Source organism: Oreochromis niloticus, linkage group LG13 (genome assembly GCF_001858045.2).
Source record: "Oreochromis niloticus isolate F11D_XX linkage group LG13, O_niloticus_UMD_NMBU, whole genome shotgun sequence".
In the NCBI taxonomy this organism is placed as follows: domain Eukaryota; kingdom Metazoa; phylum Chordata; class Actinopteri; order Cichliformes; family Cichlidae; genus Oreochromis; species Oreochromis niloticus.
The window spans coordinates 11,828,488-12,072,700 of record NC_031978.2 but is presented as its reverse complement, the minus strand read 5'-3'; the positions used below and the strand labels follow the sequence as shown (position 1 = coordinate 12,072,700).

The 244,213-nt window shown below is 39.4% G+C and overlaps 6 protein-coding genes and 1 long non-coding RNA gene across 13 annotated transcripts; 3 read left to right on the top strand and 4 right to left on the bottom strand.

Annotated features, from left to right (window-relative positions):
- Nucleotides 1-7,004: 7,004 nt before the first annotated feature.
- Nucleotides 7,005-48,628, bottom strand: oprm1 (opioid receptor, mu 1). 2 transcript variants are annotated; one of them, XM_005474307.4, is made up of 6 exons: nucleotides 47,910-48,628; nucleotides 16,875-17,227; nucleotides 13,395-13,564; nucleotides 12,310-12,488; nucleotides 11,923-12,093; nucleotides 7,005-9,842 (listed from the first exon to the last, which is right to left on the bottom strand). In XM_005474307.4, the coding sequence occupies exons 1-6, from the start codon at nucleotides 48,149-48,151 to the stop codon at nucleotides 9,833-9,835; spliced, it is 1,125 nt and encodes a 374-aa protein (XP_005474364.1). In that variant the 5' UTR covers nucleotides 48,152-48,628; the 3' UTR covers nucleotides 7,005-9,832. The 2 variants fall into 2 exon arrangements, with proteins under 2 accessions (XP_005474364.1, XP_013126658.1); XM_013271204.3 differs by having other exon boundaries at nucleotides 11,910-12,093; nucleotides 47,910-48,626.
- Nucleotides 48,629-111,969: 63,341 nt separating this feature from the next.
- On the top strand, nucleotides 111,970-140,070 carry rgs17 (regulator of G protein signaling 17). Its single transcript, XM_003438300.5, has 6 exons — nucleotides 111,970-112,208; nucleotides 116,534-116,916; nucleotides 120,982-121,112; nucleotides 127,913-127,987; nucleotides 128,069-128,300; nucleotides 130,129-140,070. Exons 2-6 carry the CDS (start codon nucleotides 116,914-116,916, stop codon nucleotides 130,315-130,317), a joined length of 630 nt encoding a protein of 209 aa, XP_003438348.2. The 5' UTR covers nucleotides 111,970-112,208; nucleotides 116,534-116,913; the 3' UTR covers nucleotides 130,318-140,070.
- Nucleotides 140,071-142,992: 2,922 nt separating this feature from the next.
- On the bottom strand, nucleotides 142,993-184,438 carry pcnx2 (pecanex 2). The gene is made up of 40 exons (XM_003438418.5): nucleotides 183,945-184,438; nucleotides 182,369-182,571; nucleotides 180,184-180,301; nucleotides 180,052-180,088; nucleotides 177,591-178,114; nucleotides 177,314-177,502; nucleotides 175,635-176,117; nucleotides 175,368-175,545; nucleotides 175,141-175,291; nucleotides 174,869-175,011; nucleotides 174,404-174,482; nucleotides 173,999-174,134; nucleotides 172,168-172,310; nucleotides 169,040-169,193; nucleotides 167,092-167,124; nucleotides 166,563-166,734; nucleotides 166,336-166,446; nucleotides 166,022-166,113; nucleotides 164,972-165,081; nucleotides 164,554-164,662; nucleotides 164,009-164,101; nucleotides 163,750-163,900; nucleotides 162,509-162,650; nucleotides 160,415-160,592; nucleotides 159,681-159,789; nucleotides 159,453-159,582; nucleotides 158,077-158,135; nucleotides 157,731-157,946; nucleotides 157,399-157,652; nucleotides 156,389-156,622; nucleotides 155,905-156,008; nucleotides 154,289-154,433; nucleotides 153,949-154,179; nucleotides 152,042-152,199; nucleotides 151,820-151,936; nucleotides 149,939-150,111; nucleotides 146,739-146,905; nucleotides 146,567-146,641; nucleotides 146,233-146,409; nucleotides 142,993-143,392 (listed from the first exon to the last, which is right to left on the bottom strand). The coding sequence occupies exons 1-40, from the start codon at nucleotides 184,095-184,097 to the stop codon at nucleotides 143,219-143,221; spliced, it is 6,405 nt and encodes a 2,134-aa protein (XP_003438466.1). The 5' UTR covers nucleotides 184,098-184,438; the 3' UTR covers nucleotides 142,993-143,218.
- A 409-nt stretch (nucleotides 184,439-184,847) lies between these two features.
- Nucleotides 184,848-214,438, top strand: map3k21 (mitogen-activated protein kinase kinase kinase 21). Of its 3 annotated transcripts, XM_025897507.1 has the most exons (11): nucleotides 186,457-186,592; nucleotides 194,370-194,430; nucleotides 201,265-201,445; nucleotides 201,590-201,738; nucleotides 202,155-202,330; nucleotides 205,904-206,144; nucleotides 206,723-206,845; nucleotides 209,191-209,341; nucleotides 210,104-210,198; nucleotides 210,298-211,131; nucleotides 211,222-214,438. In XM_025897507.1, exons 3-11 carry the CDS (start codon nucleotides 201,363-201,365, stop codon nucleotides 211,599-211,601), a joined length of 2,232 nt encoding a protein of 743 aa, XP_025753292.1. In that variant the 5' UTR covers nucleotides 186,457-186,592; nucleotides 194,370-194,430; nucleotides 201,265-201,362; the 3' UTR covers nucleotides 211,602-214,438. The 3 variants fall into 3 exon arrangements, with proteins under 3 accessions (XP_025753291.1, XP_005474365.1, XP_025753292.1); XM_025897506.1 differs by lacking the exon at nucleotides 194,370-194,430 and having other exon boundaries at nucleotides 184,848-186,592; nucleotides 210,301-211,131; XM_005474308.4 differs by lacking the exon at nucleotides 194,370-194,430 and having other exon boundaries at nucleotides 184,848-186,592.
- Nucleotides 214,439-215,381: 943 nt separating this feature from the next.
- On the bottom strand, nucleotides 215,382-221,804 carry il22ra2 (interleukin 22 receptor, alpha 2). The gene is made up of 6 exons (XM_003438420.5): nucleotides 221,033-221,804; nucleotides 220,080-220,194; nucleotides 217,999-218,183; nucleotides 217,361-217,506; nucleotides 216,443-216,600; nucleotides 215,382-215,986 (listed from the first exon to the last, which is right to left on the bottom strand). The coding sequence occupies exons 1-5, from the start codon at nucleotides 221,094-221,096 to the stop codon at nucleotides 216,451-216,453; spliced, it is 660 nt and encodes a 219-aa protein (XP_003438468.1). The 5' UTR covers nucleotides 221,097-221,804; the 3' UTR covers nucleotides 215,382-215,986; nucleotides 216,443-216,450.
- LOC112841957 (uncharacterized) lies at nucleotides 216,611-217,943 on the top strand. Its single transcript, XR_003213464.1, has 2 exons — nucleotides 216,611-216,971; nucleotides 217,899-217,943. It is a non-coding gene; the product is annotated as an uncharacterized LOC112841957 (long non-coding RNA).
- Nucleotides 221,805-225,302: 3,498 nt separating the features above from the next.
- On the bottom strand, nucleotides 225,303-242,752 carry ifngr1l (interferon gamma receptor 1-like). 4 transcript variants are annotated; one of them, XM_019366847.2, is made up of 8 exons: nucleotides 242,519-242,752; nucleotides 232,143-232,260; nucleotides 230,656-230,840; nucleotides 230,093-230,265; nucleotides 229,081-229,246; nucleotides 227,799-227,914; nucleotides 227,592-227,665; nucleotides 225,303-227,489 (listed from the first exon to the last, which is right to left on the bottom strand). In XM_019366847.2, exons 1-8 carry the CDS (start codon nucleotides 242,577-242,579, stop codon nucleotides 227,273-227,275), a joined length of 1,110 nt encoding a protein of 369 aa, XP_019222392.1. In that variant the 5' UTR covers nucleotides 242,580-242,752; the 3' UTR covers nucleotides 225,303-227,272. The 4 variants fall into 4 exon arrangements, with proteins under 4 accessions (XP_019222392.1, XP_019222391.1, NP_001347778.1 ...); XM_019366846.2 differs by having other exon boundaries at nucleotides 227,592-227,668; nucleotides 242,519-242,751; NM_001360849.1 differs by having other exon boundaries at nucleotides 225,303-227,668; nucleotides 242,519-242,751.
- Nucleotides 242,753-244,213: the final 1,461 nt, after the last annotated feature.

Here is a 244,213-nt window from a genome sequence, read left to right as displayed (position 1 = left end):
TGGCTAGGTGCAAAGCAGTAATAACTTAACCACAGACATTAGCGTTATGGCACTCATGGGTAGGATGATGGGCAATATTCTTGGCTCAACATTTAATTTTGAGCCAAAATCACCACATTTCTGAAATGTTTACTTATATTTTGTGAATAGTTAGGCTCTATTGTCTTTAGATGTTATCTAAAGAGAATAGACTAGTGTGCCAATACATGTGGCACAATAGTGCATGGTTTGCCTCACGGCAAGAAGGATTTTTGAATCCAGTCTGGGGCTGTTTTTGTGTAGAGTTTGTATGTTCTCACTGTGTGGGTTCCTCCCACAGTCCCAAAATAAACATGGAGTTAAGTATACTGGTGTATAGCTGCAGTGCTAATTTTTTTAACACAGTTTTGGAAATAAATTTGGGAGCTGCTGTTTTATGCTGATATTTGGACAACTAAAAACTCAGGGTAAGGTTTAGGGTCATCTCTACAAGTTGCTGACTCTAACTGACATTCCTTGGACTTTGGTGCCTGTGTTACTGCTGTTTTATTCCTGGAATGTTAGTATTTAGTCACAATGGTATTGGACACTTTAAATTTTTGACCTGACAATAAATGCATACATTTTATGAATACATAACAGGCTGGAATTCATCCCAAGGGCAGTGTGAATGCCATTAGGGTCCCAACTAAAGAAACACAAAGGAAATAAATGTTGAGACTTCTGGTATCAGTAGCATTCAGATCATTTTCTGGGAGCCATGAAGGTCTAGTAAAAACTATTACTACATCTACTATAACATTTTACTGTCTGGCTGAACATTGTAAAATGTTTCTTTGGGGAAAACAATTTAAATCCAACATTTCTACAGAAACTATGAGTACATGACTCCTCTGCTTCATTAATTTTAATAGTTTTTGTGCATCTCGTAGACTGTGTTCATCTCTAAGGCGCGATAACAGGAAGATGTGCATTGAGGTTACCCGAAGGTAATTTTAATTTTTGCAAAAGCATTCTCCTGAGAGTTATATTTATTTTTATTACCAAACTTATTTTCAGTCCCAACCCTTTTAAGATAACATATTGCACTTTGGATGATTACCTGAATTTTGCATGTTCTTTATATTAACTGTTTGGTTGGTTGTTTATAGAGCCGAGTCATCTCTTTATTACTGTTCAGAGACCGCTGTGGTTATCTGGGTAGCTGCAAAAGATTGTGTTTGCTGGCTTTACCCAAGAATGTTTCTGCTTTTGATCCCAGGAGCCGTATATGCAGCAACGAGTTGGAATTCTGCAACATTTAGAAATAACTAGAAATCTGGAAGAAATCACTGGAAAAACAGAATAGTGCCATCAAAGTTACATTCCTATGATGTGTCAGATCAGATCAGTATATAGATACACAAAAGCATTTTCCATGTTTTAGGACCATTTCATTAAGGTTTATTTTTACATTTGATTAAACTACAGAAGACAACATATCACATTGAATTATGTCCCATGAGGACTGCTCTTCACTATCAACAGTCTAGCTCACTCGTTCTGTAGAAAAATATCTGATGAAAATAACGTGGCATGATGGATTATAGCAATAAAACAGGAAGGTGCATTTATCAAACTGCACCCCAGGGATGATATTCTCAGCAGCACATCCCGGCAGAAACCACTGGTACGGAAAACAAAGCTGGGTGACACCTTAGCTGTGGGGGAGATGGGATGTTGTTTACATTGCTTGTGGCTTTGCATATAACAGAGAAGCATGCAGAGTTTAGTGCAGCTGAAGGATAAAAACTCTCCAGCCTCTTGAGACTCTAATCCCTCAGTATGAGCTGAATGCAAAATAAGTGCAGCGGACTGTTAAAAGGGTTTGGCAACAATGTGAATAAAGGCACGATTATTATGCTCAGTCTTCTGGTCTCCACTTGAAGGTGCAACAGTGAGATAGAAGGTGTAGAAAAATAGGTGCCGCTAATAAAGCCTGTTAAATTATGCTTCTGCTCTACATTTCCCAGTTAAATTCCAGTCTGTAGCACTCTGATGTTCAGTATTCAACAGTTTTCATAACCTGCACTGCATTTTAAGTGGACAACATACTACTGAATATATATATATAAAAAAACTTTGTCTGCAAAAAAGAACAGAATTTAATAGAAATGGTAAAGAGGTAAGGGTTAGGGTTTTATTTTTTTAAATTATTATTATCTTTTTTGATTGGCTGGCAGAGTGGTGCAGTGGTTAGCACTGTCCCCTCACAACAAGAAGGTCCTGGGTTTGAATCCATTCTGTGGTCTTTCAGTGTGGAGTTTGCATGTTGGACAGGTAGAAGAAGACAGGTGGATAACAGACTTGTGTTACCAGAGGATAAACTATAAACTTAGACTGCAATAAATATGAGACATATGTGCCATAATTATAATAAACTTTGATCTTAAAAAATGAATTGACAAGCAAAGCAATCATTCATTTGACTTGTCTGATCTTGATATGTGTAAGAAAATGCAGTGAAGGTTTTTCTAGCCTCAGTCCAAGTCACTGAAGGTTTTCATATCAAACTTCCTCTTCATGTGTGAATTTCAGAAGTGCTGGAATGATTTTTTGTATTAGGGTCTGGTTATAGAGCAAACCTGCACAATTGAAGTAGTGTTGAAAGTTTCTTTGTAGCTGGTATTACAACATCTGCTGAAGAGCCCTTAATAAAAGTCCTGAAGTGTGTAACTGTCTTGCAATGTGTGGAAGAAAAGGTCATGTATTTATGCCAAGTTTTGAATAATGGATGCTGTAAACATATGAGAAGAAAATATATGAGTACAGACAGATTATATATGTGTTTCCAGTAGTTTTATGTTTTTTTGGGTTTTTTTGGCTTTCCTACTCTATTAGAAACAAAAAATATGTAAATTTTATCTCACTTTGCAGAGTTACACCTATGGTAAAATAATAGCTGCAGGGACATGATAATCAAACTTTGATAGCCAATCTTTTAGTGAGCTGGGACCTGGGAAGTGCAAAGCAAAGCACTAGCGGAGAACAGGGTAATGAAATCAGGTGGATTGATGGGAATATTACCTGACTGGATGGTTCCCATGCCCCACAGTCTCTTTGAGTAACAGCATAGTAAGAAATGGAGTCAGCGATATTTCCATTGATTTAAACCTGGGCTCATTCCCAACCACCGTGCACTGGAGATAGACGGGGAAGCACAAGAAAACTACACCCTGTTGGGTAGTTAGAACCATGGTTGGTTGGTGGACTGACAAACGGAGGCAACTTATTGGTCAGATGACAAACTGCCCACTTTTTGCTGGATGGCTGGTTTATTGGCAACTAGAGCCATAAGGTGGTGGCAGTTTTGTGGGACTCAGTGGTCTGTCACGCTGATTTGCTTAGATAAGCTCGACCAGCTGGCTGTTTTTTTGCTGGCTTACTCTGTGTCTTTCCTCTTAGGACAATCCATGACTTTCATTTCCTCTCCACACCTGAGATTCTGACTGTGGCATCTGGCTCTCACCCTCCCTATGTGCTGTGAGCCATAGCAGTAAAATGCTATGTTCCTCTCCATCAAATGAGGAGAGCCAGCTAGCCATTTATCTAAGTGTGAAATAGCCTGAGGAAAGCACTGCTCTATGAAAGCGCAGAGGAGCGCTGGGGTATCAAGGCCTGAAGGACTTAAATTGGATTCGACACAGCCCTGAACACACAAACTCACTCCTTTTTGACCCTCCTTGTTTGAGATTTCATAACGGATTTATGTTTTTTGCTGCTATAAAACAAATGAAAAATAAAGTCATTCTCTTTCTATTTCTTACATGCTTCAATCATACAGGAGTTTGTTATTAGAAAGCAGCACATAGTTTTCCCACCAGGTAAGCAGGTAAGACTGCATGACTCTCAAACAAATAGAAGCCGTGTTTAAGTAAGTAAAAAATAGTTAATTTCACGAATGAAGCCAAAACCATTGGAGATGATTTGATGCAAGTCTTTAGTCTAAACAAAGTGAAGTTTATTAATGAGACCATAAATCTCAGTGAAGGCTTACTGAAAAAAGAACAAAAAAATTCAGAGTAAATGTTTGTTTTGCATTTATTTTGTCTTTCATAGATCTTCTATTTCTCATAATAACAACTCATAAAAATGTCCCCTTGTTTATGTTTCTTGCTCACTATTAATACAAAAGCGATCATTTTCATGGGTGGATCACGCATGAGACATATTTCTTTTGGATGATCTACAAACATAAACGTTTAGTATTCACGAGAAAGAGAAAGCTTTCTGTTTGTTTTACTAAATTGAAATGTTTGCTTGCATCACAAATATCTTATCAAATTTGTCCAGTTTTGAAAAAAGATTATCAGAAAGAGCGCATTTGCATACATAACTTATCAGCTCTCCCCTGCATGCACAAGCGCATATTAAGTTTTCAGACTGGAGCATGAAATAGGTCACAGTATTGTGTTTCTGTATTATTTTATACAACAAATCTCCTCACACAGACCCTTGATTTTGTCCCCAAGACAAAGCTTTAACCTTTTAAATATCAAGTTATTAAACTTGGATTTTGGGGGATTAGGTTTGTTTTGGTTGATTGGCTTTCCATATGGAAAAGGGCAGATTCACAACATCGGGTCTGGGTGAGGTCGCGGTCTCTGCAGGAAGACGGGACAATCACTGTCACTCCGTAATAATTGCTATGACAGGATAAATCATGCTGCCAACTCCAATAAGGCAATGTCTGGCTGCTGAGCAGCAGCTTACATGACAAGATGGCGTTTGAAGCATCTATGCAGCAAATACATGCTGTGAATACTTCCACGCACTTCTGAAACCATGATGATGTGTACAACCCTCGTGCACATTACACAGACATGCTCAGACTGAATGGAGTCTATATTGGTAAACATTATAAGTTTTGAGGGTAGTTGTATTTCAGACAAAAAAGTGAAGTGGCATTCTGGGACATCTTTCCAGTATGTTTGGAAATAGCCTCTCTAAATCATTTCTTTTTTTTCTGCAGCTATCCAGACAATCAGTCCTACGGTGAACAAAATGAAATGCTGCTGAAACAGTTTTCGGTCTTTTTAAAATGCCCTCTTTTTCTTTCCCTTGACACTTGGTAACACATATTACACCATACTGCACCATATGTCAAGCGAGTGCCCTCTTGCTGAGTGAGAGCACTGCAAACGAAATGCACCTGGCCATAATCAGGCCCAACAACTGAGAAAACTACTACTACTACTCATTTCAAATATACAAGGGAGACACAACAGATTTTAGATGGTTTTCATTTGCATGTAAATCCTTGAACATTGAATAACATTTAAGAGAATTACAAGCAGAATTGCTAAAAAGAAAAAAAAGATTAAAAAAATTGAACAGCACTTTTTATTGTATTGGAAAAAAAGAACAAATACAGGACCACAACACGTGCTCGCTGAGTGTTATTAATATGTCAAGCTTACATGGCACTTGTGGTGTTATTACAGCAGACTGAAAGAACATACCAAAGAAAAAAAATGCACCACATTGTTTTTAGCCACTGCTGCAGTGCACAGGTGCTCATAGGGGACTCATTACCCATTCCTCACATACAGGTACAAATTTGGCAGTGGTTCCAGACTTTTGAAAATGATGACGCATGATGACACCCACGTTTGCTTCCTGACTACATGCGCTTTCCTGACTCATCCCCATTTTCTACAACCAGCCAATCCTCTGCCTTCTGCTTCCACTGGCACGTGCATGCCCAGCATCCGCGAGTGGTCCTGGCATAAGGGTTTTCAGGCATTTTAGTGAATGTAAATTTCTTCTGAATGTGTGGATGTATGGCCATATGTTGAAATCTTGTCATTTTAAAAAGTTAACATCACTCTGAGGTGATGCAGCACCCGAAGGCTGACATGTGAAATTTCCAAATGTCGCAGCAATATGTTTATAGATTATCTGGTGATAAATTATAGTAGTAGGAGGTAATGCGTGATTAATGGGAGAAAACACTCCAGCTGCTGAATGTGAGTAAAGTCTGCCTGAAGGCAACAAAATGTATTTTGTATAGTTCATTTTTCCTCATGATCTGTTTCTGTTGTCAGTATTTATCTCTAGGTTCACAGACAAGCTGCATTGTGTTTAATTTGAACGTGGAAAACATTCTTGTTTTTGAATACAAGGAAGACTGAAATGTAGATAATGTTTTATTCAAATGCAAGAAAAAAGGTAGTTCGGTTAGATTTATAATGACACTTTATTCCATAGACAATAACCAGATAACTGCAATATTACATGTACAGTGTTACAGAGAGCCATCCATAAATCATAAATTCTTGTTTTTAACGTTAAATCACAAGAAATGTCACCAGAATACATTTTTTATCATTCTCATAAATAACAAAATAAAGAAGAGAGAGTTTCATGGCAGCACATGTACAGCTCAAGGACGGTAATGACTCAGTTCTAGGTGCACTCGGAGCCAGATGTTGCATCTTGCACATGTTAAATGTACCTTGCTGTGCTTCAGGATGGATCGTGTATTGTTTTTCTTCATTTGAATGGAATTAGAGTATCATCATCTTATTGTACTTTATTGCACGTCGCTGTTTTGTTTTTTTTGAGTTGTCCAGGCAAGAGTCAATTTAAAATTGCAGGATAGGTTATTGGTCTTGGCGAATGGTGTGCTCTCCAGAGAGGCTCTCTAGTTATTGCTGAATCAATGGATCCTTGATTTTCAGCACAAGTAGATCAAAGCAGGCTTCTTGTTTGTAGCAGCAACCTTTAGCTTTGTGGACTGAAATGACCATTTCACCTACAGTTAGCTGATTAAAGTAAGCTAAAGAATATTGAAAACAGGGTCTTACACATGAACTTTACTGCTACATATATAATCAAATATCTACTAAGCTTCTAGTGCTTGAATTCTGAGACCAGCCTGAGTCTTTTTAGCTCTATAGCTAAGTGGGTTGAGGCTTTTAAGTTGGTAGCAGATTACAAATGCCATGCTATTTTAGGTAATATTAGTTTGGTTTGCTTTCCTCTTATGTTTCTTTTTTCCAAGCGTGTTTGTCTTCCTCTGATTGCTCCTGTACAATGATTGCAACAATTACTTCATACAAACACAAACAAACTCATGAAAGACAACTTTCAAATACAACAATGCCATGCACATAGCTTCAGCATTGGAGAAATTTAAACAGATTGCCTGGCTCGCTGATATTTAGTTATTTGCAACACTAGAGCACACCTAAACTTTTCTAGCATGTATGCTTTTTCCGCATAACAAATTTTCTTGTTATACAATACGCCGAAGGTCATCATTTACCCTGAAGAGATCATTAATCTACGACACGGTTAACAAATGTGGCAAACTCTCAGCTCTCACACTCAGCTATAGCCACTCTAAAGTTTCCAGTTATCTAAACAGGAATTTCTCTAGACTTCAGGTGGAAACATAGTCCGATTAAAACCCTTCCTCCCTTTGTTTACTGCCGCAACTGTTTATTCCTTCTCTTCATTCCTGGCCTGAAACACTGCACAAAAGGTGACATTTGACTCCTTTGTTTACATGATGTGTTTTGTGAAATGAAACATAATGTTCTCGTTGCCAAATGAAGAACACATTGCACTTGAGATACAACATTTGACAGTTCATGCACCACGGAGCAAATTTTGCTGCTATTTTGAAGCTTGATGGGCTGCAAAGAATCATCTACAGTTTAGTCTTTCAGTTTGAAGCAGTATGCACAGTGTGCCATCCTCGTATAGCAGTTTTCATCAAAAACAGTTTCCAAAGTTAAACTCTCTGTGTACAACAATTTACATACACAGTATTCTGATTTACACACGTCCCGATTAAAAGCAGATTTAAAAGACAAAATGTATATATGTATATATATATATATATATATATATGTATAGTACCACACTGATTTTAATGATTTCACATTCGTTAAAAAAAGCGACAGAATACTTACAATATTTTACATGGCAGATTAATACAATCATTTACTTTTACAGATCCTTAGAAAAAAATACCAGTACACTGAATATCGCGTAGAGCTACTATGAAAAAAGGCGCTCAAGTTTGGCATATGGCACAACACGTAAGCACAAGGAATTCTAGTGATTACAACAGGTGTTACAGTCCTGCTTGGCTAAACTTTTTCAGAGAAGTGACTCCACTTCAACCCTTACCTGTTGTAATGGCTGCTTAATTATACACTGGTAAAAGCATACGTCTGCACTATTTGCTGCAACAGCACACACTGAAGGTTGTGCAGGACGGGCTGATGAAAGTTTTTTGCTGGTTTAGAGCATCCACAAGGATGCACTGTGGTAAACAAATATACATTCGTACATATGTCAGATTTTGCAGAGAAAGTACAATACTGTACTACATCTGTGCTTCATGGTGAAATCGTTACCGAGTGCAGTGCAACTCACAACTCATCTTCTTGAAGTGGCCAAAGTTTGAACGGCACTACGTAGATCACTCAACGGAAATTTCTGCTAACCAGGTGTAAAAGTGAAAAGCTGCTGATCTGATATAGAAGCAGTGTCAGGCGCTGTAATTAGCTATGAAAGACATTTTCTCTATGGTCATGTCTTCATGCAGTTACACAGGAAAAGAACCAACAATAAGCAGATCCTGTGCCGCGCAGCAACACGATGATCTGTTCTTTTTAGACATCTGGAAAAAAAGTGGCAGACTGGTGTGAAGCCATATGAGCTTGACAAATACAATTAACTGATTTATTTTTTACACTATAATGAATTAGTTAATACGAGAGACTTTGATAAATGGGGCAGCTCTGTACAAAGCAGAAAGAAGAAAACAAGACACATATACCAATCGGTGGCTTGTGAAAGTGGCTTTTATAGTTCTGTCAGTATATTTTTATGTTTAATGCACATATTGAATCTGTGTAGTCCATACAATACTAATGTAACACAAATACCGCTCAACTTAGTGCAAAAACTTCAATTCAGACACCCTGATATGGTAATGACTGGTTTTCTTTGAGTATAACTTGTATGAGTTGAGTATGACTACATGGTGAAGGTCCCCCCTGCAAATGTTAAAAACAGGACAGTTCTTCTTTATACATTTGTATGAGAGGTATGTGCATTCCTTTTAATCAGATGTGGTGGGTTTTTTGTTTTGTTTTGTTTTAAAATAACACAGTGAAGGCTCCTGTACTGTCAACAGCCCACATTAAAACAAAACCTGCTTCCATTTTAGATTTCCAGCTACCTCGAGGCCACCTGGGCTGTAAAAAAGGGATTCAGCATTATAGCATCGTTATCTCCTTTGACCAATTTTGTTGCGTCTTAGTTGAATATTTTACAAATCTCCTTTTGGCACAGTGATAGGCTAAAGACGCCTTATTCTCCCATTTAAATTCTCCCATGTGTCTCCTCATCATAGATCCTGAGGTCTATCATTTTTGGCCATGTAGGTGTGGAGCTGTTAACAGATAGAATTTAGGGATTGTTTTGGCTTAGACTCACACAGACCTACATTTGAAGCATGTGCATCCAGTAAAAGAAACATGCCACAAATCCACTTCACAAACAGTCCGCATATGCTACCCAATCGATGTAACCAATGTGTAAAAAAGCTTGCACAGCCATGTAGTTAGGTACACTAGCTGGCAGAGTAGTGGCCTGATGTGATGCAGTTAAGCATTCTGGCTAAAATGTTCTGTGCTGTTGTGTCTTAGCCGTGTCCTGAATGGTTGTGTGAATGTGGCTTATGTGTACGTGGATAATCAGAGCCCCGTGGTGACCTGGGTGACTTCTGAGTTGAGATCGTCATTGGGAACACTGCCACAACAGCGAGAGTCCACTGACGACCCCTCCAAGGCTAGTCATACCTGCAGAGAAAGAAAGGATGTTTATCTTATGTGCACTTAGTTACACACTTTGTGAACCCATGGCCATGAATTCACTAGAAATTCTTGGATAAGTTTGATGTTTGGTGATATATTCATTATTGCTTTGTTGCTGAGAGTTTGATACTGCCTTCATCTTTGTAAAGCAAACATGACTGTTTCATTTAATGGTAGGTCCGGACGTAGACACAATTTAAATATAAACAAGAAGCACTGCAGTGAAGTGCAAGAAGTGCAGTCAGAGCTCAGCTAGCTAAATATTATGGAAACAAATTTACTCTTGTGGAAATGTTGTACATGCTTTCAAAAAGTGCATCGTACTTTGTTGTTATGAATGTGTTTAATAAAGAACGAAAAAAGGATTTATAAGAATTATTACAAATACATTTGAACTGAAACAGGCATATTTTTGAGTAAGGACTTGATCCTAATGGGCCCATCTGATAGGAGGATAAACTGAGATAGATGAAGAATCTTAACAAAGTGTACCCTACCATTGTAATTTCAAGACCCTTCAGTAGTCATATTAGTAGCAGTTATACACATCAGAGTGGGAGCATAGAGGGCTGGGCTGGAACTGGGTTTAAAAGCCCACCAGTGAGAGGAGCATAATAAGAAACAGGTGAACTCAATCAGACGTTAATGAAGATAGTGGGTATTTTCAAATGTCATTTCCCATAACTACATAATGCTGTGTTCAATTTGAGACAACACTGTGCTGTTAAAATTCGCCTTGTTATGCAGTATACATAGTTCACGGTATGAAATGATGTTACAGCCTTAGCCTAAGTTAGCCTAATGCTAGAAGCAGGAAGAGACATTTTTAACTTGGTTCTGTTCAAAATTAAGACTTGAGCCTCCCCTAATTTTTTATGAAAAAGAGAACTGGGTGAAGCAAATTTATTGAAAAAAAGGTTTAACATACGCGGAAACACGGTATTTAAGGCAAAACAGTCTGTTTAGGATCATTGTTCTGCTAAAAGAAAATGAAGCTATCGCCAGTTAGATGCTTTGTGGTATTATAAAATCTGACAGTACTTTTGTACATTCATAATTCCATCAGTTTGACAAAATCCCCCAAACTACTGGGTGAAATAAGGCTCAAACCATGGCAGAGCCTTCACCGTGTTTATGCTTTGATTTTCACAGCGCAGCCAGTGAGAAATGACTGTTTCCCTCTCTTAAGAAATGCTTCTCTACTGCCACCCTTCTATTGAGACCTTTTCTGATGAGGCTACAGTGAAGGGGCGGATGCATCTCTCAGGTCCTGTGTCATGTCTTTGCTAGATTTTTTTCTGTTTCTGAAGAACACGACTTTCACATGTTGTTCATCTCCTATTGTCCAGTTTCCTCAACTTTTTAAGGACACACCATACATGCAATAGCATTTTGAGAATCACCTTGTTGGTGAAAAACCAGAGCTATTTTCTGACTGTCACACTGTGTCGTCTTTTCCTTTTGCAACTTGCTGTTAATGACAAAGTGCCTAAAGATACAATTTAAAAGGTTGTCTGTGACTTGTAGACATGGCACTAGTTTGTGCTTTGAGTTAGGTGTCTTTCTTATGCTCAAATGGTTCATAGGTCAGTGTTAACAAGCTTACCAAAAAAACCCCACTAACCCCAACAAATAAACCCCTTGGAAATTGTCAGGCATAAGAGCTGGACTGAAAAGCAGCATATCCAGAGAAAATCTAAGAAAGACCTTAAAAAAACAGGAGAACTGTTGTTAATAAAAATGTCAAGAAAGTCTGGCTCCTTGGAAGCAAGATATGAAAAAATGAAGGCAGGCTCAAGACTTCTGCACAGTACTGCATGTCAGTTTAGATTGCACACTTTTTGAGGGTGCACAGTGACTTTCATTTTCTCTGCTTCTGGCAAAAAAAATTATGCAAGCCAAGCTTACCAGCTGTGCCACCAACTGTACAGATATTTGGAAGCTGTTGATGTTCTCCTTTAACATTGAAACTCAGCGTGAAAGACTCTTCCACTAAATGCTCCTACCTAACTACTCCTTTAAAAACATTCAAGTAATACAGACACTGGTGACCTGTTGATTGGACCTTTCTCCTGTGTTTGCGCTGATGTGTTCGCGCTGTGGGATCTTGCGGCTACTGGCTCCAGTCCTGGATGAATTCTGTATCTCCAACACCGAAGGACTTGGGGTGCAGAACTCACGGAAACAACGCTTGAAGTTCTCATCCAGGTAGCCATAAAGGATGGGGTTTAGACTACTGCAGGAGACAAAAAACAGGATCAAAGCTTATAACAAGCACAAAAATCAGCCTCAAGCTAAATTCAACTTTACTGTATAATGTGGTTTCCTGATAAAATCCTCCTATTATCCCATCCTACACCCTTTTCCTTTTAAATTAATAATTCTAAAAATAATTAGAATCCAGAATTTTGAAGAAAAACAAAAACAGTGCATATTTTTCTCTGCTAGGTACCTGTTGGTGTAGCCGAGAGCGATGCAGAAATGCCAGGTGATAGTCTGGAAAGTGGAGTTGGGGATGGTGATCAGAGCTGAGATGATGACAAAGATATGGATAGGAGTCCAGCAGACAATGAAGACGGCAACCACTACAAGGACCATCCGGGTGATTCGACGCAGATTCCTGTCCTTCTCCTGTGTGTGAAAAAGTTAGGGAGATTAGTGATGGGTACAAGTCTGGTGAAAAGATGAAAAAGAAAAAACTGGAGAAGGCAGCATGGCAGGGAAAGATAAATAATAACGAAAGAATGACAGAGCAGAGAGGCTAGTGTGTGAAAAGGATGGAGATTAGAGAATGTAATCCTGTAAGGAAGGATGAGAGAGTAAGAGGAGAGAATTAAGAGCTATAAGCAGTAACAAATCCTATGTAGAAGAATGTTTACTCTTCCTTTTATTTCTGCTTTAGGATGTTTTCATTATGCAACAACTCAAATACTGAGTGAAAGGTTACTGTCGTGCATTCCAGTGTGGTGTTACCTTACCATTTATCTCCCCCCTTTGACTGAAAAAAGACAACTAGCTTTGAGGTATTTTGGTCATTAGACTCTTATGCTGAAAAATAGTGATTTGCCTTTATAGAAAAAGAACATGCAGTCCTTTTTAAAAGCTGGGACCTATTGGTGTTGTTGGTGGGGTTTTTTTTGGTATATTTAAATGTTTTTCATTGAATCGTTATTCATTCAGAGTAAGCTGATGCTTTTTAAAACACGGCAGCAGAATTTTCATTCTACCCATATTCATGCTAGTGAGCACTAAGAGGTTAATTAAAACTAAGCCGCAACCTCAGGCTTAAGTTGATTTTCCCTAATTACTTGGACTTGAGAGCAATGAGTGCACCATATTTGCAAGCATGCTCTGGGCAGGTTGCTATTGTGCCTCATTATTCTGAAAAATAAAATCAATTAGGTTTATACCCTAGGTTTAATAATTTTAGAAAATGCACAATTTGCATCTAATTAAATCCCCTTGACAAAATGCAACAAAAAAAAGTAATTATATATGCAATTTTGGGGCTTTTGAAAGAAAACGCATTTTCCCAACCTGGGAGCCCGACAGCATTCGCACGCTCTTCAGCCGCAGGATCATGAGGCCATAGCAGACAGTGATGATGAGGACGGGCATGATGAAGGCAAAGATGAACACACAGATCTTGAGCAGGGTGTCCCAGTACCAGGCAGGGTGGGGGAAATTCAGCTTGCAGTCCACTGTGTCTGTGCAGGTTAAGGAGACACAGGATAGGGTCATCATAAACATTCATCATATGCATGTGTAAGTATTTAACATAAACTCTATTTTTGCTTGCTGCCTATTTTTTTTTTTTTTTATAATCATCATTGAAAACTATTTAAAAAATTACTGATTAGAAAATGAACTGTGGAAATTACTTTCATAAGAGTCCAAATTTTCCATTCTTTAATTTATGAAAAGGGGTTGATTATAATCACTTTCAGTTGTAATATTTTATTATTGGACTCTAATGGTTAGATTGCAGTTCAAAATAATACCTAATAAAACTTATTATACTAAATAAACCCAGGCTGGGTCTTGGTGCAGCTCCACAGCTGCCTAAAATATGCTGTTTTACGACCCTCCCCCCTCACGTTAAGCTAGCTTTCTTCTGATTGGCTTTCTCTTGCAAACAGAAGCGTTGAACAGAAGGTGTGCTCGCAGACAGAGCGGCATGCTCGAAACGACCATATCAAGAATCTCAACTTTCACTGACATCATACAGAGCCAAGAGCAGCCTGAGCTTTTGGGCTTGTAGGGCTTACGTATATAACCTGACCTCAGTATTTGAAACTTTGGGTATGTATACTATGAGCTCTATAGTCACAGCATACACATACATAAGATAGGATATAAACGGGTCCCTTTTAACTGCCTCTTTAAAATGTGAAAATGCAGAAAAATAATTTTTCAGAGGGCAGTGTCACATCTTCAAAATAGTCTTTTTCTAAAACTAATTATGGAAAGCAAATACAACCAAAGAAGAAGCAAAATCCCACATTTGAGAAATAAGCAAATTACTTAAAATGCTGTGGATGATTTGGTGCTTTACATATTCGTCATATATATTATTATTATATTATATATGTATTCAGCCAACACAGGGGAACAGATCTCTTGTTCTTTATGCTTATTAAGTTTATTTACAGATAGGATTTAAATACACATGCACTATCACTTGTTTTATGGATGCTACACATTTAAGTATGTCTATTTCCTTTCACCAGCATGATCTCAGACTTATTGTCAAACTAGATAAGTAGGGAAAAAATTATTAGTCCATTGTTCAGTGCTATTTTATGAAGCAACACAAAGACAGCAATGTCTCCCTGAAGCTGCCTGAGAAAAACCTTTTCACTGAAAACTGTTATGTCAAGGTAAAGCAATCACGTCTTTAAGAACCTTGCCTCCACAGCCCACAGCTTCGCAGTAAATCTCCTTTTACTCTCTCTTCTTAAACAGATTGAAAGAATGCTTGAGTTTCATTTTTATTCAGTTACCGTCTTTACCACTGCATTTGCGCCTGCATTTGCTCCTGGATATGCTTCTTTTTTTCCTTGCAAGCAGCTTTTTGGTTGTGAAGACAGCTGTATTTGACAGCAGCCAGAACTAGTTATTTGAGCAGTTACACAATAAATATTGTAGTTTCTCTTCATTTACAGTGTGCTGGAGTGTGTAACTGCTTTTTCAAGCAAAAATGAAGAGACTGAACTGAATGTGTTCATTATTGTTTTGTAGTTTCTGTGCCATTGTTGAAATGCTGTTTGTAAAAAGAAGAATTGCATAGGGTGTGTGTACATTTTACCACAAAAAATTATTTAATGTTTAATTCCAAATTTGGGTAACTCCTAACAACTTGACTAGTTTACTAAATGTATGATGAATTTTGGGGTGTTAAATACAGTGAAAGAAAAAAAAAAATGGCTACATATACTTGCAAGGGTTCATTTTGACTTCCCATTGAAAAACTATAGCTTTGGCTGGTAGCTTACTTACAAGGGATCACCACAGCGTTTTTGCTCTGGTAGATTTTTATGCTGGATGCCTTTCCTGACACAACACTCAAGGGGTTTGTGTCTCCTCTCAGGATCAAGCCAGGGATCTTTTGCTTATTAGGGAAATGTGTAAACCACTACAATACACTTAACTCCCCATGGAAATCAATGAGATAGTGTACTTGACAATAACAGTACACTTGATTGCCTCGCAACACATGTTGTTTACACACTTTTTGATGTGAGGACTTCTGTATCATGAGCCAGAGTGAGCTAACAGGCAAACAAATGGGGGGCTGGAGTTAGATAAGTGGTAAATAATTATTCGACAGAATAATGGGTTAGGGGTAGAGTATTGAGCCAAGGTAGAGTGGGGCAAAGTAGATGTGTGCAGAAGTGGACAAGTTGATAGCTGTGCAGATCAGTGAAGGAACCTTAGTTGAACCGAGCAAAGAATCCAGATTGTGGGAAACTGATCTGAGCAAGTAAGTAGAGAGCGCAAGGGAGCAGAGAATGTAAATTGGACAGGTTTCAGGAGTGCACAGCGGAGCTGAGGAAGTGAAGGGCTGCAGATAGGATGGAGTTTGAAGGGATGAAGGCTGGCTGCAGGTGCGGTAGAAGTGGGTGGTGTGACAAACTTCCACTCTTCTACTTTTAGAATATGTAATTTGCTACAAAGTGTTCCTTATTTTGTTGTCACTGTGGCCAACTGTGTGGTGAATTTTGGAATTTAGACAAAGGCTGGATCAGTACGCGCTGGCCAGCGTTCTGTTCTTTATTTTGGCGAACCCAACATGACTTTATTATCGAAAATTCATTTTTAAATTTGTAATTTAATGTTCTTCTTCTAAAATAAGTTAGTTGTTTAAGTGTGTTGTTTTTTTTATTGGTGGATTCTAGATTTTTTTTCTTTCCTTTTGCCAGTTCCAAACATGGATAAATGGGAGGTTTGTACCATCAACTTTGCTAAATCGAATATGCCGATTCATCTGCTGTTGCAACCGCTTGGGAAATAAGGGAGCAGCTGAAAATAAAGTTAATGCAATAATCTAAGTAATTTGTAAAACTGAATCTCTACTCTTTATTTTGCCACAGCTTATTTATAAACATGGGTGAAAACAGACAACTTCTTCAAGAAATTAAATGATCTTTGCTTTGCAGTTTTAGGGTCAAGGATGCTTTTAGCGGAGCTATTTCATTTAGCTTTAAAGTTGTCCAAAAAGCAGCACATCATCATACGTAAGGGACAGAACAGGCTGATGGCAAATGACTCAAAAAAATGACATAATTGTCTGCAGAGAGAACTAGCTGTTTTCAAATTTACTCACTAGATGCTAGCAGTTATTGGGCTAATGTTTCACTCACTGTCTATGTAGCAAAACTTAAATCATCAAGATTATTGTGATGAGGTCAGGCTGCTAACACAATATGTAGTATGTTTACTTTACAATTTCCCCATTCATGCTAAAATTGAAGTGCTACAAATCAGGATCAGCATTAGTGATACATGTGTTCATACTTAAAGTGACAGTAGTGGAGGCCATGAACATGACAGGCAACCCAATTGCAGAGGAAAGAATCCAGTTGCAGACATTGACAATCTTGGCATTGCGTGGCGTCCTGAAGTCCAGTGCTTTGACGGGGTGGCACACAGCGACGTAGCGGTCGATGCTCATGGTGGTGAGTGTGAAGATAGAGGTGAACATGTTGTAGTAGTCGATGGACATCACCATCTTGCACAAGGCGTCCCCAAAAGGCCAGGTCCCCATTAGGTAGTTAACACTCTGGAACGGTAGCGTGCTCGTCACCAAGGCGTCAGCCAGAGCAAGGTTGAAAATGTAGATGTTGGTGGCTGTCTTCATTTTGGTGTATCTGCACAGAAGACACATATTGGATATGTAAAAGGTCACACATGTTGTATATGTTTTTTTTTTGGGTTTTTTTGTATTTATTTGATCCCTTTTTAGCTGTTCTGAGTGTCTTTATAGGTATCTTGTCTTTTTTATTTGCAGTAGAGAACATGACCAAGAACTAGAGATGGACCGATCCGATATTTCGTATCGGTATCGGTCCGATACTGACCTAAATTACTGGATCAGATATCGGCGAGAAATAAAAAATGTAATCCGATCCATTAAATATCAAAAAAACACCTCACAAAACTTGCGACATGGCGTAACTCTGCTCATAACCATAGCACGTCGGAGCAGTGTGCGTCACGTGATAGAGCGGCTGCGTGTATTTGTAGCCTCGCTACCAAACCAGCATTTCATCTCCGAGAAAGTTATCCCAGAGAGAAGTAAAGCAAGTGTGTAAGTTCATCTCTGAATGTTTGTAAAGCATTCCCATTTTAAGCTTAACAACCAATATATGGAGCGACTACCTCTCTCTCTCCCTCTCCTGTTGCTACTTCTATCGTGAAACTGCTTAATGATCAGCTGATCGGCTTTTCTGTCGCGAGTCCGTCTCTCTTCTTTGTTTTTGGTCCACTTTGCACCAGAAAGAGGAAACCAGCGGCTGAACAACAGCAGCACGTTTAAGCTTGATAAGCTGTTGTTAGAATTTATTTAATATTACTTTCTACACCAGGATCCTTTTCTAAGTAGCTGACGGCTGGTAACTGTGCAGGGGCGGATCTAGCAAAGTTTAGCCAGGGGGGCCGATAGGGCATTAACAGGGAAAAGGGGGCACAAAGACATACTTTTCTTTCTTATTCTCATTTAAAATATCTAGCTTTTAATAAATAATTATCTGAATCTTACACCCAAAGTTTTAATCTGATGTAAAATGTATAGAAGTCCATTACTGTATATAGTAACTTTTAAGTCTAATATACCCTAGTAAGCTATAGTCTAAGGAGCTTGGAAAGAAAAGCGTCTGGACTTCTTTGAGTTGCTTGAAGCTATACTACTTTTTCCTTTGGGAAAGTACCATCTGTGAATTCTGCAATTCTGTTGAAGAAAGATGTTGAATCTATTTAATTATTCTTGAAAAATAATTTATTTCTGTGCATTTTTTTTTTCACCCTGCATCAAATTAAAGTTGATTACATCGATTAAGCATCATGAGGTGGAGGGTGGGGGGTGGTTCCCTATTTTTTTTTTTTTTTTTTTTTTTTTTGCTGGGAGTTTGCAACCCTATTAGTTAGGTTGCTTAATATTTCTGCTAAGTACTCTTTAAAATACCAGAATAGGGAGGATGGAGTAGGTTTAAGTTTATTAGATTGATCAGTGTTGCTGAACTATAGAATATTTTGGGTGCAGTGTATTTTTTACATACAGGTATAACAGAATAGCTTTAGTGTTGTTGTTTATTTAAACTTGAGTATGAACTTATACAAAATGCAGCAAGATATTATAAAAACAGTTTTATTGATTAAAAAACACACTATATCGGATTCATATCGGTATCGGCAGATATCCAAATTTATGATATCGGTATCGGTATCAGACATAAAAAAAGTGGTATCGTGCCATCTCTACCAAGAACCTCTGATCCACTACTGAGGTCTGACTCTGCAGCACAAACTGGTAACAGTCACTTCAAACAGTGGCTCTAAACCATTAGCTCGGTGACCCTTTGGGCTCGGCAGGCCTGTTCAATAATTATAACTTGATGTTTTAAACACAAACAGAGAATTTTTCTCATTTGATGAAATGAAAACAAAAACATATGTGAAATTCCAAAAACTGACAAAAGCCCTTAGGACAAGATTTTTTTTTCAGTCTTTACTTAGAAAGAACACTACTTCAGCTAGTGTAAGAATAAAGAAAGAAAGCATCAGAAGGATACATATAAATAAAATGCAAAATTTAAAGATGGAACCACACAGACGTGACCATTTGCTGAATATAAATACCCAGGCTTGCATTGTTTCCTTGTGACGCAAGAATACTGTATGATCGGGGCAAAGTATCTTGAAATGATTTCTGAATAATTCAGACCTCTTTTGTGAGCTACTAGCCCATTTTGTCATAGAAAACATTCAGCTCCATTTATTGAAAAGATTACCAGATATTACAGAATACAAATTAACCATAAAATTTAATCCAAAAATATTTAAAGAAATGTATAATTAAAAAATTCCAGTTTCTAACAGGCAGATAGGAAAAATTGTTTCTTGTATGTTCCATATTATATTCATAGAGTATAGAAATAATGATAACAGAGGGCCGTTAATAAAGGACTCAGTAGAAAGGTCAAGTGAATAATATTGACTAAAAAGACATTGCTGAAATAAACCTTTCCCTTAGGCAGCAGTAGCTTTTCTGTGATCTGAATGAAGAGTGATCAAAGCATTTCAAGGATGGTCCTTTTAATAGTATTTCACAAAAATGTCCCTTCAGCCAGTATGGTGGAAAATTGAGCAGAGGGGGTAGTTCAAAGAGAATGGAAAATGGTGGTGTTTATAGAAAACAGAAGAAAGCATGGATCCATTTCCACAGAATGAAGAGGCCTGAAAATAAGTGACTGAAATGGCTCCACTGTTTACAGCTCTTGTCAGCAAAGACATATTCTGTGTTTATCGCTTCCTATCGTTGCGATGAGCCGAGGTTAAGGCTGGATCCCATCAAAAAGATCTAAAATCACGTATCTTTTATCTCATAACCTCAGCATGCAAGACCCAACTGAATTATTAAAAACCCTGTTTTATTTGTCATCCTTTCTAGGTGACATCTGGTTTTCATGGTAAAATTATAATGAAATTATATAAAATTCATGGGTGAAAATGCTGTGAAAAATTCAGCTCCAACCTGCAACATCGGACCATGTTTAAGGCTTTAAAGAGTGAAGCCTGGCATATTTAATCACGCTGCTTTAGTCTCTCATAATGTTAAACGTTAGAGGGTTCCCTGGTGATGTCGATATGCCTGCGAGGTATTACAGAGTTCCACAGAGTGGTATTAGACAGTAAAGAGGTAATCGACTCAAATAATGATGCTATAATGAAGCTGTCTAGGAGTTAGATTTTCCCTGTGAAATACACTTTAGTTCTTGTCACTCATCAGTTTTAGTATTCCAGCTTATTATTATTATCTTCATTTAGATAACAGATGATTCAGATGACTCCTAATGGTGGTGTAATCTATTTTTAATTGTTCATTATTATTCTTATTAGATAAACCAGCAGCATTACCGTAAAGGCTAGACACAGGGGGAAACAGCTTACCCGTCCATGTAATCTGTTTAACAAGAGAATAAAACTAGAGCTCAACTGATATTGGTTTTTTATGATCAAAGTGCTGTTTAAAAGAATAGTCTTGTTTTATTGTCACAACAAGATTACGAATCTGCCCGACTCTTCTTGGATCAGCTGGTTGTTTTTGCGCCCAGGGAAGCTGCATACTTTCCTCTGGCGGACAAACTATGGAGCGTAATGTTGGCTGAAGCTGTTCGTTGCTTCTCCCGCTAATATCGACCTATATACCAGTCCCCTTGATGCATTGGTCAGGCTTTAAAGGTTACCTTTTTTTAACCTAAATGATACCAAAATAAGTAAAAAAATGATAACAATAGTTGTGAGGCAGATATGAGGCTTGTGTTTCTTAGGCTCAACAGATGCATTAGATGCACTGCCAGCTGTATCAGCCAGACATGAAGGAGATGTCAATCTTTCATGCCTAATTCTCTTGCCATAAAGGGAGCAAGCACATCTCTAAAAAAATGTCTTAATATCCAAAGCACAAGAGGAATTGTGCTGTTCTAACAGTATTCCATGTAAAGACTACTTAGACACATCCCTGCTGGGAGGTTATTAAATTAATGAATGAATACACAAAGTGACAATGATACATTACACCCACTGGTCTTAGCTGTATTAAACCTCAACTGTCGCATTACTGCCAAGGTAATTTGCATCGTTTTTGTTCTAGCACTGTCCTCAGTAATCCCAAATCCTCTTAATAACCAGAGATGACAGTTAGTTCATTAAATTCTGATTAACTGTAACTCAGACAGCTTAGTGTGTTTGTTATTTCAGACTTTATTTGCACTGGGACCGACGAGACACCTTGTGATGAAGTAAAAGCTGTCACCCCCAAACATAGTAGCTTGATAGAGCTCAAAGGGAATTTCAGCATCCTTTTATTGAATTGGAGACTCCTCCAGCTAATAGCGTTCTCTTCCTGAGCGACCTGACCGTTTGCCACAGTCACTTTGAAATTGACCGAAAATAGCCTCCACAAATCCTCACACATTTGAATTTTTATGTCCGCTACTGCCAGAGCTACAGAGCACTTGGTTAGCCTGTAAGACTCCAGAGCAGCCAAGTCTGATAGGACTCCTTACCTTGATGGCTCCCATCACTGCTGGCTTCCACCATCTGGTTCAGTGATTACAGCCACAACAGGCACCAACCACCGTGCAGACACAGCTCTTTACAGCTGGTCTGCAGATCTGATGATCGATCTGTGCGCTAGGGCAGTGGTCCCCAACCCCCGGGCCACGGACAGCAAGCAGGAGCTGTTCCCTGACCCAAAGGTGCACTGAAACAAACACCTTTTGTCCACTGGAGAAAACCCCAATATACAGCATTGAACTGTTGGGGATTCCATGATACTCCCTCCAGACTGTCATCTATCATCAAGGACAATTGCAGATTATAACAGAGTCCAGGGCCTCTCCAATAGACTGTGGGTGTTGAGAAGACATGAGTCCAGGCCTATGTTACCTCTTCAGGCTGCATCCAACAGGGTCACATGGGTGAAAGCCTTGCCACTAAATGCTTTCTAGATTAAGCTCCCTCCCAAGGCCTGGCTCCAGGATGAGGGCTGGGTAACAGTATCCCCAAGAGGGTAGAGTGGTCCTCTGTTCATTTATTCTTCTTATGGGTTACCTGAATCATTCTTCATCTGGCCCCTCAACTAGGACCAGTTTGTCTATTAATTTGAGAGACCCTAATAGGGATAAAAGCCCCTGAAAACATAGCTCTGGGATCCATGGGACACACAAACCCCTCCACCATGATAAGGTAGTGATTTATGGAGGGCACAAATTAGATTGCAGAATATGTTTTAGTGAGTGAAACTGTGTTTAGAGTTCGTAGAAAGGTTAAATGAAATCTGTAAATTATGTCTGTCAATAAAACTGCTTAAGGTTTTGCCATGAGTGATTGATTCAATAAACTGGCACTGACATATATCACAGACTCAACTGAAAACTGAAAAAAAAGCAGAAAATTGATCTTATTTAAGTAAAACCTACATTTTAAATCCACCTGACCACAGTTCTTGTATAAAAAGGGACAAAAATGATGGAGTAGTCTACATCTTTTGAAGGGTGGAAACTTGCCCATAACTTTGAAATTATTGGTAGGACAAGAATGTAAAAGTAAAGTGCAATCTGTGTCCAGGCCGGCAACAGCTACCCAGTGGTCCAATAACAACACTAAATCTTTCCAAGCACCTGTAAAGGCAGTATATTATTAACACAAAGCTAGCAGCAAAAGACCTGTGCAGCCAGAGTGCATGCTGATACACCCAAGGAGCCAGAGCTTGATGTTCAACAGGTAACAAACACAGAGATGAATGGGCTTGTGTATTACATATCAATAAAAATGTTCTAGGTTTCTAGAGCAGACTTCAGCCTGTAAACTGCTCCTTTTTCTCTGGTTTTTGTCAACTTGTCAGATTTATTGTAATATTAAAATACTAAAAGAAAGCATGTATATTCTTATGACAAGGTTAGGGATTTATATTGACATGGGCAGATATAACTTAATGTTTGCATCTTAGACCATGCTCTTTTAAGTGGTTGGAAGCAATATGTTATACATCGCTTTTGTTTGAAATTCCAAGACTTTTTTATTGTACTATCACTTAAGTTTGCGCACAATCTCTAGTCGACTTTAGCTTTGTGCTTTAATTTTTCCTGCCCTAGGCACAGCAAAATGTGGTCGCTGTAAGATCCTTCCATGGCAGTAGTGCCCTGAAGTTATTTAGTATAAATCATACTGTCCATGATAAAACAAGAGGGAGCCAGAGAGAGACATCTGGGAGTTTATTATATCCCATTTCAGCCATGAAGAAAAGGTAATGTGTAGCTGGAGAGCACCAAATCATATTTAGGCTTGTTCACATACAGCAATGACTGATTTACCCTACTTTAAGCTACCGCACACACAAGCAAAAGCAATGGTTGAAAACCACAAACAAAATTATTGTGATTATGTGCATTGAGCTTGTTACCCTTTGAAATGGTGGCTTCAAAGAAAAGAACCGGGGTTGCAACTACATGCAATCAGTCAATCTTCAAGTGACTTCGGTGCATCGAGACGGTGACAAAAGGGGAATGAGCCAGAGTCATTCTATCATTCTCATCAGTTCTGCATCAACTTGCAATTAAATGAGGTGATTACATATATTTGTTTGTGGTGATACGGTGATTAACTTGGTAAATTAGTGAAAATCACAAATCTGTTGCTATCTGCAAATTTGCATGAGCATAGATAGAAATTCACATTAACGACTTACATTCAGAGTCTGACTACAATTTTATAGCTCTGAAGCAGTAATTCTGAAATTCCTCAACAAATAGTGATGTAGTTGCTGCACAATCACAACAATGTAACTGCAAATGATACAGATGCTCATACAGGAATATGACAGCATACAGAAAAAAATTGGCAAACAGTTTTGAAATAAGTCCCTTATTGCAAAGAGATGCCTTGTAGACAAGTTGTGGTCAGAATGACTGACCTATTGATTGCAATATCTTGGCAGTCTGTCTGCATTTATAAATTAGATGGCAATTATCTACAAACCATCACTCCACCAGGCAACCTGTGCAATTGTCTTGTGGTCAAGACGTTGAGGGTGCTGCATGCTCAGCTTTTGGTAGGACAACTCTCATCAATAAATAAACAAATCAATAAATGCAATCACTGGGCAGTCACTGTTTTTTTCCTAGTCGAAAAAAGATTACTATTTTTGCTCTAGTGTGACCTAGCCCTTAATAACTTAATAATCAAGTTATAATCAAGTAACAGCATAAATGCATTTCTTGATCAAATAAAATAATATTGAGTCTTAGTGTTTCCCTGTTTCCGTTTTGTAACTTTTTTTAAAAAGCTTTTTTGAATGTTTTTTTAAAAATATTTGCTAAAATGAGTAATGGGAACCGTAGGATAATAAGATAAACTAGCTAACTTGACTGCTTTTGTCTTAAAATAAATCCCTTGTGCCCAGCCAGAGGTCACTTTAGGAAGGACACTGGGCTTACAAACAAGCATCCTAACTCAACTGATGCCAAGCTGCTGCTGTTTTCTCCTGGCATGACTCTTGTTGACCAGGATTTCTAAATATTCTGGTTAGATGGCATATACTGGAGTAGTACTTAAACCAATAACAAAAAGACTCAAGTCTGATTTGCCCATTACTCAATCCCAATGGACAATAACAATTGTGTGGATTTTACTTCAATCCTCCCAAGTTTTCAGCACGTTTTCACTCCTGAGGTGTAATATAATGATGATTTGTCAAGTCCCACGGCGTTGCTGAGGAACGTGAAAGATGACCTTCCGCGTTCTTATGCTATGCGCCGGGTTATGGATGAAATCCAGTAGAATGATGCTCCCGCGGTAATACACGTTCCAGCCATGTATTCCAGCCCTAACCCTAACCAGCACTTTAATGATGTTAGATAGTGTTTTCCAAAGGGATTTAAGGAAAACAAACGTACATGTGTAGATTATAGACGGTTCTCATGTTTCCTAATTTTTCCGATCTCGTGATCTAGGGATATGTTGGGTGCCTGGAAGCGTAATATATCGACGATTTGTCACCTAGCTTAAAATGTTACACTTTGGGAATGAGAACGTTTTGCAGAACGTGTTGCAAGTTTTCTAAACTTTACCACTCTTCTATCAAACTGTCAAGCTTCTCACCTAAAATGAGTGTAGGCTAAATTTGTTTTACCAAATACCTTCAAGTTAAGCATTCAGCTAAATGCTGCTTACATTACCTTGTGTAAAAATGAAAACACGCTTCACTTAGTCAAACATAATCAAATGAAGCACAACAGTAGTTGTATATCAGAAGAAAATGAATTAATCTGTTGTTTCTGTCATTTTCAACCCTTTTTATTAAATTGTCTCATTGCCCTGCACTAGACTTGCAACCTGTCACAGGTGTACCCAGCCGTTTGTCCTATGACAGCTAGGATAATGGCTCACGTCTCATTAGCAAGGTTATATTATCAAGTGGCACTACACTTCATTAAATACATATTTATTTGCAGTTGCAAGTTTATCAGTATTTACAGGCAGGAGGAGGTCTGATACTGAAAATACCAGCAGGTATTAGTCAAAATTAAAACCCTTTAGGCTTTGTGCAATGCTTGAATGACTTTTGTGTTATAATAATTGGCAACATAGAGCTACAAAATGGATATCTAAAGAGAAAATTACACACTGTTACTTTCTAAAGTTTAGAATTCATTTTCATGCCAGCAGCAATTATTTGATAAATATCTTTCATAAAGAGGATACAGATCTCCCACGAAGTTCTCATTTTGGAAGTAAACTTTGACAACTCGCATAAACAGAAGATAAGAACATCATCTTGTTGTATGCCAGTAAACAGACTGCAGATAATGGAGTAAATAATCAGTCCGTTATTGACAGAAAGTGACATTAGAGTCACAGAGAGACAAGGCAGAAATAATCATCGGAAAAGTAAAAACCTTTATTATGCTTCTTGTGTGAATAAACAGCACTCAAAAATAATTTTAAAAAAACCCCCAACAGAAACTGCTTCGTCTAACTGTAAAAAAACATTCAAATGGAATTCTCCTGGACCACTAAACCACACGGACAGCAAATAGAAAGATAGATGTACAGTAATGGGTCTTAAAACCATTCACAGCAGTTCTGAAATATGTACAATTCACAGCCTTCCATCAACTCAATAGCTGCGGTTCCCTCCTACAGGGAAGAAACTCTGTCATTCTTGTTTCTCATCCATCTTCACCTCTCCTTAAATGAGAAAACTAGATTGTGTAATGATAGCAGATTATCCCTGAGACAATTTTGACATAAATTACATTCTACAAACTCATCACACCTGATATAGTCAAAGCGAAAGGAACAAGCTGTCCTTGAGGATTCATTATTTAAACATTCAGATCGTTTGACAAATATGTCGATGTCTTACTGTGCCATTCGTTTGAATAATTTTCCATAAAGGGTTCTTAAACGGGTGGCAGCTGAGGATTGGTTGTTTTAATATACACAAATTCAGCAAGTCATTTTAACATGCCAACATGTGAAAAATTTTTATTATGATAAAGCCCTCTTTTTTTACTCATACGCTCTGTGACAGCCTAATATAACATAAATTATGTTGGTTGACAGATTAATAAAAAGAAAATTAGACTAACTTCAAGCTTGGCTTCCTAATTAGTCCCATTTGTTGTTGCAATGTAGAGCAATTGGTGATTGTTTGTTTTGGGCTTTTGTGTTACGGTAAAGTTAATCTGGTTATACATTTAGACATTCAAGTTTCATTGCACACCATTGAATGGATTAGAGGAAATTGGTGGGAGAGTATACACCGATCATGCATAATAACACTGCCTATCACTTAACAATGGCACCTGTTAGTGGGTGGGATATATTGTATATAAATTTTGTCCTCAAAGTTGATGTGTTGTAACCAGGAAAAATAAGTGTAAGGATTTAAGTGAATTTTTCATGGGCTAAATTATGATATCTATATGACTGGGTTGTAGCATCTTCTAACTTTTTTGGGGGTTAGCAACAGTGATGAACAGGATCATGAGTAGACAAGCCAAAGCTTGTGATTGATTAACTGATTGATTTTTTTTTTTTGTTATTATTATTGTTATGTCTGTTTTTTATTACTATGTGCATATTAGTATTGTACAGCACTTTGGTCTACCAGGTGTGTTTTTAAAGTGCTATATAAATAAATGATGATGATGATGATGAAGGCTGGCCCATGTGGTCCAACATGGACGAGATACGGTAGCTCTAATTGCTGAAAACTTAATGCTAGTTCTGATAGAAAGAAATCAGATCATACAGTCCATTGTAGTTTGTGGCATATGGAGCCCTGTATGAAGGTCAGCTGAAAGGACCAGCACATGAGCATCAGACCTGGATCACAGTGGTCTGATGAATCATGTTTTCTTTTACATCATGTGGATGGAGTGTGTGTGTCGCTTACCTGGGGGACACCCGGCACCAGGATGCACTATGTGACACGTACCAACTGCCTAAGCATTGCTGCAGACCTTTCAATCAAACGGTATTCCCTGGACTATTTCTGCAGGATAATGCGCCTTGCCACAAAGCAGAAAGGGTTCGGGAATGGTTTAAGGAGATCATCAATGAATTTAGTGACCTTTCCCGGATCTCATTCCAATTGAGCACTGGTGGGATATGCTCGAGAAGTCTAATCCATGGAGCCCCATATATATATAGCATATATATGCTATATCCATACAATATGCATATATAGTATATGTACTGAACAGGCAACCAACTTTGACTGTGGGATCATTTTTCCTTACCAAAAAGAAAAAAAAATCATCATAAACAAACCTGCTTTAAATCACATCATGAATCAGTATGCATAATTACAACCATGCACTGAGAGCACGCTCATTGCAAACAGTACCCACAGTAATAAAAGTGAAAACGTACGTGTCTTTGATGGCATATAGTGTACAAAGCAGGAGAGACATTTTTTTCTATGCACAGAAGTAGATTGACGAACTCTCCACACTCACTCCAAGACACCTGGGGTAACCAAGTGTGAATCCAGAACATCTTCAACACATTTCAATGTGTTTTTGTAATTTTCTACTGTGATTATGTTTTAAAACTGGCTCCATGAGCTGATGATTGACCTCTTTTTAGTTCCAAAGTGTCTGGGTAGACCCATACATTACAAATTCTTCATCGGTCATGGCCATGATGCTGCAGATTCACTGAGTTATTATTAACCAAATATTAAACGTGAGCCTGTCTGCTGGTCAACCTTTTCATTACCAAACTGCCTCATTAGCAGACCAACCAATGATGTCCCAGGTTAGGTGCTGAGAAAGGCCATGAACTAAACAACTGATGCTGCTGTCTCTGATACTAGATGCTAAAGTGACAAAAAGAATGAAATTGAAAATCTACAAAGTCTACAAAGTTTAATGTGAATGTTAAAAACTGCCCCAGCATCAGTGAAGGAAAAGTTCTCTCTCTCTCATATTAAATTATTTAATTTATCTATCAATTTTTGTTTTTAAATCTTTATCTAGGACAGAGAGACTGAACACTATTTATACCCACACCTACTGTATATTCAGAAGTACCAATGAACCTAACATGCATGCTTCTGGACTGTGGGAGGAACCCCCCCCCCAAAAAGGCACAGGGAGAACAGCAGACTCCACACCCTCCACGCCCCAGCTGGCCAGGAAGCTCAAACCCTGAACTATCTTGCTGGGAGGAAAGAATACTGACCCCTGCACCACTGTGGATAAAATGGGCCTGAAAACTAACGGCATATACACAAATACAAAAACTCTCCATTGTTGCGAGTAATTTTTTGCATGTGCTTCCTGCGTGATTGCGCTGAAGCAGGCTAACCCCAGGTGTTCAATAACAAAGGATGAAAATTGGACCATTATTTCAGGCTACCAATAATCTACAAGCCTTCTTTTCCCTCTGGTTCAACAGAAAACTAAACACCGAGACAGTAACAGACGTGAACACATATGAGCTGAACAGGCAGGAGAGAAAAAACATTCTGCCTTCACAGCATGTCCCTATGAAAGTAAACGGCATGGAGCCATTAAAATGTCCCTGAATGTTAATTAGTCAATAACTGTGCATTTTCACATGTGAGGGTCGCTCTTCACCATGGCAACAACTGTGACCAGGGATAAGAGACTATTATATCAGGCACGATTAAATTTAACGTAACATGCTGTAACATTTATTTGCTTTAATGTTTCTGTGTGGGTTGAAAAATAGCTCAGATTTAATGATGGAGTGAAAAGAGAAACAATTTACTTGCCAAAAATGGCATCATCTATAAACTAGAAAACTAACGCGGTATGTATATTTTTCTTCTCATTGCCATTAGCTGAAGCTATGTAATGGGGTCGGCACCAGAACATTATCACTCTTGTATAATTCACAGGAAGTAGGAATGATTGAAAATAATTCACTTTAGCTTCATTCATTTAATACCGTAGTAACAACAGAAAAACAGGCACTGAAAAAAGCTGTGGAGATTACCTTGTCAAGATACAAAAATACCCCATAAAACAATAACAATTATTCAATATTAGCATAAAATTTATGTTTTGAAAATATAAGAATGGTTCATTCCAAGGACAAAGTAGCCAAACAAAAGCAAAAGAACATCATGTGTGCTATGCGGTGCAGTGCCGTAATGTGTCCTCAGATATTTATATACGAGAAACAAAACATCCACTCCACAAATGCACGGTACGAGGAGAGCTACCTCAACAGAACAAGACTCAGCTGTACACTTTCTTTTAAAGGAGAAAAGACAGTCTTTTGAGGATGCTAGGGTTCACATTTTGGAGGAGAGAGACGGTTTGAGAGAACAGTAAAGGTGGGCATTTACGTCCGCTGTGAATGACCCTTGTTTAACAGAGGTTATGACTTACAGCTATCAGATTCCCTTCCCAAGCATCTCAACCTCAACTCACACCTTTCTTCAAGAGATCTTAATAGCTCACATGACAGCGGGGAGAGAGATTTCACACCTTGGACCAGGTGTGAAATCTCCAAGGAGACAACCAGAACTAGGGGTTAAATACTCCGGACTTTCCGACAGTTGTTTTGAAACTGAACAAACCTTTTGGAAGCGAGACACAACATGTACATGAACCTAAAGGAGTCCAGTTGCCTTCTTTTCAAGGCAAGCACTCAAGACTACCATGACCTGGATGACTAACAGGCTATATTGACACAAAGTAAACATTTCCTTAGTGTTTTGGTTGCCTGTTATGTTTGATGTGTAAAATGGATAATCTTGGAAAGATAACAGATATTAGGAGACTAATAGCTTAGCAGATATTAAATAATTTGGGCACAACTATAAGCTTTGATTTGGCTGTAGTGAATCAACCGTCTTGTCATCATATTTCAGTAAACGTCAAAGTAACAAGCCACACACTCAACAGTTTGGAACAGATTCCGATTACTTTTTATGGCTTTTGTTACACAGCAACCTAAACATAATCCGTCATTAGCTGACGAAGCTCGCCAGCATGTTTGCAGCCCTGTGTATGATTCATTAGCTGCTCATGGCTACAGACAAACCATTAAGTCCTGGTTGCTGAAACAGAGGCTGCTCATGTGAACAGACATCTGGATGCCTCTGGCTCTGACCAGTAACACAGTGCATGCACAGTGTGAGGAACATGATGGATATGGGTGCACAGGGTGTGACTGTGTGCATGTCTGACTCACGGGCATGTGTTAATGTGGTGAGCAGTGATAGGATGTTGAGACTGGAAGTTAGAAGAAATTGATGTTTTTTTTTTCTATTTAGTATATACCAGGACTGTTACAATATCCGGTTTTCACTGTAAGTTACACAACTACTACAGCCACAAGGACTCGCACTAATGACACTGTGATGTCTACCGAATGTATGAGATTTACCTTTGTTTACTGTGTTTTGTTTATTTGTTGTTGCGTTCTTTAAAAAAGAAAAAAGAAAGAAGAAACGGTTTTGCTTTTTTTTATAGTGGACGCGACTGCTCTGATTGACAGGTGCCTCACCTTCACTAACGGGGTGGCTGTGACTCAGGCAGTAGAGCAGATCAGCTACCTACTGGAAGGTTGGTGGTTCGATCCTTGGCTTCCCCAGTCTGCATGCCAGCTTGCTCTCCGATGTATTCATTGGAGTGTGAATGTTGGTGAGATTGCACTTAAGTATAGAAAGAAGTGGGTGTGAATGAGGTATGTTGTATACAACGCTTTGAGTACTCCGGAAGAGCAGAAAAGCGCTATATAAGAATCAGTCCATTTACCATGTACTAACTGGAATTACTGAGCTGGAGCTCCTGATCACGTCTGTGTTTTTGATGCATTCGGGGCAATTTAATGGATGTATCTAACACGCAATGGCATACTCTGTGGTAAAGCCCATACGAGAAGTTTCTGCTTTAGCTTTCGTGAGTTAAATTCTTGTGTTTCATGAGTCCCTTAGCGTGTAGATTACATTAGTACAGTTTGTGGATGCAACATGCTAACAAAGCTTGCTAGCATTAAGGGGTAACTCGGCATTCCAATGTCTCATTCATATGAGGTAACTCCTGACTTAAACCAACATTGAGGATTCAAAATGTCCAAAATTAATGGGGGACATTACAGTATGTGCATGAATCTTTTATACTAAAAAGCCACTTTGAGCTGCTCCCTTTGCACATTTCACTCCGCCTATTTGATTTGGCAGCTTTTTATGTTTGATGCCCTTCTTGACAAAACCCCAAAGGGATTTGTGTTTCCTTCCAGCACGGAACCAGGGAGCTCTTACTTGTTAAGCAGTTGTGTAAAGCACTATCAAATCCATCTTTCACACTAAGGGAACCAAATACCAATAACATAACCCCCCTCCCCAACATCATTACACCACCAAGACCACTGATGTTGTAGCACAAACTGAGACTCATCCAACAATGCAGCATTTTTCCAGCCTTATATTGTCCAACTTTGGTGACTGTGTTTAAATTGTAGCCTCAGTTTCCTGATCTTAACTTGTAGGACTGGCATATCCAGTATGGTCTTCTGCTACTGTAGCACATCTGCTTCAAGATTCAGAAATGCCCGTATGCATACCTTGGTTGTAACAAGTGGTTGTTTGAGTTACTGTTGCCTTTCTATCAGCTTCAAGCAGTCTGGCCATTCTCCTATGACCTCTAGCTCTTGAGTTACTGCTGTATGATTTACTGATCAGACATTTATGTGAACAAGGAGTTGAAAAAGTACCTAATGTAGCGGCGAGTGAGTGCATACGCAGAGTGAAACTGCATCCAGTAGGTATGCTTAATATAGTTGCCAGCTGCCTGCACTACAGGGAATTTTCCCTGAAGCTTTTTACTGAAAGCTGCAGGGAACTTGCATTAGTTGCTCTGATATATGCCATGTTGACTCTTTGTTTCTACAGCAGGGGCAGAGAATGCAGTGACCGCTGGATATAATGGCCTAATAACCACATTAATGGGAAATAAATTGGAATTATCCTTTAAATTACTCACAGGTCTTCATCACAGCACTCATCAATTCCACGTCAGCTCAAATAAGCTTCTGAAATAGCTCAAGTAATTACATTAGCACACTGGTTAGTACTGTTCTTCCCCTCTTTAATACAATACAAAAATTTAAAATGTGCCTGTTTGACGTAATGGGCAGAGTATTTGCCATATAAATTCTCTAGAGCTAACATTTCTCGGGGGATCAAGTGTTTAAGTGTTCTTTTTAATTTGGCTTGCAGGAGAATCATGCAAGTTTTATTTAATGTGACTATAAAAAGAAACCAGTGTCATGTAAGGTGTATCATTAAAGATGAAGTTAGTTATGATCTATGAAACACCTGATGTAGTAACCTTGATGAAAAATGTATTAGAACTGCTGAATCCACAGCTTGCACAGAGTTTTACTATACAATAATTCATCTTCAGAGTCACAAAGCCCAAGGAAGTGTTAAAGATCACCTCAGTGTTAGCCTTATACATTTTTTATGCGTGAGCTGCCTGGAAGATCCCAACAGTAACAGCTATAAGATGCTGTATATAAAAGCAGCAACATGGCATTGAAAAAGGAGAAAATTACAGAAATGTATTTTTCCTGGGTCCCTTTAATGAACACTGGCTTTATCAGCTGGTCCCTTTTCACATTTCACTTTTAAATTGTTAAATGCCTTTTTTGTGCATTGAGATGACTGCTGTTGTGATTTGCTATTATATGAAATGAACTGAACTGCCTTGAATTGAATACACCAATCTGCTACTGTTGAGCATAGGCCTCAACCAGCTCATCACTAAAAGCAAATATGGATATAAATTCAGGAGTTGAGTAACCATCAGCAACCTCCTGGACGTGAATGATATCAAACTGTCATCCTAGGAGTATGTGTGACATCGACTCCACCTCACCTGGATCTACAACAGAGAAAATGAGACTTATTCAGACCTGATAAGTGTGGATGAATGCCTGCAAATAAAGGCAAGGTGATCCAGACTAAAGTTGTGGAGCTACCAGAAGGTAGAGTAGTAGATGTATAGGACAGCTGGTAATCCCACAAGTCAGTGGGAACCATGATAAAGATGTGCAAGATGGGTTGTGAAAAGCCAGCCGGATGGAATAATAATACGATCCAAGCCATCAATACATAAATTGTACTGATTATCAGAAAACCAGCTGGAATAATAAGATGGCCACAGGACGAGACAGATGCCACTGATGTAAAAACACAGAATCTCAAAATGCACAGAGGTCTCCACCTAAAGTCCTGCGCTCTGAGGTTCTGTGAGAAACACAAAAAGACAGGCCAGCATTAGTGGGTGTCAGAGCCACAATCCAGGATGAAACACATCCTTAAATATATCAGGAAGCTGAAGACAAGAAGTGATGCACCACAGGAAAAGGAACTATCATGGAAAACCAAGTGCTTGTATGGGATGTACTACCAACAGACAGAGGAAGTTGCTGATGTCAAGAAAGTGTCTAGAAAATGCCTTGATCCTTGAAGAACAAGAAGAGGCCCAAAGCACCAGATCCAGGCAGGAGTCTACCGAATCAGACAGGACGCAAGTTGAAAACTGTGCAAAGATGTCCTAAAGACCATCCAACACTGTCACGGTTCTGGGTCCGTTGGACCCAGTATTTTGAGTTTATTATGTTTTGGTTTAATTTTGCATTATGGATTGTTTTCTTATTCTCTTGTAGTGCTTGTGTTGGTGGCGGCGATGATGATGATTATTATTATTAGAGTTTCTGTTTATTCGTGTTTTGGAATTGTGGTCATGTATTGTTTGAGTTCCATTTGTTATATTCTGCCTCTCAGTCTGCGTCCTTGTTTAGTGGTTTATGGTTTCCTGTTTTGTTTTGAAGGCGTGTGCTTTATGTTTATGTGAGCAGCTTTGTTCCCCCTGTCTCGTTAGCCCTGATCTCTCCCTGCTGTGTCTCCCTCCTGTTGCCGATTCCCTCATTACTGCCCTGTGTATTTAAGCCCTGTGTTTTCCCGTGCTCGTTGTCGCGATCTCCCTCATGCTGTGTGTTTCTACCTGTGGCTCCCTATGTGTGTTTTGTTAGATTTTTCTCAGTTTAGGTTTTTGTAGATGTTCTTGGTTCAGCAATAAAGGCTGCCATTTTGAGTTCAGTCCTGTCTCCAGTGAGTTTGCGTTTGGGTCCTATCCCTGCTTGCACACAGCCGAATCATGACAAACACATAGTGGAAGAATGTAAGATGGAAGCTGGGGCAGTGTACACTGAGAAGCACAAGCAAGTGGCTGGGATAGTCTATGTGCTGCATATGGACCAGAAGTCTCCGGGTCCTGATGGTTAAGAACAACAGACCTAAGTCTGTGTAGGACTTCTAGTTCCAGACAGACAAGCAGCTGCTGGCCAACTAACCAGACAAAGAGGTAGCTGAAAAAAAAACAGAAGACCGCATTATGATAGCAACATCAAGAGGAAGGAGCATGAGAAAACAGAGTACCAGGGGCCAAAGGAACAACTGGAGCAGAGGTAGAAAGTATAATCCAAAGTATTCCCATTGGTAACAGGAACATTGGAAGCTATAACCCTGAAACTAGAATAGCTGCTCCAGCAGATTGCAGACGCAGCATCTGAGGTCTCTGTGCAGATACTGCACAGAGCCCCAGCAGAAGTTTATTGGCAAGCGGTCTCTATAAATTCTATGGCTGCCATTCAAAGATGCACAAATCTACTCATTAGTGCTTAATAATACACAAATAAAATAGTATAATTTCACTCACCAAAACTGAAGCAGAAACTTCTTAGAGACCATAAGCAAAAAAATACTGATGATATTCATCACATAATTTCATAAAAAATGCTCCAAAAGGCACCAACAACACAAACACAGCTGTTCTGTGACTTTTAATAATTACCTCCAGAGGAACTGGAGTTTTTGGAACTTCTGCATTGGTTGGCAATTGCAGGTCACAAACACTCAGTCATTTCTGTTTTAGAAATGATGCAAAGAACAGATAACAGCCTCAAAATGAGCAAATGGTGAAATATGTTATTAAATGTTCAGGGTGCATGACCTTGTAAAACTAGCAGGAGAACAATGATCTTTGACAAGTGTAATATGGTTGGTTGTATATATTGAGGATTAGTAATAAGGAAGGGAGCAGCAGTTGTAGAGTAGGTGTTAGAAACACAGAGGTAATTGAAAATGAAGGTGTTAGTGGCTGAGAGTGAAACGACAGGGGCCTTTACCGACAGATTAAAAGTATTTAAGGAAAATACGAATTTAAAAAATCTAAGTACCCAAAGCACCTTCTCATGGATCCTTTCCATCTATACAGATTTAATTCATAGCCTAAATATGACACTTGATGACACTAAATATGAGTCTTGATAAATAGAATAAATATTCATCAACAAATCCTGACAACAGTGTAACCTTGAATAAAAAGGAGAATAAGAAAAGCATGGAATGAAAGCACATAAAGAAATAAGAAGTACTCCCAAGGAACCACTTTGAATAGCTGATAACACGTTCTCGTCGCAGCCTGAAACAGTGGGATTCAACACAAACATGCAGCGAGAGATTCATGAATTTTCTGCCATCACACAGCGCTTCTGTGTCTGAGCCGGCCACTTAATTAAACACTTTCACCTTTCACCATTAGTCGTCATAGAAACTCCCAATGGGTGATAAATCGATGATAATACTGAAGCGACTATCTGAAATGATTTTGCTGGGGTTTTTGTGCGTGTGTGTTTATAAGAAAGAAAGATGGCATTTAATCATTAATAGGTTTATTACACAGGGCTCTATTTTACCAGAGTCACCACAAAGACAAGCACAAAGTAGGGGGTCGTGTTTGAAAGCTCGGTGACGGTGCCAAGTAGCAGTGATATGCACAAAAGGACAGGGTGACGAGAATAAAATAGGAGGGTGCTGCTCTCACAGCCAAAAATACCAAGACAACAGGTAAAGTATGTTTTAGTATCAGTAAAGTACACAAATGGAGCTTAAATGAATTAATGCCCCGTAATCCTGTTCTTCAGCTAAAACTTTCCTGTCCCCACTGCGTTAAACTTACCAGTGACATGTAAACTTTGAAACTACTGTTAACGCTCATAAACTGTGTGTATGTGTGTGGATTGTTATACAAATAGAAGCACAGTTCTCCCTGAAACGGACTGAAGAAGCCATGATTTAGCATGAAAATTTATATTTCCTGAGCTGTCAAACAACATATGCAGATATTCATGTGTACACAGAGAAACAGATGTGTAAACACAAACACACACACACATACACAAAAGTGGCAGACAAATAGAAAAGATGAATAATTACACATTTACTGGTCAGAGGGAGTAAACAGCTCAGCAAGTGTGCCGTGGTGGTCACACTGTGACAGATGGACAGTGTTGTGACAGATGCGCCTCTGTTCAAGCTGAGGGTCAATGCTCGCAGGCTGCCAGTGACACATACACATGACAGCTCACACAAAACATCTTTCCTATATTCTAAAATGATAGCTGTTGCTCCACTTAAGCACTTGTGATTTTACAAGCTGCAGGAGTTAAGTGCGATTTATTTTTTAATGACTGAAATAAAAGAAGTATTCCATTTTTGTGTATTTTCTGCTTTTCCAATTCCACCCCACACAAGCCATTTGAGAAGATTTTTGCTTTACATAGTTATTTTGTAAATATTGCTAAACTGTCTCGCAGCTAAAACCTTCCTCTCAAGAGTGTCGAGAGGAAGGTCTTTATTTTGTTATAATACTGCGCAGCCTGTAGAGTTAAGACTACAAAAGACTACAAAATCAGCATTTTAAATAGATATTCAGCTAAATTAATAAACTCAGTACCAAGATGGAGTTTCAGGCTTTTCTACATCAAACACACCACTGTAAGCAGTTAAAAGTCCATGAGGGATGAAGCAATTATAGAGATTTTTTTTCCTTCAATAATTCTGTATTTTCATATTTTAATGTTCTGGCAGATATTTTTATCTTACCACACTGATGGCATCAGTTTCTCTTCTGTACACGTGCTCAGTTATGGAAACATTTAATAAAAGCACCTGTCAACAGAATGCTTCTGACCTGACTGCAGTGTGATACGAGGAGATCAATATCCATGAACAATCAGAGAAAAATGGTGACGGGGATAGAACTGCTGTGCTTTTTATCTTCTTTTAGACATGCACTCTTTTCCATTAATGTGACAGCATGTGAACATGTGTAGGCAACATGTGTGAATAAGCACCCTGGTCATTTTTTTGTGTTACCTTAAGCACAGTTTCAACTGGGCATGTCCCTCCTGTCAGTTGTTCAGTTCAATAAAAATGTGATTGTTTGGGCGAATGCTTTGAACAGTAATAAGAGATACATTATAGCATTTTATCGCCTCAACCCCACAACTAATTTGCATAAAGATTAAGACATCCATCTATACTCCATTTTTACTGTTCCCATTATACAGCAGTCTGTCTTGAAGCCAGTGTGCAAAGGGAAATGGCATCTACTAGTAGCACACCCACACACACATACACACACACACACACACACACACAGGGATTTTGCTCTTAGTAATAACAGTGATTAAGATCAATAAGTTTAATTATATGGTTATTCACAGGAAGTGTTTTGCACAAAAAGAAAGCTAACAGCAAAGATTAGCAAACAATGACTATCTCCCTCACTAGAAACATCACTAGACGTCATACTGAAGGACACCTTTCTAATACCGTTTGATACTGAAATCCTGAAACACAAAGGTACTTTTGTTATTTAGTATCCTAGATGAGATACTGTGTGTGTACTGAGTCTACAATTTGTCCAGAACTGAGGGGGCTGTATACACCTACAAGTGTTCTGGTCTATGCTTACATGTTGAGCAACAAGAAGAAGAAGAGCTACTAGCACAAAAAATGCATGTGGAAGACAGTGAGTAGTGCGACTGCTGCAATATCTCCACTTTGACTTGTTGATGAAAACGGCAGTAAGTGCTAAGTGATAACTGATTCACAAAACACAGTACAGACATGATGCCATCTTGGTTTTCAAACCAAAGGAGAAAGTACACTACATTGCCAAAGGTATTTACTCACTCACAACCCAAATGATGGGTTTGGTGGTTGCCAGGGGGGATTATGGTGTGGGTTTGCTTTTCAGGATTCAGGCTTTGCCCCTCATTTCCAGTGACAGGAGCTCTTAAGCATATCAATACATTTTGGACAATTTTATGCTTGCAGCTTTCTGGGAACAGTTTGGGGATTGCTCTTTCCTGTTCCAACATGACTGCACACCAAAGCAAAAAGCAAGGTCGATAAGGATATAGAAGAGGGAGTTTGGTGTGGAAGAACTTGAGCAGCCTGCAGAGTCCTGACCTCAACCTGAAAGAACACCTTTGGGATGAATAAGTGCAGAAACTGCGTGCCAGGCCTTCTCATACAACATTACTGTCTGACCTCATAAATGAGCTTCTGGAAGAATGGTCAAAAATTCCCAAATACACAATCCTAAACCTTGTGGAAAGCCATTCCATCCCAGAAGAGCTAAAGCTCCTATAGCTGCAAAGGGTGGGCAAACATCATGTTAAAACCTATGGATTAAGAATGGGATGCCACTCAAGTTCACATGCGTGCAAAGGAAGATGAGTGAATACTTTTGGCAATATATATTAGGGCTGAAGCTATTTTAGTAACCAAGTAATCTATCGATTGTTCCATCAATTAATCGAGTAATTGAATAAGAGATACTTTTGTCTTCTTAATGAGTAATAACAAAGATTCAAAAGAGGAAAACCACTCAGTGGTTTCCATTTTAGAACTTGCAGTGTTTTTAAGTTTAGCTGCATGCAACAGCTGTCAAAAAACAAACAACCAAGCCCTATTGTATGTCCGTGCCATATTGAAATGTAATTTAAAAAAAAAAAAAAAATTTCTTAAATGCAAAAATATATAATGAATCTCAAGGTAAAATAAAATAGGATATATGTGCAATCTAAACTATGTCATAAAAAATGTACCTTTATCTTCTTGGAAGGTTTTCTGACGTAATAGGATACAAGTTTTTGTGCTACTGAAATAAGATGTAATGCTGGTCTAGACATTAATTCATATTAATGATAATTCACTGTCTAACCTAACAACTCTTAGGTCAATGGCTCACTGAAAAGATGGTAAATGGCCTGGATTTGTATAGCGCTTTACTTAGTCCCTAAGGACCCCAAAGCGCTTTACATTCATTCACCCACATTCACACACTGGTGATGACAAGCTACATTGTAGCCACAGCTGCCCTGGGGCATACTGACAGAGGCGAGGCTGCCAGACACTGGTGCCACCGGGCCCTCTGACCACCACCAGTAGGCAACGGGTGAAGTGTCTCGCCCAAGGACACAACGACCGAGACTGTCCGAGCCGGGGCTCAAACCGGCAACCTTCAAATTACAAGACGAACTGCCAACTCTTGAGCCACGATCACCCAGATAAGTAAACAAAAACTATTGTAAAATCATGAACATGTGCAACACTTAATAATGTAATTAATGTTATATTTTGCATCATTAGCTTGAAATCTGTAAGCACTTCAGTCTTTGTCCTGTCAGCAAAATATAATGTTAACATTTTAAATAATCTGCCACTAGCATGTCATTAAAACTACTTTTATTAAATTAGTTTGTTTAAAAAAAAAGCAGTGAAGCCAAGAATTTAATTAAACTAATTTAATGCAAGCACTTAATTAGCCTGTAAAATATGGCATCAGGAATGGAAACTATCCAATATGGGTGCAACAGAAAACGAAAGTAGTTTATTAAAACAGTTAAAGCTTTTATCAAATTATAGCTGAGCTGAAATTTGGCAGCTCTGACAGGTATTTGCAGACATTAAATTAATGTGTTAGGAAAATATTCTCCATCTTGTGATGAAAACCACAATGAGAACTTGGCCTAGTTGGGTAGTTGCATTTAGTTTGCAAAACACTTCAGACAATCTCCAAATATGGTTATCTGGACCACAATGACATAAATCACACAAACTGCGTGTATTCAGAAACGTCTGTATTGTGCCCTGCTCATGGTTTTTACAATTTCTGTGCACTTCAATGTGATTCACTCTGGTAATGGGTTTCCATCCTGAGAAATAAAAAATATGGAAATAGATCAAATAAAATCCCAAGTCTGTCCTTTAGAAACATCCTTTTAAATATAAAGCAGACCTTGTTAAGTTCTGCTGCTTGTGGTCTGCTTTACCTTTTTAAGGTCTGCTATATGTGAAGTACTTGACCCCTATCAGGAAGTGCGACAGAGCTGTGAAAATATTTGTCAACTGCCAACATGTGATGAATTTCACTTCAGATGAGGTCATCACATGTCCTCTTTGCTTTGTTTACTTGCTTATCTTTTTGTGAGTTGTGGCAATAAATTAATTTTAAGGCAAGTCATACTTTTTTTAAATAAAAAGATAAAGAGCTACAGAAGAACAGATCCTTCCGATCTCATTGAAAAGTCAGCCTTGATGAAAAGAGACGTGTTTTACAGCACCTGTCATAGAGTATAAAGAGCAGAGTTAGGGTAAGAGAGTGAGTCACTTTAGAAATGACAGATGGACAAAAGAGCCAAGAGCTCCCATCAATCATCGAGTACAGAAAGACGCAAAATCAGTCTTTTGTTTCCTCTTAATTAATCATCATTCCTTCATCCTCTCAGTGCTTACAGTAAGAGCCTGTCATTACATTACTCAACAAAACCCCATTTTGCTTTCTCCACAGTCTGGTGAAGCGCTCGCTGTTTGCGTCTAACTTCTTCTTTCCGTTTAGTCTTTAAATTCAACAGAACACCTGCTCCTGGAAGCAGGCTGACAGAGCTCTAATTCTCCAGCAGTGTCCAGTGGTGTTTGGGAACTCATCACTCACAGACACACACACACAGGAAGGACAGGCTAATTAGTTCTCTGCATGCTCTACCCACAATTGTCTCCTTAGCAAGATATTAGACTCTGTACCACCCTGTTGTGCGCACATACACAAATTTAGCATGACGCAGCAAGCTGAATTCCTGTCTCTCTGAGGTTCACGCTGTGCTGTCAGTCTCCTTCTCACTGATTATAGCAATGATCACTAAGGTTCAGACGGCGTCTCGTAAATGCACGAGTCAAACAATCACTCTTCATTAGCAGCTGATAGTTTTATTGTTGCCAAAGATGAATGTCACTCCATAAATAAATTTGTCTTCACTCATTTTGTTCTAGGTGAGTTTGTACTCAAAGGCAAACAAGGTAATTGCATGCAAGAGGCAATTATCAAGATGTTCCGTTGTCATTGGTTATCAGCAATCAAAGTCATATAACATGATGGCTGCATGTCCAGCTGTTACAAAACAGAGGTTGAAACACCATTTCTCAGATGCTGGCTGAAGAAGAGAAGTATGTGCCAAGTACAACCACGGAGGAATACAGATCTGCTGGTAGCTGTGGGAGTTACGAGTGTCTGCTGTTGATTTAGTCAGTTTACGATCTCATGACTATACCTGGAAAAATCCATGCACTGCAGAGCAACTCTAGAAGGGGATGTTTATAGATTTAGAACGGCTCCCATTTGATTCCAGAAAGATTAGCGAAACAAAAACCAAGTCTATAAATATTGTAAGTTGTGCAGCTCTAATCTGTAAATCTTAAATCAGCCTCAACTGACAGCATCTGAATTATGATTTGTTCTTATATAACATCAGCCCAAATATAGCCATAAACTAAAATGAGAAGAAGAAAAAGCCAGGCAACACATACCATTTAGTGGGAGAAAAAATAGTTGGTTAGATAAACAAAGCTAAATATCAAGCTCATTAGAGTGTCCCTGAGTAAAGTTCACCACAGGCTGGGACGCATATGCAATACCCCTACGGAGATTTTCAAATCAAAGTGTTTAAAGTGTTATATGTGGTTTTTCTGCTTAAGTTACAGAAAGATCAAACGTTCTCACAAATCTGTTTTATAAAGAGGCCTTAGAAGTCACATCTATCATGCATGAGGATGCTCAAAAATTCACATGAAAGGTGTCTGCTTCCCAAGCAACCACAACCTACCGACACTCATCAGAGAGAACATTTAAGATCTATAGAAAAACAAGTCAATCTTGAAGGCTCCTGCAGTTTTTTCGCCTTTTTCAATATGCATACCCAGCAACCAACTTTGTATTAATGAGGTAAAGGTCATTCTCTTTCCTCCCACATAATCCACTTCCTGCTAATTGTTGATTACTATCTGTAACACAATGTCAAGAGTTCAGATTTTTATTCTGCACAAAATGCAGCTGTTTTAAATGAGCTGCTGTGTCCACAAACATAGTGCATAACACAATTATTCGGCCACCATCAGGTGCAATGGTACATCTACCAGTATGAACAAGCTCGTTAAAGGAAAGGATTTTTTAAAATCTAAAATATCATTATTATTATAATAATCTCTGAATTTGCAAACTCATAGTTTCACAAAAAAGAACACATAATAAAGCACATGTTTTTTGATGATTTCGAATTTCAGTTATTTATTTGCATTCCTGAACACAAAAATTAGTTGTAGTGGTTGAACGCATTGCTTGACAAATTTCTGACTTCTAAGAAGCTCAAATTTGATGATAAAAATGTAAACTCAGTTTGTTATTTACATAATAAATAAGAATTAAATGATTTGTTTTAAACATGCTTTTCCTAGATTTCTAAAATATTTTTGTTTTCCAGTTTTAGGACAGATGATCTAACAAATTTGTTAAGCACTATACATTTAAAGCTTAATGTATCTAACTACTCCATCTCTCCATACTACAGTAGAGTTGAAGTAAGGGCCTCCGGGATCTGTTTAGTTCAGATAAAGTCAATATGAAGCTAGTGCACTCTGTCTTGGTTATACACATCAAGTAGTTCTCTTTTGAAGCTGTAGTTATTTTCGGACCATTACCCTCTTGGCCCTTCCCTACAGTGCTTCTTGCTGAGAGAAGATTAACACAAAGGGGATTTTTATTACAAAAAAGACTTACTTGTCTAACCCATTCTGAAACAGACATTTAATCTCTCTGGAATAAACAAAGTGAAATCTTATATAAGGCCTGCGAGGCCAAAATGCATTTTACAGACTGAATTTGAAAGGTAATACCATTTAGAAAAAATAAAATAAAATATGCTTGTTAAGCATATCTTTTTGACTGTTGCTTGCTCAGCAATAAAGCACATACCAAGGTGTGTGTTTCTTATCTTGTTTTAGCTTTTCAGGTAAGAGGGACCCAAGCAATTAGTTTTTTATAGATTCTTCATGTTTCATGTCACTGGAGAGAAGCTCTTGTATGAACGGGGACATGCAGAAGTTAGAGTGTTAGAGTACCATCAGAATTCTGCCATCTGTTGTGGAGCTATATGCAGTACAGAGGAAGCAGCAGTGTTTGGATGCATGCAGGTCAGCCTGTCAGCCTGCAGATGTTCAGTCGATTGCAGTTTAGGAAACACTGAAAGCTGATAAATGTGCCCAACTAGGTCTAGCTCCTCATGAGGATAGATGGGGTTCGGTTTGGTGGTGATGGAGTCACTTTGCACTCATCATGCTCAAAACACCTCCTTGCGTTTCCATGGTAACAGGAAGCACTCAGCGCCGGCAGCACGCTCCTTGTGGAGCCCAGCAGTTTCTGTTCATCCGCAATCGATTTTCCCGACTGAGCGTGCGGATCTCTGCTAATGTTTGTTTGCTTGCGAGAAGTTTGCGGATGTTTGCAGAGTTTTGTGAAGGGTCATAAGAGTCAGCAAAAGGACAGAGAGATAAAGAGTGAAAGAGAGATAAATGTTTTATAGCATTAAGGTCATCATTTTTCAGACTGCAAGGGGGACAAATCTCTCAGCAGCTGCTGTCTCTTTTTTAATTTCGACAAACTACTTTCAACTACGGCTCGATGGGGACAGAGAATTTAAGACTACATTTCTGTTTGCAAGTAAATATCTACAGTGTATCATTAGCTAAATGGCAGTTCACTCTCAATCTGCTGACAGAAAGAAAAGAGCATAAGACATGCAGTGAAGGGGAGAAAGACAAAGAGAATATTGAATGCTAATGACTCTGGTGGACTGTGGTTTTTGTGAAAATTAAACATATTTTCTAGCGTCCTTGCAATTCCCACAAAGTCTCATTTGCTCAAAAAGTTGCACAAATCCTTAAAACTTTTTTGGTCACAGAAGTGCCTGCGCAGACTCGAGGCTGCCTGTCAGGATTAGGACTTACAGCCTTCTGATTACTATGGAGAGAAGCCAGGGATCATTGGGTGGGTTCCTTTTTATTATGCTTTGGTAAAACAGCCAAGGAAGAGAAAGTGATGCCCTTCACCATATACAGTCTGTGTTGATGGCTTTAACACACCAACTGATACATGCCAGACATCAGAATTCATTTTACAGTTTTGCATTGTTCTTCCTTTGTTTTTCACTCAGGTTTGTTGCTATGGAGGCAGAAGGGAGAGGATTCGCTGCAAGTGATTTGGTGTAGGAAACATCCGGCACAGATGTGGAAAAAAAGGGAGAGAGGAAAAAACATCCGGCGTAGATGTGCGCATTCTTTAGGAAAACAGATGTATTTCAGGAAGCACTCAGACTGCAATTAGTGTGGGATGATGTGTGCATGAGCATTCACCTGCCTTTGAATTAGTGGACAAGTGAGGAGAATTATAAGTGTTATATATTCTATTAGCAGTGAAGGAAGTCAACATAGCCAGAAAAGTCTCCTCTGCAATCACTTGCATGAAGGCAAATTCTCTGCACTGTCACACTTCAATGACTCTACTGGACCAATTAAGCAGGCAATCACTAAGTGGAAAAAATTGAAGGCTCACCATCCTCACCTTTATCTCTGTTCTCCTAACTCCTAACTTTCACCACTGGCTGCCAAACAGTTTTTGTTCCCTCAGCCCTTAAAGTATTCTTGCTTGTTACATCCTCATCCTGCTCCACCAGTCCAGCTTCTTTTTATTACCTAAACGAGCCTTGTTTGGAATAACATAGCATTCCAGTGGCTAGTGTTGAGTTGCAAATTTTAAAAGATGGTTCGAGCACCGCTCAGGTTAGAAGGAGTGTATTTCTACGTCCAGATGCCAATTAAAATCAAAAACACAAAGATCACAGGAGAAGAGCAGAGTTCTATGTTTTATTGAACAGCAAGTTCAGCAAAACATAGGAAAAAGCAAAAAGCTCCCCTAGGGTGTTCGCTGTGAGCACATCCAGATCAAAAACCAACACAAACAGACAAACAGTGGCCAAAAAGCTACCCGGGGCGCATCTGACCCATCTTTTTATAGGGTCAGTGACCCCTCCTCCTGCCGTTGGGTATTTTCCATTCCTTGTTTTTTACTTGATTCATATTAAATTTAAACTAATAAGTATTTTCTCAACTCTACACAACTCTCCCTCAATTATCGATGCAATATGTTTGTCAATACTTTTTCCCAATCACTTGTCAATTTGCACTTTGTCCCTTCTTTAATCTCCGACACTTGTGTTACATAACTTTCTGGCACTACTCCATAACCTTCCTAGCACTGTTCCCAGCATCCATCACTTTTAATTGGGTCCCTTTGACAGTTTTATGGCCAGATCGAGTCCAAAAGTCAGCAAAACTACAGATATCAAACCGATTGCAGAGACAAAACAATGAATCCTCCTGACAACTTTGTCAGGTTTGCTGCCAGGGGTATGCCACTATATCCGTTAAGGAAAGGTTTTTCACAACTTTGGGCAACGGAGACAGGCAAAAAGTGTCCCAGGTGCACTGTCAGCCGGGCCAACTTTGTTTACCATATTGGTTAAAGATGGGTGGTTCACCACCTTCTGGCAGCGAAGATGGGCAGAGAGGCTCCCAGGTGCATCTTAGCAGGACCAAGTTTATTTAACCCTGTTTGGACTTGTCACCATTGGCCATAACACAATGAAAGGTTACTTATTGATCCTAATTACTTCATTTCAGACAGTATTGATCACATATGGTCATACAAAAAGTGGCACAAACTTCATTAATATAATTGTGGATAATATTTGACCCAGATGTGTGGGTCTTGTGATTTTAAACATGTAGGTTAAAAGCTTAATCACAGTGATTCCATTATATAAACACTCCAGTGCAGATATATGTATAAAGTGCATACGAGTATATATTTTGATATATATGTGAGTATATGTCTGGTCTATACAGGTATATATATCATAAACAAATCCACAACACCAGGGGGCATTTAACTGACATAAATGTCAGGGGTTCATGTGTAATTAATGACCAGTGAAATCCTGCTTCTGACAGTGAGGTCCACTGAAGTAGGCAGAAGGTTTTTTTTTGTAATCAGTGGTGAACAATGAAAACTAAGACTATTTCTATTATTCCAGTTGGTCTGCACTGACAACAAAAAGGCAAGTGGCCTCACAGTTCAAGTCTGTAGGACTAAACATGTATGATCACCCTGCACTTCTTGTGCCAAGTGATTGAAATGATAAAAGCTGACCCCGTGAAGGGAAGGCATTTTAGATAGATGTATCAGTGAGATGTGAACATGATATATGAAATTTGGTAAGAAGGTTGGTTATCTATACGTAAGAAGCATCAGAGAACATGCTTGAACATAAAGCTTCTTTCTGTTTTTAGAAAGCAAATATCCACAAATCTGCTCATCTAATGTGTGGATTCAGAGCCGGGCAACCTGTGTAACTTTTAGCACTTGCAGGCTTTATGTTAGCAGGTGTTTGTTTTAACACCATTCCCAACTATTTCTGGACGTTCGTTGAATTTGCGCGAACACAAGACACCGACGCCTTTGCGCACAAGAAGGTAGCAGCATCTAACCGGGAGTGTGCGTTCACACGAGACTTACATGGCGCGTGCTGTCATCACGTCACAGCATCACATCATTTTTGCTCGTGGTTAAAAGCGACAGATGAAGAGATGTCAGCTGCCACTGTTTTAAAGTGAAAAGTAGTGTGTTTTGTGCACCCCCTCCTCCCCCACTCTCCACTCTTTCTCTTTCCCTCATTTTCCTTTCGCTCAGCTCGGGTTTTGGCGCTGTAGCAATTTGCTGCGTTGTTGGAGGCATTTTTACGCACGAACGGCAGCTGTGCTCGCAGCGCTGTCAACACCACAAGCACATGGTTTCACTCGGCCTCATAAAAACACACGACGAAAACACACACCCGCGAATTAATGTCCGAAGAGGGTTAGGAGTCATTTCTGACTGTGTGCAACAAGTCTGAGAACAAACATCCACTCATATCAGTGTTTTTAAGAGTTTTTTCATTTCATTCTTTTTTCTTTTTTAAAAAAAATTGCCTTACCTGACAATGATATACATGACCAGCACGTTTCCAACCAGCCCCACGACGCACACTATGGAGTAAAGAGCGGTGATGGCAATCGCTATGATAACCGGATTGGCGTCGATTTCCATGTTGTTCCCTCTACTCCCCTCCGCGAAGCTTGTGTTGTCGGTGAAGTTCCCACACAAGCTGCTGCTGTTGTAAAACGAGCACAGCTGGCTCCGTTGATCCGCTTCCGAGCAGTTGCCGGCGCTGTCCATGGTCCTCGACCGGTATGTACCGCAGGCGCGTTTTTCACCTCCCCTCAGGTGCCTGTCGAGCGCGCTCGGTGCCTGTGATGCCCCGCTGGGTGCTTCTCTGTCGTGTGCTCGGGGCAGCTCTGCCTGTAAGGCGCGGGACGGGCCGCCGGTGGCGTTAAACCTCAGCGTGTTGAAGAATGTGGCGTGCGTATTGACGGTTTGAGGGTTAACGGCAGGCTGAGCGAGTTTTCTGACGACCTTCGCGCAGAACGGCGAGCCTGCACGGGACAGAAGCGACGACGTGAAAATGAATTAGTTCGCTCCCTTTCTTCTTTCACCCTAGGGTCTTTCCTCTCTTTTTTCCTTACTGCCTGTTTCCTATCCTTTCATTCCCCCTTTTTGTTCGCACATGTCTACTCATTCGTTCCTTCCCACCCCTTTTCGCGTGCCTTGTTGTGCTTCCTTTAGTCCCCCCTTGCTCCGTCCTTCTTTCCTTTTCGTCTCCTTACTTTCGTTCCTTCCTTCTTTCTTTCTTTCTTTCTTTTTTCTCATTTTCCACCTTTCACCCCCCAGTCGTGTTTTCCCTTCTTCCCTTGCTCCATCCGTTCTTCCTTCTTTTCTTTATCCCTACTCACTCTTTTGACCATTTTGGGTTTAAAAAATATTTTTTATAATTTTTTAAATATTTTATATATTTTCTTTCATTTCTTATATACTTTTTTGACCACTTCCCCCTCCTTTTAACTTTCCTGCTTCTTTATTTTTTCATTCTACATGTTAACATCTCCTTTCTCTTACTTCACTTTTCCCCCTATTCTTTTACTTTTCTGTCATTGGGAAATTTATGTTGCTCATCTTTGTTCCTTCAGTACTTCAGTATTTTTTCTTAACGTTCCTTTCTTCTGTTTTCTCTGCGTTTTACGCATTACATTTTTCTTTCCCTAATTTTTATTTACTTTCCTTCTTCATTCCCATTCTTCTTCCCTTATTCCTCTTCTTCCTTCCTTTCTTCACCTCTAATTGGTTCTTTCTTTCTTCATTCTGACTGGACATTTTTAAAAACCAGCCAAGAAACAGGCTATTGTTACCACCAGAAAATGCTTCTCAGGTCAGCTGTGATATCAGTTTCTATGAGCAGCAGTTTGCAGGACATATACTGTGTCTTTTAAAGTGAAGCATTACAGTGATAGTCTCTGCTTGTGTAGTACCTGAAGGATAGTAAAATGCTCACAGCAACAGTCTGAGCTAGCTCTGAGGACACTAAGAGAACGCTCGTGATTATCTGTCAAGTCACCCATGCCTGCACATGTAGCGCTTTGATGAGGCTTCTCACTTCTGATTTCAGTTTCTGTGCTTTATTCTAATTATGGGAGCCAAGCAGGGGAATGTAGCATGGCATAATCCAATAGGAATTGATTTTAATCGAGATAATGTCCCCACTTGTCTCATTACAGTTTCACATAGCTTCAAAAATGACAAAAGATCATTTAACAAATGTGCCAAAGGCTCCAGAGTAAAGCTTTTCAACATGATCATTACTGGTACTCAAAGTCACTGCTGTAAAATTGTTACTTGCAAACACTTTAATCAACACAAATTGCACAGTAAGAAGAACTTGAAAGCTTAATTCATCTGTGTGTTAAGTGATTAAAAAAGGGAGCATTACTGATGTTTTGGTGAAAGAACCGTTTTATCACTTCAGCTAAGGCTGACAAGCTCAACCCAGTATCCTTCAGATATACTGCTAGTGTTTTGCTGATTGTGATTAAAATGCCATTGATGACTGAACAGTGGGGATTTCTTGGAAAACTTGGAGAAGAACATGGTTTTTTATAATACACGTGTTTCCGCAGTTTTGAATGAATGAAGTGCCGCAGTGATGTTCAGGGTGAATGGTGGACGTAAACACCATAGTCCAGGGTTCAGACAGTTTAGACAGCAAAAGCACTTCGACTAAGATCAGTTAAAGACTGCTTTGGTTTGTAAGTGTCTAAACATAATCATTAATACTCTGAATAATTCTGCAGTTGATTTAAATTGATATGCATGGGCAGATATGTTTGGTGCATCAGCACATTTGCAAGTTTAAATGAGTTAACTAACATCAAGTCCTATTTACATGTTTGAACATCATTTATGATGCTACAAATGTTATAGTTATATATGAAGACTCTTAGGAGATGATGTTACATTTCTTTGTTGCTACACTGTTTGGTTGTGACATTATAAAAACTGTTTCCTTTTAGCTCTGACTTTAATAGTAGAAACAGGTTTACTTCTGTGGCCACAAGGCTTTTGTGAGCTTATGGCTGAGTGCCCTTTTCAAAAAGGTCAGCTTCCTTTCTAAATGTGTTTTGCAGTGATATGTTCATGATTCAGCGGCGCAAGACTGAGAAGTGTTGCACCAAGAGGTGCTACACTCGTTGTTAAGACAGAGCACAGATGGCAGCTACATTTCATGGACAAACTTGTTATGTCAATCTTAATGATAGTAATTTATTTAAAGAAAAAGATCAAGAAAGCGACTGTTAGCCTCTTCATATGTCTAATTCAGGACTCCTTTTTTTTTGGTCTTTAGATTTTGTTCCCTGATATTCATGGGGGAGTAACTTTAGGAATGGCTCACTTAATTCCAGAGCTGTACTTCTGAGAGAACATGACTTCATGTATTAAGTAATGTTTCTGGGGATTTGGGGGTTTCAGCAACCTGACTAGAGTTCAGGTTATAAATACAAAGTCATCTTTTAAGGAAACCTTCAGCTTTTTAAACCCAGTATTTTTCCACCAGCATCCAGCAGAAAGCTTAGAATAAAGAAATAATGAGGGTTTTATGTAAAACAAAAAATAAAATAATATTAAGATTAAAATAGAATGTATTTAGTTCTATTTATTAGATCACCAGACATAAGAGCAATGAGCCTATCAACATTACTAATAGGTAACTACATGTGGTTGCCATGCAGTAGGCTATTTATGATTGTTTACTTTCTTACAAAACAGTTCTGAAGTGGAGGAAAAAATATATTAGCACGTTTAAACCTATTTAAAAACAAAGTTGATGTCAAGCTATGCCAACCACTGCTAATTCAGTTTAATATTATTTATATAGCACCAAATCACAACAACACTCGCTTCAAGAAGCTTAATCTTTCTTAATCCCACCTGTGTTTGCGATGAATCCAATTAAAGGAGCCTACTCTGATAATAAATAAAACTCATGGCTGCCTAATATCATTTTAAAAAACAAATTAATTTGTCCTGTGTATGACTTTATGAGCCTCTTTGACTTCTCATTGGATTTTAATTCTTATTAGTTTGGGCAGTGCAGCCAACCAGTGATGAAAAACCGTATCACTTTCTTTCTGTCCTTCACAGATTACAACAATCTGTGAACGGTGATAGATCATAAGTCGGATCAGCCGATGTTCTGGTTTTAGAGGGATTTCTGCAGGCACTGAGAAAAGGGTCACAGGAGCCTATCCCAGCTGTCAGCTCTGTGATAGACTGATACTCTGGACAGGCTGCCACTCAGAAAACTGTAAAAGGTGCAGGTACTACACAAACTATTAGCTCTTGTGATATGGATCCCAGTATTGTTTCCACAAAGTGTTATAAAAACTTCTTAGCTCATTAGCTCATTTTGAATTTGCTGGCAGCAGCATGTGTCAAAAAGTTGGGATGGGGCCATGTTTACCACTCTGTACTACTCCTTCTTTAAACAACAGTCCATAAACAGAATTTGCTGGACGTTTGTAAGAGGAATGTTGTCCCACAGCTACTCAGTAGTCCTGGGTGCTCTTTATTGCATTTTTCATTTCGTGATGCTCTAAGTGTTTTCAGTTGCTGAAAGGTCTGGACTGCAGGCAGGCCAGCTGAGCACCCGGACTCTTCTACTTGGAAGCTGTGGGGGTTTTTTCTTTTTGGCTAAAAGCAGACCCAAAGAACAAACTCAGACAGCAGCTGGCAGGTTTAGAGTGTTTATTGTTAAGGAGTGATTGGTTTACGGATAGAGGGCATTTGGCTAGGAGATTCAACAGCACTACAGGCTTGCACATGAGAGTTCCGTCAGAGACGAGACAAAGAACTTAACTGGAGTCTTAAACAGGAATATGATTCATGTGAGAAATCCAGATGGTTATTAACAGTTTCACTTGAGTTAGGAGTGAATGGAGGTAGTTTGTGGGCAGCTGGTGGGAATCTAAGAGTTGGTGGAGAGATGGAGGATGGGCAGGCAGGTGAGCAGGCTGGTCTTTCCTTTGACAGGATATGGAGAGCTGGAGGTTTCCACAGATGACAGTTGAGCTAGTTTCCAGGTGAATGTGTTTTCTGTGGGTGCACAGAGCAGACGACAAGGAGAAGCGAAAAGAGACTGAGTAAGAACTGAGCAGGTGATTACAAGCAACAAGAAAACAAGCTGGATGGTCCCCCACCTTTTTAGTACAGAGGACGGAGCATCCGTGTTTTCCAAAAAGAATTTTGACTTTTGATTTGTCTGACCAGAGTTTTCCACTTTGCTTCGATCCATTTTTAATGAGCATTTTTAAGAGATGGTGACATTTCTGGATCATGTTCACGTATGGCTGCTTCTTTGGATGATCAAGCTTTAACCTGCATTTGTGAGTAGTGCATTTCGGGAAGGGCAGTGCAGTGATTTCTATGACAGAATCATGCCTGTTTTAATGCAGTGGTGCCTAAAGCCTGAAGATCATGGGCATACAATAATGAAATTTGTCCTTTTCCCTTGCACACAGAGATTTCTCCAGATTCACTGAATATCTTGATGAGATTATTTACAGTAGATGATGACATAGTCTTCATAGTGAACCTCTTTGACTTAATACCTGTGTAAAATCTCCCTTTAGACCCAGTATTACTGAAATGTTGCCAGTTAACCTATTTAATTGCAAAATGTTCCCGCAGCTGTTTCTTTGTAGTTTCACTTTTCCATCCTTTCTTTGTGTCCTTCAAAACTTTTGATATATTGCTACCATCAAATTCAATATGACCTAATATCTTTCTTAAAGTAGCATATGTTCTCAGTTTAAACATCTGATATATTTTCTACGATCTAAAATATGGGTTTCTGAGATTTGCAAATTATTGGATTCTGTTTTTGTTGTTGTTGTTTTTTTGTGAAATGCAGTTGTACAAGTTGTGGCTTCTGTGGCAGAGCCACTTGAATAAATGGTTTGAAGAATTAAGTTTCTGATGTTGAATGCTTTTAGAAATTCTAACACTGTGTAATATTGTAATTCCTCTGAAGCAGTGCTGCCTCATTTATGCATCTTGGGTGAAGTGGTTGGTGGTAGGGGCTCTGTCCTGTTGCCATGGTGAGAATTACATTGCATCTCACAGAGAAAATACCCTCATATGCTCCACGGGTGGTTGTTGATCCTGTAGCGCAAGTACATCAAATTCACAGCACCTCACCTGCTTGTTTAAATAGGATGCAACCATATGGTGCAGAGTCAAGCAATCTAAAGGATTTTATTTTATTTTTATTTTTACAACTCCTCCCAGCCTCATTAAATCCCTCAAATCCCAGGTTCTTTTCGCAAGTTTATTTTTCTTAAAAGACACTTAGCAGAAATATATACTGAGAATCTCTGATGTTAAAACACATAATATGTTTCTGCTAACTAATAAAAGTCATGCTTAGACACCAGTATAGCTCAACTGGTGCTGTCTTTCTGTCCTATCCAATAAAGGCAAAAACACTAAAAATGTGGAATCCTCAGCACCTCAAGAGGGTACACGAAGTTTGACCGCTGTCCCTGTGACACTTTTTATTCGGTACTTGTCATCTCCATCTCTATTGAAATAATATGAATGAAGATTGAAGACAGGAGGGCAAAGATGAGGTTTGTGGGAAACAAAAGAAAGAAAGCTATATGGTGTGTTTAAAAATCATTGAATCCTGAATAAAAAAACTTATGACAAATCAAAATACAGGTTTGTAATTATGTTAAACAGAGAAGAAAACAGACAAAAAAGTAAACCTGAGACTGACCAAATGTTTCAGTCTACCATTTTTATACAAATTGTTTTAAAAAATTAATGCAACATGCCACGTAACAGAGTGCAAAATATCAGATTTTTGTGGAGTGATGAGACTTCAGCTGTATGAAATTGACATTTGAAATGAACATAGAGATCATAATTCCTTAAGATCAGTTCTTCTTTTAGTTGCATCATTTCACTGTTTTCGCCTTTTCTGGAGTGGTTTAAAGGCTGGAGAATTAGCACCACCATCTGTTTATCCCAATCGAACAAGATGCTAATTCCCGGAGTGGGTGATGGATGCATTCATCATCTTTGTGCAGATTTTCTGTTTAAATTTGGACAAATTTTGAATGGAAATTTGACCACAGGCATCAAACACAGTCAAACAGACCAGCTGCATTTCTTTCTTGCACCCTACAGATCAAATCTCAGCTCAAAAACAAATTTTTATGGTGCATGTTTTTTTTCTTTTTCTTTTTTACTCCACTTGAATGCATCGTTCAGCCCAGTGTATAGAGCAGAACTCTAACTGACTTCATTGTAGGTGTTTGGTGAAAGCATCTTGAAACCTTTAGTGCCATTTTTTGTAAGGAAAACATGTAGTGTAACTTCTGAAGCAGCTACAATATAGCAAAAAATCAGCATATGTATATATTTGACACTTCTGTCATTCAGTTTGAAATGCTTTAGTGCTTTTTGATCTGGAGAAATCGAAGTTATACACAACTCCAAAAACTTTTACTGCAAAGTATAAATGCAATGTTTTTTCAGCAAGCTAAAAATACCTTAAACTGCCTCCTGTAAAATCTTTAGAAGGACGCAGTCATCCTGTGATTGGTATCTGTTACCAAGCGCAGAAGAGGACACATGCATCACCGGGCAGACGCATTCCTCTTACGACCTCCAGTGTTTTCTCAGATATCTTCTTACCATACTCAGACTCAGATCTGTTTATACCAGACAAATGTTTATTCATTCTAGCTGGCTACACCTATTTGTCATCTTGAATTTGAAGAAATAGGCTTTATGTAACCACCTAAAGGCATGAGGCATTTGAGTCTGCACAGTACATGGCTATTGTGATGTAATCTCAAGTGAATGCTGTTATGTATTCAGAACAAATACTTGAATTAAAGCATGTTTCTTCCAACTAAAATGGATGTTTTGATTGTGGAATTTTTTCTTTTTTCAGAAATCATATTGCGAAGCAAGGAGAAGCTTTTTAGAAGCAAACGAATAAAAAGCACATATTAAATAAAAAATGAACTCTAGATGCTGATTAGCAATCTTTGTCAGGGACAATGGTAATTTAAACAACATCTACTACCTGTAACTGAGCTGTTCCCAGTCTGTATGTCACTTCAGTCAAAGCTTTAAAGGCAGATCAAAATACTGATTTGTTCAGTGGGTCAAGAGCAACAGAATCATGACTGCATCTTACAAACTCAGAGAGTGCAAAGATTGTAAGTTGTCTAATGAGCGGGGGAGAATCATGTGAACGCTTGCCTGCACCACACATTAATATTGTTTTGCAACCTGGCTCACAGGCTGCAACAAAAGAGACGGAGACTGAATGAGGTAGTAACTAGTAAAGGATGATGTATTTGCAGAACATAATTAAAGTGAATGTGTGTGTCAGCAAATCAGCTGTGTAAAGCGTGTATGGGTGTGTGGCAGAGTCTGTGGGAAACACAAACAACTCAAAAACACCTGCTGTAGCTGAGCTGATCTAGCCTATGAAGCTGGTGTCCAAATCAGGCCGGTAAGCAAAAAGAATCAGAGAGCAAGTGAGAGACCCGCTGCAGAAAGAAGAAAGCTTTAACAGCCAGGCTCACTGGGCCCAGGTGTAGGTCGTGCAGCCAGTTACCTCAATCAGCTCCTGCAGAACAAAGCACAGCACAAAGCACAGCACAAAATCCAAAAGAGACACCTAGTGCCTTGTCGTCACAATATATATTTGCAAAAATAACATATGAGGGTGAAAATGCTTTTATACGGATGGAAGTCCATAAATTCATATTCAGCTTGATACACAGAGATGTCATACCTTGCAGGTGTAAGCATGGTCTTTACTGCCTTTGTGATCATGAGTTAAAAATGACAAATAGAATAATAAAAATGAGAGACAGTTCACTTTAAATTAGGAAGAATTACTATTAAGATCAGAATGTCAGATTGACACAATCCAACACAATGCAATGTTCTTTCTTCTTTTGTATTCTCCCTTTCAAAAATATCTATATATGACAATTACCCCTGTGTTAGAGGTCATGTTTACTGCATATATAATAATTGGGCTGGAAGAGGAGATAAAATGCTTTTCCTGTACTGAGCAGTCTGCAGGTTTTTCCTCTCAGGCTGCATCCAGCTAGTCCAATTAGTCAGACAGTAAAACCTGAGGCAAGAAGAGCCATAAAACGCTGGCAGCTGCTAATAAAGATTATTGCTCCAAGTGTACGGTAAGAACTGAAAGCAATCCATGATGAGTTTTAGTAATTTAATTCCCCTCCTCTCTTTTCTAATCTGGATAATGAACACCGATAATGAAAGGCAACTGTATGAGATTTTCGTGGTGGTATCTAAAGTGTAATCTTAAAGTTTGAAAAGTTGGGGAGCCTTGCAAAAACTCCCTTGTTATGAAGTGTTTTTATTTATTATGTTCACACAGAACATAAAGAGAAGGTATCAAAGAAAAGCATCATAACAAAGGGAAGGAAAGGACAACGAATATCATTTCACACTTATCTGTACTTTACATAATAGCCTGTGGACAATCTTTTCCATCTCACAGTTTTTTCTAAATAAAGTTACAAAAGACTGGACTAAATGTGCACCCATTACCTCATCATTAACATTAGCATTTATAGACAGTTATGCTATTTAAATTAAATGCTCTGAAAGAGATGCCCACTAGTTTAACTATGTAGGCAATTCCATCGTGACTTAATCTCTTAGCCCCATTCACGATGGATGAATAAATTGAGTTAAATACGCTCTCTAAAACCGACTTGAATTATTTGTTTTAGGTCACATCGAGTATACATTTTTGTTAATCAGTGATGCCACAGTATCCTAGGAGTGACTATGCAGAAATGTATTAAAATGAGTAATTATCCGGAAGGTAAAGTCCTTTTGGGAAGGTCTTTCTGTCTCTGTCAGAGGCAGCTCTGGCTAACACTCCCTATATGTCAATTCATTTAACACCTTTAGGGATTGTCACTATGATGAATATATTATTGTCTTCAAAGAGAAGATGATAAAACCTTTTGACAGGGATAGCCACTGATGATGCAGCAAGCATTATGAGCAAACCTTTGATAAAAGAAAGTCAATGAAAGAGGAAGCAATGCGGTAAATAACAAATATTACATTGTTTGGAATTTTTAATAAGAGACCAAAAGCAACTGACATAATTCATCCACGGGGGGACAGCTTTACATCTTGGTTTTACTGTTTGCTTTGTTGTTTTGGTTTGCATTTAGTGTTTTTTTAGTTGGGCCCGGTACTATGGGAGCAAGTTAAACATACCCAGGATATCTTTCCATTATTTAGCTTCACTTACCCTGACATTAGCAGTCAGGCTAAGTGGACATATAAAGGTGGTTATCAGCTCAGTGCGTCAGCTATGGATTTATCAGTCTGGTTCCAAGTATTCACAGGAAAGGGGTCACACTGCAAACATCACAAACACAGAGTGGCAGAGGAGTGTCTGATGTTAGAAAAGATAGATCAAACGATGATATGAGAAAATCATGAAAAGGTTAAACATTTACATGCAGGCCGAAAGCGCCACAGCAGCTGTGGACAAAGCAGCAGCGGTGCTTGTGTGAAAGCTGGAGTTTACTCTTAGAATATAGAGGATATCTTAAAGTGTTGTAAGAATGCATATGAATGCTTTGGCCAGTAAGAGGAACAAACCAAAGTGTCCTTTACCGGGAATTGTGCAATCATCCACTTTAACTGTTTTCTTGGTCTTCCAGGCCTTCCTGGATGGTACATCCCTTCTTTTGTAGAATTTACCAGATTGTTGATTTGGGTGATTTTTCAACGTAATCATGGCCTCCACCACCCGCATTACTATCTCTTTGGACCTAAATATCTGAAGCTGCAAGTTTAATACTTGGAATCACCTCCTGATCTTTTGCCTAATTGTGATGAAATCATGAAGGAAGCTGCCTTACCTGTTTCTCAGTCAGTTGTCCAATTATTTGGTTGCTTCTGGAAATGGAGGACTACAAATTGCAAGACTATAAAACCAAATAAAAATTGCTGTTATTCTAAAACAGTAAATAAACTTCTTGAATTAAAGCTGAAAGTTTGCACTTTCACTTAAAATCCACTATGGTGATATACAGAGGCAAAATTACAAAAAGAAATTTCAGTGCATTGTTCAAAAATATAAGGGCCTAGCTGTATGTACACTGTTTTAGAATCATATATTCATATAGTTAAAAAAAATCTAACAGAAATAAAAGAAGAAATAAAATTGCTTCTAATAGGAAGAGAAAGCGTTTAGACTCTGTTTAAGAAAATCCTTGGATCCTCTCACTGGGCCAAGGGATCTTTCAGGAAGGGTGATGTTATTGTTAAAAAAAAGTAAATGGTTAGCAATTAATGATGATAATAACTTCATACAGGTTACGTCAACAGTAACCCAGTACCAAGTTAACCAACCCCAGTCAGCCACCTTTCTAATGTAGGGTTAACCTTGAACTTACCTAGCAACAACAAATGCTGCTTTCTCGATTGCTCCTTTTGGCATTTGAGTTTCCTAAAAACAAAGCCACTGCTAGGTTTCATCCCTGCTAATAAAAGCCACTGACTGGACTTCGCCACCATGTTTGTGATATCAGTGCTGTTCGGCGTATTTGAAATGATCTGACGAATAAAATGGCTTGCTATGTAACACAACATGTAATTCTCATATTTTTGAAATTCTCATGTTCGTCCGTTACTTGGTTCTAACAAGCAGGTATGTTTATGCATTACACCCACATTGTTAACGTATGCAGATTGCTGTCCAAGCTTCTTATATTAGCTAATAACTTGTTGAACACTTTGGTGGTGGTACTAGATGACCTCAAAGGACCGAGATACATTTTCTACAACCATTAAATATCAGAGGTGTCTGATAGTTCATGAGCAATTTCAAACAGTGCCAAAGTGGACTGACTGACTGTGATGCTGTGTTTGCCATCCTCAAAGCATCTAGCATAGATAAAAGGTAAACCTAAAACATATGTTTCCACAAGAGGTACAAGCACTATTCAGACTGTGCACTGACACTTCTCATAATCTTCCTTTCATTATTACCTGAATCTCTCATTATGTTAATGTCACTCATAGGGACACACCATCTGCCATGCCTCTAACAAGTGTAAGCACTTGTTCCTTACAGGAAACTGCTGCATCAATCTGCACACAGCCTTTGTCTTTCTGTGGTGTAAATACTGTCAAACACAGCTCGGACTGCCAGAAGAACAACCAGAGCATTACACGTTACTTCAGCTTCCTTCATTAAACTTTTTGCATTAAATTCAAGCAATGCAACTGTCTTCTTTTGCCTTTTCTTCTACTGAGCTTGGTTCACTAACTCAATTCATTTAACCTCATTCACTTTAATAAACTTTCACTTATTTGCATTTTACTTCAGTGAATTTCAATGGACCTCATTTGAATGCAGTTTAGTTCACTTTAATTTTCTTGTGTTAATTTTCTGTCTTTCCTATTTCAGTGTTTTCTTGAGTATTTTTCCCCTTATTTGATTGAATCTGGGGCCTAAGGACAGGGGCAGTCATGTGGTGCAGTTGCTAGCAGTATTGTCCACAGCAAGAAAGTGTTACTTATCAGGTGGTGAGTTTCTCTGTAGAGCTCACAGTCCCAAAGCATGCATGTTCAGTAAACTGATGCTTTTAAATTTCGTGTAGGGTGAGGCTAATCTGTAGGGTTTTCTACCTCTCTGTGTTACACTGTGATTGAATGGCGAGTAGTTCAAGTGTTTAGCCCTACGATAGCAGCTGAATAAGAAGCAAGACAGAACAAATTACAATTCCTTTAAACGAGTGACATGACATATGGCATGTGAAAAAAGTGTGAAATTCAAACCAAAATTAAAAACACAGTCACTTTGAAGTTACACATTACTTTCACACATTAACTTCAGACAATTTAGAGACAATCACGTCAGGATGTTTTCTACAGTTGTTCTTTCTCGCATGTACCAGACAGCAGGATATAATCGGCTTCAGAGGCGTTTACGCTACTGGAAATATTCGGTTTAACTCTGTGTGAGGAAGCAGAAGAGACCCAATTCCTGGCTGTAAATGCACCAGACTATTAACTGCGCTATTGGCACGTCAGTGCATCACGCAGAGTTTTCACTAGAGAGCTGGCAGATTAAAAACCGGATAATGTCTGAACTAACTGCAATGAGCATTTGTATTCTCACACGCACCTCTGTTTGGTAAAAAAGGTTTAGGGTTTCGTTCAAAAGTGGCATAAGAGTCGTTATATAGTAACTCAATTTTTTAGGTAAAGGAGGGTATATTGCATTAAATTATCTGAATCCACTGTTGTTTTTGATTCTATATTGGTAGCACTTAAATGAGAAGGTCTTAAATGAGTGGCAGCGATATCTGTCTGGCTATTTGCTGCTGCTATTGTAGCTTGGATGACTCTCCAGAGAAGTGAGAGCATTTTGTGATATCTGTTATTGTTCTCTCTAAAAACATGAGTAGAGGGGCTGGAGGGATTGCTACTCGTGAAAGCACTGTTGACATTTATTATAATAGGCCTCTAAAGGTGATGAAACACAAATGATAAAAAACCCAATGTGACCAAATTTGAAGTATCTATAAACAATCACTGAACTCTCTCCAGACTGTTAGTTGTTTGTTCAGTGTTTTTATGCCATTAGGTGCGAGATGAAGGGGAAGGCAGCTTTGACAAACTGGAAGTAGTGATAATCAAAAATAGGAGAACAATCAAGCATTTAAAGGGGAAGTGAAGATTTATAACCTTTTTACCAGCCTTTTCACTCTACGACTTCTAAAGAAGGTAAATTAGGTAAACCAATGGATAAAAACACTGACGTTTATTTCTTGCCATGGTTTTGAGTGAGGTTCAGGGACATGGTGAAGCGTGGAATATTAAAAACATAAATGAGCAGGCTTGCACACACTGTTTTATTACAAAGATGAGTTTGAAATTATGTCTGTACAGCTGCCTTAAGGTATAACATAATCACAGGATCAGAAGAACTCAGCTTGTGAATCGCCTTTGGCACAGGTACCCTATGACCTTGCGCTCACTGATACTGCAACATTTGATGGAAGTGACAATTTTGACAGTAGCTCTAGGGGACTGTTCAGTTTTAATTATTTCAGATATCATTGCAGCCTTGAGCTACTTCATTGGCTGAGTTTTGAGTAAAGGATGAGCATCACCAGCCTTGCTGTTGGCCGGTAGTTCATGTACTTTCAAATGAATCATCCTCTGCAATCACAATCTGGCAACCAATTCTTTGTTCACTTCTAACTACACCTGCTCCCATGTGTCCAGAAGAAAAAAATATTACTTCCACTATACAATACAGGAGTGGGCATCTTAGATCATTATTATTAATTTTGAATAATTATAAACATATTACTGAAGTCCAGACATACAAAAATAATCACATGTCTACTTTTTGGGTTATGTGTAACCAATCTGCATATGCAAATAAACTTTAAAAATCAAATGAACACACTGCCAAGCTTGTCTTCACACTGTTCACTGTTTGTATTTTACCTCTTTAGCTCAAGGCAGCTAAAGCATGTTTTATTCATTAAATGTCTGCCACTATTCAAATGCCCCTGCAGAGTTTGTTACACACATATATCTATATAACAAACAGTGGAGTTTTTTAAATATTTTTTTTAATAGTTAGCTAAATGGATATTTTAGGGTCAGACACACAGTGACTTTGACAATCATTTGTGTTACTTGCAAAATACTGAAAGAAAAGTTGTATGTAAATAAAAGTGAAATGCAGATATTCAGTGTGTTTTATCAATGGAAAATAACTGAAGATGGTTGAAATATTTGAATTGGCTGTGGCTCAAATGGTAAAGTGGATTGTCTACCAACTACAAGGTCTCAATCTCTGGTTCCTCCTGTCCATGTGTCAAGGTACCCTTGGGGAAGATATAAATCCCCTCAATCCATCAGTGATTGTGTGAATGTAGAAAAAAGTGGGGGCAGCATGGCAGTTATCACTGTTGCCTCACAGCAAGAGAGGCCCTGGGTTAAAATCTCACCTGATGCCTTTCTGTGGAAGTTTGTGTGTTCGCCCCGTATCTGTGTGGGTTCTCTCTGCTTATTCTGGTTTCCTCCCACCCCCCAAAAACATGCATGGGGTTAGGTTAAATGATGATGCTCAAATTAAGTGCAAATGTGAGTGTTAATGGTTGTTTGTCTCTATGTGTTAGCTGTGCAACAGATTGTCAATCTGTCCAGGGTTGAACCCTGTCTCTATGCTTATGACTGCTGGTGTAGGTTCCAGCACTCCCAACCCTGAACTGGATAATGAGAAGAAAATTGATGGTTGCATGGTTGAAATATTTTAGTGTTTGCGTTGATTTAAAAACAGACTGCAGCACAATCTGACAGATAACTCAAAGCACTTGTAGTTGTATAAAGATATTTTGTAGGAGTTAGACATATGTCTGTATTGGCTTCATATAATTAAATTTGAGTTATTTTTGGAAAATAGCTCATTTATATTCATCCCCCAAATCTAAGTCCTTGAGCTCCACTCTTTTTCACAAAAACAACCACAATCACCCCTGGGACTATAGATCACATCTGTTCAGAAAAACAACAGAGGCAAACATAGATAGATGAAGAGAGACAGAAAGCGATAATGTGCAGCAATCTGCTAATAATTATGAGCAAGCAAGGCTCGTTTCACAGTGTTACACCTATCCTTTGTCCTCCCATCCATTTATCCATATGTCAGCTGGCTTTTCCCTTCTACCTCATCCATACTTCTCTGTATTCATGTCATCACTGTCTTACTCCCTGAAGTTACTTTTGTGTTTTTCAGTTTTGTCCATCCATTCCATCACTTCAACCCTCTGCCTCATCGTTCTGTATGGTCATAGTTTTGCTTGAAGCGGAGCAGGTAAAGGATGGAGGTGAGTAAATTCTCTATTTAATGGTAATATTGTGTGAAGATCACTTAGAGGACACCCAATCTGACTCAGCAGTTGTGAATACAGTGACAAGCCTTGTACTATTCTGTTTAAAATAAAGCAGTCTGTAAGCTATCATTTAAGTACAACTACGCATCAAAATATACTCCACATCTAAGGGCATAATTCCCCTGTAATTAAAAGGAACTTCAGTGTATTTTATTTGAAAGTATAATATAATTATATTTAAATAAAAATAAAGCTAGTACAATAACATAAGGAGGTAATTAAATTAAGTAAATTAAGTAAAAAGTTAAGTAGATTAAGTACTGTCTAAGTAATTTAAGTACTGTGTATATTCCTGGTAATTTAGTGGGAAAACAAATTGTTAGATTTGTATTGTTTATTGTCATTTATGCTTAGAAATATTTACTCATATGGTTAGAAGTATATAATCATTTGTAGATTGAAAGAATGTCTCATCCTAGGAGGTCTGTAACAACTCTGTGTAGCATGAAGAGGGGAGTGCATTCACTCCTCTTCAGAGTGTTCTGGCATAGATCACACACCTCCTAGGAGAGGTCGTATCTTCTCTTGCTGACATATGGTATAGCAAACACACGTATATCTGTTTGAGTGTAAGAGCCTTTTGTTTAGATGGACCGTTAAACTCCTGGCACCACCTTTGGGGAGTCTTCACAGGGTCACATCTTGATCCCCCCCCACCCCCCACCCCCACACACACACACACACACATACACATACACATACTTACAAAACCACAGGCAAGGTACTCTTTGTGTACCTTGCCTGTAATGAACCTATACATATTCATGTAACCTCAATAAAAGAGCAGTGTTACGGGAGAGCGGACGAGAGCAACTGGGGTCAAGTGAAGGAACGGCGTTTGTCCAGTTCTCTCCCGTGCACGAGAAACATAAAGAACTTTGCCTACTCGTGTCTTGCTTTGCTGTGTAATTACATTGTCTTCAACGTTCCAGCGAATAGGGTTAAGCTACAAACCTATCACAAATCAAACATGTATAGTGCTATGAAAGAAAAGCATAGTGCTGTGTGATCTGAAATTGTGCAATTGAAGAGACTTACATTATAAATTTATGATCAAAAACCTCTTCTTTTTTTTTTTCAAATTATTGGTTTCAGGGTGACAAACGTGCAACCTTTGGCACTCGCATCTACCACTGAATTATTGTCTCAGTTATCTGCTGCACTATTAGGACAACTGTATAAGAGAGTGAGGTGGGTTTGTTTGGGTTTTAATTCTGCCCAAGTGCAGTTCCTAATAAATTCATGTGTCATGCTGAACAACTGTTGTGTCACTCTTATTAAGTATTGTATTGCTTGCTATCGTCAATATATACAGATTATGGTTTTGTTATTCTTCAGAGACGAATGTCTATTATTTAAACACTATCATAAAACTATCACATTTTATTAATGTGAAATTTGGAAGCAACGTCTGTTTACTACACTGAAGAAGCTGCTGACCATCTGTTCTTTTGTAAGTAAGTGAGTGATTCAGAGACTCATTCAAGTGTTCAGTGATACACTCCCTTACTTCCCTTTTTTCCGTAAGGTTGTCTTTGCACTGACCGCAGTCACGTTTTCTGCAGTAGCTATTACTTCTGTACCTTGTGTTTTTTTATTCAGAGTACTCGTCACGATTCTCCACTTTCCCCTTTTGCTTTTTTGTTTCTTTTACTTTAAAATATTCCCGCAGTTTGATTTTTAATTCTTTTCATGGATTTTTGCCTCTCTAATAGCCTACTAATTAATGATTTGGATATTGGACTTGATCTGTCTGCAGTGCCGTGCATTTGAGCGCTCTCCTCCTCTGAACTATAACGCATGATAATTATAGTCGTGTCAACAAAGAGAACACCAGATCAGTTTGCTTTTAAATGTTTATTCAGTGTAATAAAGTTCAAAGAGGCATTCATTATTTTCTAATTTACTATATTGTGCAAATGTTTAACAATGGAAATTGCTTCGGCTTAAGTCAATGCAATGATTAATTGTTCAAAAGACAAGGTTTAAAATATGGCATTTTGTCAGCTCTCATCTCTCAAGCATTTACTGTCTGCATTTTGACCTTGAGCTATTCTCCCCTCATTCTCTGGGTCTCTCATCATTCACCATGGCTGTGTCATGTCTTTGATGTTGCTCTGTAATTTTCTTGCAACAATGACACCGGTGACTGAGCTTCAAATGGCCAATCCAGCTTCACTGCGGTTGCACACAAGCTTACCTGCATATATATTTGTATTACGTACTATATTTTTGAGGACATTAGAGATATAATTGATTTACCCTACCCTTACAGATCCCAAGTAAGCCCTTTCTCAAAGTCCTAGAGCTGAAACAGAAATTTAAGCAACTTATAAACGGGTATGAGAAATGACGAAAAAACCAAAATGTCCTCACTTTTAAACAATGTCCTCACTTTAATGGTGAAAAAGTGAAAGAGGTCCTCGCTGAACACATGCACACATATACACAAATATCCAAAGCTCCATCCAGTGTGTGTGTTTTATTACTGTTTGTACAGACATGCTATTATTGTTATTATTATTATGAATACTGCCATTTAATTGTTGTTTCAGAATTACTGACCTACTTATTTTGTGGCACTTAAAACTTGACCTTCCTTATTACCTTTTCCTCAATTCCAGGCACGCCCACATCCTTCTAGAAACTCAGTTCCGTGTGCTTCCTCTAACTTATCAGTTTTTACAGCTTAATGAGTTTAATTAATAACCTTTAAGAGAGTTTGTCTTTTCCTCCCAGACGTGACGCTCATCGTTAGCACAAAAGGAAGGACACCGCTAATTAAAATCAGCTTAGTATCAACTCTAATCTTTTCATTAATTCACTTTAATGTTTGTGTTGTCATCAGTCACTGATAGATAGCAACTGCACATTACACAGACCCCAGGGGGATTTTATGATTTAACACTATAGTCAGACAAGGCCAAATAGGCTTATAGATGAAGAATACTTATACAAATTCATAATAACTCTTTTAGCCAACACCTGGTCTGAGCATCCATCCATCTTCTTCCGGTTATCCGGGGCCGGGTCGTGGGTACAGCAGCCTTAGCGGAGAAGTCCAAACTCCTCACCCTTTGGGGAGAGATAAGATGAGCTCGTATCTGTGATCTTGTTCTTTTGGTTACTACTCAAAGCTCATGATACCATAGGTATCCCGGGCAGTGTGAACTGTTATAGGGGTTTTTGAATTGCTCTTTGTCACCCAGGACCAATTTGCTATGGGAGACCCTATTAGAAGGGAAAAAAGCCCCCCCGACAACATAGCCCTGTGATCCCTGGGACACACAATCCTCTCCACCACGATAAGGTAGAGAGTCACAGAGGAGCTGGCCTGACCAGGCTGTTTATATTCTTATATATAAACCATCTTTTTCAAAGTGATTGTATGTTTCTATAATCGGTTGTATTCCAGATGTGAAAAAAAATGCATACTTTAACAGTTCACTTATTAAGCACAAATAACAGTTTCTAAATACCAAAACATAATTCCTAAGTTTGAGGTAAGGAAAGAAAACTGTTTCTGTCCATTTATTGTACTACCACTACTACTACCTATTGATATATTTTTATCTATTCCAGTAACATAACGGAGACAAGCAGCTTAGCAGCCAATTCCACAGAGATGCTAATCGGATTATCTTTAACAAAAATCTAGTGTCTGGTGGTGATTTTTAAATAATAAGCTTTCCTCATGAATCCTAAGCAGGCAGCTTTTGCAATCAACAGAAGTGTAGGTCACCAAACAACGTCGTGATTTTACAACTATTTATTAAGTTCAGTTACAATATTTAAAGTTTTTAACAATCTTGCTTTTTATCATTTGTGCCTGCCAGCAAGACTATTTTAATTGTTAGGGAAAGATTGTGATTTGGAAAAATAAAGACATGGCTGGGGAGCCAGTCAGTTTTTGTTTTGTTTTTTATAACTGCAGCTATGTGTTTATAGCTAATAAAACCTAACTAATTTCCCTCTTTCAAAAGTAGGGCAGTGACATAAAGAAATGTTTACAATTTAGTTTTTGCAATTTAGCTTCTGCACATGTGTCACGGCTGCAAAGCCTGTGTGTTTATGATGTGGACTCAAGTACAGACACAGAAGAGACGGAGCTGCACTTTAACAAAAGGCAAGCCGTTATTTGACCGGAAAACATAAATACAAAATAAGGCAAAAGTAAACAGAGGTGAAAACTAAAACTGAAACCTAAACTGGGAAACCTAGACTGTGACTATGACAATAGAACATGCACGTCATTCAGGGCAGAAACATGCAAGAAACTATGAGAAAAACAGTAACATGAAACATGAGCATGAACAGAATCATGAAGTACCTGAAACTTGGAAAACAGACGCACAGACACTGAACAGAGGACTTAAATACACAGAAGGGTAATGAGGGAGGTAGAAACACCTGGGGAAACACAGCTGACACAAATGAACCTGAACGCCACAGGGGAAGCAAAAGTAAACACACTGAACATGGAACACGAGACTCTCGAAAATAAAACAGGAAACATAATGGCACGTGGACATGACAATACAAGCTTGACAACTTGGAACACACACAGACATGAAACACATGACATACTGGGGAGACATGGAACACAAGGAGAACCTACATACATAAGGAGGCATAGAAGAAACTAAACCAAGACAAACTAATAATGATACTAGAACTTAACATTATCTCATAAGTAATACAAAACACAAAATAACTCAGCTACACCCTTAACTTAAGAATAACACGTGAATTTCATATTATTTTAACATAGGAAATCAACAATACAATATAAGCTCAAAATGCTGGGTGACAGATCCAGCCCCCTGACAACATGAAAATTTTGGATTTGCAGCAAACAATGATGGAAGTATTGCATCATTGCAACAAGTTTAACAAAAGTATTTTATTAACTGTTTAAAATTTAAAGCCATTTTTGCACATTTCAGAGGCTAAAAAGTTATTTAATAGCTGATGGTAAACAGTTTTATGGCAAGGAAAGGGCTGTTCCATTATTATAAGGGACATTTTAAAAATCCTTATTTAAGTATTTATTTATTTAAAGAATGGTGTGATGATGATAAATAGCTGTTATAAATTCCTCAAAATGCGTATGTAACCCTTTGCAGCAGACAGTGGCAAATATGACTCGTCAGCTTTGAGGAAACAGTTTAGGGAAACTATATCAGTGTGCACAAGTCCATAAAGAAATGTTTTCAGTTTGAAACACTAGTGTTGCTCTCACCTTAACCTCATCCAATGTCAGCCTATCCCACCTGTCATGGAGTGAAAGGCAGGGCACAAGAAAGAATTTACATTTACACCTCCAGTGTATATATAGAATTATAAATGTAAGTCTCTGGACTATGAGGGTGAGACTGGTGGCAGCTGGTGGAGCTTCCTGGTAATCATTGCACCAGTGTGCTGCCCAGTAGATAGCTGTAAACTGTGTTATGTATCATTTACCTATTTGGAGCCTGCTTGGTTTAAGTGTAATATTATTGTTGTGATTTTCTTGTCTGTACTTGTTTGTGTGTGTGTGTGTGTGTGGGGGGGGGGGGCGATATTATACTTTGTTACCTTTTTTTAAAAGCATATAAATATCAAATATCTCAGTGTCATATTCAAGACTTTCTGACTGGAAACATTATTTATTTCTGTAACAGAAATAAATGTTACAGCTAAAAATCTTAAAAGCTGATGTTTTTGCACCACACTTTATTTGAAGTTTTCTTCTTTCTTTAGCCACTGCATCATTTAACAAACAGAGTAATGTAATATTCTACAAAAAATCAATACAGATCCATTTGTACTATAATCACCACTTTAAATGTACCCATTTTATAGAGCTGCATTATACTACGGCTTCAGTAAACTGCTTGAGTGCAAACTGAATATTTTGTTGATTCATTTCTAATATCATAGAAAGAAAAAAACCTGCAAATGAGACACATTCATCACTGCTGTTTTCTCCATCATCCTTGCAACTTCTATAGTTTCTTAATGTCCTCTTGTAAGCACTTTCTTTCCTACTCTGGAAATTCAATTTCCTGTTGTTTTTTTCCGTTATACCAAGGTTAATGAATGGCAATCACTTATCTTTCCCTCTAAAATGGTGTTTCTAAATGTCTCCTGATCTTGATTAATTTGTGTTAAATTACAATAATATCCTCTTTGCCTTGCACACAGTAATCTTTACCAGCAGAGGAAAAAAAAAAAAGTCTATTGTAAGAAGACATCGCCCGAGTGATGTAGAGTCAGCATGACTTCGCTTCACACCTACAAAGGGAGAGAACTATGTTCGCCATTCTGTAGCTTTCACTGAAATAAAATTCTCACATAACGATTCAGAAATGTCACTGAGTTACAAGCATGACCTGCTTATCTGTTAAATTCTGCTTAGCTTTTTGAAATTTAAAGTTTATACTATACAGAGAAGAATCCTTCAATCAGGATACTCCTCACTTAAATGCATGCTCCCCTGTTTTATATCTCTTCTCATTAATTAAATTAACAATGTCATGTTCACTCCAATGTCAAAATTATTCTTTTTTTCTTTGCTCTCGTTTCTGGTGCTTTTTCTTTCCGGTTACCACTGAGCTCCCTGTCTGTGTCTGTTTTTCTCTGTGCTGTCTTGTGACACATTATATTCCTGTAATCACAATCTTGGTTTTGGTTTGTTTACCCTAATGTGTTTTTCCACCCTCTGATTGTCTGCTCTGCCCTAATTTTTTCCATCTGTGGTAGTTTATCCCGTCAGCTCTAAATGCACGTATAGTCCTGCATGTGTCTCCTGTGTCAGTTCATCTTCCACCTGTTCTGTCTCCCAACTGTTCACTTTTTTTAACTTCACCCTTTTTTTGAATGATTCTTTGTTGGGCTTTTTTTTGCTTGATTGTCCAGCTGTTATTATCTTTGCCACCAGCAAATTATTATTTGATTTAGTTGTGTTTTTGCTGTATCTCTACCACCCACCGTGAACTGAACGTTAAACCTGAACAGGTGTTCAGTAGACTGTAACAGGAAAGCAGGATAAGGCCAAATGGAAAATGGCTGGAATGAGTGGAGAGTCAGATTTACTTTGTTTCTGGCCGTGTTAATTATCTTAACTATAGACAAAAAAAAACGTGTTACCATAAAATAGCATGGCATCTATACTTACTTACAGTTGTGGTGTGAGGTCTTCCTGATGGGGTATTGTCATCACCCACTGGGCAGATGCCCGCCCGGGCAGGCAGGCGGATGCATGGCTGTGATTACTCGAGAAGGTGGCGATGCAGGATTTTCAAATTGATATCATAGGTACATATAGTTAAAATCTCTGACAAATTCAAATCTCAGTGAGACATCGACCTAAAGATCAGAAATCACAAGACATGTACTCTGAACATCTTGTGAATGCGATTACCCAAGAAGGAAGTTATCTAGGATTTTCTTCTTTTTTTTTCTTTTTTTTTTTGGCCTGTCCCGTTTGGCTCTTTTGCCATCAGAATTATTGTCTAAAGGCGAAGAAAGATGCTCAACGGATTTGCTTTACCAAATCGACCATCCCAGCCTTGCCGTAATGGTCTATTTGATTCACCTTTTATTGTTTATTTTATTTTATTTTCACTTGCTAAATATGGGACAGACTTGACTGGGGAAAAGAAAGCGGAGAAAGAAAGCGGGAAAGAAAAACAGCGGGGAAGAGGGACGGGGATAAAGGGCAAAAAACAAAAACCAACAAAATAAGCAGACAAAAAATACATATATCAATCACCTGGATCACCTGTTGAGAAAGAAAAAAGAGAAAACAAGCAGAAGAAAAAAAAAGAGCAACATAATAAACAACATCATGATGATCTATGGGAATATGACAGTAAATACTAAATATTAAACATTATTGTGCAGCATGTAAGATCGACAGCGCACAGTGTGCTTTGAGGTAGGAGCCAAAAAGGGTGTAGTTTGTGTGTGTGAGCACCCGTGTGTACACTTGTGAGCATGAGCGCGCTTGTATTTAAAAGGTTCCTTCATGTAATGATCTGCTAGAGGGTGTGGGGAGCCATAGCCCCGTCCTCCAGGGCATGAAGCAGGTATGGAGGAGATCAAGACTCCAGACATCCAGAGGCCCTCAGAACACAAGAGACCAAGGAAGACCAACAGAGGGGCAGCCGTGCCACTATCCCAGAAAGAACTGAGTTATCTAGGATTTTCAATTTGATACGATAGCTGTGTCTGCTAGGAGGCTGAGGGGTAGCACTGGCAGGTGCTAGTCTTTTTTTCTCCCTGCAGGTGGTGATAGGTTTCATCTCCACCCAGTGGGGGGCCTTCCAAGGTCCCACATCTCACCTGTCGCAGCTGCTCAAGCAAATAGTGGCCAGGTTCTTAAGGAACAGATGAAGCCGCAACTTTTTTAGGCAAACCCCAAGCTCCTGGGGTTTTTATTGTTTGACTTGTGTTAATATCACACCTTCTCTGTCTTAGAAGCCAAGTTTACCTTTTGAGCGGCTTACTTTTTGTGAGTTCCCTTGCTGAGAACTGAGCTAATCCACATTCCCGGAGGAGAGAACTGAATACTACTGAGTAATTCACACTTCACCTCTGCTATGACTCCAACTTACCACTCTCTCCTCTTCCAACAGAAACAGTCAGTTGTCCTGCAAACCCCAAAGATTTCCTGGCCATGAGTGTTTGTTACTTTGAGTGAGCTTGTAAATGAACTTGCTGAACAGCACTCGGTGGATGGGTTATGCTTTTGAGTCCAAAAACAGTGAAGCTGTGGGTACATATTCAAAAAGGTGTCAGAAACATTGGAGATTTCAGTCCCTGTGGGCTTGATACTATCACGCATTTGCTTTAGACTTTTCAGCTGCACATCCAGGATGACATTGTCTGTTTTACCATATCCCAAAGTTATTGGAGTTAAAATGGAGGCCACTTAAGTATGGTGAACCCTTTGCCATTTTCAAGAAGCAAGTCAGAGATGATTTAATTTTTGTGAAATCCTGCTGCAAGCAGCCACCAGAAGAGTTTAAAGGGATGGACCTGGTCTGCGATGATACTCGGGCACCCGCTGACATTTCAGTGATGCTCAGATGGTAATTAGGGGCCTAAAGTGTGACAAAAAATATTCCTCACTCCTTGGATTTGTACAGCCCATCTGAAAAAACAAAAGAAAAGAAAAGATAGGCTGAGGCTTGTAGTTCTCATGGATTCACTCATCAGTTTTACATAACAGCATAACTAAGCATAATGTTTAGTTGGTTTTTGTTATAATTATGCTACAAACTGGCCTCTTTCATTGATAATTATTTTATGAAACAAACAAGCCTTACGCACATCTTCTTGTTCAATTCAGGTTCACGTCAGTCTGTCCCAGTAAATGTAAAAAAAAAAGTACATATTTACAATTCACAATTTACAGATGTTTATGTTTACATTTACATATATGCTTTAACGATGTCCTGAACATAATGTAGGACAAATGCCTGCTGTCTTTTGAGTTTGAATGAATATGTTGATTGGTTGTGTATATGATCTGATGATCTTGTGTAGCTTTGTGAATATAACTTAAAACATTGGATGTTGCATTTACAGTTTCTAGAATGTGTCTTAGTAATTATGAAAATTACAGTTTATTGTTTTTGATGGACTAACGGTAGTCAAATGAGGGAAGCTCTTTTTTTTCCACGCAGTCTTAGCAGTTGCACAGAGCACTCATAAATTAAATCTCCTACCCTTGCAATATAGAAGCTTATTTCCCCTAGCCTGACAGGTCTCTTTTGGAGACTCGTAGGTCTCCTGTGTGCTTCAAATTTAATTTGTTGTTGTCCAGAGAGTTCATAATAAGGCTTATGTCTCTGCCTTCACTTCATAGCCATGAATTGTCACCAATTAAGCCAGAGTCACCCAGAGAGAAATGACTCCCATATGAATTTTATTTTCTGTTCCCGGTGCAGCCTAGCTGTGCCAATAAATGGACAGTGCTGTTTTGCTGTCCTTGCACTCATTCTGAATATACAGAAAGAGTCAGAAGGAGTTTATGGCATATATAAGCTGTTCCAGGTGTCACAAAGGCAAAGTGCAGGGTATACCTGGAAGAGATGACAATCAATCACAGAGCTTTCACGGGGAGACAAACAACCATCCATGCTACATTCACAGCTATTGGCAATTTAGAATCACTTTCAGAGCCCAGACACAGGCAGTCGGCAACCCGCTGGCAATTAGTGGTGGCTAGGATGAAATGTATATTCCCTGACTGCATGGCAAGAGTTTGCCAGTAGGTGAAGTTTGTCAGAAAGAGGTACAGTACATGGAGCTACATGAACAATCTCCTTGTGATTGCTGTGGTTACCAGCAGGTTGTCAGAGTCACACATAGTTTACAAAGTGACTTTTGTCACGAAGCAGAAGTTGACACGCTCTAGTAGGGAAATTGCAGCAGTAATTAAAACTTGTTAAAGTCCCTTCAGCTGTTTTAGTTCCTAGTATGCTGGCTTAGTGGAACACAGTAATTAAATTAAGGCTATGACTATAACAACAGAACCAAATTTCCTTGCATGACATGATAGTCAAAAAAAAAGAAGTTTGCTTTATACTTCCTACTAAATTGAAGCAAGATTGTAGTTGTATGTATGTTTTAAAATCCATGGTGAGAGTCAGAAAATAGTTTGTTTTATCAGGTAACAGCAGCGATGATGGAAGCAACTGATCATGAATTTCAGTAAAATAAATACACAGCACCACAACATTGCAAAGTGAGCTAAGCAGGAAGGAAAAAGACAAGCTGGGAAGGACATACATGGAGATACCCAGTATTTGCAAACAGATTATATATCTCATCTGGCGTGGTGGCACTTTGGGATGCCTAGACAAAACGGAGAGGGAGGAAATGGGGAAAGGAATGTCTGCAATACCCTGCTCAGCTTGCTGCTACTATAATCCATGGATAGATGAATGTAACCATGTATGTAGCATGTATGCATGTATGTAGCCATGTATATACATGTGCAACAATGTATTTACTAATGTAACCATGTATATAACCATGCATTTATGTAACCATGTATATATATATGTATATATATAGCCATGTATGTATTTATGTAACCATGTAAGTATGTGACCTTGTATATAAGCATTCTCCCTACATAAATAATACTCCTCAAGCTTAGCATAAAAATACATGTTTTACATTTGCAGCTGCAGCTGCTCTGTGTCCTGCAGTTGGAGAACTACTTCTGTTTTTCCTGAAGAAAATAAATTAAGAAAGATTGTAGACAAAAATACAAATCATGCCACATAATCTGCAATTACATATAACATGCTTTTTTGTCATTAAATCTAGTTACAATGTGCCCAGCATTAGATACTTCTTACAGTAAATATTCAGCACAGTTAAATTATCATCTTATATTTATTTTTTCTTTGTGCTCGGGGGTTTGTTAGCCGAGGTGATGCGTCATGAAATGAGCAAAAGATGAGTCTCAGTATCCACCAGGAGATGCAAAGTAGAATGTGTTGCCCCATTGTGGGGGCTCGGTGGGATAGTTTATGTTAAATATGTTTTTGGTTTTATTGGACCTTTAAGTTTGGCATTTGTTATTTTGGATTGATGTAATCTTAAGTTAAACTAGCTGCTTTAAAACCACTGGCACTGTAATTAACCTGCCCTGTACGGTCGGAAGCTGATTTCAGCCCCCTCTGATGGACACTGTAAGAAAATTAAATATGTAAAAGCAAATGACAGGATGTTTTAACTGTTCAACTAAGGCACACTGTGCACTGTGGGTCCAGTGACTTCTATAGAAACAGCAAAGATCCAGCATTATAATGAAAAAAAAGGATGTGCTGAGATTCCCCTGCTTCCCTTGTTCACAAAAACCACACTAGTTTAATTTACATGTAAAATTACTGTTCTTGAGCTTGCTCTTTCTTGTCTTCCTCCTCTTCATCTCTGTTTCCATCCATTTTCTGTCATATATCAACTCACAATGCTGTGCACTGTGAACTAGCTTGTGCAGTTTTCCTCATATCAAGTGTGAGTAATTTTGACTTGTATATAGAAAATGTAATCTAGGCATTATGTAGTGGTGTTTATCTTCTGCTTACTTGGGCAAGTATTGTGCATCACAAATGAATCACTGTCCAAAGTGTATTTCAGTGAGTGTGTTCAGAATTCTTTCAAAGAATAAAAGATAATAGTAATAATAATAATAAAAATGTGTTTAAAATTGGTTAATTTTACCCAAAGTGGGTGAATGAATCAGTAAATTACCTCAGGAAATGCCTACAGAATCTAAGTTCTGTTCATTCAGAACAAAACTAAATTGCAATATATCTGTAATTTACAATTTGGAGAGTGTAATAATGTCCCATATTCATACTTTGGTGAGTGCAAGAGAAAACAATCGCAGTCTTTCGTAACTGAGCGAGAAAAAATAAAAATTCAGTTAGGCAAGGTTTGCACTGTGTGACAAGATGTATTGTCACCACTGCAGTGTGAAGATAGAGTGTGAAGTTGGTGGTTGACACGACTTTGCTCTACTGCCTAATGACAAAAACATCATTCTTCTGCTACAGCAAACAATAGTTAAAGGCTGATTAACCATGCATTTATCTCAGCTGTCTTATATTAGAAATACAGTTCACTGACAAACACCGTATTTTCCTGTTTTTGATCAAGTTAAAGTTCAAACCTGCAGTTTTTCTGCATTAATGCCAGAAAAACAAGAGAAGATTTTTTTTATTTTTTTTTACTTTTTTAGTGCAATGTCATACCGGCAATGAGCTATTCATCTGTGCCAGAATGTGCATCTCTTTAAATTAATCTCATCAGTTGCACTACAAGAAGCATTCCTGGATAAAGGGCATGCACGGAGCTTAGACAGATCGATACTAGAGCAGCATGTGGGAATACAAACCAGAGATGGAAGAAACCAGTTCAAAAACTCTTATGTTTTGCACAAATTATGCTTCTATGCAGTGTTAATGAGAGGAAATGCACTTTATATTTAAACTGTACCTGCTGTGCTTAATATTTTTATATGGTAGTAAAACTAATTCTTATTTGACTTATAATTCACCTCAGTGCAGCTCTTCACCCTTCATCTGCTGCAGAGATTACGAAAAGAAACTTTAAAACTACTAAATGAAAAACAATTTTTCATTCTTGACTGGAAACTGAGATTCCCAAAATCCATCAATGCTTCATGCACGTTCATAAATCTAGATCACAGCATTACCTGTCTAATAATAATGACTTGACTTCAAGCTGGTCAGGGTCTTCTTACTATATTTTCCAGTGTGAACATGTTGCTAAATAATATTTTAAAGTTTGTTTGTCCTTTTTTTGGTCAACTTCTATCACATGTGCACAATATTCCATGACATGACCCTTTTGCTGATGAGAAGATCGATGTTCCGGACGCACCCCATCCGAGCATGGAACAATAGCTCATTCGTGTTATTTACACTTACCTACCTACATCTTTATGATGATAATTAGAATCCCTGTCACGATAAGCGGAAACCTTAGCTGTAGCTAACGTCATCAATGTGTTTGCGTCGTGCAACAAAATAATTGACTTATTTGTGTCCAGATTTGACTCTGGGTCAGTTCTTTGAGGAAATCAACAGGATAGCCACACATTAACAAATCTGACTACATAAATGACGTGTTTGCCTGCAGACTTGTACACTGCATGAGTCTTTCATTATCATTTACTCAGAAATAATCACTGTCATTTTAGTGGAGTCGTTACACCCAATGAGGCAAATTTCATTGGCTGGCTAGGCTCCATTTAGCTTGAATTGGGTCCCATAAACATATAACTCCTCTCTCCTGTTTACAGGGCTTTATTTAATTCTGCATTCCCAGCCCTTCCTGACTGTGGCTCAGTGTCCCTTTGTGATGTCAAATGATAATACTGTTTACTGCTCCGTGAACTGAAAACCCTCCAGATAATGAGACATACCAACATGGGTCATCTGCTGCGACAACATCCCTTTGAATTTTATGCTTGTGTATCCATGGAAACAACACTCCACAGTCTCGCAAGCTCTTTTTGTTTTTTACTTACATGGTACATCGATTTTTGGCCAGCCTTGTGTTAGCCTGGATGTCAAAGTGTGTATGGTGTGATAATCATGTGTTACTTTTTTTTAACACATTCCACATACGCACACACACATTCCCAGATAGTGTTTTCCACAAAGCTTAACGGAAGAACTGCCAACACCTCATCTTTTTCTGACAGATGTGTCAACATGTCAGTCTGTCCTGTCGTTGATAAGAGCTGTCACTGAGGGGAGATAGGAAACATGGTAGAAAGCCTGGTGAGATTTCCAATAGGTAGAGAAGTTAGTTTCTGCTCCTCGTTGTCCTTTTCTCAATCCCTGGGCATTAAACACTGAAGTATTGGCAAAGCTGATGGCGTCTCACAAACACAAGGTGCCCTCAGGGATCGGTGCTAAGATGCCCTAGGTTTATAGCAACAGTGAGATGAGCCTATCACTCTCAACTTATCCATATGGACACTTATAGATGATCCCTTGGTGTCAAGTTCACAGAATAAGCATAATTTTTTACTGTCCAGGATTAATGTTATAAGAATTAGAACCTCTTTCCTTAAAATATCCAAGTGTTTTTTTTCCAAGTGCCTAGATCTAACCAAGCACATTTTAGTTAGTAAAAAGCATGGAAAAGCAAAGGTAAAAAAAACAAAGGTTTCAGACTGGACACTACTTGTGGCCTGCTGCCTGACAAATTTATGAATTTCTACAGTGTGTTGGGCTTTCAAACAGTAATATTATAGCTCAGACTGTGATATTGCCACTGTGCACCAATTCCAGAGGACCTTTTGTGTCTGACAGAACAGCAGTATTTCTATTAATCACCACTGTAAGATAACACATTATCTATAACTTTGCCACTCTCTGAGTTTTTTGTTCCACACAGATTGACTATTGTTCAGAGGTAATGTTTATTGAGCAATTGAGGCACTACATTTATCTGGTGGACATGTGAAGTGGAGCCCTCCTAACATTTACACTTGGGGAAAAAGTGGTTGGAGGCAGAAATTATTGCAACCATGTGCTATGAATTTACGATGTTGTTGCCTTTGAAATGATTGCTTCAAAGACAGGCACCGGGAACAGAAATTCACATTAACTTCTTCAGTCCAACCGAAACCTCATAGATTAGAAACAGAAAATCAGAAATTGCTCTGCAAATAGTGACGTAGCTGCTTCAGGGTGGTAATTTAAGTGAAAAATGAGATAGGTGCTCAGCAATCATAGTTTTATCTCTGAATATAACCAGAATAGAGCCACTTGGCAGCCAGTTCACTCAAGTCTCCTCTTCCAAAGAGAGGCATCGCAGACGAGCTCAGCTTATCAGTGCAGACTGGCTCAGATTAATTGCAACATGTTGAAAATTTGTCTGCATTTATAAATCAGATATCAGTTATTGGCAGACCTTCATCAGTCTGTCTGAGAGGGATTTTAGTCAGTCTGAGTCAGACTGCAAATGAGACAGGTTTGAGACGGGTTGCCTCCCAGCAGACACCCAAAGGCTGAGCGAGCAACACCCTAACCACTGCACAACCACATCGAGGGTCAGCACTATTTTAACAGTTTACTAACTATTTACAATCACAGAAAAATCTTTAGTTCAGTCACTGGACAACCACCAATTTTTCTTAGTTGCAAGATGTAACTATTTTTACTCCAGTGTGACTGATACAGAGCCCAGTGGCTAATATTATATTAATAAATAAAATATCCAATCATTAGTAATTTCTGTAATTTCTTTTGCAATTTCTGCGTAGGATATTTTTATTTATTTTATGACCTGTGAATATGAAGAAGAACCATTACTGATATTCCTGTATTTTAAGTATTTGCAGTTAAAACAGAAACATCATTTAATTCCAACATATTCCACTTACTGTACAATTTGAAGAGTGATTAAATTGAGCAAAAACACTGTGTTTTTATTTCTTTTCCTCACAAGTCTACCTCAAACTGTACTTAACTGTTTTAGTTGTCTTGATATGTTTGAGCTAAATTTTCAGAAATTATATTCCACCTTTACAAAATGATGCTAGTCTTTTTTTCATTTTCAAGTTTCAAGTTTTTACATTAGTGACCCAGAAGGGATCATCAAATTACAGTGATTCATTGGGAGAGGGCATACAAGATACTTTAGATGGAGTTGTGTCTGTGAGCACAAGAGCATATTAAAATATATTTATAAAGATAAATAGCTGTGACTTTTTATTATTTCAGTCCACTGTAATTGTCATCCATTTGTTCATTTTACTTTGTTCACAATGTGCGTTAAAAGATAAAGATATCAAAGATAAACACAAATATACTGTACGCATTCAATCACTTAAAGTTTATTTCTACCGGACCTTTGTCGCAGACTAGTGCCATTCACGGAAGACTGGTAAACTGATAATAAGACAGAGTGACTTTAATAAAATCAAACAAACAAACAAACAAAGATACTTTACTTTTAAGAAATTATCTTTATCTAGAGCTAAATGCACACATGGGTATGTAATCCTTAACTATCCTTGCCTGTTCTGGCTCTGGTACAAAATGTGCTGCTGTTTACTATGTGTGATGCTGGCCAAAAAGCTTTTTTTTTTTGCTATTTTGTCTTGGATTACAGACCAAAGCCATCAGCTACAATTGTTAGGTGAGCAGTCATTTCGTACAAAACAACCATTACATGGTTTTTTCTCAGGGACAGAAGCAAAAAAAAAGAAGCAGTCAGTGAGCACTCAGAAAACAAAAAAATACAGACCAAAAAAAGACATATTTCTGCAAGGCCTAATAGAGTGTTCCTGTCTTGTACCTCACAGTCATCCCTATATGAACAAACAGCAACCCTTTTCAGTAGATAAACACAGACATACACAGAGACACGCAGACTTACTGTGTTCCAGGAAAACTGCTTCGGGGAATCTCTCCTAATCACTTACACAGCCAAGCCGAAGTGATGAGGGTAATAAACCCCAAAGGATGGTGACTCATTTTATCGATGAGTGTATACACACATACAGACACACATACAGACGATAAACATCACTCTTTCTTCCTGCTGATATTTAATCAGAATATTCCAGCTCACTTATCCAAACCAGTTCAGTCATATGGGTGCCGGGGATTTCCTTTAATGTCCCTGAATGCACGCTTATACTTTCACCAATAAAAAACATCATTATTCCTGAAACAAATGGCTGGATTAAAGTCCTGGCAATAAGATGTTTCATAACATCTTATTGGATTTAATAATGTTAAGGTTAGAAATTCTCCCTCAAATCTCTGAAGGGGGAATCAAAATCAAAATCCTGTTGATAGTGAAAGGTTTTTTTGAGTCTCAGCAAAACTCTTAGTCGTATTTTCAAAAAAACAAAACATGTGAGTCAGACGAAGATAATTTATCAGAAACGTTGCGACTCAAAGATAAGGAGGAGATAAGTCTGTCGTGGAAAAGTGATTGCAGTAGAGGAAACCACCTCTGATAAGAGAGACTTTTTAAGATAAGACAGATCAAAGTAATATGAAGCTAATGCACAAAACTGTGAAAAAGCTTTACAGGCACTGAAATTATACTAAGTGTATTCTGATGGTAAATGTTAATCTATTAAGCTGAAAAGTACAGTAAAGAGAATATTATGCCAAAGTTCAGTGTAATCAAAATTTACCTTTAGAGCATCACTTATTCTCCTTGGCACATTTGTGAACATTTTTTTGTTTGTTTTTTAATATTTTGCAAATTGCCTCAGTCCCTCTGCTGATTTTGATCATCTCTTGATTTTCTCACTTTCCACGAGCCCAGACTGACTTCTTGAGTTGATATCAGGGCAGGAAGGTTCCTGCTCCACCTTTTGTTCTTCTTTCCACTTAAGACAGGTGAACTGGTGTGTTTGTATTCATTATTTTACTACAACATAAATTTTATGATCAATAAAAGCAGTCTCAAAAACTGAGACCGCTCTTTGTCAGTGACTGCCTGTTAATAACTTTCCTAGTGGCCTCGCTCATTGTTGAGTTTACTAATATTTACAATTTATTCAAGTTGCCGGGACTCTTGCTTTTAGTAAAGTCAACAAAAATAGTCACAAGCTGGGAAAATTCAAAAAGATATTCAGTCACCTGCTTGTAGTTTAGTATCTGAAAGTCAGAAATAAGTATAAACCCTGCAACTAAAAAAAGATGAATAGATATTGAATGGCTGATGTTTTCCAGCAGTCGACAACCCAGAAAATCACCCAAAAATAAATTTTCTTGCATGGGTCATGCTGTCATCTTGGACAAAGCATGGAATTAAAGTTTATAAAACAAAGCTATAGGTTATGTAAGTCTATATTTTTTACTAGTGACACTGGAACAAAGTGACCCATGTGGTCTATTTTTTAAAGTTAAACAAGATCAATAACAATTTGTACGTCTGCACCAATCATAGTGAAGCTATAGTGAGTAAACACTGTAGCTTGAAAAAGCAATGTTCCTGGCTGCTCCATATTTAGTATACAAACTAAGTGAAAGGCCTAAGTATATTTCCAAAGTTATCACACTTTTTCCATGAACATATTACTGAGTATCAGTCACAAAAAAACATAATCATTTTAAATCTTTTCAATTCATTTTAAAGAGATTTCTCTTTGATATTGTAATGACATGTTTTCAGCATTTTAGTTTAAATGAATGCTATGATACAGCTCTTTTAGCCACACTGAGCCTTTTGATCAGTTAAAGTGGATGATTTGTAAATAAGCCTTTCAACTTGCTGAAGGCACTCAGCAGGAAATTAAAGCTCACTGCCTGTAATTTATTCCTCTTTCGCTCCGAGACTTGTCTCATGACATGTTGAGGTTTTGTATTCATGAGCCCGACTTAAAGTTCTAATCCTCATTTCTGATCTCATTTCATGGAGATGAATTCTTACCATGTGAGGTCTGTGCTCTTTTACTTAATAACCAAACACTTGTGTTACTAAACGCAGGTGGTTGACATGGTCTGGGGTTTCTGATAGAGTTATTTTCCTTTCACCTACCTTTCTGTTTCTGTGTTTTTTGTCTACTGTGCTCTTCTGTATCTTCCCCTGGCGGTTGTTAATATGCTACATTTGTCCCTTTGTTTGTCTCCCTCTATCTTTGTTCCCCTTTTCTTTTACCTTCTGGATTTGTTTGTGTTTGTTTGCAGCACTTTACTTTTGTTGGGATTATATCTAATTGGATGGTGTCTGTTTTATTCATCTGCCTCTTTGTGTTCTGGGGTTTACCCCAGCCTTTGTCTGTTATCTGTAAGACTGAATAAAACTAAGCCTTTATTTATTCAAACTTCCTGTTTAACATAATACTGCCCTTTACTTGAACAGAGACAAGTAACAGTTGTTTTAAACTCATCCACAACTCTATACACAACTCAGCTGTTGAAGACTTATTACACTTTGTGTGATTTATAATTCAAATTATTTACCTGCTTATCCACTATCTAAAACAAGCATGCTCCTCTCCCTTCACACCAACTTTTTAATATTGGTTACCCTTGGATCACAGGAGTTATTTGCACATATACTGACCTCATTATTTTAAAGTTTGGGTATATTTAATTTGAGCTAAGAAAGATTGTTGTTTTTTTAAGGAGGTAATTAAAATTAAGTCGCATGTTTTACTGGATAGCCTCAATAACTGGGGATCACAACGCCAGTGCCCCCGCCTTTGACCGCCACGTGGCTCACAGTGCACCCCACCCTTATGGCATTTCGGGAGAATGTGGTGTATGGCCCATTGCTATGGGTTGCTAATAAGTGGGACTCATTCCCAGCGCATGTCAGTGGCACAAAGGCACACCCATGACACACTGGAGAGATTACATCGGCTGGCTGGTGTTCCCCTGGATAAGCTGGAGAAGGTGGCTGGGGAGGAGGAGGTCTCGGGTCCAGCTGAATAAAATTGATGAATGGATATAATTTATTGTCATTTGCTGCCTCAGTCATTTTAATGAATACAAATGAGATTGTGAGATAGAGGTATGGATAAGCAGCATGTCAACATTTGGAATTCTTTATGAATTCTTTATTACATTTTAAAGCTAAAATTATACATTTCCAGCCTTCTATTCGAGGCTGCTTATATGTATGTGACAATAAGCTAAATCAGAGAATCTGCTCCTCCAGATAGGAAAGGTCTCTTTATTTATTTATATTTCCATATGGAAACTGACAATGTGACTTTTCTTCCTTATCTCCTCCAGACTGCATTCAAAGCCTGCCATTATGTGCTGCTCCAATCATTTTATCTTTTTTGGACCACATCACATGTCTGCCTGTTTGATGTGCTGCGTGCTTCACATCATATTTGTTGAGTTTCTTCATCTGATTTTTGAATGTTAAAAATACCATTTCTGACATTTCCAAACATCTATTATTCCTGCTTTACTGACGCTGCAACAGTTCCAGATGGGTTTGTTGGTTGACAAACTAGTTTGAGCCAAGATGAAATATGTGCATTGTTATGAAAGTTTCCTTTATCAAGTACAAAGTCAGAGAAAAAGCTGTGCATCTACTTAGTGGGTTGGCGTATACTGTGGACTTGAAAACAGTTAAAAGCTCAATATTAATAACATAAATCCATCAGCGCTTGTCGCACAGAATAACTCATCACTTTCTGCTGCTGAAGTGGTTTTTTGTCAATTCTGCAATTCTGTTACATTATTCATCAGGATGAATACAGGATGGACATTATGTTGTTATACAATTTGAAGAGGATGTTGTTATACTTGTTTGCACAGACAAGAACTTAATTTGATTGATCTTCATCTAATTCTTTGGGAAACCAGAATGAAACCAGCAAAAGCAAAAATCATTTCTATTGCTTATTCAAGGGAGATTTCTGTGCAGTGTACAGACGATAAAAAGATGTTCATTGTTAGGATCTTACATCACCAGCCCACCAGCACTTATAGAGGGAATTTTTTTACTGCATTATGTACACACTCTTTTGTATGCACACAGTATTCACATGTTTTGATTATTTCTTCATCACAGTTTTTTGCAAATGCTGTGTGTGAATAAATCGGACCCCACACAGCATTCTGATGGCTGTTTATGATTTTTTTTATTAATGAAACACACAGAAGCGCTCAGCCTCGGCACCAGTGTCCCGGCACAGTCAGCTTTTCAGCTGTCCTAGCATGCATCTCTTTCTTCTGGTCTCCAACGTCAGTATAAAGAGCAGAAAACCTCGTTAGATGGCTCACCTTCACCTGTTCCTTCAACCTCCCTGGTACTGCTATGTGAGCTCACGGCACCACGCCTCCTCTGCAGCTGAGCCAGGGACCACACCTCCTCCACACTGTGCTAATTGCTACTACTCAAGAATAAATAAATAAAAATTACACCAACATTCTGGTGGAACTATTTATTTATACCTTATTTTAACCTTGACAAAAAAAGCAGCCTCACGTCAAAACAGTGTCGGGGCTTTTGCTTGAGGAAACACTGATCAACAGTGACCAGTTATCCTGCACAAAAACTTCAGCACCACAGACAGTGCCCTGGATATCAAACACAAAAAAGCAAGGAACTGGCTGTAGTGTGTGAGATGACAGATGTCACTTAATAGCTCAGACATAGAAGGACTTGTTTCTGTAAGCTATTGATAACTAAGCAGAATGGTCCCTTCTCAGTTCAGGTTAACCAAAAACCTCTGACCTGAGGGACATGTGGTGTGGATTGCCCACTCACCACTAAAATACTGTTTTTAACCTCTGACAGCAGCTTGTTCAGTTGCGGCTCGTGGTCTATCTTACTAAAGTTGGAAACAGGTACGATTTGTGTTTTCACTGACACGTGATACACTAAATATGAAGTGTTCTGCTCTTCTTACTTAGTGAACAAACTAAGTGCTTATTATGTGCTTAAGAGGAAAGGCTAGTCTGTTGCTGGCTTTCAATATACCTATATAACCTTATGCACATCAATGCACATTTTATTCTCTTTTTATTCAAGCAAAAAATGTTTGTAAAACTCATGAATAAACTGGATGTAACAGTATTCAATGTGGGAACATGCAGGAACATCCATCCATTCATCCACCTTCTCCTGTTTATCTGGGGCCCTGTCGCGGGGGCAGCAGCCTAAGCAGAGAACCCCAGACCTCCCTCTCCCCGGCCACCTCCTCCAGCTTGTCCAGGGAAACACCAAGGCGATCCCAGGCCAGCCGAGAGATATAATCTCTCCAGCGTGTCCTGGGGCCTCCTCCCGGTGGGACATGCCCAGAACACCTCACCCAGGAGGCTGGGGTCCCGCCATGGAGCCAGGGCTGAGGAGGGTGCTCAAGAGCGTGCGTCTGGTGGCCTGGACTTAGTCCATGGGGCACAGCCTGAAAAAGGGACATGTGCCCATCTTCCTGCAGGCCCACCACCCACAGGAGGCTCCGTAGGGGTCAGGTGCAATGTGTGTCGGGCGGCTGCCAGGAGCAGAGGCCCTGGTGGACAAATCCGCGGCTACCAAGACTAGCATGTAGGAATATGTGGCTCTGAAATAATTTTCCCCCTAGGTTTTAGACACACTGTGAGATTTATAGTGACACAGCATGGCCTGACATAACAGCTCTATCAAGAGAACATTAAAACAATATTTTGGTTAGCACAAATCACAATAGCCATAACTGAAATGTCAGTAAAAAAAAACATTATTTTTAAGATAAGATAAGATGACCTTTATTAGTCCCACACGTGGGAAATTTGTTTTGTCACAGCAGGAAGTGGACAGTGCAAAAGTTCTGAAGCAAAAATTAGAATACAATAAGAATAAATACAGTAAACAACTGTACAGAATAGAATAAAATAAAATACTATTGTTAGACTCCAAAACAAAGACTTTAACTGATCAAACACACACACCCATACATGTGCAATAACACTAAGTGCAATACTCCTTTCTGGCATCGTTGTATTTTTACTTAGTTGTATACACAGCCTGCCACTGAAGGGGCTGCTCACTGCTGTCACAGTCTCCTGCAAACTCCTAAAAGTGAAAAAATAACAAGTAATTAAAAAAAAATTAAGACAGCTTTTGTTTGTGTCTATGCATGAACCAACAGTTAAATTGCTTTGTGGAATTTCTTGAGAAATATATCAAGCAGCACAGTTCAGACAGCTTCTGAATTAATAATTTACACATCATCAACATCTTCAGTAAAACTGACAAGACGGACTCCTGAGGATAGTTTAAAGTGAACTTTGATGCCACTGTCTAACCAGTAAGCTATAAATCAAATTCCCTAAAAATAAAGGAGATTTCCTTTGATGCACTTACCGTACAGTCGTGTAAAACATCTCAAATCAAACAAATGATGAGCATTTCCACGTAACATTCAAACTTTATCGTTCTTATTTCAATTTTCTGCTGCCCTTTTCCAAAAGCTGAATTGCTTATCCAATTCAGAATCAGGGAGCTGGAGCCTATTACAGCTGCTATAGGGCAGGACACGTCGTGATTCACGAGTCTGGTGACTATTACTCATAATTCATAAAACCAGTGACATTTTAACTTTTATGGCTTCTTGATACTCTAAAATCAAGATCGGCTGATATGTATTTGTCCTTGTTTTGCTGGTTTCATCCCATCCATCCATTCGCTTCCGCTTATCCTTTTCAGGGTCGCGGGGGACGCTGGAGCCTATCCCAGCTGTCATAGGGCGAGAGGCGGGGTACACCCTGGACAGGTCGCCAGTCTGTCGCAGGGCCAACACACAGGGACAGACAACCATGCGCACTCACATTCACTCGCACATTCACACCTAGTGACAATTTCGATTATCCAATTAACCTATCCCCACAAGCTGCATGTCTTTGGACGGTGGGAGGAAGCCGGAGTACCCGGAGGGAACCCATGCAAACACGGGGAGAACATGCAAACTCCACACAGAAAGACCCCGGCCTGATGGTGGAATTGAACTCAGGACCTTCTTGTTGTGCAGCAACAGTGCTAACCACTGTGCCACCGTGCTTTATCCCAATTTATCCCAATAAATCAATTCTTGTCACTCCTGGATGAAATTTTATTTGCACAAAACAAGACCACACCATGAGCATTTAAGCCATTTTAATTGTTACTAATAAGAGACTACCATGATTTCTTTATTTCATCCAAACTGTGAGGTGAGAAGGAGACAACCAAAGAACTCAGTTTAACGAGTGTAAGATCTGCAAGCATGGTTTGGACTGACTGAGCCTTTGGGGGCTGCTGTGCTGCAGGGCAGCAGCTGGCTACTGGGCACAATTTACTCATTTCAAACTTCCTTCACAGGAGAATTTTTCCACATAGAGTAGCTGATTAGTTTGTTAGAATATGAAGAGGCTGTTACAGTAGCAGTCCCGACGACAACTCTCATCTCAGTGCCGCCTAGCTTAGGCTCCCAGTGGAACGTCAGTCTGTCACACTCCTGACAACCTCACCACGAGAGGTTTCTCATGGCTGCGATTCACTGCCTCTCAACCCTCCCTCTCTCTGTTTTGAGTGGGCAGACGGGACTAAGAGGAAGATCATCCCTCTGGTTTTAATTAGGCTTTTTAATTAGAGAGCTGAGATGCTTTTCACACAGACTTGAACTGACGTAACACATGAGCAGAGGTGATAGCAAAGGGAGGGTGAGTGTGCCACGGCCAGAGCCTCCAAGATCTGCCAAACCGAATTCCCACTAACTATTTGCTTTGAGCGAAAGTCTGCAAGTGAAAATAGATTTTCAATTTTCCTTAAGGGGCATTTAAAAAAACAAAAGAAACATGATCCAAAGTTGGGGAAGTAATTATTTGATCCCTGCTGAATTTGTAAATTTGCTCACTTACAAAGAAATTAATTGTTTGATATGCTGGTAGAAATGCTGAGCATGATCCAAAGAACACTGTTGCCACACTCAAGCACAGAGGTGGAAACATTATGCTTTGGGGCTGTACATGTATGATAAAATCTTGGACGAGAACCTCCTTCTTTCAGCTACAAGACTGAAAATGGGTCATGGATGGGTCTTCCAGCATGACAGTGACCCAAAGTACAGACTCAAGGAAACAAAGGAGTGACTAAAGAAGGAACGCATTAAAACAATGGAGTGGCCTAGGCAGTCTCCAAACCTCAATCCTATAGAAAATCTGCATATAGAAGCTAACACAATGAGTTGCCAGGTAAGATCCAAAAAGCATAAAGGATTTAGCGAGTTTCTGTAATAAGGAGTGGGCAAAATACCCCCTGAGATGTGTGCAAACCTGGTGACCATCTAACTGCTAAGTCATGTTTTCCTAACTTATTTCACTTAATGACTTGCAAATAAATTCACAACTTTAATGTAATGTGTGTCACAGGCAGCAGGAACCGACTGTGTGTAGAGTGAATGCTGGACTCAAATGCAGACCAAAAAAAAAACCAGAGCGTGAAAAGTGACTTGAACAAAAAGCAAGCCGTTTATTGCGGCTGATAACAAGAGTACAGAAACAAAGCACTAGACCCTAAACTGGAAAAAACTAGACTATGATAACTGTGACATAAGACATGAGCATGATTCAGAGCAGGTGCATGCAAGAAACGATGAGGAAAAAACATGAACATGAGCACCAGCAATACCTGAGCTGAATCATGAGATACCTGAGTGTGACTTGACATGGTGGAAGGAACACAGACAGCCTGACAGCCACTGAATGAAAACACACAGGAGGTGATCAGAGGAAGTGGAAAAACAGCTGACACAAATGAACATAACGATGTCACAGGGGAAGAGTAAAACTAAACACGCTGAACAAAGAAACACAAGACTTGAAACATAAACTAGACTAAACTCAAGGCAAACAATTAATAATCCTATTACTCAGCATTATCTCAGAATATAACATAAGAACTCAACACATAACCTGAAAACGCTGGGTCACAGACCCAGCCCCTGACAATGGGTTTTTTTCTTTTTTTCATGGTTGTTTGTTCTGTCCAGAAAAATTAGAGATTCACTGAAGTAAAAGCCCAAAAATAATGTACCATCCGAGGCAATGATGCCTTTGTATTTGTCACAGATGCAAACAATTTCCTGAAGAATGTGCTAATTGAAAGATACGTTTTTGAGATATCTCTGTAAATAGACTCATACTCATAATATCCTAATATTTATTCTGCTAAACATCTTTTCTCTGATCTCTTTGCATTATACCATTATCTTTGACCATTTCTTTGTAAATGAGCAAACTTACAAATTCAGAAGAGGATCACATAATTATTTTCCCCACTGTAGTGGACATTATTAAATTAGTTAAAGGTAAAATTGGCTTTAATAACTGTGTTCTGTTGTATTTCTAGGCCGCCTGTTGTATAAATGTTCTTTTAAAAGAAAACTTGGATGCCGTTTAAAATGTAAATGCAATCATTTGCAAAACTTTTAAACCCCATGTTTAATTAGAGCAAAGCGGCACAGCAAATGCTGAAAATTAGTTTTGCTTTTTAATATATGCTCATGAGGGAGAGAAGAGGCACGCTCTTGCGAGCGCTCAACAACCCTTACACTTTTGCATTTGTGGAGACAAAAACAAATGTTTCTGATTATATTTTTCAGAAGCTTTCTTGAGCCGATGCAGTAATTTCCACTACAGTGCCACCTGAGGGCCTGGAGATTGTTTTCGTCTTTATCTATTGTGTACAGAAATTTCCCTGGTAACGCTTGCAATGTTATTGTGCAATGCAGGTGATAAAATCCCCAAATTCTTGCATTAACACTGAGAAGTGTTTTTCTCAACCCTAATTATTTGTGAACCTGGCCTCAGAGTGGTGAACCCCTAGCTATCGCTTCCACTAAACACTCGGCTCTCTCTCTTTATGGGCTTTCAGGCACAGTGTGACGTGCTGTGATGGGGTCACTGAGTACAAACCAAATGCACAGTGTTTTCTAAGAATTTCGTGGACTAACATGATTGTGCTAATAAAATATCCTGTTCGAAAAGCTATTCCTTTTTACCTCATTAGCTCAAGAAACTTTAATGTCTCTAGAGCTGTTGAGGGTTAATATAAAGTTTAATAAGGTGTGAGTCATTCTTTGACATACACATGTAAGGGGAGGGGGGCAGTAACTGCATCTCAGCAACTGCAGTAATTACAAACATTTCACATCATGGATTTCATGGATTACTGACATTTTCACAAATTGCTCCATGACTACTTTCACCTAGAAAGAGACTCAATCTTTAACATGTGATGATTCACTTTTGTGAACTGTAATTGGTGGAAATTGGGAATTCCACCTGTTTTTCAACATAAAATATAACCACTAAAGGTTAATGCACATGCTGGTGTGATGCAAAAGTCTGACTGCTGAGGTCTGAATGTGCTGAATACTCCTCGCCTGTGGCACAGATAATAAAAAAAAAAGTCTGAAGTAAAAAGAGAAAATAGGCGAAAATAGAAAAAAGAAAGGATTTTTTAAAAGTGTGCATAGGTTCACACCTCAGAACACAAGAAAAAACATCAAATGTAATCATGAAAGTAAATCTTTATGGGCAGCAGCCCCACCAGTTTTCTTGTGCATCATGGTGCTGCAGTGGTTATCACTGTTGCTGCATATCTGTCACGGTTTGCAGGGGCAGATCGTGTGTGGGCGTGTGAGGACCCGGGAGCAGACACAGGCGAGGAGACCACAACTAACTTGAACAAAAAGCGAGCCTTTTATTACGGCTGATAATCAGGTCAACAAAACAAGGCAGTAAGCACAGAGGCAAAACTAAACTGGAACCTAAACTGGGGAAAACTGAAAACTAAGAAAACTGAGACTTGACTATGACAACTAGGAAGACAATGACAAGGGGACTGTGACGACCATGAACAGGACTTTATCCGCCAACATGAAGGACTATGAACTTGTACATGAACAAGCAACATGAAGATGACCTGCACAGAGTCCTGAAACCTGACATGAGGGGTGGAACACATGGGGTGATCAGGGGAAGTGGAGACACATGAGACACATGAGGACACAGCTGACTAGAATGAAACATAATAACAACAAGAGGGAGTGTAGGACTAAATACGTAGTACAAAGAAACACAAGACCTTTCAATATAAAACAGGAAACACGGGGACACGAACCAACAGGAATACTTAACACAGGGGTGACTACATAAAGCAGGGTGGGCAACTCCAGGCCTCAAGGGCCGGTGTCCTGCAGGTTTTAGATATCACCCTGGGTGCCCACCCCTGACATAAAGGGCTCTAATAAACAAAGAACTAAAGAAACCTAGAAGCTAATACCAAAAGAATGAAATATAATGAATATCAAAAAACAAGGAAAACTCAGAACGCTGGGTCACACGACCCAGGACCGTGACAACATCAAGAAGTTTGCTGGTCATTGTCACCAGGTTTTTCTCGGTGGAGTTTGCAAGCTCTCCCTGTATCAGTTTCTTCCACATTCTCTGGCTTCCTCCCACAGTTCAGTGGCATCTTAGGTTAACTGAATGCTTGAATGGACATTTAAACATGGCTTGTAGCGGTCAGTAAGACTAGAAAAGTGGTATATACACTCACCAGACACATTATTAGGTACATCTTATGGACACAAATATATAATAAGCCAAACATATGGCAGCAATCCAGTACACTAAAGCATGTAGATATGATCGAGGTGACCTGTTGAGTAAGAAAGGTGATTTAATGGATTCTGAACATGGCAATGTTGTTGGTGCCTGACGGCTTCAAGCTGACAGGAAAGCAGTAACTCAAATAACCATTCATTACAACCAAGGTATGTGAAAGAGCATCTCTGAATGTACAACACATCAAACCTTGAAGTAGATGGGCAACACCTGCAGAAGACCTCACTGGGTGCTGTTCAAGTCAGCTAAGAGCAGGAAACTGAGGCTACAGTTTGCACAGGCTCATCAAAATTGAACAAAAGAGGATGTGAAAAGTGTTACTTTGTCTGATGAATCTCAATTTCTATTGGAACATTTGGATGGCAGGGTCAGAATTGGATGTAAACAGCATGATGGTCCCATCCTGCCTTGTATCAATAGGTCAAACTGGTTGGGGATGGTGTAATGGAGCGGGGGATATTTTTTGCGCACTTTGGAACCTTTAGTGTCAACTTAGCGTCATTTTAAAACCACAGCCTACCTGAGTATTACGCCTGATCATGTCCATCCCTTTATTACCACACTACACTCATCTTCTAATGGCTGCTTCTGCATAACAAGCCATGTTACAAAGCTCTGAATGATCTGAAATTGGTTTGAGTCGCATCATGGATGTGATGACAAATCTGTTGCAAATGCATGATGCTGTCATGTCACTTTGACCCTAAATCTCTAAAAAATGTTTCCAGGATCTCGCTGAATCAGTGCCGCAAAGAATTAAGGCAATTCACAAGGCAAAAGTGGGTCCAACACAGTAAAAGCACTAGTACTAGGCGCACCTAATAAAGTGTCCAGTGAGTATAAATGACAGTTCATTTAATAGTAAATTAGGGTATCTGACAATGTTTGACATTTGAAGAAGCACTTCTTTTTAGGTACAAGGTCATCTTACTGTCCAGCTATTAGTAAGTTATTGTTGCATTTCTGTTTTATCTCTGTAAATGTCGAAGTAGTTATTTTTGATTCTGTTTAGCAAACTATTTATTCGTTTTAACACAATCAAAGGAACTGTTAAAGTGTAATTTTCACTTTCTAAAATCCATAAATAATAGTTTTTTGTTTGTTTATTTGTTTTAGAACAATAAATTGTCACATTTTCCCCTTTTAGTAACACTGAGCCTGATCCATGTGCTTTAACATGAATTACTTCCTCCAGAAGAATAAAGAGCGTTGTGGGACTGAGTCCAGAGAAGTCCCAGGTTGAGAGGAAACATGTCTAAAAATATTAGTTAGGTGATGGTTGTCATGGGAAAAACTGCAAGATGCAAAAAAAAAAAAAAAAAGAAAGAAAAGTAAAAAATAGTCATATATAATAAGTCAATGAAGATGCATTTATTATGGACGTCCTTGACATTTCTTACAGCAGGCCTGATCATCCAGTTCTAAGTTCAGCCTTTTTTGTTTTTTCCATCCCCTTGCATTTGTACTCTGCCTTGAATTTAGTTTCACATCCTATTATCTCCAAAATGAGATGATAAAATAAGAACTCAAGAGCCAATCTGAAAACCTGGAAGGTCCTTGAAAAGCTTTAAAATAAGACATGCACAAAGACCTCCCCAAAATAATAAGACCTCATCAAACAGAGGAACCTAGACTAAAAAAAAAAACATTCCCAGTGTTGTGTTAGATGAAATAGAGTACAAAAGATGGAAAGATGGGGGGACATGGTTTTAAAATAAAAATGGAACTCATCCTAAGGAGTGAAAAGGAGACAAGAGCCTAATAATATACTGTCGATGATGAAAATGATTGTTGGTTCCAGGGAAACGAGGCTGTAAAATGCTCCGATGGATGCGGAAAGCAATTCTGAAGCTGAGGGATGAAATTTTGAAGAAAAAAAAAAGGAGAGGGGACTTGGATATAATAAAAAAAGATCAGCACAGACACAAGTGGAGAAAATGGAAAACTGTTTAGTGAAAGGCAAGAAATGTAAGCAACAGTGCAGTGGGCAGAAGTCATAGCATCAGCAAATGCAGACTGGCCTAAAAGAATTGTGTATATAAATACACACCCCTGAGGTTTAGCATTTATTAAGGACCTGCTTAAAAGTACTGCAGTCATTGTTGTTGATAAATGTCAAATTTATACTCAGATCAGAGCGTTTCATGCCTTGAAATATGACTGGAGGATATTAATCTTGGTTGGTTTGGTAACACCTGTTGGTTGTTTTGGTTGTTTGGACGGTGTGAGGGGTCTGAAGTGCCAGGAAGGAGATCTAAAGACTGCATTGTAGGTGGTTGATAGCTGGTGGTGTAAGCCAACACCACTGACATCTATGTCACTGACACCACCGACATAGATGGCTTCTAGTATTCCACGTTTCACTTTGAAATCAAACCATTTCTGTGTTCTCAATCCAAAATGTGAACACTGGTATCCTTAAAAGAGTGTCCTTTCTCCTTTCCTAAGTGCTTCAACCCAACTCACACTTTGTCTCAGTTAACCTGAAAGGGTCACATGATAAATTGGGTAATCTCACACTGCTTTCACCTTTAACCTCCAAACCTTGACTTATATGATCTGCAGGAAATCTATGTCCCAACTTACGTTGTAATTAGAAACCCCTCTCAACTCGACACACGACCATTCAGGACGGTGCAGGCTGCATCAACCCAAATTATAGTTAAAAGGAGTTTCCGGTTACACTGTATAAGGGTTATATACCATTTGTTTTTAGAACTGATGAAGCCTAATAGATGAGAGGTGAAACATCTTCACAACATCAAGTTCTCAAGACTACCCTGACCTGGATGACTGAGTGCCTACACAGACATCACTAAGATGAACAGAGCAACAATAGGACTCTGTAACATGGGATGTCTTGCTGAGGAGTTGGAGATGTGCATCCTGCCACTTGTGACTGCTCCTCTTTGATTTGTTACACTTTTTTTAATTATCAACTTGAAAAACTGTTATTTTGTGTTTTCGCTTCTTTTTTTGTTTGTTCTTTTGGAGAGTTGTTTTCTTGTGATACCCTCAGGTGGTGAGTATCAAATTAAAGAGAGGGTGATGGTGGGGATGGTACACTCTGCCACAAACAATGAAAACTGATATGAAGAAGAAAAAACTCCTGATTCAATTTGACCTTATTCATATCACTGAAATTCATTTCTATTCCAGTGCACAAGCATCAGAGTTTTCATGTGAGGTTGAGAGAGGAAGATTTTGCAGTGTGTGGGGCTCAAGAACATCAGGACCCTGTGGACGAGTTGGGAGTGAAGAGTTGTTTGGAAGACATGAAAGAAGGAACTGAAGACCAGAGTATCAGAGGAGCTGAAGCGGTAATGGGCAGGAAGAGAGGATGCAGAGGAGGATGCAATTATTATTTATTGATGTGATGTACCCTTGGTGAGATAGACATGAGAGTAACCATGGAAACTAAAAAGGGTATGAGTCACAGGTAGCAACATTCGGGTGGGGAGAGGGGGTTGAATGAGGTTTAATCTGCTATCAAAGGCTACATATAAAAAAAAGCCAACGAAAATTTGTTGTTATCTGAATTACTAGTAAAGAATTTATTCCCCAAATACTCAGGTGTTTTCATTCTAGTATCAAATATATTAGATTTATTTGACACATAAATGTGTTTTCGTCAAAAGATGATGTAAGTAAATTCAATCCTACTGATACAACACAGCTGCTACTCTTTCCTGCTTTCAGCCCAGCTGAGTTGATGATTTCTAGTTCAACTACAAAAAAGTAATTTGATTATATTAACGGTGGACTCCAACTTGAATTTGAAACAAAACAAATTTAAGTAAATATTGAGCCCTAATTTAACTTTCGGGATCCTGGAAAACTCTTGACTTTTGCTACAGAAATATTTCATTAAAATTAATTTTTGTGTGTTGTGTGGTATTTAGAGGTGGATTTACCTCATAAGAAGCCATTTTAATGACTCATTAGAGATATAACTTTATCTCACAAATTTCCAGATAGAGCTTATAATCTATAAAATGTGCAACAGGGATGACTCTGAAGAATTTGAAAGTGCGTGCTGATAATCTGCGTATAGGAAAATCTTTTATTCACGTTTTTCTGAAGTCCATTCAAACAACAGTTCAAGAGTTCAAGGAGGCAGAAGTCGTGTTTATAATTCTGAAATATTAACCCTTCATGCATAGTGGTCACTACAGTGGACAGCTATTCAAAGGCTGGTTTCTTATATTTGTGCCAGTGTTGATGGTATACTTGCACATAAACTACTACATTGGACACTGATGTGTATTTGTTTGTCAAATTCGTAAAGTAAAAATGTATGTTGTCCACCTAAGTGGACATGTAAAAAAAACTCTTTGAAAAGTACATGTTTAAAAAAATGTTCAAAAATCTTTTTTTCATGCCTAAAGATGAATAAAAATACTTAAGAAAAAAAATCCTGATTGAGTTTGTCATAATTCATGCATGAAAGGGTTTAATGAAAATATTATATTCCCCAAAGAAGATTTCATATGCTTCAAAATTAAGGGGAAAAAAGTATTACAATTAGTGTTAGTGTTAGAAAAAGCCACTCATGTTCATGATGCACTGAAATTCATCTGTAAGCACGCACCTGCAACTGCTTGACATGTGTCAGTGCTGATGTCACTCTGACATCACTTTTATAATGTGCATGGTGCAGGGTCACACAATACATGCAGATATACACTATATGAAAAAAAGCACTGGGCCACCTACAGTTACACCTACATGAGCTGCTCAGAACTAAAGAATCACCAAAGCAATTACTTTTATGCTCTATGCACTCCTGGTGGCTCCAGTCTGTAACTTTACACTTTGCAATAATACCACTTTCACTCAATATAGAAAAATATCTAGGAAGCGTCTAGGAAGTATCACACCACTGTAATAGGCAAGTGCAAGTAATGAGTATGAGCCAAAAGCTCAGTCTACAAACTGCTCGAAGTCTGCTGTTTCACACAGTTTATTACACATAGACAGTGTAAAAGATGGACGGTAATTCCAGATCGGAAAACTGAAGCTAATTTGAAGTGTTTGGAAGCTGCATTCTATCTGAAAGCCACCAGATGGTGATAGCTGTGGTTGGAAAAAGACTGGTCCTAAAGTCCCTGGAAAAAGCGCCTTTGTTTCACCTCTGTAAACACTTTCCTGCTGAGTTTATTAGTTTAGCCACTCGTTTGGGGTAACACTGGATAACACATTAAGAGTGTTTGATAAATCTTGGTCTTGCCGTGTTTATTAATGGATTATGTTTGAGATGATCATTTACTCACAACATGCCAACCAGCAGTCATTAGCCAATGAGCGTGTGGCTTTACAGTAAGCTCTGAGTCTCACCGTCGTCTTGCTTTTTTACGACCAACATGCCAGAAATGCTGATTTTAAGGCTTCAAACTGTAACTTCAGAAACCAGTGGATCGTGTCCATCTTTTATAGTCTTATGTCAACTCTTGTCTCTGTTTGATGTCACTGAGAGTGGATCTTCTTTTTATGGTCATACCAGGCACACAGGCGTCGACTGTGAGCACAGACGTCCCATCCATCTGCTGTTCACAGCTTTTGTTTATAAAGGGCAGCAAATCAGAGGAAGGTTTCCCTCAAAAGCTAAAATAATCTTTTTTAGGCCGTATATAAAAAGTGCAGGATAACATAAACAGGGATTTTTTTTTTGTTTAATTGCTGAATCATCTAATAAAGTCCAAGCATAGAATTAAGTATTTTTAATGAGTATAGGCCACCTTTAAAGAATAATAATATACAGACTCAACAACAATCTTGTGTTACCTTTCATTTCTTTATATTTTGCAAGGAAAATTGGACATGAGTGTAGTGATTTATTGAAACATCTGCAAACATAAATGGAAATACAGTTTATAAGACAAAAACAGAGTATGATGAGGTTGTATTGTATTGTAATATTTGGTTTGACCGCATTAATTCTTCAACACAGTCTGATCTCTTTTACACAAGCTTTCTTTTAATTCCCTTAAGCTGTCCTCAGTAATAGGACATTCAGAGTCATGCTTTGACTGCCTTTTGTTCTTGTTAGTGATTCCACACACAGTAATGTTGAGGTCGGGGCTCTGAGGAAGCCAGTCTATGACTGATAGTGTTTTTCTATCAATGCTTTTTTGTTGTTGCATGATGGATTTAATCTGACTGTGCTTTTCTGTGTTCATAATTCAGTCAACCTTGACAAGATCTCCAACACAACTGGGGATGCAGACCCAAACCATGACAGAGCCTCCATCATGTTTCACAGTTGGCTGTATATAGTAATAAAATTAATAATAAATTTTATTTATAAAGCGCCTTTCAAGACACCCAAGGACACTGTACAATAGATAAAACACATAATAGAACAATGACACAATGAAGAACAATAAAACAAAAGCACAAGATAAAATTAACAAACAGTGGGTTCACAGTGAATATGCAGATTTGAACAGATGGGTTTTGAGTTGAGATTTAAACTGGGGGAGAGTTCCACAGCCTGGAAGCAGAGCAGCTAAAAGCGCTGCTTCCTATGGTGGTGAGACGGAAGGAAGGCACAGAAAGCTGGATAGAAAAAGAAGATCGAAGTGAGCGGGCAGAAAAGGTAGTGCTTAACAGGTCAGAAAGGTAAGGAGGTGCGAGGGGGTTCTGGTGATAATGCGAGCAGCAGTGTTCTGAACCAGTTGAAGCTTATGGAGGGATTTTTGGGGGAGACCATGCAAAAGAGAATTGCAGTAGTCAGTACGGGAGGTAACAAGACTGTGGACAAGAATGGACGTAGACTGTGTGGAAAGAGAAGGACGTAATCTGTTAATGTTGCGTAGATGGAAATAGGCAGAACGGGTGAGATTATTGATGTGAGATTTATAGGAAAGTGAACTAGAGTAATTGTTCTACCTCTCTCCTGACCTGCACCACACATACTGCCACCCTTCCACTTAGACCATCTGCTGTAGACAGTTTTTGTTAAGCCTCCCACTTCTTCTTCTTCTTCTTCTTCTTCTTCTTCTTCTTCTTCTTCTCTTCTTCTTCACTTGTCCAGTTTCCTCAAACTTTTGAAGGACACATAAGCTGAGATTTGCAAACCTTTCAGATAATAACTCTTTGGGAATCACCTTGCAAAAATGCTGTCTGTCAAAACTGTGTTATCTTTTTCATAGATTCACCAAAGAATCCTGAACAATTTATTTTAAAGTGGTTTTGCAACAGGTTTCTAGTAACAAGTGCCTAAAGATACAATATAAAAATGTGCTATTTTATAAGTAGTCTGTTATGTGCGGACACAACACTGGTTAATCCCTCTGATTAGGTGCCCCTTTACATGAATGATGTGACTTGACAAACAAAAAAAAACTGACATGAACATCTAACTCCACATGAAGCAAAATACAAAGAAATGAGTGACAGCTCGAGCCTTTTGGACAGTACTGTAGAAAATATGTAAAATCTCAAATTATAAAACAGTGTAGATCGTGTTCTGTTCTGTGTTCTGTCTCTTCGCATGCCTATGTTCCATCTAGTTCACAGCCGTGGATGTAAAGTATTGCTATTAAATCTATAAACACACAAGATAGTTTATATAGCGTGTAGCATTTGAGCAATAAAGCAGCTCTTTTTTTCATTATGTCTGGTTCTTACTACAAAATGTAACACACACCACATCTAAGCAATGTCACACAAGCAACAGACCATCTGCAGTTTAATATTTGTTTAAATGTAGTATAAATATATATATATTTACTATATACATAGAGTGTCACATAAAGTTTACGTCTCCATGTGATTCATGCTTTTCATTTTGTTAGCACACTTACAGCGGCATTTCTACCCCCATCTGAATTTGCTTACATAACACCTATAGGACATTTTTTTCCCAGTAATTTCTGGTGACAAGAAATTTGTGTTTTTCCTCACATTTCCTTACATTTGTAATAAAAATGACAAGAAATAAACATTAAACTAAACGTTTGCCCTGTTCGTTGTGCCAAAAATCACTCACGCTTCCACTTCGTAATGCAGAGTCATTCTCGGCTGGTCTTTCAAAGATATGTCACTTACCTTCTCAGCTGAATTTATGGGGAAAAAAAATCGAAGCGCTGGCCCACAGCTGACCTTCACTGCTTTGTAGATGAATGGGTAGTCGCAGTGCAGAGAGAGGTGTGCTCTGTATATAGAAGAGGTGAGTAAAGAGGACAAGAACAAAGAGAGGAAGAAGAAAGAGCACAAACACCAACAAACTGAAAGAATCCAGATCATTTATAAATAGAGATCTCTGTTAAGTCTCTGAGAAGACCTGTGGTTGGGGGGACTTTTTCCAAGGAAATATATATTTGACAGTCAGACATTTGGAAAATATCCTCAACAAGCAGAGATGACATTCCTCGTCCTGAACAAGAACTGATTTAACAGACAACCCAGGGGGGAAAAAAGCAATTTATTGCTTGTATGTGTTGTTTTTTTGTGTGGGATTCAGCATTAGTGTGGAGACAGTTAGTCTTTGAGCAAATAACAAGAAAGATCGCACACCAGACTTAAAGAGGCCGTAACATTTATGAAAGGTGAAAACAGGCCAGCGAGGGGATTTTATTGAGCTACAATTTAGGGAAGAAGTCACAGGAGACTGCTGGGTTTTGTTTTGCTGTTTTTTAACCCCAGTTCAGACTCATACTCTGTTTCAAATTCAGCGATCCATTAAGTTTACAAAATGTCTATCATCATGGTCTAAGGAGCTTGGAAAGAAAAGAGTCTGGACTTCTTTAAGTTGCATGAAGACGTTTCACCTCTCATCCGAGAAGCTTCTTCAGTTCAGAACTGAAGAAGCTTCTTTGATGAGCAACTTAAAGCAGTCCTTAAAGAAGTTCAAGCAACTTAAAGAAGTCCAGACGCTTTTCTTTCCAAGCTCCTTAGACCATGATGATAGACATTTTGTAAACTTAATGGATCGCTGAATTTGACGCAAACCTTGATTTTTCTGTACATCTAAACTTTGTGTGGTATATCCTTTGTCCTCTAGTAGTGTTAGTCTTGTATTAGGAGTGTGTTTTAGTTCAGCAGGAGGCATAACCTGTTGAGCTTTCTGCCAGATTGTCTTCTCACCTATTAGGCATTAGTTTGCACTGGCTCAGTGTAGAGTGTAGTGTACCCAGTATATTCTCTGATGCTCCGGCCTTGGCTTCCCATTATGGATGCCTACCGCTGTCCCTAGCCTAGCTGCTTGCCCATTCCCAGTATGTCTGAACAGTTACTAACCTTTCCCATGACCCTGTTCCCAGTACTCAGGTCTGAGCATTCACTTAGGATCAAAGGATTCCCAGCACACCTGCTCACATTTCAAATTCCACTCACCTGGTTCCTGTTTTTGTTTTTCTGTGCAGCATTTATTTGAACATTTTTTTCTCCTGCTACCAGTGCACTTATGTTGTGTCTCAGTCACTTACACAGATGATCTGTGTGACATCTCTGTGACCGATCGGTACCAGTCAGCTCATCGAGTACACACACTGCACAGTCTGTGCTGGTTGGATATTAAATACTTCTTAAATAAGACACCAGCACTCACAGGCATTAGTATTTCTTGTTCTGCAATGCTTTCTTTGATGAATCTGGTTCCCAGATTCCAGGTGAATTTCCACTTCAGTGTGGAATATATAGTGCGATTAATTCAGGGAGAAGTGCTGCAAGAGAGGCCAAGCTGAATGACCCAATCCAAATTTGGAGTGTGACAAAATTAGTCCCCGTCTTGCATCAGGAAAGTGTAATCAAGGAAACTCAGACCTTTATCTCGATTATTATCTTCCAAATTTGGTAATCAGCCATGAGCAGATGGGAAGCCTCATTGACATGGAAAACTGCTGGCAAATACTTTCGAGTGTCTCTTGGCAGTCTTGGTGTAAGATGAATTTCAAGTGCAGCTTTGCAGTAAAGAAGATAAATTATTTAATGTGGTTTTAAACAATTTTGACAGACAGCCTCACAGAGTGAAAGGAGTAAATATAGATCATAGGTACAGAATGCAATGATATGTAAATCTGATAGACCCATATTTTATTCACAATAGTACATAGAAAACATATGATGTGTTTAAACTGGGGAGAGAAAGAAAAAAAAGTCACATAAAACAATGACTGCCTGTGCCATGTGAGGTGTAGAAAGCTTCTGACTCTTATTTACTGTTGGGTATTGGCCAAGCCTGCTTTTGTGTCTAGAAGAAACATAGTTCTGAATATTTCATGAAGCTACAATGATTTATACACTACTGTCGTCCCTACATGTGTATAGCTATGTCACTTCTGAGGTGTGAGTTCTGCTGCACTATTCAATCTTGAAGAGCCATGGTCAGACTAATTCAGAGTACTGTTGCTGTGTGCCATAAGGTCTGTAATAATTAAAGTACTCTGCATAAACATAAACTCCATAAAATGAATAAATTCCAAAGTCCAGCTGATTCAAGAAAAAAAATCACTTTCTAGTCAGGATGTTTTACCTTCTGCAGCCCTTTATGTGGATCTGAATATGTTATCAATGGTTCACATACCTGGTTGTTAAAAGGTTATGTGAGCTGAAAGCAGCTCTTAATTTCAGGCTGGCTGAGCACAACCAACAGTCTTTCTTAATGGCTGTGCAGACTGAGAGCGCGAACCTTTTAAGAAATGTGTCCAATTAAATGAAGAAGAATCGCCGTGCACGGGCGAGGGTTTATTTCCAAAAAAATCAGTACAATCGAGCTGCAACTTGAAAACAACTAAGGTTTCCACCGAAACATTTGAAATTCAAACGACACCATCCTTCTGTTCCTTTTTCTTTAGAAACAAGTTGAGTTAAAAACATTCATTCGTTTTCTTTCAAAGTAAAACCAATTTTCTTATCTGGGCTAGACTGTGACTGTGTCTGCTAGTTGTTTGCATCTTCGTGTATTTGAAGTCAACTTTGCATGGTGAAGAAACTGCGAGATTTAAACGTGATGATAATCTTCTATACCACATAAGTTTCCTGGTGATGTTTGTCAGCATGAGAAGCTCTTTCTCTTTTGTAACTTCACACACCCCGAGGTTCTCTGCTAATTATGTCAGTTAATCATCCCGTTCCTCTCTCATTTTTGGATGTCAGACTGAACATTTTTTCCCACATAACAAAGTGCTGCTCGTGTTTCCTCTGATGAAGGATTTTTGTTCTTACTGAGTTTATGCATATCTCAAACCAGACATTTCTCAGAGCGGATGATTTATATTTTACACCTTGAGCTCTTATGATTACAATAAGCTGAAAGGGTATTTTTGGAGAGAAAAAAATCACTGGTGACAGACTAGTTAAATGATATTCTGTTATGATTTGAAAAAAGAACCCAGAGCTGAAAATTATAATTTTTTTAAGAGCAAAACTCTATTTTTTACCTCCACCTGATTATCTGTATTTTAAAAAAACATACTGTAACTTTATTGTATCATACAAAATAAGACAGATTATTCTGTATGATAAAGCGGCAGAATAAAGATTTGCCTGTGCTTCTTTATGCTCATATGATCCTTTCATACCCTCTCTTTGCTTTTAAGGGTTTCCACAGCAGTGGTGCTGCTGTGCTTCCCCTTGAATCTTACTTAGTGTAATAATAGCTGCCTTAGGCCCTTCTTTTTAAAACACATGAAATGGATGTGTTCAAAGCTGAACTGTGTCGAGAGCACTTTGATTTCTCATTAAGATCTAAAGCAATACTATGCTGCATCCATTTAATTTCACAAATGTAAAATTTCAGTAAAATTGCACCAGTAGGCTGATTTAGCTACAGGTGCCTGACAGTCAAGCAGTGTAGAAAGTCTCTATAGGAGGCAAAGAAATCATGTTAAAAGGGCATTTTCAGAGGTGTCACGTTGACTCCCAAAGATAAGATCCCTACCAGGTAACAGAAATAGGCCTGAGTTTGAATTCAGCCCTCCTGAAACCATTGCTGCTTTTGCTCAAAAACTGTTTTTTGGTGTTGAAGAGAGAAGATATAGTTTAAAAACAATCTTTGAAAAAAGATTAATTTTGAAGCGAGCTTATTAAACTGAAAGTGTATGTGATATGACTGGAACAAATCGTACCTGAGATTTTTAACACATTGCTTATTGATTTGTGGCGGTTTTGGGATAGTAAATAATGTGGGAACAACCTACATTAACTGATCTGAGGCATAGGGTTGCTGCTACTGTGACTGTTTTTGCAAATGCATTTTATTCTCTGTTTATCAAGCAGGCACCGTAGACTAGAGTTGCAATTTGCATGTAATTTGCCAAATGTTAGTTGCATATGAATGTAAAAGCAGACCGTGTAGATAATTGGAAGAGGTTAGCATGGAGGTTTTATTTTCAAGTGCGGTAACAATTTGCAACAGTTAACTTTGTATGCATTGCATACCATATAATCTAATTAGCACCGAGTCTTCCGTTATGCAGTGAAAGACTTTCAGAGTGCTAAATAATCTTATCTAAGGAGGAGAAAACAGTCACAAATCCTGTGGGTTAACCCTAACCTTAACCCTAACAGCGATAGGGGTATTACTCAAAAAAATGTTACATTTTATAAAATATACCACAACATGTATATAATATAGATTCAGCATTTTACACATTTTCTCCTTCTGTTACAGTAATCATTATATTTTCACCTCACCTCAATTGTCTCATAACTGCCATAAGAACATCAAACTTACACTCAACATCAAACATACACTCAACGGCCACTTTGTTAGGCACACCAACTGTTCATTTATGCAAATGTCCAATAAACCATTCATATGACAGCAACTCAGTGCATTAAGGAATGCACACATGGTCAAGATGACCTGCTGCAGTTCAAAGCATCAGAATTGGAGAGAAAGGAGTTTAAATGGCCTTGATGTCAGATGTACTGGTTTGAGTATTTCAGAAACTAATGATCTACTGGGATTTTCATGCACGGCTATGTCTAAGCTTTGAAGAAAATGAGCTTAAAAAAAAAGTAAATATCCAGTGAGCTGCAGTTCTTTTGGTGAAAATACCTTTTTGTTGCCAGAGGTCAGAGGAGAATGGCCAGACTGCTTTGAGCTGAAAGGAATACAGCAGTAACTCACCATCTCATGTATGTCCTTTAGCTAAATTCAAAGTAATCTCCATATCGACAGCCCTCAAGGGCTGCAGAGCGATCTGCTGCTTTTTTATGGTCTCCCACAAAAACTGCGATCGGGCAGTTGTTGCACAGTTGTTGGACATGATTGAAGGTGGGCAAAAGCATTGACATAACATGGGTTGTTGAGATTGAACAGACTGGATCCAAGGATTATTAACCATATACACACATTTCAACTGATGCAGTGAACAGTAATACATTTATCCATCCATTCTCTTCCACTTATCCCTATCAGGGTTGCAGGGTGGCTGGACCCTACAATGAACAGTAATGTTCTTGCTCAGTTTTTTAAAGTAAAAATCCAGATTTTCAATGTGGAAGAGACTAGAAATAGAAAAATAAAAGAGGGAATTGATGACAAGTTTAAAAATGTAAGGGAACCCTCACATGTTATGAAGCATGAGCATAAAAAAGCATTTAATTAAGGAGCAACATCTGTTCATTGTCATAGGCAGTGCAGTCTCTGTAAGGGTGAAACATGTAAGAAAAGTTGAGGTTTTACAGTTAAGTCATGAGCAGACAGAGTATTAAGCCTTATTATCTGCCACCCTCGTGGAAAAAAGTATAAACTCTGCTCACTTGCCTGGGCAGGCTTCAGATCCATCAGTGAGGAAAAGAGCTTTAAGTGGGCGCTCAATGCATAAGTGAACAGGAGCCTTCGGATGTGACGGACTTGATGAGAGGCTGCTCTCATCTTTAATGGCCATCTAATTTAGTTTTCAAGATGGGTTTTTTTTAAATGTCATGTTAAAAGTCAGAATTTAGAACATACTAATATCCTCATGCTAAACTGTTGAAGGGGAGTAAGGCAGATGAACAGTAAATAAAGTGTTTCATCTACTTTTGAGTAGCTCATAGGAATTAAAAAAATGTATTAAGTTCTTATATTTAGTGTATGATTTGATTTCTTTGCTTTAGACTGGAATCAATTTTTCTTTAATTTTGTGTATGGTTGAGTGAAACCATTATTTTTCCCAGTGGACTCAGACAAAGAAGAAACCTGACACATGCTGACACATGCTGTTGTTATTCAGGTCTTATCATTTCTTTGGGTAGAGTAAGTGTGACTGCAGGCTCTATATGTCCATCTGTTGTCTATCTTTCTTCCTCTCTCTTTCTGTACCTCTCTGTATCTCTCATACATGTGGTATACAAACAACAGTCAAACAAATTAACTCCAGAAAACCCCAGAAGGCTGTCTGGGCTCAGCTTGACAAAGCCCACAAACACAATGACCGCAGGGTGAAAGATAACTGTAGGCATGTTGAGATAGTATGGAAGGGTCTAACTGAAGCAATCCATATACTTTTTCTCAGCCTTGCTGGTGGCTTTGGTGGCTAGATAATGAAGATGTCGGCTGCTCAAGTATTTATTTATTTATTTAAGACTAAAATTAGCAAAAATTTACACTGAAACTAAAAACAAGTCAGGAAATGCCCTGGGAGGAATGCATCAGGATGAGCATCTGGCGTAAAAAATCTATGCCAAATCAAACATGCAAATTCATCTGCTGTGGTGACCCCTTGTGAATATGGGAGGTAAGTAACATTATTAGGGATCAAAGGAACTTGAAGGAGCAAATTATGAAGCCAATGGACTCACAGCTTCTCCAAAATGACATGGGTGCTTCTCTTGTGGAGGAGTTACTACCTACCAAAGGTCTTCTAAAGCCAAATAGTGGACCAGCAATAGGGTCATGGGTGCCCAAAGCTCAAGGTGGGAAGCAAAGGTTCGCCTGTCTGGACTCTATCAGCAGAGACTACACGAAACCTCAATCCAGGCCATGACAGAAAAATGATATGAGATATGATGCACTGCAGCATGTTGTGTTTGTGGCTGCATAACCTGAAACAGCGAGAGGTTCATGCTATGTGTCTCTAATTTGCTGACTCCTTTCCACCACTTAAAGGATCTACAATCGGCATGTGAGCATCAGAACTAGATCAATGAGAAATTGTTTTCTCGTTTAAATCTTGTGGATGGTCAAGCATATGTGCATCTTTTAACTGTGTGTGAGATGGCTGTAGGATGGATTAAAACTAGACAAGGTGTTGAAGACAATGTTCTGTGAAATCTTAACATTCATGGGGATGTTACTTTGACACCGACGACCTACCCTAACATTTGCAAACCAAATGGACCCCTTCATCACAAAAGGCGATGGTAATGGCCCCTTACACCATGGTAACTGTTTGGTTTTTTTTAACACTATTATCTTTCTGATTCCTGAACAATTTTTGCAAAGAGTTCAAGGTAATGACCTGGCCTGTAAATTCTTAGATTTTCATTCTGATTATCTGTAAGAAGTGCTGAAAGAACAAGTCTAATGCATGAAAGCCCCAGGTGTCTTGGTGGATTAAAAGCACCTTCATATGTCTTGTTTAACAGATTAGGCAGGTGTCGTTTGAATGGACATTTGTGGTGGTTATGCAGCACTGCCAGAAAGTCAGCATTTTTGCTTATTTTGTTTCATCTCTAGAGCAGCAGGGGAGCTACGCTAGGCTGCTCTTTGTAAACTTTAGCTCAGCATTTAATCACCATACCCCTTACAAAATGGTGACCAAACTGACAGATCTGGGACTGTCTCACTCCATATGCCTCTGGATTAAAGGATCCTTGTTTGATTGCTCCCAGAGGGAGAGAGGAGGACCCTATACCTCCTCAACCCTCAGCCTCAACACTGGCTCTCCACTCCACTCCAACAAAAGCATCATCTAATTTGCTGTTGACACCGCCATAGTGGGGCTCATCTCAGGGGATGATGAGTTTGTTTATCAGGATGAGGTGGAGCAACTTTCCGCATGATGTAGAGATAACAACCTGATCCTTAACACCATCAAGGTCACTGAGTGGAATATTGACAACAGGAATAAGAAAATACATGTAAAGCCAATTTTCATCCGCAAGAAATGTGTGGAGAGAGTCTCAGATATCCAGTTCCTAAGGATACACATAGAGAAGGACCTGAACTGGAGTGCAAACACCACTGTACTAGTAAAAAAAGAAGAAAAAAAGAAAAAAAAACTAATTTTACCTTGTGGGCCAAATATATCCAACTTGAATTTTAAGTGGGCCAGTCCAGTGAAACTCCCCTTTCTGTAAGTATACAGAAGTTGAACTACATATTTAACCCCAGAGATATAAGAAAAAGAAGTGTAACTACAATAGCATGCCATTTTTCTACATGATAAAGAAATGCCACTATAGTAAATGAAAGAAGTCTGTCAGCACAAATCTTTGGGCTTAAATTGTGTAAAATTACAGAACAGAAAATTACAAAACTTCTGATAACTCATTGATCAGCCCAGTCTAGTCCACTCATTGTCCTGTGAATATAAGACTTAATATAAATATGAAAAAAGTTTTCTTTAATTAACAGAAAATATCCTGAAAATCTGAAATTTATGCCCTTCTTTACATCTTCAAAGTAGTGCAATGGGTCAGATTAGAACCTGTGTAGGGGCAATTGTGGCCCCTATGTTTGACAACCCAACCCAAAAGCTTGTGTTCTTCCATGACTGCTCAGTAGAGAGCATATTGACATGCATTTATGTGTGGCTTGCCATCTGCACAGTGGCAGAGAGTAACGTAGTCAAGAAAATCATCGGATGCCTTCTCCCATCCTTGGAAGCTCTTTGCTGGTCCAGCTGCCTCGAAAAAGCCTTCTGAGCCATCCCACCATGGACATGTTTTGCTTGAACTGCTGACCTTGAGCAGATGTTTCAAAAATAACAGATTAAAAAATACTTTTCATTCAAAAGGTATAATTGCATCAAATGCTGCTGGAACTGTGCAATTTTGTTAAGAGATTAAATTGTGCAATGAATATATATATATATATATAGATAGATATATATATATATATATGTATATACATATATATATATATATATATATATATATATATATATCTCTATATATATATTTAAGGGGACAGCAAATTTACACTGTTATACAAGCTCTTATACAAGCTGTACACTGACTACTTTACATATCAAAGTGTCATATCTTCAATGTTCTACCATGAAAAGATATAATTAAATATTTACAAAAATGTGAGCGGTGTACTCACTTTTGTGAGATACTGTAACAACTGGATAGTAACAAGGTAGTAGGAACTGAGAGGAATGTACTACCAGAAGGAAACACTGGAGATATTGAGGACAGTTACAAATACCTGGGAATCCCACAGGTAAATAGCAACCATGAAGAGGCGGCATATCAAGCCGCAACCACCAAATACCTGCGGAGGATCAGGCAAGTCCTAAAAATTCAGGAGAATTAGAAAAACAAGATCCAGGCAAATGACCTTACTTTCTTTTAGTCAGGTTGGCATTTGTCAAATGATTAACTAAAAACGGAAGTTGTGGTGAAAAGGTGGACTCCTACAGAATAATGGGGGTAAAGTACAACTCACACTCACAAAGTTTTGGAGTCACAAAACTAGTTTTGCAAAGAATGAATGATCTTTTTTCAAAGTGACAGAAAATGTTGCACAAAGCATAATTATGATGTTAAAAAGAAGCAGGAAGAGCTCTGCAATAATCCCACACTTTTGTTGAAGTGCATAGCCTCCTTAACGAGCAACCACAGTATTTTAGTGCCAAAACTTAATCCATTATATTTTAATGTCTCTATTTGTGTTTATAGTGCCTACACGGTTTCCTTTATCTCTGATAAACATTTGAAAATGTTCTAATGCAATCTAATGTTCAACTTGTGCTTTTAAATCATTTTTGCATCACAGATCCACCAGATATGTGGTGTCATACTCAGCTGATTCAAAGAAGTTATCATCTGATACTGTATCTCCCTCTAATAGACAACTTCTTTATCCTACCAATATATCATTTGGGTAAATGGGCCGCACACATTGTTCAGATATCCCTTAAAGCAGCAAGGTTGTCCATGATGCCTGTATGCTCTGTTTGCTTGGCTTTCAAACCCCATGTACTCCTGGATCTCACTGAAGCTTGTTCTAGGTCTAGTAGCCATGGCAAGCCACAAAACATTGCAATGTAGTGATTAGAAAGCTAAAATAAAATTACAGCCTATGATGTTAAAAAAAAATTAAATAAAACATACAGATACCTCAGATACAGAGATCCCAAATAGCTTTCCCTTGTCTTTGCAACACTGGTGGGCCAAAAAAAACAAAACAAAAACGCTTCACTGTTTCTTTGAAGTAGTAGTTGTTATGATTTTAAATATCACAGTGTCACATATAAATATACAGCTGGGGTCATAAATGACCCATCTGGGTTACTCGAAGGTTAATCTTCTTTCCCTCTTGTTTACATGTGCACATACTTATCTCTGAAAAACCAAACAGATGTTTGCAGAGTCACGTTTTGCCTAATTATTCATTGCTCACGAGGTATATAAATAAAAATGCACAAACACGTCTGTACTTGGATGTTCGTCAGCTGAGGACATGCATGCTTGTCTTCCGACTGTCTATTCCAGAAAATTCACTGCTGCATGTTCGAGATTTGCCACGATGAAGCAGAGTGGTGCTTTTGTGGCTCTTGACCTTTTCACATGCAAATCAGTGCAATCACTCTCAGCATGTGAAGAAAACAGGAGTTGATCCAGGCCTCTTCAAATCCCTATTAATGAGCCAATGGTGTCAAGGAACATTCCCATGTTCCATCTTAGCCTCCCAGCCATGACCTTTTCTTAATTGTCCCTCTGGAGAACCAGAGTTCCTCACAACTAAACACTGAGTGCATCAGATGTATAAAGATGGAGGCCTGCCAGACAGTAAATGCACAATCCATCAGTTCTGGTACAATTTCCATGCAGAGCTCACTTAAGTGTTTCTTCTTTATGCACAGCGGGTTGTTATTTCGCGCACATATAATGAGTTATTTGTCTGCTCAAAGCCTATAATTGTCACTGTAGCAGCAATAATGTTTCCTGCCATTTCCGTTCACACATATAGGGAGGCACATCGCATCAGAACAGGTGTTGTGTGCATATGTGTGTGTTTGAGAGAAAGAGAGAGAGAAAGATCGAGTGTGTGAGAGAGAAAGCAGAGCAGAGCTGTGGTGCCCCCGTGTGGTGGAAGTGGAAAATATATTTACTGCCAAAACTGAGATTTACTAGATTGCGCCTGCATTCTACAGGCTGCACGGTGATGAAGGAAACATCAATTAAAATAAACGGTGACACTAAATCAGAAATACAGGAAATGCTTGCGATTAACACAATAAAGCCATAAATCGATTCTCTGATCCCCCGATAATATTTTTTTTCATGGATGTATGTTTAGAAAACCTCACTATGTGTTTATGTATTACATTTTAAAGATGTCTTTCTTTAAACTCTTTCTTTAAACTATTTAAGAAGTATTTAAGCTTAATCTTAAAAGTGCGTATTTTAAGCATCTTGTTGTCTGCATGTGTATGTAAAGCATAATATGATCATCATACTGTGTTAACACTGTAAAAGTGCTAAACACATATGCTTCATGAAGTCGGTGCAGTGCATGGGGTTTCATGTTGAGACGAGAGAAATAATGCAAAACTTTGTTCCCATTTCTGTTTTAGTGCAGCAACTGTTTCTTGCGGAAACTGTTTTAACATCAGGACAGTCTGTATGTGAGATAGTTTATGGTTCATTTTTACGAGTTTATAACCCGGGGACACATTTCCTCTTGTATGAATGGTGGCCTTCTAACTTTATTACCGGCTGACTGGCTTTCCGAAAGTGTGCTCGCTTGTGTTTAGGATACTGACTAAAGCCAGTACAGCATTGTTTTTAAAGCAAACTGAGCGTCTTCAGTTGTGCAGCAGCACAGCTGTGATAATGATCCTCTGTGACCGGACTGTGTGCAGCCTCGGCAGTGCATCTTCTCGCCAACTGCGGGCACAGAGCGGCTGTGGCAGCGCGCCTGCGCAGTGCATCCAGGGGCTCGGCGGCGTTCGGTGCTGAAGTGGGGCGGATGGCAGAAAAACAGCGGCGATGGACTTTACACCGCGGGATTCCCATTTACGATGTCGTTAAATAAGCATCGGGACGTCGCTTTTTCACACCTATCATCCTAGGACACTGACAGCCCACCGCAAAGGGGTAAGGTGGTGATTATTCTGCGCTAAGGGTCCACACGGGCTGGCTAGCTGACGTTAGCACGGCGCTAGCTGCTGCTCAGCTGCCACCGCCTCCTCTCCCTGCGAGAGATAGCCGATCTCAGGCTGACTGCTAAAGCTAGCGAGAAGAAAGTGGGTGGTGTTTGATTTCTGAAAAATGTCTGTGCGGCTGACAGCGCTGTGCAGCCCCCTCGCTGACTGCGTTAGCCGTCGGTGGTGTCAGCTGGGAGGGGATCCCCTCTGCCGGCCGGCTGGTCGGACCTGCAGCGACTGGGCTCAGATGGTTCTTGCAGCTGCAGGAGACAACCATGCAAAACAACCCAGCCGAGCAGCTAGCCAGCAGAGCTAGTGTACAGAGGGTGAGAGCAAGGTCTGATGAGCTTGCCTTCTTCATATCTGAAGATATGCACAGGCCTTCAGGGAGATGCAAAAGATTCCGTTCTGCGACTGTCCTGTTAACTTTCTCACTCGGGAGTGCATTTTGCGTGTGTTGTTTATCTAATGTAATGCACTGTTAAGAGATCATGCGATGCACAGCTGTAGCAGCACCATCACTGCAGTTTCCCATGGGTGTGTTGAGTCAGAGGAGCCCAGGTTATGTTGCAACTGCATCCTGAGAGACTTCCTGATTAATCTCATTAGGCCTGTACTCTTCATTCAAAGAGGTTTAACAGAATGCAAGCTGACCCATCAGCATCTGATGTTATTTGCTTCTAGGATGGCAACTTTTATTCTTGAAAGCAGTGAAACTCGGTGGCACCAGTATCGACATTTAAATTGATCCCTAAAAGCATTCAGTGATATGTCCTCTCTCAGATATATATATATATATATATATATGTATATATATATATATATATATATATATATATATATAGTTAATAATTTAGTCAGGGCTCATTTCTTGTCTCCATTAATTGATCACGGACTGTTATTCAGTTTACACTGGTTTAAAGCACGACAGAGCAACAAAATATTCACAGTTAACAAGCCATACATGTTTTTAAAGCATTTGAAGATTACTTCTTTTTTTTTTTACCAGCTTTGGCTTCCTACAAGTTTATGTGCATGGATGCATATGTTGTCTTATTCAGAACATGATTAAGAAACACAAAATGCTTGAGGTAATATGGAAATAAGTTTAGCATATAGTGTCCAAAAGAGCAGCTCTAATGTCATTTTTAGACTCTGCTGTCTGCAGCACATGTAGCAGAGCAGCTATTTTTGTTTGTGATGTTGTCTGACAGGGTTGAAAGCAGATTTTTTGAGGGGTTTTTTTTTTTGCTTTGTTATTTTCCTGTGGGGGGTGGGGCGTTGAGTTTTGTGGATGTTTAATCGGAAGGTTGTTTAGGGCTTTTGATAGCCAAGTCAATCCTCTTGTTAAGTGTAGCATACTTATTAATTTCTGCAACCAAAAGCTTCTTTAGTTCCCAATAGCAAATTAGCATTTAGGCACCAGTTGTTGTTGTTTTTTTTTCTTTAAACGCTAATAAAGCAATCAATTTATTTCTTCTTCTAGATGTCCCAATCAGTTGTAGCATCTGGGAAACAATGAAAAATGTTTGTTTAAAATTCAGAAGTAGTCTACTTGAATCCTGGCTGAAAAGATGAAAAACAAAGTGCTGGTGAAGTTTCAAAGGGTTGGTGAAATTAGGCTAGTTGTTAGCCTCCCGTCCCAAGGCTGGCTTCAGACCAACTAAGCTGATATAAAAAAGAGCAGCACGGGCAAAGTATTGGGAGGTTTTATGACTTTGTAGGGCTCTCGTTGACGTATCAAACCTGTAGGTGCCCAGTCAGCAGACACAAATTAATTTAAGGTATAAGGTAACATCATCCACAAAACAAGGTTAGTAATGAGTATTTTGTGGATTGTTTTAAATTATTCCCTACCAAAATCTCAGCAATTTCTGAATATATTGGTACTGTACAAAACGTAGCTTAAAGGTGTCTTGTATATGAATAGTGCTATTTAAAAAGACAAAAAGCTGTACAGAAGAATAAGGATAATAACCAAACAACTTTTTACAGCTCATGCCAATTCAAAAATATCAAGGGAGGTTTTACTGCAGCATTTCAACACTGACAGCGCTCCCTATGCAGCAGAGGCTTGGACCCGGAAAAAGGCTCGATACGTCATCAGTAACAAAGCGCACAGATTGGGCTCTTTGTTGTGTTTCGAAAGCCATTCCTGTGCAGTTTGCAGGATGATTTAGCCATATTGGAATTTTTTCACTCACTTGGATTATCAGCGGCATCAGTCTCCAAATTCCAAACCGGGCCGAGCTTTGTCGTAAACATTTCCGATAGTAATTCTCTTCATTTCATTCAGGAAGCACATCACTAAAGTTGGTGATCATCTTCGCAAAACGAATAAGCAAACTCACAAGTACAGTGAAAAAGCCTTATCTTAACATGCTGCTGTGCAAAATAATTTTTCATAGATTCTTAATATACAAGGGAAACTATTGTTTTCAAACCAGTTTAAACTGGCACGAACGGATGTTGATGCTCCCCTCACGTTGCTTTTACAGTAGAGCAGTATTGAGACAGCATGTTGTGTCATATGGGAGGGATGGTAGTGACATGTGAACCTCGATTTTTTTGCTTTGTGCTGCTCTTTATCTTGCTAGACATCACTGAGGAGGAAATGAGCCATGTATAGGCAAGGGTGGGTAGGGGACTGTAGATCAGAGCTGATAAGGCTGCTAACCCACCATAACTGAAGATGTTTAGTTTAGTTTGTTTGGTAAGTCTTTTCAATATTAGATATTATCTTTATCTTCTTTTTTTGTATATGCTAATTTTACACTGTAAGTTGCAGACTTCTGATAATTTGCAATAATGTTGAGGTCACCATGCGAACACCTCTAAGCTGCTGTTATGAGTAAGCACGGTGTTGGAGCACTAATTCCTGCATGAAAAACATGGAGCATGAGGGCTACCTAGGAGACACAGCAGCTTCACTCAGGGCCAAAATCCAGCATATGGCTTTTGACATTGATTGAGTGTTGGGTTGCAGTGCCAGTGAGCTTAATGCGTTGCACCATAAATGTTTAAGATAAGCATTCGCAGCATCATTTGCCATTTACTGCATTTCCTGGTTTGACTGGTCTTATTCTAACCACATCCTTTAGCTTATCACAAGTAAAGTATTATGGTATCAGCGTCTGTGTTGGTGGCTGAGAAGAGGAAGCTGTTGCACAAAGGCGTCAGAGGAAAAGTACAGCTCTTCAGCTGATGACTGTTCAATACAGATGAATATGCTAGCTATTTTTTTTAATGAGTTATTAGAGATTTAATAAAAAAAACAAAATAGTGGACATTTTACAGAGGAAACGTCCTCAGATATCTTAAGCTGAAAACCAAAGGATTTACATTTTGGGAAGAACCATGCCATCTTCACATTTCTACAAGCAGGAAAGGGTGAAACAACTTTGATATTTAGTTGATTTTCTTTTTCACATAGTCAACTTCCTTATTAACCAGTAGATCTTTGTCATCTTTAACCCCTCCCGTGTATTGATTGTATATTAAAATACAGTCCATTCCCAAATTAAATGTAAATGTGTACATTTTCCTCTGGCCATAGTGCTGCTTATCTATCTAGACTAGTTTGGTGTGAGCTGCTCAGTTTGGGAGGTTTTGGCTGAAGAATTGCCTACCTTTGTCTTGAATTTAGTGTAAGTAATTGGCACCTTCCTCGTAGTTCTTCAACGGGCACTACATTAAAAAAAATAAAAACACGATATCTTTTTTTAGAAATCAAAGCCCGGTGACTGAAAAAGTCCCGGTGTTCACAGGTTTATGCAGCAACTGTTTTTCTTTTGAACTACACCTGGCAACGACACAGGATGTGACAAGATATAAACTCAGCTGAGCTGAGCTCAAACGTTAGGCAGTTTCATACCTATTTTGGCCGGTGGGTGTAGATAGTAGAAAGAAAAGAGTTCTACAACAAGAAACATGAATAACCAGATCGCAGTTTCTAGAAAAGGGCATTGCTGCTTAGTTTCTCTGCTGCAATCTTTGGCAATTGAGCACACGTACACAAGTAAGAGTAGATATCTTTACCACTTATAACTCCAAAACTGAGCAGCTCAAATTTAAAAAAAAGAAAAGATCTACACCTAATCTAGATCTAAATCTAGATGGATGAAAATGAGGTTCTGCTCTGTGTCGCATTTGCTCGTATCTGCTTCTGTCTTCTTGTCATTGCAGGATATATTTCTCCTGACTGATCGTTTTCACTTCAAGTCAACTTCTGTGTTTCATGGTGTTTTCTTTTTGTTCACATTCTGTGTTTTACAGATGCTGTACTCTCAATGCTCCCTACACCCTCAAGTCCATAAATGACCCTTTCACAGAGTTCTGAGGAAGCTTAGGGGTGCCGGTGAGAGAAGCAGAAGTAGCGAGTGAAGTAAGGAAACGAGGGGAGGAAGTGGTCGCATTTCACCTCAGCTCTCGTGTCCCTTTCTGTGCCAGTTGGTCAGGGATGGTGATACCAGTAACCTCCCTGCCCTGTGGTGAAAACAACCTCTTCGCCTTGCCCCAAATCTCCTGCAAGCCAGAAAGACGCTCAGACAGCCCCCCAGTCAGTCACTTCGTCAACCAGCCTGCTAGCATCCAGCAACCTATTACCTCATGCCATGACTGCTCTGTCTGACCTGTGTTTAGGAACTCACTAATTCATGGTAAGTTTCATGCTTGCCCAGTAATTTAATTAATATATTTAGATATTTTTTAATTTATTTATTTTACAGAAACTGAACTCGTATCTTCAAGTTTACTGTCACGGTGACGATCCAAATTCGTGTGAAATATAAAGTCAAATGCTTTGGTTAAAGGGTCAAAATGAAAAGTCATATGTTAATGTTCATAACCAAAGTTTGCAGTTGTGGTCCTGGAGGTTGACTGACCAAGCAACATCTGCCAGATCGTGTAAGATAATGGGTCGGCAGCAAAGGGTGACTGACTTTTACTTCTCGATTTTAAAGTTGAAGTTTTGATTTTGATTTGTAATTCTCAGAATGGACATGAATTTAAATGTTGCTTAGTAAAAGTCTTTTCTGCATGGAAGTGAAACAAAGCAACCCACTGGTTATTTGTATATAGTGCTTGATATCAGTCTGTTATTAGCCATAAATGGAAAATGATCTGTCACCTTGAAAGGATGTTCTGTATCTTTGAAAACGAGAAGGTGTTAACTCAGAGTTAGAAATAATTTGTGTTCAGATAACTAATGGTGAGACGCTTTTTCTCACACAGTTTCTCAACAAACGGTTTATTTGTTTTTGTCTTTTTTAAAAAAAAACGCTATTAACCATTTTTCCTACCACAACAAGGTGAGAATGGAGGCAGGCTGTGACTTACCTGCCACACTGACGTCATTATTTTACTTTTTGCACTTAGTACCTCATCAAAGCAAACGCTGCTTGCGCAAATGCGAGGTCAAAGTCTGCACAAGGTGCAAACTTTTCTGGCGTTTTGCATGTGGCACTAATTTGTGAAATAGGACGCTAGTTTCATTTGCATCGCTCTCGTGAAAAACTGCCTGATGGTGAAGCAGAGTGGAAGCTTCAAAGTAAAGTAGGACGTTTGGGCGATGATTGTTTTGGCTAATATGGCGCCCTCTATTTTGGTATTATTTTAGTATTTGCAAAAATGTACTGCATGTATGACAGATCTTGTGGCTGTCTTTTTCATCTGGTTTTTTTTGTTTTTGCCCTCTGATGTTATTGTGTTAGAATTTCCACTCCTTATTTGCATGATATGTCAATGCATCCTCCTTCTCTGGCTTTGGAACAAAGCCATACCCTCTCTGTGGTTTACATCTAACAGCCTGTTTTTCCACGGTAGCCGCCCAGTTGCTAAATAACCGATGGCAGCTCCGCTGGACGGGCAACAACATTTGCATATCGGGCTTGTCTTTTTAGCCGTACTTTCCATGTTTCTTCATTGAAGCAAATTATGCGTCTGTAGAGTAGAGGGAACAAAAAAGAAGAAAATTAGTTATTTTTTTCTTCTTTTTTTAAATTTGGATTTCACATTTTTTATGAAAAGATTTTAATTTGAACCATGACATTGCAGGTAGGAGTGCTTTTTCAGTCAGTATACTTTTAATTCTCGTACTGCATTTAATTAGACCTTCCCAGCTAAGTAAAAGCATAAAACTGTAAAGCAGTTAGTTTTGACATCCTCGTGGCTGATCTTTCTAGCATTTCTAGTTGTATATGTTTGCAGCTGAGCTTTACGTTACAGTTAAAGCTTATGGCACTGTGAGGTAAGGGTTTTCCCAGTATAATAAGCTCACCAAGTAAACATGATAAATCGCATACGGGTCATAAGAGTAGGTGAAGTTTTAGATATAATAAGGGAAACTTCTTGTTTCTAAACAAGTTGATTTGGATTTCGTACATGGCGTCAGTCATACCTGGAGTATCACACTAGGGTAGGATGAATTTTTTTCCCCACCATATCCAGGTTTTATCTGTGGAACCATTCTCCTCATTTTAGACTGTTTTAAAGAAAGTTATGTGCAATGAATATGAAAAGATGCGAACAAAATGTCAGTCCTCTATCTGCAAAACTGTGGTTTCTACACGCCTCCAGATTCATCATTCTGTGTTAACATGAGCTACACCCCTGAAAGTCTATGCGTATAGAGCCGTAGTACAAGATATTTACCCAAAGAATTTTGAAGGAATAAGTTTAGGTACTTTTCTAGATAATGGAATTTTAGAATGGCCTTCTCAAAAAAGAGTCCTTAAAAAACTGTCTAAAAATAAACACCTCTAACCCCCAAATTTGCATAATTCCTATTAAAGAACTGCAATTTTCCTCTGGAATATCTTACAGGCAAATCAGATATGTTCAGAAGAGACATGGAGGAGCCCACTGACTAGTTTATAGTGTAATTTTGTAGACTCATGGCAATCCCCATTTATTTGTACTTTTTTTATTTATTTATTTATTTTCTCCACTTTGTGGCACAGTAGTAAAGAAATCATGACTGTAAGAGTAACTGCTAACGTTTTTCCAGTATTCGCATGCTTTCGTTTGCCTATGCAAAATTGATGAGACTAACCGGATAAATATTCTGGTACTGGTAAAAGTGATTTTGTTTCTCCAATTCTGCATCCACAGAAATTTAAATTCAGAGCCTCATAGATTTGAAACAGAAATTCCTGCCAATCTTTCTAAGAATGATTGCAGTCAGTCCAAGTGGGACAGGAATTCTTTGGAGACCTGTGCATGAGGTGAAGTTGACAGTATTGCACTGGTCACTGCAACTACTTGCAGTCAGTCTTCCACAGCAGAAGTATTCAGTGCAATCTCTGGGCAACCACCGATTTATTTATTTTATTTCATTATTAATATTTCTTTTTCATTCAGTCACAGAGAGCTAGCCACCATATTTTTATTCCGCTGTGACTGAGAGGAAAGGACTCTCCAAGATGGCTTTAATTAAAGAGAACAGAGTGTCACTACAGAATTGCTAGCTGCACATTTTTGTTTCTCGTGGCTATTTTTAGGCATCGAAAACCATGCTTAAAGTAGCTGTAGCTGCAGCGGCAAAGCAATAGCCCATAAAACCCTTGCTAAAGTTTCCAAATGCAATCAGTGAACACTGCGCTGTGCTTACTGAATATCCAATTATAGTGGCTGACTGATGTTTTACAAAATTATGACAACTGATTTCTCCCTGTGCACCTTTAGAGCAATATTGGACTTCTTTTCTCAGTTTCCTTCTGGTGTTAGACAGTTTGATAAAACAAACACAGAATACCGCTAAGATTTTTTTTTTTCTTCATTGACTCCTGATTCATCAGAGCGATTGAGGCAGTGATTGGCCGATTGATCAACAATTTCATTATTGCGAGGTCTTTTCCCCAGTGAAATACAATAACACCAAATGGTATTCACTATAGACTATGCTAATAATACAATGGGGGTAGTTTTGCTTTACACTTTGAATGACCTTTGTCTGAATATCCAAGACCTGACAGAGGGGGTTTTGGTTTTTAGTCTTCAGAATCTTTAAAAGTGAGTGAAAGTCAGTTTGAAGCAATAAGGAGACTAGAGGCAAACACTACATGTGTTGTTGTTCTAGGATATCGTTGGTTTGTTGCACGCCAAATGGCATCATTGAATCATCTGGACATTTATGTTCCTGATATGATGCTTTAAATGGCTTTGGTGCTCCCAGGATACTTGAGCACCAGTGTGAGTGTTTTAGCCTATCATACTGTAGCTGTCATGGATCAAGAAGTTTTTGGTCCAGCATGTGCGAGGAGTCAAACATGAAAGAATTTTCAGGATATAAAACCTTTAATGGTATCGTACATTATTGTCATTTCAAAGCAAAAGATCGCAGTAAATTTTTAGGTTTACGTCATGCATCATTGCGCATAACGGATGTACAAGACCTGAGTCAGTTAATATGAATTCTCATGAATTTGTGCATGCCTGTCTGTGTTTGTGATACGCAGATCCTGTTTTTCTGTGTCGGTTAAAATTAATTTGTCATTTCTGTCAAAGGTGAGTGAAAGACTTTGCTCAATGCCAGAAAGTCTCGCAACGTATAAAGAAGGGAAGTTCCTATACTGTCCTGCCTGAGTGCTCTTCCTCTCTCCCCTGCACATAAATTCACCTGTCGCACAGTTTCTGTTTTGTTTCCTCATCTACTGTAACATCTGAAGGTTATGACACAGGCATAAGATGTTTAACTGCACGTTCTTGTCCTCTTTACGGTGCAGCCCCGGAGTGTGAGTGGAGTGGAGATGAGAAAAAGGCAGGCGGCTCATATTGAGGCCCCACCCCAGGCCCCTGGACAGCCCCGACCCAACACCTGCTGCCTCTGCTGGTGTGGCTGCTGCAAGTGTCTCTGGTAAGAAAATGCAAAGCTGTACTAACGAAACTATTCCATGCAAACATTGTGCTATACTTTATTAGTTTTTAAGCAGCACCCGTGATGTATTCTGTTTGTTTGTCCATTCTTCACGTGAGTGCAGCATCTCAGGGATGCATTGAGAGAATATTTTTCAAATTTTTGCACGAAAGTTTTCTGCACACCTTATCAGTTATTTGCAAACCACAGTGCGTGACATGGGCCTGGTGAACTTGAGTCGGCCGTCAAGTTTGATGCATGTAAACGGTGCAAAGACGATGCCCGCAGAAACAACCCACAAGGCTGTTTGTTTCTACTGATCGGGCGTGATGACCGCCAGAGGGTAGAGTTTGCAAACATGTTTGTTTTGCACATTTTACTTCCATTGTTTGGTTTCGTTTTTTCCCCCACAAGTACTGCTGTTGCAACGATTAGCATGGCAACTCACGCTGGACTCCCATTGGCTCATCGGCAGACGCAGTTCATTGTGGCTGTAATGTTGCAGGATATCTTTAGCCACAACAGCCAACTTTGAACCTATGTCACTGTGTATTATAAAACCAGGGCTGTGCAGCCAAAACCAAAGCTAGGTCAAAGACCCGAGGATGAACTGGTTACATTTTTGTGATCAAAGGTCACTGATGTTGTGGTTTCACTTCAGAAACACGCAGTAAAGGTCGCTCACACAACATGTTTTTGGAAAATAAGTCATCATTTCATGCTAACCATAACTACTCACACAGCTGTTTGTTGGTTGTTGTTTTGTTTTTGTTTTTTTAGCAGTTTATTAAATTAAACTGTGAAAACAAAGCAAAATGTGTCACTTGCAGTGATTCAGCCTGACTATCACCAAAAAGCAAGTTAGGTACTAGCTGGTAGCATTTATCAGCTAAAATGTCAGATATTTTCCTCTGGAGCAGGTGGAGACCAACATAGAACAAAGAATGTTAGTCATCAAGTAGCTCTAAATAAATGATTATAATAAACACCTTTGTGCTGACAATGTCATGCTGTCTGATGGTTATGTCATTGTTGTTCCTCTGCAGCCCATGAAGAGGCCAAAAAATCCGTTATTGCCAGTTAAAGTTGCATAGAGTGTAATAAGTTGGCAGCGCAGACGAGCAGAATAAATAACTGCAGTCTGTTTTGCTTTAGATTAGCAGTATCTGACTTTATCTTTTGAAAAAGAGGCCCGAAGGAACCACTGAACAAAACCAGTGTCTGAATTGATCATACAATAATGCAAACAGCATTTTAGCATTGTGTGATTAGGCAGCAAGTTGACAAATTATTTATTTTTCTTAATGGTTTCTTCATTTTTGTGTTGTGCTGTTATTTTGAATAGTGTAGACATTTTTAATAGCGTGAGCCTTAAGAGATTAAAATACAGCCCTGGTACCTGAAATAATAAACAGTTGTCCTGCCCTTAATCCCTTTGCCCAATCTGTGATGTTTCACTGATACTGAGTTTTCCCTCAGCTGAATAAATTGTGATTTTTAATGGCAACACAAAGCTGGTGACTGACCAGCAAAAACAGAAAATAACATTTATTTCTCGAATTTAATTGAAAACATTTATGTTTTTCTTTAGTTTATTTTTAATGTCTCGTTATTGTGTCTCACCAGTGCCGACATAGTGTAAACTGTCCATCATTGATTACCTAAGCCCTTGGGAATCAAGGCTAGCAGGTTTAGACAGGCATGCAAACCAAGATCTGGCGGTTAAAACTAAAGAAGTTATGCAAAAATGCTTTATTAATATTATTATTATTATTATTATTATTATTATTATTATTGCTGCATTTGAGCATCTTTAGTCACAGATGGGCTGTCCACTTAATTCATCACCAGGCAGCCACCCCTACACGATCTTTGGCTTTGCTGAGTTATTTTGTGCTCCAGTTGTAATCAGCTGCAACTTTATCAGGCTGTGTCTGATTGACTACACGACATTGTCATGCAAAATCACCATATGCACAACTTAAAGATAACAGTGGTGCTGCATATAGATATACGAGGATTACTTGAAGCAGATTGCTTTTTAGTTTTTTTTCTCTTACACCGTGTACAGCTGCAGACTGACTGCTGTAGCTTGCTACTCTGTCACTCAGTGAACAGAGCCCTCCCTGTGCTGGGAAACCGCAGAGCAATGCTGTCCATGAATCTTTTTCCCTAAAAAAATGATGATTTTAATCAGCCAATTACCTTTCAAAAGCACAGTGCATTTAGACATGTAGACATGGCCAGGATGACCTGCTGAAGTCCAATAAAATCCAATAACCACCTTTTACAACCAAAATATGCAGAAGAGCATCTCTGAATGCACAACATGTTAAACACTGAAGCAAAGCTGCAGCAGCTGAAGACCAGGCTACCAAATCGAGACTACAAAATTGGAAGAAAAATGTTTTGTCTTTATTTCTGCTGTAAAGTTCAGATGGCAAGGTCAGAATTTGGCATAAATGAAGGCATGCAACCATCCGATCTTGTATCAGGGATTCAGGCTGTTGGTGGTGGTTCTATGGTGGGGAGATCTTCATGCATTTTGTTCCTCTTGTTACCAACTGAACAGAGTGAACCCATCATGGCTGTATCCAGCAGGATAACGCACTGTGTTACAAAACTCAAATCCTTATTGTCAGTTTTTTGAACACGACAATAAGTTCACTGTTCTCAAATGGCCTCCACAGTCACTAGATCTTAATCGAAAAGAGGATCTTAGTGATTTGATGGAATGGGAGATTTGCATCCTGGATGTGCACCCGTCTATTGGCCCCTCAATGCGGTGAGGTCGTTCTGTACCCTTAGCACACAAACAGCCCCTAATCCAAATGTTTCCGCCTCCGTGCTTGACTGTAGAGATGATGTTCTTTACTCAGAATTTTTGTTCCTCCAAACAAGTTGATGCTAAAAAGCTCAATTTTTGTTTTATATGACCACAACACTTTCCCCCAAGCCTGTTCGGAATCATTTCCTGAATCATTTCATTCACTGGCCACCTTAAGATGGGCCTGTATATGTGCCTTCTCGAGCAGGGCGACCTTATAGGCACTGCGAGATTTCGGCATAGTGTGTTATCAATGGTGTTGCTTACTGCCTTCAGATCATTAACAAGCTACTCCCGTGTAGTTTTGGGCCGATCTGCTTTCTCATCCTCACCCATAAGGCAAGATCTTACATGAAGGATAATTGATGGTCATTTCATATTTCTTCCATTATTATAATAATAATAATGATGACACAAGCAGTTGCCCCCTTCTCGCCCACGGTTATCGTCTGTAATCTTGTCCCTGAGGTCCGTTGACAGCTCCTTGGTCTTGCCATGATGGTGGGTTGTAGCGGATCAAATATTCAATGATATGCAAATCATTTCATAACTTTTATGAAATGTGTTTGGTTTTCTGGGTTTTTGGTTGACATTCTGTTTCGCTGTTACAAGGAGATGAGTCATAAACTAAAATCATTTGTATTATTTTTAACAAAGCAGTGCAGATGTTACACACAAGGATAGCCAGACAAGAGACACTTACAAAAAAGAAGCTATATTAGAGTATTGCATAACTAAAGCTGGTGAATAGCAGGACACTGACACAGTTTTCACTGTTTTAGCTTCAGGGGATTGAAGGAAAGCTGTGACTGCTACGTCAAAGTGCACGATGAACTCTGAAGAAACACCTCAAGATTTGGGGATATGTGTGCGTTTGTTTTCTCGTTGAGAGTAGAGGAGTCGAGTAGAACTATTATTTTGACTTTACATAAATGCTAGAGAGCATTTTTTTTTAAAGCTCGGACCTGTCATCTGTCACCATTTCTAAATTGTCTGTTTGACACCAAAATCTGAGCACAAACAGACAGGTTAAAAATAAGTTTTGATATTTGGGGGAAGCAGCAGAGTTTCCAGGGCGTCGCTGAGTTCAGCCGAGTTTCAGTTTCAAAAGTTCAGGGCAATTGTGGCTCAGCTATAATTAATATTAGAGCTGGAAGTATTAGTCAGTGGTTTGACAAGAAAAATGCATGGGGCTAAAAATCTCTCTCTCAAAATGTGAATTTTTAGTGTCGTGTGATTGTAAAATAAAAAAATGTCAACTTTGGTAAAGGTTGGTGATTTTATTTTTTTATTTTTTATTTTTTTAAACATTTAGTTTAAAAAAAAAAACAACAAAAAAAAACAGTGATGATGTGCATTTGTCCCAGATTAAAGGACCAGAATCCAACACAACCAAAAAGAAAATAGTCAGTATCCTGTCACATACAGCTTTCACTTTAGGGAATAAAACCTCCAGTACCATGTTGCCCATGAGCAAGGCACAAAGCCAGGTGCTAGTACGCAGCTCCTATAGCTGCTTTGCTGTGGCTCCAGTCTTGCTGCGAGAGGGGAGTGAATGAAACATTGTTTTCAGGCAGTGAATGGTGAATGTGCTGCTTTTTTCACACCACTTCATCTGAAGTGGTGGCAGCCTGTGGACTGTGACTCTGCTGTGTGGTTTTCAGTCAAACGCTCATGTCAGATCTCCAGAATGAGCCTGGAAATTTGTCCTCAGAACCCTATATGTTTATTTATTTTAGTGTCGAGGCCAGCAGGGATCATTAGTCCAGCCTGTGTGACACTGCTTAGAGTTGTATGCGAGCTGCTTGTAAAGCACATATTGCTCTCTGTCTCACTTTTTTTGCAGTCGCGCCAAGTCGAGAAGTAGAGGCGTGTGTGAGTTCGTGAAATTTCTTGTGCTGTTTTAGAGGATCAGGGTGTATGAAAGTATTAATCTTCTTTTTATTTTCTCCCAACCTCTTACCCTTTAACCCCTCCTCATCCACCCTTACACAAGGCCCTATTCTGGTAGGGGTGCCTTCTATTTCCATCCACACATCACATGCAAAACAGCTGTGAGGAACAGCCTGTATATTTAGCAGTATTGTGAGGGCGCCAGGGGGCTGAGGCTAGCTTAGCCCATTACTTCTGCACAATGGGGACTTTGACAAGAGACTGCAAGAGGAAGGAAAGATCCTCCATGGTGGGGACAAAAATAGACAGCTCAGTGTGTGTTGCATTGTGGACTCAGCAAGTGTGACTGAGCTACGATAGACACAGAGGCTACCGTGAGTGTTTGCATAAAGACCTTAACTGATGCTTTATTGTTTTAACAGAGTACAAATTAACAGCTGAGAGAGCAGAGCTGCTTTATCAGGTTTTATCAAGGTGGTTTCTTAGTGAGAAGCAGGAAGTAGAAAATGTCTGCCAAGCCACTGTTATGCATTTGAGACTTCATGGTATAAAACTGTAGCTTGCAGTATTCCTAGTAGAAAGCAGAAATTTCAGTTGACACATAAGAGATTTAAAATGTGTTACTGCCTTTTTGTCCACGAGTCCTGACTTGGTGGGGTAATCTTTTTTTTATTTAATTTTTTTATCTGCTATTACTAAGTCCTGCTCCTAAATTTATACCACATATCTCTCTTATCTACACTCCTCTGCACAGTGCTACTGCACAGTGCAAATTTACTTAAATGTAGGCCTGCAGGAAAGTCTAACCAACCGCTGAACAGTAAGGCATACAGTAAACACAACCCACATAACCGTTTCCTTTTTAATAGTTTCAGACGCATGCAGATACACTTTTCATACAGCACTGTTTGTAGCTCTTTGCTATTTTAAACGATATGTGTAGAGAGTGAAGGTTGGGGCTGTACTGAGAGGATGGTTTAGACAGCGTGAGATGCTGGGACACGAAAATATATCAAGTGTTTATTAACCCAAAGCGGCTGTGCTTGCTGACAGTTACTGGAGCATGCTGTCAGTTTAGATATAATTGATATAAGCCTCTGGCTGCCATTTATTTGCCTCCTGATGCTGTGCATTATGAGGCAATTCCCAGGTTTAACACTGCGCTTTGGTTTATTTGACAGCTGGTGTACCCATGGAACAATAGACAGAGGATTACAAATAAATCTGGCTCTATGTAGCTGATCGAGTAAATTTGACTCCAGCGTCTCCTACACTTGTGTTGTTGGCTAGCTCTTAAGATCCTTCATGAGAGGAGAAATCGAGTTGGTTGGATGTAAAGAAGAGAATGCAGAAGACGTAAAGCAGTGCTTTACTTAGGTGGATAGACTGGACAAAGGATGTTGAAGATGGAGTTTCTTGGTCGGAGGAAAATAGGAGTACTACAGAAAAGATTCATGGATGTAGTGAAGGAGGGCTGGTGGGACAGAGGAAGATGGAGGCAGATGATCTGCTATGGTGGTGGGAGGGCTCACGACCTGAGCCTTTCCTCCCTGCAGTTTTAGTTTAGTTTTGTTGTTGTTCTGTAGCATGCTGATGAAAGTGAAATCATTTTTTAAGCATAATGATCCCTATGAACACTTTTAATTATCATATTAGGGAAGTCTGACCTGAATAAACAGTGTTGTCATTTTTTTTTTTTTTTTTTTTTTTTTTTACTGTTGTAGGACTAGCTTCCCGGCTATCAGCAGCAGATGATTATTTCCTATTGGGAAGCTTTTTATTACAGTAACAGTAATCTAATAACTTGCAGTCAGCTTAGGTAATGTTGTATTGGCTTCACGTGTCTCCTCTGCTCCATGAAAGGGCACATAAATTATGTAAATGACAAATTATTTATGAATTATTGATTTTCCCTTCTCCAATCTATCCAGAGGTAGAGAAAACACTGACACGTTCATCAAAGTCAATTTAATGTTACGACCCTAAGTGTATATAAATGTTAAAGAAACATGTCCATTTTAATAGACATATATTGAGGCTTTTATTTTGGCATGTATAATACTTTCTTCCTCTGATCCAGGAACGAAGACAGAATGGAGAGGAGTGAACGACAGACCTGCACCAAGATGGACAGTATTGAAGCTACTGAAGAACAGTGAGTTCAGCTATCTATTCTCCTGTTTGTGTGCCTCTATCAGTCTAACACAAGTGTGTCTTTTTTTTTTTTTAACTGTAGACGCCCCAGCCTAGAGGAGGTGTTGTCGTGGGCACGGAGCTTTGAGATGATGCTGCGCTCGCTGGAGGGCCGGGAGGTTTTCAGGCAGTTCCTGCGTTCTGAGTACAGCGAGGACAACCTGCTTTTCTGGTTGGCCTGTGAAGAGCTGAAAAAGGAGACGGATCCCACAGCGGTTGATGAGAAGGCCAGGATCATATATGAAGATTATGTGTCCATATTATCACCCAAAGAGGTGAGCCACCACAGGAACGCAACCGAAACACTTTAAATCAAGACCTTGCACTAAATGGCAAACAGGTTTCCTCGGGTTCATCTTTAGTCCTGATTTATCAAACTCATGGCTGGATTGCTTTGGTAGTCTCCAGTAATTAATCCTAATGAAACTGCCGATGCTTTATTTTTCTTCTCGTTCCACTAGTTGTGTTAGGGCAATTTCCAAGGAATGCATGTGGCTATCAGGAATAAGTGTGATCACTTTACTATTCCCAAGATAAATTTTCCATTTAGCTACTACTTTATTTCCCATCAGCCATAGCTAGACTTCGTGTAGGGTTCATCGCTAATTTGAAAATGTGCCCATGAGAAGTCACTGAACTAAAACTGTAAGCACAGTTCATGGCAATGGGCTCTTATTTCTGATTTGCTATGCAGACATGTGCTAATGTGATTTACAACTATAAAACGATCAGTTTAATATTGGATAAATTCCTCCTTTGCAAAGGAAAAATAAAACAAAAAAACTGGTCTTCACTCTGCGCATAGATATGGGAACTCTGCAGGTATACTGTGGTATCTGGAACAGTAACTCTGGCAGGATCCGTTGGTTGCCTCTGTTGTACAGGCTAGTGCTGGCACACCCTGCAGATCTGTGTCCCTCGAGCCATTCCTCAGTGTTATTTAATTATTCTATTAGTAGGGTTGTCACAATACTAAAATTTTAAACTGGGCACCAGTACCCTGAAAGATACCATTTCTGATGCCAATTAGGAAGAAATGACTAAATTAAGCATTTTTTTTTATTTAAAAAAAAAAAGAAAGAAAGAGAATTAGATCATTACTGGTTTGTGCAAATGTATTCATCTGTTTATTTCCTGTGGCTTCTGGTGACTTGGCACCATATTTCCTTGCTGATCAGAGTTGGTAAGGTAGGGTGCCACAGCTTCTAGATGCAGACTTTTGTCTGCTTCATTTCCTGTCTGTTTCATAGCTTAACAGACAACTAATGTTACCAGTTACGCTGATGACAACACAAAATTCCTCATAAAGACCGGGGTGTTAGTCTTTAAGACGCCTCGTCACATTTGTTGTGTTGCTATTCATCTGTTCAGCTGCCAGTGAGGGGAGGGCCTGTGTACCATCACGTCTGCAGCAGTGCTGTGTGGAAAAAAACAAAAAGAATGAGACTATTGCAAATGAGTAGCTAATCCATGTCATGGCTACGGTACCGATGGTACCAAAAAACAAATCAAGTACCATCACATTTTTCAGAGTTGTGGTATTAAAATGTACTGAATGCATTCTGGTGATGTCCGTATCTATCATTGGATTTGATGCTCTGGTTAATCGGGTTATTTGTGCTTATTTGCTTACTGGCTTTACTTTTACGCAAATTGCTAGGTTTGTAATGCCTCAGAAAGGCCCTTTGTGGTATGACTACACTCAGAAGCATGATTGGGGTTTATACAGTAAAGTCAGTGAGCCTAGTCACTTTATTCAGCAGGGGTCTATGCATTTTCTTAATCTTTTACACTCTGAAAAAACTGAACTTTAATCATGCTTATTTAAAAACTGGCTAGCAGTGTGCTGGTTGTTGTGTTTGCATCTCTACTTCATTTTTGTTTCATGTAAATACTATTTTCACACGACTCAGTATGTTGTTTATGTTATTTCTGCCAACCAGACTGATTGTAGTGGTTGCAGTCTGTCACAACATTATGCTTACCTTTCTGGGGAGGTGCATGATTCAATGCAGAAGTTGAAGTCCTTAGCACATTTCCTGTGTAATGTCCCAACAAACCACAGATCATCACTTCTACTTAATTTTGTTCTCCTTACCCGAGGTGAGTCTGGACTCACGGGTCAGAGAAGGAATAAACCAGAGCCTGGCGGAGCCGAGCAACCTGATGTACGAGGAGGCCCAACTCCAGATCTACACCCTGATGCACCGGGACTCCTTCCCCCGTTTCCTCAACTCCTCTGTTTACAGAGACCTCCTGGCCAGCAGGAGGCGCACCTGCCTCGACACCTAGTCCCCCCCAGCCTCCATCATCGCCATCAAACGCCAACAAGACTACTACTTAAACTTCAAATACTACTATGGTGCCAGAAGTCGGGTTTGGAAAAATCTCTCCCTCGTTTTTGGTTGAAAAGGCTGAGTGACATCCGAGATAGCTGGTTATTAGTTTTTTTTTATTTATATTTTTTAAGCAATTTATATCCAGTTCTCTGCTGGAGCTAGGTCAGCCTTTGCTGGTTGGTTATTGGTCAGTTTTAGACCATTAATGCTGGCCAGTGATTGTTTTGCTAGCAATTTGTGCTTTTTGTTATGGTTGACTGGCCAACCCACGTATCAGCTATCAGTTGAGATGGCCAACCTAGTGGCCCGCTGTTGGTTAACTGTGGACAAAGACTCCTGAGGAGGTGGGAACAGAGTGCGAGAGAGAGAGAGACAAAAAGGACAAGCCCACTGTTCCTGTACTGTAAAATTTTAGACCTCATGCTTTTTACCCTCACTTAGTGATATTCTCTGTCTTTACTCATTCTTTTTAACAATTTTTTAGTTTTTCCAAGTCTGTCCCATTCCTCAGATGTCTTTCATTTAATTTTGCTTTTCATTCCTTCACTGTCCAAACATGACACCTATCTGTCGGTGGGATTTAGGGCATTTTTTTGCCCTTTTAACCAGTAGACACACTGGCTCTGCATGCAGCTCTCTCTCACTATGATCGCTTGATGATATAAGCCGCGGACTGCAACTGTTTTTGAATATTAAGAGGTATTTAAGGGGGGCGGGGAGGACTGTATCTCTGTTTGGCTGTCTGTGTTCAGTGATGGGAAAAAGTAAACTTCTGACATCTTTAGGCTTACTGCAGTATTTTTATCGAGGAGATTTGAAGGCGTCTGCAGCACGTGCAGCACCTACCCATTTATCCACCTGTCCATCCAATCCATCCGTCCATCCAAGCACTTTCCTTCTTTAGGATTCGTTAACTGGGAGAAGTAAGGGCTAGAATTGTGGTTGGGCAGCTACATCTATTATTATTACTCATGAACTTTAGACAAAAAAATCTCTCCACTGAGAAAATCACAATGCCTTTACATGCAGGAAAAGGCAGCACAAGTGCTGCTGGAGGTTTTCTGGAAAGCAACCACAGTTTGTCCACCAATCCCTACCTCCCTTTTTTTTTTTTTTTTTACCCTCGTTTCCCTCCCTCCTCCTCCTCCTCCCTCCAGTTCAGACCATCAAGGCCTGACAAGCACAGGTGCCCAGTCTAGGGGAAAAAACGCAGCTGGAGAAAAACAAACAAACAAAAAAATACATTGAATCCAAATAAATAGTCATCTACATTTTTAAATTCTTGAGCAGAAAAAGAGGGCTTACCTTGTAGTGTTTTACAGTAAATTTTTGAGCATTATGGAAAGCCGCTTCTGCTTTAAGAACAGTAGCAGAAATTGCAGGTGCGGGTGTAATGTAAAAGGTTATCAAACCCTGGCTTTTGTCTGTAAGGCTTTAGTTGTGTGTGAGATTGGATGCCTGTTATAAGCAGTTACGCCGAACCAGGTGCCAAACACGATGTCAGAGATGCCGTGATGACGACAGTAGTGGTCGCTAGGCTGTGGAGCCTTGGTCCTTCTGCCGTGTGGTGGTCCTTCAGTTAGCTACTGCCCGTTCAAGACGCTTGTTTCTTCATACCAGAGCTAGTGAAGAGGGTTGGTAATAACAACGCTAGCACACGGGGCTAGTAAAAGCAGCTTGCATAGTCATGCTACACACTCGCCTTTTCAACCAGCCGTCTAGGTTTCAGCATGCTGTAGTCAAGCAGTTAGCATGCTTGTGCTAGCCATGCTAATTTTCTACTCCACTGCCAGCCCTCGTGCACACTCTGGTTTGTTTTTCTAATCAGACTTTGACAGCATGCTACGGTAAAGGTGTGTGTTTATGGTACAGTGACACATTTACCAGAGAAAAAAAACGAGAAAAGTTTAAGGGGTTTTGCCAAACGTCCCATTAACATTTTTAATATATGAAATGATTTTTTTTAATGATGTAAACATTTGAACATGAACTTTGTTCCTGGCCTGTGGATGTACAGTAGACAGTGCATGAGTGCAGTATATGCTTTTTTTTTTTTCTTTTTTTTTAAATTAACTGAGCCTCTGAGTGTATTCAGCACTCGATAGGTAGCTGACCTCCTGGCTTGGTTGGGTGAGTAGTGCCACATCTTAGTGTCAATGAAACGGTGCCACTCCTCACTGATTAATGTAGGCATCCATGTTTCTGGCTGCTTTAACTACCTAACATTCATGTGCCAAGCTTGGTCTAGACTAAATATAAGAGCGGATGGTGCACGGCGCCTAGCAGGCCGTTGAACTGCAATTGGATGTCAATTTGAGGCTCTGTCTCACTTGTCGTAAAGTTGATTAATAAACACCTTTCAGGATATAAAGTTTTTGTTTGTTGCCACTGTTTCTAAACTGCAACTTCAGGTTTTGTTGGAGAAACTAAGTAAGGAAACGAATGAATTTAAAAAACAAAAAAAACAAATCCTTTGCAAGAGCCTGGGATTTTGATGTTTCCTCCAGACTTATTTCAACAAAAGAAACAGACAGGATGTCACAGTAGTACGAAAGCTGTCTGCTGTGAATAATGGTCAGGAGGACAGGTTGAAACTAATAACCACGCCACAGTTTTTCAGTGTTCCTTATTAAAAATATACTCTTGTTTAACCTTTGGCACTATAGTACTCAAATTCAAGCTATGTGAATATCCATAAGGGCTTGAACTGATATTGCTTGGCTGCTTTAATGAAGAGCTGTGCATGCATGCGCCCAGTTGATCAGAAGCAGAGGAATACAGAGTAATTTACCAATTCTGATACCGCAGGATCAGTTTTCACTCTCACTCCTTGGAACAGTTTTACCTTTTCACTAATCGAAAGCATTTTAGACATTTGTATTTGGACAACTCTGGAACTTTTTAACTCACTCATAAAGCTCTCATGCAGACAAATCCCTCTTCTGCACACTATAGCTACATTTCCTTTTTTTTTTGCAGGTTTTTTTCAGAGTCTATATAAGTAACATGAGAATGTTTCACCAACAACCAGATATTGAAATCATGGTGCAATCAAAACAAGTTTACATTTATAAATTGTGAGATGTGTGTACCTTATTAAATACTCATAACAGTGGGAAGCTAACAGCCAGCAGGTTTGAAGCTGGCGCGAGTCTCTGCCCAGGGCTAACGGGCAGGCTGGAGTTTAAAACTGGGAGCGTTTTACAAGGAGGACAGACACGGTAGAAACCCAGGTTTTCTGCTCGCGTCCATTCCTCGTAATTTATTGTGACTTTTACACAGCGGGGAGAAGTACACGGTTGTTTATTTTTAATACCTGCGTTTTTAAATGTGGATTTTGCAAGCAATGACGATGATGTGAAGTGATATAGTTGTCATCGCTGAGTTTAGATTTGTGTCTTTAAATTTCCATGGATTCCAAGTGAGAGGGTCTTTAAAATGTGGCTGTGGTTTTATTGACTAAAAAAAAAATATATATATATATATATATATATATATATAAAAAATATTAAATAAAGGTTGCGAGCTAGAGCTGAAGTGTCCTAACGGGATGGAGGAGGTTTGCGAAGCTTTGGCCTTACTGACATGTTTTATTTTTTTTCTTTGTATTAAAAAGAAAACAAACGTCTCTGTAGGCTTTTCACTACCTCTCATGTTGGTTAATTTATTTCACATCTAGTTGTCAATGTAAAAGTTGTTTTTAGATCTACTTGAAGCCTAACACTGTAAACAAAAATGTGCACAGAAAATGACTATGTATATGACCAGAGGGTTTAAAGAGAGTTTGGCCTAGTCAACATATTTTTGTTTGTTTGTTTGTTTGTTCGTTTGTTTGTATGTATGTGTGTTTGTTTTGAATTGTGTTGAGCTGAACTAGATTTTGCATCTCTATAAAGAATTCAGGAATCCACTGTCTAAGGGCTAATCCCATTTTTGCCTATGCAAATCTGTTACTGTGGGTGAGTTGGGAAAGGGTGAGCTAATGCACCTTTCACCTGTTTTAGATGGACCATGGTTTACATTGCCCTTTGCTGATATTCTTCAATCTTATTCAGCAAAAATGTACGCTTATTTTTGTTTCTATATATAAATATTATATATATGTGTGTATATATATGTATACATATATATACACATATACAAAACAAGTAATATACAGAGTAAATAGTATATGCCTTCGTGATGATAAAAAAAAAAAAGAAACCTTGATGAAAACAAATAAATGTGTTGTCTGACATTATGTGGCTGTGTGCTGGAGTCTTGGTAACCTAGATGACTGGAATTCAACTTGACTTTCATAAAACTGTCATTACTCAGGCTACAAGACTTGTAGCTGACCCTGTGCAGTATTACCTGACTGAAGGAATAAATTTTATTTATTTTAAGAACAACCAAATCATGACTTTCTGTGACAAACATGTTACCCTGACAGTAGCATGTTATTAGACAGTGGGGTAAACAGGGGACCACCAAGGACTTGTCCTTATCATTTTTAAAGCCTAAGACTATGTAACTTTTGGTAGGAAAAGCCTTTTGTTGCCAAAGTAGGGGTAGGCAGGTGTTTAAAGAAAAATACATCCATAGTTTTTATGAACTGAGAAGGAACTTCACTCCTGCATCTCCTCTGGGCTTGTGATGCCTGTGATAAAGAATTTTGATCAACTGCAGGTCCTTACAGACCAAATCACACATGGGAGAAGCTTGCCTTTAATGCTTTAACTAAAATCGAATGAATTAAAATCTACTCAACTAAAATGCAACCGGAAACAATATCAAAGTGCTACTACAAAAAGACTTGAAGGCAAACTTCTCCCACTTCTGACCAGATCGGGTGAGTAGTACAAGACGAGGATGAAGAACATAGGATAAGGTGGTACATTGGGCTAAGCCAGAGACTTTAAAGTTGGAGAATGTGAAACCAGAAGGGGTGTGACGTACAACCATATTCCTGTGCTCGACCTGTTAGTGGGGCTTGAAACAAAGAGGGGAGAGTGGCAGGAGGAGGGATGATTTTTCTTTTTTCTTTAAATTCTGTAATTGTTTTGTTTCTCCCCCCCACTTTTTTTTTTTTTTAAATCCACATTTCTGCCTACTACAATTTCAGGGTTAAAACAAAATATTGTTTAGAAGTAGCACAAGTCATAGAGTTAGCAAACACGCTCAGTAATGTCAGTCGCACAGCAATTTTGTTAGCAATAGCTAACATTAGCCACTTCGTCACAGAAGCCTAAAGACTGCTCGGTGAACCCTTGGCAAACTGATCGCTATGAAAAAAAAATTTCTCTGATCGATTGGTGAGCAGTTGCTGTGGTACTACTGTAGTACTAAAACTTGAAAAAAGTGTGAGGCAAACTGAACACTGTTCGCCTTAAAAAACTAAAAAAAACTCACTGCTGAAATGGACCTTATTAAAAAAATTGGACGTAGTTACCATGACATCACCCATAGTTTTCTGAAGTCCTCTTTGAAACTTTGAGATTTCTACCATTGCCATCATGGTTTAAAAAAATGTGACTATGACTAACGACTAGCGACTTGTGATTGAACAAGTCCCCAGCCAGTGAGTATACCATGGATAATCATCCTTTTTTAAGCATAGTATAAGATTCACAAAAGATACTTATATTTTTTATTCAAACTAAATTAAAATGAGTGACTGAAATCATAAACTCATCACAAAAGTGTTCAACTGGGTCAGGACAGAAATGCTCGCTCCTGTAGACTTCTATAGACCTGTATGTCTTTCAAGACTCTTTTGCATTGGGTTAATTTTTGGCTTTGGGAGCTACATCTGTGTTGTATACGGTCTATGGCTGAAGCAACATGTTTCAAAAGGCGCAGCTTTTACTTTGAAGGCGTTGCACTCAGTTTTAAAACCTCTTGGCGAGTAGTCAGCATCACGCAAACTTAGGGCAACTGTAGCAATCTACTAAACCATCGTATACTACTTTGCTATCAGTTTCAGAGATGGCAAGCAACATCCAGAATCCTCTCACACCTGGTTTGAAAATGCTCCTTTTTCCACTGTGACTGATGGTTGCCAAGTGGTCTCCAACTGGTCTCTACGCCTGTGTGACAGGAGCCTTAGTCACATCCAAACTTTGAGTATACTGAGTGGAAAGAGTTTGTTTTACTGCTTATGAATATAATTGTTTTATTTCTAAGAGTGAGACCGTGTTATTGACTCATTCAAAAGTTACATAGTCTCACTTTTTAAGGGCTTTGGAGTTGGCGCAAACATGGAAACAAGCTAGCCGAGTCAATGACAGTATCTGCCTTTGAAGTGTGCACTGTCCACACACAAGTCGCAGTAATTCACTATAACCATTCAAATAAACCCCGCTCACCATGAAATATTCCACATTTTATTGTGATTATCTTTGTTGTTTGTCAGTGGACTCTCCACGAATGTTGTGAATTATATGATGAAATGAGTGCAGCACTGTGGCAACAGCAACTTATTTTTCTATTCTTCAACTTACTGTTCTTTTTGTAGCCACATCCAGTCAGACTATCACTGTGTTTATACAGTAGCATCGATGTGGAGCAGAAGTGGGCTTTGTGTTTGTTAAACACTCCACTAATGCAAAACGTTAGACTAGTCAGTAATAAGTTACTTACAGGACCATTTATTCAGCTCTAATGAGCCACTTTTAACGTTCAGTTGAGGTTTGATTCAGATCTAAATTATTTTTGAACTTTTTTTTTTTTGTAAGGAAAATTTAGCTCCTGAACTGAAATGGAAGTGACAGTAGGATGTTTGATGCTGTGTGTGTGTGTGTGTGTGTGTGTGTGTGTGTTCCTTCTTCCCACAGTGCATCATGGCTAAAGAAAGTTTTATCAATTGATGTCGGTTTTGTGTGTTCCCTCAGTTGGATTTGGTGCCTCTTTATGCTTCACAACAGACCTCAAGATCTTGTTTTCTTGTCTGTCTCACTCTCCCCCTGTCGGGCTTACGCTTTCTCTCTTTGTGACATCACATATACAACTCTGTTATTAGCCGTTAGTGGAGAGACGGGCCTATTTTACAGCAAAAAATTGCACTGATGTTTAATTTCTCCCTCATGAATTCCCTCATATTGTCTGTTTTGTACCTCTTCCGGAGGTGTTTGTGCTACTCTCGGAAAGAGATTTTGTCCATGCGGGTACTGCTCGAAGTTGGTTCTCAACAGTTTTAGGCAATCACTTCTCTCTTTATTGATTTAGATGCCTAAGCCTCTTGCTTTATGTCATGCCTTTGTAGATAGATCACGGACATCGAGAAATTATCTGCAGGTGAAAATGAAAAAAAGAATTTTACCGTCACTTTAGGCGATTAGAAAAGTGACATTGTTTTCTATTCAGCATGCTTTGTGCTAAATAAATGAAATAATTCAGTTATTTGCTATAAACGATACTGTATGAGTATGTATTCAAGTACTGCAGTATGCAGACAATTAAAAATATGAGAAACTCTTTTGAGAGGGTCATATTTTTCTTCTAGTATGTTTGACTATAATATTGATGGTTATGGGTACTTAATTCTTGTTTTGAGTGTCTCATGAATTACCCGAATGATTAAATGAACATCTTTGTATTAACAGATATGGTCAGTTATTTCCACATGCATGATTTGAAGAGAGATTTTACCAGGACAGTGCTTTTTAATCCAGAGTCAGGCTCAACTTTTCGCTGTTTTTCACTGGTTGCTTGACACGTCTCTTGAGCGAGATCCTGATTGCTTTATTTTGACAGGTGAAATTTAATCTTTGTGGTCACTAATGGTCCAGAAGGTGGTCTGGGGTGAGATGTATATTTAATTTGGAGCCTCATCCTGACGCACTAAACAGATGTGACCTCCCTTTTCAGAATTGAAATGCAGAGATGAGAATAGTAGCCAGTTTAAGGGTGACGTCTTAAGACATTAGAAAGCATCTCACTGTCTCCAATCTTCAAGATGACTGCTTGTATGTATGACTTTGAAATTTATCAGAGGAAACTGATTGTCAGTTCTTAACTGTAGCATGTAAAGACTTTTATATCTCCTAGTTTAAACCCAACCTCATGTTGTAAAATAGCACTGGAGGGACTCAAGTCGTGTGTCACACAGTGATTTAAATCTGTACTCCAAGAAAGAGAGAAAATTATTATTAGGGAGTTTGGACTTTGCAAGAGATATTCAGTCATGCTTGTACTGGCATTTTTTTGCATGATAGAACAAGACAGACAAAATATTTAAAAACAAACAAACAAACTAGGTTTAAAGAAAATTGCAGGGAGGAGTGTGAAAAGGAAAACAGATGATATATACTTATGTACTTTTTTTGGTGAGATTTATTTGGGAAGATGGGAAGAAACTGCAAGCCTGGCCCGAGGTTATTATTGCTGCAGTCACACTAGGGAAAAACGGGGTTGGAGACTGAGGCATGACCAATTATTGCAACCGTGTGCCGTTTTGGAACCATCTGCGTGTATTTATAAATTAGATGCCAATTATTTGCAAACGAGAGTGACTCTAGTCAGCCTGAGTTGACTGCTGGTATTTCTTTATTTTCAATGCCCGAGCCTCTTGCTTTATGCCATGCTTTTGCAGGTAGATCACAGTTGTTGAGCAGTTTTCTGCAGGTGAAACGGGTTGCCTGGTGGGAGAGAGGCCGCTCCCCAATAGGCAACCTGTGAAATTGCCTTATACTTGAAAGTGGTTGTTGCAACCACTTGCAATCAGTCTCCAACCAATTGCAAAATATTCAGTGTATTCACCAGGAGACCATTGGTTTATTTTTATTTTTGCCATGTTAATCTTTCCTCTAGTGTGACTGAACCATAAGCTACAAATAAACCTCACATAAAACCATTCTTTTCTTTTTTGTAACAGCAGCAGGCTCCAGTTTCATACTTGCAGTCCCTGTTTTACTCTCATCAAGAAAAGAAAATAAGCCTATTAGCTGAACGTCACACTGTTTCTTTAAGAATAAACAGCCTAAAAAATAATAGAGCTTTGTGAAATTAAATTAAATAAACAAAAAGAGGGAAACTCAAACTGCAAATGTCCAACTAAGTACAGAATGATTATGTCTCTGTGGTGGCTGAAATGTGCCAAACTAATAATCTACCTTCCACTTCAGTGGAACGAGGTGAAAAGAATTGTTGGAATATAAAAAGATCCTGATGAAACGCATTTCATGAGCTTTCTTTTCATGTTGCTGTTGTGGGTTTGTGTCACTTCTGAATCATTCACATGTAATCCAGTTACCCAACAATTAACCAACAAAACCATATAATGGGCACTGAACCTTTTGAGACGTGACTGATGTGGATTGCAAGCAACCAGATCAGCTCCGAGTAAAATTGTACAACTCACTCACAAAAGAAGCTTGCTATTGTTTTTAATTTTATCTTTACTGTTGCTGTTAATTTATTCCAGTCAGAAGTTTTTCTGTCATTGTTGTTTTTTTGTTTTGTTTTTTTTTTAATCTGAAAAGACACAAAAAAATGTTGTTCATCAGCCTTTAACTTCGTGAGCATCATGTTTACACGGTGCTCAGTCTTGGTACACTTTGATCTACGGTTCTGTCTCTGTCTTTGTTTACACAATGACATCTTGCATTAAAAGAAAACTCCAACTTATGGTAACTGCCCTTGAATATCTGTAATTTAAATCGTGCTGCTAGAGAAAGAAATCTAAATGTAACAACTTACAATAAATACTTAATAGATTTTTGCCAAATGTGACTGTGTTTTTCTTTGAAGGTGTGGGAAATAACCGGTGACTCTGATTTAAGGGACTCCAAATTGATTGTGTGAGAAAATCAAAGTTTTACAGACCAGGTCTGAAACAAAAGAAATATCCAGTGAGCAGCATTTGTGTCGATCAAAAGTCCCTGATGCCAGAGGTCAGGGAAGAATGGCCAGACTGCTTCAAGATGATAGGAAGGCGGCTGTAACTCAAATAGCCTTTCCTTCCAACCAAGATATGCAGAAAAGCATCTCGTTGGACCTTGAAGCAGGTGGGCTGCAACAGAAGACCACAGTGGGCACCGCTCCTGTCAGCTATGACGAGTGATCTGAGGCGACGATTGAGTTCACCAAAACTGGACAATAGAAGATTGGATAAACATTGCCTGGTCTGTGCCTTGATTTCTGCTGTGACATTTGGATGGTGGGATCAGGATACATGATGAAGTGAGCGGCGAGTTGATGCATTTTTATTGTAATTTCCCTTTTATTAATTATGGCAGCAGTAGGAGGGAGAGAGGTGGGGCATTTACGGGATGGCAAGGACTAAGTTCAGTCTCTTATTTCATCAATTTATCATTTTAGCCCAGAGTTAAATATCTTAAGTAACTATCAAGCAGGTGTACAGCCAATTTTGTGTAGGGATTCATGGATGAACTCTCTTTTGTAGCTTTTTAAGCCTGTTCCTTCATTTGTATACCTGAAGCTGGCCAGTTTTCACTTTTCTGGTACAACAATACAAATAGTTTTCCAAAATTAAACAGTAAAAAAGGAACCATTTTAAAATCCAGACTGCAATCTGTCCACATAGGAAACTGTGCAAACGTTTTAGGCCACCACTTATTTCTTTATATTTTTCTGGAAAAATGGGTAAAGCGGTTTGTTGAAACATGCAACATATATGGAAATGCACTATATAAGGCAAAAACAGAATTTGTACAATTCTAATAGCCTGAACTCTCTTGGGTCATCTGTCTTGTAATTTCTTCAAGTGGTCTTCAGGAATAGTTCTTAAGGCCTCTTGAAGAACATTCAAAGCTTTTCTTTGGATGTTGGCTACCTTTTGTTACATCCTCTGTAAAACTGATTGCAAATTGCTCCAATAATGTTTAGGTCTGGGTTCTGGGGAGGCCAATCTATGACTGATATTGTTCCACTGTGTGTTTTTTCTGTCTAGGTATGCTTTTAAGCTTTATTGTCTTGCTAAACCACTCTAGACAGTCTAATCACTGTAGACAGTCACTGTTGCACCTCTCCTGACCTGCATGCAATTTGAACCAAAAATTCATCACTGGCTGGAGGTTTCTTCCTGTTAAAAGGGAGCTTTTCCTTTCCACCGTCGCCAAAATGCTTGCTCATAAGGGGTCATATGATTGTTGGGATTTTCTGTTTTCTTTGCATTATTGTAGGGGCTTTACCTTGCCATATAAAGTACCTTGAGGCAATCTGTTGTGATTTCGTGCTATATAAATAAAAGTGAATTGAAAAAATTGGATCATTCCATAGGACCTGTTGTCAGTGATTTTCAATCCAGTTCTTCTATAAATTGGCATACCTTAGCCTTCTCTTCCTGTTTCACTTTATTATGAAGGCTTCTTGACAGCCATCCCTCAACTGAGATGAGGTTTCAGTGAAGAGTAGATGGATCAGCTAAAAGGCCAGATTCACCTCTCAGGTCCTCTGTCAAGTCTTTGCTAGATTTCTTGTAATTTTCTTAAGGACACGACTTTCAGATACTGGTCATTTGCTTGCATTTTTTTTTTCTTTTTAGGTCTGATACTTCTTCTTTTATCCCCCACTTGGACAGCTTCCTCAATTTTTTTAAGGACACACTGCACACCCTGCAGAGACATGTCAAGTTTTCAGCTAATAGCTCTTTGTTAATTGCCTTGTTGGTTCAAAAGTACCAAATTATGGCCATAAAACTGGCCATAATTTTAACAAAAAACAGATTCAACAAAAGAAATTGGAACAAATTATATGCTTTGCAATGGTTGCTGGTAACAAAGTGGCTAAACAGAAATTAAAATTTGTTCTTTGCTAAGTTGTCACTGATTCATCTCTTGAATTAGATTACTTTTTTGTGCTTGAATGACTCATAGGTCAGTATTAAGTGGTGCAGCAAAAAAAAGAAAAACATTTATCTGTAAAAGGACAGAACTGAAAAAGCAGCCAATGACCAAAGAAAGACCTCCAGAAAGCCTGGAGAACCTGGTGGTCAGCACTTTTACATGGTACTGTACATTTTAAACTTTCTTTAGAGAATAACAATGGCCAAATAAGTCTTTTTTTCAGATTTAGGGGCTGTTTAATCCTGTGTTGTGTTATGTTTCTTTGCAGGCTACTCTTAACTTAAAAACCAACCATTCAGCTGAGAACTGAGAAGTCCTTTTCAGGTTACAAATCCACTGACACAGATCTGTGTCAATAAGATTGCCAATAAGTGAGTCATCACTAAGATCATATCTCTTTCCTGTTGACTTGAGAGCCTGCCTTACAAGTCCACCAGGAAATGTTATTTGAATCAGGTAGTAGTTGGCTTTTTTTTTTAAAGAGAAAAGACATTATACCCTGCTCAAAACAAGGCATACATTATTTTTTAAATGGATTATGCATCAAGTCAAATAATGATTAACAGAGTTTTCTTTGCTGCGGGGAGATCATCTGACTAAAGGCCAAAAGGTTAGTGATCACATGTTGGACTCCGACATAATGTAGTTGCCTTTTTGAAACAATTCATGATGATTTAAAGTAAAATGTTTAAACAACCTAGTACACGGGGGAGTTTTGGCATTTCTGAGTAAGACTATATAATTAACCTGTGGCATTTTGATAAACTATACTTCCAAAAATAAATATTTCCTTCCTACACCCAGATCTAAATAAAACCTGTTAACCACAGAAAGAAACCACATCATTTAAAAATGTCTTTATTTTTATCCTCTGCATCAAAGACTGTGTTTTCAGACTTTACATTCAGACAACAGGGTGAGACCACATGCTGAGGACAGAGGAGGCAGGTTTGTGTGCATGGGTGCTCTCTCATACAATCTTCTTTATTTATGTGTGTATAACTCTTCATACAGTCCTGTCTGTATGTGGGCATGAGTATGGGCACTGTCACAGATGTGTTTTCTCTCTCAGACAGTCTTTTGATCAGTTGCGTCTGGAACTGTTGAGGCAGATGCTGAATCCTCCTGGGTCTTGTCTAATCCCTGGCTGCAGCCCTGCTCGCTTAACTGTGTGTCGTCTTTCACCGTGACTGCAGCGTTGGAATTGGTGGCGTCTATACTCTCATATGGCTCTGATGTCCACTGAGGAAGAAAGGATGAGAGAGGAGGCCGGTTTCAGGCACAGGAGAGCATTCGTTGTTTGTATAACGCAACTAGCATGTTCGAACACAACAAGAATATCAGGCGGCAACTCTGATCGCACCACTCAAATGTGTCAAATGATGCATGAGAGTAAAAATCTGATTTTTACTTAGTTTTTTTCCTCTATTTTAATTCTGGACTTCACAATTTGGGCTCCAGGAGTACAAAACAACCGAAATGAGAAGAGTTCTCTTTCTATGAAGGAAGAAAGTCATTATAATACACACAGTAGTTACATATCATGAAATCTGGGAAATTGTGCTTATTAGTTTTCTGCCCAGGAGCAAGATCAAGAGACGATCGATACCACTCTCAGACCTGTTGCCTAATTATGAAACTACACTCAGTAGATGGTACGTGTTTGCTTAAAGTGCAGTTGTGCTCATTAATAAATCAAGATTTTAACTTTTGGACTCCACTAGAATAGCTTGGAATGAGTCACAATTTTTAAACACATGCACAAAAAAAATCCTATTTATTGTTTTATGATGCCCCCCTAGAGTCTAGGTGTCTCTGTTTTGGGTTTTTGTGCTGTGATTTGTTCTGAAGTAACTAACTGAAGGGTAACTGGCTACACTGAGCTGCACATGGGACCAAAGAGCTTCCTCCTTCCTTCAGTTATGGGCTCTGTCCTGACTCTGACACCAGCCCTGAGATGCTGACCAGCTTAGCTACATCATGATTTATAAGGTGTCCTTTGCTTTAGATACTCTGCCACTCATCTAGGCTTGTCTTACACTACTTACCTGCTGACAAACACGTCCGCTTTAGTTAATTATGTTATCATTTTCTAAGCTGCCATCTTTTATGGTCTTCCTGTTCTGTCACAATCTATTGGATGAGCTGTTATATATAACGCAGAGTCTCCCCTTTTCAGCTTTCTTCAACTTTTTTCAAAACTTCAAACAGTAAAAATATGGGACTTTCTCCACTGGGAAAAAACCCCACACAAACATTTTTTGCCATCCACAAATTTTGGGGTTATCTTAAAATTTAGACTTAATAACTCAAAATTTAAAATTCCTTTCTCTGAAGTTTCAGTTGGTAAGTCTAAATTTGGAGATAATAACCTGAAATGTTGACTTCTGAATCTTAAAGCAATTGTTTTTCCAGCTGCTGAAACAGACTTCCACAGATTGATCTGTAGTTTTAGAGCAGCCTGAAGCCTGAACATTTGGCTCACAGAGACTCCTTGTAAATCCACTGACATCCTTATTTGAAACCCTGGTTATGTTTAATATGAGCATCCACCTTAATAACAGTGAATACATGACAGAAAATAAGGAAAAGCAGAATACGGGACTGTGAATAAGTATACGCCGCCCTCCTTCCTGATGCATTAGTTTTGTGCATATTTTCACACTGTTGTTTCAGACCATCAAACAAATTTTACTTTTAGACAAAGTCATACGAAATGCAATTTTTAAATAATGATTTCATTATCAATCAACCTGGCCCCATTTTTGAAAATTACCCCCCCCGCCCCCCTTTCACAAATTAACTGTGATTCACCACATTTTTTGGAAAGCTGAGTTCCATTTCACTAGCAACACCCAGGCCTGATTACTGTCAGACCAACTGAATTTTTAAAAAATCGCTTGAATAGAACGTGTCTGACAAAGTGATGTAGATTAAAAAGTCTCAAAAAGTAACAAATCATACCACAATCTAAAGAAACTCAACTATAGATGAGAAACAAAGTCATTGACATCTATCAGTCTGAAAAGCTTAGAGTAGCATTTCTAAGGCTTTGGGACTTCACAGTTAGAACCATTTTCCACAAATGGTGGAAACATGGAACAGTGGTGAACATTCCCAGGAGTGGCCAGCCTACCAAAATTATTCTATATTCTATTCTATAAGCCCGCACAGGTGACTCATTTAGAAGCTCACAAAAAAAAAAACCCCAGACCAACATCTAAAGAACTCCAGGCCTCATTTACTACAGGTAAGGTCAGTGTTTGTGATTCAACAAAAAAGCAAGAGACTGGCCTTGGAAAACGTCCAAGGAGAAAACCACTGCTGACCAAAAAGGCTCATCTCACATTTGCCCCAAAACTCCCTAAAAACTTGTTGGAAAATATTCTGTGGACAGACGTGACAAAAAATGTAATTTTTTGGAAGGTTTGAGTCCCATTACGTCTGGAATAAAACTAACAACATTTTATAAAATTAACACGATACCAGCAGTCAAACATGGTGGTAGTTGTGGGAGGGTATGGGACTATTTACTGTGACTGATACAACCATGAATTTTGCTCAGGTTGTCTTTGAATCTCAAACGCATTTGGATTATGCGGCAGCAAGTTCACCTCTGAATGGCTCAAAAAAAGCAATTACTTTTTCACGCAGGGCCAGGTAGAGTTTTCTTTCCCTTTACTATATGAAATCATCATTTTAAAACTGCATGTTGTATTTACTCTGATTTTTCTTTGTCTAATATTAAAATTGTAAATCCAATTTAATCTTCTCAAACAATAAAAATGAGCTGTGCTTTTAGACAGACGCTGGATATGAGAGAAAAATCAGTCTCTTATCTATTGGCAAAAACTGCAAACAAGCTTCTCGAGATGTTGAATTGTTCCCTTAGTATTTAAAACCTCTACAAAAGAACCCCAGTGGCACAGGGTGTTCAAATGTTTTGACAAGCAAGTCGAACTAGGAAAGAATGTTTTTCTGTATATGTGTACATCTAACTGCTGCCTACCTAGTCTAAACTGTGTTGTGGAAACAGTCTTAAATGGGTGCAAAATTCAGACAGTGCTCTCTTCCCCACCCACCTGTGTGGCTCTGCTGCTGGACCTATGTGAGGGCCCGATGGCGATGTTGACACTGGAGGACGACTGTGTATCGGTGGTGTTGCCCCCTTCAGCAGCGGACAACCCGGAGATAACCAGGCCGCTGGAGAAACTACGCTTCCCAAACAGCAAGCTGAGTGTGGATGAAGATGAGGAGACCTGGCACCACAAGGAACGGAGATATTGCAGTTCTGTTATAGTGTCATACTGTAAACACTAAGGTGATTTATCGGAACATCAAGAATCTCAGTTTTCAGATCTTCCATCTGTCGGCCATGTGTTTAGGCATGCTGCATTAGCAGTGTACAGTTCCTACCTGACTGGAGCGCTGCTGATGCTGCGCTGCCTGAAGCTGTGCGCTGATGCCACCTGCTCCTGAGAGACGAGGGACCTGGAGACAGACAAAAATCCTCTTTACACTCTTAGTAAGGGAGCACAAAAGCAGCTGCAACTGAGAAAAGTAGGCTTTTTACAATGTGTGTGTATACCTGGGAGAATATAGAAGCTATGGAAGTGTTAAAGGACAGCTGACTGTTGGACAGACGCTGGACAATCCCGTTGTTGGAGCCCGAGTCCAGGATGGGGCCAGACTGGCTGCTGACAGGGGGACGCTGACTTTGAGGTTGCACTGATCGACTGCGGTACTCTCTCCTGGCTGTAGAATTAAAAACGTGAACATTTGTAATGAAACGCAAGCTTTAATAACCTAATGTACAAATTAAAAGCATGTTGTCTTTGACTTCAGGATTTTAGTTAAGCTCTCTGTGGTCTCTTCAAAAATAAAAACACAGCTACATCTGTAAGTATTTGGACAGTGATGCAATTTTTATAAGTTTTTCTCTGTACTGTACACCACCATCAAAAAAAAAACAAGATGTGAAATGAAGACTTTCATTTTTAATTCAAAGAGTTTAGCAAAAGCACTGCAGTAACTGTTTGGATTTTTATACACAGTCTTCCAAAAGTTATTGGACTAACATTTCCTTCCTAAAATGGTGATCAAAATTGTTATAATGTTAACATAAGTAAACTGAGTAAATAATTTTCAGAGTTGAACTAAAACCATCTAAAACTATAGCCAGTGAAAGTTTCAACTCAAACACATGTTTTGGGTTGTTGGAAGACAAAGTGATGACACAGAGCAGTTTTGCTGCTCACTGGTTTTGTTCCAAAAAAATTATTCTTTTTTCGGGATTCCTTCCAGGTTGATGAGAGTCCCAGCTCCAGATGCACTGAAGCATCTCCATAGCATAATACTCCCACCACGTTTCACTGTGGGGATGTTATTTGTTGGGTTGTACGCCTCTTCCTTCCAAACATGTTTTCCAAACATGAGCAGCATCTCTGTGGCCAAAGACCTCTAGTTTTGTCTCATCTGACCAAAGGGCGCACTTCCAAAATGCATGATCTTTGTCCCAGTTGTTCTTAGTGTACTTCAGTATGACTTGAAGGCATCTCTTCTGAAGAAATCAAGATTTTCTTGCACTGAGTACATTCCTGTGCAGGTCTCTTTCAATACTACAATTCCTGACCGGTCTAAGTCATTTACTAATGTCTTGGCAGTTGTTCTGGCGTCTTCACACATCTCTCAGTAGTTTTATTTCCAGAGTATTTAAAATCTTTTGCCTCCTACCTCTGCCAGGCTTATTCTGTACTGTGTGGCTCTCTTTGTATTTCTTGATGATACTTTTCAATCCTCTTCTTTACACTTTGAAAAAAAGTGACAACTTTTTATATCCATCTCCTACTTTGTGAGTATCGAAAATGATTTTTCTCAAGTTGAAACTGATTTCCTTTGTTTATGGCATGACACTTTCTCAAGTGACAGCTCAAACCCTTACTGAATTTTTTTTTATACTGTGTGTAAATTGCAAGATATCCATCAGTTTTAACTTGATTTTACAAATTTTGAACATTACACAGTTGCTCAGCAGTGGTTTGTACTATGGCTCAGTGGGAGGTTAATAATTTTGGCCCTCGTATTTTTTGTGTTTTCTGAAATATTCCTCTTATTGTTTGCAAATTTAAAAAATAGCATGTTTAGAAATGCTATGGTGAAAATCTGTAGCTTTACACAGACAATTTCATAGGGGCACTAATTATTTTGTCCTCATATGTAAATATTAATATCACAGCGTAGTGTCTATAGAATAATGGAACAAACTGTGTTTGCGATGGTTACGCCTTGTATTAATCATAAAATGATACAATTTATACCACTGGGTTTAAAGTATCCCGGGAAAATAAAGGCTTGAATGTGCATTCCGAACAGGAAGAGGATAACGCCTTTGTTATATCTGGAAGTTACTGCTAACTTTCCTGGGGTAGTTGTGGAAAAACAGACCTGCTGTCAAAGGAGGAATAGTGACAGGAATCTAAAGTGCTTTAGAGTTCAAAAGCTGACCTTAATTTTACTACATAAGTAAGCAGCCTAATCATTAGTTACATGCGAAAAACTGAGTTAATCCCATGCTTGTAGAAACACCACCTGCTGCGCGAGTGACTTTATCGGTTTCTCACATAATTGTGGAAGAATTTTGTCCCACTCTTCTTTACAACGTTGCCTCAGGTTATTGAGGTTTCCAGAGATTCATTTTTGTCCCACCACAGCATTTCAGTTGGGTTGTAGTCTGGACTTTGTCCCATTTTTCTTGATTCTTTTCTTTTTCGGGCATTCTGTTGTAGTTTTGCTGCTGTGCTTAGGATCATTCTTTTGTGGAAAAACCTAATTTCTTTCAAGTCATAGTTATTGTACAAAAAGCCTCATATTTGAATCTAGAGTACTTTGACACACAAAGGAGTTCATAATTGACTCAACAGCCGCAAGGTTCCCAGGCCCTGTGGCTACAAAACACACCCAAATCATTACCTCTTCACCACCGTGGTTAACAGTTGTTATGAGGTGTACGTTCTAATATGCTGTTAAGTTTTTGCTAAACATGGTGCTTTTGATTATGATCAAACATCTCCACTTTGTCTTTGTCTCTCTACAGGACATTGTTCTGGAAGTTGTGTGGTTTGTTCAGATGCAACTTTGCAAACTTGAGCTGTGCTGCCAGTCTTTTTCTAATCATACTGTCATTAACCTTAACATTTAACATGGTAACTGGGGCCTGTAGAGTCTGAGATGTTCACTCGTCATTCACTCATCGAAGATCGTAGCGTTGTGTTAACACACACCTGAAGGCTCCAGACCAGCAAACTGCCAAAACATCTGCTTTCATAGAGGTAGCCACACTTGTTGATGATCAATTAATTAAATGCATTTGATTGACAGCACCTGGATGCTACTCAGTACAACCTTAATGCTACTGGAAGCGGTGCAGGTGTACTTAGTTTTTCACATGATGCACAGATTCTTTCCTGCAGCGGGAAAAACTTCCAGTGAAAAATTTGTCTGATTGTACAGAACTATAGGAAAATGACCCTATTGCTCAATTCATGTTTGACGTTAGTAAACACTTTTCTGATAGGTGTATGTTGCCTTTGCTTGTTTCAAATTTAAAATAAAACTACATATTTTTTTTATAAAGCAGGGTCAGAGAGTAGGCTATATAACAGACTATAATTTAGGGCGGGGCTTAGGTTTGAAAAGTTGCATAGCTTGACTTTGGTTCATGTGATTAAAAACAAACAAAACCCAAACATTATTAGGTTTAGATCGAGGTTGTAGTAGAAGAATTTGTACCAGCATTGTGGTGTCTGTGGCTGTGTGCCGTCCTGGCTCTGTGCTGGCTCAGGCTGTTGGATGTGACAGAGGATGGGCGGTTGTGGCTCAGCGATGACGACCCACCAGCACCGCAGTCCACATCCTCCATGTTCATGCCGCTGTTACAGCTGGTCAGGTTGTCTTTACGCACCCTGCAGAACACAAGCACACAGCTCTGATTTATTTATTCATGTCCACATCAGTGCAAGGGATGCGCACAGACATGGGGACGCTCAAAAATTTAGCGAGCCTTAACTATCAGCACTGCTTAAACCACACACACACACACACTCAGAGATGTTACGTAACTATGCTAACATATGTGGTGGTGGTGGTGTTCCTCTTAAATTAGTTAAATGTGTTCTGGCTGGGGAGGCTTGATCCATCTCCTTATCTCCTTTTCTACTTAGTCGAATTAAGACAACACCTTTCAGTCAAGGCGGATGAAACAGGATTAACAATCTAATCTAATCTGAAAGGAAAACTCTGCCCCAAGAAGCTTAAGGGCGAACTGCGCACACACCATTAGCTGACCTGCAGAGGTTAATGCAGCGCCTGTACGATAAGCTCTACCGAAGGTATTGTGTAAATGATGGAGAGAGAAACAAAAGGCAGGATGAAACTGGGGCTAAAGGAAGAGAGAGCCAAGGAAGGAGGTTTCTGCATAGCAAAGCAGAGAGTTAAAGCTTTCAGCTGCCCTCTTACTCTGTAATCCAGCTGTCTATTTCTCTCAAACATGCACTTGCACTGTCCCTGTACATGTATTTAAAACTACATCAAGTTGGCAGAGAAGCCTCTTCGCAGCACTGACTACCACCAAGTCAATATCTGTAAATCCACAGAGCAGGCAAGGCTCCAACTAAGCAGGCAGCCAGAGCATTACACTGCAGTTTGCATCTTATCCAGAGTGATTTATACTAAATGCAACCAGCTGAATAAGAGCATTAGGAAGCTGGCATAAACTGCTTTATCCCAACTTTTTCCCCTTTTGTCCTGGAGACATAAGGCCTTCTGTAACAGCTCAGAAATATATATAGATATATATCAGATTTAGTCTTTGTGACTTACAAAATGCTATTAAGTAGATGATGCATTTTAGAAATCGCCTGGAGAAAAACAGAGAATATATACTTATTTGGTGTAACCACAATACTTTTGTACTCATCTCCGTTCTTATTCACCTCTTTGAAATCAGCAGGCAAACTGTGGCAAACTAAAGGGTTAAAGCAAAAGACAAAATGATGGTAAAAAGAGCTGCTGACACTTAGAGGCATTTGTCAGTGAATTTCAATGCATACTATATCAAGAGGAAAATCCATAACATCTGCAACTGATGCACATGAAGCGATTGCACCGTCACACACTGCAACTGTCCACTGGGGATGTGATGGGCCACACTGAACATGCACCGTGTGCCGGAAAACTACTACAACTTACTTTCTGCAGTCTTTGCAGCAGATAATTAGCTAGTCCAGAAATTCAAATCTTCTCTCCTGAAATGATTTTGTCCCAGTTTCAGAGATTAAATCAACTAGATGAATAGAAGAAATATGAAAGTTTTTGCTGTATGCGTGCCCTCTAAATATTCCAGATAAAGAGTGTGTTATTCAAGACTCCTCAGAGGCTCATGGTTCAACCAGACTGAACCCATGACCTTCAAGTTACAGCATCATCTTCTTACCCATCAGAGAGAACTAAATAAAGTCTGTTTTCTGTTTATCTTTAGCATGTGAAAAAAACCCACCTAATTTTGAAGCACAGTCACAGGAAGAGATTTGGAAAAGGCTGAGCCTGGAAGGCAAGAATGAAAAAAGAATAACAAACTGCACTTTCTACTTAAGTGGGACAAAATGTACTGACCGCAGCCATTTAGAGCAGAGCCAGGAACGAATGGCATCCAGGCTTAAAGCCCCTCCTCCGATGCCGCGTAGCGTACGGTGTGTTCCTGCGTATGAAGTTGTCAGAGGTGACACATACCTAAAAAAAACAAAAAGAAAGAACAGGGAAAACGTCTATGTGAGTGGGCTAAATACTTCTATTGAAGCAAATTAAGATTTTCCTGCGTAATAATTTGGCACGCACATGGGGTAGCCGAGTGGCTGGTCACAAGAAGAGTTGACCATGTTCCTCAGTGCTTGCTTTGAGTTTTGGATGCTGCCTCGCTCCGGGTTTCGGTTCCTTAAAAATATCAACTCCTGCTGCTGTCCTGCCCAGAGGCCTCGCACACACTCCTTATTGATCTGAAGAGGTACGGAAAAAATGGAAACAATCATACAGGAGTACAAAGTCCAAGCACGAGAGAAGATCCAGAGAACATCTGGTCTGTTTTATACAATGTGTGAATATGACAATGCTGTGGCCTGATAATTAGCATGTTTCAAGGTGCTTGTGTGAGGATTTTGTAACATCTGGGCAGCCTTAGGGTCATGGGAATGACACTGAGCTGTTCCTTTGTAATCATCATGTAATTTTAGGTGGTGTAAACTTTAAAATTGACCTATTATACTGATTTCTAACTCCATGTGAACCAGGTGCTTTTGGCAGACACCAATAAGCCTCTGGAATAATTCTGGCTGGATATGTGACCACTCTTCTTGGTAGAATTTGTAGACCTCATTTACATTGGTTAGTTTCTTGGCACAGGACCTTCTTTGAAGTGTAGTCCACAAATTTCTGATACGGTTGAGGGCAGGGCTGTGAGAAAGCCATTCCAGACGATAAATGTTAGCCTGTTTTATCAGTTCCAAAAGGAGTTTTGATTTCCGTTTGGGATATTTGTCCTGTTGGGACACCAAATTGTGTCCAAGTTTCACTCATCTAGCTGTTGACATGAGATGATATAAAAAACCGCAACAAAACAGCCCTAGACCATGATGCTACCACCACCATGCTTGACAGTTGGTACAGTGTTCTTGGGTTTGAAAGCTTCACCTTTACTCCTCCAAACATGTCACTTGTCATTGTGGCCAAATAGCAGAATTTCTCTCTGACCATAAAACATTTTGTCCATTGGCTTGTCCATGTGGACAGCTGTAAATTTCAGTTAACCATGAAGGTGCTGATTTTGGAGCAGGAGTCTTTGCCTTGGTTGGTGCCCTCAATGCACCAGCAGTTTAGTGACAATTTTGAACCTTGGTGGTTCTTGGGATTTTCCTGAACATCCAGTTTTCTCTCATCTGAGGGTGACAGTTTGGGTCTTCTTCAAGACCTTGGCAAAATAGTGATACCTGTACTTGTACCGTCTTGGAATCTGGAGACCTTCCCAACTTGTGTAAATCTACAATTCTCCTTCTTCACTGAGTTCCTTCGACTTCCCATTTTTTTCTGAGTATTGGTCAATCCAATTAGTGTTGTTGAACAAATCCTTTTTATGCTGGCAAAGAGAAACTAAGATATGTAGTCAACCATGATCACCAACATGAAGTTAATAGGCTTTGGCCTTGTCGAGTTAAACGACACTGAAGAACTTTTAACGCCACTAATTAAAATATTTAACTGAGTGTTTTTTATATATTTGAGCCTTTATATACACTTTTGACCCTGTGTGGATTAGAGAAAATCCAAAATAAATTCAAACTTCCAAATCTTGTTTTTTTAAAGTCATTAAAGAAGTATGCTGTACAATCATTCCACCCTGGAAAAAAAACAGCTCAAAGAAATCATTAAAAGCCCAGAAATACCATAAAATGATGAGTGTATGTAAAATAGACGTGCACATTTTCAAAAGTCCATCTTACATCCTGAAGGGAAAGCAGCAGCTCCAGAATCAAAAGTAGTTTGAACAGAAGAAATTCAAATTTGCGTGATTTATTTACAGTAAGATTAAAAAGCAAAAAAAAAGCCACAGTTATGTTCTATCATACAGATGGAAAGGTGATAGTGTTGGTTTGAGACCAACCTTCTCCTCATAGGTAGGCAGGAGGCTGTCACACCGTGCACACAGCATTTAGCTGTTTAGCCATTCAGCCAGAAAATTAAACTTATTTTACCTTGATGACCTTGAAGCTGAGGTGGCGTTTGTACAGCATGATGATCTTGTACTCGTCCGTGCCATCATCAATCATGTGTCTCAGAGTGAGCAGCGTGTCACGGCTTGACAGCACAGCCTTACGCCAAGCGGGATCGCTCTCGTGGCAGATTACGAGGTTGCTGCGGTAGTTTGTGATGGCTTCGTACAGGATAGATGCCTCCTCGGTCTCTTCCAGACAGGTAAAGTGATCCTACAAAAGCAGGAAATTCATCATGAAGTGTTGAAGGAAATGTTTTCTCTTTAATGTGTATTTCAAGTACAGTTTGACACTAAAGGTTGAAAAGCTACATGCTCTTTACCTGATGCAATTTGAGACTCATTCTGACTGCAGGAGCCACCACCTTCTGGAGAAGGTCCAGATCAGTGAAAACCCACTCATCCTTAGTGGCGATGCGGAAGTCGCCTTTAAACAGGGTGTTGAAACCGTACAGAAATGATTCAAGACTTTAAAGAGGAAGGGAGGGATTTGGGGGGGGGATAAAGGAAAAACAAAGGTAGAGAAATAAAGGATGGATTATAATAACATATTTTAGATTAGATTACAAGCCATATTAACACTGCAGAGTCAGAGGTATGTTTGAATGACGGGGATGTTTAAAGATTAATCCACTGGCTCCCCCTTCTGGTGTTTCTGTTTAGCACCGGGTAATATGTACAACATGAGACAGACAATAATTTGTGCATGTAATCTCAAACACAACAGAAACATTTTTACTGTATTTTAAGATCAATTTAGCGCGAGCATTTAATTTAATTGGTTTTCATTTATTTTATTTTAATGGAATAAGTTTATCTACTGCCAAAGTGCACAAAGGAGAGGAAGCAGACTGAAGAGGTCGACACTCTAACAACACACAGGGTTTTAAAATTAGATTCAGATTCAGATAACTTTATCAGTCCCAAAAGGGCAATTTGTTTACAACTTACTCACACAACCTACATATATGGTCAAACTCACAAAACCTATAGTATACATATATATTGATCACAAACGCTATTGCATGTCAAGGCAGAGATCAGCAAGCAATGAGGTCAAAGCAAAATATAGTCTTAAAAAATAAATAAATGTATTAAAAATAATGCACTGCATAAATAGAATAAGAAGGACAAATGTCTAAAAATGAACAATCTCATCTAAAAGACGCCTGAAAGTAATCTAGCAGCTGAGGGAATGAATGATTTAAAGTATTTGTTACCAATTACCACAACATCACAGTTAACACTGCTTTTCCTGCGTCCTAAAACACTTTTGAGCTAAAGAAATGACACTTAGTAACAAATAAAACACCTAAAAATTCATTATATTCCCAGAGAAAAGTCACACTTGAATATATTTTGCGCACAGTCGGACATTTCTACATGCTTACAACTGAAGCACATTGAGTAGCTGTAACTGTCTTACTGTTATATGACGGCACCTCTGCCTTTCTTGTGTGACTTCAGCTAATGGAGGCATAAATAAATACTTTGCTCAAACCGAGTTCTATGAAAGACTAATGGGCTACCAAATATTTGCTCAAAGTAATGAGCATAAGGGTATGCTGTATAAAGACCTTAATAATATTTCCACACAGCTCACTTCACAGAGGGATTGCAGGCCAGCCAAAACCAGTCACACACTCTAATATTTCACTGGACTGCCTTCAGCTTTGATAGCCTATAAATGTCACAGCATTTATTTCTGACCACAGTTGGATTTATTTATTTATTTAGTCAAAATCTTTTATTGATGATGGGAGAGTCAGACTGCTGCATGTCTTGCATGCAAGTCTTCTCTGCCAGCTAAAACATATTGATTACTGCAGTAATTATGCAACAGAGGGCTTTTATGTGTTTGCTTAGTTAAATCCCGGTGGTGACCATTTTTGTGGCCAGGCAGTGTATGTGTGCTGTTTTTGGAGTCAGAGAGGCTTACCTGTTGGACATGTTGTGTGACGCAGTGCCAAGGGATCTCCTCCCCAGGACGGAGAGAGCATAAGACAGAGTGACCAGAGGAGAGTCTTCATCGCTGTCCACAGGCTGGATATAAGCACAAACACACGGATGAAGGCAATGGCATATGGGCCAGAGATAAAAGTAAGTACAGATTCAAGCCTTATGAGTGCTGTATGGCAATTTGCAGCAGTTTATTTTCACTATAGTGCAACTCTTGCTTTCCTTCTTACTCATGTCAGATTTCTAAACAAGTAAAAGCAGAATGACAATAAACAAAATTCCTTAAAGGCGACATAAAACATTACTGTTTCCAGCTTCTCAAATCTGAAATATATTCTAGTTTTTCCTCTTCTTTCAGCATTTTAAGCTTTTGGGGTGATGACTATAACCACATTAAGTTGCAGCAGAGTGTAAACTGAAACTCACAAGACGATGTTTAATAGAACAGTCTTAAAGGGACGTACCGTCTCCATTTTCCCAGCACAGTGCTGGATCCACTCCAGGTAAACATTGCAGAAGCTGGCGCGTGTCACCCCCTGCAGGCAATGCACATAGTCCTCATCGATCTTCACGCTAAAGACCTGAGGGTCGCGCTCAATGTGGTGCCACTTGGTGTAGGACTGCAGCGCCTCCTGAATGGTGGCATCCTTGAGCCATGTAGACAGTTTGGGAGAGTGGACCAAGTAGTAGATGATACTCTGAAAAGGAGATTGAGAAAGAACGGGTCAGTAGGTAAAAACATAACACTCACTCATAAGGAAGACATGCTCTTTACTGCACTGCTCACGATATCTAGAGTCCCTTATTGCCATGCTGCTATTTGTAATGGTGATTAATGCATAAGATGTTAATTAATTTGTCATTTAAACTGCTTAACCTTTGTGCAGGCAACTCTTTAAGAGCCTTTTGAGATGAGCTGAATGTTCAGTTTTCAGCCTGCCTCTGAAGTGAAGCTGACTGAATGCATCAGGGGTGAATGCATTATTAAAACCGTGCAGGGTTCCCTTTAATAGCAGAGATTCATTTGAATTTATTTTGACATGACAAAATCTGATCTTAAGTGGAAAGCAAATTCCCATGTAAGAACAGTGACTGCAGGTTTCTCTGGAGTCAGTCATCGCTCTCTGTTGTCTTACATGAAAACATGTTGCTGTCAGCGAGCCAAGCCTTTTTGTCCATCATCAGTGTCTGACCTCACAAATACACTTCTGGAAGAATGTTCAAAAATTCCCATAAACACACTCCTAAACCTTGTGGAAAGCCTTCCCAGAAGAGTCGAAGCTGTTACAGCTGCAAAGAGCGGGCCAACACCATATTAAACCCTTTGGATTAAGAACAGGATGTCATTCAAGCGTGTGCGTGTGAACGCAGGCAAGCAAACACTTTTTTAGCAATATAGTTTGAACCGTTCTGATGCCCTGTAAACGCACATACTCTGTGCATCTGGAAGCTTCAGGTTGGAGTGTAAATGTACCTTCAGATAGTAGGTGATGAGCAGCTTTCGAAGATCGTACACTTGCAGCATGGTGGCAGCATTGTTCTCACTGATGCTGTAACCCTCCAGCAGGTACTTGGTGGCCATCACTTCCCAAGCCAGCCAGCGCAGGTTGAACGCAGCGTTGCATGACAGCATGTGAGGCAAGTGGCCCGGCTCACAGCAGCAGCATGCGTCATCTTCCTCCACGCCCTCTGTGATGGCCTCCACCTCGCGCTGCTGACAGTACGTCCCTGGGATAGAGACATGGAGTCACAAGTAAAGCAATAAGATATATTTGCCAGGGACGCGATGGGATGGCTGTACTTTACCTCTGAACTCTAAACCCCTCAGCTGGAAGGTGACCAAACCATTGCCAATCTCTATGAGGTGGACCAGGGCGTTGAGGTAGTCAGAAGCCAGGATGAAACAGTCCCCAGCGCTATAGTTGCCCCATCGGCCCAGCATGAGGTCACCACAAAGCGAATGCTGCAGTGATCGAGTCAGGTACTCATAAAAGATGGAATTTAGGTTGTTATCGTCACAACCTGCAAAAGAAGAGCCAGAAAAACAGATAAAATGTGCTTGCTGCCTTATCTGATACTAAAATACACAATGCTCTTTGTGTTGGGGGAATGAAATGAATTAAACTAATGTGATAGTAAAGTTAAAGCTCACCTGTCTCCTTGTCCACCTGGGACACCAGCCTGCTGTTGGAGTTATCGATGCGTTTTGTGCTGCAAGGAACACAAAAAGAAGCATATCTGTGTAATGTCACCAAATGTTTTTCCTGTATGTGCTTATACATCAGGTTAAAAGCTGATAAAATATATCATGTAATCCTGTATGAAGTGTCTCACTATAAAACTACTGTATGCATTTTTTATTTTTTTATTCCAGGACCAAGCTGCTCTGCTGTGACTGTTCTGCTGAACTTTCTGTGTCATGTTGCATTGGTGCTCATCTGAGCTTCACAGTGACAACTTGAGCAAACACTTCCTATTTCAACTGACTCCAGCTGAGGTGATGCTGTCAGTGATTTCAAGGTTTCAGGTCTAACACTGACAGTATCACCTAAATATAGTCGAGGGGTGAGCTTGCACATGAAAGCTGTGGGAGTATTTCTGGCGTGCTCTCAGGGTGCTGAATGCATGCAGTCTCTCACATCAATAAGTAAGAGGGAACAAAGACACTTTATTGTGTAAGCAGCTAAGTGTGAGACAGAAGGGGAGCTCAGTTCAAAAGACGAAGATTGATTGCTTCTTCAGTAAATAAAAAAAACAGATGTGCAAATTACAAACTGGAGAAGGAAGTCACGATTCAGTAGTTATCCTACCACGTAAGCCCATTTAACCATATAAAAGCCTAATCACAGAAAACTTCTACAAAATGAGGTGGGCTTGTTTTGTAGCTATAGGACCTGGACACCTTGTAGCCACTGAGTTGATCATGTGCTCCTCTATATATCAAAGTATTGTGGAGTCAAATGTGAGGCCATGTGCTGTAGCGTTCCAAAGTGAAATGCTGTGGGGGCACTTTAACAGAGTGGGCCAAAATTCCTCCACAGCAATGTGAAAGACTGACAAAGTCATACAGAATATACTTCAAGTTATTGCTGCTAAAGGTGGTACTATAAGCTACTGAACCCTGAGGTACAATTAGCTTTTCAAAAAATCGCATAGACATGTGAAAAATAGTTTTTTCACAACTGCAAATCATTTTTAACACAGCTGGGTATTGTAGTTTTTAACTAAAATTACTTTAACTGATGAGGACTATTTTTTAGCCACATCTGCAGCTGGACTGTGCAATTCAAACTTGTAAAAAAGGACCATGCAACCCAGAATAAAAGTCTACCTCATTAGTTTGTTTTAAATTAGAAACCATAGCTCTGCAGCATAGAGAAAAAAAGGCTATTTTAGTAAAAGCTAAACACATTTATTTTCATGAGCTTTACTGACAATGACCTGTTCTTTAATTTTCAAGAATTCCTTAATCTGGACCATTTGAGAGACTGACGGCACATTCACTTAATTTCCTCATCAGGCCCTTACTTGTAGTTTCTCTCCCAGAACTTAATGGGCCTCGGATAAGAGGAAATGAAGATGGCACTGCCCAGGAAGGGAGCGAGTGGAGTGTAGAAAACTGTGGTGAGCAGAGTCTGGAGCAGCAGCATGGCTGAGTCTAGACGCACACACACGCCAGTCAAGGAAAGAAAAAAAACAAAAAAAAACAGGCACTGATACACTTTCACACACATGCAGGTCTTAGAGAAAGGATACGAGGCACAGCAAAGGGCTGAGCAAAGGCATGAAAAGCGCTGCCCCAGGCGATCTGCCAGGGAGCGATGTAAACCAGGATGAAATGGAGTTTCAGCAGCAGCTCACGCATCTGGACAGAAAGGGAAGCACACAGTCAATCCGCTGAGAGCCGCACAGCAGCGACAGCCTTATTTAACTGCCGAGCTTCATATACGCTCTAATTATTCTGCAAGGCTCATGACAGGCACATATTAACAGAACACAAAAGGTAAGTCTGTTGATGGTTTCATATTTCAGTCACACGGTTTCTGTCAACGGCTGCACATAAAACACACAAAAACACACTTTTCAGTCGCAAATGAAAACATGTTTTTGTTGCTCTCAATCAGCTTGAAGTTACTATTTTTTTAAGAATCACTTTCAAAAGGTTTGTCAGCAGATTTACTTTTGATTATTGTATTTTCTCAGACTTTACCAGAGCATGACTAGCACCCTCTGTGATGAGTAACTACCCTTTGCAAACTTGATGAGTAAATTAGCAGTTAGCATTCAAGTCTCAGCTGTTGTGTATAACACCAGAAAAGTTAGATCAGCTGGGATATTTTTTATGCTTTCTTTGTGTCCTTGTTTCTGCTTATCACAAATATCTGCTTATTTCTATACCCACTAAGTATTGTATACGTTGAAAATAACTGTGTTTCAACCTCCTGCATTCTCTCATGTGGTCCTCCAGAAATCATCAGTGGTTCTTTTACCTTGTGGAACACAATGGACATGATGAAGAAGTCCAGCAGGAAGCTCTCGGAGGCACGTGGACAGTCGAAGTGAAAGAAAATGAGCGTAAAGAGCAGAGTGAGGAACTGGAAGCTGGGGTTGCAGAAGGATGAGCGCAGGAGTTTCAGTCCAGCGACTGTCGTCAGGAGAACATCACAGCTAAAGGAGGAAAAACAAGGGCACAAAAAAATGATTAAATCCCCCTCCTTAATGGGCTTTGTACTATCTTTTCATTATCTAAGCGGATAAGCAGTCGCACCAAGCTGATTGTAAATTTTACCAGTTAACCCAGGGCGTCACATAAAAGGATTGATGTTGGCAGAATCTGATCAGTCAAAGATCTACTGTATAAATAAAGTAAATGCTGAACCTTGGCAATGTTTGCTCCAAGGATAGGTTTAACCCTTTGTATACTCCTTCATCAAGTGTCAAGATGCAAGTGCATCTTCTTAAAAATGTTTGCTTTTACCTTCAGTGAGATGTTGTGTGGCAATGGCTATCATTTACGAACACTATTCTGTGACAAGTTTTTCATTATCCTTGGAAAAGAAGGTGGTTTAAGGATACGTGGGCCTTGTGGGATCACTTCGTTTCTGATATATTCTGATAGAGTTACTGCGTGCACTTGTTGTGAAGAAAAATAACTTCTGTAGGTCTCATAGTGGACATCATGTTCAAAGAGTGCCGTGGTCCTTAGTACCTCTTAAAACCACAGAAAGCAGAAGCTCCGTCATCAGTGTTTGTAGTCAGGGACTGGATGGTGTTGGTGTGATGCTGTTGTTCCATGATGAGTGTGTCTCAGAAAAATGTGATGCTTGAAAACAGAATGGAGGAAACCTGATCAATGCATTTCGGTCTGTTGACCAGGATGAAGGGCACAGGCCAAAACGCACTGGTCAAGTAATAAAGCTGTTCTTTATACAAGTGACGCTGGAGACTTCTTTAGGCATTTGTTTTTCTCTTTGCACCTTGGAATTAGGTGAAGTTAAGCTAGAAGCCTCCATTCTGTTCACAAGCCAACATGGTGAATGTGTAAGTTAACAGACTTTTCACTATTACAGCTATATCATTAAGAAGTTGTTTTGACCTTGTCCTTTTAATTAGGACTGTAAATTAATTCTTATCCAGCAATAAAATTCCTTTAAACTATTTGCAACCAACAGGAAAAAAGAAAATCCAAATAAGGTTCATCTAAGAATCTAGATTTATAATTGCTGCTCATCACGGAAACATAAAGGCATCAGACACTAAAACTTTAGACCCGCCTACTATCCACACACAGAGCTCTGAGGGGTCTTCCACAATAGGTGATGTGATTTTTCAGAGAATTAATTGGTCAGTAGGTGATGATTTCATACCTGTAAATCTCTAATCATGAACTTAACCTTCTCCGGAACAGGTTAGGTTCAGAGCACAAGTTACCATGGCAATATACCATGGCCAGTAAGAAGTGAACCACCTTTGTAGTTCAGCAAACCCAGGGTTAACCCTGAAGTTACCTGGTTAAGATGAAATCTTAACCTTCCCAGTGCATCATTCTGGATCCGGTCTATATTTGTTATAAAAACACATTTGGCACATCCACTGAATAAACCAACTACTACTACAACGAGTATCATCACATTTTGTAGAGTCACAATTGAGAATTATTAGATTAGCTTCAATAACATCAGTGTTAGTCATTCATTGTTTTATGGCTGCTACTTGGTCTCCTATCTGCAATTTTAATTAGGTGGAATTGTCGAATAAATATTATTTGTTGCCATTTTTCAAATTTGACTGGACTGTTAACAAGCGAAAGGCGAATTATTATTTTTATTATATTTGAGGAAACTGCAGCCGACTGTCTGCCTGTTCTGCAAAGCCATGTTTTGAACCAGTCACAATCATACACATGCATTCAGTGACTCCTAAAAGCTGTGCTCTTTTCTAAACAGCAACTTAGTGAATGCCTGCGTGTGACCTCTGTAAACTGTAGCTACAAAAACATAGGTTACACTAGAAAATAATGATAATTAAAATCCAGAATCTGGAATCTTAAATGTGATGCTGTATGTTTTCTGTGGTCCACTTACTGGATTCCCAGCTTCTTGCGGTGACTGAGAGCAAAGCCATCATTAGTGAGCGCGCTCAGCACAATGGCGGGGTACACCACGTATTTCTCAAAGCACAGCAGTCCCACGTACAGGCGCTCAAACCACATAAGCACCGCGTCCTCTGTAACACATGACAAAATTTTAAAACCCATGAACGGAGCAGAATCACAAGATTCCAGAGCACAGTTAGCGGGACACGTTTAGAGTCTGACCCGCTGGTGGCACTACAGCAAAATCCATCCACCCCAACTCATTTCACAAAAACATAACAGCAAATACATACAGTTATGTAGATGTTTCAGTGTGGGCTAACCAACAGACACAGCCATACTTTAGGTTTCACCACCAACATGAAAAATCATCATCAAATCGTGACTGTGTATAAGCAGGCAGGGTGTAGCAGTGCAGACCATTTCATTTATTCCCTCCATAAATTCAGATCAATTAATTTATATAGTGCCAAATCATAACAACAGTTGCCTCAAGGAGCCATCATTTAAAACCCATGTATAGCAGAGGATATGACATAGTACTGGTTCTGTTATTTCTCTTGTAAACACAAACTGCTGACTGAAAATAAAGAATAAAAAACATGAAACAACACCAAAAAGCTACCTTGGTCTGCTTTCTGATTCAGCAGAGGTCATTACAGCGAGTAGCTCCATGTTTGGTATGGCAGTTTTTTTACACCCGTCTCAAAAATATTCGAAAAAGTGTCATCTGCTTTTGATTTTTAAATGAATTTTCCTTTTTTTCCCTTTCCTTTTTTGTCTGCTCAAGCCATGCCTGGACTTGCACCACCTTACTTATCTGAGCTAATTGTGCCATATAGACCAGCAGGCCCTCTTCACTCTCCCAATGCTGATATACTTCCCTAAAGTGCTCTTATCTCCTCAGTGGCTTCCCATTACATGATTAAGAAGCAAGTTCAGTAGAAATCTTTAAAGAGACTGAAAACCTGCCTTTATTTAATTCATTACAAGCCATTACTCTTGCATCCATCAGATTTCCACTTAGCTGATGTTTTTTAATGTGGTTGTGATATTATTTTAGCGGTATATTTATCCCATGTACTTGCATTAATTATGTAGTGGGACCATGCTGCACACTGATTGTGCACTTTTATAACTGAGTGACTGATTGCTGTTACGCTAACTGTATGGTTTTGCTGTTTGCATGCACATACTTCATTATGAACTACATGCAGTAGGGACACTGACCTCTGGGTTCAAACTGGTAGTACTCCTTGGTCTTGAGGACTGGGTGGGAGATCCACAACCAAGGGTGATGCTTCCTGAGCTGCGGGATCAGGTAGTGGGTTACAAACCCCACAGTCCCCGCCAGAGCATACAGCACTATGGTCACAAAGGGCTGCACACATGGGTATATAATAAAAGAGACATAAGATGAAATTATTGTGCTAGTAGTAGAGATCAAATGTAGAAGGCAGTGTAAAAAGCAGAAAACAAGTTGGGCCACCTTGAGAGACAGAAACACGGTACTCGCGGTGATGGCGAAGGTTAGGATGTAGGCAACGGAGCACGCCATGATGTCCGACAGCAGAATTTCTTTCTGCAGAGCACAAAAGGGAGGGACAGCTGCAGTCATTCATAATCCACATGAAAACACATATCCAGCTCATTTAGGTGTGCGATTATTCCTGACTATCTGCGCTGAGCGGCCAGTTTTTGGAGATCAAAGGCACAGGAGCGCGGGAAGAGTTAAGAGCTTTACAATCTCCATTAATGCTGTAAAAGGCGACAGGTTTGCCTTCTCTGATGCATAATTCCCTTTAATCACACACAGTGATCGCCAGCAAACACTGATTCATCATCTCACCTTTATGCAGTTTATGCCTTCTCACGCTGTATAAATTCAGAGATGCACAGAGATAATGAGGATTGATTTTCTGATAATTATTATCGCAGACTAACCTGAGCTAACAGGGACAGTCGTGTAATCCCGGGGCTGATAATAACCTGAATCTCACCATCTTCCACTAATATGAAGATAAATATTGTTACCATGGAATTCTGCAGTTTCTCAGGTAGAGGATCTTTGATGTTTGTATCATCCTCCTCCTCTTCGTCACTCTCCACAAGCGCAGGCATTATCTTTGACTTGATTAGAGATCTGAAAATAAGTATTTTACACGTTTAGATTAGTAATGGCCGATGATAATAGGCAGCTAATAATAACAGAATTTATTTATGAAGCTTTTTAACAGCTTCAAATAAAACTTCTGAAGAATACAATTAAAGTGAGTCAGTGACAGTTATTTTTAAATAGTATAAGTAGTATCAGCATGTTTCATCTGAGTTATCAACCGTCTGCCTCCAGTTCCTTGTGTCAATGATTTCAGCTTTTTCAGCTTTTTTTAAATAAAGAACAAGAGGCTGCTCACAAGCAAACACACACACACATACACCGCGTGATACTTACAGAAGTACAGAAGGGTCACTGCTTTGTCGGCTGAGGTGATAGGAAAGCACCACTAAAAGGCCACAGAAACCAGAGAACAGGGCTGGGGTGTGCTGCTCATCCCATGGTTCCTATGAACAACAACAAACACACACACAGCAATGTGAATTGTGAGTGTGTGTGACATGTGCTTGACTAGCAACAGTTTCTGTGTGTCACGGTCTTGGGTCATGCAACCCAGTGTTTTGAGTTTCACTGTATTTTGTTATTCATTTATGTTCTAGCTTAGCTTATCCACTTATTTCTATTATGCCTAGATTGCTGTTAATTTTCATTGTTTAGTAGATTCCTCTTGTGTTTTCACCCTGTGTTCATGTTTCCTGTTTTATTTTGAAAGAGTCTGGTGTTCTTTGTTCACTGCATTTAGTTTCACCTCCCCTGTCCCGTCATCAGGTTCATGTGTGTCAGCTGTGTCCTCATGTGTCTCCACTTCTCCTGATCACCTCATGTGTGTATTTAAGTCCTTTGTCTCCCTTGTTCATTGTTACGTCAGGTTTCAGGACTCTGTGCTAGTTATGTATATGTTTCATAGTTCTTTCATGTTCCAGCACAGAGTCCTGTTCATAGTTGTTTCAGTCATAGTATTCATAGTCACCTATTCATAGCCTTCCTAGTTGTCTTAGTTAAGTCTCAGTTTCTAGTTTTCTGTTTTCCTAGTTCAGCTTCTAATTTAGTTTTGCCTCGGTGCTTTCTGCTTTGTTTGCCACCTTTAATCCAGCCAAAATAAAGGCTTGCTTTTCGTTTCAAGTTCAGTGCTGTCTCCTCGACTGTGTTTGCACCTGAGTCCTCACACTTCCACACACGGTCTTCCCCCCCCTCGCAGACCGTGACACTGTATTTTACTGAAGATTATTTAAATAATTCCTGTACCTGTACTACATGCTTCCCTCTACTCCTTTAACCAAGGAGGTGACCGTGAACACAGCATTAGTTCAACAGGAAAGGAAAAAAGCACGAAAGAAGAAGATAAGTAATGTTACATCCTCTAAGTGCTCTTCCTCTGTTTCCTACCTTGAGAGCGCCGAAGCAGAAACCGTAAAGCAGAGACAGAGCAGCCAGACTACGTAAGATGCTGTATACTGCAGAGATGAGACTGGTGGCAGCTGAGACACACAAGTTAGAAAGGTTAAAAATACAAACAGTGGTTTAAAATGGCAACAAACTAAGCTCAGAAGATACTTTTTACTCAATGGTCCTGAAAGGCTGTTCTGTCTTTGTATGTATGTTTATGAATAAACAGCCAAAAGTTACAGTTTATAGTGAAAATAGGAACTAGGATCTGAATTAGCTAACACGAGCAATGCTAAAATCAAGAGATTAGAAACCTGTTCCTCCAAAGAAGTGCATGTCAATCTGCTCCAGCAGGTAGATGGTAAAGGTGTTGATCTGAGGGAAAAGGCCCACCAGGAAGGTGATTGGGAAGCAGTAGGTAAAACCTGTTTAATGCGTAAAACAAAAGACATTTTTATGTATTTATCAAAGAAAAAAAATACTGTTAGCATACTGCAAGCAACTGCATCTGCATGTTTTCTCCTGTTATATTTATCCTTACCCACTAGGAGGTCTCGTAAGAAGCGCAGTACATCATAGCAGACGATGGTGACTCCATACAGGCTGGAGACCGGCAGGTCCTTCCTCCTCAGCAGCTGCTCCAGTACCCAGATCAGTGCACAGAAAATGCAGAAGTAGGCCGCTCGGCTGTAGGCCACCAGTTGGTTGTGACCCTGGAGACATAGAGGGATGCCACCTGTAGGGGTTTACCCTGATTTCCATCACAGTAAGATAACACCTACAACTAAACACCTTCCTCTGTTTTCACAATAATATGACACAACTACCATAGCAACAAATAAGGCAGATCCTCTGTAGCCACTTTGCATGTTCACCAGTCAAAGCTCAGCAAAATTATTCACATGGAAAAAAGGAAATGTTTTGAAATTCATAACATCATCAAAAACTGCAACACTGAAGAGGAAGAGCAGTCACACGCACGCACAACAAGGATGCACGTGTTTCCAAATTGTTAGTGATTATCATACAACCTTTTCAGTATTTTTTCAGTAACAAAGAAACAAACTTACATGGGTCGGTGAAGCCGCATCTGGTTGAACACTCTGCAAAACAAACCCATAAAAGCCAGTTTGAAAACAGCAGCGATAATACCAACTTTAGTCTGATAACATCCATCCACCAATCCTTTCATCTACCCATTCATCCATTTTCTGCTGCTTATCTGGGTCCAGGTCATGTGGATATCTGTGTAAGTATCCACTGTAAAAGCTGAGATTTAGAACCTTGACTTCACTTTAGATCAATCCTTGACTTTTGTTGCTCACATCGAGTCTCTGACCCCATCTTGCCTTTTCCATTTAACTCCAAACCGCTGACTCAAGAGTGAACTGGAGATGGCTGTTCATCCCTTCATCTCCTCCTACTTAAATTATTGTAATTCACTATTTTCTTATCTGTCTTAGGCATTTATCAATTTCCTTCAATCTGTCCAAAATGCTGCTGCAAAGCTTTTAACTCACACACATAAATTTTGATCATATCAGCCCATTGTTAAAGCACCTGCAGTGGCTTCCCGTCAGGTTTAGGTTTCAGTTAAAAACCTTGGTTCTTACTTTTATGGCCTTGGGTGAAGCCCCCACCTATATCATCAAATTACTCCACCACCTATTCACAATGCTGGCTCCTTAGGTCCTCAGATAGAGGTTTTCTTGTGATCCCACATACTAGTCTGGAAACTAAGGGGGACTGTGTATTTCATATCTTAGCACCAAGACTGTGGAATAGCTTAACACTCTCTCTTCAGGTTAGGGTCATGTTTTTGTGTTCTCTGTTGTTTTATTTGGTTCATGTGTGCTCATTTTGACCTCACATTAGCTGTCTTTTTTACCGATAGTCTGAAAAGCACTTAATACTGCTTTCTTGCCTTAAAAAGGGCTAAATAAATACATTTTACTTTTACTTTACTTTTACCCCCAGACCTTCCTCTCATTAGCCAACTCCTCTAGCTTTTCTGGGGGGACAGCAAGGAATTCCAAAGCCAGCTGGGAGATGTAATCTCTCCAGCGTGTCCTGTGTTTGCCCCGAAATCTCCTGCAGGGGGGGACATGCCTGGAACATCTCACTTAGGCTGCATCCATGTCAGATGCCTGAGCCACCTCAACTGGCTCCTGTTGATGTGGAGAAGTAGTGGCTCTACTCCTAGCCCCTTCCAAATAACCAAACTCCTTACCCTGTCTCTAAGGCTGAGCCCAGCCACTCTTTGGCAGAAGCACATTAATTCAGTCACCAAGCAGCATAACACCAAGGCCTCTGCTTTTGACTACCACCTGACCAACAGGAGGGCTGGCCCATAGGCCAGAATGAGCCACATGGGTAAGGCCTGGCCACCAGACACTCACTGATGAGCTCCTCCAGCAGACCTGGCTCCCAGTATCCCCAATCCAGTAAAGTTAACACAGTCCACTGTTGTTTTTTTCTATAGAGATCCTATGAATCACAGTTAATCTGGCCCTTCACTCAGGGGCTGTTTGCCTTGGGAGATCCTATATAGCACATAACTCCAGGGATCACCAGGACATACAAATCTCTCCACCATAACGAGAGGGTGATTCATGGACGAGAAAATATGCTGGGAAACAATTATGACAGCAGCATAACATAGTGGGAGTTTACGGTAGTCTCTGAGGTAGGTCATCATTTCCTTGTTTCTGCATATATCATATTTCGTTATATTTGGCTAAACATTCTCCCTGGAGGCAGTTGACTGACTAAATTAGCGTGTAGGCTTTGCTGCATTTCAACAGAGAGGAAGTGAGTGGGAGCAAACAGGAACTGGCAAGTCTGAGGTCAGCTTTACTTTTTGTCTATATTTAGTGCCCATGGCTAACATTTTGACCTCACACTTTATTCCTTAAACGCAGCACAAGCTGTAGCTATTAATGTGGCAATTATATCGTGTTGGATTTTGCCCTCAGTTTGATATACAGTATCTTTATTCTGGACTGAAGACTTTTTTACCTTCAGTAATGAATAGTGGCAGCTGGCAATGACCAGACAGAACTGGAAGATCCAGAAGTCTTTGAAGCACCCATGGTTGAGAAGCACAAAACCCAGAAAGGAAACCAGGAAGGCCATGAAGACTGCAACTAGATTCTCCAGAACATCCTGGTTTCTATTATAAAAAAAAGCAGAGACAGGTCACAGCAGAGCCTCTAATACCTTATTAGGAAGCTTGTGTGCAAGCTTCACAAGCAACAGAGTTGTGCAAAATACAATAACGTGCAACAAGCAAAATATAAAAATGGTTAATCTAAAAAGTAATAAATATATGTACCATATATAAAGGTATATACATTACTGAATGTGTGTACTAAATATGTTTTTCTACGTGTGTGTGTGTGTGTGTGTGTGTGTGAGTGTGTATATACATGTTTTACAAATGAAATAGAGTAAACAATAAAATAAGATATATAAAATATAAAATATACAGAGGTAGGTATGTGCAAAACAGTGGCATTAATGTACAGTATGGAGTGCATAATGTTGAAGTTCCAGTAGTGAGGGTGAGGTGTCTATGACGTGTTCAGCAGTCTGATGGCCTGGTGGAAAAAGCTGTCTCTCAGTCTGCTGGTACGGGACCGGATGCTGCAGAACCTCCTTCCTGATGGAAGTAGTCTGAAGAGTTTATGGCTGGGGTGACTGGAGTCCTTGATGATCCTCCCCGCTTTCCTCAGGCACCGCTTCCTGTAGATGTCTTGGAGGGAGGGAAGCTCACCTCCAATTATCCGTTCAGCACACCGCACTACTCTCTGGAGAGCTTTGCGGTTGTAAGCGGTGGTGTTGCCATACCAGGTGGTGATGCATCCAGTGAGGATGCTCTCAATGGCACAGCGATAGAAGGTCCTGAGGATGCGGGGGCTCATGCCGAATCTTTTCAGTCTCCTGAGAAAGAAGAGGCGCTGCTGCGCCTTTTTCACTGTCTTGTTTATGTGTACTGACCACGTAAGATCCTCAGCCAGATGTACACCAAGGAAGCGGAAGCTGCTCACTCTCTCCACAGCGGCGCCGTTGATGGTGATGGGGGTGTGTACTCCTCTGCACCTCCGGAAGTCCACTATCAGCTCCTTTGTCTTTGCGACGTTGAGGGTGAGATGGTTGTCTTGACACCAGTGGGTCAGGGCGCTGACCTCCTCCCTGTAGGCTGTCTCATCACCGTTGGTGATAAGACCCACCACTGTAGTGTCGTCCGCAAACTTCACAATGATGTTGGAGTTGTTAGTGGCCGTGCAGTCGTAGGTGTAGAGTGAGTACAGGAGAGGGCTCAGTACACACCCCTGTGGAGCACCAGTGTTCAGTGTGATGGGGGATGAGGTGGTGCTGCCCAGTCTGACCACTTGGCGTCTGTCAGACAGGAAGTTAAGGATCCAGCTGCAGAGGGAGCTGCTCAGTCCTAGATCCTGCAGTTTCCTGTCCAGCTTCGAGGGAACGATGGTGTTGAATGCTGAGCTGTAATCTACAAACAGCATTCTCACATACGTGTCTCTCTTCTCCAGGTGTGACAGGGCAGCATGGAGTGTCAGGGCTATGGCATCATCAGTGGACCTGTTGTGGCGGTATGCGAACTGTAGAGGGTCCAGTGAGTCGGGTAGTGCAGAGCAGATGAAGTCCCTGACCAGCTTCTCGAAGCATTTGCTCACGATGGGGGTCAGGGCTACAGGTCGCCAGTCGTTCAATGATGAGATGGTGGAGGATTTGGGTACAGGGACGATGGTGGCCATTTTGAAGCAGGCTGGGACTACAGACAGAGAGAGGGAAAGGTTGAAGATATGTGTAAACACTCCAGCCAGCTGAGCCGCGCATGACTTGAGGACGCGGCCGGGAATCCCGTCCGGACCAGTAGCTTTGCGTGGGTTCACTCTCCTGAAGTACCTCCGCACATCCTCCTCAGACACAGTGTGCGCACTGACGTCATCCGCGGTGCGCACACTGTCCGGTCTCCTGGTGTTCGCTGTGTCGAATCTAGCGTAGAATACGTTTAGATCCTCACACAGAGAGGCCGTGGTCTGCGGTGTGCTGGTTTTCCCTCTAAAGTCTGTGATCGTGTTTAGTCCCTGCCACATACTCCGAGGGTTGTCAAACTGTTGCTCTACCCTGTCCCTGTACTCACGTTTGGCTGCTTTGATCGTCTTCCGGAGTTGGTAATGTGCGTGTTTGTAGTCCGATGTGTTCGCGGAGGCAAAAGCGGTGCTCCGTGCCGCTAGCGCCGTGCGAACATCTCCGTTAATCCAGGGTTTTTGATTTGGGAAGGATTTAACTGTTCCGGATGGGACGACATCTTCCACGCATTTTCTGATAAATCCACAGACTGAGTCTGTGTATTCATCGATGTCTTTAGCAGCCACGTGAAACATTTCCCAGTCCGCGTGATCAAAACAGTCCCGCAGCGTAGACTCCGATTGGTCCGACCAACGATGCACCGCCCTCAGGGTTGGAGCTTCCTGTTTCAGCTTCTGCCTGTAGGCGGGTAGAAGCAGGATGGAGCGGTGATCTGATTGGCCGAATGGGGCGCGGGGGAGGGCTTTGTACGCATCCCGGAAAGAGGTGTAGCAGTGGTCAAGAAGCCGGTCTCCACGAGTGTTGAAATGGATGTGTTGGTGGAGTTTTGGTGAGACTTTCTTCAGGTTACCCTTATTAAAGTCCCCGGTCGTGATAAACGCCGCCTCTGGGTGTGCGGTTTCCTCACTGCTGATCGCGCTGTACAGTTCCCTGAGTGCTCGGTCAGTGTCGGCTTGTGGGGGAATGTAAACAGCCGTAATAATCACTGCTGTAAATTCCCTCGGTAGCCAGAATGGCCGGCACTTAACCATCAGGTACTCCAGGTCCGGTGAGCAGAAGGATTTGACCGGGTGCACGTGACAATAAAGGTGATTTGATTTGATTTGATTTGATTTGAGTGCAAAGAAAATAAGTGACTCAAAGAGAGACCTGCTGCTGAACAATGTTCTTCACCACATAGTGAAGGATACAGGAGATATAAATACTAATGTCACATACAAAAACTCATCTGTAAAATTCTGTATGTAAACTAGATTTTATTTTCAAAGTGTGAACAGCTGGAAGATCTTGCAGCAGGTTTTGTGTGTTACCTGTCCAAAAGGGCGAGCAGCGTGAGTCGGTCATATAAAATGTTGATCCACTTCCCAGGAAACAGTTTGAGTTTGTAATAAATTTTCCTGGCCGGCTTCTCCTGAGTGGACGTCTCTGATGAGTCATCCAAAGAATCCTCTTCCTGACATATACACACACACATGCACACAGACATAAGCAGCTTACACCAACTGGAATTTCAGTGCAATAATACAGAACACAAAAACAGTCTGCTGTTTGAAACCTACATGATCCCGCATAATTCAAAATGCAGTCTTTTTATAATCAGATCTCTGAAAATGAGGTGCAGTACCGATTCATTCACAAATCTGTGAATTTGGTTTTTCAGCTTCAATAACTGATCCAGACAGCTTATGTCACTCTTGTTCGTCTGGGTCCAGATGCAATAAAGACTGATTCAGGATTGATCTTCTTGCTACCACTACAGCCTGACAGAGACAAGACATTAATTGGGTTTAGCTAAGTTAAGTGGGCCATTCTAATGTGCATTTAGAATATATATTTTTTAAAATATATGCTGTTTATATGTGATTTTAGCCCTGTGACAGACTGGCAACCTGTCCAGGGTGTAACCGCTGCTCACTCTATTACAGCTGACAGGCTCCTCCTCCTAAGTGAGCATGGCACGAGTAATCCTACCTGAATAAACAGTTAAGAAAATGGATGGATGACTTACTATTACTAGTAACCACACTGAGAAAAGTGTAACAACAGTGGTGGCAAATAGCATATAAATATGGGACTGTTTATGTTTATGTACAACAAACTTAATTTAGATGTATGTATGATTAAGGGATCACGTCAACCATCCATTTTCTAAAAATGAGTCATGAAGTGTAATGAAAAACTGGTATGGACGATTTTGTTCAATTGCATATACACCCATGGAGTAACAGGGGACTTCATAACTTTCATAATGGTCGCACATTTACATCTATTATAGGTTATCTATGCATGTAAATAACACGTACGTGACAAGAACGCATACAATTACATGCTGGAAAAAAGCTACTCATCCAACATTAAACTTTTGATGTAGTTCGTAAATACACGACACTTGACTTCATAAGTTAAAATGTCTAATGTGGTAATAAAAATCAGAATTTGAAGACATCAAAACTGGTTGCATATTCAATTCAATATCTGCTAAATTAGATCCTATTCTCGTGCAATTAAAATTGTGCTTTTATATGTGCATAAATGTTACAAATGGGTCACTTTAGCCTGCTGGTAGGTGGTTGCTAAGCAACGTGACGACATCCCAATAGTTAACATAGATATGAACTTTCAAGTATTTAAGTTGTGGCTGTGCGCTAACTGTGGCTGCTCGAGTCCTGATGGTACAGGAGGAGTTTATAGAGAAACAGGCAGACAGTTTTGGTGTGTTATATTAAGAGTTACTGTAAATTAAGTACTTGGATTAAAAAAAAACTGACAAATTTATCAATGGATTCATTTCTTCACCTGGTTAAAGTACCTCAAGAGTTTTTTTTAAGAAGGAAGCAGATGTGTTGTCAATCTCACATCATTTGGTTTCCTCATAAAACATTTACAAACCCCTTTTATAACCTTGTTTATTCTCATTTTTGCTTGCTAGAGGCTTCTTGTTGACTCCCTTTACAACATTTCTTGAGATTATTTTCATATCAGATTTATTATAAATTTGATGCTACTGGGTTGCAAAGCAAAAATATATATATATCTATATATATATATATATCTATATATATCTATATCTATATATATCTATATATATATATATATATATATATATATATATATATAGATATACAAAAAGGAGACAGACACCTGGAAGATCTCGGGGTGCGTCCTTCGTGGCCGAAGCCTGTGTGCAGGGATGATGCGTCGCTGGAAAGGGCAGTCACTGTGACCGCCCACAAGGCCGTCCTGACACTCTGAGTTGGAGGAAGTTGACAGCAGGTCACTGAAGACACACATAGCGGAGGGTGATGTGAGTATGTGGAATATACTTGATTATACAGGCAGAGATTACGGTTTAGCAGAGGATGGAAACAGGCATTGAGGTAAGATGATGTTTAGAAAAGCTCATGGGAGCAGTTACAGACAGCATGCAGGTAGAGAAAGCAGGGAAAAAACAACCGAAAAATAAAAATTATTTATAATAGATAACTCGTTGTAGGCAGATGAAGAGGGGGACGAGTGGAGCGTGGAATGAAGCTATAACAGCAGTACCACATGTTGCCAGTAATGAGCTCTGCTCCTAGCGGCAGATTGAGAGCTCTCTCTGCATACAGCTTACGAGGCCTGTCTCCTGGTGACACAAACAGACACATTGAACTAGTCAGACACGTTCTATTTTGATAATAATAGCTTGGATTTGTTTAGCATTGCAGCCATCTGAGACTGAAGGGCTGAAAATCTTGGAGCCATTCCAGGAAATTGTCATATAATCTACAAGCTGCTATCATTGTGTGTGGGGGAAGCTGCTGGCAATGCTTCCCACACACACAATGTATTTGCACAGAAGATCATAATATTATTAGGCCCCCCCAGATACTGACTGAGGGTATTAACAGCACATGGTTGTTGATTGCGACTACAGGCAAATCACTTGTCTCCTGCATAAAACACATGAAATTCCTAAGAACTAACAAAAAGATAAGGCAGTCTAAATGCTGGACAAGACTAGCTACTTACGGTGTACAGTATGAAAGGTGTAGGCCTCTTCTTTGTTGGTAGCCTCTGGTCTGCAGATGACCTGCAGCATGGAGCTCTCAGATTGAGACGTTTGCGAAGGAAGGGAATCGTAATCCGGATCCTTTTCTCTGTCTGTCTGTGGACTGCAGACAAGAAACAGAATCAGCCAGAGATCCTGGATGCTATTAGATTATATAAGTGCTGTAAACATGTGCTTATATCTGTGTGTGTGAAATCAGCTGAAACATGTGAGAAGTTAATGGAACGCTTACCTGTCAGGAGAGACTATTGGGATCTGTGTAGGTGGTATAGCCTGTAGTGTGTTGGTAGGCAGACTGGTGGGTGGTTTGGGTCTCTCTGGTTTGTTGTCAGTGTTGCTATTGGTTACTGTTTCATCTTGTTTCGAAGTTGCACTTTGATTTTCTGTACATGGATTAAAGGAAATAATTTTAATCAAATGAACCTTTCCAACCTTTTTCTTCTATCTATCTTTCTTTACCTTCCTCTGTAGCTTCAACTTCCTCCTTGCGCTCTGGCTTCTCCTCTTCTTGTGTAGTGCCACCTCCCCCTCTGGTACTCAGGGATCCCAACAAGGAAACAAACTCCAAGAAGTTCGATTCATTGGGAATCTGGCCCTCCTTTGCCTCCAGGTCTGATTTGGAACTGGTCATGGTAGCCTGACAGACAATGAGAAATATTTGTGTTTTTTTAATGGGTGGTCATTTCCAAAATGGACACAGAAATACAAAGGGGCAAATCTATCAACCGTGTTGTGTGAGCGGTCTGAAAGCAGAACTGCATCTTTCCCGCTGTCCATGCTCAGCCCTCGGATGTGAGTCCTCCCACCAGGTCCGTAGCGACCCAGAGTTTGGGGCAGGCGCAGGAACCCTTGTGAGTCCACGTTTGGTTCCAGAGGGTCCGTGTCATCTGGGTGGGAGTGGACGTCGATACCTGACGAGCTGTTATCATTTGTCAGCTGTGGACTAGGTGTGCTGTCAGTGGTGATTTGCAAACTAAGACGTTTCTGCTCTGGATCTGGGCACTCGAGCATGGTGGACTCAGAGCTGGTGGTTTCTCTGCATAAGTGGAACTCTTCACTTTGGCTTGTAGTCATGTGTTGTTTCGGGGTGGGGTCGTCCTCTGAGCAGATCACTTCCTCTCCCTCTTCCGGCTCCTGCTTCTCCTCCTCGGGGGAGTCGAATGTAATGACGGGGATTTTGATGTGACTTTCTCCTGCATCCTTCTGAGCCTTGCAGGGCACACAGAGACATGTCACTTGTACTTTCCCTCGAACGTAACAACATCTCTGACATAAATCAGACAGCATTTAACAGCCAACAAACTGAACACTATAACACACACAGAATACAAAATGTGATCTTCCACATATATTTGGAGACTTACAAATATGTCTACCTAACCAACACTGTCAAATTCTTTTGCACTTTGAGTCTCATACAGCAGCTAAGAACCAAAAAAATATATGAGAAAATAGTAAAGATACACAATTTCAAAGTAGATAAAAGAATAAATAAATCCAATAAAAACACAATCAAATTAAATTTGAATAAAGGTCTGACTTCACTGGGAAAAAATGAGCTTTTATACTGTTTACTACTATCTTTAGTCATCTACAGCATGAACCTGAGAGCGCTGAAGGAGCTTGGTTTAAAACAAACCACTAAGGAAAATACTTAAACTACTAACACTGAGTTAATAACTGTCCAGCACATTATTAAAACCTGCAAGCAAAGCAGTGAACCACGATCTTCTGGAAAGAAATGTGTTGGAAAAACATCTTCAGTGATGAACAGAGATCACTTAAAAGTTTATTGAAATCACATTGTGAAAAAAATCAACAGCAGCTCTCAGGGTTAGTTTAATCGTGAAAGTAAGAGCATTTCCACACAAAGATAACTTTGGGATTGGGACTAAATAGCTGTGGAGCATTAAAGAAACCACTTATCAGAGAGGCTAGTCAGAAAAAAAGGTTTTGGTTTGCTAGGGAGCATAAAAATGTGACCCTGACTGGGTGCACCAGGGTAAGAAGAGGTGGATGAAGTGATGCACCCATCATCATGTCCAGTGCCAAACATGCAAGCCGCTGGGGGCAGTGTTATGATCTAGGGTTGGTCAAATCCAGGTTCAGCAATGATATTTCCCCTGAAAATGATGTCAACTGACTACCTGAAAAAACTGAATGACCAGGATTTTTTTTCTTCCTTAATGGCACGAGAATATTTCAAGATGACAATGCCAGCATTCATCAGGCACCAAGGTTTCTACAGGTCAAAAATATTGCTGGTGTTCATGATGAAGTCACCGTGATGCAGTACAGTTGGGCAGTGGAATGAGATAATTTTAACATATTGAAAGCTATGTAAAACAGGGACAACACCAAGAAAAAAAAACATTATGTCATAAAACTGAGTACTTGATTCTGACCTGTGCATTCTCCAAAAGGCTCTGCTTGACGCTCTCTTCCAACTGAGCAGCAGTCTGAGGATCACAGCTCATAGTGATGATGATCTTGACTGTGTCGCTGTCGTCCAAGTGAGCTGGCACAGGTCCGGGGCCAGAGTTGTCTACCAGAACCACTTCGATCTCATCAGAACAGTATGTCTCCTCCACAGCCTACTCATAAAGAAAAATACTCGTAATAACCCGGCCCTTCAAATTCAAATTGATCAAACATGTCTTCCTACTCTTTTATAAGGTCTACCTGTGTAGGAGGTTCTGGGATATCAATGACATGCTCCTGGTCCTCATGGGGAGTCTCCAGTGAGTTGTTGTTGGCATCTGAGGGCTCTTTATGCCCCTCACTCTCCTCCTCACTCTCATCTTCACTTCCCTTGGAAGAAGGCAAACCTTCATCAGCTGTTTCTCTGTCTGCAGTCTCTTTGTCCTCAGAGTCTTTTTCCTCTATTCTGTCTTGCTCTGACTCTTTCTCCGCTGTCCTTTCCTGCTCCGACTGCTCTTTGTCAGTCCCTGTCAAAGATCCCTTAATGTCTATCCCTTCTTTCACAGGTTCAGTTTCAATTGTTTCTGTATCAGTTTTCTCTATCCCACCCGCAGATTCAGGCTGGATCTCATCTTTTTCAGATTGGGATGGGGGCCTCTGCTGGGCCTGCAGCAGGGGGGCAGCCTGGTCGGGATTGGGGCTAGAGAGATCATCAGGGGATGGCTCTGGGCTTGGCTGCAAGCCTCCCTCCACAGGCCTCTCCTCTGCAGCAGTTCTGTCTTTCTCTGGAATGAAATGCAAATTCAATTTGTTGATTTAAAGCGTAATATTAATAAAAGCCACAATAAAGCTTTAAATCCTACAGTGGAAATAGTATAATACCCATATTATTTGGCTGCAGCAATAACACACGCAATTCAAACTATTAGAGTAGGTATATATCTTCCCATTGGGGGGAAAATCACCTGCAGAAGCTATAGATTCATCCTTCTACTATTAAAAACAAATAGCACAATTTTTGCACAATCATCTGGTGCATTGCATCCGAGGATTTGGATTTCTTTTTTTTTTCTTCTTTTTTCAATCAGCTGACTGGGCTCTGACTAATCACCAGTCCATTAGGTCATAAATTTACTGAAAGCAGTCAGCTGCTCTTGTTGGCTGGCTGCTAACTCTGTGATGTGTTTCCTTGGGAGGAAGTTGTCGGCCTGGATTGTGTAAGAAGCCATCCAATACAGTAGGGGAGAGGAACAGCTTTCTTCCAGCGCAGACAAATTTTGACAACACGCTAAACAGGAAACAGGTCTGTTACAATGAACCTGTCATGAGGGTTAAATGTGGAACTGCAGTTTTGGACTGCTGCATCCTGTCTTCACACAGTTTTTGCATGCTTATCTCTTAGTCATATTGTTTGTGCCATTTTTAACATCCGAAATAACCACAAGGTAGTCTGTTGGCATTGCTTCATACTTTGTACTTAGTGTCAGTCTGACTGAAGTTTTTCAGTCAACACCCCCCCCCACCCCCACCCAAAACCCCAGTGATAACACTTAATAAAACATTTAAGTGAGTTTATGTATATATCGGAACCTTGAAGTATATATTTGACTCTGTGTGAGTGAAAGAAAATCCCAAATAAGTTCAAACTTATGCACCCAAATCTTGCTTTCAAAGTCATTAAAGATGTATGCTCTACAATCACTCCACCCTAGAAGAAGAACAGTTCAAAGAAATCATCAAAAGCCCCAAAATACCATGAAATCCACGCCCATGATGAGTGTATGAAAACTTTTGACGACGGTCATTTTGAAGCTGATTTTTTTTACCTTTCTAAAAATGTAACCCCTTTTTTATCTGTTAATATTTTTGGTATCAAAGCCTCTAATCTAGAACCTGATACTAATGAACCTCAGCATACTTGGATCAGTACAAGAAAGGAAAACCAATCAGCCATAAAAATGTTTCTGGTCAATTCAAAAACATCACTTAGCACATCCTTTGGGAATAACCTAATTCAGTCTTTGTTGGGGTGACACAGAAGAGCCCACATCTAACACCTCTTTCCAACATATTAAGGAGTGCTTCCTTTGCAGTGTTATACCAATCCTAATTTTGCTCCTACATTAGTTTAATGCAATTTACAAAAATAACACTGGCTTCATTTAAAATCAGCCACTCTAACCTCAGGCTAGCAGGTTAGCCCGAGTTAGCCTGAGTTAGCCTGAGGTTAGGTCAGGTTGTTCAGGTTGCTCAGACAGACCCTTTACCAGTTTTGAAAATTATTAAGTCCTGTTTTACATATTTAAGGACTTTTTAAATCGGGTGAATATTCATGTCTGTATAAAGTCTGATTAATAGTTAGAGTAGATCAATAAAATCGCTGGAGCATATCACCCGTCTCTCCTCTTGCCCAAAAAGGGGGATGCATTTGCATTTGAGGTGCCCGTCTACTCCAGTCTGCACTTCAAATATCCTTGAGCAAGGTACTAACTCCAAGTTCTGATGCATCCATTGGAGTATGAATGTGTGTGAATGTTAGATAGAAAGCACTTATGTAGGAAAAGCATAGAAAAAAGTGTTTGTATGATTGGGTGAATGAGGCAAGTTGCATAAAGCGCTTTAAGTGCTCAGTTAGAGTAGAAAAGTGCTACATAAGAACCAGTCCATTTGTCATGTTTTTTTCCTTTATTAGTTAACTATCTGTATCTTAGATTAGCATTACCTTCCACGGTCTTCACCTCATCTGACTTTGAGCAGTCCTGTATGGAGGACAATTCAGAAGGTTGGGATTACAATTTAGACATAACACAGTATCCTCACACTGCCAGGTGTTAATATTTAAACCTTCTCTCACCACCCCAATCAGTCCCGGGTCAGTTTCAGTCTGTTTCACCGTCACCTGGATCACTGAACTGGGACGCTTCCGAGCCAACGTAGTCATGGCAACACTGTCAGGGACTGTGCTGCTCTTCCTAACGGACAAAGACATTGGATGAAAACAGACACAGTTAAGTAAGAATGTGAATAATGTAGCATATTTTTTAAATACAGTGCTGTACAGGTTAGAGATACAGATGAATAAAGAACACACAAATATACTGCTTTATACATGTAAATGAATTAAAACTTAATTTTAGTCCCACTGCAGTTAAAGGAAAACTCTAAAAACTGATGTAAAGACATTTTTTTGTTTATTTTTTATAGCTGTTTACAGACTGACCCTAATGGCAAACACATAATCACCTGTTGATTTACTGAGGTTGTATGAGCTGGGTCACCAAGAGGTGGAGTGGGATCCAAAAGTGCAGAGACATAAGAAACAGCAATACTTTGAAGTGCTTTGTTTGTGATAAGCAATACTTTAAAATTAGAGAAAGGGAACCTTTGAAGAGCGTCTCAGGATTTCCGCCACAGAGAGGTCTAAATTAAGTTCTGAAAGAAATATATTACCCTCAAAAAGTCCCTTCTCAGGGGTCAGGACTTTCTGAAAGCCAAACATTTCTAAAGGTCATATGTACAATTGCTAGAAAAAAATCTGCTTGATTAACATTTTGTGCCCAAAGTCTACCAAAGGGCAAATCAAACTTTCAGCATGCATCATATCTGCCTTAAACAGTATCTCTGTCATCTAAATTCTAAATTCTAAGTCTCTTTTGGACTGTACTGTAAAACTAAGGAAATCCTGGAAGCCCATTCAAAGCATCTAGACTTAGCATAAAACCCCTTTGCAAGAGTGTTGCCTTTAAGTTTCTTTTGCTTTCCAATAAGCTCGACAAGCGTATGTATTTCACACAGTCAAGTATACTTTGCTGCCCCCAGTTCAGGTCCAGAGTTCTTTTGATTTTTCTCTAAGAAGGGATGTTTTTCTGCCTCACAGCAGACCATTTGGGAACAGCTTTAAAGTGTACTGCAGAAATGGCTGATTACATTTTTAAACACAACATCACACTTTGCCCTCTCATTCCCAGTTCAACAAACCCGACAGAGAGAGAGACAGAGAGAGAGACAGAGTGGTAGTCGAGTGAAATAAAAGGTGAATGAACAGAGGGAGCAGCATTAATGGAAAATCAGAGAAGTAAAATATGATTTTTTTTTTTTATACTGGGTATGTTCTGAAATACAAATAAATATGCTCACACCTCCGCACTACCCTGCAGGAAGGTGCCACATTGACAGATTTTTTTCTGAATGTAACTGAAGAGAGAGAGAGGGTGTGTGTGTGTGTATGCATGCTGCTTGTCAAACAAACATGCAGACCTGTAGCTCTGACACTAAAAGAGAAGAGAGGCAGAGATAGCCAAGATGTAACCTGGTAGCTACGATTTTATATGAAGTTTCACATGTAAAAGCCATAAAACAGAACTGATTTGGAATCTATAGTTGACATAAGTTAGCAGAGACAGAGATAGTCTATGGACCTCACTACGTCAGTGTAATTACATGTATTTTAAATTCTAAAACGCACTGACTCTTACAGATGAGGAAGTAGAAAGAAATATTTTCGTTTGTATTTCCTTTTTCATCTCAACTCAATTAAATGTAACACATTCACACAGAGAACAAGATTTTTTTTGTCTCCGTGCAGATCAAGTGTCTCAGCGAAGGGGCTGACTGAAGATCACTGACCTCTCCTCATTAGCTCGCTCACTTGCCGAAACTGTACTTTGAGTCTTTGAAATGAAGTAGCGAGAGTGCATCCCACTTTGAGACACTTGATCATGAAAGTAATCCAATCTCAGACAGAGGGAGAAAAATACAGAGACACATAAAGAGAAAGACAGGCGGGACTAAAATGGAGAGTGATGCTTGGCTATGTTTAGTATTGGTGGTATTATTTTAAAATTGGGTCTCAAACCTAAATGTATAATTTCATGTTAATAATTAAGCTGTGTCATTAGGGATTTATACCTCTGGCCTAGATTTTGTATTGGTTATCCGAGTAGGGGAGCAGCTCAAGGCACAAGAAAAATTATTTCTTGGTAGTTATATGTTTGCAGCTATTTCATATTTATCCCACTGACTGTGTTTTTGGTTTTTACCTGATGCTGGGGGGCAGGCAAGAATCTGAGGCATTACTTTTCTTCTCCTGAGCTTTGCTGAGGTCAGAAAGGCTGCTGCGGACCACTGCCTCGCCCTCGTCGAACATCAAGTGCAGCCGATAGTTGGCGAGCTTGATAAGGACGAAGAAAACAGTGATGGAGGAGCAGTAGATGCTCAGAGCCATTGTAGTGGGAGGCAAAGCCTGTGGAGAAGAAAAGAAGAGCTTAGTCATATTGAAATCAGCATTTCCTGAATCTCCTGACTCCACCAGGACAGAGTTTGATTTAATGCTTCAAGCTTTAGCACCACCAGTTTCTTCTGATTTGTATTGCAACACGCTGCAAGATCTGATTTTGATATATTGGTAGATTAATAAAGTTTACTAGTCCACAGGGGAGAAATTGCCCATAGCAAAGAACAGGAATATCAAAGACAAAGTATCATGCCAATCATGAGTCATAATGTCCCAGAGAGAGTTCTTGCTGTTTTGAATGTCTGCAGGTGCCGATTTACAGCTTACATTTACAGACCAGGAGCATTTGTGCTATTGTCCCTCAACTTCCTTCCATCATTTATCCTGCACTGAATACGACCTTCACAAAAAATGCTAAAAAACTTGAAATTTGAAACACCTTCCCTCAGAAAGCTTGTGTTGTTTCTGCAGGGGAAGCAGTGGATGTTTTCACACAGTCTAGAAACTGTCAGCAACAACAATTTAATATAGAATCAGTGCCAAAGTGCTTACCGTCTGAGGTGTCAGTCACACATCACCATCTGCCTTAATAGCTAAAATATGTGACTGGCTAATTTTGGAAGTAGCAAAACAGATATAATCGGCAATATCTTATCTTTAATAAACTGCTTACAAAAATATACTCTGTGTACAATAAGCTGCCATTGCACTGTTTCCACAATCAAGTCACATTACCCTTTCGGTATTTGCACTGTTTTGCCATAATGTCTCCTATTCGTTGCCTATTCACAAAGCAGGTGGAGTCAGCATCATCACAGCTAAGGTTAATGTGTTTGACCTATAGGTAAGCTGTATGGCAGGAACACAGAGGTCACTGAAGATGTCCCTTCAAAGAAGAAGGGGTCAAATTTGATTGTATTGTATTGTATTGTAGTGGAGGTTGGGCAGTAAAAGTCGAGACTATATATAACTAGGCTTTCTGCCTCTATCAATCACCATATAGCATGAAGCATCATCAGTCCGTGTTTTGTCACTGGGAGTAATGCAGCCTGTGTCGCACCTTTATCAAAGCCCATGGCATGAAAATATTAGTGAACCACATTTCACGCTTTCTGGCTCCACCACTGTCACATCCAGGAGCAGCCATGCTTTCACTTACTGCATGCGGGAGAAAAATACTGCGACAGTGCCCTTTTCCTGGCCTAGTGTTTCCATCAGCTGCAACAACACATTGCATGATATTCCATTCTCCTACATCTTGTGGTTGTTGTTTTTTTCTCCCAAGGATAAACAGGGGTATTATTACAATTTTACCTAGGTAGTGTGGGCACCTTACACCCCACGCACGGCCTTGAACGTCACGTTCCTCAATAAAAACTCACCAGATGGAGAGACAAGGGCAACATCAGGAGAAATATCCACAGATAGAGGTGACATGAGTTGTTGAATTTATTCTGGTCCGGGTCGTGGTACCAGCCCCCGGTCAGGGATGCCCAGACCCCCTGACGCAGGGTTTGCACAACCTGTGAGCCCATCTCCCCTCCTCTCCCCTCCTCTCCGCTCAGGTTGGACTGGCTGATGGTGATGATGATGATGCTGGTGCTGCTAGGCTACAATGAAATGATCTCCTCTATCTAATCATGCATGCTACTGTCGCTACGCCTCCATGTTGGCGCGACGCAGCTCGACTCTTGAGTCTTTCCTTTCATGGCTCGGTCTTCCTCAGCGTTGTCCTCTCGTCTGCCGTTTCCCATCCCAGTGTCGATGCGTGCATTGCTGCTGCTGTTGCTGCTGCCGCGGTCCTCATCATCCTGTCCTGTTCGTCTCTATCCTTCCTCTCTCTCCTCTCAAGCTTGCCTGTACAGATGCGCAGCTCTGACCACCCCCTCCCTTCTGTGTTTTTCACTCCTCCTCTCTCCATATCCATCCTTGTCCATTATGCGAGTTCCACCTTCAGTCAAACACTTTGCGACATGCAATCAAGCCACGTTACATACAATGTATTTGTATCCTATGTACAGACCATGAATTGCGCACAGTACTTAAAGATTATGGAGCTTACGTTTAAAAATAATGTACAGCGGTGTAAACATGCAAAACCTTATATTATATTATATTATATTATATCATATTATGCATGTGCACGTGTCTTTTTGTGGTCCACTGTCGTTATAATTTCCCTGAAGGCGCGCTCTCTTCATGCATTCCTACAGTGACTCCTCCCCCTCCCCCCTGCTGCTGCTGCTTTGGTCACGTGTCAGGTTGTCCACCAATGAGAGTGCAGCGCAGCCAGCAACGAGAGCAGCAGCCGTGTCCCCTGACCGTCTGTCCGGCAGCCACTGCTGGGTCCGACTCAGTCTGGCGACAACGTTAGCGGGGGGCTTGTTTTGATTAAAGTTGACGGATTTTTTTCCGTTTCATATTTTATTCCCTGTATTGTTGTGTGGAAGTACAGGATATATACTGTGGTTCCCGAGTCCTTATCCGTTGGCTGTTTTTTTCCGCACATCACCGAAGGAGAAATAAACTTTGGAATTAACCGATCTCAAAGTGGAGAGGAGCAACTTTTCCAACAGGCTGACCTATGCTAAGCTAACCCGCTAAGCCAGAAGTCTGGAATGCAGTTGAAATTCCAGTTAAAAGTCCACAAAGGAGCACACGAACTGTCTGTTTCGCTATTCGGTGACTATATGAGATTTACTAGAGACTCTCACAGTGAAAGCTACTCCGCGGAGCCTCTCCGTATTTGGTCGGAATGGACGCTGCAGGTGCACCTCTTGAGGCACCTGCGAAAACTTGGTAACTTGAGAGCTAACTTTAGCCTTTTCACGTTAGCATTCAGCAGAACCAGACAGTGTTTTGTGATAGCTTTAAATTAAATTGGCTTGGCAGTTAATTGTTATTTTTCGCTTTACTGGCATTAACCAGGAGCTTAAAAAAGCGTCGTTAGCTAACCCGTATTTTGGCTAACTTAGCCAGCAACCTCGCTAGCTAGTTATTGACCCTCACACTTCTACCGGAGTGGCGACGTGGATACAGACGCGCTCTCCCACGGGACTTTGGACACAGTTTGACCACGGCGTGGACTGCGCAAGGATACCCCCTCCTCTGTTTTCATCGGATAGTGTCTTAGATGTGACAGCATGAGGATTTCAAAAAGTTACAAGTTACCTTTTTAAAGTTTTCATTTTGTCCAAAAAGCGCTGCACCCTATGGTGCCGCTACGGCCACCGAGAAATGGATGTCTCGCAGGCCGCTTTCCCAAACGGTGAAGGGCGGCCGGGCGGCGGTGGGACCGGGGAACATGCCTGGGCAGAGTCCCCCTCAGTTCGGGCTTGGGCTCACTCTGCCCCGCTGTGCCCGACTCGATCCCTGTGGACAGCTGCTTATGACTACGAGGCGAGCGGCGAGGACGAACTCAGCCTCAGGCGAGGTGATGTAGTAGAGGTCCTGTCCAAGGACGCTGCGATCTCCGGGGACGAGGGATGGTGGACGGGGAAAATCAACCACAGGGTAGGGATTTTCCCTTCCAATTATGTCACCTATCAGCCCGCTATATACCGTCTCCCAGCTACAAGTGTGTCGACTGGGGTACCAGAGCGAGTCCCGAGCTCGCCCGTCCAGATCCCCTTTAGTGAACTGGTATTAGAGGAGATCATAGGCGTGGGTGGATTTGGTAAAGTTTACCGGGGCACATGGAAAGATCAGGAGGTCGCTGTGAAGGCGGCTCGGCAGGACCCAGATGAAGACATAACGGCAACCGCCGCCAGTGTTAAACAAGAAGCTAAACTTTTTTCGATGTTGCAGCACCCCAATATTATTAAACTGGAAGGGGTGTGTTTGGAGGAGCCCAACCTGTGCCTGGTCATGGAGTATGCCCGAGGCGGGACACTGAACCGGGCGCTGACCGGAAGGCGGATCCCTCCACACATCCTGGTCAACTGGGCTGTGCAGATTGCACGCGGGATGCACTATCTACACGAGGAGGCCGTGGTACCCATTATCCATCGTGACCTGAAGTCTAGCAACAGTAAGCAAAGATCGATGTGTGTGTTTGTTTGTGATTAAGACAGATAAATTGAGGTAACATAACTTGCAGGAGGATATTTTGCACTTCATCTTTTAGTCATTTATGTTAGTTATGCTTTGGTTTCATGCTGCTCTGTCACTCTTTAGGTGTTAACTAACTCTTTTAAATCCGTTGTTTCTTGTTTCTATCATCCCAGAATATGTGTCAACGCTGTTTTGCAACTCCACATGTACCAACCTGTCACACAAATAATGATAGTTTACCATTTCCTTAGTCACATGACACATTTAGAAAGGTTCAATGTATGTTTATTAGTTATTTGGAAGCACTGCATTGTGACTGCAATATGAGGTTACCTAGTCCCCAGTTTCACCACAGCTGCCATAGTACTGCTCTGCACTCATGACGTCTTACAGCTTAAGAAGTTTGTGGTGTATGAAGTGGTGGGGGATGCTATTAAGAGGATGTGAAATGAAGTCAGTTTGCTCAGCTGAGCTGCTCCCTCTTCACTCATTCCTTATCCTTTGACTAACACACACACACACACACTTGCTTTCTCAGCCCCCTCTCCACCAGCAGGTGAAATGCTGTTCAAATAAATTCAGTGATTTAACAAACATATTAGGTAGACACAATCTGTCAACACTATCCGGCCATGTCCTTCATCACCACCTGGCAGTAGCAAAGTTCATAGGTGGAAAAAGAAATCATATGAAAGTCTGGTTTAGGCTTTTTAATAAATATAACCTTTACGTAATGGATTTTCAACAGAACTACAACTGCTATAAACATTTGGTTTAGGGACAAAAAATCTTGAGTAGGTCTCACTTTTGAGCCTTTATAAAATAACAGTTCATTTAGCTGCGCTTGGTACAGTGTATTGGGCCAACTGTGCCAGTTCCACCATGGACTGGTAATTGACAACAGGCCAGAGAACTTTCCCAGGACTGAATAATGAATGGACAGGTCTTGATGAGAAAAAGGTTCTGACTCGCATACCCACTGACACAGGCTGCTCACTTCAACTCAGGTGTGTTTATGTGTGTAATTTGACTCCAAACACTTTTTCTCCCTTTTGTGACCGGAGACGCTTATCAACCCTGGGCCATGTGGGGAACAGCTCCAGTGCACTGATCTCTTATCTCCAGCTCTGGGAGCCAGTGTGTGAACACGGGGACAAAACGTGTGAAATCTATGCATACGAGACCCTCCATAATCATAGGTCAGGACGTGTGATTGGATTTTAAAAAGGATTGTGATGCACAAAGCCCCATGTATGCAGATCCCATGTATATGTTGTTATTGCTTCTGCTGGTGCAAGTATATCAATTCCAAATTTTTTCAGTTATTGGTATTAATAATTTTTAACAGCTTTATGATAAACTACTTAATATAAAATGTGCTGATTTGGGTCTCTCTATGGTTTGAAGTTAGCAGATACCACTAAAGTTGTGATAAACGTCACACTTCTCTCTGCTGATGTGACAACCACACAATCTTGTGATCTACTTCATTGGTCACAGGCATGCAGAGGCTCCCAGTCACAGAAACGCTTGAGGAATGTGGTATGTTGCGGTGGCATGCTGTAAAGGCTAAGAGTATGGCAAATGTAAAGGGAAGTGGCAAAAGTAAGAAAATTTGTATTAAAGTGCTCTAATTGAGGCATTTGTCTGCTATGGCAATAAAAAAAAAACCTTTTAAAAAGTCAGCTGTGGGTTCCTCCAACAGTCCAGTCCAGAGACATGCAGTTAGTAGAGTTAAGTTAACCTGTGATTCTGTATTGCCCATACCCCGCCTTCTGGCCTATGGTAGCTGCGATGCCCCCCGACTCTGATAAGGGTGAGCAGAAGACAATGGGTGGATGGATAAAAGCCCATGAGCACTGTGAAATGCTACAATAATAACATACCAGTGTGTAAGAGCACTTTCCTACAAATACATATTTTTCAATATACCGGTATGCAATTTCAATAATTGACGTTGTTTTGGGTGTGTTTTATTAATAATCAATGTTGCCCATGGATCCCTCATAATACTGTTAACTTATTAATAATAATTTGGAATATAGCTGTAAAAAGAATTAAGTTACTAGCTTTCGTAGCCATCAGTAAAACATAATCATCACATTATTTTGAAATGCGTTTGATGATGTTGATGTATTTTTGTGCATGTGACACACCTGATTAAATGTTATGAACAGTGTAGAAGAGCCCCACCCTTCAAGCAGTCTTATTTAGGATGAAGCTTTGTGTTAATTATAGGGCAGATGGAGAGAAAGGATTTAACTGCTGTTTAGACTGTTTGAGCTAATCGGATGTTTGGTGAACATACACAAACAGACTCCTCCAAACAGGCACAGTGCTGCTAACGCAACTCTTTATGTTTGTCCTGCCACTTCACTGTGACCTAGATATAGCATAGGCTTTTATTAAAGGAGGACCGTTTAAACTAAAATTAGGAGACTTTTTGATTAGTGTGTTTCTGCAAAGTTGAGGTATAATGAAATTCTGAATTCACAATAGCTCAGACCTCTACCACATAGCTGAATGAAGAGCACAATAATAAGCAATGCCTACAGAAAGAGGACAGAAAATTATGCCAATAGTCGATTTTTCAGAAGTCTGAAAATCTGAAGTCAATATAAAGTGCAATCTAAATAAACTGAGAGTGAATGGCGCTGTATGTGTTTGTTTAGAACCAGGGTAGCAAGTTCACAAAAGACTCTCTCCTAAACACAAATAGAAAAATGGCACCCTGGGGCGTGTTGGGTTGTTTTCCCAGTTACAAAAAAAGAGGGGGAGATCCAGATTAGGAAAGTTGTTGCATCCGCTAATGTTCCCAGTTGTCTCTTTGCTTTGGCATTATGTGTGCTTAGGTCAATCAGAAAAGCATCTAAAAAGATGTACTGAGCCACATTAATGGCATTTGATATCTGTTGTGCAGTTTTTGTCATTTTTTAATTCTGTTGTGTTTTGAGTTGTTGATTTTGAGAAATTTTGTTCTGTCAGACTGTTTCATTGTCTTCTCTCAGTTTAAGCCAGGACTTGCACAAGTACAAGTATACACTAAACTTTTCCAGCTTTACTCAACTCTCTGCCTGTCATTTATCAACTTGCAGTGTACACATGCTCCACACAGGCAAACATACAGCTATTTGATCAATGATTAGCCTGTAAAGTAATATGTTGGAAGTCAGCAAGATTTGCCCAATCTCCTTTGTGTTTTTCAACCTAATCTGTAAAATCCCAGCCTGCAGGGAGGAATGTTGCTAATGAGGATAAAAGCTTAACATACGTTTACACAATGGACTGGTCAAGCAGCGGTTGCTAGGCTACTGTGGCCAGAAGAATGGCTAGGACTCGGAGGGTCTCAAAGCCCTCGTTTTGTTTTGTTCCGTTCATATTTAATCTCCCAGAGAGCAGCGGTACTCTTTTATTGCCACAAACTGAGGGGGTTTCCCTTGTTACTTCGTTATTTTCCTCCTTGCTTCCCTTGCTCCATTCTGCTCCCACTTGCCACTTCTTATTTTTTGTGGCTGCATTTGAGCCAACATTTGCTTTTGTTTTCTTAATCTTTAAAACATTAGCGTTATTATTTAAGTATAGAGTTCTTCTTTAGCTTTATCCATGCTCACATCTGTGTGCACCATAGCTGCCTTTTCATCCACAAAAAAAAAAAGGGTTTGTTTTGGTGACATTTATGGAGTTTACTATGAAACAACCCTGCGGCTTTTTATGTGCACTGGAAATTTTCCAGAGTAGCTCTATGTTGGGCATGGAACTTGCATGTTTAGGGTTTCTAAATGTAATTTGTACTGTATGTCCCCTAAATAGACAGGGACTTTGCCTGGCTAAAACAGGGCCTCTGATGGTTTAGCATATATCTATGCAATTCTGGTCAAGAATGCCAAAGTTTTATGAGGATAAGTTCATGGCTAATTTTGGTTGGAATATTTTGCTGTTTTCACCCTTCTTGTGCTTACTTTGTTTAGTGTTATTCATTAGATTCATCCAGGTCCTCCCTTTTTGTGTTCTAGTCCACCATGACTTGCATAATTTTCCTAAAGTTTGAGCAGGTGGATTCCATAAAGCAGCAAATATGAGCAGGAAGTCACACTGAAACCTGGCCCTGAGCCAGCACGCATAATCATTGGAGTTTCACACATATTTTGGTGCAAGCAGTAGTATGCCAGGAATGCATGCTTGAACGCCATTGAAACCGATAGAGTTCATTTGGAGCGTGTGCAACAGCATCCTCCCATCAGTCTCAGCCTTTTGTTAAACTTCAACACACTGTCTCTGTGTTCCCCTCCCTCTCCTTGTTTCTCCACACACTCATCTTCCGTAGATTAGTGAAGACCTGACAGATGCCACAGAAGCGCTGGAGGGATTTCCTTTCAGACCTGTACACTGAAAGTGGCACAGATATAGCAGGCAGTGAAAAATTTAGAATAGCCAACACCACTGAAGGATAATATTGTGACAGCCACCAGATCTCAGTGCTTAGCCTTGTGCATAACAAGCGACCCTGTTATGTCCAGTGCTGTATGTTGCACACATAAATTATGGGCTTCTCAGCCAGGTTATAACTGGCTGGAAAAATGCCTCAACATACGTGGATTCAAGTAGAAAATGCAAGTTTTCCAGGCTTAAGAAAGGCAGTAAATAGGCCCTGTAATCATATCGTGAATAATAAACGTATCTGCCATGAATGTGTTTTTGCTGGAGCTAAAAATAGATTTGGAAAAAAACTACAGAAGTAGAAAGCAGTGATTCACCTATCACATGTTTTGTACCTAGAATAAGAGGAATGGCTTACCAGCTTGGTGCACTGTTAGTTATGGTAACTTTGAATAGCCTTTGGTATCTTCCCTTGAAACCATCTTACTTCTGTAACTCTGTTTTTCTTTACTAGGTCACAACGCAAAGCAAAAACAGGCTTGAAGTAGCTCAGAAACAGTGTCCCTGGAGATAATCTTTTTTTTTCTTCACTATATTTTGTGTTATCTTAGTCTACTCTTGGAATAAGAAGAATATAAGGGAAAAGTTACCAAAGCTTGACTAGGTGTTGCAGGGCAACTTTTCTCTGGCTTCCCACAATTACCCCTGGTGACACACAGACAGTTACTGCCTGTATTTTCTCTGACAAGAGAATGGGCAGAGGGGAGAGAGGAGGAGTTGAGATGCTTTCACTGTGTTTTTTATGACCTCTCCCTGACTGCACCTATTGTTGCAGGGCCGGGTGAAAAGGAAAAGGGCCCACAGCTGAGAAGAGCTGCCTTCCAAATCAACCAATCCCCTCCATTTGCCTCTGTAGCTCACTAGCACATTGATAGATGCTAGTGTAGAAAAGGAAAAAAAAAAAAAAACTAGCTGCATACTTCAAACATTTGATATGTCTAAATTGGCCTATTTAAAGGTTAATTCAAGCTTTTACAGACCCAAAGGAGGAGAGGAAGAGGATAGACAAAGAGCAAGTGGCCCAGGGAGATGTGACCATGATAGATGGATTTAACCAGCCATTAGCCCTGATCCTTTTCCCATCAACCAGAATGCCTGGGGGCACTCTCCCTTCCACCAGTATAGACAGACCAGTTGCTGAATATTTAGCAGCCTTGTTTCTGCTTACTACAGGAAACCCCCTTGCGCTCATGCTTAGTCAGTTGGCACGGTTACGAAAATACTGCCACATCAAGTTAGGAGACCACGCTTTAAACTCTCTCAGCTACCATGGATCACTTTTGATGTAAATATTTTTACTGGCACATCAGTATATGGTTTCTGTTTAATAGCACCTCTAAATAGTAGTATGTTACTGAATAACACGAGTTAACTTTAGAATGATCACGCCTCTACAGCTTTTCATGTTTTTTTTTTAATCTAGGTTTTGATTTTATTTTATTTTTGTCTTCTTCTGGAATTTAGAGTACTTTTCTACTTTACTATGCAAGTCTTGAGGCAGCTACTTAATGCCCAAAGTTGTAATGGAAAAAGGTAAATTGACAGAGATTAGTTTGCTTAAGAATAATGAAAAACATGATTAAATTAAAATATTTTGAATTATCTGTACAGCTAAAACATAAACATTAGGAGGCTAAATATTTGTCCTAAACATTAGGAAACATTAGGATAAAGACAAATAGATGCATTAAAGTGTTTCTGTGCTGCTGTTTTTGTTTTTTTGCAACTTTTTTGCTCAGCATTCCTGGTTCTGTGCTTGACTGAATGGGATTGTTAGGCATTGTTATTGTGTTCATATATAGGAATTGTTATAGGTATGGATGACATTAAGTTCTAATTTAACAGATAAATGCCATGGAAATATTCCCTTAAATGCATTAAAAACACTAAGCACTAAGCTGCACCATCTCCCAAAACTGTTTATTTTCATTTATAACATATTTGTTGCCATTGCAAGTGTTTTAGGGGTTTTTCAGTTCATTAGAGGTCCGAAAAGTGTACCGTTTTGTTTTTTACCTTGAGGGGGAGAAAGGAATGAGAAGAAGCGTGGGACTTGCTTTGAACACAGGAGCTCTGCTTCTGATCTTCCCACTGTTCCAGTATGAAAGATGGGTCTGCCTCAAGATCCACTGTTGGGAAGGGGAATTAAATGGGGGTTGGACTGAGGGTGGGGTCTGCCTTAGAGGGATTTTCGTCTCCAGTTGCGCTGAGGTGTCGTCTGCTTCAAAACATTTACTTTTCAAAAGAGTGAGAAAAAAGCCACAGACAGAGCAAACATACATTCTGAAATATAACCTTTAAAAAAGATGTCTTTAGCACAGACTACAAACTATTACAGGACCTTTGCAATGCTGATAAGAGGTTCATATTATAAAATTGTATACACTGCCAATTGTTGTTCAAGGAAATAAAAAGGACAGTATCTAATCTTTTTTTTTTTTTTTATTACACTGTGGCCAGATGCTTGTGACACCCAACTGTAATGATGATATGATTACAGATTACACATAGCAGCATTTCCAGATTTCAGCAATACTTCGTTACCTTTGTGGAAAGAGGCAATAATATTTGAAAAGTGCACACCCCCTATTAAATAGGTCCACCTTTCTGCATTTTCATTAAGCCATGTTTGCAGGCTTGATTTAAATCAGAAAATTCAAATGATGCGTTTTTAGTGCTGTTTATATTTCTCAAGAAAACAGACAAGTGAACAGACCAAGTTAGGCTATTTTGTTTAAAGAAATCACCCTAGTATGCTAGCAAAGGTTCTATTTCTCCTGGCATCTAAGTTTTTGAGCATGTGCAGTTCAGCGTTTCCACTGAACTGACATGTGAACAGTGAACAATGCAGTTTAATAAGTTGGTTACCATTAGTCCTGCTTAAAAAATATCTTTTCAGAATAGGCCTTAGTTGGTCTGTAGATACTAAATTGACTGATTTTTTTTTTTTTTTTTTTTTTTTTTTTTTTTTTTTTTTTTTGCATTAGAGCAGATGTAAGGGCTTTACATGTATACACTTGCATCCAAAAATATGTTTCCAGTAAAAGGCTGGTTTGGCCTGGGGTTTGACTTTAAGTGGGATCCTTACAAGAAATCTACTCGAGTAGCTTTTTATTCCTTTGAACTGCATTTTCAAGCTGCTTTCCATATAAGTCCTCAACACTGTTTAAAAATAAATTTAGCATCAAAGTCTCAAACCAATGCAGTGTTTTTAGTTGGGCTGTGCTATACCACATCATCTGCAATAATAATTTCAATGTTTTCAAAAAAAAATAGAGCAAATTTTCTTGAAATATTGTTATATATTTTTACTTTAGAATATGGTGAAGAGATCATAAGAGGTGGACTTCAATCAAAGATTGGTGATATGTGTTGCAGGTGAGCCATTAGTCATACAAAGTCATGTGGGCTTGTCCTTACCCATTTATCTCACCATTACTAATTTTACTAACAAATAAAGTGTCATCTCATGACTTCACAGGATAAGTTAGTACTAGCCATATACCATAAGGCACACTGTGTGGCCCAAACACAGTAGTTTTACTGCTGTTCAGGGTAGTGTATTTCTCGCTTCTGGCACGAAGTGAAAGAATGTAGACCAATACAGGGATGGGCATTTCAAGCGGAAATTCTATACGACTTTTTCTTGGAAGAGAATCCCAGACGAGAACCTCTCTCAAGTGACAATGCGTAGTTGTTTCAGACTTGAGTCATGCTAGCTGGTGCAGTTTTTTTATGTTTGTTTTTGAAGGAATTCCACATGAAACTTTGACAGCTGTCACACATGCTTTACCCATCTAACACCTGAAAGTTAGCAACATGTTCAGCACAATCCTGTTACAGAACCGAAGAAGATAAGTATAGCTGTAGTCTAAGAGGGTGTCACAAAGTGCACAAAATATACAGCTTGCTTCAATAATTAGTTTATAGACACATTTCACTTTTCACATACATGTGTGCAGACTAATGCATGTTATTTTCCTTCAGTAATGAAGAGATGCTCCAAAACATGTGTATATGAAAATATACCTTTGCTTCATAAGGACATAATGGCATCGGTTTTTAATCACTCCTTAGGTAAAGCAGCTAAGGTTTACATAACATTTGTTGAACATTAGTAGAGCTTTAAAATTTTCCTAATAAGATGTTTGAGTTAACAGAGTGCCTGCAAATGTGTGCTACTTTAACATGGTAATGATTAATAAATTGACATAAAATATTGTGTATACTGCCAGTTCTTCAAGAACTTTACTCAAGTTCTTGAAAAAGTTGAAATGAAACAAAATAATGGGAAAATTGTAATAGGTGGTTTCCTGAAGTTGAATTCGCAGTATCGCATTTGTGTAGATCAGGGGTGTCTAACTCCAGGCCTTAAGGGCCGGTGTCCTGCAGGTTTCGAAATCACCCTGGGTTAACACACCTTAATCAAATGATTAGTTCATTACTGGGCCTCTGGAGAACTTCAAGACATGTTGAGGAGGTAATTTAGCCATTTAAATCAGCTGTGTTGGATCAAGGACACATCTAAAACCTGCAGGACAGTGGCCCCTGAGGCCTGGAGTTGGACCCTCCTGGTGTAGATCATAATTTCACTTCACTACAAAGCAGCTTCTTATTTATTATTAGTTCTGTGGTTTCCAGGAATAGGGCTAAGCTAAAGAGCCTAGAACAGCACCAACACAATTAAGGATAGCCCACAGAGCAGTTGTCGTTTAACAGCTACAACATGTAGCTCTCCAAAGCTTCTGTGTAGCTCCAACGCACAGTTATTCTGGTCCCATGCTTTCCAGGGCTGTTATATTCAAACCTTTTGTTCAAATGTGTAGCCAAAGTTATATAAATTGGTCTTCATTTTTATTGATTCCACTTTATGCTTGGCTAAATGTATACATTAGAATAATGGTTGACTTATAGTAGTGCTTTACATCTGTGCACTGTAACATGTGCCTCCTCAGACCTGATGCAGACCTGATGTAAACCTGGTACTAAAATGTCACATAAGCACAAGGATAATAAAACAAAATATAACTAGCATGTTCATTTTGCTAATGAAATGGCTTGCATTCTTTCAGTGTAATGAGCAGTTTAAGTAATTTTTATAGTCTGTACATCTACATACAGGCTATGATTTTCAGATCTTTCTCCCTTTTTAGTAAAAGCAGCTGGTAAACATTTAATAGTTCCAAGTCTTAACATCAATAGTTCAGTTGGACTCAAGATTGCTGAACAATTCATACACACAAGGCCCAACTAAAAATGAATACATAATCACCCACTATGATTGGTGTATAAATTACACCTAACAGGTTAGCTACAATTTGTGTTTCTGATAGTTGCTGGGCTGCTAATAGGCTAAAATGGCTGACTGGCTGGGGTTTTTTAGCATAACGTCAGCATGGAGTCATGTAGACAGGAGTTAGGTCTTTTATCAGATATTTCTAGAGGGCTGACACTGAAGGATCATGGAGCTACAAAGAAAGTATTTGGCATGATATTCTATAGTTCAATCAGAGCAGAAAGTTTTATCCCAAAGCCACTGCTTTCCCAGGCTGTGTAACTAACCCACCATAAGTCATTATAAACCTACAGAGTCTGCTGGGAGGAATCTATGGAATCACTCAGAGAGGAGTTGACAACAGGAAGTAGTAGTAGTATCATTGGTGTTGTGAAACCCGTTTGTAATGGAATTCCCATTGTTGTAGCCTGGGTAGAGGATCCCCTCTGTGCCTGAGGCTAGTAATGGTACCAATACACTATTAGTGGAAACCCATGAGAGTCTCATTACAGTTAAATTGCTGCAAAATCATTTATTCTGGCTGAAAATACTTGTGCATAAACAAGAGAAAAGTACAGAAAATAATAAGGCAGTTCACCCCTTTTACCTCAGTGCCTATTTACAAGTGAAAAGTATCTACACACTATATACAAGGCTTAGCAATTCTCGGAGATCACACACACAAACTCATCATAGATGGTCTGGAGGCCAAGGACCGGTCTGCTGCCAGTTGCTGCCGGGGGACAACTGCTGGTGAGGGTTTTTAAAACAGCCACTTGATCATGGAACCAATCAGCAGCTGCCAGCTCTCCAATTAGGAACGATCTGCAGAGACTCTTAAAGGCAGAGGACACACACAGAACAAAATCCAGCCACCGTGATCCAAATTGTGGCCAGCATCTGCATCTGCATCATCATAAGAGCTTGTTTTCAGGCAGCACAAAAATTTTGCATCAAAGCACCAGCCAAACTTCAGAATGCTGATATGCTCGCTTTTCTTCATTGCAGCCACCACATTCTTCTTTAAAGACTTACAGACACAAATTCACTCACTCACTCGCACATTTTAACACACAGAAACACATGTACAAAAACGTATAAAGCCTTCCAAGAAGACAGAGTAAAGAATACTTTTTTTTTTTTTTAATTACAGCTTAAAGCAAAAAGCAAAAAAATTGGTTTCCATTTTAGAAAATGCAATGAGCAATTCATTTTAAAAGACTTGTATTTGTTCTCCTTTAAATATTTGTTATTATTATATAACAAAGAAAATCTGTTACATATTATCTAAATGTGTTCTGTAATTTACTCCTCTGCATAAAAATGCTTAAACAGAATTGTTTTTGGTTCGTTTATTCATTTATTTTACATATGAATATTTTAAAATATCACTCAGAGAAAAAGGAAACAGTCTAGGTGTTTACAAAAAAAAGAGCTGTCGAGTTATAAAAAAAAAAAGGACATTGTATCTTTTACCAACTAAAATTGTATGGTCACTTGAGTTTTCCCAAGGTCTCTAAACTTATTTCTATTATCTGTTCTCCATCTAGTCCTTTCCACTGCTCCTACATCTTTCAGCAAATCTGGTCCAAGTTTGACACACTTACTGTCTAACTGTATCAATGTCTTCTTAACTGCAGCTGAATATCTGTGTGCTTTATCAGTTAACTGAGCTACTTGAGCCTGAGATGGTAATAAAATTTGATTATTAGTGTAATATAGGTGCATTTTTTTCCTGTATGACTGTGTGGGGTGGGGGGCCATGCAGAAAGGGTTTATGTATAGGTGTGTGTGGATGTGTGTTTGTGTTGATTTGTTTAAACATCTTTATGAGGACCAAAAATTAGAATGCCACTATGCTTGCAGGGACCAGCAGTCAGTTGTGGGGACTAAATGCTGGTCCTCACGAATTTGAAGGCATTTTTGAGGCTAAGAATTTGGTTTTAGAGTTAAGGTTACAATTAGGTTGTGGTTAGGTTTAGGGTAAGAGTTAGGAGTATGCATTGATTCCTAATGGTTAGGATAAGGTTAAGCATTATGTCAATTTGATGTCCTCACTAAGGTGTGAAAGCGAGTGTGTGTGTGTGTGTTTATTGGCAAGTCTTGGTTGTGTAGTTGTGTGGGAGTAAGTCCAAGGTCATCGAGTGATAACAGCACAATAGTGAGTCTTTAAACTAAATAACATTTTCAAGTTTACATTTAGTTACAGTCGGTCAAGGCACACAAATGCCTTATTACCTTGAACACTTCCACTATCTTTATCATGACATTGTTTCTCCCTTGAAAATATTCCCACAGAGTGTAAGTGGCAGCAACATTCCATCCATCCACAGAGATATCAGGCTGTTTTTCTTAACAATAAACTCTCAACACTGATTGCCTCTGTCAAACCAACCAAAGGGGCATTTAGACTCTCGAGTTATTGCTAGCCTTTTGTTTGTTCTGTAGAATCAACACAGCTGATAGGACATGTTCAAATTGACCTGTAGTGTAAATAATGAAATCGGGCAGCTTGTAATGTGAGGAGATCTTGGCAAAAACAAAATTTGTAAACGATACAAAGAGAATCAAAGGATCAAAGAGTTCATTTTGGCTACACCAGTTCATGGATAAAGAGGCTTCTTGTTATTAGAGGTGTAATATTAGATTTATTCTTGTTGAAATGAAACATTTAACATTAGAAGAAATGTGGCACAGGTTGAGAAAGCCCAAATGCTGGTTTGGTATAGGCCCTGTCTGCACATACACATGTATTTTGAAAAACAAAGCTTTTTATGTGCATCGTTGCATTTTGTCCACATGTAAACAGCTTTGTGCTAAAAATGAAGCTTTGAAAAAGTACTCCCAATGTGATCATTTTCAAAAACTGCGTGTGCATTCATGTTTGGACAGGGATTACAGAGATTATGTCTTGCGACATCAGAGTTGTGTGTCTTTATCTCCATTTTTGACGTCAGACTGGGCTACGTGTTATAGGCTTCTGACATTTTTGTATGGTTAGGGTTATATTGCTTTGACATGCTCAAAGCAACAATGGTTTTTGTATTTTCACATGGATGATGGTGTTCATCAAAACAGTGCCTGTGAGGGAAAGGATTAAAAAACAAAAGCAGAATATTCCTGTTTTGAAAAATACCATGTACAAGGGGGTTTTCCTATCTATATTTCATTTACTTCAGTCCATATCAGTTGATGAGCCTGGAAACTTATAGCTGTCCCTTTTTACACACAGAAAAAAACTCCAAGCAAAATCAAACCAATCAAACCAAAATGTGTCACTAGAAATCATGTGAGAACTTTTTGTCCACCGATTAGTCAAATGTGTCTGGGATGGGAGCAACAAAAGTAACTAAAGGAAGAAGGTACTGTGTTCTGGCATAGTTGAAAAAAAACAAAGGATTTACATTACATTTATGGGCTATTTGGCCATTCCAAACTGCAAAACAAACATGGCTACGGAAAAGCATTTAGCTCAGACTTGCAGCATACACCAAGTAGTTGGTTCGTATTATGTTTACACCATAAACAAACAGCTCTGGGGTTTGGAAAGACCACCACCTCCAAAGGGTCTCAGGGCAGTTGTTTTTGTTGGCACCCAAGCAAAATTACAGTGTTCACCCCTGCATCCCTCATTGTGTAGTTTTAAATTGATTTAAATGGACTAAACACCAGAGACCCTAAGTTGTTTTCATAAGCTCTGTGCTCCCTTTTTCATTTGGTTGTTATTTACAGTTTGTTTTTTATTCTAGTTTGTTTATTTATACATATACAAAAGTACATTCAAGATTGCTCCTTTTTATCATGTTATTTCACCCTGAGTGTCTATTAAGTTTTAGTAAACAAGACATTTGAAGATGAGGCTGCAATTTTAAGTATTTTCACTATTGAAATACTTCTGTAGATATTTGTAAAGATATGATGAAGAATATCCAGTTGTGCCCCAGATTGCAAAAAAATTCCTAAATCTAGATCTGGATGTGTAAGATGGGCAAAGCCCTATCTTTGGTAACAATTTAATGCAAATGCAAATCAAACCAATCTCCCTTTGGTGGTAACTATTAGCAAATTATAGTCTATGAATACTGCAGCCCTTCATTTTATACCCACTTTCTTAGTGAACCACAGGTAACTGATATCATGAAGTGCATGCAATTTGACAGCTAAGCAACCATAGGAGGCAGACAGGCTGTGGAAAAACCTGATGCTTTCAAGGATATTTAGGCAGCGTTTTTATTATATTTACCCAGTACTGTATTCCTGGTGCAAGTTTTTTGCAAAAACACAACACATTCAGTGTGTGTATACTTTACACGACAAGTTCAGATTATTTGGAATTATGTTTTGCTTTTTCACAACACGTTTGGATGTGTTTGCCGTTATCCAGAGTAATTCACAGAAAACTGTGTGTGTGTTTGTGTACGTCTTCAACTTGTGTATTTATTTATTTATTTTATCCAGATCATGATGAACACTAAGGGTCTTGACTTCACACATTTTAGTTTGACTTCACTGGGGCAGCGCTCTCAGACCTGGTGTAGTGTTACCAGCAGGTTTGAGGGGTTCTTGCTCTCTTTAATGTGTTGAGCAGTTTTAGGACCTGAGGACAGGTGCTTTGTGGCACTGTCAGCCTTCTGTTTCTGCAGTAATGAATGACCAGCATACTGCTTTTGGCCCTTTTTAAATATCTGCTATCATGTCCTCACCTGGACGGTCGTCCTTTTCTCTGTCGCTCACTCTTTGTATATCCCCCTTTCTTTCATTTCGCCTTTATTCTCCATCCCCTTCACATCTGTCACTTTCATCCCAGTCCCATCTTTACCTTTTTCCTTTTATCTCAATTACACTGCTTTTTTATGCATTTTTTTTCTCCTGTGTTTTTTTTTCTCCTACTTTTTTGTGCATTGATCTGCCTAAAGTAAATTATTTTTCCTTTTCAGTTTTATTACTTGAAAAAATTGAGAATGATGACATTGGGAGAAAGACCTTGAAGATCACAGACTTTGGCTTGGCCAGGGAATGGCACAAAACCACAAAAATGTCAGCAGCAGGCACCTACTCCTGGATGGCACCAGAGGTCATTAAGTCATCTCTCTTCTCCAAAGGCAGTGACATCTGGAGGTATAATGGATGATAACGACACATGAGGCCTTGACACTAGATTTAAATACTAACTTTTTTTCATTTGTCTGTCAGTGTTCTTTAAATTTGTTTATCATTAGTTTACTTTGTTTTCTTTCTCTTTGTACGTGTGCCACGAAACAGCTATGGTGTCTTGCTGTGGGAGCTGTTAACAGGGGAGGTACCTTACCGTGGAATAGATGGCCTCGCTGTTGCTTACGGCGTGGCAGTTAATAAGTTAACCCTACCAATCCCTTCCACTTGTCCCGAACCCTTCGCTAAGCTCATGGAAGGTAAGTATGAGCAAATATCAGTGCTGAAGCTTTGTTTTTCCACAGAAAATGTATGTGAGACTGGCATCTTATTCCAAGAGACGCACGAGAAGCAATGGCACATGTTCCAAAAATAGGCCATATGGCAATAAATATTAGACTTTAATTTTATGTGTAGATTTGTACATGTGTACATATTTCTAGTGGAAAATGTATGTATGGTAATAGTAAATGTACTCTTAAAATGGCTAATGGCAAGTTTGCTGGTTTTCCCCAACTTTGTGAATTTCTGCTGATCCAGCTGACTCCTTTTTTTTTTTTTTTTTTTTTTTTTTTTTTTGTCAGAGCAGTTCACTAGGCCCACAAATACAGTATGATGTAGATGCCCTGGTCACAGTGGTTATGAGTCCATCTTTTCACGCATTGTGTTTGTCCAGATTGCTGGGACCAGGACCCTCATGTGCGTCCCTCATTCTCTTGCATCCTGGAGCAGCTTTCAGCCATCGAAGAGGCGGTGATGGCCACCATGCCTCAGGACTCCTTCCACAGCATGCAGGACGACTGGCGTGTGGAGATCCAGGAGATGTTTGATGAGCTCAGGACCAAAGAGAAGGTAGAGCAGGAGGAGATTCTTTCATACACTAACATCAATATGTTGAAGCCACTGAACACAGAACTATCCTGGCAGCTGGTTAAACACTTGAAAGTAAACTTAATTTCCAGCATCCTCTCGTCTGTGTCGCACAGTGTGGGAAGTTGGACCCTGACGCCAAGTATGAAAAAGACCAGCTTTTCATCTTGCTTCACTCTTTGAGTTTTAGTAATGATACACGCAGGCTAATCTATCATTAAGTCTAACCCCGATGTATCGCCCTGGACTGCTTTCATGGGATAAAAATGTTTAATTGGTTACTTTCAGTGGATAAGGCTAAATCGCACGTTTAACAATCAAGTCATTAATGCCGAAGTGCTTTAGTGGACTTCCCCTTGTTAAAACCTTAATCTGCTTCCTGTATAAGTCTGCTGTTTCTGGCTTAAAGTGGGGAGAGGGGGGTTAATTAGTGTTTAGAGAAACAGCAGGATCAGCACACAGAGCTGAGTTAATGAATGGTGAACTGAGTTTTACACAAAATACAAAAGTGCACAGGTGGTGTTGTTATTGAGAGTTTTAATTTGTGCCTATTTTTGTATTGTGGATTTATGCTGTCTGCTTTGTTCTAGTTTTTCCAGTTCTGCTAATCCACCGTTTGAGCATGAGGTTTTCTTTTTTAAATCTTACAATCCCCAAATTAAACGCTTATCTGCACAGCTGGTAATTTCTGTTGCCTCACCATGCTATATTAAATTCAACCACTATGCAAAGCTCAAAGAATAAGGCTAATTTAGCTTTGAGCTTTCCCATCATAAATTTTACAAGATTAGGGAATTAGTCCCTTCATTTAAACAGATTTCCTGTAAAAAATCTCACCGTAATCTGTGTCTAGGTGGGTGGCTGAAGTGGTTTGACTGTAAAGCTGCTTTATGGAAGTCATCCAGTAAGGATTATTATTACTCAACTGAGAGCAATTCAAGAGAAAATAGAGGGAGGGAAGAATGAGTAAGCAGTGGTAGGAGAGCATAACACTGCCTCAAAAAGAAGGCTCCTGAAGCAGTTTATTATTGGTGAATTATGTAAGATACCTACTCCTGCCTATTTTGAAGATTTCAGTGCTCAAAAAACATGTCTAACACCAGACACGGCTCAAATGTGACACAGAGGCACAACTTAGCCTTCCTCTTGTGTTAGCTTTCTGTTATCATCTCTTATGTTAACGGGTCGGTTTTGACCCGTGAATTAAATCAGCTATAAAATACACTAAAAACAATAAGTTATCATCCAATTTGTTTCTCACCTCTTGGTTACCTTGTTAGGCTTCCTCATCCATGAAAATGTTGGTTTTAATACCTTTGGTGTGGGCCTCTGGGTCTTTTTTTGTCACAATACCCCTCGATTTCAATTTAAAAAAATAGTAAAATTAACCTCAAGTGAATCATATTAATAAATAAAAGGTTTTTGTGTTACCTTACTATTACTGAGGGGTATAGGACATATCTCTTAAATAAATCTGTTTTATAGATTTTTTCATTTTAAGATTAATAACTAAAATGACATCTATGGTGTTACGGGTCAATTTCGACCCATAGATATTTACATCAAGAAAAGACAAAAAAATGTTTGTTTTTTTCAGCAGTAGACCTTTAATATAAACTGAAGAAAAAGAAAAAGTCCACTCCTCCTTTGTTTTGGTTATAGTCATGGGTAATTGTGGGCTTTTTATCACTTCCCAGTGATACAGCTACACCTTTGTGAAGTTTCCTTTGTGAAGTTCTTGTCCGAGGTCATATCTGGTAAAAAAATAAAAAATAAAATAAAATATCACAGCTGATATTGTGACCCTGCAGTCCAGTGGTCATATCAAGGACCACACATTTTCATTGGTTCTTCACAGGGATGCCACTCGCAGCTTTGACTGTGAAAATCTGTACATTCCAGGCATAGTTGGTTTTTGCATCACAGGGTTCCCAGATTTTTCTGCCGTATTTCCCTGGCTTACTGGGTATGTATTGCCGGAAGGGGCATTTTCCTCGAAAAGTGGACAAGACGTTCATCCACTGTCACCTCTAGCCCTGGGATGAACATCAGCAGAAGAAGCTGCACCCATCTCACCCAGACATCCCTGATGGGAGCAAGCTTGTCAGACCTCGGTCTGGTCTCTCTGTTGTGAAACCTGAGGTCTCTTGAATCAAAATGATATCAAATGTGTGAAGTGACATCATTGCCCAGAAAATATTTCTGCCTGTCGATGCGTCCCATAAACTATCAGTGGCCTCATTGCAGCATCTGTACACTCCAGCAAGAAGAAGAACACATCCAGGTATTCCTCATCAATATCTTTCCACATGTCGCCATGGACTTTTTTTCCTTCTAAGGTTTATCATAGTAATGATGATTCTTTTTAGTGACAATGGCATAAATGGCTCAAAACATCTCTTGATGTCACTGACTTTGGTCAGAGCAAACCTTGTGATTCCAGGGGTCATTTTGATGACATTTGCAGCAACTGCCCTGTCATGTACATCATGAGGTACTGAGCTCCAAAAGATCTTACCATTTTTGGACTTGAATCTTTCAGCAGGAGTAGCTTCAGCACCAGCGACCTCCACCTCTGATCAGATGTGTCTGTGTCTTCTGGATGATACTCCACATTGTCTTCCTCCTTAGAAACCTGCCGATCTGAATCGCTGTGCTGCTCTGTGTCCTCTCCTTCATTTTCACCGAAAATATGATCCAGAACTTGGCTCACTGTGAATCTTCTTCTCATTTTTGTATGCTGGAAATTGTAAATGTGCCCTCTGGAAGTCAAATGGCCACTCAAATGAGTGAATTCACGTCACATGTCTTGACATGCCGTCTTTATTTTGTTTTGTTTTTGTGCAGGTGTACTGGAAAAACACGCAAAATAAGAATCCCCTAAAGCTCATATGATTAGGAGAGGAGCTTGGTGTCAGTGTTTTAGCTGACAGTGCACTTATGATTTCAGTTTTGGCTTTAATTATTGCATTATACTCATAATATTATACCTGGGTCGAAACCGACCCTAACAACACAAAGGTCATAATTTCAAATAGGGCATTTTATAATTTAGTGAAAATATTTTTTTTTGTTTTATTTTGTAGAAATAGAGGTTCCTGACAAAGTCAAAAAGCCTTGATACAATAAACAAATGTATGTGATTTTTTTATGCATTTGAAATTTAAAATGGGTCGGTGCCGACCCTAACACAAGAGGAGGGTTAAGAGTAGTTCTGAATATTGATCTAGCGAGGATGAGATGCATCCTTTCTGGATCTCTAAGGCACTTTTACTCATCCCAGTGTTATCCTTTAAATGTTGACTGTTCACTAAAAGAGTAGTTTATATAATTTAGTTACTGTAAACTACTTACTGTAGACTTGACTAGCTCTGCACTTTAAATTGTGCTTGCTCATGTTTTAGCTCATACAGTGTTGGCAAACAATGCAAACTTGGCTCACTATTGTTAGAGCAGCTATTGAGGTCTATAGAAGGTGCCTTAAGGGTGTCACCATCTGAAATCTTTCAGCCAGTTCTATAAATGCGCTTACCTCTTAATACCCGCTTCTTCCAGGAGCTACGTTCCAGAGAAGAGGAGCTGACACGAGCCGCCCTGCAGCAGAAGTCTCAGGAGGAGTTGCTGAAGCGTCGGGAGCAGCAGCTCGCAGAGCGCGAGATCAACGTGCTGGAGAGAGAGCTCAACATCCTCATTTTCCAGCTCAACAAAGACAAGCCCAACGTGAAGAAGAGAAAAGGCAAATTTAAACGTTCCCGCCTTAAACTGAAGGATGGGAACCGCATCAGCCTACCCTCAGGTGAGCATGCATACTGAACTAAGCTAAAATATTCCTGCATCCAAACCTCAAGATAGAAAGCCTTCCTTTTTTTCCCATAATAGCATCCAAAAAATTGGATTGCAGTGCTTTAAAACTGGAGTTCTCACTCTGGATGGATCCTCTCTGTCCCTTTGTGCCATCACTCAGTGGTACAAACAGAGTGAGATTTGCCATGCCCACTGCCTGTCAAAGCTTTGAAGTTAATTTGGTATTTGAATTTCTTGGAATCTCCTGTCAAAAACAACTCCAAAGTTTAACAAATCATGTTTTCCCAGTATATAGTTCTTGTATGAGAATGGTGTATTTGCCACATTATTCCCATACATCTGTAGCAAAATAAAAAAGTTAAACCATATTGTATTTTCCAAGCTTTTAGCCTACACTTTTCAGAAAAAATAAGCAAACTAACACGTCCAGATTAAATGATCATTCTGATGTTGTTGTGTTTGCAACATTTTAACTGTGTTGAAAAATTTAAGTATACATATCAAACTGTAATCACTCAAACAACTCCTCTGGGATTATAATAACTGTTTTACTTGTCCGGCATATTGCAGACTTCCAACATAAGATCACCGTGCAGGCTTCGCCCTCCATGGACAAAAGGCGGAGCCTTCACAGTACCAGCTCCTCTCCTCCCAGCAGTCCCACACTTATCCCTCGTCTACGAGCCATTCAGCGTAAGTTCAGTTTGTGCTTTTGCATATTCAAGAGTCCCTCAGGTTTTCTTAGTTGTGCTTACTGTCCTACCTTGAGTCCAGCCTGCTCAAGTGTAAAAGAACCAAAGAAATCACATCAGCTCTGAGAATTTCACAGGAACTGGGAACATGGGAACGGTATCATGCACAGTGACTAGAGCCATGTGAACAAAAGCTCCAGAGGTAGAGCCAGTTGTTTGAACAGTTTTATAAAGATGTTAGTCACACACCAACGCCCCTGCAATAACTGGGACAAATTCCTCTTGTGCATTTATGGTAGGTGATAATACAGATAGGGGTCTTCTCTGTAACATAGGAGGCACAGAAAAATCAGAGTACTAGAAAAAAGACGTACATTTTTATACAGATCCATGTGTTTAAACTTAGTCTTAATTGATGCTTTGAGCTACAAGATTAGACAGAAGGTCTGTGCTATCCAAGGAGGAGGTGTGTTTTAGAAGCCTGTATTTAGTTCACACAGGAATGTACACTTGATGAGGAATCATGCATTTGCAGTTGTGTACACTGATTTACCTCAGCATTTTATTAAATCTTTATGCATAGCCATATGATACATAACAATTGAATAACAGCCCTGTTGACATGGACACCTATTTCTTGCACATTTTAAAGTCAGTTTTATTTGCACCGCCCATAAATTTCATTCATACATATAAGTGTAAATGTTTATTCCAGCAGATAAACATTTAGACTTATTTATGGCAGCACTGGCTGAAGTACTCCACCTTCTGTTTTGCAGCATTAAATGCTCTGTTTCATAGTGCTCAGGCTGTAACATGTGCATTTCCCTCCTCAGTGACATCCCACAGGCCGAGGGAGAGTTTGTATGTTTACCAACAGGATGTTGATTTGACCAGTGAGGTGTCAGCCTACTCTGGGTTCAGGAGGAAAGGCAAGGAGACTGGCTTCGCTCATGAGGCGTTGCCAGTAGCACTGAGTGCTGTGTGTTACGTGTGGCTAACTTTTAAATGTTGAAAGTGGTTAAAGTTTCCCATCAGTGCTGATTTTTCTCTTGCAGATTGACAGCATTTATCTGATGTGTGGATCATAACAAGACTTTGGTGTTTTCTGTTGTCATCAACCTTGAAATCAAATAAATTAGCTACACAGTTTATGCTGCAGACATGGGTCACGGAGCTGTTTATCGGTTTTGTTTTTTTTTTTTAAATTGTCTTTGAATTCTACAAATGAATTTGCTGGCAGCTTTCTTTGGCCCTTGTCTGATGCTGTGACATAATTGGTGGATGCTGCTTTTGCTGATGTTTATAACAACTTCACAACTAACCAATACCTGTAAGAGGATCTTATAACAACACTGGTATTGGTTGCTGTTGTTTTTCTTTTTGAATTGTTCTATGCAAAATTAATATACACCTGATTATCACTGTCAAGATTATGACATTCACTCTGAATCTTCCTGAATCAGACATTAAATTAAAAGACTCGAAAGCCATCTAGTGTATAACTTTTGAACTACAGTACTTCAGGGATTCGGTGTTTACCTAATGTTTTTTAAGTACAAGGGTCCCTCGCTATAACACGGTTCACCTTTCGCAGCCTCGCTGTTTCCCGGATTTTTTTTGGGGTGCAATTTTGCATGGTTTTGCTTTTTTCTTACAGCGCATTGTGTTCTGCGTCCTGATTGGCTGTAGACCATTGTCAATCAATCTCGTGCCATGTCTCCTGTACAGTACAGAATGCGTTCAGCTTGTCAAATTTACATAAATCTTCAATCGCTAGCAGTGTGACTCTGAAGTCATGTCCTGTATGTTTGTAAGTTTTCCCCCCAACAAACAAAACAATGTCGGCGAAACGTTTTGCACCGTCAAAGGCAACCGCGGGAGCCTTTGGTTTCGTTCTATAATACTGGACTTATTTTACTACGAAGGTTTGAACTTTGAGAGTGTTTAAACAAGACATAAAAGTGTGAAAATGTTCATGCCTGTCTGAGAAAAGTGTATACAGTGTATAGTGAGGGGTTTTACAGCCTTAAAACATCTATAGTAATTGTAAAAATAAAGTTGGCTACTTCGCAGATTTCACCTATCGCGGGTTATTTTTGGAACGTAACTCCCGTGATAAACGAGAGACCACTGTACTTCATAATGCTTCTATGGATTGATTAATACCAGGATTGTACAGATGGCAGAAAACATTTAATAATCCTACTAACATGTCTACTCCATATTTCGTGTGAGGACTGTCTTTTGGTCAACAGCAGCTTGATTGATTGATTGATTGATTGATTGATTGATTGATTGATTGGTTTGTTTATTTGTAAAACTTAACAATCCCTGCATTTACAGTTACTCAAGATGAGAGCAACCGTACGTGGGGCCGCAGCTCCCCCTTCAGGCCAGAGGAGTTTGATGACGTGAAAAAGGGAATCAAGAAGAAAGGAAGAACCTGGGGACCCAGTTCAGTACAGAGCAAAGAGAGGCCTGCTGCCGCTCAGAGGTGAAGTGTGTTTACACACAGGAAAAAAAGCAGGACAGTCACGTTTTAGTCACGCTGTGTAGTTGAAGTTGAAGTAAAGAAGTCATCATTTGTATGCTTCTCTAAAGGACTGTAGTGCAGATGGTGAAACAACTCAAAGTCTCATACATATAAAAAACAAACAAACAAACAAAAAAACTTTCTGTTCACTGGCACATGAAAGAAACTCAAATAGAAAATGCAACATTGCATTCACACAGGGATGGTGAAGTGAACATAATATATACAAAACTCTGAACAATTGTAATTTATAATCAATCCTTTTATAAAAAATATATAGATGTTAATAATCGCTGTACGTGTGATAATGTTTGTGCAAAGTTTCGCTCAGATTGGCCAACCCGTTAAAGAGGCGATGAGGTATATACAGACAAATGATCATATGCTACAATCATTGTAGTAAGAGGATGGAAAGTGGCATGCACTGTGCTGCACTCTGAAACTCATCCGTCCAGTAATGGTTGGATCGCATGAGCCAATGCATATAGCACACACGAAGACCGTGTCACCTCAAAAGATGACATAGTAATGATATTGTGCAGCAGCCAATGCAGCACTAATTTTGCTCAACCTTGTGGTCCGCGTGGTGCATGAAAGAGCATATTCAATCTTTGTGGCCAGATGTCTGCACAGTTACAGTGCATTTTTATTTTTTTTCTTTATATGTAACTAATTCTGCAGTTTACCTCATGTCTGTACTTTTTTTAATAATTCTTTTTATAGAGTGCGTCCTCTGTCAGATGGCAGTAACCCGTGGTCCACCAGCCTGGTGAAGTCCCAGAAGTCTGTCCCTCTTGCTGCCCTGTTTGCCGAACAAGGTGAGCTAAAACTGTCAAGTGGTGACATTAAATTTGTTTAAATGGTGCTTGGATTTATAAGGAGCAGGTATTTATTGATATTTCCACTTCTGTTTTTAGCAGGGAACAGTAAAGATGAGACTTTCTCCCAGGAATGTTCTGACAGCAGCTCCAAACCAAAGCAGCTCAAGTTCCCCAACCAGGTGTACATCGATCTACCTCTGTGGAGGGACGAGCAGCAGACTCAGATTTGTCCTGGTGGAAACTGCGGGACAGGAGATGCTGGAGTGGGGTTAGCAGGTCAGAGCGGCCAACCAGAGACTCTGGACGACCCATATACCACCACATCCACTTCATCCACCTCAACTACCCCACAGCTTACACCCACCAACAGCCTGAAAAGGACATCAGGTCGCCGCAAGACCGACGCCGTGCTGTATGGCTGCGGTTCGCTGCTGGCTTCGGTTGTGCTCGGTTATGACATCAGGGAGGCCCTGAAAAACTCAGCTGCTGGCGAAGACTGCGAGCCCCCGAAAGAGGAGAAAGAGAAGAAAAAGAAAGAGGGCCTGTTTCAACGTGCAACCCGTTTCCGCCGCAGCACCTCACCACCAAGTGGTCGCTCCCGTAAAGACGAGGCAACGTCAAACCACAACTCCCCCCAACCTGTCAATCTTATTTCCATGTCAGCCATCATGGAATACAACTCCACCAAGTGTCTCTTACAGTCTGAAGCGGAGATGTCGGAGTCTAACCCTGTGAAGGCTGAGCATGTGGCTGTCAATCATCACACAGAGCCATCCAGATGCAGCCCAACAGCAGTTCCAGAAGGCCAGAGTAACAAGACTGCAGCTAAAACGCAGACAGTGGTGCAAACCCAAAGCCAGCTGCCAGAGCAGACCAACCACAATCCAGCAGCACGTATACGCAGAAAGAAATACACCACCAACCACAACAGTGAGTAACTAACACAAAGTGAGAAAACTTGTATATACAGGTTTAAAAAGGATTCCCACTCCAAAAATGTATTTCCCTGTTTGTTCACAGCCAATGGCCTGCCCGCTCTGCCTCCTCCAATCACACAAAAGAAGCAGGAGAAACAAGAGAAAGAGAAGGATGGAGGGCCAGAAAAGCCCACTGGTGGAGAGGCCTTCACAAGACCGCGGCCAGTGTCACTCAGGGCCAAACCCCACACATGGGCTCTGCTGCGAGGACGCAACAAAAGCTACTCCCTGGGTCACTATTCTGGAGAAAAGGCGGCGCAGAACCTAAACATGATGCTGTCCTCAGAGGTAGGGATGGGCTGCTCCCTGCTGGACATGGACACCGAGGGCCAGAAACGAGACTGCACCGTGCCGCTCTGCCGCATTCAAAGCTCCCCTGCACGGCCCTCTGTCTTTGAGCTGGACAAAGAGTTCCTCTCTTAGAAGTCTCGAGAAGCGATCCGCTTGCTGGTGGTTCTAGCTCGTTCCTCACAGCCTAGAGTGTTCAGAACATACACACACAGAACTCCTGAAGGGTTTAGAACCAGGCTGCCTTTGTTTCTATTTGATAAAGTTCTATACAGAGCGATAGAAACGGCTTTGTTGCAGTTCTAGCACATATTCTATGTTCTAGACTGCAGCAGAGTCTGAGGCTTCTAGAAAATTCCTGAGCCACAGGTGTTCTAGTGTGTTTCTTTCTAGTACACACACACACACACACACACACACACACACACACACACACACACACACACACACACACACGGGGTTCTGAAACCAAGGCAGAACTTTCCAGAGATGGATCAGCAGCTCTTCCTGTGATCATCTCGGTGCTTGACTGCCACCTTTGTTTCCCCTCATCCCTTCCTCGCTCTTGTCACCCCCCCCCACCCCTTTTCCTTTCTCGTTCTATCGGTGCAGCTAAACGTTGACCGCTGCTGCAGCTTTCTCAACACAATACCCTCACCTTTTTATTTATATATATATTTTTATAGGTAATTTAATATGAAGAGACTTGACCTTACCTTAGAAACCAACAGGACACACATTCCATGTCAGTTTCGAAGAAGTGTGATCACGCTTTTAGATTTGTTTTTTTTGACTTAAAAATCATGCATGCATGTACCCTTAAAATGTTGAACAAAAAATATACTATGCCTTGTTTGTAAATATTTCTTTTAATCCTTTATCGGCCTAATGCTGGCAGTTTTGTTTTCTTTTATATGGCATTAATGCTGTTTTATGACTGAGGCAGCAATGCTGCAGTACAGTTTGTTCTTGAGCAATAGATTCGGGTTTTGTCCGTGGAGTAGTCGAGAAATGCGTCTGTTAATTTGTGTTCATGAAGAAAAATGTTTTCTTTTGTTTGTTTGTTTGTTTGTATGCACAAAAACACCTGCCACACAGTCTGAGGGGAGTTTGAGGTTCATGAACACAAATTGTAGTGTAGTCCACCCTAGGAAGGGGAAGATGGTGGCATTCACTTAAGAGACACGATTCATGTTTTTATGGTTAAGATTCTGACTAAAATCTTAGGTTAAGGTTTAAACACAGATTGTGGTTTAGGTTCAAATAAAACAGCTGAGCCATGTTTTAAAGCTCTGTTACACTTCCTTTTGAAACACTTCAGTTTTGCAGTCGGGGTTACTGTCACATATTTAATTGCTGTCCATGAGTACACAGGAACAGATCGCATTTCTGGACTACATCACGTGTTGCCACGAGGCCACGCTGTCTCGAGGTAGATTACATACTGAATCCGGGTAGAGATGTGTGTTTCCACCCAGAATTCCCTGAATATTTTAGAGATGCGGGTAGAAAACTGGAAGTCCTACAAAGCAGACCTGGAATCTTCTCATTTAGAAGTTGTGGTCATGTGTTGATAATATGGAATATGGAGTATTTATAGATGTTTTTTTCTTTGTTAAATTTTACTTTATTTGGCACACTGCAGCAGAGCGGGAGGAACGCATCAGCCGTGAATGTTCATGTGAGGGGAAACCCAAATAAACTGCATGGATATTTAGGATTTCTACAAAGCCCATAAATGTGCACACAGGAGAGTGTTTACTTACCGTTTAGAGCATCAGCTGCACAAAACTGCAATACTTGTACTGTAAACCTGATAAATGTGTGCCTTTCAGCTTTGTCGTTTAAAAGCTTGGTCACTCAGTCATAGAAATCAGCCCCAGTTTGGTTGGTTTGATTCTGTGATAGCGCTGTTACATGTAACTGGTTTTAACGTTTAGTTGAGTCAGGTTGTCGGTTGTATCCGTTTCTCTTTGTACACTTTTTATACAATGTTAAGCAAAAGGTTTCTGCATTTAGAAAATATTCAGAGTCAAGACACCGTTGCCTTTAATGATCATGCTAGTTTTCCTCAGTATTCACAAAGGGCTTTGAATGTTGATTTGTCAACATGTTTCTTCCAGACTTGTGTGAACTTGACAGTATGCAGAGCTGATAATGAAGGATATATGCTGGACCCAATGCCACCTGTAATTGTTTAGTGTTGATTGTTCTCCCCCCAGTAAATTGAATATAAAAGTGGGCCATTCAAGTATTCATTTACTAAAAGATATGAATTTCCAAATGGTGTAAATATAACTGATTGCTCATGTGTATCTCACTGTGGCATTTTATAAGTTCCTGTGTTGCTGTGTTTTATGACCACTGAATTCAGAGCAGCTCTAAACATTGTAAAGGGCCTTACTGATCATAAAGCTGTTAAAAGTGAAAGCTAGTTTTTTTAAAATAAATTAAGGGCATCTTTAAACACCAGCGTGCACTGCTGCTATAACACTGCAGACCTGAAGCATTCCCAGACACACATTCCAATATATTTGACAAACTGCAGCAATAATATTCGTGAATCCAGACACGGCACATTCAGGCTGTGTGGCTACAGGACCAAAATTCAGCTCTACCAGCACTAAGGCCTCTCAGTCTTCAGGACCAAAACCACTAAATGAACTAGCTGCTAGTGAGGAGTTCCTACAAAGAAGGCGACTCCACATGAAAACACCACAAAGATCTTCAGTGTGAAGCACTGTAGCTGAAAGACCCACTGCCCTCCCAATCAAATGAGAACTTCCTGTTAAATGCAGTGCTTCCTTTAAATCACTGAACACGTGTCACGCTGACTGTGTCAGATTGAGCTTAGAGTACATCTGTTTCAGTGAGCGCTGTTTGATATCATTACAGTATTTGTCATTTCATGCCTAATTGATCAAGAGTATCGAGTTTATCAATGTTTTCAATAAAGTCTAAGTTGAGACTAATGTCACTGGTTTGTCTTTTTTTTTTCCCTCAAACACAGTTTAAAGTATTATTTCAGTTTTTTGTGTCATCTGAAGATGATTTATGGGGATTTGATTCAATTGAGTTCTGCATCATGTTCAAAAGTTCCTGAAGATGCTGTGAAACCCTCAAAAAGCTGAAAGCTGCCCCTGCCTACAGAAGCAAACCCACCAAAGCGTGCCACAAAGACTGGATGGTTAAAGGACAGGGCCCAGATTCACAGCTATGAATGTGAAAGTAGCAACAACACAAGACTAAAAAAATAAATTCTGACGCAGTGAGGTGAAGCTACTGTTGGTGAAGACCCAAATCCCAAACCTGCGCACTCAGAATATGGATTTTTATTATCATTATTATTGTTTTCCAAAGTCCTGCCTTTCAGGGTAAAACTAAAAATAATCATTCTTACAGACAACCATCAAAAACACATGGTTTGAAGCTCAAGTGCAAGTCAGTCACCCCTGATGACCTCAGATGGTTCAGTTACTACTTTGAAATCTTCCTAACAAGCAAGCTAAGTGCACAGATTATATTATTATGCGACACATAAGCAAGTATAAAAAATATCGTAGGTTTTTTTCCCCATATATTTGATTTCAAAGTATTGTGTAGACTCCTAGCAACAGTTAAAAAGTCTGAATCTTGAAATCTGAAGGCACCACTATGGTGACTCTGTCCTTTAAGTTTGTATTCACTGTTCTCTTGGAATAAATCTAAACTACCACACTAAAAATGGATGAAGCCACAGCTGAGAGTAACAGTAGGGAAAAAAGACACTTCAGGTTTTAGAGCCAAAGTTGCTGTTTCTGCATATTACTGAGCTTTAATAAAAAAAACAACTATATATTCATGGCTGCACAAATAGGCGTAACACTATACCTTTGTAGGAAATAAAATACAAAGAGGAGAAGACAATAAGAAAACTGCGAAAACACCACCAGCTTTACTGTTTGTACAAAAAGGGTCGAAGGGTCGAACTTACAGGACAGAGGTCAATTTCAACAGTGGATTTTATTTGTAGTGTGATACATTTGGCACAGTACATTCTCATAGTTTTCTTTTAGCAGTTTTTTCTTTACAAAAAGCTCTCTTAAAGACGTTAAAGCAGCATTCGCTGATCCTGCATGCAAGAGGAATGAGGAAACAGACATAAGTTGAAAATATTATATCTTGACCACGTGTGAATGAGCACACCAGATTGTTTTTTTAATGATTTATGGAGAGGAAAAGCTGCCTGTCACCACTTTTGACTGCCCGTTAGATAAAAAAACTGCTGCGATCAGTAGATGAATCTACCGGGTGGCTCTTGAGTTCAGAATATTTTGCCATGAATAGAAAAAATTTTAAAAAAATACTCTTAAGTTTAAAAAAACAAAAGCAATCCTCTTCCGGTGAAGGTGAAAGTTTGCCTTCATATGAGACCTTTAATGTTTTATACAATAAAGTGCATCACTTTTACTGGCATGGATGTGAGTGGCTGTGGCCGTCGAGGTAGCAATGGAGATTTAAAGCTGAAGGGATGGCCGACGCTGTGTAAAAAAGAGAAGGAAATCAGCAAACAGAGCAGTTCTGCTTTGTCTCTCAAAAAGATCTAAATATAGTGAAAAGGGTGGGGTGAGCTGGGGTAATTATTGTCATCATGTACAGACTCTCATGATAGGATTTCTCCTCCAGGAGTTTCTTTCCCCTCCCTCCCTCTATCTCAAAGCCTCGGGCGATTGTGATGTGACAAATGATACTAGACGTCTCATGTGGGTGATCTTTTGTTGCAGCAGTATTGTTGGTCATCAACAATACTCTCCAACGGGTCTGTGTGCAGGCAACAAAAACACACACCTGCAACAGTTTCTCACAGATATGGCGTGTTTGTGCTGTGGCAGGAATCTGCATCTGTGGTAATGATCTACAGGAGCTAGATATGTCTTTACCCTGCAGGCAGCTCGACATGATACGATGATGTGATTTGAGGGAATGTATTTTCATACCTGTGTTGTCAGAGGGTAGTGACGCATTTCAGAGAGCTGCGGGCGCTGTTCTTGCCCTGCAGAGGGAGGACGATCTGAGCTTGGAGGCAGTATTCTTCTCTGTGATTCAGGCCCTTCAGAGTCAGCTTGTGAGAACAGCACTTCATGTCAAACACCTCCTAAGGGAGAGAGAGATAAGGAGAGAGACAGTGAGTGTCCACCAGCCCTCAGCAGTAATGGGTGGCTGGAAGCAACAGGTGGTGCAGTTTGACAGAAAATTTCAAGAACTACAGGCGGAAAAAAATACAAGTTGTTTTGTTCTTCTTTTTGTTGTTGTTCTTGTTTTGTCAATCATCTTTTGCTGCTCTTCCTCTTCTTCCTTCTCTATTTTGGAACCGTGCATCGATTCCACTGTAACCTTTCAATTTTACTAACCTTTCAATTTTATTTGTTCTGAGCTCCAGAAAAAAACCAAATACATATTTGCATGCTGCCGTGACGGTGACTGTTTGTGTTTGTGGAAAGAAAACTGCACGCCACCTTCTCTAAAGTGAGTATTTGAGTGTCACAAACAGCGAGGAATGAATTTACAATGAATAATTTACTAATGTTAACAGTGAAACCTCCTAGAGAAAAAAAGATGTAATCTGGTGCTTATCATAGAGAAAATGCAGTGATTATTGATTATTATTTCATTCTAAAATGTTGAAATGTGTGCTAGAATTGGGGAAATGTAGAGATTTCGGCATATTCAGCTGTTCTGGCTTAAATTCCCAATTAAGTGTGATTAATTTATCACGAGTGCACAAATCAAACATAGTTTTCCCATGGAATTACATTCAGGATGTAATGAGTCTAAAATAAACCCAGCCTAATCAGCGTGGAGATGGATGCGCAGCAGAGTGTTTGGTGTGAGTGTGTGTGCGTGTTTGTGCGTACTTCTTCTCCACTGGGGTGTATTAAGTAGATCTTGTAGTACAAATTGCTGTGCAGCTTCCGGACCAGCTCTCGGGGGGGCTTCACTCGGACCACAATGGCTGGTTGTTCGGTTACATTCAGTCTCAGCAGAGGGGGGCTGATTTTGGCTGCATGGGAAACAAATTTCTTAAAGCTTATCTGCAGAGCGATGAACGCACAGTTGTGAGAGCGTGAAGCAACACGGAGGAAAAGAGAGGAAGCAGCGGAGAGCATGCTGTTGTTGTTTTTGACTTAAAGAAGGAAGTTTAAAGAAGTCATGTGACTGTGATTGGATTGCAAGACAATGCAACCTGAACTTTGGAGAGTTTTTTTTATCTGACATTAGTTATACATATATATATATATATACATACATATATATATATATATATACACATACATATGTAGTTTGGAGAGTTGAGGTAGAGCTTTTTTTGTTTTTTACTTAACTAAAATCATTGTTATGCTCTATTTAAATAGCTGGACTAGCTCATGAGTGTTTTTGTGTGCCTGCCTTCAGGCTGTGCTTGCTGCCATACGTTGCTGCATCAGTTTGGGGAAGTGAGAACGAACGGAAAGAGGATGCAGACGATGATGAGAGGTGTTGTGTAAACACTCACTGTCCCACCGTGGGCTGAATCTGGGGGAGAGGGCCCAGGCTGATTTGCTGCTGGTGGCCACAGACACAGCACCAACTCTGGCGTAGTACCACTCTCTGGGCTCAGAGGTCACTTCGCTGAGGTCACAGTGGTGCTTCCGGATCCTCTGACAGTCTGGCACATCGATCCACTCAGGCTCGCCATAACTGAGGGAGTAGACACAAACATGGAGGATGGTTATTTCATTCTGCGCAACCTACCCAGCATCTTACTGAGGGTGCTGGAATAATATTAACACAGTAGATAGATTAGAAATATTCTACACTCCAACTGCATTCATGTTAAACATTCACATCTCTTCTTTTAGAGTTCGTAATCATTAAATTACATTAATTCATTACATTACACAAAACTCATGAAACTACCTTCCACGAATAAATATGATAATAAATGAGTTTTTAAAATGCCTCTGAGTGAGAAAAGGAAATTTCCATGCACTATGTGGTTAAAAATATTGGGCAAAAATCTCTTAAGCTTTGAAATCACCTGTTTTCAGTCCCATTGCCACAGGTGTATGACATCAAGCGCCTAGCTTCCACAAACAATTGCAAAAGAATGGGTTGTGGTAGTGTAATAGGATGCTATAATAGGATGCTACAGCTGCAACAAGTCGGTTTGTGAAATTTCTTCCCTCCTAGATATTGCACCATCAGCTGTAAGGGGGTCTATTACAGAGAGGAACTACAGCAATTCAGCAGCAGACCATGTAAAGTTACAGAGTAGGGTCACAAAGTGTGTTGCTGCTGATTTAATAACTGCAGTGTTCCAAATGTTAAAATAGAAATGTATTGTGCCAGAAATGCCAGAATCTCAGGTTAAAGCTAAAACAGCAAATTAGAGCAGATAAAGGGATCCCGCACAAAGATGTAAACACAAAGCGCGGATCGTCCACCTGACAGCAGGCGGCCACGCTGTCAGGTGCTGAAAGCTGACAGCTCGCAGATTCAGAAGCTGCAGGTTTCGTCACTCTCTGACCGAAATCCACTGAACCAGCAACAAGAAGATCAAAACTACGTTTCACGTTTGAAAAACATCGTCATGAATTCCCTCTTACTTTTGCTTCCACCACCATAAAATCACACTTCCTGCACAGCTCTCTCTCTCAGTGTACTTTGAGACCAGTTTCCCATCTCAGTTTTCTGCATTATTCGCTGGCTTATTCGCACCAATCTACCGTTGTGTTCAGCGCTGTCGGCCGCTGTTTTGTTTTATCTTTTTCAAAAATGACCGCTGACAAGAAAGCCTCATTTCTGCTGTTCAATACCGAAGAAATTTAAACTTTTACAAATTATGCCAAATTGCAAAAGCTTATTTGTGTCTCTAATAAAACCTTCATAACTTTGCTCTGCTTCACTTCAGCAGCATCAGGTAATGTTCATGTGTTGATTCATGGTTTTCTTCCGTTTTTGATCTACTGCAGATTATTTTTAAGGCGGTTATCTGCTATAAAAAGCCAGGACTTGAAAATCTCCTTCATGTTTTTCTGTGTTTTATCCTCAGTTACAAAGGCGTCTGCTGTGATGCTTACACCTCTGATGAAATCTGACAGTGTCAGCTTTGTTTTTATACATAGATATAAAAAAATATGGATATGTACTGATAAATGATCAGAATGATAATGTTTCTGACTCAGTGAAAATTGAATCGAATCAAATCGAATTGGGACCTTGTGAATTGGCATCGAATCTGTTATAGAAATCAAAATTGATACCCAGCCCTACTCCAAAACTCCTCTAGCATTAACATCAGCACAAAAACTGTATGTCAGGAGCTTCGTGGCATGAGTCTGTACTTTAGTCCATGCAGTCTAATTCAGTAAGTTCCACCTTAACAGCAAAACACTTCCTTTGTTGATACTTCAGCAATAATGATACAACGATGAGATGTAATGCAGAAGAGGGAATGTTTTGCCGTTGAATGAATGCTTTTATTTTGATATTTTGAATATCATGCAGGACTGTTACTTGTAAAAGAGTGTTGCTTCCTTTTTTTGTAGTTAAAACTGTGCTGCTGCACATGTGTGTGTGTGGGTGTCCCCTTACATCTTCCACTGGACGTTGTACTGCAGAGAAGAGTTCGTAGTGGGTGGAGTCCAGTTCAGGATGTTTTTATAGTCTACTGAGTCGAACCTCACCTGGGTGGGTCGAGGGAGTATCGCTGGAAGTGGGGAAAAATAATTAAGAACAGTATGGGTTTATGCAAAGACAATGTCCATACTAATGTGTATTATTCAGAAACATAGTAAAGATAATGATCACATACACAGAACAGCAGTATAGTAAATACAGTAAAGGTAAATGACAACATATTAGTTCATTTTACACTCTGAAAGGCTCTGAAACCCAGAATTTAGTAAGATTTTTCTAAGCTTTTTAGGTTAAGCTGCGTGGATTTTATTGAGGGCAACTTGCAAGAAGATGTTTTTAACATTTCTGAAAGATCAACAGCAGCTCCTGTCCAAACGTAACACACTACAGTTAAATTATTGAAAGAACAACAAAAAAAACCCCCCAAACAAACAAAAAAATCAGAACACACATAACAATACAAATGACTTTCATGGCAAACATCATCTCTCATCTCTTTTTCTCACACGGGTGTCTGTTGTTCTTTCTGAACAAACACAGCAGTGTCCAACCATCTTTGTTTTCAATCCCAAACATAACATTACACTTTATTCTTTGTTTCAACAAGTCTAGACATTGATAATCACTCAAAAAGTGTGTTACAGTTGATCATGATTTACTAATGAATTTCAGACCAGGGAAAATGTAATGAAAAAGTAGATTTGATGCAGAAGATACTGTAAGTTCTCCTATTGGTTGGTTTGGTTTTCTGTGGCACCAATAAATATAAAGTTATACTTCTTGGTTTTATTATGCGAGCAGTGAGGTGAGGCAGATGTAAATTAGCCTAACTTTAGATCAAGAACGGCCCTAAACCACATGTTTTACATGGAAATAAAAATACATAGAAATAAATTCTAAGAAGTTACCTTGTGCTGTGACACAGATGCCCAAGTTGCCCAGCAGCGCTGCTCCAAGCAGGAGAGAAGTCATGGTGTTTATGTGGTTTGTGGATGACCAGCATGCAAAGGTTCACAACAAGCCACACTGGACTGGTGCTGTTGGAAACACCCCTGCCTTTAACGTGCCATCAACTTCCCCTAACGTTCCTTTTATGGCATTTTGGACACAGATATAGGATATCGAGTTACTTATTTGATGTAAGATGTGTTTTTTTCCCCCTGTGTTTTGTACAGAAGTACAAATTGTACAAAAGGATCCATGACAAAAAAGTTCCAGATCACATTACCTGTGTGCCACCCTAATGCGTGCTATAGTATTGAATATCATGACTTTGCTGGGTCATTCCTGAGTCAATTTTAAAACACAAAAGACACAAAGCTCTTACAATAGCAGTAAACCTGAGAATACTTGAGTCCCCCCTCATTCTTTGTATTCTGCTAGGAAAATGGGTTTACTGAAACTCCTTTTAAACTGCTTTTAATGCATTGGCAGTGTGTTTGGGATTTTTGTCGTGCTTAAAAATCAAGCTGTCTCCAGTCTGATGCTTGCGATGTATTGTTGGTACCACAATCTGATGGCACCTTTCTGTGTTCATTATTCCATTTTTTAGCAGTGCAAGTTCTTTTTCAGCACTTTTTTTTTTAGGGACAGACTGCACATGGTGTGGAGATGTGCCAAGTTTTCACCTAATAGCTCTTTACAAATCACTTTGTTGGCGGAAAATACCACTTTATGCCTACCAAACTGTTATCTTTGGCATTTTTGTATATTGACCAAAGAACTCAGATTGTGTGCTTTTGCGATATGCTGCCAATAACAAAATGTAGAAGGCTCTGATTTAAAACTGGCTATTTGCTAAGTTTGGTCAGGTTCAAGGACTGGGCTAAAATTTGGAAATAAAAAATCAGGTGAAAATAATCAACACAATTTAAAATTGCAATATTTTGTGTGGCAAAATTGTGTCAATACAAGGACACCAAATATTGATATTTTATTAAATAAATTAAAATACTCTGGGAATACTACTCCTGAGATAACATTAGCTAAGGAAACTTACGTTAAATCGGCTCAACGAAAAAAACAAACCCATCCAACACACTTAGCTTGACAAATCTACCTCCTAATTCAGAGCAAGCTAATGGCTTAGACACCCCAGCAAAAATAGGACAGCAACCTCATTGCATCTAGAACAAGTGGCTGCGTGGTGACTGTATTGAGTTTCTTCACATTCTGTGACAGATTGTGGTGACTAAATGGTTGAGGGTGTTCCAAAGCCATTCAACTGTTTGCCTGATAAGAGGTGAACTTTCCAAAAGAAGTCGCTGTCTGCCTTGGATTGCCTAAAATCACTTTCAGGGAGATTGTTGAAGGTTTGCAAATAAATACGGTTTATTTTCTAAATGCAGACAGTTTTCTAACATGTTGCCATCTTTGTCAATGAGCACAACTTGAGGGGACTGAACTCAACTGGCTGACTGTTGGTTGCATTCTGGTTACATTTCTGTAGAACAGGAAACTTGGCCAGCATATTGGAAATTGTTAAAAGTCACATTAATTTCATATTGTGAGTGAAATATTGTGATAATAATAATGTGGGGTGTCTGGTGATGCCCACCTCATCTAAAAATGAATGAAAAAGCAGCCAATATCAAAACAAAAACAGAGATGGTAATTTAGAAAGACTGGAGAACTTAAGTAATCTATTGCTCAAGATCACTCTCTTTTTTTCCTTTTTTTAAATACAGAAACTCTGGCTCTTTAGAAGGATTGGGTTAACTCACTACTTTTGCACAGTTCTGTATAATGAAATGCATTGTGAGAATATAATAATGGGAAATGGTGCATTTCCCATTATTATCAGTCTCAATATGGAAACGCCTTTTGTAACCCAGATTCGCACAGGATGTAGGTTACTCCTGCTAAGGCCTTTTTTGGTTCCCTGTTGTTCAGGAGGATTACCACACTGCCCCATTTCTGGTGGACCCAGTTATAAGCAATGCGAATCCTTGTGCAGGAGTTTACTGGAAATCTGTTACATACTGATTTCCTTTGCATGACCTGCCCCTTTTCGTCACACTTCATATTTCCACTCTGTGTTCATTATTAGGTATACTGCCACCAGTGAGTATTTATAGCAGCTGTTATTAGGTAATGCAGAACATGAACCTATGCAAATTACTTTATTATTTTATTTGACATCATTGCAGCTAGACTTCATCTTTTTTTTTTGCTTCATAATTTAGCGCAGAGGCATCCCCTACAGCAGCCACGCAGTATGTGAAAAATATTAATTTAATTTAAAACAAAACAAAATTATGAAAGTTTTTTTTATACTAGTTAACTGGTATACTGATAACTGTCACATTCTACTACATATTAAAGTAGTGTCGAAAAAAGTAAATGGAAATGAACATTTGAAATAGTTAAAAGTAATGGGAAAAAATGAAAGACTCCATACTGCTTAAGAACAAATTTAAATGCTGAAAGCTACAGTTTGTGGATATGCAGGGGAAAGTTTGAGAAAAGTAACAGATAGATATTAAGCAGCTACATGGTATGTGTAGATGTTAAGCTGATTTAATTTGTTAGCTATTAATATTGAATGTAGTAAAAGTGTCATGGACAATATGTTGCTGGAAGTAATAAATAAGCAACAAAGTAACTAAGTAAGTAAATAGCAAAATTTAAACATGGCAGTAAAATGTGTAAGCTTATATCTATTGAATCAAATAGTGTTTCAAAAGATAAAGTATATGCAACAAATGACATAGCATCTAAAAGAAAAAAACAAATAACAAAATAAAATAAGAAGTTGAATAAAGTAAAGGATAAATTCTGCATGCTAGTAATAGATCAATGGTGATAAAGTGAAATGCATTTGGTAAAATATTAAAGCAGGTACAAGGAACAGACAAACATAAGTGCCTCAAAAGTAATGGATAAAAGCTAATATTAGATGCCAGCAAAGTAGCCTAATGAGTAGCAAATAGTAAAAGCTTAAATGCTGTGGGTGAATGGTTAAAGTAGCTGAGAGCAAGAAATGTAAAAATGTAATTACTATCCATTGAATTAAGAAGTTAAAAGCAAATCTAACACACCAACTATGAAATCATGACTAAAAAAAACAAAAACAAAAACTCTTAAAGTATTGAATTTAGAAGTTTTAGCCATTCAGGCCTTTTTGTCTTTAACACATTCTTGCAGTCTAATTGGCGTGTCTTTGGGCTTCATAGCTATCTGCAGCTGGGTATCACTGCATATCAGTGAACATGTATGCTATGGCTTCTAACAACACTGCCTAAAACATGCATAATGTAAATACAACTGGGCCCGGTACAAAATCCTGTGGAACTCCTTAATTAACCTTAGTGTGTTAATAACTCCATTTATTTGAACAAATCTAATGGAGTCTAATAGCTTTTTTAAGCTCTTAAGAATAAAGGCTATGATTACTTGCTTCTAAAAGTAATGGTTAAACGGTGACACTATAAGGTAGCAACTAGGGCCTAAAAGTAATGTGTGAAAAGTGCAGCAGGTAAATGGTTAAATTGGTGAAAGTAATAGATAATAAAAAGGCAACAGTAGCATTTAAATAAATGGATAAATGGTAAAGTTAAGTTAAGATTAAAAGATCTGGTAATAATTGGTAATAGTGGCATTTTGTTTTAAGAAGAAGAATGAATACAAACAGGCTGTAATTGACATAAAATACATTTCAGCTGTATCAACTTTCTTAAAACTAAATTTCAACTGAAATTGATTTCAGCACATTAAACACATTTTGAAACTCAGAGTTGGTTTTGCAGAAATTCATCTGATAGGCCTGTGAAGACACAGATAATGAAATCTGTTACTGGCAGAATAAAAAGAAGGTGTCTATTTTCCCCACACAAAGCAAAGAGGAAGGAAACACAACAGACACACAAACACAAAGGAGGTCCCCCGCCTGTTACTGGTGTTACTGGATGCCGAGGAACAGCTTGGGCAGCTTAAATGTCAAAATACCACAGGCATGAGCATTTCTTCCCTTACATGGTGAGGGTGCTGATAAAGTGATTTAAATACTACTGTTGCCTCCACTCCAATAAACCATCAACATAATGACACTGCAAATGCCAACTTCCCTTCCTTAATGCGTAATATCCACGTACAGTAACAGCATAAAATTGTTGCATGATATTTAACGTCAGTTAATCTGTCACATAGCAGCCTTTATAAGAACAGGATAGATGCAAATTCACAGTTCCACAATTTATTGAAATTGCACTACAAAGACCAGACAAGACAGACATAACCACATTGTATTACTTTTTATATATGAAGTATGTTATTACAAGGGATAAGCAGATAAAAAGCATAGCATTATTGGGAATAGAGCATGTCGCTGTGTAATGACTTCTAGGTTTGATTGTGGCCGGACCTTCACAGCATGCCATTTTCACTATTCTCCATTGTCTGTTTAAGAAAGGCACATTAAAAAAATAGTAATCTAGTGCAAGGGTTGAATTATTTGGCAAGTTTTCCAAAAGTAAAAAAAACAAACAAACAAAAAAACAAAAACATCACAAAAACAAAATACAATCATACAGTCCATTTAAACTGGTAATTAGACCCATCTTCTGTCATGTGAAATTTAAGGACAATAAAATGTTGCACAAAAAAAAAAAAAAGAATAAAACAACCAAGAAAAAGCACCTTCTTCCTGTGAAATTGAAAAACCAAATAACCTCTTAACTGTTCATTGCTAGAAATGGAAACAGGAGAGATTCTGACATACATGCCAATATAAATAACTGCAAATAGACAGATGTTAACATTTATACCCAGATCATCATATGTCTAAGGTATAAAAAGTTGAGTTTCCAAAGAAGAAATAATACCTTTCATATATGTTCTCCTCAACCAGATCTTGCAGGGTGGAGAGCAGCCAAAGCGTGTTCTGCATTTAATGCAGAAAAACGTGGTAATGTTTAAAGTGCTTTTGTTTATTAGATCACCTAATGTAAGGTTTATTCCACAGCTGTTCTGGTAGTAACTCTTTCTATAACTGTTACTCTAGCAGTGTGTGGATGAGTGAGACGGTGAATTACAGTTACTTACTGTACAGATTAATTAGTTTCAGTATTTGATTGTTATGCCTGATTAATTTCCAACTTTTCAGAGACTCCCTGTGTGCTGGCCAAAGTTGGGTATAAGAACATGAGTTCAGTTTGTTATTTGCCTAATAAATAACAATATGATTTTTAGTTTTACACAAGTTTAACAAATTTATAAAATGTTTGTGATTTCTAGTTTTAAATGACAGGTGGTCTAACAAATTTGTTAAGCACTATTACAATTTTTTTGGTGTGCAACAAAAAGCACTTTGATTTTTACATTTGAATTTTTGTTGTTTTTAAAGAAAAAAAAAAAAAAAAAATCATACATTTCCCATTTATTCTCTTCAACCACATCTTCCTTAAAGCACATGCCTCATTTAATGTACACAAATGTCATAATATACAAACTGATTTCTAACTAATATAACACAAGCATAAAAGGGAAAGAAATGAATCAGACAGAAAAAGAAAGTGCAAGTAATCATCAAGAGTCTCCAGAGCAAATCCAGTATTCTGACTACCTGACTCAGTAACTGCCAAATATGCTTGTATAGGAGATGCCCACAGATATATTGACTGTATTACAGAAATATTTACAGTGTGTGTTATTGTATAGGAGCCACTGTTCATTTTTGGATGCGTCTGATTATTGGATGGTTTCTGTCACCCTGATGATCTATGATGTAAGGCAGGAATATAAACAATGATTATATTGTTCATTATATACTATAATGAACGATTTCAATTTCCTCTTTACGTCTTCTAAGACCAAAGTTCCCTGTAACATTTCAAGTGCTTCCACTACTGAGGCCTCGTCATGAGGAAAAAGATGAAATTAATAGTTTTACTTTACAATTCTTTTAAATGGGATTTAGCCTGTGCAGAAACATAAAATACATTTCAGCTTTTCTATTAACCCTGACTAAGACAAATAACCCTTAACAGGTAAATAGGTAGATTTCCAGCACAAGAAGCTCCTCAGTCTAATCGCACATATGGGCACTCATACTGATCAGGCTTTTACACGTGTCACCAAGTCTTTTCATATTTTCAAAATGTGAGATCCTGTGCACAACATCTGGTGCTGCCTTATATGTAGCCTTACATTTACTCAGGTGCGACTGGGCCTCGGTAGCCCTTAGCCAATTCATCTGGACCCAGCTCCACCGCCACTGTATCACGCTTCTCATAACCAGAACCAGGATTCTCATCACCAGAATCAGGATCCTCATGTAAATCGGTGTTGCCTACCATGTAACCAGGACCCTCCCCATTTGGTTGCTCCTCCTCCATGACATTAGACATATCTCCATTGTGCGACACCCTGATGGGAAAGCGTGAGTCATAATTAGTAAATCTGGTCCCGTCCTCCTCTTCTGTCTGTGATAGTAAAGGTGTGGGCGAGGAAGGCTCCACTTCATCACACCTCTTTGAACACTCCACATGGTCAACAGTCACCGATTCGGGTGTATTCATGGGCCGGGATAAGGACTTAGGGAACTCCTAGACACAAAGAACAACTACTCAGTATGTGCTGAAATTTAAATCCCCCTCCACCTTCAGTGGGGATACATTATTACAAACTTTAAATAACTCCTGTGTAATGTAATTAGAGCTGGTAGATTGAGATTACCCAAATTTTGATGATCGAATTTGTAGGTTTGGTCAGTTTTTGGTATGCCATGAACAGGATCACCCCGAATGTAGCCACAGCCAGTATAGCACTCACGACATAAACGGCGGTGAAATCTGGACAAGACAGAGAAATAGAGGGAGAATTTTTTTTTTTTTTTTTTTTAAACAGTAAAAGAGCTGTGCACAAATACACGTAAAACATATAAAATATGGATGTGCTTTTGCATCTATAAAGTAAAGCCAGCGCCAAAGTGCCTTAAACCTGTGGTTGATGTAAAAAGACTTCTGGTCCTACAGAAGACAATGGGAAACCATTTTTCACCATTTCTTGTTGACATACTGAATAAAACGTAAGTCCAATTTATAAATCCTGGTTGCACTATGAAACGAGGTTTATTCACAGAATCCCAACAGGCTGACATCTCGTGATGCTAATCTAAGGGCCTCAAATGCCTGAATTACTCAACTGACATCGTGGTGCTGATTACATCTGATTATTCAAATAAAACAAGAAACCTGTAAGTGACTGATGACTGTTCATTCTCATTCTGACAGGATGAGCCCACGATGCTAATAAGCTCCTGCTTCCTCTGAAACTCCTCCTCCTTAACAGTACTGATTACATCTTTTAAACTGTCTATAGGTAGCTCAGATTTATTGTGCTCTCCCAAACTTTTATTTTTTTTAGTTAAATAACAGCAAAGAATATCATTAATCAAAGATAGTCACTGCCTGAGGAACACAAAAACCAAACAAACCCCTTTGGTTCCCATTTTGTTAGTTTTAAATGTCTTTATTTTAATGACTATCACCTGATAAAGTTAATTTTCCTTGCTCGTTTTTTGCAAGCTCATTTTTGTCAAACCAGCTTTTTTCAAATCTACTCAGGAATTTTTTTCCTAATATTTTGATGAGCTGTTTAAAACCCAGACAGAATACCATGAGTGCAGTGTTTCATGGAAATGTTGTTGCACTCACACTTCAAACATGTTTGTGCAGAGACGTTAATATGAACAGTCAGATGAAAAACAGCGTGATTGGAATTGAACGACCATTTGTTTTACTGAGCTCTCCTATTTTATTCAAGCCATGTTGTTAGAGGTTGTGTTCAGTTCTTCTTACCATCTCTTATTTTACACAAAAGAAAAGGTAGGCGTAAGAAATGTCAAATGTGCTCCCCACAATGGCAGTTTGAGTAAATCATAAATTGTTTACTGCTCTTAAGAAAAGCGACGAGAAAACCTTAAGAAAATAAAAAGAAAGAAAAGATTTTACTCAACTGCTTTGTGATGGTTCGTGGAATGGCTTGGCACAGTAGAGTTGCTTAGCTTTAACCAATGTTCCTTGTGATGTTTGTCCGGTGATGTTCACACAGTGTTCAGGTTGTGCTGCGTCCACTGGCAGTGTGTTCTCACACACTCTTTCTTCACAGGTAAATGAGTGGGTCTGCACACACAAGAATTTTGAATAAAATATAACACAAACACAAATATTTTTACACATGGTCAGGAAATGTTATGTGTTTGGCTGACTATGAGAGCATGGGACAGCAAAGTATCATATAATATGTATTTACTCTCCTTTTCAAATCCACCCGATACCCAAAAAACAAAAGAAAAATCTCCACAATCGTCTGTTTAATGGGATGTAATACCAACAGGCTAAGAAACAAAGACATATTTATGAATTTGGGATCCAAAAGTGAGCTTTTCAGCAGAAAAATATTTTGTTACAAGCAGGAAGAAGAAGAAATAAATCAAATATACAAATGTCTATTTTATGCCACTATATTTCTGAGTTTAGCTGCGTTAGAGTAAAGGCATGACCAGTATTATGTTTTCAAAGAGCCTTAACAAAAACCAAACCAAAATGCAGGCGCTTGCTTAGTGTTCTTCCTACCAAAAAATTTGGTGTGCAACAAAAAGCAATTTGATTTTTAACACATTCGTTATAAGTGAGATTTAATTGACTCTAGTTTAAAATACACTTTATGAATTATGCTCATGCTACCTCCCCAAAGGTGCATTTCAAAACTGTTGTTAACACATTTCTAGCAGCTAATGAGACAAAACGATCTTCTCTTTGGTGAAACCCAAAGTTTCTGGATAGCTAGCAACATTTTCTTGGCATTAACTAGTGATACAGCATCAGTAGCAGTATGTCCTGTTTCTGATGACCACATATGAAAAAAAATTTACTGTTTGTTCAACTTTGTAACAATTCCTTAATATGTTTGCTTTAAAGGAGAAAAGAAAAAGAAAAAAGGAAGACAGAACTTGTGTGCACTCTGACCTGATTGAGGATCTTGACTTTAAAGGAAGAATCCTTGCTGCCATTGTCTTTGAGACATTTTTTTTTATTTTTCTTCATCTTTTCGCAATAAAAGACACTGGGATTCACAAAGCTGATCTGGACCTTGTTATCTCGCTGGGCCGTGACGTTAACAGGTGGAAGATCCAAATAACCTGGAAACCAACAGGAACAAGTTTTAATCAGAAGTCACTTTTGATTACAAGTAAGGTCAGAAGTTCAGCATTTGATCAAATGTTACCCATCCCTTCTTGAGCTATGGTGTTTAAAAATGAACCTTACTATATCACAATTAACCTGACCTTTTGAATTTGAGATATTATGTCTGTGTGAAATTCTGTGATAGTGTGTGAACTCTTTAAGCTATGGCCAAAAACAATGCATAGTTGTTTTTCATTTATTTATTTTTATATAAATCTATATTTCTCTATATATAGAGATTCTATATGTAAATACATATATGTGAGAGATAAAGATACATAAAAATAAATACATAAATATATATTTCCCTATACACACACAGACAAACAAACACACACACTCACACTTTGTTTCAACTGGATTTTCATGGAAATAGCTGAAAGTGATTCCATCCTCTGACGGGGCAGGTTCAGACTCACTACCATTAACCACAGCAGTTACTGCGACATAATAGCTGTCGTTTGGGTCTGAGAGGAACGACAGATCAGCTTGAAGAGCTGAAGTATTCCACGTGCGAATGTCAGGGGGACTGAAGAAACAAATGAGAAAATGTAGTTAAAAACTTTGAAGAGACCTTAACAAGCAAATAACTCTTGAGTGACATTAAAAATACAGTAGACTGCGATTAAAAAATAAAAAGAATTTATCTTTATTGCAGCTTGAAACACACTTCTGATTGACAGTGTATATATACGCTTAGGTTGACAAGTGAATAATGACAGATATTTGCCTCTGTACACCTCAGTGGATTGAAGTGCAGACCTTTAGTTTTATGTCATGGGCTTTCACAAAAACCGTAACCGTTTTAAATACATTTTTATCCATTTCTTTTTTCCCTTATACAAAGTTTTTGCATTATCACTCATATTCTCTGAAGTAGAGCCAGAGTATATAATCCTATGAGGATTACTGTAGTCTACCATTTTTAGAGGCTCAAAAATAACTAGAGAAACAATAATAATAATAATAACGATAACAATGATAATAATAATGATGATGGATTGCATTTATATAGTGCTTTTCAAGACCCTCAAAGCGCTTTACAATTCCACTATTCATTCACTCTCACATTCACACACTGGTGGAGGCAAGCTACAGTTGTAGCCACAGCCTCCCTGGGACAGACTCACAGAAGCGAGGCTGCCATATTGCGCCATCGGCCCCTCTGGCCATCAGTAGGCGGTAGGTGAAGTGTCTTGCCCAAGGACACAACGACCAAGACAGGCAGAGCTGGGGACACTTGAAGTGGATGTAAAACTGATTTGATTGTTTTTAACATTAAATTTCATGTAGATCATTCCTGTACTTTTGAGGGTTCATCTAGGTTCAAACATATATTTCAAATTAAGACGTTCAAAATGCTGTCCTATTCCCATGTACTTTTAGGGCCTATAATTTAAATTTTTTATAGTATGAAGGTAAAATGTTGCCAGGGCTCATAATTAATATACTCTTCCACAGAGAAGAGCCATAGCACTACGCAAGGTATCAGGAGTGCTTATCAGCTGTAATGAGCATACAGGGCCCCACACAACTTAAGGTTTCTAACCTAACATTCTTGTTGTGACATAATAGTGCACCACAACTGCACCAATCTTTTAAATATTAATTATTTATATATGAAAAATTAAGATCCTCAAAACATGTTTTTCTCCCTCTGTATCCAATAACCAGCAAAAACAGCAAAAGCACTTCGATGATTTGTCTCCATCTGACTTCAATAATTTTCATAGTATGTGTAATTAAACTGTTAATTTTCAAAGTTGTTATTTTAGTTTGTTTTAAAGCATCTCAAGACAGACTGGCTGGTAAGCAAAAGACAAATTCATACTTTTGATATGCGCCAATGTTCAATCTGAATGAAAGCCCAGTTGTGTCTTCAGGGTAGCTCCACTTCAGCACATTATGGAAATTTCGACAGTGAAGGGTTACATTCATTGGTGGCAGCACTGTGGAGGGAAAAAAAAAGACAAAAATCAGCAAATAACTGTTAGTAATGTGTTGTTTTGGGAAGCATTAGCCTATTGATTCAACTTTTACACCCCAATTGTTGATTTTAGTTTCCCTATACATTAAAGACTTAATGAACATTTAGTTACTAAACAGGTTCTCTCTCAGCCGTCACACTGCCATTCACTTACACTCAAAAACCACTAGAGGGCATAGTGTGAAAACTAGTGCACCTGATACTGCTGATGGAACAATTTCTGTGTGGTTTCCGTTGTTCTCCAATTTGTGCCTGTTTAGCTCCAATAGTCCTATATCTGCCTGCCTGAGAGATGATGCAATCCTTAAAATAAATCAGGAGGAAGAAGGAGAGTGGAGGCCCCAGAGCCTCCTCCCGATGTGTCCAGAACATCTCACTCATTAGGCTCTCAAGGGGCATCCTAATCAGATGCTCAAACCCCCTCAACTCGCTCCTTTCAATGTGGAGGAGGAGCGGAGAGTAGGGCAGAGCATAAATGACCAATCCAACACTTGCCATGACTGTAAAACAAGATTATTTTTAAACCGCATTTTAAGATTAGCTTAGTTAGAGGTGAAATATTAAGAAAATGTGTTTATATTTCGTGTGGGGAGTGCTAAGACATAACAAGAGAATGCCAAAATGTAAACTGGGATATGAGAAAGAGCTGAAAGTCCCTCTGGCACAGTACCCCACTTAACTGTGAAGACTGTCAGAAGCATACAGACAGACAAGACCGTGAGAAAACAATGGTCAGATCTGCAGCGTCTTCTGCTAGTCACTGTGGCAGTGCATTGATAAACACCCACCCACACACACACACACAACACCCACAAAAAAACCCCAAGGACTGTTCTGCCACCAGGAGTATAATTGAGGCTTCAAGCCTCCAGACAGCTATAAAATCAATAATTAGCTAAGAAAACTGCCAAAACAAAAGTGTATATAAAAACATTTATGTCAGAGTGACAAATGAAAGTAAGGACGTCTTATGTTCCTGCTGCCTTGTGCCTCCATCTGCTTCTCGGGTAAGAGGGCGGGACTAAGATGGAACAAGAGGATGTGAAGATATAAACTAGGAAATGAGAAAGGGTGAGTCACTCTGGCACAGTACCCCACATAACTGTGAAGACTGTCGGAAGCTCAAAAGATTGCGAGCAAAGTGCAGAACCATACCAATGTTTATAAACAAGCCCATCAAAAAAAACAGAACAAACACTTCACTGATATAATCTGCAGCACCAAAAAAAAAAAAAAAAAAAAAAATCAAACAAAAACAAAAACAAAGCAAAGCAAAACAAAAACAAACAAACAAAAAAAAGCATAATTTGCAGCATTGCACAAAACTCATTTAAAAGGATGACTAATTAAATCTCAATAGAAATTCTTTACCCAGAGCATGCTTATACAGGCCTGACACTTTACCACACCTACAACAGACATGCTTCATCACACTGCACGGTTAACCACACTTCCCTCCAAACATCCACGCCAGCTACTAATAAATTAAGTTAGATTTATTTATAAATTATTAAGCATTTTCTGGTTGGAGGCATAAATGTTGTCAATTACATGCACATGACATGACGATGCCTAAGTTTGTTAATTTCCCTGACAATACAAATGAAGCTAGATGTGTTAATTCAAACACGAGTTTAAAAAAAAAAAAAAAAAAGTCAGCGTTTGTGACTCAGAGAGTCAGAAGCTGAAGCTGAAATTGGACTTCTTGGAATTCTCATGGGCATTACTGAATATGCCAAGAGAGTTATGAGTCACATTGTACATTTAAGAGGAGGAGAAGAAAAAACCCAAAAGATATACCACGTACTTATCAGTTTCCCTTCCTCTGTGAACAGACATACAATCACTTTCACAAACTAATTCTCACCCACGAAGACAAATTTAAAAGTTTAGCTGAGATGTTGAGAGTGAAAGAAAAATCACTGGTGGGAGCGTACACACTGTAAAGAAGTGACAACCGCAACAGTAAAATTGGCGGCTGAGGGTTGTCACCACAATCTGACACATGCACATACTAAGAAAATGAAATGAAAGTGTTTCTAACAGTTTCAACGCCGTTTACAGATCGGACACTGAAAATGCAGAAGGTTTTTAGTATTGAGCACTATAGATAAATACCATAAGACGCCAGCAGCTTAATAGTTTTCACCAACAAGGCCACATCCCACTGCAACCAACCAACCAAAAAAAACAAAACAAAAAACCCCAAACCCCAAACATAAATTAAAGTAAAATAAAAACCACTGATTACGCTAACTGCTTTGCAAGCCCTATTGTAGTCCCCGCCTTCCATTTGTTCATTTAAAATTTGGATTCAAAAACCGTAAGACAAAAAACAAAAACAAAACCCTACAGCAGCTTTCCGGATGACTTCAAACCATACCGGGGGAAATCACAAGATTGAGTTAGTGAAGATAACAAATAGAACAAACAGTAGCAGGCAGTGCTGACACGCTTGTGCCTACAAAGCAAAAAATGTCACATAGGCAGGAAGAGAAACCAGATGGCATTTGAACTAAAAAGGAGGTTAATTGTGGTATGGAAAGTACAAAGTGACTGAAAACCTGAAGTGTGCTTTCAAATTTATTCAGAGAACAGTCATTCAAATCACATAGGTTTCCAGATACAAAGACTTCTTCATCTTAATTTTAGTACCTAACAGCATTCTGAATTTGCAAATGCACGTTCATTCCAGTTAAAGTAAAGCTCACTTAGCACCTTGTATAACATCCAAACGCAGATTTTCTTTCAGCCAGAGGCACTGAACAACATCAAAATATTTTACAGGAGGAAAGAACGAAAACAGATAAAGAGATTGACAGGGTGATAGACATACTCTGAAACTGGTTAAAAAAAAAAAAAAGCCCCCCCCTACACACATATATAAAACACATTTTAAACCATTTATCTAAATTACACAACCCACATGGCTTTCCTGTCTGCAGAGTATCATCCATGTTAACTTTGTCAGCAAAAAACACTGCCAGCACTGCTGTGAGGCTTCATTATACCAAGGTGAAGTCGAGAACGAATACAGTTTATGCGAGTACTCTTTTTGTCTTAAAACGTACTTGTTTTAACCACCATCAGATACAAGTACATTATCAGTACATTAGCATCTCCAGAAGACAGTAAAAATACAACTACAAACTGTTTGGTGACCATCATTAAACAAGAGAAATAGAAGAACTTTCTATTAACTATTCTGTGTTAGACTGGTTAAGTGTGGGTCAATAAGCAGGAGACACAAGCTAAGCCAAAAGTAACTACAGCCACTAGGAGTCTTGTGTGGAAGTCAGTCATTAATACAAGTAAATGAGGTCTAGTCTAAACTCCCCTAGTTAGGTCTGCTGGTTTTGGGTGAGATGCCATTTCTGAAGAATAGATCAGATCCTAGTGAAAATCAAATCATAGTTTGTCATGATGAAATCCAGCTGGCTGCCTACCTCGCAGATGTGGGAAGCAGTAATGACTTTTTTCAGGAACAGTGTTGCATCAGAGTGATGTTATTTAGGAAAAACAATATAGTTACTGTCTGTTAGCAAATTACTGCTATTTCACAACATTGGGCACTTTCTTAATACAAAGTTTTCATATTGGCATGCTTTGGACAAAATATACTCTGTGAATGATAAATGTAAGGTTACCTAAATCTGACGTCTGATCTATATGTTGGTCGAGCTTGAATAACTTTTCTGGGAGAATCAGTTTTTGGTGTACGAAGAAGAAATTCATGACTTAACCACTGCTAAATGTCAGAGAAAAAGAAATTTGATATGACTAATTATGATACCACTGTGAGTAATCATGAAATATGCAACAGAACCACAAAACCTACCAAATAACTTCTATACTGCTGCTCAGGTTTAACGATAAATAAAAATCATGTCAACTGGTCCACCACAAACATACATGCCTGCATCACTCAGCCAGCATGACATGTTTACTTTTTGCATATCAACACTTTGGTTATTTACTTTATTGTTTTGTTTTTTTTTTTTTAAATCAGAAAATAACAACAGATGGTCAGTATACACTCTGTATAAGGGTTGCGACTTTTCTTTGTGGGTTTCTTACACAAATGTATTAATTCAAGTAATCCAAATAAAAAACTGTTACTACCAACTCTACTTAGTAACACTAAGCTGGGACTTCACGAGGTTGTATTGCTGCAAATACTGATTAAGCTATGAAAAAATAAATATAGTTTGCCTGACTACTTTTTGTCTTACAGTAAGTAGTTTTCCTTGTTTTAACTGGCACAGTGCAATGCACACCTTCCCCCAGGACAGACAACATGCATGCACAAGATTGCACATGCATGTTGTTTGCCGACTACCATTAAACACAGAAACAGAAGAATGGACTACTGACTACTCTGCGTTTGACTGATTAAGTGTGGGCTGACACACAGATTGAACGTTTATGATTAATACATGAGATAGTTATTACAGTTGTGTTGATGGATGCTGACATTGCATTTGAGACACCAATGGCCTTAACTTCCTCTTCAGTTGTGTGTGTGAGAAGGCATGGTGAAGAGCGGAGGAGAGACAACTGAGACAGATCAAAAAGTAAAGAGTCAAACTAATTAATAATTATTATGCCTTTAGTTGTTTTGCTGATATCCGTCCAACTTTGTTACTCACTTACAGCAAATTTAAATAGTTTCCTGCTAGCTTGTAAACCTCATGCTGCTCATGCTCATGAGAATCAACTCCCTTTGAGTGTGTTTGGGGTTCATATGGTGCATTAGGAGAGTGAAAAGTTTCCTAATGCATACACATGAAACCTGAGCTCTTGTGACCTCTGTGACTCACCGTCTGCAGTCACAGAGGGGGGTGTCTCACTAACACTACGGTAACACTAACATGTGACACGACATCCAAGTTTCGCATTTGAAACATTTTAATATCCCAGTTTCAGATTTTTCTTTTCCCCCCCAACAAAATCTTTTAATTAAACAAATGTTGAGTTTAAACATGCAACCTTCAAAAAACTAGAAAGCAAATTTCAACTTCAATTTAAAACAGGAACCCTCGATCAAGACTGGGTGAGCCTGCCTCAGATCATCTGCGAGTTTATGATGCACCCATAATATCGGTGGAGGTAACGGAGAGGAAAATCAGTGGATATCTTAGCAGATGGCTTGGGCTGCCATGCAGCCTGAGCAGTACATCATTATGCAGCTTCCCTTTAAGGCCCCCCTTATAAGAGAAGCACTCAAAGGACCCTTTAGGGAGCTGGAGATGCCAGAAAAAAGGCTGAGGCACAGGTTGTTCAAAGAGCTTTCTAATCCCCCAATACAACAAGTTCCAGGGCAGGAAAGGAGACTACTTGTCTGGGAAGAGGAGAGAGCAGTAATGGCTAGGAAAGAACCAGTAGGATGGCAGGCATCCTCTGGAGGTGGAAGTAGGCTGCCTACTGAGCCTGTAAAATTCAGAGCATGAGTTGGCCTGGGGTAAGATCAGCCGAGGCAGCAGAAAGAGCTTCCAGCTACAGCTTAATGCTACTGAAACAAGTCAGGGCTTGATCAAACACAGCTAGGCCACCTGAGTAAAGATGCATGAGAATGAGCATAAAAACACCCTACAAAACCCCGGGAACATGATGGATGATGTGTCCCAGCACATCAACAAGAACACAGACCTGACCAGAAAAATTCAGTCAGTAATTCTTCTTCGTGTTGTATCAAAACAGGCAATATTCTAGCAAAAAAAGATTAAGAGAAAAGCAGTAAATTTTATTAATTGCATTATCATTTCCTGTTTTCTACAAATTTTAGCATATCACACAAAAGTTCTGCAGTTTAATTCCCAGCATTGAGTCTAATTCCTGTAAGCGGTCACCAGACTACAGTGAGTTTTTCTTTCACTGCTCATTATGCCTAGGGCCTATCTGTTAGAAGAGAAAAATAAATGATAGAAACTTAAAGTAAAGGTGTGGTTTGTGTGTGTGTGTTTTGTTTGTTTTAGGAAAGTCCCAGGCACAGTCACAGTAACTTATCGCTTTAAACCAAGTTTCAGGACAATGCCAAGCATTTCAATGAATCAAGTAACGCGGTGGTTGACACGTGATGTGTCTCCAGAGGTCAACAGCAGGTTGTCCTTCACAGAAAACTGCCAATACCAATCTTTACTGCCTGAAGAAATCGGCACTGTGCGAAAGCCACAGTGCCAACATCAAACCCTCAACAGCATGTTAATATATACCTGAGGTTCACACACTCACCCACAACACCCTTCTGAAATTGACAACATTCAGGGTGTACAAAGGGTGAACCGCAAAATACAGAACCATCAGTAAACGACAGGATAGCGATGCTGCACACAATATCTTTTGGTGTTTTAGCGTGCACGGTGGGTTCACAAATAACAGGTATCGCAGCTGGTTTATTTAACCTTTTCTTTGGTGTGTTGGGAGACGTTGACATGTGGAGTTTAAAACGTCTTAATTTTGCAGTGGATGACTTTTCAGCTGGTGGGGAAAAAAAAAATCGTGGTACTGCTACCCTGCAGCAATAGTTTTACAGCATGTTTTGTAAATTACCGCATTTTTTACAACATCCTCCTTGTGAAATCCAAACGACAAGCGAGTCTCATTCTGTCGCTCGTCTGAAACTCTCGCTGACACTATATCATTCCCTATCTGGTAGGGCTCACCACAGCGCGACAGAAAACTGTCTGGTCGGGAGGGAGGCATTAATTATGCATTCGCAGCATGTAGTAGAAAAAAAACTCAGTGAATTACACGCAGACAGCTTAATATTGCCATGACAATTTATAATTGATGGTTACGATAAAACCATTTGATACGTGGAAAAACTTGCGATACACTGAGTATATTCGATATATCGCCATACCCTAATTCAGCACTCTTCACAGTTTCCACTATTCATTTTAAATACCAAAGACTGGCATTTGATATAATCCATCAGTCTACACAGATGATGTCACAGAGGCCAGAAGAAGTATGCCAGAGGTTGTTGTCAGGCCCACTGGAAGCCTTTTTTAAAAAATGTCCAAAAAGGAAGACAAAAAAAAAAAGAAAAAGAAAAAGAAAAAAAAGACATACATATTGCTGCCTTTTGCAACAGGAAGCATTGTGTCGCAAGTCTTTAAAAATGATTCCAGTCATTAGTCATTTTCATCAGAACCATGTCTCTGAACTGTCGTCACTAAAGGCATTCGTGACTTCCTGCCTCTACACAACCAGAAAAGTTGTTTTTTTACACTACAGAGGAACTGTTTTTTTGTTTTTTTTATCAATGGTGTATTGGATGAAAAAAAAAAAAGACATTTTCTGTCCATTAACAAAAACACTTCTGGTTTTAGGTAACGCAACAAAGTCCAGCTGATTAACCATGGAGCTTGTGTGTCTATGGTTAAGTTACAAGCAGCCATGCTGACAGATTTCCTATACAGCGTGTTTTTATAATAATAGTAGACAGGTTGAATGTGGAATGACAGGTGTATTGTTTAAAAAAAAAAGCAATTTCATTCCTAAACACATCTTGTATAGTTTATTAAATGCAAAAGTTTTTACGATGTACTTCGTTACAGTAAAAGAAATGGAACAACTTGAGGGGTTTCCCCTCCTTATTAAACAGTAGGTTTAGTGGCCAGAAATTTTTACAAAAAATGTTTACCTTTCAAGTAAAGTTATTAGTTATTCTCCTGGCTTTTCAGCCCTGGAAGTGGAAGGTATTGAAGAATGAACTAAGCTTAAATATGAATGTATTTATTGTTGAATTAAAAGTTACCACAAGAGAGGGGTTAAGCAGATCTTATATCGCACATCTTGCATTTTATATTGCAACTGTTTGACATTTAATATATTTTGAGTTTTTGTGGTAGCTACCTTGTCTATTATGTCTTGCAAAACATACTAGTCAATGGAAACGGTAAAATAAATAAACCTAAGTTTAAGTTACACTCTTTGTGGCTCTCAAACCAAACCAAGTTTACACACAAACCATAGTGTAAAAACCTTTTTTTTTTCCTCCCCTCATATAAATATTCTTGATCCTTGGCTCAGTGGAGCATTTGTCATTGCTTACAGGAATTACAGGTCAAGTTCACTTAACTTTTTGCATCCCAGTATCATACTTTGATGGATGGTCACCGAGCCTAACCAAGTCCCCATTTTGTTGCCCAGCTGAAGAGTCTGAGTGTATCCAAACTTGTCCTATTTAAATACATTTTTGAACATTTGGGACACTTAAAGTTTTGCAAACATTTTTATACCCTTGACTCTGACCTCTGGATACATTTAGCTGGAGCCCACTTGATGTCCCAAACCACATTTATTATTTATAATGACTGAACCTTAAATTATAGATGAGCCATCTATTGAAGCTTACTTCATTATCATTGGTGCTTCCTTCCCTGCATTGTCTATGCAAACATAATTTCTACTTTCATTAACTTCACAGAAGTCAAAAGACGGACGTTAAGTTATGATTTTTCTTCCTCTGCAGCCAAGGCTGAAAAGATTTCAATTCCTGTCACGATTTTCACTTCATGTGTGGAAAAACAGTGTATAACCAAGGAAGACACAATGCTCAATTAGAGTAATGCGGTTACGTTTGTTACATTTCTCTGTGATGTGTCTGCTTCTGGGAAATTTGCTTCCTTTGTTAGAACTGTCACACAGGTAGCAAAAGATCCGAGCTTGATTTATACCAAAACAGATGCATATTCACAAAAATAACCATTTATATTCTGTCCTCAATTTCAGTGATAACAGGGCTGCAACAATACATTATTTTTAATAAATGATAAGACCGGGACAAATTTATACGAGGCCCTTTACAGCAGTAAAATTAATTGTTTATTTTCTTTCAGCAGCAACATAGCTGGGTTTTATTCCTAGCCCAAAGCAGGCTTGTAGGGAAGGCATTTAACAAAAGACTCAAGAAATAAATTCTTGTCACGGTCGTACTGAGTATTTATAGCAGCACACATACAACAAACGTTAAGCACTCATATAAATGAGGTGTAGATGTCTACACTTAATGTCTGTGTGTGTGTGCGTTTTATCGTCTTTGCAGACTGCACAGGATCAATACTCATTTGGTTGACGTCTTTGAGATCTGCCATTACCTCACTTCTATGATTTGAAGCAAACCAAGTTAGATCTTGACGTAACCTAAAATCTAATATGGTGAGATCATTTAAAACCAGAGTCTCCAACTCCAGTCCTCTAGAGCTACTGTCCTGCAGCTTTTAGATGCATCCCTACTCCAACACAGCTGAATGGTCACGTACACTGCAGAATACACAATGGCCTTCATTACCTCTTCCTGCCAAGAATTTTGGACAACTGTGTTGAAACACATTGCACAATGAAAAGATTGGGCAACACCTAAAACTACAAAGAGGAAATAAAGAAAAACCCCAGAAAGCTAAAGGGAATCCATTCAATGTCAGTGTCTGTTTTAGTTTGTGCACTTTATACATAGACTCATATTAATACCCACAATGAGACTTAACAGCTAGTTTTAAGTATACCTAATAAGGTTGGTTGCCACATATGGACAAAGCAAGAGAGATATTCAGAGATATATAGGCAAAAATAAACACCTCATCGTGCTTTAGATGCATTTTTTGTGTTGTTTTCAGCAACAGCTTCGCAACACCGTCAATACACGACTACATATAATAACTTGTAGAATGTAAAATCCACATATTTTTAACCAGCTCAGGTCTTTTCCTGGCCCTCTGGTGTGGTGGCAACGTGGACCTCTGGTGCAATTAAGCACAAACCTTCCTCGTAGAGTTAAAACAAACAGTCCGCACTACCTCACTTAGCAGAAGCATAGGGACTTTTCCTGATAGTTTTCCTACAAAGCCTTCCCATAAATATGAACCCTACAATAAACCTGTTAAAAATCAGTATTGGTGACTTTCCTTTGCGGAGGAGAGACCAAATCCTTTTTGTTGGAAGCTTGAATGTTAGACGCCTATGGTAAACTGTAGCCACAGGAAAGAACCTCCTTTTTCCTCTAATCTTTCCCTGATAGTGTTAGCCGTTAGCCATGTACCGTGTTTTCCCTGACAACACAGACAGACAGACAGACAGACAGAGAGAGAAAACAAACGGCGAAAATATCTTCAGACAAATCATTTTGATTCACACGCTCCAATGTCGACGTGTTTACAGTCTCACACGAACCATTTTAGCACATACTGTAGTTAGCAACTATCATAGCTACTCACCGCGAGAAGCTACCACCGTCATGCAGGAAAAATACAGAAAAACGGCGTGGAATGAATCCATTAGCCCGATTTAAACTTCTTCAGTGTTCCAACTTAGCACTCACAGTTCAGCCTACAGTCATACATATAGCTCGTCTAACACTTTAACCAACAACAGCTTCACTGCGGAATAAGTGGGAGGAAAACCAGGACTGCGTCTGCTGCTCCGGTGTCGTGGTCCCTTCACGGACTGTCGTTTCTTGTGAGAGAGGAAGCAACTTAACGTAGCGAGAAAGCCACAAAGACGCGTGACAAACACTGGCTAGGTACCTCATCTGCTTCCACTTTCATTTTATGTTGCTTTGTTTTTTATGTATTGTTTTAAGGAACTTATTTAAATGTATTTTCTTCTCGAGAAGGGTTTTTTTTTTCAGGATTTTTTTTAATCTCCCAAATTGTGTTTTCCTTTCAGCCCAGCAGTGGGTGGAAATTACAGTGGTTGTGAGGACGTCTAGGCCACACCTTTTACTGAAAACAAGTAAATCAATGTAAATATATTGAATGTAATTATTAAGTAATATTGCATGCAGTGAAAGCTGATGTTTTGCACTGCTTTTTCGCGCATTTTCAGTCTAATCCTTGTACATGGCCAATTTTACAGGAATTTTGTTTTTGTGTTAAGCCACTAAACACTGGCATATAAATCCCTTGAGCATACCCATATGGAAAAGATATATATAAAAATTATAAAGTTTGTATCTGTCTTGTGTGAAACTTGTATGAAAAGAATACAAGAGTGAAAACAGATATAAGATCCCTTGAAAAATCATATAAATGAAACTATGTTTTGGATACTTACTAAAACAATATATGAAAGTAATGAGCAAGTGGCCACTTTCATGAGTAAATCATATAAGCCTTATATGATTCACTATACGAAGTATTCCACATCTTATGCAAGTCTTTTATAAGTTTTTACTATTTCTTTTCCATATGGGTAAAAAAGACAACTAAATCAAGGGATGAACTTGAGTGTGACTATGCATAGCAGACAATTTAGCAAAAAGCAATTTTAAGTCATATCTTTTGGGACTTTGTTACTAGCAGCCTTCCACAAAAAGATACATTTTGTAGAATATAGTCAAAGGAATTTGCAAAGAAAAGCGTCTGGACTTCTTTGAGTTGCTTGAAGACGTTTCACCTCTCATCCGAGAAGCTTCTTCAGTTCTAAGGTCAAATGGCCGAGAGTCCCAGATTTAAACCCAGTGGGAGTATCCCCCCAAAGAGGGACAAAGGACCCCCTGGTGATCCTCTAATCACATGAGCCAAGGTGTGAAAGCGGGTGTGGTACCTAATCAGCCAGGGTTTCGGGTGAGCTCATTGTGAAACCTGGCCCCACCTTGTCATGTGAATTCCTGAGGTCAGATGGCCCGGGATGTGAGTGGGCGTTAAGGCGTCTGGGGAGGGAACTCAAAACTGGATTATAGATGGCAGACAGTTGCAAATTCCTTTGACTATGATGACCTGGATGACTGAGAACCTTCACAGACATTTTGTAGAATATAATTTGAAAAACATAAAATAGTCATTTTTGCACCAACAAGGCAATTCACAAATAGCTCTTAGTGAAAAACTTGGTATGTGTGGCATGCAGTCTTCTTGGCGAGTGAGGGGATTTCCAAACCACCAATTCACACCTTCAACTGATATTGTGAT

Excerpts from the sequence above, each read along its gene's own strand:
- map3k21 (XM_005474308.4), top strand. The coding sequence starts at position 185,800 with ATGGATGTCTCGCAGGCCGCTTTCCCAAACGGTGAAGGGCGGCCGGGC. Across the intron at positions 186,593-201,264 it reads TGACCTGAAGTCTAGCAACA|TTTTATTACTTGAAAAAATT; the intron begins GTAAGCAAAGAT and ends TTTCCTTTTCAG. Across the intron at positions 210,199-210,297 it reads TGCCCTGTTTGCCGAACAAG|CAGGGAACAGTAAAGATGAG; the intron begins GTGAGCTAAAAC and ends TTCTGTTTTTAG.
- oprm1 (XM_013271204.3), bottom strand. The coding sequence starts at position 48,151 with ATGGACAGCGCCGGCAACTGCTCGGAAGCGGATCAACGGAGCCAGCTG. Across the intron at positions 13,565-16,874 it reads CTCCACTACTGTCACTTTAA|ACACAGTGGACTGCAAGCTG; the intron begins GTATGAACACAT and ends TAACCTGCACAG. Across the intron at positions 12,094-12,309 it reads GCTCTCGGCTACACCAACAG|TAGTCTAAACCCCATCCTTT; the intron begins GTACCTAGCAGA and ends TGTCTCCTGCAG.
- il22ra2 (XM_003438420.5), bottom strand. The coding sequence starts at position 221,096 with ATGACTTCTCTCCTGCTTGGAGCAGCGCTGCTGGGCAACTTGGGCATC. Across the intron at positions 220,195-221,032 it reads CATCTGTGTCACAGCACAAG|CGATACTCCCTCGACCCACC; the intron begins GTAACTTCTTAG and ends CCCCACTTCCAG. Across the intron at positions 218,184-220,079 it reads TACAACGTCCAGTGGAAGAT|TTATGGCGAGCCTGAGTGGA; the intron begins GTAAGGGGACAC and ends CTACTCCCTCAG.
- rgs17 (XM_003438300.5), top strand. Across the intron at positions 127,988-128,068 it reads ATTGAAGCTACTGAAGAACA|ACGCCCCAGCCTAGAGGAGG; the intron begins GTGAGTTCAGCT and ends TTTTAACTGTAG. Across the intron at positions 128,301-130,128 it reads CCATATTATCACCCAAAGAG|GTGAGTCTGGACTCACGGGT; the intron begins GTGAGCCACCAC and ends TCCTTACCCGAG.
- pcnx2 (XM_003438418.5), bottom strand. The coding sequence starts at position 184,097 with ATGGGCTCACAGGTTGTGCAAACCCTGCGTCAGGGGGTCTGGGCATCC. Across the intron at positions 182,572-183,944 it reads TGCCCTTGTCTCTCCATCTG|GCTTTGCCTCCCACTACAAT; the intron begins GTGAGTTTTTAT and ends TCTTCTCCACAG. Across the intron at positions 160,593-162,508 it reads CGCAAGAAGCTGGGAATCCA|CTGTGATGTTCTCCTGACGA; the intron begins GTAAGTGGACCA and ends TTCCTCCTTTAG.
- ifngr1l (NM_001360849.1), bottom strand. The coding sequence starts at position 242,579 with ATGGATTCATTCCACGCCGTTTTTCTGTATTTTTCCTGCATGACGGTG. Across the intron at positions 232,261-242,518 it reads GACGGTGGTAGCTTCTCGCG|TGCTGCCACCAATGAATGTA; the intron begins GTGAGTAGCTAT and ends TTCCCTCCACAG. Across the intron at positions 227,669-227,798 it reads ATTCGATCATCAAAATTTGG|GAGTTCCCTAAGTCCTTATC; the intron begins GTAATCTCAATC and ends CTTTGTGTCTAG.